The sequence below is a fragment of the Triturus cristatus genome, chromosome 11 (genome assembly GCF_964204655.1).
Source record: "Triturus cristatus chromosome 11, aTriCri1.1, whole genome shotgun sequence".
NCBI classification, from domain to species: Eukaryota; Metazoa; Chordata; class Amphibia; order Caudata; family Salamandridae; genus Triturus; species Triturus cristatus.
The window spans coordinates 396836356-397124713 of record NC_140594.1 but is presented as its reverse complement, the minus strand read 5'-3'; the positions used below and the strand labels follow the sequence as shown (position 1 = coordinate 397124713).

General features: G+C 44.7%; 1 protein-coding gene across 3 annotated transcripts; it reads right to left on the bottom strand.

Moving 5' to 3' along the window:
• Positions 1 to 87533: 87533 nt before the first annotated feature.
• LOC146784282 (uncharacterized) lies at positions 87534 to 245119 on the bottom strand. 3 transcript variants are annotated; one of them, XR_014970833.1, is made up of 5 exons: positions 245059 to 245119; positions 241355 to 241439; positions 224038 to 224205; positions 173492 to 173595; positions 87534 to 88995 (listed from the first exon to the last, which is right to left on the bottom strand). XR_014970833.1 is itself a non-coding variant. In XM_085635346.1 (5 exons), the coding sequence occupies exon 5, from the start codon at positions 150525 to 150527 to the stop codon at positions 149412 to 149414; it is 1116 nt and encodes a 371-aa protein (XP_085491472.1). In that variant the 5' UTR covers positions 150528 to 152095; positions 173492 to 173595; positions 224038 to 224205; positions 241355 to 241439; positions 245059 to 245119; the 3' UTR covers positions 148919 to 149411. The 3 variants fall into 3 exon arrangements, 1 of the variants encoding a protein (XP_085491472.1); XM_085635346.1 differs by lacking the exon at positions 87534 to 88995 and adding an exon at positions 148919 to 152095; XR_014970832.1 differs by lacking the exons at positions 87534 to 88995; positions 241355 to 241439 and adding an exon at positions 140273 to 141160.
• Positions 245120 to 288358: the final 43239 nt, after the last annotated feature.

Here is a 288358-nt window from a genome sequence, read left to right as displayed (position 1 = left end):
ACAAGCATTTGCAATGCACTAGGTCTCACATTTGTGAGATTTTGGCTATTTACATTGTAAATCACAATGCCTTTTATTTATGTGTTTAAAAAACCTGCAATAATAAAAGGCATTGTCATATACAATACCAATAGTTCAAAGTTACGAAAATGTGTGACCTATTGCATTACAAATGCTTGTTTAAAAAACTGCCGGTGCTCAGGACCGGTGAGAACCGGCCCACTTAAAGCCCTGTCCAATGGGAACAGTGAACTAGGAGATCAAATATCACTTAAAATAGCAGCACTATCTGAGCTAGACTTTTCCACATTGGGAAACTTTGAGATAACTGCCCAAAATGATTAACTCCCAGCAAACATAATTTCAGAACCAGAAGTATTTTTCAAGAAAGTGTCATTTTAGGGGTCATTTGAAGAGGCCGAAGGAGTTGCTCTCCGAGGTAGAGAGTGCCATAACTTGGGGGCATAGCCTCAGCGTGCCTGCCATGCAGGGAACATTTCTTGAGGCAGTGGATCAGAGGGAAACAACTTCCTTTGCATCTCATCATTTGGGAACCCCCGGAGACATTCAGTTTATAAGAGGTATTTAGGTGAAGTGCCTAAAAAAAAATGCATACGGTTGGGTCCAAACTGGGGTGGCATGGTGAGCAAAAAAACGATGAATTAAAAAACTAATTTGCATATTGTTGGGTCCAAACTTGGGTGGCATGGGGAGCAAAAAAATAATGGATTAAAAAAACTGAATTGCATATAGTTGGGTCCAAACTGGGGCGGCGAGGTGAGCAAAAAAGACGATGGATTAAACCCGGATCTCTGCCCGGGGGTGAATGTTTGATTTGTTCAGCATTCCATTCATCATCTGTTCTTTTTGCTTGTGTAATATAAGTCAGGCATGTCAATTTATAGCTGCTTAGCTACTCAACCGGACGCCACTTTACAGAAGTGAGGCCTGCTGTGTTGTGGTCGCATTTATAGGACAGTAGATTGGCCGTGCAGCAGCGTGCAGGGCTGCTGGCAGAGGGGCCGGGCTCTTTTGAGGTATTCCCCTGAGAGGGCCATGGCCCTAGTCTAACTGTGGCAGACCAAGTGATTGTTCTGCTGTGTTCAGGTCTTCAGCTTGAAGAAAGTGTTTGCAGTTTTAGAGGAATGCACATAGGAACTGTAAAGTGTTGCTGTCTAAAAAGTTATGCCTAAATGCCGATGTTTAGTAAGACATGGAGCATTGAGGCAGCTATGACTCTCTGGGAACTAGAAGGAAATCTCCCCGGGCTACCAGAGGGCACACTGGCCAACAAGTATGAAGATCTTTCAGAAACAAGCACACCCGTATTGATCAGCGGCTTGGACTTAGTACCCGTCATCAATCCTGGAAATGCTGCAGTCTCGGTCATCTTGTTTTCTTTAACATAGCGGCACAGCCCTTCACAAGGAGTCAAAGAGCGAGTGGCGTCACTTACGCTTGTCACAGGAGTTTGATGAGATTACACCACTGGGTGAGGCGCTGGAAAACCAGTGACGTTTAGACTGAATCCTCCAGGGGAAAATTAGCATAAGCCTGGTGCACCGAAGAAGGCATGTGTTAATAAGCGCTAACTTCTGAATCCGACACTCTTCTGGACCACGGACATGAACATGTACAGTGGCAACACTGACGCACTTCTACGGCTCTTCACACTTCCTGCAACGAAATAGGCAATGGCTTCATAGCGCTTCATGCCCACACGCCTGGAAGCTACGCGTTTTGTACACAATGAAAGCTGGCGTATGTGTTCTTAGCCCCAGTGCAAGAAAGTAAATGACCCCTCCCCTGCTCGCCACCCTAGAAGCTGTTTTAAGTAAAAAAAGCAGAAATATTATGGGTTCAGTCGGCCCGGTGCAACTGCACCTGCTGCACCAATAGAAGCCGCACCCCTGCATATGTTGCGTGGACACTATGACAGGGCATGGGACAGCGCGCGCATGGTGAAGTGTTATTATGTTCAAAGCATGGCCAAGTTCACGTCTTCAGTATGATCTCCAGTGCTGGGCCTGGGTGCGCGAGGCCTCAAAGGGAGAAATGTTTATTTTGCCAGTCCAATTCCGCGTGTATATGGCACACTGAAGGGGAGGTCGGGGAGGATGCGCACGGCAGAGCCCTCTGCTTTCTAAAGCAAACAAACCGCACGTGAATATTTGTTTTAACTGTAGAGTGTCTGAACTGTGCGCAAACATGAGAAGGGCTGAGCACATAGTGGGTTCCTGTAACTGCCCTTAAAGGCTGGTGCAATTGCTTAGGGTAAAACCATGTCACCCCTAAAGGCCTACACTGAACATATAACACCCCACACCCCTTTCACGTCCACTGAACACCAATACAATTCGCCCATCAGGGCAGACTGTCACCCAAAAACGGAAAACACAAGAAAAGCAAGCCTGGGCGGCCGTGTGCTTTCTACAGGATGCCCAATGTGTACAGATGCATTATGGAAGAATCCATACATTATGGAAATTAATAGGTATCCGTGGTTTCAAAATCTACCCTGGACAGCTACTGGCCTCTTTGGGAATGATAAGGGTGACGTGACCTTAACTTCTGCCCTCTGTTCAATGGTGGTGCAACAGCCCCTCTCCCCCCACACACCCCACCACCCCCACATCAAAAGGAGCAGGCGAGTCCTCGTGATAGTCTGCCACCGAAGGTTGAGGGGAATCCCCACTTCCGCATTAGAAACAAAGGGAATCAGACCTGGTGTGCTATTAAAACAAGCGCTCGCCAGGCAGCTGACGTAGACTTTTCTCTTTTTCTGCCATCCCACTTGGACGGGCTCGTCTGCTTTCCTTCTGAAGTAAAAGGTTTCTTATCTTTATGGGGCCAAACACATGGCCCCATAAAGATAAGAAACTCTTTACTTCAGAAGGAAAGCAGGTGAGCCCGTCCAAGTGGGATGGCAGAAAAAGCCAAAAGTAAACGTCACAACATGCTCTTTTCCAATGGCTGGCCATCGTTTAGCATAAACGGTGACGCCAGCCAATGGAAAAGAGGGGCGGGGCTTAAAGCCCCTTACCAAATCTCCTACAAAACGTTAAATCTCGCCAGCGAGACTGCGCATGTGCGCAGCCCATGCCAGCCGAGACCTAACGAGAGGAATCATGCTCTGGGATAGAGCCATGTCTTTATTCTTTTCCTGAACTGAAGTAGGTCTTCCAACTGTCTGATATCAGTTGGAAGTTTATTCCAGAGCCGCACTGATCAACTGTGATGTCAAAGATAATTCTCAACATAAAGCAATTACCAATTATTATTACTTTAGTTCAGTCGATGAAAAAAGTTACATTGAGTTAAAGAGGTTTTATTGAAATCTTTTTGTTATTCATTCATTTACTGAAGTATTATTCTCCAAAATTCATCAATAAAGGTCGACAATCAAGCAATCAATATTTAGTCAATGAATCACAAATAAGTATGAATATAGTAAAAATAGCAAGCGCGTTCCATTAAGAAAAGTCCCTATTCTAAGCTAATTCAAGATAAATGCGAGGATGGAAATCAAGGTGTTAGTACAGAAACCCATGAGGAGTTCTGATGAGAGATGTGAGCATAATTATAAAAATTTCTAGAAGAGTAAGCTGGAAAATATTCTCAGCTCGATTAATAATGACAGATCAGGAAATAAACTAAGACTTCTCATAAAGAGATGTCCAGAAAACTCAGTACAGAGTCTCCTCTTAGAGAGTCAGCAAAAGGAAACACATCTAATGAGTTCTGCAAAATGAAGTCGAGGAAGTCCCATGCCCTAAGCTAGGAACACACACTAATATAAACACACGTTTCTAAGTTGTAACATTAATCATCTTTCTTCTTCATCTTGACCAATAAGATTCACCACACTCCTGGGAACAGGGCTACTCCCCATCTTCTCACCAGAGTACAATCTTCATTCACCTATGTGTCCTTGACAGTTGCGGTTGCATCCTTTTTTGTTGGTAATATTGTCTTCTCATGAATCATCCTCCACGTCATCTATGTGTTTTGTGATGTGAACCTCACTATCAGTCGTCTAATACAACAAATGCCTATTAATTAACTAATAAACAGTAGCTTCTAAAAATGCCACGTCTGCAGCAAAGAAAAGAACAACAACTTGCATAATTTGTAAAAGTGAAAAACAAGCATTTCAGCATTAATGCGCTTTCACACTACAACATAGTGCACTCACTTATGTCAACTTAAAAATTAAATCCAGGCCTTATTACTAGGTTACAGGTCTATAGGTTATAAGTATGATTGCCAACTGCAATTTTTGCATTAAACATTTTCCATATTGATTCTGCACATTGTTTTATTCAATAAAACATTATGCAATTATTTTCATTCATGTTAGCAATACCACGGCCCTTGTCACCTTACAGATCTCGGCTCTCTTTGTCTTACCCATTGCCTGGTGTCTCCCTGTCGCTTCTGTAGATCTTCAGTCAAGCTCAGTGCTCCAGATCACCCCTTCATTGTCATTCAGTGTCATACACTGGCTGCCAACGCGCCATCTCCTCTCAGTCTGTTACTCCTTTGCACTGTTAAGTCTGTTACAGGTCTTGAAGTTCAGAAGGCACGTTTCCCTGCTGGGCCACAGTATCTTATTCAGAGAGCCACCACTAAGGGTGAAAGCAAGTCCCGCTTCTCCTCGTGTGTGTTCTTTGCTCACAGGCTCAAAGGGTCTGCTCATTAACTCTGAACTCCTCTTTTGTACTTATGCCCTCTTCTACTAAGGAGTAGAGGTTGGAAAAGAAACTCTAGGTACCACACTGGAGATGTGGTGAACTATGTGTTATGGCGCAGGACAATGGCAGGGCTCATGAGCAAGGCAGAGTCACACCTCCAACAGTGGATAGCTGAGCAGTAGTCTGATCAAATGGGCACTCCTGATATGTCCACACTTGTGATCGCAGACGTTACACATCAGTAGTTTATGACTTTCTAGCAGTGTTAATTTGTACCGGCGGTTTCCGGTGCTCAGCACTGGCACTAGTGACAGTTCACTGAATGGTGGCGCTTTCTTTTTAATTTCGAGATGAGCACCAGCACTGTGTTTATTAAGTCAATATATATTGAAAATGAATATTATCAACCTTTCGTGCCATGTTTATAGCTTAGTGTGGTCTGAAATTGTCTGAATTGTCACACCTGTATGAGTGTGATGGCTAGGTGTTATGTTGGTAGTGCCATTGGCAATGCTGGCAGGGTATGGGTGGTGAAGGCAGCAGTGGCCTTCCAAGAAGGGCCCTGGCACTTAATGTACTACAAATTAAGCCCTCCTTTCTAGCCTTGAATTTCTTCAATGTTTAAAATGTGTAGTGCGTGCCGTAAAGGAGTATCTTTGACCTTGACACTGTGAAGAACTATTCAAGCTATTTAGTTAGGTCTAAGGACTTGTCCCTCTGTGCACAGTTCCTCCGATGCAGGTTGTTGCGCATTTTATTAATCCGGAGTATTGAATGAAATTTAGTATATATACGAGGTGTACAAACAGCTTTGGTTAGTGTTTGTTTTTATTTGTCATTAATTGTGTTGGGGTGCACTTTAAAAACAAAGATGCATTTTCATGCAGCTTTCAATATTATGATTCTCTCAGTAATATGTCTGTTCGTAATCCATATTCAAAATACACCGATGAATTTCGAACCTAGATACGTCCTTAAGAGCAAAGGCTCATTTTTGCTCTGGTCTAGAGGCAGCTTTATTTATCTTGCCAGGTAATACAAAAAAAATAGAAATGAAAAATACTTGCATAGGTACATACACACATACATACATACACGGAAGAGCTTTGAGTCACCCTCTTCATTCGTCAGTCAGCTGCCATTCAAATTTTGCTTATACCCCACCAACGCCTACTGCATGGGGCAATGGGTCAGCCTACTTCATCTTCCTTATAACATGTAGATACCCGTCTACAACGAAATGCAATTCACTGCTGCAATGGTGGGCCATTACTTTAGCAATGCTTTTTTCATTCAGTTCTTTATTTTTATTTTTTTTTTTTAAATAATTTAGTAATCCATGTGTGTTTAAACTACATCTTCAGGTTACTGTAATGCAAAGCCAACAGTACATTTGTTTGCACCAATGTAAATAATTTTGCCTTGATGTGGAATAAAGCAGCCCACCAAAACAGCCAATCTGGAAGGGGGGGGGGGGCACATCGCCATGCATTCTGCAGCACACATAGAAAGAGGAAAAAGCCTCTAGTGATTGTTTTTGTGTAGGAAGGTTTCCCTTCCTGCACATAAATAATCATCCAGCAACACAGGCACCCTTGCACCATGGTGCTAAGGTGCCTGCGTTGGCGCACAGCAGCCCATTATGCAACAACGCAGGGGAAAAGGACAAGAATGCGCCATGTCTGATAGATATGGTGCATTCCTGCCCTTTTCTTTTGCCATATGGCAGCGCAGCAGGAAGGCCTGGGGCCGTTAATGTTTGCTCTCACTTGGCGGGAGCTTTAAAATTGCTCCTGACAAGTGAGAGCAAACACAGGTTTGGACAGAGACACCTCTATGTCCTTGTGTGAACACCTCAGAGCATAGCTGGAGTCGGCCCTGAGGGGTGGTGTTTCCAGTGCCATTGATTGCTCCGGGGGAGAGGCCTCCCTTTTATTTATAGAAATATGTAAAAAGCTCTATATATATATATGTATATATATATATATATATTTTTTTAATCATATTTTCAGTACAAAGTGTACAACTTTACACCCGCTGTTTCATCACATCCTACACATTACATATCCAACACATTTGTCATAGCACTATACCAACATTTGGTTTGTATATATGGTATAGTTACAGTTCAGGGCTGGTCCAGTAACTCCAGTGTGTCCCCTAGTGAATGAGCTATTAAGTATATCATAAACGGGGCCTATATATACTTCAGGTCTCGAAGCTACTGGTAATTCTTCTGCATACATATCTAACTGGTCCTTGCAATATGCCACATCCACTGGCCATTGATCGAATGTTGGTGCTAGTCTCCCTTCCCAATTTTGAGGTACTTTCCTCTTTGCTAGTAGCAGTGTTATCGTCGCCAATTTACGGCTCTAGGTTTGTAGATCTGTGATGAGACCTAATAGACAAATGTGTGTTTTGGGGGTGGGGGGGGGGGGGAGACAGTCTACTGGTTCCATTACCATGTCTGCTAATGCCTGGGTGACTTGTGTCCAAAAACGTTGCACCTTCTCACAACTCCGGGCCAGATGCATAAAATGGGCACTAGGCATGCCGCAGCGCACACAGCTAGTAGACACCCGCAGCCCATAATCATATAGCTGGCGTTGGGTGTAATATAGTTACTGTAAATATTTGAAATGTATGATTCATAGATTGCAATTAGCTGTTAATCAACCAGTGAGCACGCAACAGAATTTCCAATTTTTCAGTGAGAGCGGAGGGTCTAATACAGTATTCCATTTATCTATGTGTTTAACCTAGTTGGGAGGAGTCTCTTTTTGTGCAGTAGTGTACAGTCTAGTTATTAATCTTTTACGTGGACCGCTGGTCCGCATGGCCTGTAGTGGTCCCAGCGCAGGCGGTGCCTCTGAATGCTGCGGATGTAGCACTTTCAGTCCCTCATGGAGTCAGTGATAAGTGAATACTAGAAGGGGGGGCTATGGTGGGTTAGTAAAATAGTTTCCAGGGATATGAATTTACCCTCCGGGTAAATATCCCCCTCATTACCAATCCAGACTCCCCTAGACTATCCAGCACTCTAGATTCCTGGGTGACAGAAGAGTGGCCTGGCTGGGGCATATCTCGGTACCTTCCCCGCCAACGTCAGTTGTTGCCAGATTTCATGGTACTATTGATTGTATTAATTTCCAACCTAGTGTCCTCCTGCCGTGCACGTGGCAGAAGAGCCGTAAGTGGTATGGGATGTGCATCATCTGCTTCAATTGCTTAAATGTGGTAAAAATAGAGTGAGGAAGTATCAGTAGTGATTAAAGTGCGCCTGGGCGCATAAGTAATATAGGTACATGTCTGGGGCGCGAAATCCTCCCAGTGCATATGGTCTGGTGAGCGTCTCCCAGCTACATCAGGGCTGTTTGCCCACCCAATCGAGCGTGATCAAGTTGGGACGAAAAGTTTTGAAGAAGGCATTGGTTAGGATGATGGGTACATTGACAAACAAATAAAGGAAGCGAGGTAGCACGATCATTTTTATAATCGCCACTCTGTCGGCTAGTGACTGGGGCAATCTAATCCATCGCATCATCTGTTCCTCTAGTCTGGAGATTGCCTGACTATACTTTTTCCTAAGAGCAATCTCAGGATTTCCATGGATACATACCCCCAGGTACTTGAGTAGCTCTGTACTCCACTCAAGCGGGAAGTTTAGGGCATGTGGTACAGTGCTTGGTGTCAGGGGAAATATGGTTGATTTATCCCAGTCAATTCTGAGGCCAGAGTGTATGTCATACTTTATGTATTCGCATATCAGAGGGGCCAGCTGTGTGTTAGGGCTGAGGACGTATAGTACCATGTCGTCTGCATATAGTGTAATAGCGTGTGGGCATCTCTGAAACCCAGGCGCTGCTGCAGCATGTTTTGTCATATTCTACAGTCCAGTGCTTTCGCAAACAATAATGGCGATAAGGAGCAGCCTTGCCGCTTACCCGTACATATCCGCATCAGGGTTGATGTATTGTTATTAATGTGCACTCTAGCCACTGAGTCTGTTTAGAGCAAGTGTATCCACTGTGTGAACGCCCGGGGCATACCCATAAGGTGAAGCACAACAAGCATATAGTCCCATTGTATAGAATCAAAAGCTTTTGCTGCATCAAGCAGTACAGCCGCCGCTTCGAGAGAAGGGTCCAGTTGATGTAGAAATGCAAATAATGTCAGCAAATTATGTGAGGTGGACCGGCCAGGAACAAACCCCAACTGTCATGTAGTACAAGTTTGGGAAGAAGTGGTTGCAGTCTAATGGCTATGATTTTTGAAGTATTTTAGTATCTATATTCAGAAGCAATAAAATCCTGTATGAGTCACATTGTTCGGGGCTCTTGCCCGGCTTTTAGAGTGTAATTATAAGTGCTTTGTGCAAGGTCGGGTACAATTTTTGTTTCTCATAGGCCTCTGTACACATCGTGTGTAGATGCGGTGCCAGAAGGTTTGCATACTCTTTATAGAATTCACTGGGTATCCCATCACTATCCGATGCTTTCCCATTTGGAAATAAGATAGCAGCTTCCCGTACCTCCTCTAGGGTGATTGGTTGCACTAGGAATTCCCTCTGTCTCAGAGAGAGCAATGCTAGTGTCAGCTCAAGGATCAGAGTAATAATCCAGGAATTGAGTCAAAATATCCAGGGTGGTATAACACATTATCCCTTCTCATGTTTCCAACCCTACAAGGTATGTCTGTGTTCACTGTTCTTTTATATTAGTGGCTAGACTATGGCCTGGTCTCCCACCCTCACCACATGATCTCGCCACCCAACGCCTAGACGTATGCTTCACCTCTTGCACTGCCGTATCATTATATTCAGTGACGTGCTCCCTGATTTCTGCTAAAGTGATGGAATTTGGTTGTGCCTCGTATTGCCTTTCCAGGCTTTTCAGCCTATGTTCTATAGTTTGCATCCTGGTGAGGCTTAGAGGTGAGGGCTCTAAGCATTACTGCCTGTAACCCCACAGATATCCCCCTTATGGTGATTTTAAATGCTTCCTTTAGTGTGTCTGCTCCTTTCACGGAGCATGATTGTCAAGAAAATAATGAACAATGGCTTTGCGCACTCCCTCTCTAAAGATGGCGAATAGCAAGGGCCGATGTCTGTAGTCAACATTGAAACTGAGGCTGGCGGTGTGTGGGAACTGACATCTTTAATAACACAGGCAAATGATCCGACAGTGTCCTAGGTAAATGTAATACAGCCTCGACCCATGTGTTAACTTCGCTCAATACCTGCCAATAGTCCAGTCTGAACCATGTTTTGTGCACTGAGGAGATATGAGTACCTTCTCTAACATTCGGATGCTGCACTCTTCATACTTCTACAAGGTCATGCGCCTCCATTATATCCCAGATAATCCGGGCGGAGTCTTTTCCCTACCGGTCAGTCGAGGTGTTAAGATCCAGCTTAGGTTCTAGATATGTGTTGAGATCTCCGACCCAAATAAGTGTTGCCGGTTGCAAAGTGTATAAGCGGCTAACCAGTTAATGATAGAAGTCAGAGTCATCCACGTTCAGCCTGTACGTGTTAATAATAGGGACTGTCGTGCCACATAGGCTACCTTGTACTATTGTAAAGCGTCCTTTGTCATCTGAGACAGTGTGGGTGAGCGTAAATGGAAGCCCTTTCTTTATTAGTATGAGGACACCTCTAGAATATGATGAATGCGATGAGGCTGCTCTCACTGCAGCCCATCTAGATCCTATGTGTAGGTCATTGGCACGTGTGAGATGTGTTTCTTGCATTAAAATTAGGAGCACCTGATGTTGTTCCAGATAAGCAAGTACCTGTCGGATTTTTTGGGGTTATTTAACCCACTGACATTCCAAGTTAGTAACCTAGCCCAACCCTGTGTGTGAGTCATGTTGGTGAAATTTGGGCGTGCATCCTTTTATGTATTTGCAGTGCCTGGACACTGTGTGGTATAGGAGTGAACATTTTCATGATGTACTGAACAAAGGCATGCAACAGGAAGCACCCCCCCCTCCCTACCCACTTCAGCATCTCAATCATACCAAAGGCATACCTCATAAAAAACAACAACAGAAACAGAAAAGCTAAACATACATTACAATCTATCATGGTTAACTCAGTCATCCAAAAAGCATCAAGTGGGGTATTCCCTCGCAGAGGCAGCTAGAGGCCAGAAGTCCATCCTGTTGGACGGGGGTGGCCGGAGACAAGAATGTCACGTGTGGACCAATGAAAAAGTTCTAATGTGCAGCTGTGTAATAACCTCCAGTGCGGGCCATCTTGTCGCAGTGTACAACTGCTGAATCAGTCAACCAACTGGGCACAGCGTCTCAGCTCAAAGTGTGTATGGTACAAGAATTAGACCCATCACAATCAAGTCATCACTTCTCCATTGGTCAGGTATCCTATTTCACTCATTAAGTGGACAAACCTTCTATAGTGTCTATCTATGTGTGTATGAGGCACTGCTTATGGCTTACTTACAGTTCTCTGGAATGTCAGCCACACATTTCGCTCACCCTGGGCCGGGGACGGAGTGTGCAGCTGACTGGGCCGGGCCCACTGGATATTTTTAAGAAACTCCAAGGCAGTCCTCAGCGAAGGAAAGAACTTTTGTTTCCCATCATGTTTAATCTTGAGGCGGTCTGGATACAGAACCGCACACGGGAATATTGGCTGTCCGCAGTTTTTTCTTCACATGTATGAATTCTCTGCGGACTGCCTGGACTTCCATTGTGAAGTCAAGGAAGAAGACCATCTCATTTCCCTGATATTTTATTGTTTGTTTTTCTCGATACAGGCTGAGCAAAGTAACACGTTCCCATAAATTCAATAGCTTGGTGATGATGGGCCACGGTGAGGAGCCGGGCAGGGGCATGCCGCCAGTGATCTGTGTGCTGTCTCTACTATCAAGACTATGGACAACTGTTCTTTGCCAAAGATGTCTTTTAATATGGTTTCTATGAAGTCCTCAAGGCGTCCGGTGTTAGTAGACTCAGGGATTCATTATGCTGAGATTGTTGCGCCTCAAGCGTGCTTCCAGGTCTTCATTATTTTGCATGTATTATTTCTAGTACTTTCTCCATATTTAGGCATTTACTGACAGTGTAATGTGGTTCATCCTCCACAGATGATATACACTGTTCAGCTGCTGTTATGTGTGTGGCCTGTTTATCCAATTTTGCCGACATGTGGTCCAGCCGCAAGCTCAGTGTATCTATGGTCTGGAGGCTCTGCTGCATTGCTATCAATGTAGTTTCAAGGGGAAGCGTCTCCGGCGGGTGGGCCTCCTGCTCCGTGTCCGACTGTGTATGTTGGAGTCTGGAGATGCAACAAGACTCAAAAGTGAGGTGAGACTGTTGCTTGTCGGTTTGCCCCATTCTGCCAGATGATTATACTACTGTTCCTGGACTGGCGCAGAAAGGCAGGGGCAGCCCAGTGTCCAGACAACATTGTGTATGTGAGGTCTCAGCGGCTCAGTGCACAGCCCCAACTGCCAACCGGGTGCACCACCAGATGGGGACAACTTCCTCCAGCTCTGTCCCGGACCACCTCAGGCCAAGCGAGCATTCACCAGGGCTCCACGGTGCGAGGCTATGCATATATATTAGGGGTTGCAGTAGTTGCCTAGGTCAGGGCTCATAACTTCGTGCCATGACTGTATTTATTTCATCCCCCGCCCAGAGCTCTCCAGCGGTATGGCCATCTTGCCATGGGCTCTCTAGCACCCATATATATATATATATATATATATTTTTTTTTTTTACCAATCCTGGCAACAGCGAAAGACAGGCATCGACTCCGTGAGATGATGGCAAAGAGAATTTTAATCCAACAAAGACCTAGACGCGTTTTGACGGCGAACCACCTTGATCACTATATATACAAAGTACTCTTACCTGTGAATTATTTATTTAAACTTTGTTGTAAAGTCGCATGTGGTAATTAATGGCATATTCATGGTAAAGAAAGTGATGTAAAGTCTTTCGTTGTTAAGACACATTCGTTGTTCAGGTGCCGTTGCAAAGGAATGCTGTTTTTCCAGCATCATTGCTGTTTCCCACAATATACCATTACCTACATTACATATTTCTGTACTCCATAAGTAAATTATATTTTGTTATGTTCTCCAGTCAACACACGATTGACTCCTGGATGGGTTTTCCCACCCACCTTTTGTAAGGTGCAATAAAATTCAGCTGAGTGGTATTAAAGCTATTAAAAATGAATAAATACATACATAAATACAATCGTATTTATTGACATTGGTAATATATTTGCTTTCCTTTACCCCATCTCAAAACCCCAAAGGGTTTAAGGCTTTTTACTGCACAGGGAATGATCTGGCCCCTTGTGTGTCCAAAATGCCACAGCCATCTCCTACAACCAGGCAATAAGATGCAGGCTGAATAAACTGCTCCCTACACACTGGGATGTGCTAACCTGTAATCAGCTATCCAGTAAACTTGAATGCTCCTCCAGGGCTCCTCAGAGTACTGTTTGTACATGAAGAAGCTGTTCCAGAACAGGAGGGCTTTAGTCTTGACATTCAAAGACCATTCCAAGAGGGCTCTCTGTAGGTGTTGCATGGGAATTCCCTGAAAGGCCATCCAAGCTTTCCTCAGGGAAGACCAGAGTCCTAAACCCCTGAATAACCTAAGAAAGAATTCTCTTGGAAGGCTCTGTTTGATGTCTAGGCCAAAGTATCTGGAACATGGTTTCAGTCCCCGCACAGCTCCTCGCTAACATGGGGGCAACAGGGTCTCCCTACTATTTCCGACAGTGCGGCGGGAGTAGCCACGTCTCCATGCCAGACAATAAATTAATGTAGGTCCTTTCCTGCCCCCTCTCAGAAATACAATTTGGAGCAGTCCTCTCCTAATTTCTTACTTCAATAGATTAGAGCAGCGATTCTTAACCTAGGGTCCGTGGACCTGAAAAGTCCATGACACCTACTCAGGAGTTCCATGACTGTTTAGATAATTATTTTAGCAGGTTAATAAAGTATATACACATAAAAAAGCAACATAGAACATTTTAAAACGCTCTGTATATGTGAAAGAATTTGAAATTGGAGACTTGAAATGAAGTTGGTATCCTTATCTCGATTTGTGTAAAGGAGCGCTAATACAGCAAACTGAGGGGGAGATTTACAAAGATTTTGTGCCGCGTTTGCATCACAAAAGTGGCGTAAATCGGCGCAAAATCTTTTTTTCCCTATTTACTTGCCAGCGCTAAACTTGTTTAGCCCTTGAAATAACGTAAAAGTAATGCGTCATGGGAGCGTACCAAAGGTGGAGCATGGGCGTGCCCATGAAACCCTACCAAATTTCTCGCGCTAAATCCAATTTACTAAATAAAGTAGGTTGGGTTTACTGTGAGAAAACTGTGCCCTTTTCAAGCAGGCACAAGGAAGGAGAAATGCTTTCATTTCTCCTTTGTTTTCCGACTTCGCATGGATGCTGCACTGTGCAGCACGCATAAAAAATGGGGAAAACTTTGCATCATGTCTGGGCATTGTATTTTGTACAGGAAGGGTACCCTTCCTGTACAAAACCTATGCTAGTCTAATGCTCACACCCTGGCGCTGTGGCGCTAAGGTGTGTGCTTGGCGCTAAGGTGTGTGCTTGGCGCTAAGGTGTGTGCTTGGCGCACGGCAGCTGAAATCAGCACTCGCGCAAGCAGAAGGGGAGGAGAGAGCCATATCCCTGTAGATATGGCGCTGTCCTGCTCCCTCCCTATCACGCAACGCAGGGCAGCCTCGCGGGAGGCTGCGCTGCGTGAATTTTTTTTAAATCTCCCCCTGAATTTTGTATGGATGATTGATGGCCTCATTGAAGCACTGATAATATGCACCGCCAAAAATGGAGCATGCATTAGGAGCTAAAAGACCAGGTAATATGCTAGAGTCTAGCATATTGCTTCGTCTTTTAAAATAAAACTTCATTTCGAAGAGCTCCAAACTTCCTATTAAAATTGTTAATTTTGCATTTGTAGTTCTAAATTAAAATATTTAATAATTTGTCTATGTTTTTATGTAAACTTGTTTTCGCATTTGCTTTTTTCTTGTTTTGAGATTCAAACCATGTAGATGGCTTCGAGTAGTGTTTCGTGGGGGGGCCCTCAGAAGCCAAAAGGTTACGAAACTCTTGGTTAAGGTACTCCTCATCAGGGAAGTAGAAGTTCCCATCTCGCACGGTAGAGGCAGATGGAGCTATCCCCTCTGCCTCACCGTAAGAAGGCGGGTGTGAGGGTGGCTCCATTTTACATATGACAGTAAAGGGCAATTATCTCAAGTTATTATTGTTAGCAGGGGTGTTAATCCTGCTCCACCCGCCCCCACCCTCTCCAAACACCACCACCACTTCTGTAAACAATAAAGGAGGAGCTTCCACCCCTGACAAAAAAATGGGTCCACCTCTGACAAAAAAAGGGGTGTAAGGACCCCCCACCAACACCATCACCAACATTGACAGTATGGGTTCTGGCATCCCTTTTCTGCTCCTGAGATGACAAGATGGGCAAAGTGACAGACCCGCTCGAACTTTGGCAGTAGAGAAGAAAGCACCACACATTTCTGGCAGGGGGGGGGGGGGGGGTGCAGGTGTGCACTCCTTTGCCACTGACAGTGGAGGAGTGAGGAGGCGATATATGGAAATGGCGGACGTCAGGCGCGCGGGCCTCGTCGCGTGGCTCCAGGGTTGCAGTGCTCCGGCACTCTCTCTGATCCCCCTCATTGCCCCCGCGTGGCAGGCTAAGCGCTGGGAGATCCTCTAGGGGGAGAAATCACAGTCAACGCAAAAGAAAAGGGAAGGAAAAAAAATCTCTCTTAACCGACAACAACCTCCCCCCTCCAAAAAAGCCCCCCAACCTCCCTAGTATCCCAGAGGAGCCATCCAACAGGAGAGAAAATCTCATTTTCCTACAAATAGTTTGTCAGAAGCAGCAAGGCGAGCAATAAATCATATTGAGGGGAGAGGAGGAGAGACTGGAGAGGCAAGGAAGCAGAGAGAAAGAGAGAGAGAGAGAGAGAGAGAGACAGAAAGGGGGAGCCAGATGGAGGAGGGAGACGTGGGAGAAGGGAGTTAGTTGATAAGCGGAAACAGTGAGAACGAGAGAGAGGGGCTATTGGGAAAGGGTGTGAAACGAAATAGAGGAAGGGAGGTAAATTAGGATATATGGCGGGAGATTAAAATATAAAAAGAGATAGGGAAGTGAGAGCAGAAATGAATGAGGAGAGAGTGAGTAAAGTAACAGAGGAAAAGCGGGAAGGCAGACGGAAGAGGGAGATAGACGGTTTGATGAGAAGTAGGAAGAGGGAATGAAAAACATAGAGGAATTACAGAAACTGCGAAGAAAGGCCGCTAGAGAGGAAGGGTGCGCTGGTACATGTAGGAGGTGGACCGTGAGGACGCGGGAGTCACAAGAAAGGAAGAGGAGGATGGATATAAGAAAGACGGGAAGAAGATAATGTTGTTGGTAACGGGCTCTCGGGGGAGGTGGGGGGCTCACTGTGTAGGTACACTCCCTAGGGAGGAGGGGCTTTGTTAATAAAGACGTCTTCATTAGTGCTGATGCTCTGTTTGATGGAGACGCTAAATTGTAAATGGCTTAGCTGTAATCCATGAGGATAAATGCTCCGTTGGTGGGATGTGTCATAATAAGTGGAGGGACTCCCTTCATAGGAAAACAGTTCATAGCATGTATTTATTGATGTACACATTGCCTGCACAGCACGGACTCCACCCAAGCAGGTTTCAGAGCACTGTACAGTCAGAATTGTTTTAAATGCCAGAGAATAGAAGGCAGGGATGAGCGGCTAACCGGATATAGGGACCAGGGCCGTCTCAACAGCATTATAGGCCCCGGCAAAGCAGTGCACTGGGCCCTGCCTACACAACCACTCACAGGAATGAAAATATTTAACGGAAAATTAGGGTTAAATTCTGGTCTGCATGGGGATCCTATGCTCTTGGGTCCCCCAGGCAACTGCCCAGCGTGCCCATGCGATAAAGACGCCACTGGTAGGGGCAGATGTGCGAAACACGGTTAAGAACTTGCCAATGTGTTGAAGGTAGAGAACACCGTAGGTAGGTCCTGTCAGGGCCCCATCTTCCCTCGGACTGTAACTCTATCCTGGCTTCCACTCGGACCACACGCTACCCACCATTCTATTGCACCATTCACTCCCAGCATCCCAGACACCACTCAGGCATACAGGGAATGGGGACAGACAGGGTACTACAGACATCCTTGTGCCCCTGTTCGAAGCCATTGGCAAATCTCTGTTATGAAGAAGTGTTGGGTGTCTGAATTAAATGAATAGTTGAGTTGAACACAACACACTAAGAACATTAGACCCTCTTTTAGATAAGGGAGCAGTGGCGAAGCTTGGCCATGGCCCACCTGTGGTGGTCCCTGCGATTGCTGCCCATGGCAGCATGTAAGGGGGGGGGGGGGATTTGCTGGCGATTCCCGCACTGACTGCAGGTAAGAGGCGGGGGGGGGGGTTGCGAACAATTCCCTCTCCGGCCGCAGGTAAGAGCGAGGGGGTGCTGGCGATTCCCGCAACGGTTGCAGGTAGGAGGGTGGAGGCCGCCGCCCCCACCACTGAAAGGGAGGGACCATGTCATTGGCCAAAAATTAAAGTATGGTGTGTACACCCGCCACTTGATTCCTCCGCCTCATTACCAGTGCCCGGGATGTGCGGTGTTAGCTCCGCACCTCTGAAGTTAACAAATCTTAGCAGTTGGTGTGGAATTACAAGGCTTTTGAGGTGAACTCTTAAAATCGCTAGAGAAATGGGGAATTGCTGCGGAAATCTAAGAATCAAGGGTCGTTTTCATGGTAATTCCCCACTTCCCCAAATCTTTCACACAGATTTCAGCTGCTTCTAGCAGCCAAAATCTCTGGATAAAATACCACAAATCTGCAGTCTTTCAACAAATCTCATAATTTAGTATTCCAGTTATCGACCCCTTTAAATTAAAAGTGACTTTGTAATGAGGACCCTTAGAAATTGAGGGAATGGGGTTTTACCACCGGTGGAGCTGCCACCAACTCAACAATTGGGACAACCCTTGGGCAGTCGTAATGCTGGTGTGAATATCGTTTGACCTGCAATTCCTTTTTTTTTTTTTTTGAAAACCTTTATTGACAGTTCTATCAAGAACAAGTATGGGCCTACAACCCCCCGGGGCCGGCCGCTAAGCAATCAGAGCAAAAACAGGCAAGTGTAAACACAGGCAGCACTTCGGGGAGCAGAATCGTAATGCTACTACCATGAACAAAGTAGGTAGGGCACCAGGAGAAAAAGGTTTTCATTTTATAATGAAACAAGGCAGAAGGATCAGGTGCCAAACAATTTTCAAACAGCAATTACAGAGTAATAAACGTAAGCGATTTACAGCAATCCATTAGGTCAATGGCGCAAACACAAGAACATCAGGATGGAAAAAATATCATAAGCTGTTGCGCCTGCAGTCCTACGCCAGAACTCCCGGAGAGCGCCCCGGAAATTGCGGTACACACGGAGCGGCAACGAGTCATAGCAAAGGAGGTGTATCACGCTGATCCCAGAAAAGAAAAACAAAAAGAATCAGAGAAGAAAAAGGAGGCCATGGAAAAAGAGATAAAAGACTAAAGAATCCCCTCCCCCAACCCCCCACCCTGCACCTCTGCAGATGAGTACGGCCCCCCCCCCAGCAGTGTGCCTGTCGCCCTGGAACCAGACCCGAAATATAGGAGAATAGGGAAAAAGAAGTAGGAAAAGAACCCCACCAGACGGGGGGGGTAGAGAAAGTATTAATAAACTGGAGGAGGGCCTTCAAAACATACCCCCGGCTTCTCCCTCCCGCACGGTAAGTTTCCCCCAAAGTGAACAATAAACGGCACAAAATCTATCTTCTCAAAGAAAAATGGGGAGCATTATGCACCTATTATGCTGTTAGCTATGCCAGGAGAGCACGCAACCCCTGAGCCCGCCCGTCCACTAGATGACCACCCCTGAAGGATCAGCCTCATCCCTGACCACTCTTTGGGAGTCTGCCCATGCCTACCCCTCGACCCAGCACCATATCCGATGTTCCAAGGTAGAGGATTGTCCAAAAACGTCCGAGAAGCGACGCACACAGGTGGGGTGGAAGTCTCTGAGCATCAACACAGTCCGCAGCGTGGAGAAACAGGCTTCCCAGTGCTGCACAAGGATATGCACTGCACTCCAGGTCCAGGAAGGCAGAAGCAGCCAAAGCAGACAATAGTTGCTGGAGTTGTCTCTGGGTCGCAGGAGGGCACGTACGGGACGAGGCTACCACATCCCACTCAGGTCTAGTGCCTCCGGGGCAGATCAGGTCCTCAGCTGGACGAACACACTGTAGCATACTGGCCGGAGTGTCCAGCTGTGCACCAACCTCAGGGGTAGCCGCCAAAGTGTCCTCCTGTGCGCGGTGTGGGTAGTCCCTGTGTACGTGCGGACAGGCGGGCCGCCACTGCCCCAACGCCGACGCCACATTGTCGAGCTTACTCCCCAAGACCCCGACACCATGAATCAAGGAGGAGTGAAGAGCACCAAGGGCCTCGAGGAGGTCGCCGTACCCCAGCACAGCTCTCTGCGATCGCGCCGCCACACTCCCGAAAGTCGCACTCTCACAATCCCGCTGCGGCCCAGCGGACAGGATGGTAGGCTTCATTGCAACAAGATGGCCGCCAAGTATGCCCGACCCTCACCGGGGCCGGGACCCTGGGACAAGCGTCTCGATGTCCACGTCGCTGGTGACCGGGTTCCGGGGGCAGGCGAAAAGTTATCCGTTGCGTGGTCACGGGCAACAGTCGTCCCCACTACGGACCAGCTCCCGTAAAAATTCGGGGGCGGCCCGCAATGATCAGGGCAGGATACGGGCGGCGGCCGGGCAGCTCACCATCAAAGGCAGGGGCAGCCACCGGAGGGTCTGAGAATTGCACCCCCGGGCATGCACTCGGTCCGCTACGCATGACAGTAGAGACGACCACGACGAAATGTAGGCCGAGTTTGGCAACGCTCCGGTGGACCGACTCCACCCAGTCACAACAGGCCGCTGTTGTTGAACTGCCACCCGGCCACGGCGTCCACTCGAGGTCCCGTCTCCAGGGCCGCACAGGCCGCAAAGTTCAAATGCACATTTCTCCGGCGATACCGCAGCCAGAAACCTCGGAGTCACACAGTCGGGTGCCTCTCTCTTTCAGAAACACGACCGCGTAGCACAGGTTAAGGATCTCGTGCAGGATATCCGTGCGGGATGCGGAGGTTCACGGAGCCGGGAGTCTACGCTGCCGTCCCGGTCGCCATCTTGGCTCCTCCCAGTTGCAATTCCTTTTTTGACAACCATGCTTGTACTATATGTAGCAAAATTATATATTTTTATGTCACCAGCATAACGTAATAAAAAAATCATAAATAAATAAAATACATGTCTATACATTGTGAACAATTACATTTTCCTGATAACATGTACATCTGCCTAAAAGGAAGTGCATTATAGTGAAAGGCCTTTTGAATCTATTCTATATACAGTGGTTTTTAGGTCTGGCTTGACAGCGCAGTTGTCTGCAATATCGATTGGTACCAATTGTTTAAAATATACAAGGAGTGCTCCTAGGCTCTGCCTAAACGAATATTTCAGTACTTCTCTCTCACCTCGTGATATTGGCTGTTTGGTATCATTCCACCTCCTTTGGAGTGCTGCATTGCAAGCTTGGGTCGGGAGGCTATATTTAAACTCAAACAGGTGTGGCCCGTGCAGGTAAGAGAGGTGGGACGGGGGTGGAGTGGGGGGGGATTCGACAAACAACGATGAGGGAAACTTGCCTCCCCGCTCTTACCTGAATGGGCCGCGCCTGATCCCAAAGTACACCAAATGATAACAACAACATAATTTATCTTATGGATGTATTGTCTTCAATGCCTCTTCAGGGGTATGAAGCGTTATATAAATGCAATTTTGCATTTCAAAACTAATGTTTATTCTGTTTTCTCACTGCCACGGGTTTTTAAAATGTTTTAGTCAGTGTTTAAAATCAAAAACATTGGCTTTACCAAGATTTCTTTTCTTTACTTTCCTTTCTTTATTCTTTTTAGGTCTTGCCTCTTAGACAGCTTTTAGCTGTCTGTAGGTGAAAGCACATTGTGGGCCATACCAAAAACTTATAGTGGGCTTAGAGCTCACCCACTGTTTACCATAGATTGGCTTTACTGTCACTCACATTCCCTTACTCTTAATTCAATTACTTTCCTTTCCTGTCCTGTGTTTGTCCCTCCCCTGTAGTATAGCCTTTTTTCCTATTATTTTCATTGGCTGACTTATATGCTTCCACCGTTCACATTTAGGGAACTATGTGTTTCTTTTTTGTTAAGCACTCCATGAAAGTGCATGTTTGTTTGTACTTACTCTCTCTTGTATGCTGCTTATGCACCTCAAATACCTCCTCCATTGCTTTCCTTTTACTTTCTCCTCTGTTGCTCCCCTAAACCTGGTGGTCCTGGAAATGCAGTAATTTAGTTATTTATTTTTCAGCACGGGTCTGGCAAAAAATGAAGCTGAAAAGGAAGAACAAAAGTGGTATAAGGGGTCAGGGTAGAGGTAACCTGACCCCATGGCTGGAATATAGGGGTGTTTGTGTGACACTCTATGCATTCAAAATGTTGAAAAACTGTTTTTCCCCTCATGTGATATTCACAAATGCATCACGACGCTCAGCTCGGCCCCCCGTGTAACATTGCAACAAATTTGCGAATATCAACAAAAAAACATAAGACTCACTCATCGGCCCAATCATTATATAATCAGACACTCATGCCCTCACTCACAGACCCACTCAGACACTCACACCCACTCACAGACCCACTCAGACACTCATGCAAACTCTCACAGACCCATTTAGACACTCATGCATCCATTCACATACCCATTCAGAGACGTATGCAGTCACTCACACACTCACTCAGACACTCATGCACCTACTCTCACTCACACACTCACTCACAGACCCACTCAGACACTTGCACACCCACTCAGACACTCATGCACCCACTCATATATCCATTCAGACACTCACACACCCAATCAGAGACCCACTCACACACCCACTCACAGACCCACTTAGAGACTCATGCACCCACTTACAGACCCACTCAGAGACTCACACAGGTACTCACCAACCCATTCACAAGCCCACACAGGCACTCATATACCCACTGACAGACACACTCACACACAGACACACACACACACACTCACATACCTACTAAAACACTCACAGACCTATACAGCCACTCACACACCCAGGCACCATCCCATACAGCCACGCACTCACATACTCACAGACACATACACCTAGTCACACATCCACTCACAGACCTATACACCTAGTCACACACCCACTCACAGACCCACTCAGAGACTCAGGCACCCACTTACAGACCCACTCAGAGACTCACACAGGAGCTCACAGACCCATTCACAAACCCACACAGGCACTCATATACCCACTCACAGACACACTCACACACCCACCCACTCACATTCCTATTAAGACACTCACAGACCTATACAGCCACTCATGCACCCATTCACAGACCCACTCAGAGACTCATGCACCTACTCATATATCCATTCAGAGACACACACACCCACTCACACACCCACTCACAGACCCACTCAGACACTCACACGCCCACTCACATATCCATTCAGACTTACACACCCACTCACAGACTCCCTCAGAGACTCATGCACCCACTCACAGACCCACTCAGAGACTCACATACCCACTTCCATACCCACTCAGAGATTCACACAGGCACTCAAAGACCCACTCACAGACCCACACAGGTACTCACCATCCCATACAGCCACTCACACACATACTCACAGACCTATACAGCTAGTCACACATCCACTCACAGACTCATACAGCCATTCACACACCCACTCACAGACACATACAGCCACTCACACACCAACTCACTGATCTATACAGCTACTCACAGACTCACTGTCTAAGGTGACAGGTTACAGTTAGCAAGTAAAAAAAACATAGCCAAAGGTTACAGGGACATTATAGTTATGAAATAACATTACAAAAATCATATAAATTCACTGAAAAAAACAAAGGTTACAGGGACATTACATTTAGGAAATATTTTTTTTTTAAAATGTAGAAATTCACCGAAAAAAGCAAACGGTTACATGGACATTATAGTTAAGCAATCGAATTTAAAAAACATAGAAATTCACAGAAAAATCAAAGGTTATGGGGAAGTTATAGTTAGGCTCACATTTCACTTGTACAAAACCAGTGACATTCAGCAGTTATAGTTACCTGAGCTAACTATAACTTACACCCACGCAATGCACTGCTTATGACCTCACATATTACATCACTCATGACATGGTCAATGACATCACTGATGAAATCACGTATGACATCTCAAATGACATCAATGGTGACATCATGCAGTGATTCTGAGTGTTTTCCAAACATTTATGAGCGTTAAACATACATACTAAGGTGCTACGAAAGTTAAAATAGTATAGTTTGTGTACTACAAATGAGTGATATCATTTCTAATACATGTTATGTGAATAGTTGTGTGACTGTGGGCATCCATGTGTGGCTGTATAGGTGTGCGAGTGGGTGTGTGAGAGGCTTATAGATAAATTACTGGGTGTGCGAGTAGCTATACGGGTGAGTGAGTGGCTGTGTGAGTACCTGTATTAGGGAGTGAGTGGATGTATGAGTGGCTGTATCAGTCAGTGAGTGAGTGACTGTGTGATTGGCTGTATGGATGGGTGAGTGGATATGGGAGTGGCTGTATTGGTGACTAAGTGGCCGTGTGAGTGACTTTATGAATGAGTTGCTGTGTGTGTAAGTGGCTGTATGTATGGGTGACTGAGTGACTGAGTGGGTGTTTAGTTAACTGAGTGACTGAGTGGGTGTTTGTTTAACTGAGTGGATATGTGAATGGCTATATTGGTGACTAAGTGGTAGTGTGAGTGGCTGCATGAGTGAGTGGCTGTGTGTGTAAGTGGCTGCATGGGTGACTGAGTGAGTGTTTGAGTGGGTGTTTGGTTAACTGAGTGGGTATGTGAGCGGCTGTATTAGAGAGTGAGTGTCTGTGTGAGTGGCAATATAAGTAAGGGAGAAGATGTGTGAGTGCTTGTATAGGTGTTGAGTGGGTATATGAGTGGTTGTATGGATGAGAGAGTGGCTCTGTTGAAAGGCTGTGTGGGTGAGTGAGTGACTGAGTGACTGTGTGAGTGGCTGTATGGGTGAATAAGTGGGTGTGTGAGTAGATATATGGGTAAGTGAGTGGGTGTGTGAGTGGCTGCATGGATGAGTGAGTAGGTGTGTGAGCAGTTGTATGGGTGTGTGAGGAGATGTATGAGTGGTTGTGTGGGTATGTGAGTGGATGGGTGAGTGGTTCTGTGGATGATGTTATCAGTGATGTCATTTGAGATGTTATCAGTGTTAGCTCAAGTAACTATAACTGCTGAATTTCACTGGTTTTCTATGAGTGATATCTGAGCCTAACTATAATGTCTCTGTAACTTTTTTTTCCAGTGAATATACAAGGCTTTTGTAAATCTTCTTCCAAACTATAACATCCATGTAACATTTGTTTTTCAGTGAACGAATATATATATATATATATATATATATATATATATATATATATATATATATATATATATATATATATATATCTACTCACATCTACTCACACACCCATATATTCACCCATACAGCCACTCACACACACACACACACACATATATATGTATATATACCACCAAAAATCTCCTCCAAAAGAGCAGAACAGAGGACACAAACGGGGTTGAAATGGACGTTTATTCAGAAAACTGGACGGCATGACTGGTTTCGGCTGTGCGCCTTTTTCAAATGCCGCAGTTCAATGCTGAGTCACCTATTAGGTTTCTTAAGTAGGCTCCTCCCTGCCTTGTGGTGGAGGGCTCACCTGCACCACTGTAGTCTGCAGAACGTAACAGCAACCCAATGTCCGGACTGCATGCCCCACAATGCAGCTTGATGGTGAATACTGTGTAGCAGGAGGTAGAATCAGCACCATTACTGGCAAAAAACGTCCTTGGGTCCCCTACTTCCAGCCAGCCCAAACACCAAGAACCAAGGCTGGAGACGTAAGCACAATGCCAGCGACTCTCCAAGAAGTCTTGGACCGCAACACTGCAGTAGCGTCTCGCTTACCTGGAAAACGGGCGGCTGGTCGCAATCAACCGATCCCTCGGTAAGTAAAAGTTCCATTTGCCCATGTAATTGTGACCTCAAAACGGAAGGGTCCTCTGTAAAACACCATGAGCTGCATGCTGTGTATCTCCAAAAATCTCCTCCAAAAGAGCAGAACAGAGGACACAAATGGGGTTGAAATGGACGTTTATTCAGAAAACTGGACGGCATGACCAGTTTCGCCTGTGCGCCTTTTTCGAATGCCACAGTTCGATGCTGAGTCACCTGTTAGGTTTCTTAAGTAGGCTCCTCCCTGCCTTGTGGTGGAGGGCTCACCTGCGCCACGGTAGTCTGCAGAAGGTAATAGCAGCCCAATGTCCGGACTGCATGCCCCACAATGCAGCTTGATGGTGAATACCGTGTAGCAGGAGGTAGAATCAGCACAATTACCGGCAACAAACATCCTTGGGTCCCCTACTTCCAGCCATCCCAAACACCAAGAACCAAGGCTGGAGACGTAAGGACAATGCCAGCAACTCTTCAAAAAGTCTTGGACCGCAACACAGGAGCAGCGTCTCGGTTACCTGGAAAATGGGCGGCGGGTCGCAATCATCCGATCCCTCGGTAAGTAAAAGTTCCATTTGCCCATGTAATTGCGACCTCAAAATGGAAGGTTCCTCTGTAAAGCACCACGAGCTGCATGCTGTGTATCACCAAAAATCTCCTCCAAAAGAGCAGAACAGAGGACACAAACGGGGTTGAAATGGACGTTTATTAAGAAAACTGGATGGCATGACCGGTTTCGGCTGTGTGTCTTTTTCAAATGCCACAGTTCGATGCTGAGTCACCTGTTAGGTTTCTTAAGCAGGCTCCTCCCTGCCTTGTGGTGTAGGGCTCACCTGTGCCACAGTAGTCTGCAGAACGTAGCAGCAGCCCAATGTCCGGACTGCATGCCCCACAGTGCAGCTTGATGGTGAATACCGTGTAGCAGGAGGTAGAATCAGCACAATTACTGGCAACAAACATCCTTGGGTCCCCTACTTCCAGCAAACCCAAACACCAAGAACCAAAGCTGGAGACGTAAGGACAATGCCAGCGACTCTCCAAGAAGTCTTGGACCGCAACACTGCAGCAGCGTCTCGGTTACCTGGAAAACGGGTGGCGGGTCGCAATCATCCGATCCCTCGGTAAGTAAAAGTTCCATTTGCCCATGTAATTGCTACCTCAAAATGGAAGGGTCCTCTGTAAAGCACCACGAGCTGCATGCTGTGTATCACCAAAAATCTCCTCCAAAAGAGCAGAGCAGAGGACACAAATGGGGTTGAAAGGGACTTTTATTCAGAAAACTCGACGGCATGACCGGTTTCGGCTGTGCGCCTTTTTCAAATGCCACAGTTTGATGCTGAGTCACCTGTTAGGTTTCTTAAGTAGGCTCCTCCCTGCCTTGTGGTGGAGGGCTCACCTGCGCCACGGTAGTCTGCAGAACGTAACAGTAGCCCAGTGTCCGGACAGCATGCCCCACATTACAGCTTGATGGTGAATACCGTGTAGCAGGAGGTAGAATCAGCACAATTACTGGCAACAAACGTCCTTGGGTCACCTACTTCCAGCAAACCCAAACACCAAGAACCAAGGCTGGAGACGTAAGGACAATGCCAGCGTCTCTCCAAGAAGTCTTGGACCGCAACACTGCAGCAGCTTTTCAGTTACCTGGAAAACGGGCGGCGGGTCGCAATCAGCCGATCCCTTGGTAAGTAAAAGTTCAATTTGCCCATGTATATATATATATATGTGTGTATATATGTGTATGTGTGCGTATATAATATATATATTTTCAGTGAACGAATATATATCTATGTATGTGTGTGTATATTTAGTGTATATATAAATATATATGCCACCACAATTTGTTCCTCTTCCAGAAACCAGAGCACACAGTGGGGCTGCAGAAGTTCCTTTTTATTTTAAAAGGTGAATAATGCATTTCAGCGAGCGTGCCTTCATCAGATGCATGGCTTCCAGGTTTGTCTACACCGTTCTTTCTATTGTATGCTGCCTCTCTGTCATTGGAGGAAGCAACTAGCCAAGTTTTCACTGGAGAAAGATTTGTGGCCATTCACAAAGACTGCAACTCCCAGCATTCCTCAGGATTGTAGTGCTAAATCCTGAATTTACTCAATTCGATTTCTGATGAGCGTGGGCTGTTCCAATCAGTCCTTGTGGGTTAATATTAATTGTTTATGTCGGTTTTGCCTGGAAGTCAATTTATTTTAAAATATGTCGGGCTTCTTCCACCCCTTCGTCCAAGCAGATCACACCTGGAGGCGCAGCTTCAGTAACCCATGCCTCACCTTGAAGTCAAGGCCTGAATTACAGCAGGTTACCAATCCTCTCTGGCTTGCGGCAGTCCCGAGGTTTTGGATACCTCCAAACTCCATCTGTTCGCCATGGCCACTGATACCTCTGGACACTTTGAGGATGGGGCTCTGTGCTCTGTGCGCGCACTATATATAAAATCTACTCAAGCGGCAGAAAGAAGCAGTGCCTTCTGGTGTGTCATGTGTTGTCGTTCACGCTGATTTTACAGCTCTGCACAAGCTCCCAGTGCTTAAAATCAGTGCGAGCAGCGGGACGTGCCGAATTCTGCCCACTAGCGGAACCCTCTGGAATCTCGCGGGGTTTTTATGTAACTCCACTGAATTCCGAGGACTGAAATTACACGAGTTCTGCCCACCCCTAATATATATGTGCAACCTCAGTGTACCAAAATTGTCAAAAAGAGAACTCACTCGGGGCAAATGCTGTGTACCAAAATACCATTTAGAGTGTGCACGAACAAGACGCGTTTCAGCAATGACAGCCTTGATCACATTTAAAAAGTTTTTTTCATTCTTTGGACCTGCCAGTGCATTCCATCATCAGGCCTTTTGAGCTGATGAGTCAAAGTACTTGACCGTTTTCATAACTCTTGAAGGTGTGTTTCAATTTCTCAGTATGCTGTTTAATTTGGCCAGTATGGCTTAAGTGTTCCAACAATTGATGAAGGAGACTTTGGAGGGATCAGCAACAAACATAAAGCCTTACTTTCAACCTCTATTTCTTCTGTTTAGTGAAACATCTATACAATCTATGACTCATATCACTCTACGAATTTATATAATTATTCAATTTAATTTCATACAAAAACATCATGACAATGTATTAACATAAATTGGTTCTGAGATACACTGTACATTTTAATATTTAAATATAGTTAGTTGTTTTTTGAATATTCCGTTATTTCTTTATAAAAGTCAATTTACTCAAACGTCTATTATACCTTACCCTTACAGCAATGAACCCAAACAGGGGTGGTCAATGCACGTTTCGGTGGCCATTGTTCCTTTATAGCCACCTTCTTCAACACCAGCATATAATAAACTGCATAACTTCACTGTGGGGTTCAGGATTTGTATCATCGACAAGGATTAAAGACAAATAATCTGTTAGCCTAAACAATTTCTTTTAATCATAGATCGTTATAATAGTATATCTCACAAAATGTTCTTCATTTAATTTGCCAACTAAAAGCTTCAGAATGACACCCTATATTAATAAACTATTACCGCTCCACACTGTGCACATTAAGGAAACCATACCCAACATGCATATCTAAAGCACACCCTATAGACCATGTGTCACTGAGATAACATACCCTTCATACCAGTTTCAATGTTCCAGCAATTGATAAACAAGACTTTGGAGGGGGTTACCTAGGGCTGTGGATTTCCCAGACAATATTCCAGTTTTTGTGTCAAATCAGGAGTAACATAATACCAATCTTAAAGGAGTTTTACAGGCATTAGAACAGCATGGGTTGACTCTAAAGATTTCAGAGTGCAAATTCAACAGATAGAATGTTGACTATTGGTCACAGAATTGGAAGGAGTGGAATCAAATGAACAAAACTCGGGTAAAGTCCATAATAGAAGTACCAGTACCTAAATCTAAGAAACAATTGCTTCCTTTCCTTGGTCTCACAGAATTTTACGCTAAATTTGTGGACACGTATGTCACTAAGTTTGAGCCGCTAAGAATTGTTTTAAAGAGATATGCTACGTTTTAATGGGGAAAACAATATAAAGATTCATATGTATGCCTTTAGAAGGAGATTGTGAAGGTTACGTTTACAACCTTTAGTAACTGGGAAACAGTGTATAGTTAATGTGTATGATAGTGATTGTGATATGGGAGCTGTATTCATGCAGCAACGTGTGTAAGCAATGGGTGGTAGTGTATGCATCCAGAACTTTGAGAGGTTCGGAAAGTATTTATTGGGTCATCGAGAAAGAGATGCCTTCATGTGCTTGGGCACACAAACATTTCAGGATGTTTATCTGGGGGGAAATTTATTGTATGCACTGGCCACAAATTATGGATAAATATGTTGACCTTAGATGATGAGTATAGTGGAATATGAACCCGGTAGAGAAAAGGTTCATGCTGCTTGCATGTCTAGAATGCCTCTGGAGGGGAATGAAGTTTTGCAAGATGTTTTGCGTGGCTTAACCCTGCTTTGTAAATATGGTCTTCTTTGATGCAGTTTTCTGTAGCAAAGGGGCGTGCAACGGGTGTTGCTGTGGGCGTTCCCATGCAACACCAATTACTTTTTGACACTGCTTCAAATTTAAACAGATCTGTAAATCAGAGGCAGCCTCGTTTTTATTAGCTCCTTCTATGTGCGCTGCATTATGCAGCACACACAGAAAGTGCAAAACGCCAATGATGATTGTTTTTCTGCAGGAAGGCGTCACTTCTTACACAACAACAATCATCCCTGCAAAGCAGGCACCCTTGCGCCATGGTGCAAGAGTGCCTGTGCTGGTGCTAGATGGCTTTTTTTTGCGCCAGCTCATTGATGAGTACAGGAATGCGCAATTTTGTTGTAAATATGGTGCATTTCTGCACTTCAAAAATGACACAGCTTGGTGCAGAAAAATAGCTTGAAACACTGTGCTGCGCTATTTTCTTGTAAATAAACCCCCATGGGGCATATTTACAAGCCCCTATTGGCTTGCAGTGGCGATAGGGCCTTTGCCTTATTTACAAGGCAGCATTAGCCACTTAACGTAGTTTTAATATCGTTTTTACACAAAGTTTAACAAGCTACCTTGTTTCTCCGCACTTTGCACTTTCACTTGCTCTGCCGGTCCCTGGTCCGCCGCGGCACTTCCTGCCGTTTGAGTGGGGGGACGTGACTCCTCCCTCAGGCTCCCTCATTTCCAGATCGAGCTGGTACACACTACAAAAACGCCATGTGTGCACGAATGCGCCGAAGACGCGCCAAAGGCAAGCCTGTCTCCGCCGTCCGCTTCCGGACCGCAACCAGCGCCAGCCATGCTGCTTCTTTCACTAGCGATAAAAGCATTTCGTGGCCTCCAAACTCCCTCCTGGCTTTAAGGAGGAATCTATGCCATGCTGGCCATGATATTAATCTTGTGAGTGCTATACTCCCACACTACTAAAAAGGATGTAATTTTGTTTTCGGGGATTATGGAGGTGTTTCCCGGAAACAAGGGAGTGAGCTTCCCGGCCTCTGTGCAAAAGAAGTCATAAGACAGGATAAGAGCCTGTCTGATCAATTGCAGGTCACTGCCCAAACATGCAGACGATATCTGGCTATCACTGTCTAACAATGAATGGGATGTAATGTTCCTGACTGAAACATGGTTAAAGCAGGTATCCAGGCCTGCTTTGGCCATTCCCCTGGGTTTTATAATTTGCTGAGAAAACGGGAAAGGTGAGAAAAGAGGGGGTGGTGTAGCCATCATTGTGAGGGATTCTTGGGAGATCTCCACTATAGAGCTGCGAAACATAGGAATGATAGAAGGTCTGAATTTCTGTATAGAGACCGGAACCATGGCCTCCTTTGTGGGACTATTAATTTACCGACCACCAGATTGCCCTCTCAGTCCAATCCCAGATCTATTCAACTTCATTGCTCAGAAGTCATTGCAATAAGCCAATTATACGACCCTAGAAGATTTTAACCTACATATCAATGGTCCCGGCTGTATTCATGCTTCTCAGCTAACCAAGTCACTAAATGGAGCTACTCTCACTCAGCATGTAAAATCCCCTACTCACTATGCATGCCACATTTAGTGTTTTCGAACATTTCGTCCTTGGTAACCGAGACCCCGCAACAATTGGTCTGGACTGACCACTGCCTGGTCCTTTTCGAGTTCAGTATGGAAATATCACATCCAGGTGAAGAAATCTGTAATATGCCAAAAAGAAATTGGAAAAAGCTAACGTCAGAGTCCCTGAGTCTACTGCTGTTGGAGAGTCAACTACAATTTTAACTGATGACCCTAATGTAGACACGCCTGCATTAAACAGGTGGATCTCGGCCACCTTGCACAAAGTACCCCTGGCCAGATTAATTAGAATTTTGAGAAATTCCCCATCGGCCCCATGGTTCTCTGAGGACCTTATATGCCAAACTGGCATATAGGGAAGCTCTAAAAGAGCTCCACAAATTGACGAGGGTGGCAAGAGGGACTACTTTGTGAAGCGTATTATTAGCCCTGAGAACTAGAGCAAAGAAATCTTCAGGCTAGTCAGCTCCTTTACCAAGCCTGTGGCACTTGAGAGAAAGATACAACCACACCCTTCATTGTGTTCGAAGCTATCAGACTTCTTTGAGAATAAAATACAGAAGGTCTATGACACCTTCACGACAGAGATGGAAACAGCTAAACCGGGAGCCTTGGGAATCCGCAACATTGAGGACACTTTTTCAGAATTCCTTCCCGTCTCCCAGCAGGAATCCCTAGCGGAGATCCTGAAATGTAAATCAGGGTCTCCAGAGAATCCGTGCCCCTCCAAAACTGTGGACATTGGCTCACCTGATTAATCCCACCCTGAATAATATATGGAACACCTCACTTATGGACATCTTTCCTGATGCATGGGAGCATGCTATGCTATTGCCTCTTACGAACAAGCCTTATGTGGACCTGGGAGAGATCTACAACTACCGCCCGATCTCACTACTACCAGCACCGGTGAAGATGTTGGAAAAGATGGTTCAGCTCCAACTGGCCAACTTCATTGATGGGCACAACATTTTGCATGATACGCAGTCTGGTTTTCGGTCCAGTTTCAGTACAGAGAAGGCACTGTTTGAGGTGGCGGAGTCAGTAAGAATGACTGTGGACACGGGAGCCTAAGCGATGCTGGTGCTCTTTGACCTGTCCACGGCATTCGACACGGTGGATCACCAAATCTTATTAGACAGACTTAAATTGATTGGACTGGTGGGGGGAGGGGTGGCTCTCTCCTGGCTACAGTCCTATCTCAACGACCGCACGCAAAGGGTCACTCTTCAACCCTTTCAGTCGAAAGCTGAACCACTGTGGTGCAGGGTACCGCAGGGCTTGGCCTTGAGTTAGTTACTTTTTAATATATATCTGCCCCCCCTTTTTTCGCTTATTGCCAACTGGGAAGTAAAGGCAATATCATATGCGGATGACACCCAGTTGGTATTCTCCTTCAAGGATCACTTGGTGGACTCTTTCATTAGATCTAAGCGATGCCTGAAGAACCTCTCTGTTAGATGAATAATAACAAATTAAAGCTCAATGCTGAGAAGATAGAGGTCCTGTTCTTTGCCAAGGTATCTCCTCCGTTCGCCGGACTTTGGTGGCCAGCAGAAATGGGCCTGCCACCTAGCCCTGCAACTACGGCAAAAAATCTGGGAGTAAAATGGGAAACAGATCTTCCGTTTACAGCCCAAGTACCTCAAATAGCAGCCTCATGCTTTGGTAAGCTGAGAAGCTTGAGGAAATTTCTACATCTACTACCGGAGGACTGTTGTAGAATCATAGGGCCCAGACCCCCAGGGAACCCCGCTCCAACCAGTAGTGAACCCACAACCATTAATCAGTCAAAAGGTGTGGGTAAAAATGGCCATGTTTAATCAAACAAAACATTCATAAACATGACAAGCAAAACATTATTATCTTTCAAGATTACAAATTCACTTAATCACACTTTTAATATTTACAAGCGTTCAGAATTCATAATCCCTGCTTATGATACCTAAATCCTCCAGCACTAAGGGGCCTCCTGGCTCGCATCCCCTAAACTGAGAACCACGCAAGGCGCAACCCACCTGCGTCCTTGAGCGGTGAGCCCCCCAGCCCTCGGTCCTTGTCTGTCTTCTCCCAGGGGGCCCACCCCTCACCACCAGGCTGCCAAGGAGGCTTGTGTGACCTGTCGCCCTTGCCTCTCCAGCTGGTGTCCCCATTCTCCTTGCGGGGAGCTTACCGTCTCTCCCCTCAGTGCTGGCCTCGGGAGTATGCCAGCGGGCCTCCCGTTACCCTGAAAATCACTGTTCTGTGGCCTCTTTTCCGCAAAAGACCCTCCTTCCTAACCTATCTCCAAACCATATATCTTAGGGACGGGTGGGTGGGAGATCGCTACAGTCTTCCAGGAGGTCCAGGGCAGGAGCAGGAATGCAGGAACAGAGGAGGAGTGGAGGTGAGTACGGGGCCTAAATAGCCCCCACCCTGGCTCCACCTCCCCCCTGCATGTTGTCTGCGTTGGGCCCACGTCGTGGTGCCCCGGAAGTACTAACTCCGGCCATCAGCCAATTAGGCGGCTGGCCGGGCTAAGGGGGGGGTGTCGTGGGTACGGGGGGCCGGGTCCTAAGTGCGCACTCTCCAAGGGTCGCGCTTGGCATAGGGCCCAGACCCCCCAGGGAACCCCGCTCCAACCAGTAGTAAACCCACAACCATTAATCAGTTAAAAGGTGTGGGTAAAAATGGCCATGTTTAATCAAACAAAACATTCATAAACATGACAAGCAAAACATTATTATCTTTCAAGATTACAAATTCACTTAACCACACTTTTAATATTTACAAGCGTTCAGAATTCATAATCCCTGCTTATGATACCTAAATCCTCCAGCACTAAGGGCCCTCCTGGCTCGCATCCCCTAAATTGAGAACCACGCAAGGCGCAACCCACCTGCGTCGTTGAGCGGTGAGCCCCCCAGCCCTCGGTCCTTGTCCGTCTTTTCCCAGGGGGCCCACCCCTCACCACCAGGCTGCCAAGGAGGCTCGTGTGACCTGTCGCCCTTGCCTCTCCAGCTGGTGTCCCCATTCTCCTTGCGGAGAGCTTACCATCTCTCCCCTCCGTGCTGGCCTCGGGATTATGCCAGCGGGCCTCCCGTTACCCTGAAAATCACTGTTCTGTGTCCTCTTTTCCGCCACTAGGGTGACCAGGGCCCACAGGTCCTTCACCCTCCCCACCAAAAAACAGATTTTGCACGAACGTACAGATCCCTTTAATCCACATGTCTGTGCCAATGTCCAACAAGTGAACTCCATCTTGATGAAACATCAGGTCACCAGCGATTAATCTGTGGGGGATATGGCACAGGCGGCCCGGACCTGAGCACAGCTTGGCCAACTCCCCGTTAAGACGTCTCACTGATACGTTCAAGGCCTGGGATCTGACCCCCATTGCCCAAGTCCGGCGAGGGATCATGCAGTACCTTGCGATCCGGGCCCGAGGGAATGTTCTCCCAAGCCAGGCGAATTCGGTCAGTAATTCCTCCCTTACTGCCATGCGACCCAATTTCACCATGTTGTTTCCGCCCAAGTGCAGGATAATTAAATCCGGGGACGGATGTCCCTCGTGTTCCCGCGTCTCCTCAACCAGTTGCCACAACTGCCGGATCCGCAGACCGCCGGCGCATCGCCGTAGGCGCGACGTTCCTTTTAAACCCGGTGGTTTCGACACTCGCTTCTACCGTAGCCGAACTGTGGCGCGCCACACGAACGAGTGTCCCAACACCCAAATCACTTTTGAGGACATACTAATAGCAAGGGAGAAGAAATAGAAAATCAGTGTGGTCATATCCATAAATTGTTCATTGTCTCACATAGCGCTTAAAGCAGGATGATGACCAGCGCCCCACTTTTTGGACCGTCTCAGCCGGTAAACCGGTGCCTGCCGCCAGCGTTGCCGCTCCTATCCTAAATGAGTGTGACGAGTATCCTGTATGATCAAGACCCAGGCAGTCCAGGGCCCGTCGAAACACGGACCTGAACTGGTATTGTGATAGACAGTCGCCCTGATCATGTATGAACAGGGCCTGACCCCCCCCAAGTGGGACGTACTGCCAGATATGCCTCCATTCTGGCTACAGGGCAAACCTCATCCCCTGGTGCCGGAGACAAGTGAATTATGGACCCTTTCCCCAGTGGATCAGTCTTGGATTTCCTTAGTGCTACCTCCAAGCCCCTGGGCTCTATTTTCGTGTCCTGCCGCTGGAGACCCCCTGCGTGATCCCGTTTAGAGGCCCCTACCAATTCTCCCTGTCGGAATGCCCCATAAAAAGCTAAGGAGAAGGCTGCCCTGAATAGAGTACACTCATAATGGGAAACGCATACCGACTGTAGTACCCCTAAAATGTCCCTTAGCGTCTTTACCTCCAGTGGTCTTCTCTTGTCTTTTTTCACCCCCTCCAGCCTAGCCCAGCCTGACAGAGCCCTCCTCACCACAAAAGTTGCCCTGGGGTCCTGCTGACCTGCCAATTTTGCAAAGAAACTTATCGCAGTCACGTGCGCCCTGGCGTAAGATGCTGGTCTACCCTGCTCCTTCAATGCTACTAAATATTCGCAAAGCGCCTCTGTGGAAAAAAGGGGGGACCGGCTCGTAGGCCTAGCAAACATCCTGTATGCTTTGAACTGCTGCTGGTAAGTCCTTCTAGTGCGTTCACTCAACGATGTTCCCACCAGCCCTGCTAGTCCAGGACTCCAATCTTCCACAGAGATGTCGGGAACACCGTCATCTGCTCGTCTGCCTGAGGGTGGTACTTTCTGAACTCCTGCAACTTGGAGCGAGACAAAGAATCAGCAGCCTGATTTTTCACACCTGGGATATGAGCTGCCTTGAACAATAGATTAAGCTTTAAACAAGCCAAGACCAAATGTTTCAACAACCGCAAGACGTGCTTACAAGTAGCTCCTTGCCTATTGATAGCTTCCACCACAGCCATATTCTCCGACCAAAAGATTACTGTCTTGTTCTTAAAGAATGAGGCCCAGATTTCCACTGCCACTATGATCGGGAATAGTTCCTAGAAGGCTATGTTCCTAGTCAGGCCGCTCTCATGCCATGTGGCCCGCCAGTCGCCTCTACACCACTGGGGCCCCAATACTGCCCCAAAACCAATGCTACCTGCTGAATCAGTGAGCAAGCCCAAGTCTGAATTGGAAACCACTGGCTCAGGCCAGATTACCTTCCCATTGAAATCCCTCAAAAAACTACGCTAAACCCTTAGGTCTTCCCTCACGTCCGCCTGTAGCCGAACGTGGTGGTGTTTCTGAGTGAGTCCCGCCATCGCCCGGGCAATTGATCTCGAGAAAGGGTGCCCCATCGGGATGATCCTTAATGCGAAATTTAACTGGCCCACTAGTACCTGAAGCTGATGCAGCGTGACTTTGGGTCCTGCTAGGGCAGCATCTATTGCCTGTGAGAAGGCCTGTACTTTGTCTAGTGGCAACCTGCATTCTCCTGCTACTGTATCAATCTCAATGCCCAAGAAGGACATGTTGGTAGCTGGGCCCACCGTCTTACCGGAGGCCAGTGGCCCTCCTAGCTCTTCCAACATTGCCACCAGATTTCTTAATGCCTGCCCGCACCTCCCTGAAGCGGGAGGGCCCATGACCATAAAATCATCCAGGTAGTGCACTATATCGCTGTGCCCTGTTCTGAAGACAAACAACCACTGCAGCATAGTGCTGAACATCTCAAAATATTTGCATGACACTGTGTAACCCATTGGCAGGCACCTGTCATAGTAATACTGGAAATGCAGTTTGAAAACCAGGAGATGGTAATCGTCAGGGTGCACTGGCAAGAGCCGAAAGGCTGACTCAATATCGTTTTTTGCTAAGAAAGCATTTGGCCCTAAGTCACGCAGCCTCTGAAGAGCCGCATCAAAGGAAGAGTAGGTCACAGAGCACAGGGACGGGTCTATGGCGTCGTTCACTGATGCTCCCCTTGGCGCAGATAAGTTATGAATCATTCTGAAGTGGCCTGGCTCTTTTTTGGGCACCACACCCAGAGGTGAACACACAAATCCTGCCAATGGAGGGGTCCAGAACGGGCCAACCACCCGCCCCAGTGCCCTTTCTTTTTCCACCTTCAGTGACACTACTTCCTGATGCATGCGCGCTGACAACAAGTTCTTGCAATAGTCTACTGGGGGCACCCCATGCGCTGGGATGCAGAAGCCTGAAGAAAACCCATTGTATAATGTCCTGGCTGCTTTCCTGTCAGGGTACTGATTTAGCCAGAAAATCAGCTTCCCTAAATCTACCGGCGTAGATAATTTATTGTGTAGGTGGTGGCTTGGATTCCCTCCCTTTTTCTTTGGACTTTTTGAGGCACTTAAACTCAGGATGGGAGGGGTGGCCGCAGTAAGCACATGCGTGCTTGAACTTGCATGTCCCTGGAGCCCAAGTACATGTTTTACGATTAAAGGCCCAACATGTCCCTTTCTTTTCACCTGTGCCCCCTTGGGAAGTACGAAAGGGCTGCCTCATGGGAGTCTTATTGTTAACGCCCTCCAACCATACATTTACTTCTGTTTGATCCCAACCCATGTCAGGGTCCTCCACTTTGGCCCACCTAAAATCTCTATCATAATCCAACCAAGCTGCTCCCCCATACATAGCCTGTGCCTTTAAAATTTTGTTGGAATAACACATCAAGGGTATTGCTAATTCTGGCTTCTTCTCTAACATCACTATTGAAAAGACATTGAAACCAAACAACCAATTAGTGATTGATTCTTCCACCCTTGGTTTCCTCTCCCTGAAGGAACCTTCTTTCCGGTCCTTTTCCCTAGACTCCTCTTCTCTCCTCTTTGGCCTAATTAAGGAGAATATGTCCACAAATTTTCCCTTCCAGATCTTCTCTCTTGTGTCTAGCGCGACGTGCGCTGCTAGCCTACCCCGCTTTGACAACACAGACTCCTGACCACCAATTATTTTACAGTATTTTTCTATGTCTTTGCCTGAGCACTCCACTGCCTTACCTGAAGTGGACCCTGCTGTCACGGGTTGTGCGTGGGGGCCGCTTGACTCACTGCTTGCAGAGGTGTGTTCCCACCCTTTTCCTGTGCTTTGCCCAACAGGGCCACTTGTTTGCTCAATTCGCCAAGGACCCCGCCTGTCCCTGCCGGTGAAGTCCATGGAGCCAGTAATGCGCTACCAAGCGGGTTCCCCACTGCGGAAGCCCAAAGCTGCTCCAAAAGGGTTGCTACTGTAGCCAAAATACTAGCGGTGGCTGTCTGCCCCCCCTCCACAGCTGGGTTGGGAACCCCTTCTCCTGGTGCTCCCCCCTGTGGTATTGGTGCTACTACCGGTATTGGTGCTGCTACCAATATTGGTGCTACCACCGGTATTGGTGCCAGCACCGGTACTACTTCAGAGACTACGGGCATTGGAAGAATGGGTGCCGGCATCAAGGCCTTCAAAACCCCTCTAATTTCGGCCAATACAAGGCCTACGTCGTCCCCCCCCCTCCCCTGGTACCCCACCGACCGGGCATGGGGGTGCTCCGTGTGGAATCTGAGGTGCAGAATTGGGCCCAGGTACTGAGATTAAGATTGGCAAGGCACCGATAGGCACTGGCGCAGCAGGCGGAAGGGGCACAGGAAGCGCTGGTTCTGGTGCAGGAGGTATGGGAGGTGGCAGTACCAGCCGCCCCACAGGCATTGGGGTGATTGGTGCTGGTCCATCCAAATCCCTCCCCCTCCCCCTTTTCTTGTTTCCCCTGGGCTTTTTTACTAACGGGGGGAAAGCTGTTCCGCAATGCTCCTCACCGCTAGCACTAGGAGCGCGCCGAGCCGCTACCGGGGACCAGCAGAGAACACGGCTCACGGATTGAGGCCCCACCGGCCGCTTGCCGAGCCCCGAAAGCCTCACAGCGCTCCCCACCGCCCCAGACACCTCACCTGAGCAATCTGCGACGCCCGAGACGTTTCAAGTGCAGTAACACGACGCCAGCCGACCGACTCAACCCCACGAGGAAAAAACGCTGTGAACACCGACGCAGGATCCCAGCAGTCCGAACGCGGCAGTCAGATCAGATCACTACAGTCTTCCAGGAGGTCCAGGGCAGGAGCAGGAATGCAGGAACAGAGGAGGAGTGGAGGTGAGTATGGGGCCTAAATAGCCCCCACCCTGGCTCTACCTCCCCCCCTGTATGTTGTCTGCGTTGGGCCCACGTCGTGGTGCCCCGGAAGTACTACATCCGGCCAGCAGCCAATTAGGCGGCTGGCCGGGCTAAGGGGGGTGTGTCGCGGGTAAGGGGGGCCGGGTCCTAAGTGCGCACTCTCCAAGGGTCGCGCTTGGCATAGTCCATACCACAGTGAGATCTCGGCTGGATTATGCAAATTGCTTATACCTGGGACTACCCTCGTATGTGATTAGGAGATTGCAGATGGTACAAAATGCGGCTGTGAGATTAATTAGACGAGTACCGTATCGGCACCATATCTCTACGCATATAAGACAGCTCCATTGACGACCGGTAGCGAAAAGGATAGAATTCAAGGCCCTGACCATGGCCTTTCGGGCACTGTGAGGTAGTAGTCCTAGTTACCTTAAGCATAGGCTATGCCTCTATCAACAAAAATAAACATTGAGATCTAATTTTCTGCACATGCTCTACGAACCTCGAAATGCATAGTCACGCATTGGTGGCAGATCGTTCACGGTGGTGACGGCTAGATTGTGGAACTCCCTAACTGCCAACATGCACTTGATTCAATCTAAAATGGAGTTCAGAAAGACTTTGAAGTCTTGGTTATTTAGCCAAAGTTAGACTCCTGGAAACCCATCTCTCCTGCTTGCCCGCTATAGCGCTGGGACAGGTCTGTTTGAGGTACCTGTCGCGCTCTCTAAATGCAGATATTATTATTATTATTAACGCTGCCTTGCATAAAAGTGGAGGGCAATGGGTGTTGCAGTGGGCATTCCACTGCAACACCCATTGATTTTGACGCTGCAAGGGGGGCTCAAATAGGAGGCAACGCCAAAATTAAGACCAGGGAAAACCTGGTCTTAAATAGGCGAAACAAGGGGAAATGCTTTATTTCTCCTCGTTTTTGCTGTTTCCATGTGTGCCACTTTGTGCAGCACACATAGAAATAGTAAATTATACTTGATTGTTTATGTGCAGGAGGGTGACCCTTCCTGCACCTACACAATCAAAAAAATTAAGTTTGCAACTTCTCTGTGCGCTGCATTAAGCAGCACACATAAAAGTTACAAAACGGTATTTAAAGATTGTTTATGTGCAGGAAGGGAGACCTTCCTGCACATAAACAATCTTCCCCTCGATGCAGACACCCTTGCACTATAGTGGAAGGGTGCCTGTGTTGTTGCTTGGCTGCTACGTTTAGCGCCAGCAGGGGGGAAACACAGGGCTGCAGCATATTGTCGTAAATATGGTGCAGCCCTGTGATTCTGAAGTGGCGGAGTGCAACGTTAAGCCAGGAAGGCTAACGCCGCACTCCGTCACTTCGTTGTAAATATGCCCCTATGTGCCCTGGGACTCTTGCGGTTCTGGGCAGACTCAACAAGGAATTACGTAACTTGCTGAGAGGTGCTAAGGTGTGGTTATTAATGGTTATGACCTAATGAGAGTGCAGTGTGTGATTGTATGCTGAGGAATGAAGACGCACAATCCGGAACTCTGTGTGGCATATTCCTTTGCATGCTCCCGGGGCTGGGCAGGATGCTACAACGAGTGACAAGTAGGGAATTTGTGCCCCGTAGAAACAAGACTGCTCGATCTGAGAGTTTGCAATGCTACAGCAAACTGCTCTGGTGACCCACATGCACTCAAATCGATGAGAAGCTGTTGGAGTGTGAGGATTCAAAGCCCTGCACCAACCCATATACGGCCCACGAAGAACTTGAAGGCCCTATGGAGGAGTGTATTCAAAAAGCTGACCAGAAAACCCTTGGTAAGGCCAAAAGAAGACGTATTGTGCCACTTCATAATACAGCGCTATCGTCAATACAAACCGAAATGCTAGAGACAGTGATAACCAGGTATAAAAGTACCTTTAAAAAAGTACCTTACCAGCAAGAGGGAAGCTCCACATGACCTCGTATCGAGTGTGACGACCATACCCAGTTGAGCCACCGATGCATGAGCAGCGGCAAGTGGCATCCAGTGTACTGAAAGGCCTTCAGAATATTGACATGTTTTAAAGGGCTGCAGAACGGAGTGAAAAGTATGGTGCAGCTGCATTCCTAAAACCACCACTGCCATTCGACACAGCCAAGGAGCAGTATATTGGTGCCAGGTGAACTGCATGGATTGAGATATTCAATGATTTTGTAGACACACTGGAAGAAGCAGACAATGAGAAAATAATTAAGTAACTAAACAACCTTGTGTGTGATGGAGTTAAAGAAGTGATAAAGAAAATATCACAAGCTGATGCAGTATCAATCTGTCAAATCAAGGAAGCGTTTGAAGCCAAGTTTAATCTGATGCCGAATGTCAACTATGAAAGGTACATTTACAATCAAGCGAGACAGCAAGCTGGTGAAAGAATGGACACATTTTTTGAGAGACTTGATGTGCTTATCAAACAATGCAAGTTTAGTGAATTTAATGATGAAGAAGCCATACATCTCTGAGTCATTGCTGTCTTTCAGACACTTTTAGAAGACACATGTTGAGAGAGCCACTCAGCACAGAGAAAGTACTATTGGGGGCAAGAGCCAAGGAAAGAGCAGACCGACAAGCTGCTGATATGGAAGCTGGAATATCGAAACATGAATCAGCGTTGATTATGAAAAGCAAGCACAAGTACAAGGTAGATGCATGCATGTCAACGCCTCCAAAGAAGAAAAAGTTTTGTTTTCGATGTGGGGTTTCATTTCTCCTTGAAGGCAAATGTCCATGGATAGGGCAAACATTCAAAGGTTGGAGTAAAGAAAATCACTTCATAATGGCTTGCAAAGTGTAAGAAAAACTAACTATGTCAAGGTGAAAAGAGAAAATGCATTCCAGAAGCATTCTCACCACGCCCACAAAGCCAACAAGCACTGGCATAGCCAATAGGTCTCGCCTTTGGGACCTTATAAGTGTTTAGCCATGCAACAGTTGCATAACTAAACACTTATAAGGTCCCAAAAGCGAGACCTATTGGCTATGCCAAGCGGCCGTGTGGCCGCAAAAGTGAAAGTGATCGCGATAGCGATCAAACATCAAAGCGGCCGTGCGGCCGCTAAAGTGAAAGTAATTGCGGTAAAAGTGGCGCGCGCGCCCGCGCACATGCACTGTAGCTCTAGGCTGGCCTGGTAGCACTTTTTGGAGCCCTCTCAATAAGTCTCGCCAGACCAGCGCATGCGCTGGGTCAGGCGAGACCTAAAAAGCAACATCAAGTAGAAAGCAGACAAAGTCGATCGTCATCTAGTAGATCCTACAAAGGCTCTACAATGTCATTATCAAGCGCCAGTGAAAAAAATGGATGTGCAATGATAGCCTCGACCAAGGAATGACAGGCACATGTAGGTTTGGCTGCTTGCAAAGAAGAACAAAATACAAAGGCGAACCACCACACGAAACAACAGAATTAATTTGGACATTGCCCTAAGATTACGATAAAGGTCAATGGTTGCCCCACAACCTTTATCATAGACAGTGGTGCGTCGATTAACATCAGTGCAGTCGAAAAGTTCAACAGCCTATCTCCTGTGACATGTCTCGAACCGTCAAACAAGAAAGTATACACGTGGGATGCTTTTAAACCATTGCAGAGTCAAGGATCATTCATGGTGACAATGAAACACAAAACAGTATCAGTGCATGCGCCAAATCGCATTCTTCAAGAAGCCTCATCCAGTGCATGCCTACTCAGTTTTGCCACCACTTCTGACATGGAACTAATATCTCTCAGTTACAACCTCCACACTCAATATGAAGTTGTGAGTCAGTTTCTGTCGTTATTTCATGGCCTAGGCAGGCTCAAGACAATCAAAGTGCAACTTCACAACAATGAGGATGTTCACCTTGTTCAGCGGCACCACAGATTTGCTTTCCACTTTCAAGAAGCTGTTGAGAAAGAACTAGAAATGCTGTTGAAGCATGGCATCATTGAGTGCTCCAATGGTCCTACGCCATGGGTTTCACCCATAGTGGTGGTGCCAAAAAAGGACAGTAGAGATGCAATGCATATCTGTGTTGATATGCGCCAGGCCAACAAAACAATCGAGAGAGAAAGACATCCTGGTCCACACATAGCTGACATGATCATGCAACGGAATGGTGCCAAAGTCTTCTCCCGTCTTGACCTGAACAAGGGATCCCATCAACTAGAGTTAAAAGAGAAATGCAGGTACATCACCACTTTTTCAACTCATGTTGGTTTGTTCAGATAGAAAAGGTGGAGTTATGGAGTGTCGTCAGCTGCACAAATATTTCAAGATGCTATGCAGTGAATAATCCATCCTTTCACGTATGCATTTAATTACAATGATGACATACTGGTACTTGGGGCAACGAAAAAGGAGTATGACAAGGCTCACATGCAAGTGTAGGCAGTTACTTGCTGATGCCGGTCTCACTTTAAATGCAGCAAAGTGTGAGATTCACAAGAGCAAACTCAAATTATTTTGGAATAGATTCTCTGATGGGGAAATGACTCCTGATCCAGATAAAGTGCAAGCACTATCAGGTACCTGCCCCCCACAAGATATCACCATGCTGCGATTCTTCTTAGGCATGGCCAGTTACAGCACAAGGTACATTTGCGATTTTGCTACTGGGAGTGCTCCATTGAGAGACTTGACAAAACAAGATCTCACTTTCCAACGGTCTGCTGAATGTGATCAATGCTTCAAAAGAATAAAAATTGCAATTGAAAATGCAACAGAGCTAGCCTAATTTGACCCCAAATTACACACAGAGATCAAAGTCGATGCAAGCCCGGTGGGACTGGGGTCAATCCTTGCTCAACATAATGGTCACCGGAATGCTTAGAGACACATTGTGGCCTATGCGAGTCAAAGCCCATCTGTCACAGAACGTGCCTATTTTCAGCCAGAAAAGGAGATTCTGGCTGTAGTGTGGCAAACATTTTCATGTGTTTCTATATGGAAAGCGTATCACTATCATTACAGATCACTAAGTGCTGCTCAATACTTTTGGAAACCCGAAAGCCAAGATGCCCCCTCCCAATGAGAGATTGGATTTGCGACTGCAAGAGTATGACTATACAATTGCACACAAGCCGGGTAAAGATCAGAACCCTGCTCATTACTTTTCACAAGTACTGTTACAGCTGAGGAGTACATTAACTTCATTGAGAGGTCCCGCACACGAGCACCCTTGTCCACTGAACAGATCATTGTTGCTACTAATGCTGATTATAACATGCATATACTCAAATACATCCTTTCAGCTCAATCATGGAAGAAGCATGCTTGACCTTTTGCTGACAAAGTTGAATTTCAAAAACTCAAAAATGTACTGGATGAACTGTCCATTACCAAGGAAGGTGTGGTATTTAAAGGCTAATACATTGTCATACCTGAGAGCCTAAGACAGCAAGTCATTGAACTAGCCCATGAAGGACATCATGGCATTATAGCCACTAAAAGAGCCCTAAGAGAGAATGTGGCCTAACGGCTAGGGCAGTCGACCTTGGAGCTGGGGAACCGGGTTCGAGTCTAGGCAGGGACGCTCAACATTCTGTGATTCTGGGCAAATCACTTAATCTCCCTGTGCCTACCAAAAGTTAATGTGTCCATCTGTAACGTAACTGGTGCTCCTGTAAAGCACTCTGATACCTTCGGGTCCAGTTCACGTTCTATAAAACTCCACAAAAATAAAAAGAGAGCCGGAGTGTGGTTCCCGCACCTTGATAAGTGAGTGAAGAGGGAACTAAAAGAGTGTCATCTTTGCAACTGTCTGTCTCCCAAAGTTATGCCTCACCCTTTGACAATATCTGACCTTCCTGCACATGTGTGGGAAAGAATTGCAGTTGATTTCTTTGGACCTTTATTTATATAGAATATCAGTCAGCATTTGTGAAGAGCAGCACTGTCACCCCTAGGGGTATCTGGGTGCTGAGTTTGCCATGTATCCATTAAAAAGCCACGTCGTAAGTTTCTTTCTGAAGTCAGCCAGGGAGGGTGCTGTTCGGAGGTCGAGTGACAGGCCGTTCCAGGTCTTGGCAGCCATATAGGAGAAGGAGCGGCCCCACTCCAGCTGTGACAGATGCAGGTGTGTGTGCAAGGGTGAGTTATGAGGAGGGCAGGTGTATTGACGTTCCTTGGTCGGGTAGAGACATGCATGAGGATCTTGAACTGGCATCTCTTCTGGATGGAGAGCCAGTGGAGGTTTCTGAGGTGGGGTTGATGTTGTTTCTTTATTATTCTATCCTATTTCCCCATTCCCTTCATTGTGACACGGGCCGGCACAAATGCGATCCACATGATAGTGAGGAGTGTGGTAGGACAAGCATGAACATTGCTCCAGCTGAGTTCAGGATATCTCAGGTTAGTGCATCTGAGAGTTGGGTATCGGAGATGGTGAAGTGAATGATGGTGTGGTCGGTCCAGGTGAGTTCTGTGACATGGTTGAATTTGAGTCTGTCGCTAGAGATAAAAATGGCGTTGAGTGTGTCTCCCGCTTTGTGTGTGGGTTTGGTGACCAGTTGGGTGAGGCCAATATTGTTCAGTTCTCCAGTGGGGTGATGGAGTTGGCGTCGTCGGCGTGGAAATTGAGATCGCCGAGTAGGACCAGTGGTGGGAGCTAGGGGGAAGATGAGAATGGAGATGCGTCGCAGAAAGCTGGTCAGGATCCCAGGGGTCTGTAAGCGAGGGTGCCTCTTATTGTGGTTTCAGCGTTGGTCTCTAGTGGGAGGTTGTTTTGTAAATCGTGTAAGTTCACCATCATTTTTAACAAAAAGCTGTAATCATATATATTTGTGTGTATACTGTAGCTGCTCATAATTACAAGGAGCAAAAAAATATAGCACTATTCAATGCATTTGTGATAGGGACAACCATGGAATATCATCATTCAATCTATCGATAGCAGCCTATAATCTATATAGCCATCATTGTTCCCTCATTAGTAGGAAATTAGATTTGGCTGGCCATTAATTACAGTTGAGCAATCACCCTCCAACCTAGGTTGTCTTCTGAGTGTCCCTGCTGAGTAAAGGGGTTGGTCAGTTTTATAGTGAGACATTTACACCATATAATGCTATTGTGATCTGTGATCCTCATACGAATTTTCTCATTGTCGTGCCTATATAGCGTAACTGTAATGGACAAGTGATCATATAGATTACACCCTCACCATTGCAGTTGGATAAGCAGTTTCCATGGGGTTGTGGGGCCCAAATGAATTTTCAGTCCTAGGTTCAGGGAGGTTACACACTGCACATGAGCCACACTGGTCGTGTGGTATCCATCACCCTGGGTCAATGCCAGAGTAGTATTTGGGGTGTTTTTTAGAGCGAATATGCACAAAGGTGTCTTTCAAGTTCAGGCTGCATCTAAAAGCAGACAGAGGTTTAACCAAAGTTAAAGTGCCAGTGTTAAGTATGTGGCATTTTTTACAAATTCGTTTTTTAAAGCATTTTGAGTCAGATATTGTGCACAGCAGAGCTACAGAGGCCGGCGTGACAGATCATGTGATAAAAGAGAACCCAACTCTCATGTGTGCGAGAGGAGACACTGGTTGTGAATTCAATGCAAAGAACACGAGGGCCTCGGGGCAGGTCAGGTCTCCGAGTCCTGCAACGTCTGAGGACCGAGGTACACAATACCTCACAAACAGTAGAGCACAATGGACTTTCGTCTTGGCAGGACACCCTCTTGGCAAGACACTGGCTGAGGTGTGGCCAGTATAAATACATAATTCACTTTAGTGAATGCTGTAATTACTGCAGCCTCCACGCAGAGACGTTTGAAGGCACGGGCAGGGTGCACAATTGACCAGGGACCCGACTCCCAAGGAGTCCTCTGGGGAGTGAACATTATTGCCTTTGGGATCTCTGTCGGTTCTTTGTATTTCGCTATATAAACCTCTCTTCCTCTTCCTCATCCCAGTTTCATTTTAATAATTTTCGTATTCCTGGGCAAGACATATTGCAACTGTTTTCGTGTGACGCTATTTTTGGAAGTTTAATGTGTAGCTCAACATAGTTTGGCAACGCGGCATTGAATTAGTAAGAACTGTGCAATAAAATGTGTAGTTATTTCAGCGACCCCGAAATCCTTAAAATGGCACTGCCTCCGCGCTGCGCATATTTCCAGGGTCTATGGTGGGGATTCCCCATTTTGAAAGGGGGGGCGTGCACCTTGTTCCCTTGACCGCGGCAGGTTTATCATTTTGCTGCTCTTGGGGTTGTTTTGATGGTGTCTAGCTTGAAGATATCGGTAATTTCTGGCAATGTCAATTTTTTTTTAGATCTTGTGACCAGCCTAGTGATTAGTGGTCAATGTTATTTCTCCTAAAAAAAAACTCTGTATTTTTTAAGCATGGTTACCAACAGTGTACAATTGACCAGATGAAGTTCTTTTGAATTACTACAAAATTAGGGTAGATATGCTATGTTAGGACAATGCGAGTTTGTACAACATTAAACTCCCGCTGTGGCTTTTAAGTGTGACCCAAATAATCAGTATAAATCAAATGCTAGGTGATGCTTGGGGCACTGAAAAGTGACATGGAAGCGTGCATCTCACAGGGGAGATTACCCTTTACCTCACTCTCTACCAGCCCCATAGCCTGCACCCCGCAGCGCCTACCTAGACTTCAAAGCGCAGGAGACAAATGACTGGGAGGAGAAGACAAGGCGCCGGCCCCAGAGAGCAAACAAATGCCAGACAGGGAGGGGTGGGAGCGACAGGTTTATAGAAGAGGGGACGAGAGAGTGAGAGATGGCGAGGGAAGGGGCGAGACGGTAAGAGAGGGGAGGAGTGCTGGAGGTGATAGGAATGGGCCCCGTTGGGGAGAAGGTGACGGGAGCGTGTGGGGAGGGAGCAGTGCGGTAAATGTGAGGGACACTGAGAGAGTGTTGAGATCATAAAGGACGAGGGAGGAGGAGAGTCTAAACTGTGATGGACGGAGCGAGAGAGTTAAGGCAGGGAAGTGTGGGGGGGGGGGGGGTGCTCTTATCCAGGGACCAGGAAGAAGGCTGTGGGCTCTAAACAGCCTGGAAATGATCGTTTAACGTCCGGCCCCCAAACCCCACTCGAGGTGGGATGGTGAAGCAATCAGAAACGGGGTAGGTTCCTCACGTCCCTGGGCCCCGGTGCTACCGCTCTCGAGGCCCCACGGATAGCTACTACGGGTAGGCTGATCTGCTCAGTCTGGGAGGGAGAGGGGAGACGAGGAGTGTGTGAGACACGCATCAGAAGACGAGAGTGTAAGGGGGTGAGAATGAGAAGTGACAGTTTGAGGGGTAGGAGTGATTGGAGAATCTATGAGAGAAAGGGCGAGAGGGCTCAGTTTGAGTGTTTAGAAATGAAAAGTGGAAGAGTGAGGAATTTGGAGGGAGTTGTGCATGAGTGAGGGTGAGGAGGGAGCCATGATCGAATGGGAGCCTGGGGGGCAGCCGAGCACCGCGAGGTCTGCCGCCCGGGCAGGTTGGGAGGGGGGAGAGGGGGGCGTGGCCGAACGGCCATTTTGTAGTATTTTGGGCTACATTTGAGGGATAGCCCAAATGTAGCCCAAATCCAGGGACAGTAGCCCAAGGGGTATATAGGTAAAACGCGCGATATCCCAGCCACCATTTTAGACTTGGTGACCTGGTGGCTGGGTGCGCTAGTTTAAAAGTTTTTGGGCGGTTTGTGGTGTAGAGATAGAGTAAGTGTGGAAGTACCTGGAGTCATGTCGGTAGGGGACTTTCGTGTCTTGGAGGCGATTCGTTTGTTGAGCGAGGCGGGGAGAATGGACCTGCTGGTCCAAGACGCTAATTGGACGAGGCGCCCGGCGAGGCGCGCGTCCGCGGGGGTGGCGGCCGCCGTCGCGGCTTGTTCGCCACCCGGGAGTCCGTGGAGAGGAGCGGTGAGTGACCGAGGCGGCGCGGATGTCAGGAGCGCCGCCTCTGGGTCTGCGGGGGTAGCGGAGGGGGGCGCGAAGGGGCTGGAGGCGGGGAGGGGGCGGGGTCGAGCGGCGCGGCGGGGGAAGGCTCCGGACGCTTGTCAGGCAAGGCCCAGGTCGTACGCGGGCCGCTCCTCGAGCCGGGGAGCGGCCGTTGCTACGGTGACGGCGGGAGCGCGGGGATGCTCTGCGGAGGGCCGGGCAGGACAGAAGGGAGGCTCGCGGAGCGCGCGGGGGCGGGAAGAGAGATCCGACGTCGAGGAGGGGGAGGGGATTGGGGAAGGGCCCGGGGAGAGAGCACTGTTGGAGGGGATATCTGGGGCCGGCACAGCGCGGAGGCGCGCGGCCCCGTGGTTGCAGGCGACGGAGCGGGGGGGGGGCGGCGCGGGCCTGGATAGGGCAGGCTTTGATAGGCAGGCCAGTCAGAAGGTGGGGAGCCAGGTAAAGGAGGGGAGCGCGGCCTGTATTGGGGTGGCGTTCGCGTCAGGCCACGAGGGGGACGAGGTGGAGCCGGGGAGGGGCGGGGGGGGCGAAGCGAGGGCATGGGAAAGGAGAGCAGGGGCCAGGGGTTTGGCGGGGCGCGGTGACGACGGGTGGGGGCAGGCAGAGGGGGCCGTGGGGGGGAAACAGCAGGGGGTGCATCCCCAGTGTTATTCGAGTCGGAGGGCAGCGAAAGGGACTGGGGCGGCCTGGATATTTTTGAGTCATGGGCGGAGGGGTTGGGGGGGTGTCGGGGGCAGGGGGCGGGGGCCTGGGATCGGGGGAGACGGAAGGGAGGGGGGAGAGGCGTGTTGGGGGTGGCACGGACGGGGGGGACCGAGCGGACTAGGTGCAGGGTGGAGCAGGCAGGGGGAGTGGAGCGACGGGGACGACGGCGATGGGGAGGACGACGAAGTGGCGGACATGAGCGCGGTGGGTAAGGCATGGGTCGCGGAGGCGTCGGGGGCTGGCAAGCGGGGATGGGATGGCAGGAGGAAAGTAGGTAGGCCCAGCACACCAGACCATGCCTTTTCCTTGCAGGTAGCGGAGCGACAGCGGGATCAGCGCGGGGTACCGGACTTGGCAGGGCTGGGAGCGGCCTGGCGACGCCAAGGAGAAGGGAGGGTGGAGCCTCGGGCGGCGTGCCCAGTACCTGCGAGGGATCCCGACGCGGCTGGCACAAGTAGGCCCGAGACGGGCTCGCCAGCCCCAACACCCACGGGGTTACAGCGCCCCGGGGGGCAGAGACGGAGGAACACCGATAGGAATGTTGTTTGTTTTCCTAAGCAGCAGGTGGCATGTCCAGCGGGGAGCGCTGGGGGTGCAGGACAGGAGGAATTGGACTATGAGGAAGAGAGTATGGAGGAAGGAGAGTTGCGTGAGGTGGGGGACGGTAGGGACGGGGGGCCGAGTAATGTTGTGGCTAGTTTCTTACAGGTGTCACGACGCCAGGCCCAGCCCACGGGTCGGACATCGAGGTGGGAAAGCAGCTCGGCCCCCAGGACTGGACGTCGGGAGGAGCGACGGACGGAGACATTGGCGCCAGGTAATGCACATTTGCTCGGGCGGCCAAGGATGGTGTCGAGAGGTGTGGGGGGGGCGGGGGTGGAGCGGGGGTGGGGGAAAGATTGCGCAAAGGTACGTATGTGGTAGATGTGGCTGTGGGCACGGATGGCGTAGGACAGGGTGACAGCGGGCAGACTAAGAAGGAGGGGACAAGCGAGAAGGGGACAGGGGATGCAAAGGCAGAGGAGACAAAACTGGAGAGTAAGGAATTGAAGATAAAGCGGTTACCGTATATGGGAGTGACCAAGCCCTTGGGGGCGCACTTGATGTTGGCAACGAAGGAACGGATCTGGAAAGGGGAGTACGTGGAGATACTCAAACTCCTGCACAGAGAGGTCAGGGCAAAAAAGGGTTCTAAGGAAGAGGAATTTGAGCTCGCAAAAAGGCCTAAGGTGCCGCTGACAATAGAAAACTGGACAGCGGCTTTTCTGATATATGCCAGCGTGTATTGCGAGAAGTTTCCGGAGAGGTCAGTGGCCATGTTTAAATACATGGACGTCATTAGGAAGGCACAGATTACGGGGGGTGGATATGCCTGGGCTCAGTATGATGAGGAATTCCGGGCGCGCATGGCATGGGATGCGGAGGCAAAATGGGGAGAGTTGGATACGGATCTGTGGCAGCATACCATGGGCCTGGCTGGGTCGGGGAAGACTATATTTACGGCCAGCGGGCTGCCGCTTGTGTATCAGCCCTTTCGAGGGGGTCCCACCCGCGGGGGGGGTGGGGGGAGCCGGCAGAGGGACGACAGGAGACAAGGGGGCTTGCTGGGACTTTAACAAAGGCCTATGCACGAGAGAGTACTGTAAGTTTCGGCACGAATGCTCGGGCTGCGGCAAACGACATCCGCTGGTCAAGTGTTGGGGGACACCAGGTCCGGGACACAGCGGTCAGCAATGGCAGGCGGGAGCCCCTAAGGCTGGAGCCCAGCAGCAGTCGCAGCAGGGAGGGGGAGGGAGGGGGGCGAGGGGGTCTGGGGCCAAAGGCTCGTACTCCGGTTAGGTTAGAACAGTTGGTAGGGGCACTGGGGAGCTATCCGGACAGGGCGGCGGCGGAGAAGCTGAGATTGGGGTTTCAAGAGGGTTTCAGGCTGGGGTACGAAGGGCCAAGGGTCCGTAGATGGGCAGACAATTTGCGATCAGCAAGAGAGCATCCACAGGTGGTTCAGGCGAAACTAGATAAGGAGGTGCAGGAGGGCCGCATTGCGGGACCCTTTCGCGAGTGGCCTTTGCCCAATTTGATTGTGTCGCCCGTTGGCGTGGTACCTAAAAAGGAGAGGGGCCAGTTTCGCCTTATTCAGCATCTGTCATGGCCGGAAGGGGAGTCGGTCAATGACTTTATTGCGGACAGCGCGGCCACTGTGTCCTACTCATCTGTTGACGTGGCTATGGCACTGGTGGTGTCCGCGGGCGCAGCAGCACAGATGGCAAAGTGCGACATCAAATCAGCTTTCCGGTTGCTGCCAGTTCATCCAGATGACTGGGATCTGTTGGGCATACAATTCGGCGGTCACTGGTATGTGGACAAGGCATTGCCGATGGGCTGCTCCATGTCCTGCGCACTTTTTGAATGTTTCAGCACGTTCCTACAATGGTTGTTTATGGAACGAACGGGTCACCAAGGCGTGACACATTACTTGGATGACTTCTTTTTTGTCGGCACCTCAGACTCCGCGGACTGCCAGCAGGGTCTGGACAGATTCCATGAGATCATGGGGGACATGGGCGTGCCGCTGGCCCCGGAGAAAACGCAGGGCCCCAGTACGGCACTGGCTTTCCTCGGTATTGAATTGGATTCGGTCCAAATGGAGGCGCGCCTCCCGGACGACAAGAAGCGAAACATGTTGAGCTTGCTGACCAGTGTGTTAGCGCGACAGAAGGTGACGGTCAGGGACATACAGGTGTTGCTGGGACATCTCAATTTTGCTTGTAGGGTGGTCAGAGTAGGGCGGACTTTCTGCAGGCGACTGGGGCGCGCTTTGGAGGGGCAGAGGCCTCCACACCATCATGTGCGGCTGTCAGCAGCGGTGAGAGAGGACTTGCGAATGTGGCAGTTTTTCCTGCACCAGTTTAATGGGGTGCCTTTGATGAAGGAAGTGGACATGGTATGGGACGTACAGATTTTCTCGGACGCAGCGGGGAGCAAGGGATTTGGTCTGTATTGGCAGGGGAGATGGTGTGCGGAGCCCTGGCCCGAAGAATGGTTGGAGGGAGGCAGGAGCATTGCGTTTTTGGAATTCTTTCCCTTAGTGGTGGCAGTTACACTGTGGGGGGTTCTGTTGGCCCACAAAAAGGTCACGTTCAGGATCGACAACATGGCAGTGGTCCAGGTGGTGAACAGGCAGTCCGCACGGGATGCGCAGGTGCTTAAGCTGTTGCGGGTTTTTGTGCTGGGGTGCTTGAGGCATGATATTGCGTTTCGCGCGGTGCATGTGCCAGGAGTGGACAATGACATTGCGGATGCCTTGTCTCGTTCACAGTGGGGGAGATTCCGTGGGCTCGCCAAGGACGCGGACGTGAACCCGACCAGGATGCCGAACCAACTCTGGGAAGTAGGCAATACCGGATGCTACAATTGGTTCTAGGTTCATTAGCGCGGTCGACGAAACTGGCATACAGGGCGGCGTGGGAAGAGTTTGTCCGCTCAGGGGCGAGATGGCGGGCTTCCGAGGCGGAGAGGCGGGAGGATGTAGTGCAATTTATTCTGGATTTAGAGGAGAGAGGTTTGTCGAGGGTGACGATAGTGGGCAAGTTGGCGGGGGTTGCGTTCATCGGCAAACTGTTGTGGGGTTCTGCGCCATCCGCGGGGGAGCTGGGGGCACGGATTTTGGAGGGCTGGGCGCGGGAATGCGGAAGGGTGGCCAGGGTGAGGAGGCCACTGTCCTGGGAGCTGTTAGGTAGGGTGCTGGGGGTGTTGCCCGTGGTGTGTTGGGACGGTGGGGAGGCCTTGCTGTTCGCCACGCTTATGTCTTGGATGTTCTTTGGGGCGTTTCGGGTGTCGGAGCTGCTGGGGTCGAAAGGGGAACGGGGTTTGGCCTGGGATGAGGTATCCTTTGGGGAACAGGTAGTGAGCATTTGGCTGCGGAAGGCGAAGACTGACCAGAAGAGTCGGGGGAAGTGGGTTACGTTGAAGAAAGGGCGATCCCCGGGGGTGTGTCCGTTCCGCTGGGGTCGGCGGTGGAAGGCGTGCTCTGGGGGACTGGGGGGATTGGTTTTCTCCCATCAGCAGGGGCAAGGCGTTAAGGCTTCGCAATTGCTGGCAGTATTGAGGAAAGCACTTAGGCATCTGGGGGTCGAAGAAAAGGGTTTTGGCACGCACTCCTTTCGCATTGGGGCAGCGTCAGAGGCGCATGCGAGGGGTTGGGACAGGGAAGAAATCATGAGGTTGGGAAGGTGGTCTTCGAATTGCTACCAGCGTTATGTGCGCAGCGAGCCGGGGGGTGGGGTGACAAAATAAAAGAAAAAAAAAAAAAAAAAAAAGGCAGAAGGGGGAATTAGCAAGGGCAGTGGAGCGTTTCAAGGGGTGTGGCTAGGTTTTCATTCTTGTTTTTCTTTTCAGGTTCGGTCATGGGACCCCTGGCCCGAGAAATGTCTATATGGATTGTGGGGCACTCGTTCGTGAGGAGGGCCCAATTGCAGGCGCAGGAGAGCTATTTTGGGGAACAGTTGGGTTTCAATAAAGATGTGTTCTCTGTGGGGTGGAGGGGTAGGGGGGGGATGCGTTGGAAGGAATTGGTGCCGGTGTTGAACGGGATTTTACGGGCAGGTCGGTGCCCAGATGTATTGGTTCTCCATTTGGGGGAGAACGACATGGTGAAGGAGACAGGTTTGGCACTTATGCGGGCAATGAAGAAGGACCTGGCTTTGATTAAGGAGAGATGGGCGGGTTGTTCTATTGTGTGGACGGAGTTTGTCCCCCGGAGGAGTTGGAGGGGGGCGGTGAACCCAGGTGCGGTGGATAAGGCGCGGCGGAAACTTAATACGGAGATGGTGAGGTTTTGTCGGCATTTGGGGATTGGCCGAGTGGCACATGGGGATATTCGCTACGATGCACGGGAAATGTTCAGGGACGATGGGGTGCACCTGTCCAGGATGGGAATGGACCTGTACCTTTTGGAGTTGAGGGAGGTGTTGGCGCGTCTGCTGGGAGTTTACAGAGGTTAGGTCATGCGGGGTCGCGGCGCGTGAGGGGGGGGCAGAAAAAGGGGAGGAAGAGGCGCAGTCGCCGACACTTCCCCCCTTTTCCTGGGTGGCGGGGTGGTTGACAGTTGGCCGGGATTGGCTAGAGTTTGTTGTTAGAGTTTTGGTAATGTGGGTCCAGGGACAGGTAAAGGGTAGACAGGTTGGATAAGTTTAGATTAGAGGTTGGATAGTTACAGTTGCATTAAAGGCAGGTAGGGGTTACGGTCAGGGGAGTTTGGGAGTTGGGAAAGGCTACATGGTGTAGGATTGGGTTATATGTTGGTTAGGAATGTTATGTTGTATTTTTGGGGGATGGGGGAAATGATGGGGGGATCGTAGGGGTGGGGGGAAAACACAAGGGGTCAGGAGGTTATTGTATAGCGAGGCGTTAGTTTTGTAAGGCAGTGGCCAAGGAGTTAAAATTGTGATATGCACCTGTTTCAATAAAGCGGCCTTTTTCACACACAATAAAGTGTTTGGTGTCGGATTGCCCCCCTCTCCCCCCTTAATCTCCCAATGGGAGCCTGGGGGGCAGCCGAGCACCGCGAGGTCTGCCGCCCGGGCAGGTTGGGAGGGGGGAGAGGGGGGCGTGGCCGAACGGCCATTTTGTAGTATTTTGGGCTACATTTGAGGGATAGCCCAAATGTAGCCCAAATCCAGGGACAGTAGCCCAAGGGGTATATAGGTAAAACGCGCGATATCCCAGCCACCATTTTAGACTTGGTGACCTGGTGGCTGGGTGCGCTAGTTTAAAAGTTTTTCCCACCCTCCCTCCCTATGGTTTGGGGGGTTTAGGGGTCCTGGTACTGGGGGTGTTGGGGTTGCATTTTTGCGGGTTTGGGGCAGCATTTGTTGGAACAGGTACATAGGGGCGTTTGGATGTATTGTCGCTTGGAGCAGGTGCAAGCGGGGTGGTTGACAGTTGGCCGGGATTGGCTAGAGTTTGTTGTTAGAGTTTTGGTAATGTGGGTCCAGGGACAGGTAAAGGGTAGACAGGTTGGATAAGTTTAGATTAGAGGTTGGATAGTTACAGTTGCATTAAAGGCAGGTAGGGGTTACGGTCAGGGGAGTTTGAGAGTTGGGAAAGGCTACATGGGGTAGGATTGGGTTATATGTTGGTTAGGAATGTTATGTTGTATTTTTGGGGGATGGGGGAAATGATGGGGGGATCGTAGGGGTGGGGGGAAAACACAAGGGGTCAGGAGGTTATTGTATAGCGAGGCGTTAGTTTTGTAAGGCAGTGGCCAAGGAGTTAAAATTGTGATATGCACCTGTTTCAATAAAGCGGCCTTTTTCGCACACAATAAAGTGTTTGGTGTCGGATTGCCCCCCTCTCCCCCCTTAATCTCCCAATGAGGGATGGGAAGCAAGCGATGAGAGGGCGAGAATTAGGGAGAACGAAGTGACAAAGCCAGGAGTTTGGAGAGGGTGAGGGAAGACTGATGTAAAAGTGGTGGAAGCGAAGATATCAGATTAAAAGTGAGAGACACCGAGTGAAAGTGAGAGCTGAGTGAATGTGTGTGAAGGACGATCCTTCAGAATGAAGAGTGCGAGGAATGGTGAGAGAGAGGTGTCTGAGTATACAGAGAAGTGAGAGGTCAGATTGTAAAGGATGGGGAGAAACAAGTGCAATTGTGAGAGGTGGTGCAGAGGTGAGACTGGGCAGTAGAGAGAGCGGTGCAAATCCAAAGGATGGGGAGAAAGAACTGAAACTGTGAAGGATGGAAAGATATGTAGGGGAGGATAGGACCAAGAGGTGAGACTGCAAGAGGTGGGAGAGAGGAGTGAGTGTGATGATTAAGTAGTGAGAGTCTACGCATTTAAAGGCAAGAAGTGAGAGTATGGAATTCAGAGTGAGAGGGGAGAGTTTGAGGAAACAGGAAATAGGTCTATGAGTGAGTGAAATGTTGTGGGGTGAAACTGTTGGGGCAATGAGCATAATGTGGAGCGTGTGAGGGTTGAGGATACAGAGGTCTTGTTTTGAAGATGGTTTGCGACAGAATGAGAGGTGAGAATGTAAGGGATGGAGAGTTAGAGGTGGATGTGTGTGTTATGGGATCAGAGAGTGATGGAAATGAAAGTCAGGAGAGAGTATCACATGGGGAGCGAGGTACAGAGAAGAGATATCTGAAAATGTGAGGGCAGAAAGTGCTCAAAAGAATTTATACCGCAACTGAGCTGGTGGAATTCACATTTAGGAAGTAGATCACAAGGAAACAGTTTTACAGGTCATTTGACACCTACTGCCTCAATAGGGTGACACTCGACTTTCAGAAGGTTATTTACCCCGTCTGCGACATAGAGGATTCTAGGCCCATTCTATGCAAGGAACCCAACAAGTTCTATATAAAGCAGCAACAAATGAGCCCTCAGAGTCCAGGACCCACACATCTACAAGTCTTTGATCCAACTCCCACTGCTCAACAAGGACAACTTTGCTTCCTGGTTTGAACATTTTGACAATTCTATGTAGTTGCTTAAGATATGGATATGATAACCACAAAGTGACCCACAGAAAATTCTTAACTGAAGGTACAATATAACGTTGCAAATGTGGAGTTTAAATCTAAAGTTTCATACATCTGCCATTTTATAAAATGATATAGCTGCAACATCAGGACACAGTGTAATCAGTAGCAGGGGCACAGCTGTACTCAAACTTCGAGGAGGGCTAACACGTCAAAGATTGGGGGAGAGGGCCATGTTCAGAACCTGATTCAAAATGCCTTGTAGGGGTTCTCTTCACTGCTCAATAATATGGTGAGCGTTTCTCTGGACAATACACAGTCATTGGTGCATTTTGAAGCATACTTGGCCAATAACATTGGTCTCAATTTAATACCCTTTAGTGGGGTCTAAGGGTTCTTCATCAAGAAATTTAAGTAGAGCGAACGGTGAAAGCTACATTTAAATGCACACTTGGCCAGTAGTCCAAGTAGGATGTGCAAATTCAGGAACAATAAACGGCAAAGATGCAATCCAAGATGCGCTGGGCCAGTTGATTTGGTCTTAAACTATCAGGACTAATACAAGATCTTTAGGCATACTCCCACAAATAGATTTTGCAAAATTTGTCGCAAATGGTGCAGTTTAAACACATTTGGTTTGTCATTGTTCGGTTCATAGTGCATTTCTGAGCACATTCTAGGTTTATGTTGGAATGCAAGCCTATTAGAAGTAACAACTCTCTTGCTGTCACTTAGAAGGATGCCTCATGCCCAGGCACTGTAACTTGCAAAATAGTGAATCTATATTCAGTGGTAGTGCATGGTGATCTTGAGTTCCATCTCTCATCGAGTATTCATCGTTTTGATGCACTTGGCTAGTGCCAGTGCCTCAAATGTGTCTGTCATTTGGAAATAATTTGGTGTTAACAGCACATGGAGTGCAGAAACCGGCCATAAAGTGTGATTATCAATGGTGCCTCTAACCATACAAATTGGACTTAACTAGCATATTAACACGTAAACCCTTTTAGGCCATTTGCTAATGTGGCACTGTCTGCCAACTGCTGGATTTGAGGTGCATCAATAAGGTGGCAAGATCAGAACTTAGTTCAAATGTTCTTTGGTTCACACCCCTTTTCTTCCAGCTAGAGGAGTTAATGGTGTCTGGTGAGGAAGTTCCTGTGGGTGAAGGTGTCAGCAGTGAATTGCCATTTGTGGTGAACATGTTTGATGTCACTTCCACTTTGGTATGTTAGTCATTTGAAGTCCATAGCAGCACAGGCCCAATACCCAAGCATGTAACACATCCATGAATATTATTATCAGGAGAGGTTTGAATATTAATACTTTCTAGGAATATGCAGCAACAGTGCATGGAGAAAACAAGCTATGACATAAAATCTTACGCCTATGGAATTTAACTTAATGTTTTACACATAGCATGGAGTATATTTTTAATTGGAAATACTTCAGTGGGGCAAAAGGATCATGAAATATGACGTCTGGGGTAATGTTTAGTAGAAGCATAACATTGTATTTATAGAACAATGGTCGACTGGCTTCTAACAGCAGTGATGTGTGGAAATCTAGAACATTTGAGAAACAGTTATGGATAAACATGACTAATGTTCACTGCTACTCCACCTAACCAATTCCAATCGATCATACTCAAACAATTGTAAACAGACTTAATATCTAACCTTGATGCCCTCTTTGCCCTCCTAGGGTCTCAGATATTCCTCCAAAACGTACTCCATCTTTAGCAGTGGGCAGACAGTGAAATGTTACTGTTGGGAGGAGGCACTTGGGAGGTCAGCCTTTAGACATTAGGAAGCGATTGAGGTCTTTCCTGCCACAATGAGACACTTTCCAACATATCTTAGCATTACTAATATTTTACCATGATTCACAAAGCACTGGCACTATCTGATTCTTTTCACTGTCATCCCAAAAACCTACTTCCCTCCTGTCATCCCTCCTGCCACCCACTGCATCTCCTTTTCTGCACTCCCTAGCTGTTGTAAAATGTCTAAGGTTGGTTACCTATAAATCACAGTTGCCTATACAGTGAGATACCAATGTCTGGGACAATACCTGCTTCACCCACAAGTATCCTTTCTTATTTTCTCTGCCTTGCCAATGTTTTCTCTCTTCCACTTTGTGCTTTTAGATGGCCTTATCACAGCTTAAAAAGCTATACAAATAAGTAGTGTTACTTCTTAAGACCTAGACAACAACTGACTTCTCTTCATTCTAAAAGTATAAGTTAACAGTTTCTTTATTTGAACTACTAATATATTTCTCTCTCTTCTTGTTTGTGTCTCTCGGAGTATCTCTCTTATCAACTTAAAATTTCCCTTGGTCTTTGTCACTTTCTCTGGATCTCTACATTTAGGTTTCTTTCAGTCTCTCTCTTTCCCTCTCTTAATCTTTCTTTCAGTACCTCCTCCTCTAGATCTCTCATAAGTAACTCATGTTGGCATGTGCATAGCGACAGTGTAGAGAACAAGAGTGATTCAGAAGACTTTGAACATCAATATACGATCTCTGCTGTCATTCTCTCTATCATCCTCCACCAAACAGTCCCCAATTCTCTGCCACAATGCAACATCCTCTTATCCAGAGCAGCAATCCCTTCCGCATCCCCGCGTCCCTCCTCTGCTTCCCATCCTACAGCCACTTAGCACTTCTTCTCCCCTTATCCATCTCCCCTTAGAGATTGGCCTACTCATACTTCCTCCTTCAGATCTGCTACAGAGATTTTCCTCCTCCTTCTCTGCTTAGCCATGCTCATCCTTTCGCTATCCACATCCTTTAAACCGACACGCTTTCCATCTTCCACTACAGTCCCTTCTACTAGTCTCCCTTCTGAACTTCCTCCAGTCTTATTCTCCACTGGAATATATTTTTGCTCTCTTCATCAATCTCCCAGCTGCCTTCTCCCCAGTCCTCCACCACACTCCATTGCAAGGCCTGCTGCAAACAATCCTGGTCAAGGGGATCTGTTGGCCGTGGTACAAGTGGTATTTTCATCAAACGCAGATCGTACAAAGTCGGAAACCTAACCACCTAACTGGAGGGAATGCTTGCCGCTAGAAGGTCACCTTATTTCTGCCATCAGTCCTTTAGCAGCTGCATATCTTTTTGGCTTGTGGGACTCATGGGCCACAGAGTTTGTCAATGGCCTAGCTAGCTCTTTGGCAATGCTGTTTCAAAGGAATGAGACCTGGAATGTTTTTGAAGTAGCATGATGTAATCTGCTAAAATGTTTAACGATGAACACTGATTACTCACATGATTAGATATTTCGCATTAGAAATTTAGGGTACCTGTTTGGAATAAAATCAAAAATAAGAGAACAAACATTATATTCTCTGGTACCTTATCCTACTCCACCCTCCAAACATGCAAAAGGCTAGGATGTCACAGCATTTCCAAAAGTACCAGCCTGGCCAGGGTGCAAACTCCAGCGACATTCATGGAACCTTTTTTTAATTTGGCTAATTGTTAAGGAAGCTTGCTGCAGCAGATTTCGCAGGAAGCAAAACAGTGATGGGTAGAATCCTTGAATTATATCAGTCACTTGCAATTACGTGGGAACTGTAGGAAGCTGGGTTTCTGTTGCAGCAACCCCCGCACTTTTTGCCAGATTTCTGATACACATTGAGTTGATGTGCACTGGGTCCCTGCCAATCAGGTTCCCAGGGCCTGTGTACTTTCCCAAAAATTTACCTTTGTACCCCCAATTGGCACCTCTCTGGCCACATATCCATAGGTATCAAGGGCACTGTGACCAGGGAAGGCCTCCAAGGGCTGCAGCGCATATTGTGCCACGCTTAGAGGTCCTGTACCTTAACACAGGCTGCATGTTTTGGTGCACAGAAAAGTGAAGAGTCACCATGGCACACATTCCTGTGTGTCATACCTGCAACCCACTGCCCATGGTATACGTAAGACACCCCTCTAGCTGGGTGCACTACACCACTGGTGAGGGTACAGTTGCATAAGCGCTGTACCCCTACAGTGTACAAGTCCATTTTTAGACATTGTAAGTGCAGTAAAGCCATAAAGAATATATGGTCTAGGAGTTTGTCATTACAAACTCCACAGCACCATAATAGCTTTACTGAATTCTGGGAAGTTTGGTAGTAAACTTCTCAGCATAATAAACACACACTTATGTCAGTGTGGGATTTATTATACAATGCACTTAGAGAGCATTTTAGAGATGCCCCTTTAAAAACGACCGGCCTCTGGTGGGTTCCTTGACTGGTACACACCAGCCTGCCACCACAAGACATGTTTCTGGACACCTGGGCTAGGAGCCTTCCCATCCTGATCCCAGAAGCAAAGCCTTTCCTGGTCGGAGGTGGTCACACCTCCCCCAGGTCAGGAAGAGTCATCTGTGCAGGGGAGCTTCAAAGGCCTTGCCGCCTTTGTAACACGACCCCCAGCCTCTCCTGCTATCAGGAGCAGGCCCCTTCATGTCTCCCCTCCTTTTCGGCGGGAAGACAGGTGGGTAAAATTGGAGCAGCCCTGAAGGTGTGACCACCCCAGCCAACCCCACCCCTCAGGTGGGGGAGGGGAGGTGAAGCCCACTCTTCAGTGCCCGCCCAGTGGCGTAACGAAACTTGAGAGGCCCCCCTGCCAGGTATGTGGAGGGGCCCCCTCCGGCCTCAATAGGGAGCTCTCCGGGCCAGATTACTGTGCTGAGGGGGCTCCCCGGAGCTTGGGGGCCCCCTGCACCGCGGGGGCTGCGGGGGCCTGTGTTACACCCCTGTGTCCACCATCTTGCAGGTGGCAGGCACTCTCCAATCAGGATTAGGAATTGTGCCCACTACCTCACGTGGGGTGAGCACATCAAGGGTGTAGTCACCCGAAGGTCAGTAGCCCACTGGCTACTGACCTCAAGACCCCTAAAATGCCTCATAAATACCGTATTAAGGGGGCACCCCTGAACCTAGAAGGCAGATTCCCACAACCTACAAAGAAGGACAAAAGAAGATAGATGCCCAGCAGAGGAGACTGCTGAGAAGAACTGACTTGGCCCCGGCCCTACCGGCCTGTCTGTAGTTTCCAGAGATCCTGCGCCAATAGTCGCCTAGTCCTGCAGCCAGTGATGTCCAGAACCCTAGGAGGTCTGACTGCCTTCAAGAAAGACCGGATCTCCTGTGAACAGCAGCTCTGTTCAAAGGAAACTCCCAAGACAGACTCTGAGCCTGCTGAGGACAAAGAAACCTGATGCCTGGAACTACCACTGCACCCGACGCCTACGACCCGAATCTGGGTGGCCCACCAGTCCCAGTGAGGTCCCCCATCGCTCCAGAGTCCGAGTCCACAGAGGGTTGACCCCTCCAGGACTCCCTGCATACCCCCCCAACTGCGAGTGGCCCGGTAAGGTGAAATCCGACCTCAAAAGACACCCCTGTACCCCATGTCCCACGGCCTTGGGTGGTCCAACCGACGGTGTCCCAGCATCCCCAGGCACCCTAACTTATCTCTCCAACCGGTGGTCACCTCCAGAAGATCTTCATCCCCGAGCCTGCAGTGTTTCTTTCAACCAGAGAATCCCCATTGAAATCAACAGGGCACCCGACACCAAAACAGCACCCTGCACCCAGCCGCCCCAGTGCCGCTGCAGGTGCACTTTGGATGCTAACTCGGATCCCTCTTGGTCCTGAGCCTAACACCAGGAGCTTTACTCCCACAACCTTGTGGCCTGCTCATGAGCAGCCACCAACCTGAGGCCCCCCATCTCCTGCTGGATAACATTGGGCCTCAACACTGTGCACCCAGCCGCACTAGTGCCGCTGAGGATGTTCTGAGAGTGCATCCTCGACCCTGGGGGAACCCTGGTTCTAACCGCAGAATACCAACCCCCACAAATAGGTACTTACCTGCAAACCATTAAACTTCATTCCCTCCCATAGGATTGCATTGACTGCTTTTCCTTAAAAATTCTGGAGTTGGTTTGTATGAAACATTGAAAAACTGCGTAAGTGTAAAACACTGAATTACTTACCTGTTGTCTAGGAAATGTTTCAGTGTGACATCTAGGCATATCACACTGATTAGCAAAAGTAACTTAAAAAGTAATCCAAGTAGTAATGTGCATAGTAATCTGTAAAGTAGCTGAAAAGTAATTTCGAACTGTTGACTTACCTGTAAATAAACCAACTGCATTTGAACCTGCATTCAACTGTAATTCACTGCAGAAGAACTTGCAAAGTATTATTTCACTTACCTGCTCGAGGCCTGGCTTGGTTCTAGAAATAAAATAACTGAATAATATTTTTGATACAAAAAAAATTGGTCTGAGTTCAGTCTTTGAGTGTGTGACATCATTTCTTGCCTGAGTTTGTACAGTAAATGCTTAACACTACCCTCTGATAAAGCCTTACTGCTCGCCCACACTACCACAAATAGAGAGCAAGGTGCTATCTATTTTTACCTCTGCCTACCATTGGGGTTCCACTGGACTCTGTGCACACTATACCTCATTTTGGTATAGTATATACATAGCCAGCTTCCTACAGGAACCATGTTCCAGTCCATTGGTTTTGTTTTTTGCTCAGTATGTCAACTCAAAAATTAACAAGAAATATGCAAATCAGCTTTGGTCCTGCTGAAAAAGGAATAGCCTAGGCAAAAATACCAGGCCAGGAACCCTATGAATGGGAACATAAGTAACCATAAACCAGTTTTGACCCATTTGTTCCTCAGTAGTAGGGAACAGCTTGAGTGCGCTGGCACATGGAACATAAGACTCAGTTCTGGGCACATCCATTGCTATTTGAGTTTCACACTGAAGAAAGCAAAAATGTAAAGGATGGAATGTTTGAATGCATCTCAGCCACTGGTAATTACTTTGAGCCGCATTCTAGTCCATTGTTTTTTTCCCACCTTGTAATCTCAGACTGGAATCAGCGAAATGCAAATCAGCCTTGGACCTGTTCCAATTTTGCATCACTGCAAATGCTGTCTGTTGACCTTTGCTAAGTCATATTCATTTTATCAATCCCAGAAAGATGAAAGTTTGAAACACCAAAATTGGAATTTAATATTTATGCAGGTTGTGTGTAGATGTCTCCAGATGGCCCAATAATGGTACATATTACTACAACTAAACAGTTGCCTATAATGTGCATTAAACAGAAAATGACATTCTTTTCTTCTTGATGTCAGAAAGCAATATGTCCTTTGTGCACTTTATGTTTAATTAGTGTTGCCCAATATCGATATCTTCACAGCATCAAGAAAACATGAAACAAGGTGCTATTAAAATATATGCTATACTTTAATATACAAAGCTATCTTTTTAGACTTTTATAGAAGGCAAAATTCTTCTGCCATAAAATTGTCTATTTTTGACAGCCATTTTATGTATACTTATTCTAGCTCTTTGGTTAGCGTGAAGGTGTGTTGGTGAGTATCCTGGCTGTTATTTGATGGTGGGTGTGGGATGCGAAAATAGCGAGTTGCACCTCTTTATTACGGGAAGAAACAGTCATGTTAGATAATGATAACATGGATTTGTATTTCAATTGTCAAAGCAATAAACTCACAGACAGGACTTTCAGAGCTGCAACTGTCCTCGCAGGAATACCTTGTTGTTGTGGATGAAGGACAAGCCAGCAGCTCCAGTCCTGCCAGCCTAGTCCCAGGGAACCTGACGGGGGAGGGCTAAGGCCCTCTCAGCCCAACAGTAGTTGTGCACCTGATCAATAGTACCAATTATCTGGTTTAGCTGTGTTTGAGCTGCTCTGACAGATCACTGCTGCTAGATGTTTGAAAAAATAGAGATGGCACAGTGTGGCGGGGTGATAGGGACAGAGTCGACAACCAGGTTAGGGCGGTGTAAAGATGGCTTTATTGTAGACAAAGTTCTCATTTGGCGCAATGTCCTTCTGCTGGCTATAGACAACGGAGAGTCTGATGGTTTTCTCCCCGACGCCTCCAGGCTTCTGGTATGGGAACGCTTCTCCGCACTCCCTGGATGGATCCGGTGACCTCGCAGCAGTGATGTCGGCAACCGAAAACAAACAACAAGGAAAACCACGGATTAGGACAACGTCCTGCTCAGCTTGTATTAAGGGCCGGGAGTGAGGGACACCGAGTGCTCTAGTGCTCTTTTACCCGCCGGCAAGTGAAATGGACAGGGTGTCGAGTGAAGGGAGGGGGTTGTGACTGAATTATACGGGCACTTTAGAGTAACGGCGGCGGCTTCCGTCCCACCCAGCCCGCTACTTTCCCCCGTACCTGCTCAAGCCACGCTCCTCCCGTGGGAACGTGGCGGGCGACTCGAGGGGTCGGTGGCCTCCTGGCTTGCAGCGGTCTTCTCTGCTCGGCTCCGTGGTCCTGTCGTCACGTCCTTCGCTTCCTCGATCTCTCTCCTGTCTCCTCGTACTCCTTAGCTCGGTCTCTCCTTCTTCCTCCTGGGAAACGCCGTCCGTCGTCTTCCGGGTATCCGCAGCCTTTATCCGCCCCTCTACGATGACGTCCTCGGTGGGCGGGGTTTCGTCCAATTGGAAGGCCGCATTAAAGGAGCCCTGTCCCTGTTCCAGAGTCCAGTCCTGTGTGGGAAAGGAATACCACTCTGAAGCGCTGTGGTCCGCTGGTGGCTGTAGGGGAAGAGAAGGTGATGAGTCCCACGGGTACCCTACTGTTGGGGCGTAACTCTCTTCCCCGTCACACACCTCCCCCCCTGGATTCTCCCGTTCGGGGAGAGGAAAGACCCTGGACAGATAATCCGCATTCCCATTGTCCTTCCCCTTCCGGTGCATCACTGAAAAGGCATAAGGCTGGAGGGAGAGGAACCATCGGAGAATTCTAGGGTTCTGGCTCCGGTTCTGATACATCCATCTAAGAGGGGCGTGATCTGTGAAAAGAATGAACGGTTTGCCCTCCAGATAGTAATGCAATTTCTCGATGGCCCATTTTATGGCTAGGCATTCCCTCTCTATCGTGGGGTACTTGGATTCCCTAGGAAACAACTTACGACTTATGAACAACACCGGGTGTTCCAGCCCCCCCTGGTCGACTTGTGACAATACTGCCCCTATACCTATGTCTGAGGCATCTGTGGCCAGGACAAATGGTTTATTGAAATCTGGGGACACCAGTACCGGATGGGTGGTTATGACTGTTTTAAGGTCGTTGAATGCTCTCACTGCCTCCGGATTGGGTGTCTGTAACTCTCGGGGTCTGGACCCTTTTCGTAGAAGGTCAGTGAGGGGAGCCGCTAAATCGGCGAATCTGGGGATGAACCTGCGGTAGTACCCTATCAGTCCGAGAAACGCCCTTAAATCTCTTTTGGAAGTAGGAAAGGGGGTTCCCTCAATAGCCCTCACTTTGTTGATTTGTGGAGTGATGGTCCCGTCCCCCAATACAAAATCCAAGTAATTCACTCGGTGATATGCGGCTCGGGACTTCTTTGCGTTAATATGTAATCCTGCCCGTTGTAACGCTGAGAGGATGGTACGCAGATGAGTCAAGTGATCGGACCAATTTTTGCTATAGATGACTATGTCATCCAGGTAGGCTGAACTAAACTGTTGGTAGGGCTGTAGTATGGTGTTCATCAGGCGTTGAAACGTAGCTGGAGCCCCATGGAGTCCGAAAGGCAGCACAGTAAATTCGAACAGGCCTTCATCCGTTATGAAGGCCGTTTTCTTCCTGTCCTCCTCTCGGAGGGGTACCTGCCAGTACCCCTTTGTTAGGTCCAATGTGGTTATGTACACAGCTTCCCCCAGTTTCTCGATCAGCTCGTCCACCCTTGGAATAGGATAGGCGTCAAAAGATGAGATAGCGTTCAGGGCCCGAAAGTCCATACAGAACCGTCTTGACCCATCCGGTTTGGGGACCATTACAATGGGCGATGCCCAATCGCTTTTGGAAGGCCGGATGACTCCTAGCCGCAGCATGTCGTCTACTTCTTTTTTGATGGCTTCTCTACGGGCTGCTGGTATTCGGTAAGGTTTTTGTTTTACCCGTTTTCCTGGGTGGGTCTCGATGCTGTGTTCCACCAGCGTCGTTTTCCCGGGTAGATCCGAAAATATCTCATCGTAGGGTACCAGCGTTTTCTCTAGCTCCTCTTTTTGTTGTGGCGTGAGCTCTTCGTTGATAACCAACTTCTTCACTGTTGACGTTTCTGGGTTTGAGGTGGGAATGAGTAAGTTCACTCTCTTTGGTGGGGGCCCGATCCATTTTTTTAATAAGTTGATGTGGTACGACTGTACTTTGGTGGATGTTATCTTCAGGCGGTAAGTCGTGTCTCCTATGACATCCACCACCTCATACGGTCCCTTCCATTCAGATTTTCCTTTACAGGCAATGGGCGGGAGCAGTAGAAGAGCCCAGTCTCCTCTGTTCAATCTACGGAGTCTTGTCCCTCTATCGTAGTATTTCTTTTGCTTTTCTCTTGTTTGTTCCAGATTGGAACACGCCAGATTTTGCAGTTTTCCCAGTTTGGATCGGAGCTGCTGGGTGTAGTCTAGCATGGACAGCTGTTCTTGCTCTTCTTCTTTCTCCCACGCCTCTTTCGTGATTTCCAATAATGACCTTGGATGTCTCCCGTATAACAGCTCGAACGCCGAACATCCTAAACTGCTCTGTTTCTGGGACCGTAGGACGTAGAGAGCCAGGGGCAACAGCCGATCCCAATCACCTCCTTCAGTCGAGAGCATCTTTTTCAGAGTGGTTTTCAACGTCTGATTGTACCTCTCCACCAAACCATCGGTTTGGGGGTGGTACACTGATGTACGCAGGTGATGGATGTTCAGTGTTTTGCAGACCTCCCTCATCATTTTAGACGTGAAGGGTGTCCCCTGGTCGGTTAGAACCTCTTTTGGAAAACCAACTCTGGAACAGAGCTCGACAAATTTTTCTGCGATATGTGCCGTTGTCGGTGTTCTTAGTGGAAAAGCCTCAACAAACCGTGTTGCATAGTCCACGATGAAAAGAGCGTAGAGGTGGCCTCTCGATGACTTGGGTAATGGTCCGATCAGATCCATACCGACCCTCTCAAAAGGCCGTCCGATGGTTGGTAAAGGTTGCAGTGGCGCCGCAGGGGGCCGGTGTACGTTCTGTCTTTGACATATGTCACATTTTCTGCAGTACTCTTGAACGTCTCTGTAGATGCCTGGCCAGTAGAAATGCCGTAGAATACTATCGGTAGTTTTTTCCTTCCCACTATGTCCTGCTGTGAGGTGTGTGTGTGCAAAGAAGAGCACTTGCTCCCGGAATGAAACTGGCACTAACAACTGAGAGTCTCCTCCCTCCACTCCTTCCCTATATAGAAGTTTGTTGTAGATCCGAAACCTAGGGTATCTCTGGGTTTCCTGATCCTGGGTGACATGGGCACTTTCCCAAGCGTTACCCAGTGTAGGATCACTAGCCTGTGCAAAGCGGAAACTGCGGTCTAATACCCACGGTTCCGCAGAGGTGAGCGCTGCTACAGGCTCGGACTTGCATGAAGGGGGAAGGGACAACGACCGTTTAAACAGAGCTAGGAACTCTGGATTATCCACCCCTAGTATCACATCCTCTGGAAGGGAATCCACCACCCCCAGTCTTACGGTGCAGGGTTCTTTACCAAGGGGGGTCAGGGTCACTTGGGCGAGGGGGTAGGGCTTTATATCCCCGTGTACACATCTTATGTGGACCTTTGCCCCTACTACGTACTGTTTTGGCAGTACAAGTCTCCTACGTATCACTGATTGTCTGCACCCCGAATCTAATAGGGCCTGTACCGTCAAACCGTTCATCCTTAAACTCACATAGTAAGACGCTCCCATTTCTGCTGAGTAGAGTACAGTCCTGGGTAGATACCCGACCTCCATGGGCTCGTCTGCTGGTCTTTTCCGGGGACAGAGTCTTGCAATATGGCCCCATTCACCACAGTCGAAGCACTGGGGCCCACGTATTGGTGGTCCCTCCATCCTCGTAGGTCTAAGTCGGGTAGGTTCGGGAGTAGGCTTCCCTCTTCGTTCTGGTTTTACTGATGGTTGGCCCTTCGTGTTTTTCTCTGTGTCCCACCCTAGGGTTTTCGGTTGGGCTCGGGCATAATTGGCCGCCATTTCGATGGCTTGTTCTGGGGTAAGGCCGGGATGCTGTTTCAGCCATCGCTGGGTGGCATATGGTAGCGCTTCCATGAACTCTTCCAAATATATTCTGTTCATGACTTCCTCCTTTGTACTGGAGGCCGGTCGTAGCCATTTATCTGCTGCCATCTTCAAGCGAAAGAAGAGGGTCTTGGGGTTTTCTCCTGGTATGCCCCTTTCCCTCCTGAACCTTAGCCGATATGCCTCCCCATCTAGACCTAGGTGATCCAAAATGACTTCCTTGATCGCCGGGTACGGTGTGATTCCCATGGGGTTGGCCACTTGGTAGGCGAATTGCGCCTCGCCTGATAACAGTGGGGCCAGAAAGAAAGGCCATTTTTCCTCGGGCCAGCCCAAAGCCCTAGCAGCCCTCTCAAAGTTCATGAGGAAGACGTCCGGATCCTCCCCCGCTGCATATTTCTGCAAAGCGATCCCTGATGGGTTTTGAACGTTCAGTGGTCTGTTCTCCAAAGGAGTAGGGGTCACCGTGACGGTGCCGGATTTCTGCAGGCTCTCGATTTGTGCCGTAATGGTAGTTTGGAATTGTTCCCGATCTGCTTGGGCCGACGTCATCTGCCTCTGCACCGCCCATTCTAACTTCTCTTGTCCCTTGATGAGATGTTGAATAAGTGCGTCCATCTCGGTACTACAGACGGACTTTGTTGGAGATCCCACTTCTGACACCAGTTGTGGCGGGGTGATAGGGACAGAGTCGACAACCAGGTTAGGGCGGTGTAAAGATGGCTTTATTGTAGACAAAGTTCTCATTTGGCGCAATGTCCTTCTGCTGGCTATAGACAACGGAGAGTCTGATGGTTTTCTCCCCGACGCCTCCAGGCTTCTGGTATGGGAACGCTTCTCCGCACCCCCTGGATGGATCCGGTGACCTCGCAGCAGTGATGTCGGCAACCGAAAACAAACAACAAGGAAAACCACGGATTAGGACAACGTCCTGCTCAGCTTGTATTAAGGGCCGGGAGTGAGGGACACCGAGTGCTCTAGTGCTCTTTTACCCGCCGGCAAGTGAAATGGACAGGGTGTCGAGTGAAGGGAGGAGGTTGTGACTGAATTATACGGGCACTTTAGAGTAACGGCGGCGGCTTCCGTCCCACCCAGCCCGCTACTTTCCCCCGTACCTGCTCAAGCCACGCTCCTCCCGTGGGAACGTGGCGGGGCGACTCGAGGGGTCGGTGGCCTCCTGGCTTGCAGCGGTCTTCTCTGCTCGGCTCCGTGGTCCTGTCGTCACGTCCTTCGCTTCCTCGATCTCTCTCCTGTCTCCTCGTACTCCTTAGCTCGGTCTCTCCTTCTTCCTCCTGGGAAACGCCGTCCGTCGTCTTCCGGGTATCCGCAGCCTTTATCCGCCCCTCTACGATGACGTCCTCGGTGGGCGGGGTTTCGTCCAATTGGAAGGCCGCATTAAAGGAGCCCTGTCCCTGTTCCAGAGTCCAGTCCTGTGTGGGAAAGGAATATCACTCTGAAGCGCTGTGGTCCGCTGGTGGCTGTAGGGGAAGAGAAGGTGATGAGTCCCACGGGTACCCTACTGTTGGGGCGTAACTCTCTTCCCCGTCACACACAGCAAGCAAGCCAAAGTCAAAATTATGGAATGTACAGTTAACAGGATCTATCCCCCATAGCAAAATTTAAGGAGTCATTTGTAGCCAAGGTCATTGCAATTTAATCCTGTAAAACAGCATGGCAACACTATATTAACACATTTTTAAAATGGAAGATGTATTGCTCAGATCAAAGCTAACACATAAGTGAACAAAACGTCAGTGATGTAATTCGAAAATCTTAAGTAAATGTTTTGCCTTGAATTTGCACAAATGGTGAGAGTTTATTGGATGGCCATTTCAGCTAAAATTGTTAGTTGTGACCAACGAAATCTTCTCAGCATCAGTCAGTCCTCGATTTTCCCACTTGGGAAGTGTCAATGTTTTAACCTTTTAGTCTTACTCACAGGGTCATCATCAGGATAGGTGATGGATTAAAACGCATCAGAGAAGAATGCTACAAAAACGGAAGAAAATGTGTCAGTCGTGTCCTGCAGCATATAATCAAACCTAATCAAACTTAGGGGCCGATTACGATGGCAGAAGAACCGCCACCGCCAGCCATATGGTTGCGGTCCTTCTGCCATCGGACCGCGATTTTCCCCCTGCCACATTACAATGGTGGGGGGATCCAGACTGCGACCATGGCAGATGCAAAGACTGTCCGCCATGGAACCGCCACAGGCAATCGTTCTGATTGCCTGGCAGAGCGGTCTACTTCCATAAAATGGTGGCGGTGCCTAGCAGGCACTGTCCGCCAAATTAGGATGCTGTCTTCAGCCAGCCTTTCCGTGGCGGGTAAACCGCCATTGAACAGCTGGTGCAAATTTGGTTTTGGGGGCCTGTTGCGGTTCCCCCTGTGTTGGGGGGAGGTATGGGTGCACTGGGGGCACCCATGGTACCCCTCTATATTTCACTGCACCAAGTGGCAGTCACCGTGTGGTGCCTGTCATGTAGTGCAGTGAAATGCACAACATGCTCTTTTGACACCGCAGTGGGTGCTGCTGTCAGCAACACCCACCGCAATGTGAAAATGCATCATATTTGGTGTGCGGAACCACCGCATGTATTGCGGACGGTCCCTATCGCCACCATGATGGCGGACCTCGTAATAGGCCTCTTAGTTAAAAGTAATAAGAGTCTTGGTCCATGAGTTAAAAAAGTCCGGAAATGAATCAATAAATTATTTCAGCTTTGAAATAATGTAATTTGGTTTGGCTTTATGTTGAAAATCAGTGTGTAAATGCTCCAGATGTACAGCGTGACTCGATTAAACAATTGATGGGCAGACATTAGTCCCAGAGATGGTCATGTGTTATCCAAGTAACACACAAGCTTGTTTGCAAATGCAAACGATTGACACCAACATGTTTCTTATATCATATTATCAACGTTCTATTTACAACAGTGGGTTGTCCTCCTTTCTTTATAGCAAGCAAGGGTAGGGCATATTTATAGTTTTATGACTTAAAGTTAGAATCAATTAAAAAAAATTCTGTCATGAATTATTGGAATCAGTGCTGTCAATTTTGAGTGGTTTGTGCTGTGCCCATGAGACCATGGCCTCCTTGAATTAATACTAATTTGTAAAACATTATAACACATTTATTATAACTAAATAATGAAGTGCTGTATAGCAGTGTATTGATCTCCCGCTATGAAAACGTTTGAGGTAACCTGATAATTCTCAGAAAGGAAAATAATAAAATTTAATTGGATGATAACTCCATTACATCAAAATCTACTTTGTTGACATTCACTGAACATAAGTACAGAATCTTCCAAGTTCAGGGTGTCATCTTGCTAGGAATCAGTTCCCTACTTACTCATGGTAGAAGTACTGAAGTGAATATTGTCACGATCCCGCTTGAAAACGGAGGATCTCAGGATTTGCGCGTCGCCAGAGGGGTTCCACTCCTTGACATCCCCAACTCCTGCAATAATTGCACAGAGTTTTAGGGCGATCAAGTAAAGGAAAGGGAAGGGAAACAGCAGGGAGTAGAACCTGTAACACAAAACACAGAGCAATGGAGACAATACATATGCAATATTCTTCTACTCTCAATACATTCTCACTAGCCTACATCTATCTGGCCAAACCAACAACCACCGGCTGCTTCCTCCTATTGTTTATACACGTGTTATTTCCTCATACCCTAAACAACACTATTCTATAGGAAGCGACAGGCAGCGTGACCATGCAATAGTAGGGCCCCAGGGTTAATCTCCACCCTCGCCGGACTTGCTTAGATGCAGCGACTCCGTGGCTGTGAGAGTCTCGTAAATAAATCTCCAGGCAATGACAGTCTTATATCGAACTAAACATCAAAAACGCCCTACAACCGACTGCTTGTGGGAGCGAGCATGTTTCCTCTAATGTGTCCGTGAATCGGTAATCCTGTGACCCAAAGAAGTTCCAAGTCGACGTGGGACAATAGCAATTTGAGCCGCTCCTTTGGAAGGAGCTACCCTGTACGAAAATCGAGTTTCTTCGTTTCCTGACTTATTCGCAAACGTGCTTACCTTCAGCGCTTTGGGAGTGGGGTTATAACGCTTCTTCGGCTATGCGGTCCTTGCAGACCCGCATCGGGACGGGAGCGTGACGGGGAGGCCAAGGCGGGTACCTGAACTGAACTGCCTTCCACGGCTCCTCTTCTTCGAGCTCCGGTGTGTGCTTGTCGGCGCGGTCTTCTCAGTAGGCGCAGCAACGGCTGCCTGAAACCAGACTTCCCCCGGAGATGCCGCCAAGGCTGATGAAACACCAGACTTCCTCTGAAGCGGCGGGACTGGGCTAGACGGGACGCTACGAAGAGTAGCGCGTTCCAAGAAGTAACGGGTTCGCTGTTCATAAAATAACGCACGCCTCTCTGTTGCATGCCGTCCGAATTTATGGGCGTAGCTCCGCCTCTCTCCGCCGGACCGAGCTTTCTGGGATGTGTAGTCCCATGCAGGCGCCAGCTCGTTGGTTCCTGACAAATATGCCACCCTAGAACAGTAAACTGTATCAATATTACACATTGTTTAGTAACAGTACAAAAAACCATTGAAATTCACACAAATAAAGGTTAAACATAAGTTATAGTTAGGCATACTTTATTTATGTTTAGTATACAATTCCCCTCTTAAACTACACAAACATCAGCACTTGTACATCTATAGTTATATCTTAAATGTATCATTTAAGCACCACTTTCACACTAGTATAAGTCATACTTATAGCTCACATTTCAACTTATGCACCACTTATAACAAATCATATTACTCGTGCACCTCTGTGCACATTCTTCTTACTCCACTCACTACACTACATTAACTATAACTCGTCCCTTCTCCATCCACTACCTAAACCCTTATGTATTACAGAATTTAGAGCATGTGAAACCACTGCATTACTAACAACACTTATGAAGTAAAATTCATGATTTGCCTGAATACGTTATATGGTACAGAGGCGAGTTATATTTAATATAGTGTGGGAAGTGAAGTAAGAAGCCTGTGTACAGAGGTGCATGAGTTATGTGAATTTTAAGGTGGTGCCTAAGTATGTTTAACCTTTGTTTTTTTGTGTGCTTATAGATATAATTACACGTAGGTTCTGAATTATGTGACCGGTCACTCATATTGAGGGTCATATTTCTTTAGAGATGATTAGATCTGTTATGAGATCAGACATAATATAGCATCCATTGGTCCAATTTGCTACCAAAATGAAGATGGTGGGCGATATCTGACTATGCTCATTTGGCCAATTTGGCCATTTTCTAGAATCCTTAATAGTTTTTCTAGTAATTTAACATAATTCAGTACTCATTCTAGGCCAGTTATGGAGTTGTTTGTTATCTAGAGACATCCTCCAAGCTGTTGTTGGTGAAATAATTGAGCCTGTAAGGGGTCAGATTTTAATACAGTGGTCTTGTGTCTACAATTCAAGACTCTGATATTCTGATCATTTAGGGCGGTCCGATGAGTGATGATGCCACCAGTAAAAAATGATTTTGTAAGAGGCATGATGAATTTGGCCTTGCGGGATTCTGGAGACAAATTAGTCACCTCACAAGTGGTTATAATGAGGTGATGCGAGCTCATCTCTAGAGAGTATATACTGAGAGGAAGACAGTGACACAAAATAGTGGAGCTTACTTTTGGCAGGGTTAGAGCTCCCCCGCCTGCAAATGGAGGAGAGGACCGCACTTGATGCACACTTGATGAAAGAGGAGATACTGTATATCTGAAGCACCAGAAAACGGAAAAATCACAGGGGGGGATTCTACGAGAAGTATGCTGATCTGATGGTTGATAAACTGCTGTAGGTATACCGTGAGGCGTACCAACTCAGACTCTTCCCAGCACTATGCACGAGGCTCTCATAGTGTTAGTATTGAAATCAGGCAAGGAGGTGGATGAAGTAACATCTTACAGATCTCTTTCTATGTTAAATGTAGACACTAAGTTATTGAGCAGCCTGCTGGCCTCTCGGCTGCTCCCATACCTGCAAAACCTCGTGCACAAAGACCAGTGTGGGTTCATCCCCCAGAGAAGCACCATGTATAATCTACATAGACTGTTTCATGTCCTCCACACTCCTTATATATGGGAGGGCCCCTAAGCACTGGCGTTCCTTGACATCGAGCAGGCGTTTGATTAAGTCGCATGGGGATATATTTGCCAGGTCTTAGATAAAATAGGATTTGGGCCCAAGTACATTTAATGGCTTAAGTTATTGTATACTGCTCCAAGTGCTAGAGCAAGAACCAGCAGCTTCTTTTAAGCGGCCTTCTTATTACATCGTGGCACGAGACCGGGCTTCACTCTTTCGCCTCTGCTACTTGCACTGACGATGGAACCACTGGTGGTGCTGCTGCGGCTAAGACAGACACCCTGGGGGCTCTCGGTAGGGGATACTATACATACGATCTAACTATAGGCTGATGATGCCCTGGTGTATTTGAGGGACCCAGGCAGAGCAATACCAGTCATGTTGCTGGCATTGTCAGCGTTTGCAGGGGCGTCTGGACTCTCCGTTAATGGCCAGAAGTCACAGCTGTTGCCGCTTGGAGATCTGGCGGCAGTGGACCCTGTGTTGCTCCCGGAGCTTGCACTGCCATGGAGTCCAGAGGGTATATGTTACCTAGGGATCAGGATAGCCAATGAAAAACAACAATTCCTGAACATGAATATTGGTCCGGTTTTGGAGAGATCTCCCCCTTACACTGATGGGAAAAACGGCCCTAGTGAAAATGGTGATGCTGCCTCGCTGCCTTTACGCTTTACAGGGCGCACTTTAAGAGATCCCTCAATGACACTGTAGGGAACTAGATAGTATAATAATAGATCTATTATGGTCCACAAGACGGAAGAGAATAGGTCTACCCATGTTAGGGTGAACCTGGGACCGGGGGGACATTGAACTTCCTAATCTGAAGTTGTATTATATGGCAGCCCACCTCCAATATGCAGTCCTTTGGTTCAATGAGGAGGGCAAATGGGAGAAGTGGTTGTTGGATGACCCAAGCGGAAGCTATAATCTCTGGTGCTCCTCATGTGTGGGGCAAGAATCCCAAAGAAATATCCATTTCTGATTAGACAAGTAGTCCGATTCTAGGAACAGGTGCTTACAAAGATCCTGCATCTGGAACCCTTATGCACGAGACATGCCTATTTGGATACTAAAACCATTTGCAGACACAGTAAGAAATCATGTCGATATGGAAATGGAGAGAAGGGGGATGTGATGTTTTGGGTGATCTATACCTGGGGGGACAGTTTATTACATGAGATGACGTGATAGACCTGTTCGCACTCGGTAATGGACAATACCTACAGTACAGCAGGTTCGTTTACAGCACCCGAGATCTGGCCCGCTTCCCAACTGAGCCCATATCTTCACAAACACTGAACAGGCTACTAGATTTGGCCGGGGGACGAAGACTTATAGCACACCTCTATAGAGCGTTACGTGAAGATTCTCTGGTAATAACTCCGAGGGTATACAACCGGTGGGGGAAAGAGTTGGGAGATGAATTGACATCAGGTGATTGGTGCAAGATTCATGGAGAGATGCGCATGTGAGTTCAAGCACGTGCTTTTAACTCATAGAGTATAACTTTGTCCACCAGTTGTACCTCATCCCAAAGACCCTGCATGCTATCTACCCTTCACGATCGGACAGATGCCCACGATGTAGAGCATCCGAGACAGACTTTTTGCATATGTATGGCTCTGTACAGGTATAGCACATTTTTGGGGAGACGTGCTGCAGGATCTAGAAATGGCCCGAGATGAGAGATTGAATGCACCCCAGGCGAAGTATTATTGGGGCTCCTCCTTGCCCCTGCAAAAAAGAAACTTAGCCACAAATTCTTGACACTAGGGTTGGTGCTGGCCAGGAGGCAGATAACCATTAAATTGATGAACACCCAGCCATCCGAATATAAGGCATGGCTGCGAGATATGTCTGAATAGGCAGTAGCTGAAGAGGTCAGGATGAAACATGTAAGACAGGATGAACAGTTAGAGGATGCCCTGATAGCATGGAGACAGATGCTTACAGACCTGCATGGGGATGGGACTGTATCAGATGTTCGCAGTGGGGATGCAGGAAGAGAATTACATGTGTACGACATATATTGAGGCCATTGATTGCTAAGGGCTATTGCAACTCAAAATAAACCTTTAAGTGTTATGTGGAGAGGAATATGAAATGTAAAGCGAGACCCTGACAATGCCACATCTTTGTAATCATCTAATGCACGAATATTATTTATAACCTTACTTGAGCTGCACGGGGTGGGAAGAGTTGGGAACCTGTTTATAAGAACTATTAATGATTCACCTGAATCCTTCTTGTAAGATGTGATGTGATAATGATCCTTGATTATACTGAATAACCAATAAAAAATATTTGGGAAGAAAGAGACATGATGAATATGACCTGCTACTGTAAAGTCCAATGGGGTTTCAATTGCAAAAGGACTCAATATAAATGGCATAAAGGGAAGTTGTCAGAGAGCTTTCCTATTTGAAGTTACAATACACGTAAAATATTCACAAAATAAGATTAAAATACTTGCCTCTAAGTGCAATAATTAATTGAGAACAATTACAGACTATTTGTTTCAATCCTAGAAACCAGTTCAGGCTTTCCTCCTTCCAGTGTCGACAACTTGATTACAAATATGCTGGTTAATACCAACACCTGTCGATTACAGCACCTAGAAATGTATTGCAGAATAAAGAGCTAACATTTTGGAACCTTAAGTTCTAAATTCATGCCGACATTGATTCCTTCCAATTTCTGTACATAAATGATATGTGCAGAGAGATATATATGAAATGTAAAGTAGATAGATGTTTTTAATGGTAATCTACTTCATGAGAGATTATTGTTATGGATATGTCAGTGTATAGCTCAGAATAAAATTTAGAGAAACAGACTCCAGTATGCACATTATTGGCTCCATGTGGTCTTTACATTGTTATACCCTACTCTTACTATAATTATCTCTAGACGGAAGGTAAGAGATTCTCATATTTCATCAGTCACTGATTACTGTTGTTCACTTGGCATAACATAATATGCAGATTTTTAAAGTGTATGTTTACCCCTTGGGGCATCTTGATGTTGAACAACAGTTGTTCATTATTTCTCAGCTCCATGCTACTCAAAACTATAAAAAGTTGAGTGAACTGGCTAGAATTTGAACCTATGCCCATGAAATCAATGACAGATCCTGGGAGTTGGTGCATTAGCCTGGTGAGCCACAAGGCCGAGCACTTTGAAGTTTATAATGATGTTTACTACCCAAACGCAGCTGTATGAGTGTTTGTTGTTGGTGACATATTCTACCTTATTTGACCCTTTTGTAATTTCTGGTAACTCATTAATTTTAAATGCAGTAGACCCTGTAGAGAAATTGTATTTTTTTACGATTTTGCCTCCAATGTGTAGGTTTAAATACATCCTCTCTGAGGGCCTGATTCACAAAGATATTTATGTGTAGTAAAGCTTCGACTGCGGAGGCTTCGCACTCGGGCAGAATCTCTACAGCGCAGTTCACAGTGCAGAGATTCCGCACCAACTACGGAGACTCCACAGTCAGACCCTTGTGAATCAGGCCTAGTGTTGATGAACAAATCCATAAATAATCCATAAATGATTGTCGGGTACTCCTGAATGCACATTAAATATAGGTTGCACATTTTAGTTATCAAGTTGATGTCTTCGTAATGCGTTTTGCGTAGTCTTTCTCAAGGACATAATGTAAACAGAGATGTACACGATGAAGAGGCTGTCGTCTAAAAAGATGGTCTACAGTTTAGGAATATGTGTAATGTCATTTATGTGGGACCGGAATATGACTGATATGTCTGAGTATTTAAGCAAATGTGCAGCTTGAGGTTATAATACCACTGACCATATGTCAATGAGTTTAAAGTTCCACATAAGTGTCTGGATTATCACGCCTTCTACACTATTGGAAGTATTTTCAACAATATGTCCAGAATCCAAGAATACATTTAAATCTTTTCCTGTTGTATCTATATATGTTTTAAAGCATCATACTGATTCAAGCTAATTCACATCTTCACTGAGGCACCTTTTTCTAGTGACTATATATATGAAATGTGTGGTTCTTAATGGTGCGTTTATCCATTTAACCATTCTGGGTCTTACAGTAGTTGCCTCAACATTCTGTATGGCCAGTAGGGGGAGGTGGCAGCTTTGTGTGTCTCCTCACCAACTGTTGGAACTTTCTTGCTTTGAAATTCTGCCATGGTTAAAAGGTGTCAATCAAACTGCTGCTGTTGGCAGGTTGCCTGCAGTTTTAGAATGAGGATTATTCAGGAAACTCCCTACAAATGTTTAAAATCTGAGAATTGTCAGAATCCGAATTCTCATTTAATTTTCTTTTCCCAGACCAGCTCTATAAGAATTCTACAGAGCAGAATCTTCATTCAACAACAAAACAGTTTTAGTGATAAGAGGCTAATGGATTTAAAATATGTTTCTGAGAGTTTCACTCTTGTTCTTTGTCTATTCCAGTAATCACCATGAAAGTACAGATATCAGTCTTCTCCTCTGAAAGAAACTATCCTAAATGAATAAAGGTCTTCTATAAAGCTGTAAAGTTCAAAGTTGAGACAACTTTTATTGTCAAAACTACCAAACTGAAAGAGAATATTAGCATTTGTAATGGGAATCTCCTCAAATTAGCAATACAATGTCCCACAGTTAAGTAGGATAGAAAAAAACAGGAACTTCCCAAAGCTCCATATTTTTTTTTAAAACAAAACTTCCTTGGTTGCAAATATATGAGGACTGAGGAAGAATTATTCAGAATTTGCAGAGTAGCTAGGGCTCTTGAAAAAAGCATATGTGAAACAAATAACAATGGGAAGAAGTCTTACATCGTTGGCTGTATACCTGAAGCAGGTTAATCTGTAAATTTTCTGAAAAGAAAGTGATCAAACAAAAGTGTTACTTAATACTGCAGCTTCACTTAAAGTCTGTAAAATCCATGTTTCCTTCCTAAAATTCAATTATGAGCATTAGATGAAAGGTTGTCTCATCTCAATCCCCTAATCTACAGATTACCATAGGATGTGGTGTACCAGAGCCCTCGCACACCCTCTGTAGGATGGGAGGTGACTGTTTCTGGTTATGTGCTGTATTGCTTGAGTACATCAGTGCTGGCATATGCATGCATGGCAGTGGAATCAACAGGCAGTCCCATAATTAATACTGTCATTTATAATTAAGGCTCCCTGTTTTCCGATTTAGCTGATTTTCACAGATATATACGGACAGAAAACCATTTATTTTTCTGTCTGTATTTATTTTTAAATGTGGATAAAAACAGAAATTGTGTTGTTTTTTAGTGATTCTAAATGCTGTCAATTTGACTGCCAGGCCAATAGCTGTGCGGATTGACAGGCAAGGGGGTTAAAACAAATATAAGGATTTTTGTAAAGAGGCTTCGGCAGCAGTAGATTTGCACAACCTTGAAACTAAAATTTACATACTTTCTTACAAATGCATATTTTATCACCTGAGTGTGTATATATCATTGAAACCTGTCAGCCATTTAGGCCCGAGTGCTTTATTTTTTCACAAAACCCAAAATAAATATGGATAAATACAGGTAAAACTTGCAAAAAATAAACATGGATAAATACAGACAGAAATGACAAAAATATAAATACCATAAAACCGGGAGCCCTATCTATAATTAATAAGATCTGCATCAGGCATTTATGGAATGGTTAATATCTTATTGAAACTGGATATGTAGGTTATTGAAGACATTTGTATTTCACCCCTTTTGAAGAAACCTGTCAGGATCCACTAAAAGCAACGATTTATGTAACAATTTCTAATACTCCTCTGGTAGACAGGATTTTCCAGGATGGCTTGGTATATTGAATCCCTGCATTTGAAACTTGTGATGTTTTGCATGTCACAAGATCTAATCTAGCTAATGCCATCTCATCTTTCCACCCTTCAAAGCAGGCTAAATGGAATGCCAACGAATTTGGAAAATGCAATACCTATTAGTTGCACTGCTTTAAAGTGGCAACAAGGTCAGAATGAAGTGCTAAATAAAAACAACGACCCCGAAAAGTCGTAGCCTACAAACGAGGAGATTTCTTGAGAAAGAAAAAGTAGTAGAGGTTTTGAAAGCCCAATTCACAAAGCTTTTGCTGTTGTGTCTTACACATGCTTTAGGTGAGACTTACTCCTACATTTCCAGTGCTCATTTAACAAGCATTTTATGTGAGTACATGTGTCTTACTTCAGACTTAGGTGTGATTCCACAAACCAACAACCAATAGGGCCATAATCAAGGCTCTCAAAGAGATAACTGCAACTCAGCTTCAGTGCTGCCATGTGTATGCCCAGGCATCCTGTATCTTACAGATATAGAAGAGCTGGATTCCATCTCACAAAGATAATAAACACATCCAAAGCTCATATTATTGCAAAGAAATATAGATATCTGTTAGAACCCTGTGTGTTTTACATTTGCTGCATTGGGCTGCCTTCATTGAAAGGGTGGCAGACACCAACAAACCATAGCAAATGATGTAATTTAAAATATGTTGACTGCCTAATGTATTGATTAACACGAAGGAATATCATTAACAGCCTCAGCTCTGGCAGCAGACAAGCATTTTCCTTTCTTGAACCTTTAGTATCATGACTTTGTCCTAGTGACACAGTTGAACGAATGTATGATATTACAACAAAAACTATTACAACGCATACCTTTACAACGCGGTCAATACAATGCAGTTTCCATTACAACGCAAGCCAGTAAAATGCAAGCTATTACAACGCATATTCCTTTACAACGAAAATGACTATCCTAACACCCCCGGGTGCTTACCTCAGGGAAAGTGCTGGTCAGTGAGAGATGTGCATTGTAATGGCATATGTTGTAATGTCTGCATTGTAATGGATGTGTCCCCAGTTGACTGTATGACATTACAACAAAAATGATTACAACGCATACCTTTACAACATGGCCAATACAACGCAGCTTCCATTACAACTCATGCCATTACAACGCAAGCTATTACAATGAAAATTATCATTCTAATACCGCCGGGTGCTTACCTCAGGGAAGGTGCTGGTCAGTGAGGGATATGCGTTGTAATGGCATGCGTTGTAATGGATCCTGCATTGTATTGACCACATTGTAAAGGCATTGCGTTGTAATGCCTGCATTGTAATGGATGTTTCCCCATGGTAGAATCGGCTTACACCCAATTTGAACTTCTAGTATACTTGTAAGCCCCTAGGAAATGGCACTACATGTAACCAGGGCATGTAAGCTAAATGCCACTAGTGGGCCTGCATCTCTCTTTATGCCACTCACTAAAGTAACGTTTTAAAACATGTCTCAGGCCTGCCACTCCAGCCTGTAGTGCAGTTTGACACTGCCATTTCGACCTGGAAAAAGAAAACTTTTGCCAGGCCTAATCCTTCCATATTAATGCATATAAGTCACCCCCTAGGTAGGCCCTAAAGGCTCATAAGGCAGGGTACATTGTATTTAAAATGATGTTTGAGGAAAGTAACTTAGTAAAATAACACAGAAACCTAGATTTTAATAAGTAATTCTAGCTTAAAAGGTTATTTAATACGTATATCCAGATTCAGGGTGATGTTGCAGTACCGCCGCAATGTATCCATGAATCCCATGTGACAAAGCAACAAATACATTTGATTGGTTGGAACACGTGCTAACTTCTTTGGGTGTGTCTCCTTGGTCATTTCACCACTCCAGCACTGGTGGAACTCTTTCTTTTTTGGGGTGTTTTTTCTACACTACTTTGGAAAATTACATCAGGAGAAGTGAGAGAAGGAGCGAAAGCAGGAAAGAGAAGAAGAAGAAAAAAAGGAATCCAATGCTTGGAGTTTTTTCTCCATACCATCTGGAGAAAGAAAGTCAATGAAAATGTTGTGCAATGCAATCGTTGCAATAAACAACTGTCCAGCGGAATGTAGGAAGCTGGTTCTTTATATGATTTATCAAAATGAGATATATTGTGTAAAGAGTCCAGGGTTTCCCTTATGAGTGGACAGGGGGCTTGCTATGACAATCCCAAGGTGCTCTATTAGGGGTAGTGTGGTCAAGCAGCCATAGGTTTAACAGAGGGGAGTGCAAGACATTTGAAAATATACACAATGGTCAATAAATGATACACACGACTCAAGAAGGAGATCCACACCAATTAATAACAAGCATTTGCAATGCAATAGGTCTCGCATTACTGAAAGTTTGAGCTATTGGAGTTCCATTATTATTTGCAACACCAATACCTCAAACTTTCAGTAACGCGAGACCTATTGCATTGCAAATGTTTGTTGTACTTGTTTCAGTTTCACCATCATACTCATTAGCTTACAAATGTCAGCAAAAGTGCTGTTAGCTGAATGCCAGGACTGACACAGGGTGTTACACAAACCACAGGGCCACTTGTCAGCTATGTGCCAATACAAAAAAGTTTGCTCTCGCATGGATGACTTCGGTTTCCTGTGTTCACATTTCACAAGGACTACATTTTCTCCAAAACAAGGAAAACCCCGTCCCTTTTGTCTGTTAAATGGGTGGATTTGCACCATGCCCACGTGGGGACGAGCGGGCCTGGAGAATGCAGTGAGTTTTGCACTATGACGAAAGCTGCCCCCTTCACCCGATTCCGAAAATGCTCAGAAACCATGAGGATTTCAGCAAGGCATGTGTAGCATCTCCCAAGACATTATCAGAAACGTTTCTTGGTCCCGATTCTGCGTGCTTAAATATAAGATAATGTAAGGCAGCCCATGTATCTGTGGAAAAATTCGACACTCTAGATACCTGTTTAACAGCGATTCATTTCATCCGGAGTTATCTGGCTACAAGGAAGTGTTATGGGAGCGAAGTCGGTTTGAATCAGTTCTGCAGTTTTATGCGGGCATGTGCAGGTAGAAACAGGCCCACATTTGATTGTCGTCGAGTCTGCTCAGGTTGCCAACTTTGATTGCACGTCTAATTTTTGTTACACTTTTTGGGGAAAAATGTGCATAAGTAAACACTATCCACAACTTTAAAAAGTTGCACAGCCCCTTACTATATTTTGAAAATACATATGGGCCCCAGGTCAATCTGTAGCTCTGCCACTGTTCAAAATGTTGAGAAATGCCAGTGAAGAACAGGTATAGGGCAACAGGAGTAAAAGGTATGATTACCCACAATAAGTTTGAGCTTTAGCTACAGATACAAAATCATTACACCAAATGCATCAAAAGTGAAGGTGAAGCTCACAGAAGGGTGTAATGTGGAGAGAGTCAAGGGTGAGGTGGGGTGAGAGGAGGGTGAAGTGGAGAGAGGAGATGGTGAAGTAGAGAGAGTGGAGGGTGACCGGTAGGAGAGATAGGATGAAAGGGTGAGGTAGAAAATGGAAGAGAGTGGGAGGGCAGAGAGATAGGAGCTAGATATGGAGATAGGAGAGTGATGTGGCGAGGAAAAGATCAGGTGGAGACAGAAGGGTGATGTGGAGAGAGAGAAGCTGTACCAATGAATAACAAGACAAGCCCGGCGGAGCGTGGCGCGCGCACGCTTGGCGGGGGAGCGCATTCCAGGCGGGGGAACGGACCCTTTGAAGTGCGATGCCAAACAGATTGCATGGCGGCACGATGCGCGTGATTGAGCGCGTGCTCGCCATGCATTCCGCTTTTTGGAGCACTTTTGGGAGCCCCTTACAATAGTCTCGCTTTGCGATCGCTTACGCGATAGCAAGGCGAGACCTAAAAATAGCACATATCTTTATATATGTTTAGGCATAAGAAGAAAATCATTCAGGGTAAGTATGTTTTTAAATAGGAATATCTTTCAGTTCAGAAAGTTGACACAGTGCAATTTCCGAGTTCTGCAATGTTAACCTATGGGACCCTTCTCTAGGAGTTAAGGTGGGGGGTGGGCAAGGTGCAAGGCAGCACCAGCAGAACCTCGCCAGCGGTGCAAGGGTGGCCGGGTGCAGAGGTGCAAGGCAGTGTTGGGTACCCAATGTTATCCATTGGAGAACGGTTGCGGTACAAAGAGGCTGCAGGAGGTGACTGAGGGGCCAGTCCGGTGAAACTAACAAGTGGCTTTGGTTCTTGCGATGTTGTGGGACTTGAGAATACCTTTGGTCCTCTTTTCCTCAGGACAGGGCTTTTGGGTGCAGAGGATCTTTGAGGTGTTGGGTTTCTCCGTCCGCCAACACTTGCGATTGAGGGGCCTGCCAACAGAGGATGCAGGCGTTGTCAGGGAGTTCACAAGGAGTCATGCCACAGTGGACTTGGTACTTTGAGGGCTTGGGGCCCACACTGACACTATTGGTCCACTTCAACACAGGCTGGGGGCCTCGGGTGCAGTGGTGCTTGGCCACGGTGGGTTTTGGCGGGGCCAGAGTCCTCTCGGTCTTCCTTTTGCTGTCTGCAGGATGCAGGGGACAGTTCTGCTGTCCCTCGGCGAGGTCTTGGTTCCTGGGCGAAGGCTGGCAGGCCTACTGGCTTTGGGGACACATCAGCTGCAGGACAAGTTAACTTTTGGTGCAATAGGCAAAGTCAATAGGCATGCCAGCAGGGTTGGCGCCAAGTCAATTGCTGAGTCTTCTGTTCTTGCTGTGTGACGTGACTCTTCTTGTCTGTCTTCTTTCTTCAGGTCATCAGGATCTGCTCTTCTGGTGCCAGGTGCTCCCCTAAATACTGAATTTAGGGGTGTTAGGGGAGTGTAGGGTAGTAGCCAATTGGCTACTGACCCTTGGGGTCACTACGCCCCCTATCTGACCACTTCCTTTTGGAAGTAGGCATAACCCTGTCCCAGAATTCCTAAGTATGCCATAGCATAGATGGCGACTTGTGAAAAATTGGGTCCACCTCAGTTTAGCCCACCTAAGGGGTGGTACTAGCCGGGGGTGGCGCGCCTACCTGACTAGCTAATTTTCCACCTGTCCAGGTGCTAATGGGTCTCTGGACAAGGGGGTAAGTTTTCTCTCCTGTGAGGGGTAGCTAGATTTGCATTTCAAAGGTAGCAGCTCTTTGAAGCTTGCTGGACTAAGAAGGCTAATCAGCAGGTCATCCTGTGGGAGGGGGTGTTGCACCCTCTTCCCAGACAGGCTTTTGTTCTCACTCTCCTTAGAGCAAAAGCTCTCACCCTATGAGGTCAGTACAGTGACTCGGTTGGCAGGCTGGCAGAAACAAAACATCCATGTCTTCAGTCAAGATTCACGTAGCTGGTGAACTCGTTCTCACCAGTGTTCATCACATCCCTGGTCACTTGTACTGGCAGTAATAGGACTAACCAGCACAGAGGCATATCTGCTCATGCAGGTATACCCTAACATGTAATATTCCGCACCCCGCCTTAGGGCAGTCAGACCTGCTGTAGGGGTGACTTACAAATATTATATACAGTGTTAGGGGTCAGGGCACACAGGGATGTGTGACATGTCGTGTTTTCACTTTTGTGTGCACCAAGACATGCAGCCTGCAATGGCAGCCTTGAATGTCCTTGGTAAGGGGTCCCTTAGGGTGGCACAATTCGTGCTGATACCGTTAGAGACCCTAGGTACTAGGGGTACCAATTACTTGGGACTTGCAGAGGGTGCTAAAGGTTTTGCCAATTGGGGAAATAATTGTAAAATGTTAGGGAAAGAACACTGGAACTGGAAATTGGTTAGCAGCAATCCAGTACACTTCAGTCAAAGTTGCATCAAACACCAGGCAAAAAGATGGGGGGGTACTGCAACAAGAACTCAGCTCCCTACAAGGAAGAAATAAGATATATTAACATGGGACAAGGAGCATTCTTAAAGATCTGAGGACCATCCACACCCGTCAACTGGAGAGAGTGAAAATCCAGAGGGATGCAGCGGAGGCATCCACATCAAGTTCTGATGCACCTTTTGCACCTGAAGACCATGTTCCTGCTGCTGTCACTGCTCATATTCTGGTAGTTATCCCACAGATGTTGAAGATCACATCCTATTACACAGTGTGCAATAAAATAGTTTCCATTGGGGAACAGTCAATGCCAGCATTTGCGCAGGCTGTGTTGACTCACGAATGATAATGTATTTTTTGAAAAGACTGTTGCGCAAGTTCTGTGCATTTCTGGACAGTTTATTTAAAAAAATTTATCAACCCCCCCCCCCCAAGAAAAGCAGTTTGAAAAGTACAAAAAATGGTTCTTTTTAGAACCGTTTATTTTGGTTTAAAGAAAGAAAAACTATATGTTATATGTTTGTCAATGGCTGAATACCTGCTGCCATATCTGTAAATATACTTCCCTGTGGGTGGGTGTGTTAGTGTTTGTATGGGTGTGAGAGTGGTTGTGTGAGTGGCTCTGTGGGTTTGTTAGTGGCTGAAATAGTGGTTTTGCGGGTTTGTTAGTGGGTGTGTAAGTGTGTGAATGAAGAGGTGTGGTACTGGTTTTGTAGGTGTATGGGTGGATGTGTAAGTGTGTGAATGAGTGGGTTTGTGTGTGGATGGGAGTTTGAGTGGGTGTGTCAGTGTGTGAATAGGTGTGTTAGTGGGTGTGTCAAAGTGTGAATAGGTGTGTGAGTGTATAAATCAATGTGTGAGTGGTGGCCTGAGTGGCTGTGTAGGTATGTGGGTATGTGAGGAGTTGCAGTAGTAGTTTTCTGGGTGTGTGAGGGGATGTGAGAGTGTGTAAATGGGTGTATGAGTGGGTGTCTGAGTGTGTGAATGTGTGTGGGAGTAGGTGTGTTAGTGTCTGAATGGGTATGTGAGTAGTTGTCTGACTGTAAATGGGTGCATGTGTGGGTGTGTAAGTGGCTATGTTGATCTGTCAGTGGGTGTTGTAGTTGCAATGTGGATGTGTGAGTGGGTGTGTTTTAGTGAATGGGTGTGTGACTTGGTGTGCAAGTGGCTGTGTAGGTGTGTTGTGTGACTGGGTGTGTTAGTGGTTTTGTGGGTAAGTGAGTTCGTGAATGGGTGTTTCAGTGGGTGTCTGAGCTTGTCAGTGAGTGTGTGAGTGGCTGTGTGGGTCTATGTGGAGGTGTGGTAGTGATTTTATGGGTGTGTGAGTAGATGTGTAGGTATGTAAATGGGTGTGTGAGTGGCTGTGTGAGTCTGTGTGAAAGCTGCAGTTGTGGTTTTGTGGGTGTGTGATTGGGTGTGTGTGTGGCTGTGTGGGTGTGTCAGTAGTTGTTAGAGTGACTATGGCTGTATAAGTGGGGATGTAAATGTCTGTGTGGGTGTGTAAGTTGGTGTGTGAGTATGTGAGTCAGTATGTAAGTGGCTGTGTAGCTATATGAGTGGGAGTAAGAGTACCTGTGTGTAGTGTGGGTATGTGAGTACCTGTATGGGTGTGTTAGTGGGTATGTGAGTGAGTGTGTGGGTGTGTGACTAGCTGTGTGAGTGTATAGGTGCACAAGATGGTGTATGAGTGGCTATATGGGTCTGTAAGTGAGTGTCTGACTATGTAAGTGGATGTATTTTATTTTTAATTGTAGTCCAGAACACCCTCACATTGTAATCAAATACAACGAAACATTGAAGAACTAATTTGTAAACCATATTACTCCAATAGATGGTACCATCCATCTGTATAAAAAACAAAAAACACAAATATGAATTAGTATTTCAATGTATAAAACAAATTAAACTTAAATGTTTTACCAATGCATAACTTCAAAATAGCAATAAAACACTACACATGCTCCATGCTCTAATGTTATGTTATAACAAATATCAACATTCAATTTCCCTTTTTTACTGTTCTCAGACTTTATACTTATACAACATTAGTAATGTACTGTATAAAGAATCAACCTTGAACATTGGGGAAAAAACAATCACATAAACTGAATAGAGAAAACCCATACCTGCACAGTATGTCACAGCAAATAAGCAACACAACGCATTGCACATATTATAAATTATCATTTTATCTATACTTGCAGCATCACCTAGGTCATTGCATCGAGGTGACGTTTCAGCATGAGTGTGACCACAAGCGCCTCTCTCCACCGGAGGACCCATGATGCAAGAGTTTTGCAGTATTTGTTTCACCAAGCAGTACCACCAAGTAGGTGCCATTGTTTAATATTATTAGCATGCAGAGTGTGTGCAAATATTCAGCACTATAAAAGTAGCTGTATCAGGGAGTTAGATCCTTGGTCCTGAAGAAAAGCCATGGGGTTTGGTTGGCTTGAACCATGTAGACCATTAGACAGGCAGGTAGATTATCCCCTATACTGTCTGCCTTTTCCCCATTTTTTAATCATACCACCCAGAGGTCAGATTAAAATAGAAATTACCTATCAGGCAGGCATTTTTTACTTTTCACTTTTCATAATTTCGGATATATCTATTAGTGCTCCCACGTAATTTGTAGGTCATAGTATGCCCCGTTCCATAGCGGAACGGGAGGAACCCAATGGTGAAGCATGAAACCAAGGGGTAACTCTGGAGGGTGAGGGCTATAGAAGAAAACCAAGTGTTTCATCTATCGTATGGAGGGTTAGTTCATCTAACACATATGGGCTCTTTTGCTTTTGGTACATAAATCGTGATAATGCATCTACAATAACTAGATTATTCCACTTTAACAACTGTCATCCTGCTTAAAACTTTGGTTCCAGAAACAAAAGATAGGAATTTGGTAACTTCCAAGGCAATCTTTGCTTGAATGTAAGGTTACTATATCATTACATTCTGTCCATCCACTTCTACTTTTTTAGATAGACAGTGTAACAACCAGATCTAATAACAACACCTTCATGAAAATTATAGTGATCGTAGTGTATGTTTTAACAGACATAGATATTTGTCCTGCTTTAAAGTTAATAATCTCAGTATCTACTTTACTGCCATCTGCTCTGCATTGTTGTAGCATTAAACTGACATACTTGCCAGTTCTTGCTACAAGTAAAGTCAACAAAACATCTGTTCGACAATGTGGGCATACATTGTTTTGTGTAGCTTTTCTAACTAATCTCTCAAAAAGCACACTTTTGGAATCTGGTAACGTTAAATACATAAAATGCTTCAGTTCTATTTCTGTTGTTGATCTGTATGACCAATCTTCACATTCAATGTGCCACGAGTAACTAAGTGCAAATAACTATTTAACCGATATGTCCTCTTCTTTTGAAACAGCAAACATTACCTTTAAAGACTCCTGTGCATCCTCTTGAGTGTTTTGCATAAACTGTACAGCGCCTCTATATATATCTACAATGTCTTGAATGCCTGACGCACAATGTGTTTTAGTTCTGTCACTACGCAGACGCTGCAACAAAACACACAGTTCAGAACATATTACCTCCTATTGTTTCTCTTGAATTGCATCTACGACACGAGGTAATGCAAATAATAGGCTTAGCGCAACATTAGCATAGCGGTTGACACCAGAGGGGTTTGACAATTAGTAACCAACAATATTGCCTTTATTTTCAATCTTTGGTTTCTTAACAACATCCTTCTTCTCTTTTATTTCCTGCCTTCCAAAAGCATCACTACACTGCTTTGAAACGTTCTGCTTTGGACAGATGTAATGTTTCTCATAATCTGGATACTGACCTAAATGAGGAGCATATAGACTTCTTAATCGGTTGTATTCTTTAACACAACTTGAGTCTGCATTTACTCTGCTCTATTCAAATGCAACTAGATACAAACCAGACAATGTCCTAACTTGAGACAAAGCTGCATATGACATACCTTCCTTAAACACTGTAGTGCCAATATTAATAAATGCTGCATCTAAATTTAAACCTTGTGATTTATGAATAGTAGCAGCACATGCTAGACAAACTAGAAATTGTTTCCATAGAACATAAAAATCTTAAACATGCAAAAAACGTGCAGTACATTGTCCAGTTTGCTTGGCATTTTCAATCTGATCAAATTTAATCACAAGGTATTCCACCTCATTCCTGTTAGGAAAATTAACAAAATCAACAACTTTACCCATAGCACCATTAATCAAACCTTCTTCAACATTTAAATGTCAGTGAAAATCACCCTACAGTTTTTGCATAGACTTAAACATTTCTCCAATCCTGCAGTTCGTGAAACAGATGTCTCTAATAAATCCAGTTTCCCTGGCAACTTTATATTTAGAAATACAGTGACACCATGGTGTTCCATTTTATCTATTGCCTTCAGGTACAAAATGTCTTGTTTTCCCAATTCCAGCAATTCATTGTTGAAGATAGGCACACCTCCACTGTAGGCATTAGACATACAATATGTTTACCATCTTGTATAATACTAGACATTAGTTCTGCTGCTTTCTTTGTTGTTGGATAAAGTTTTTTAAAAAGACGACTTTGTAGAACACACCTTCCATCTTTGAAAAGAATACCTACTCTAGTACCTATCAGAATATTACCATATTCAATATCGATGCTTGTCGCATATTCTTGATGAATTCTTTGTATTCAAAATTTAACTATTCACATTTCCAATGCTTCCCAAAGAATTCCTAGTTTCATCATGCAGCAGTGTTTTGAACACAGGCTAACCCTTCACAGGAGTAAACTGCAGTAGATCTTCAAAAACAATCAAATGTTTTCCTCCATATAGGACATGATAATCTGTTCTCAAACTTTCTTACATTCTAAAATGTATGAAGGTAAGCATTAAATTTGAAACCATGGTGACCTCATCAACCATTAAGAGTTTCAACTTTGTTAACACTTTTGACAGTTCATGACAAGCTTCACAGGATAACGTTTGGAATTCCAGTTTGTTGTCATGTTCCACAGGCAGCATCAAAGATCAGTGTAATGTAATACCTTTGATATTGTGTGCAGCTAATCCAGTAGGTTCTGTAACCACACAGGATAAATTGCGCTCTGTTGTCTTTTGTAGAAAATCAGTATGAACTTGTATTAAGAACCTTTTACCAGTGCCAGTTTGACCACCGACATACGACAGTATAGGTTTAATTGTTGAGCATGTACACTTTCTCTTGTCATGAAGCAATTCATGCTCAACTGTAGCTTTCACCTCTGTATATATTTGCATTTGCTCGTCGTTTAGCTGTGCAACTAAATCTTCCAAATACATTGTTTCCTGTCTTGTTTGCTCCATTGAGGTATCTACCTCATTCATTGCAATAGCAGCCTCATTTTCAATTATTGGCTGTCCAAATCCGTCCCGACTTTGAGAAGCTGCATTGTGGCTACCTTGTGAACTGTCCTTTATCACCTCAGCAGCAATTGTATCGTCCTGCTGAATATCATCATTCAACATTTTCAAGTTGTTTGCTAATACTGAGCACTAAGTGCCATCCTTTGCAGCATTGAAACGTTTTCATAGCAGTCAAACTCTCCTAGTAATTCTGTTTGGCAATGCCAATGTTTATATAGCTGCAAAAGTGACAAATAGAAAGATTCTTTTTTCAGCAGTCTGGCAACTCAGTTTTCTATGATTAATTAGACTGCCTTTGGAATGTGGCACCAAAAACCCATTGCAACCATCTACTGCAAATTTACGTTCATCTATGTTTTCTGTCACATTATTTCTATATGTGTAGTACTGAAGTACTTCATGTAGACATACATTGTCAAGATGTACACTCCTTTTTGGATAGTAAGTATCCAACATGTTTGTTTTTACAATATCTGTACTATCTGGCTCAGATTCAGCAAGATATTGCATTTCTGGAAAAGACTTCAAAACTCTGTTTCGAGTTGATGCCAGGGCAAGACTCACCTAAATAATTCCTTTGGACTTAGAATATAAACTATCAGAACTCAAATGATAACAACATTCATAGGATCCAATATCCCTGCGTAAAAGCATCTTCAAAGTGAATCTGTGCAATTTCTTTGTTAGCGACTTTTCAACAGAGATCTCCTCCCACACATCTTTCATCTCTGTTTGCTCAGATATTGTTATGTATAAAGTAACATAACGAGCCACAGCTAAAGGGTTGTCTGCCACAAATTGAATATCCATATTGGAATGCCACATTTCCAAAATGACAGGGTTGTAGTCTTTGATATATTTTGAAGCCTCTGTTCTCCTGAGGTTGAAGGTGTTTTATGGTGATTTACGAGTAAGTGCATGTCTTACTGTAGACATAAAACTGCTCACTATTCCTTTTGAAATAACAGGTCTTAAAAATTACAAAATTACACTTGTGTAAAATTTTCCTTCTGCTCTATATTTCCACCGAAAGTACTTTCCACATCTATGTAATTGGAAACACGGGACTTGCTGCTTTAGGCCGATTACCTCAGTGTCTTTTAGAATGCAACATGTAATATACTGTTCTATGAAAGAAAGTACAGACTCATCTGTGTCTATTCCAAATGTAGACACATATTTTACCCACAATACCATATGAATATGAGGAGCACATCTTGCTTGCTACTCTTTTCACCAAAATAACTCAGTCATTTCTCTAAAAGGTGTAGCATTTGCAGGATTCAAAGAGCTAAGTTCCCCTGGTGTCTTCAGTTCGATACCTTTAATGTTAGAGTTTGCTTCTCTCAAAAACTCATGTAAATCATCCCATGCATACTCTGCACAACTCAGTGTTACAAATCAATTTGGTGCACCCAAATTTAGCAACATACACTTGAGCTCCCCATGACTACAATACCAGTATTCATTGGTCTCATGTTGGCATGGCATCAAATTTATCAAATTGTACTCAAGCTTCTCATCTATTCCATTATTTTTTTCAACAAAGTCTTTCACAGTATTGCAGGGAGTCTGCACATATACAGAACTATGCGCAGGATTAGGGTACCTCATACCACGGTGCATAGGGGCTGTGCCTTCCTACCAACTTAGTGCCCATGAGCCCAGGACCGACTAGCTATAGTGTCTCACTTGCTCTCCTACTCACAGACAGAGAAACAAACGATTAGACACCCCAGAACACAACACTCCCGGATCTCTCAGGAATCACGGTAACAAGACACACCTTTTCACTGACATTCTCGTACTTATCCACAATAAGATCTGACAGAGACACGAAGATAGTGCAGTATACGTGTACCAACTAGCAGAAAGATGCTTAATATCAATATCGTTAGCAATGCAGTAAGGCCATATATCATAAAGGGAGACATCATTATACAAGGACAATGGAGAAAGAACTACAGTGCCTATACTCCCTCCCCTTGGTCAGAAGAAATATTATTATATAATAGAAGATCTCTGGGCTTTGTCAGCAGACCCCATACCTCAGGCCATAGATCGTATTTCTAAATCACTGGTGTGTGTTGCTCTTCTCCCTGGAAAGGTCCCTCTCCAAGTGTGTGTGTTCTAAGTGTGCATCCCCATAATATCAAAGTACGAGTCTCCAGAAAACACTGCTGCATTGGTATGTTTTGTCTAGGTGCTAGGGCCTGACCAGAACAGAATAACAAGGGGCAGTGTTTATCGACCTTGCTCCCTATGTTCCGACTAAACTCCAGGAACAGGCAGAGGACGAGCACAGCAAAGAGTTCTCTTGTGAAAGGCATAAAGAGAGTCTTGCAAAAATAAAGTCATGTAGTAACGTGCGCAAAAGCCGCATCATGGCTACTGGGCTCATGCTAACTTAAAGATGTCTACAATGTCCCTAGCGACCACCTGACATCCTCCCCTTCTCCAGGTTGTAGTGCATAGACAAACAAGTGTCAAGTAAAAGCAGCGCCAAATTGTATTATTTTCCATCCAAAGAGAGTCAATCCCAAAGGACAAATTTAAAACTGTGACCAAAAATTATATATATATATATATATATATATAAATTCAAAAGAACAAAGGATTCTCCGCACTCCCGCACAGCCTTGTGGCGTACAGAGAAACACGAACCACACAAAATCTGGCACTGTTGTTTTATTCGGTCCTCAGATATATAGATATATATATATATGTGTTTGACAAATCCAAGAGATTATTTGCTCCATGGAATGCAAGTCATTCCTAAATGGCATCATTGTCATTATTAAAAAAGAGAGCTGCCATCCAATTCAACAGAACAAATGAACATTTGTGTTCCTCGTAATCCAGTGCATTCAACAGTAGAATAGGGCAACTTGCGTGATATTCGATGAAGCTCCCCTGCAAGAGGCGCTTGGCAGCCTCATAGGTATTCCAGCATGCCAATACTCCAAGTGCAGCCGCACGCATCATACGGACATTACCATATCAGTCCATGTCATGAGCCAACAAAGGACCCATCAACAGATCATAATCAGGGTCAGCGTTTGATGTGGTGGAGAGGCAGATATCCAAGGCTCAATAGAAAGGACACCTTCGGCAATGAAACACAGGTTGCACGCAAGTGAAATAGGTGAAAGTTAAGCCGATAGCTCACACAGCGTTGCCAGTGGCAGGCTTCCAAAAAGTTGTTGCATTCGCTCACGGTACAGACTCAATTGGCCTGGTCTGTGCAGGACTATAGGATGGGCTTCCATTGCGTAACAGGAGGAGGAGTACCAGCACGCCACATACCAGCAAGAGGATAAGTGGGAAGCCTCCGAAGGCGCTGGAAAAAATAGAATGGATAAAGGCCGGTATTACTCCAAATATCGTCTGAAAAGATGAGACAAGGCCTGAACCTACCAGTTTAAAAAAATGTGCAAGGCCTACCATACCAGATGTGTTATAGATTTGGTGAATCAGTTACCCAAAATGAAGTGGGGGATTCCTATTCAGCAGGGACTGAATCTCACTAGATGTTCTAGCCACCTGCAATTCGAAGGTCTCTTGAGCAGAAGTGAGAGCGACTTCTTGTTGAAACAATAGTGCTTTGAGTCTGCTTAGTTTATTGAAGTCTGTTTTCAAAGTGGGAATGGAAGGCCATAGAGAGCTATCTACAACCCCATGCGGGGCTGGAAAAAGAACATTGCTGCTACAATTAACTTGTTTGGAAACCGTAACTTTATACGGAATACCTGCTTGTAAGCCGTAGCAGTTGTGGTTTTTCAGGATAAGATAACTACCGTTAGAAAGCAATATGAGCATGGGAATTATTGAGGGAACTGGTGTGCCTTTTAGAAAACAGGCCAAATTTGGCGCTGACACGTTGCAAGCGCCGTGAAGCTGAACTTGTGTACAGATTAAAGCGTGTTCCACTGTAGACTCACAGCCCTCCCCTGTCAGGAAAACGTCTTTATCTTCACGTAGACAGTGAAAAGTAAACGGTAACGCCCACAATTTGTGGAAGAAAGTACTATCCAGAAGTTCAAATCTACCTATCAGATAATGCTTCATACATGCAGTAAATTGAAAGAGGGAAATGGGCAAAGAAATAACCGCGTGTATTACCCATACTGAGGAATCAGTCTCTGCTATTGCGAATGGTAGCTGCTCTAACTTTTCTATATGAAACAATGTGTATGTCGAATCTTTCATGGACATACGTTTTTGTTTATAGGTCAAATTAAATGGCAAAAACAGGACAGTTGTGTTTAAATAATCCCAAGGCACTTTTCCATTTTGCAATGTTTGCAACGTCCAATGCATTACAGAGCGCAATTGATTTTGACCATGATATAAAACAGAAAAGTCATTATGCACAATGTCAATGACGGATGAAACAATATTGTCCAAAGTATAAATACGAGTAGACAAAGTATTAATGCTGTTATCCACCACATCTAAAACTTTACGCAGGTTGTCTTAATCAAATTGTCGCAACCTGAAAGCTGCCTTTGCCTGGGACACTTTCCAGAATTCATTATAGGCAGCAGAAGGAAAACGTTTAGGAAGAGGGGACCTGGGACCCAAAAGGAAATCTGCCAGATCAATGTCTCCCGATAAACGTGAAAGCAGACAAAGCTGACAAAGATGATTGTCCCAACCATTGCTGATATAATTTACCCACAGAAGAGGATGTAACCAAATGTGAGTGTGAGAAACGAGGATCAGGTCTACTGAGAGTAACTCCTGCAGATAAATTTGAAAAACGCAGCTGGCAAGCATTAGTGCTGAAGGGCCATATCAACCAGGATAAGGGATTAATGTTGGACGAATTAAGGGTACCGTTATGGACCAATTCATGTAAGTCACCCAGAGGGTAATTTGTATACTGCTGCCAGTCACCTGAGCTAATTATAACTTGCACCTATGCAATGCACTGCTTATAACCTCACATATTACATTACTCATGACATGGTCAGTAACATCACTGATGACATCTCAAATGATATCACAGATGACATCATCCAGAGAACCTCTCACACACATACTCACACCCCTTACAACTTGTCATATACCCAATCACACACCCACACAACCAAACACATACCCATTCACACACCCACACAACCGCTCACACACCCACTTACAGACTCATACAGCCACTCACACATCCACTCACAGATCCATATAACCACTGACACACACGTGCACTCACCCATATATTCACTGACATACCCACTGAGTCACCCAAACAGTCAGAGACACTGCCACTCACTCACACATACAGCTACTAACACTGCCCCTCACATACCCATACAACCACTCACACACCCACTCATTTCTCCATACAGTCACTGTCACAGACACACACTCACACATAGAGCCACTCACACACTGGCTCACCCACCCTTGTAGGCACTCACACACCCATACAGCTACTCATACATCCACTTATTCGCCCATACAGTCACTGACTCAGATACTCACTTATGCATACAACCACTCATGCACTCACTCACACATACAGCGACTCATACATCCATTCACTTACCCATGCCGTCACTCACTGACCCACTCACTCAGCCATACAGTCACTGACATAGCCACTCACTCACACATAGAACTACTGACCCACTCACAGACCCATACAACCACTCAAACATCTACTCACAGATCCCTACAACCACTCACACACCCACTCACTCACCCATATAGTCCCTGATATACCCACTCAGTCACCCAAACAGTCAGAGACATACCCACTTACTCACACATACAGCTACTCACACTGCCACTCACACACCCATACAACCACTCACACACCCACACATTTCGCCATACAGTCACTGTCACAGACACACACCCACACATACAGCCACTCACACACCGGCTCATTCACCCATATAGGTACTCACACACCCATACAGCTACTCATAACATCCACTTATTCTCCCATACAGTCACTGACTCAGATACTCACTTATGCATACAACCACTCATACACTCACTCACTCAACTATATAGTTTCTGACTCACCCACTCATACAGTCATTAACACACCCAGTCACTCATCCATACAAGCACTCACTCACACACCCACTCACCCAAAGCAGCCACTCACACTCCCACTTACTCATCCATACAGCTACTTACACGTCCAGTTACTCTTCCATAAAGGTAGTGATTCAAAAGAAATATTTGCAATCGTTCAAAGCTTCCTGAATCCATGCGCTGAACAGATGGCTTCGCCCGTCTCTAATGACTGGTGGGAGCAGCTTTCGGGATTTTTTATTGCTAAAATTCAAGCCATACAGGATAGCTTCGGACTGCTATTCAACTGCAGGCGATCTAGTCGCATCAGACAGCCATAGACTCTGATCCAGTCCGTCCCTGCTTGACTGCATTTACTCCCATCCCGCTGTCAGATCTTCTGGCAATACAGATCTTCTGGCAATACTTAAATCAATTAAATCAGGCTCTCCTACGGATCCCTGCCGAGCAAGGTTATTGGCGGCAGTAGCAGAGGTAGTTGACCCGGAAGGCAACGAAATTGTCAATCTGTCCCTCAATGGCCTCCACGGTACCGCCTGAGTGGAAACTGGCAAAACTCCTCCCCCTTCTGAAAAAACCTTCATTAAATCCCGCTACTCCGGCTAGTTACCGCCCAATTTCACTCCTCCCGGCTGTGGCTAAGGTGTGTGAGAAGGCCGCTCACAAGCAGCTCTCTGAGTTTGTTGAGACTTCTGGCGCCCTCCACCCCGCCCAGTCAGGTTTCAGGGCCTCTCATAGCACCGAGACGGCCCTGGTTGAGGTGGCAGAGGCTATTAGAGTGTGCCTGGATGCCGGCGGCAGAGTGGCACTGGTGCTATTAGACCTCTCTGCCGCGTTTGACACCGTGCCACACCTCCAACTTTTGGCACGGTTGTCTCGCATCGGCATCTCTGGTCAGGTGTGCGAGGGGATTGAATCCTTTCTAGCCAATAGAACACAGCAAGTATGGCTGCCTCCTTTCTCCTCAACTCCGAGAAGTCTGACTACGGGGGTCCCTCAGGGCTCAACATTGAGCCCTCTTCTGTTTAATGTCTATATGACGCCCCTTATTTACCTGGCGGAGGAGCTGGGTGCTAAGATCATAGCTTATGCTGATGATACCCAGCTCCTCTTCACGTGGAAGAAAACTGATTTCTCTGAGACCATTGCCAAAAACTGTCTTGCTGAGGTTTTTAAATGGTTAACGCAGGCCCAACTGAAATGTAACGAAGAGAAATCGGAGGTGCTCCTCTATGGATCCTTCCCCCCGCATTTTAGAGATGACATCTGGCCGCCTTGCCTAACTCTATGGGGAGCCCGTTGAAAAATCTGGTGGTTTGGTTCAGCTGGTGTGTGCTTTGGCACACTGAAATGCTTAAAGAAGTTCCTGCCCCTCTTGCCCAAAGTGGCTAAAGAAATGGTGACCCGTGCTCTCATCCTTTCACGTCTGGACTATGCCAATGCTTTGTACATTGGTCTCCTGGCATATCAGCTAAAAAAGCTGCAGATTGTCTGGAACGCGACGGCGAGAGCTTTATTGGGTAATCCTGGCAGGTCTAGCGTAAGGCAGACTCTACGGGATCTGCACTGGCTCCCGTTTGACCAACGGATTTTGTTTAAGGCTCTTACACTGGCCCACGGTGCCCTCTACAAAGCAGGGCTTAAGTATCTTAGGAGACGCTTCACGTTCTATGTGCCACCCAGACATTTACGCTCTACAGGCCAATGCCTCGCTGTCGTACCTAGGTACCGCCTGGCTAGAATGGGCGGCAGCTCCCTCTCTTTTAGAGCGGCCATGGCTTAGAATGCCTGGCCCTATGAACTTCGAAACATCGGTGAGCTCAGGCTGATTAAAAAACATTTTAAAACTTTGTTATTCAAGTAATCCTCCAGCCGGGTCAGCTCCCTTCTGTCTCCACCATTTGGCTTCCGCGCCGGGACACTTACGAGTAGCCATGCGCGACATAAATGGAAGTTAACATAACATAACATAACACAACACCTCACTCACCCATACAGCCACTCACACACCCACTCACTCACCCATACAACCACTCACACACCCATGGAGCCACTCAGACTCAGACACCTACTTACACATGGATGTACACAGTCACACAGCCACTCACATATGTTACTAATAGTATCTCCCATTAGTAGTACATAAACTATACTCATTCAACTTTTGTAGTATCTTAGTATATATTTTTCACATTTCCATGGTTTATACATGTGAAATGTGAGTCTAACTATAATGTCCCTGTAAACATTGCTTTTGTCAGGGAAAATGTAGATCAATCAATCAAAGTCTCTTTATTCGATTAAAAGATTCATTAAAGCATTTCAAACAACTCTTTAAAAGACATTGCAATTAAATCCCATCAAGTGCGAGCATTAGGAGCAATTTTCACTAGGGACTAAGGTACAAAAAGTGTAAAAAGTTTAAGATTCCTATTTTGGAATGGTACTAAGGATCGTAATTCAGCTTAAAATATTATAAGTGTAAAATGCAGATACCTGCTCAGTTGGCCCATGGCAACACTAAAATTAATTAAAATTATGCTAAAATAATTAACCCTTCCCTAAATAACAATAACAGGCATTCATACTGTTTTTCCTTTATCCCGACATATGCTGGACCATTAATTAATGGTATATGTTAAAAAAACAATGAATGCAACAATATGTATAATATATTTACATTAAAATGTTTGCCCTTTCTATTTCCGTATGTAGCTGGCAGCCATTAAAAATCTATCAACGCCAAATAAAATAAGTTAAGAGCTATCTGATTTTAATATTCTCAGCATCTCTAAGTTGCTCCTGATATTCAACCTTTTACATAGTGGCTTAATCCATTTTCTTCTAGGAGTTACATATGCTGTGCAGAAAAATAAAACATATGCAATGTCTTTGTTTGCTCCTAATGGACATAAAGTACACTTAGGGTCCCTTGCCTTCATTTGAGACATCGCCCATTTATCTGTAAAGACATTTAACTGAAGTATCTCGTATCTAAATTTCAGATAGAGTGTCTTTGCTAGTTGTGGTTCAATTTCATCTAAAAATGGCACAAAGCTCGGGTTCATTTTGAAAGACATAAATTGTGTAGTAAGTCTCCCTGACTCGCAATTTAAAGTGACCTTGTGCAAGATAAAATTCCAATAGATGTGCTTGATCTCTCTCTTTGAATCTGGAGTCAGCAGGCTCGGATTTACCCAATACCTGCCCAGGCTTAAATCAAAGAGCCAATTTCGAATGTGGGCCAACCAAGGAAAAGTGACATGAACATCCAATTCCAATAGCTCTGCCTGTAGGTTTCTAATTCCACGGTAATCCAAATTCTGACCCAATGGGCCAATGATCTCCATATAGCTAAGTGTTCCAGCCTTTTTATCCCCATGTCGTATGTTAATGGGATCATTGGGGTATTTGGCAGGAGGCACGTAAACATTCTCAAGATTTTATTTTCCCCAACAATTAGAGACTGTAGATTTTCACCTCCCCATAACTCTGATCCGTAGAGGGTGGCGGCTTGGGCTCTGGATTTGTATACTTCCAGAGCGGGGGTAATGACCTTTGTCACAGTCAAGTATTGTTTCTTTACAATGGGGGTAAAAAAATGTATTACAATCGTTTTTGAATTGTTTATTTGTGGATTCCATGAAAGCTTTGGGTCTAGTGTAACGCCTATATACAAAGTTGAAAACACATTCCAAGGGCACCCCATTCAAAGCTATTCTATGTTTGAAGTTTTTATGTGTTTTAATAGCCATGTATTTGCTTTTGTTAGGGTTTATCTCGAGACCTTTTAATTTACAGTAATTATTAAGGCTATTGAGTAAGTTTTGTAACCCCCTTGGTGTTTGGGACAGTAAAATTGTATCATCCGCAAATGTTAAGGCACAGATATGAGTACCTCCGAGCTTAGGCGAATCATGAGAGGACAATTGCAGATGCTGGACCATATCATTCACATATAGTAAAAACAGAGTTGGCGCCAGGACACAACCCTGGCGCACGCCTCTCCTAATTGAAATCTCATCTGTAAGCTAAATTCCTGTACCCCAGCGTACCTTGGCGAAATTTCCCTCATGAAGTCTTATAATTTGATTTAAAATCTCCTTTGGCACTCCCTGTTGGTGTAGTTTTCCATAAGAGATCTCTTGGGATAGAATCAAATGCTGTTTTCAAATCAATGAAAGCAACATATAAATATCCATGTTTTAACTTTGTAGACTTCCAGGCTATGCTTAAGAGTCTAAAAATGGGATCAATTGTGCTTGTTCTTCATCTAAAGCCAGCCTGGCAAGGTGAGAGTATATCATTCTCCATCATCCAGTATATATATATATATATATATACATATATATATATATATATATATATATATATATATATATATATATATTACCTACTGGCGGTCGCCAGTAGGTAGTTATAGTTAGGACCCTGTTTCCATAGGAAAACCGCAACATTCTATTTTGAATAACTTTGGCGCCGGTCGACGAATCCTCGCCAAATTTTCAAAATAGGTGGGGCGCTGCACTCCGCTCCTACCCTGAAAGTCTCGGGGGGATTCGTCAAGCGGGGGCTGAGATAAAAGGGGGGTCCCAAAACGCGTTTTTCCCATGCATTTTTCCATAGGACCTTTAGACACAGCCACAGCCCGAACGGCTGAACAGAGTTCCTTGAAATTTGGCAGAGAGGTAGTCTACAGGTCAAGGAAGTGCCTTTTGTAGGTTTGGTGTAAATCTGTTCCGTAGATTCTGAGAAAATAGCCTTTAAATCAATATATATATCTGAGCCAGCTTACGGTGCGCTTACGGTGCGCTTACCGTACGCGTACGGTGACGTGCGCGAGCGCGATTCTGATTGGCTGTTCGATCTAAGTAAACATTCGAATCGGTTGAAACCAGGAAGCGGCGGCCGCCATTTTCTCTCTCGCACTCTGAGGGGGGCTGCAAAAACCAAGACAAAAAACATCTACAGGGGGAGTATATTCAGTTCTTAAACAACCAGCATCCATATATGTGTCCCCAAACAACCCCCAAGGCCAAATAAACAAATTAATTTTTTTTCGAAAAATCGCCGATTACGCTTACCGTACGCGTACGGTAAAAAATATATAAAAAAAAAAAATTATCCACACTTTCCCCACCCCGTGTGCAAATGGGCATATATGATTAAATGGAAAGTACAAATGAATAACGTTCACAACGAAGCGCATAATATGTCCCCCATGTGCGCACGGTGCGCGAAGCGCATCGTGCGTACATGGCCCATCCCGCGTAACGTGGGCACGCGGTGCGCGCAGCGCACCGCGTGACCACCGTGCGTGCACGGCACTAACTGCGTAAAGTGGGCGCGCGGTGTGCGAAGCGCACCGTGCGCGCACGGAACGAACTGCGTTAACTGGGCGCGCACGCCACGAATGGCGTAAAGTAACTTAGCATTTAAAAAACCGTACAAATTCACTGAAAAAACCATAGGTTTCACACACGTTATAGTTAGGAATTAGCATTTAAAAAACCTTGCAAATTCACTGAAAAAACCATAGGTTTCACACAAGTTATAGTTAGCTGTACATTTCACTCGTAAAAAACCAATGAAATTCCCCCGTTATAGTTAGTGCAGGCAACTATAACTCACGCGACCGCAATCCTCTGCTGATGACATATGTGTCTTTATGAAAAAAAAATATTTGTAATATATGTATAGCTAAAATTTAATGGAAGAAGACATGGGCAAATAAGTGTCTAAATACAGTATTAGCATCAGCAGAGGATTGCGGTCGCGTGAGTTATAGTTGCCTGCACTAACTATAACGGGGGAATTTCATTGGTTTTTTACGAGTGAAATGTACAGCTAACTATAACTTGTGTGAAACCTATGTTTTTTTCAGTGAATATATATATATATATATACATATATATATATCAAACACCAACTTTTGCTTTTACAAAAGAAATCCAGGACACGCAGGAGTCTTTGTTGAAAGGATTTAATGGGCGAGGTAGCGCCTCACCAACGCGTTTCGCTTAACAGCTTTTTCACGGTATGGCGGACATCTTACTTTCCCATATTTACATCATGCCTCAAACAACAACATTGAGGAAGGACTAAAAGGGTTCTATGTGTTCTCTCTTGCACACATAAGCGCCATTTTGACATGTTGTATTATGCTATACTTTACAATTGCAAATTAATGAGAGATCTTTCAACAAAAGGCACAAGTCGTAAATACTCATTGGTTATACTTCATCATTATAATACCATATCTCCAAATTATGCGTGGTGACATCAATACCTCCATAATTGTGTATGCAGTACCGTGAAAAAGCTGTTAAGCGAAACGCGTTGGTGAGGCGCTACCTCGCCCATTAAATCCTTTCAACAAAGACTCCTGCGTGTCCTGGATTTCTTTTGTAAAAGCAAAAGTTGGTGTTTGATATGGGGTTGACCGAGCCCATCCAGGACCGCCACGCTTGAAGCTCCGGACTTCCGTGATCGCGTGTTTGGATATATATATATATATATATATATACACACACACACATATTCATTGAAAAACAAAGTTTATATATATATATACACACACATACGTATATATGCATACATATATGTATATTTACATATATATATATATATATATATATATATATATATATATATATATATATATATATATATATATATATATTGTTAATTGTGATGGACATCAGTTCACTTTATACTAGTATTCATCACAGTGATGGCATAAATCCAATTCGTTATTATTTGGATAAAAGAAGCATACATGTGTACTAACATAACAAGATGCTGGTCAAGATGGTAGAGATTTGTCTAACCCACAAATACTTCTTATTTAATAAGGAAGTCTTTCAACAGTTACGCGGTGTGGCTATGGGGGCATGCTTCTCCCCTAGCTACGCGTGGTTACCCGTGGGCTTGTGGGAGGAGCATGTCCTGAGGGCCACTCATAAAGATATGTTTGACCAACATGTTCTCCACTGGTAGAGATTTATTGATGACGTTTTCCTGATTTGGAAAGGTTCCCCTGAGGCAACGATGAGTTTTGTAAATGATTTGAATGATAATGCTCTAAATTTAAAATTCACATCTGATATAAGTAAGGAAAAAGTTAAATTTTTGGATGTGGAAATATACATAAAAGAAAACAGAATTCATACCAGGTTGCATAGGAAACCAACGGCTGGAAACTCTGTACTACATACCAACAGTGCACACCCCCAACATCTTAAATGAAGTATTCCCTATGGTGAATTCTTAAGAATCAAACGTATATGCAGTCATGATGTGAATCTCAAAGAGTGCCAAAGTTAGGCTTTTAATAGATTTTTAAATAGAGGATATAAAACCATTGAGTTAACAAAAGCAAGAGATAAAGCCAATATTACTAGTGACAATAGCTGTGTACTTGAGGTATCTGAGATCCCAATAACATCAATGCAGATTGAAGATGATACTGATACAACTACTGTTGAATCAATTGACAACATAAGACTGATAACTAATTTTTGCAGACAGGAGAGACAGGTCCGCAAGATCCTTAATAAAAATTGTCCAATTATCCAGTCAGACATAACAATGTCACAAATCTTGCCAAACCTTCCTAGTCTAACATTTAGAAGGGCACCCTCTATGAGGGACGCACTAGTAAGAAATAACCCTGAAGCGACAGTCTCTAATACCTGGCTTTCAACAAGATCAGGATTCTTCAAATGTAGTTCCTGCCGTGCATGTAAATTTGGAAACAATACTTCAGAATATGTCACTGCCTTTAGCATGGAACCTGTCAAAATACAAGGACATTATACTTGCAGAACAGATTATGCTCTATACATTTTAGAATGCACTTGCCATCTATTGTATGTAGGTAGTACTAAACTGCAAGTTTTCAACAGGATATTACAACACCTTAGAGCGGTGGTTAATTCTGATCCTAACTATCCTGTGGCACGGCATCTCAAACTTGTACATAACAATAATCTTAATGATCTTAAATATTTTGTTATCAGCTCAGTGCCCAAGAACATCAGAGGGGGCAATAGAGAAAAGAGATTGAGACAAGTAGAATCTGAATTTATCATGCTACTTGATACTAAAATGCCAAATGGCCTCAATAACAGCGATGATTTGCACAATTTTCTTTAAGAACAGTTGGGTTCAACAGTATTTAATGATGGATCTCAGATTTGCTTTTGAATGGATTTTTATTCCTTTTTTATGGCCAAGTTTTAGTCTGGTTTTTCTAGATTTTAACTGGTTGTGACAGAGGATATTGTCGGTTTTGGAGCCCTGGGATTTTATCTTGATTTTATACTTTCATTGTTACTGCACTTTAAAATTGTTGGCCGCTATATTAATGATTTCTATGTTTTCTATTTATGGCCTATATTGGTATACCACGTGTTAAAGGGCTGGTTGGTGATTTTATTCGGTGGTATTTCCGTTTTTACTTGATTTTATCTGAGGTTCCCTCGATTTTATTGAGCTTTACGGGACTTTTGCCGGCTATTTATCATCAATGTACCAGATTAACATCAGGAAGTCAGGACATTTGCCCATATTTGGAGAATTTAAAATATATATATGGGACATTTATAGTGTCATTGCTGCTATATTTGTTGAGTATGGGTTGCCCTGTTTTTCAATTGTTTACTGGTATATATATAATTTTTTGCCATTAGATACATCTGGTTACAAAATCTGAAGATTGGGGCATGACAAAATACAACTGTGAAATTGACTAAGAAATCGAAATGAAGAGATAATTTAAGGGACATGTGTAATTAGGCTGCTATGTATATTTTTTATAATCATGCACTTTCACGATAGCACCTTATGCACATTTTGCACATAATGAATTACAATTCAGTGATTAATTAGACTTATTTTTTGAGTGCTAGCTTTAAAATATTATTAGGCCAGTTATTGATATCTGCAATATTTATATTTAATGGTTGACTCAAGCCATCAGAAATTAAATAATAGCACTAGGCTATTAGCATGTTATTTTTTTGTCTAAATTAGTAAATTGAAATTTATGAGCTGATCAGTCGTTACTGTAACACCAAGGAACTAGGAGCACTATGCTGTCATTTTTATGTTCCGTGTAATACAAACAAAAGTATACATGAGGTGTTTAATTATTAGATATTGTGGCTAAGTCGGTAGACCTTTGTTTATGCGCGCACTCTGTCTTTACATCAATTGGATAAAATGTATCATGGGCTTTTCTTGAATTTCACTATAAATGCGCACTGATAGGTCCAGCGCATCATGTGATCAAGACTACCATTGGGCAGTCGAAACGCGTCAGGCTGGGCACTTGCTTTCTCACTTTAAAAAAATCTGCAACAATAAAGAAGAACTTATCTCCATATTGCGGTCCGTACCTGTTTTTGTGATCGAGATTGGGATCATCTGCAGGATTGTGGTTAACGTATATATGTATATATATATATATATTACCTACTGGCGGTCGCCAGTAGGTAGTTATAGTTAGGACCACGTTTCCATAGGAAATCCGCAACATTCTATTTTGAATAACTTTGGCGCCGGTCGACGAATCCTCGCGAATTTTTCAAAATAGGTGGGGCGCTACGCTCCGCTCCTTCCCTGAAAGTCTCGGGGGGATTTGTCAAGCGGGGGCTGAGATAAAAGGGGGGTCCCAAAACGCGTTTTTCCCATGCATTTTTCCATAGGACCTTTAGACAGGGCTACAGCCCGAACGGCTGAACAGAATTACTAGAAATTTGGCAGAGAGGTAGTCCTCAGGTCAAGGAAGTGCCTTTTGTAGGTTTGGTGTAAATCTGTTCAGTAGATTCTGAGAAAATAGCCTTTAAATCAATATATATATCTGAGCCAGCTTACGGTGCGCTTACGGTACGCTTACCGTACGCGTACGGTGGCGTGCGCGAGCGCGATTCTGATTGGCTCTTAGATCTTAGTAAACATTCGAATCGGCCGAAACCAGGAAGCGGCGGCCGCCATTTTCTCTCTCGCACTGAGAGTGATGTTTAAAATATAAAGCACAAAAACATGTAAAGGGGCTGTTTAGACAGCTCCCACACACATAGCAATGTTGAGGGAGTCCCCCAAGATCCCCCAAGGCCAAAAACTGAATTTTTATTTTTTCGCTAATTTCGCTGATTACGCTTACCGTACGCGTACGGTAAAAAATTATAAAAAAAAAAAAATTATCCACACTCTCCCCACCCCGTGTGCAATTGGTGCCCGAAGGGCACCAATTGTGCATGGCTTAATAAAGATGAGTTAAACTAAAATATTTAAAAAAAAAATAATAAAAAAAAAAATTATCCACACTCTCTCCACCCCGTGTGCAAATGGTGCCCGAAGGGCACCATTTGTGCATGGCTTATAACATATACGAAAAATTAAAATATTACCTTTCAAAACGAAGTGCATCATATGTCCTCCATGTGCGCACGGTGCGCGAAGCGCATCGTGCGTACATGGCCCATCTAGCGTAACGTGGGCACGCGGTGCGCGTAGCGCACCGCGTGCCCACCGTGCGTGCACGGCACTAACTGCGTAAAGTGGGCGCGCGGTGCGCGAAGCGCACCGTGCGCGCACGGAACGAACTGCGTTAAGTGGGCATGCACGCCACGAATGGCGTAAAGTAACTTAGCATTTAAAAAACCGTACAAATTCACTGAAAAAACCATAGGTTTCACACACGTTATAGTTAGTAATTAGCATTTAAAAAACCTTGCAAATTCACTGAAAAAACCATAGGTTTCACACATGTTATAGTTAGCGGAAATTTTACTGATAAAAAACCAATGAAATTCCCCCGTTATAGTTAGTGCAGGCAACTATAACTCACGCGACCGCAATCTTCTGCTGATGACATATGTGTCTTTATGAAAAAAAAATATTTGTAATATATGTATAGCTAAAAATGTATGGAAGAAGACATGGGCAAATAAGTGTCTAAATACAGTATTAGCATCAGCAGAGGATTGCGGTCGCGTGAGTTATAGTTGCCTGCACTAACTATAACGGGGGAATTTCATTGGTTTTTTATCAGTAAAATTTCCGCTAACTATAACATGTGTGAAACCTATGGTTTTTTCAGTGAATATATATATACACACATATATCATACATATACAAAATGACAGTTGGCAAAACAGTATTCAGCCCCTCATAGGAGGATTGAAAAGGGATATCAAAGTGCAAATCTTCTACCTGCAGGGTTTGTCAGAGAAGGAAACCAGCTTGGGAAACCAACACTGAACCCTTGCCTAATACAGTGATCTGTAAGAATCCATGTAACATAGTACCTGTCTTCAGGCTTTAATACAGTGTAATAACACTACACTTAAAACCCTGTTGGCTTTAACATATTAATTTATCAATAAATAAATCACATTAGATATTATTTTAAATAAATAAGAGATTAGACCTATGGCCTCTGACATAACTTTTAATGAACCAATTAGGCCTGTAACTTTTAGCTGTAAAAACTTGGGGTGTGCAAAATCATAGTAGTTGGCTTTTGAGCAATAATCCAAATTTCAGTACATTTTTACCACAAATGGCACACAGTTTTGTGAACTGGCGTAATAGTGTAATTTGGGCAATTTTGAGCAACAAGCATAACATGAAATTCCTAAAATTATGCTGGCATAATTGAAATTTTGCCCAGGCCTACTTGTCACAATAACCAACTCAGGCCAAATGTATTCTGCATAAGTTTTTTCACAGTTCAACTATTGCTATACATTCATACAATTGTGAGTAAGTACAAAATTATAGATGGCAAAATAATGTGCATCTTTTCCTAAAACGTCATACAAGGATTCTCAAAGTGCAAATATTCAATCTGAGAAAATGTTTATAATGAAATTCCTGTCTACAAGCTTTAACACAGTGTGAAGACAATTAACACTTAAGGGTTATTTCCATATGAATATGTTTTTCACATCAAATAAGGCAGGTCCACTTTGAAGTACATTTTCATAATAAACATGTAGGAAAGTGAAGTATTATGTAGTGTGGTGGTTAGACCTCACCATGTAGTACTATCACAATACCCCAAAGATGGTCTTTGGACTCACTGTAATAAATCCTTTGCTCAGTCCGGCTAGCGTGCCAAATAGCAGTCAGGCTTTACTAGAGGAACATGTGTTACGCATTTCAGAGTCACAACATGGACGATAAGTAATTGACAGGACCTGAGTTATAAGATGTATCTTTATCTTAATTTAGACACCAAAACAAACAGAATAACTTACATATAACCGGAGTTATAGATTTTTGAAGCAATAGAAAATCACCAAAATATTACAGTGAAACTTCAACATTGCGGTCAATGAGAAAAACCACTGGTCACAATCGGTTGCGTTGTACCCTTCCAGGGTAAAGGTAATGCGGTCCCGGGACCAAGCCACAACAGTCAGGTCAATTTTACCTGATCTGTGGAGCCTGGGTGCAGAATTGTCCTAGCTGTCCTTGGTGCTGAACGGGAACAGCAGGAGAGCTAATTTTACCACTGAGACGGTGCTGCAGGGGAAAAACATGCAAAAAGACAACAATGTTGTGGTTGCTGACATCGATCAAAGGTCGGATGGAATTCCCTCTTTATGCAGCGTCGAGTAGAGGGGTTGGTTGCTGGACTGGCGACCATTAAGCCTTGCCAGTGATAAGCAGTGCAAAAAGTAACTACGATGTCCAGTGGCCCAGGGGAATGGAGTATCTGCCTGTAAAATTGTGGAAGGCAGGACTACAGTTCCCACAGTGCACTAAACCATCTGGTTTTGGGCGATCCCCCAGAGGGCTCATTGGCCAGTGATTCTTCGGATATGGAGCCTTGTTTTACCCGCAATTTGCAGGGGACTAGCGCCACTAGTCAAGGGAGTCTGAGGGTACTTCAGGCTTTCACAGGGTTCTGGGGGAACTGAGAAATAGCATAGGATGAGTCTCGATCAGGCAGTTCCCAGAGTGTTGCCACAGGTGCAGGATATCCCTCTTTTGCGTTTGCCAAGTGTTGTTGTCGCTGGTCTAGGTCTCGTCTTCTGTCCTCTTTGATGCAGATTTTTCACAAATGAGGTTCTTGTTAAACTCGGGCGGGTAACTATGCTCCGCCAGCAGGGTTTACGTAGTTTTGCCTACTCCGCGTTCCGTTGCGAACACGGAGTTCAGGCAAAACTACGACTCCGTGGTGGAGTGGAGTTAGCCAGCCCCTCCACCCTCCCAAAATAATTAAAAGTAATTAAAAGGCACTTACCTGCCCCGTGGCTACCTCCTCCTCGACATTGCCCCTCTCCTGCCTCCTTCTCGCCCTCCTGCTTCACTGATAACCCCTACGTTGTATGTCTTGGTAGGGGTTATTAGTGAAGAAGGACAGCAAGGAGGAGGCAGGAGAGCGGCGATGTCGAGGAGGAGGCAGCCACGGGGCAGGGAAGTGCCTTTTAATTACTTGTAATTATTGTGGGAGGGCGCGGAGCAGAGCGAAGTTCCACGGAGTTGCTTTCCAACTCCAGGCCTGCCAAGTATCACGCATCAGGCGTGAGTCTAACGCATTTCAGTGTGGTGTTACGCATCACCGCACTGAAATGCATTGTCACGCATTTTAATGCCACTGTACCAGCGCTGAAACTGGCAACACCAGGCTCCTAGCGCACGGGCGCTGGCGCCTGTGTCACCTGTGCACTGGCTCTGCTGCTCCCCGCAGACTTGCCAGCACTCAGGCTCGCTCAGTAAACAGTTAATGATCTTGCCTGCTGAGTGCTACAATGTTACAATCTGGCCCCTCCTCTGCCTGGCTGCAGTGCATCACTGACTAACTGCCCAATACCAAGACCGGGTGGGGCCTGCCCTCAGCAGTGGTTGTTGCGTACTGGCTGTGTGGCGCCGCGGCCAATGTAACAACCATTCTCTTCCCCCGCACAGTGGCAAGGGACATGGCTTCCTACTGCTGCCCAATGCAGTGTGACTCATGAGCGGGTGTTTGCAGTCCGTGAGAACGAAGTTGTGGGACGCTATGGTGGCAATGAGCTCCGCTCTCACCCCAGGAATTATTTTTAAAATTGTGTCCCTGCGACCGGACCCACCCGACCCAACCCCAAGGATCACAGCTGCCTCTGGAGCCCAAGGCACACTGTTGTGCAGCTTTGCTGCTGAACCTGAGTCATGCATAGGCGGCTTGGTTTACCCCTGGAGTCAGTGGGGCAACGAGGCGTTCGGGCCATACCGAATTGCCGTTCACTTCGAGTCAGGGCCTGGAGTGAGGTATGGTGTCTCTCACTCTGCTAGTGTTTAATAAAATGTAAAATGTGCCTTTAATTATACGCACTTTCTAGCGCGTGGGGGAGTCACTGAGCCACACTGTGACAACAAAGTTGTGGGAAGCTGCGGTGGTAATCAGTGCTGCTCGCACCACGGGAATTATTTAAACATGTGAGCTCTGCCACTGAACCCACCCGACTTCGCACCATGGACCGTGGCAGCCGTGAAACTCAGCCTAGAGCACTGTGTTGTGCAGTTTTGCTGCTTAACTATATGTGAATCATGCCCGGGTGCTTCTTGCCTCATGTCAGTGCATGAAGTGAGGTAATATCGCTCACTCTGCTAGTTTCTCAATAAAATTAAAGATGTGCTTTTAAACTGTAACAGTACTTTCTAGCGCCTAGCATGCAGTCGATCTTCAGCTGCCTGCTCTGTTACAAGATGTAGTTTTGCAGTCACTCACAACCTTTGTCTGCTGTGTCACTGTAGTTTTCACCGAGCACTCTACATACAGCCGCACTAAAATTGTATTGGGCCGGTTGGGGTCACTGAGCCACACTGTGTCACTTAAGTCAACAGAGTGTAGCTCTGACAGCCTGTGAGGGGTCATGGTGGGATTTGTGCCGTGGACACATAGGGGCGCGCCAACCGGGGCGGACCTCTCGGGGTTAATGATTTTTATTAGGGTTGAGTCAAGTTAGATTTTGAAAAAATACAGCTTTTTACTCGTTTATGTTGTCTTTTTTTATTCAGCCTTAGCATGTTTCCCTCATCTTCATTGCTTGATGTTGCTCTTGTGAACGTGTCAGTCATTGTCGTTGAAATGTCACTCATAATTTCACTGGAAATAATGAAATGTCACACATAGCAGTCTGAAACCGTGGCAGCTATGCAACTCCGTGCAACTTCTCATAGAGGCACTATGCCTGCTCTGCTGAGCGTTAGTTCTGGGGTCACGGGGGTCCCTTACATCCTACATTTAGTGGAGTTAGGAGTGTGGAAGCTAATAACTAATGGGCAGCTAGTCCGCCACTGAGATGACCACATACGAGCCTGTGGGTCACTTTTTATATTCAGAAGCCTCTATTCAGCCACTCCTAATGATGACAGACATTAAATTTTAGTGAGAAGTCCCACCCTGGAGGTTCCACCTCCTTGCATAACTAATTCCCAGCCTGCTCGGTGCACATGTGCATGCTGCAGGGGGAGGGATTTTCCTTCACTGGGAATCAGCCCTAATGCAAATCAGAGTTGGTGCAGCCTTTGAAGCTCAGCCTTGATGCAGCACTTCACTAGTCTGCTTGGGAGGAGGGAGGTATGACCTCCCCCTGCAAAAGCCTTTGTTCCTGACTCTTGGGAGTGCTCACACTGCCTGGCAGGAGGTCAGAATCCTATCTTGGTGGCAGAAACTGCAGGAAGTGTAATATGGCCAGCCAGAGCACAGAGAAGCTAGGCAACCAGGTAGGCAACCTCTAAGGTAACCACCTGGGTGCGGGAAACGGCCTGAACAATGCAGGTAGAGCCATGTGTACCATGCTTGCCTTAACCACACACAAGCCGTAACCAAGCATATGCGTGGTTACGGCAATGCGTGGTCAAGGTGCTGAGATGAGTGGGCCCAGGAACAGGAAGGATCTAGAGAGGACGCGGTGAGGTTAGGTGGGCTGGGGCTGGGTTTTGGATGAGTGGAGGGGTAGTTTTTAAGGGTTGGGGTCGTTTTTAGGTCTCAGGGTTAGGGCTTGGGGGACAGAGTTGTGTTTTGGCCTGGGGGTCGGGTTGCTTTTAGGGCTCATGGGGGGTTGGGGTAGTTTTTAGGGCTGGGGGGTTCAGGGTAGTTTTTAGGACTCGGGGGTTGGGGATGTTTTCGGGGCTTAAGGGTAGAGTGGTTTTTAGGGCTCAGGGTAGATTTTAGGGATCAGGGTTGGGTCAGGGTACTTTTTAGAGCACAGGGGGTCAGGTAATTGATAGGGCTTGGGGGGGTCAGGGTAGATTGTAGTGCTCAGAGCCGTTTTTAGGGCTCAGGGGGTCGACTTAGTTTTAAGGGCTCAGGGAGGTGTTGGGTTACTTTTTCGGGCTCAGGGGGGGTCAAGGTAATTGTTAGGGCTAAGCACAGGCCACACATCCCTATACCAGGCATGCCTTTACCACAAAATTGCGTAGTAAAGGCATGTGTGGTAGAGGAATGCATTGTTCAGATGCATTTGTGGTTTAGGCAGCATAATAGAGGCACATGTGGTTTAGCCAAGTGTGCCTCTGTCATACAACTCCTGGTTGCATGCCACATCACACAGGGCATGAGATTCATGTCACAGGTGGGAAGGCACGTGTTTTGATACCAAACATGACATATTTCGGCAGTACCATAAGAGAGCTGCCAACCTTGAGAATGCCTGGTGGCTGCTCATGTTATCCTATGGACCACTAACACTTATGGTAGTTTCCAATGGGGAATGCCACTATAGGGAGATATAGACTTGCACTTATATGTCCTCACCTTTACTATACCACGCTCTGCCTCCTGGGTTCAGGAGGCATTCCTTAGGGGTGCCTAACATATATTAAAAATAGTATGTTGACTGTGCCACACATGATGAGGGCACAGTCTAGTTCGAGTAGTTTGCACTGCAACTGCAATCTGCAATGGCAGGCCTGCTGTCAGTAGTTTACTTGGGTCACTTAGGGTGGCACAAAATCATGCTGCAGCCCTTGGGGCTTCTGTACCACCCATGCCCTGTGTACCCGTGGTACCATATACTACTTATAAGGGGGTAAAGTGTTTGCCAATTTGGGATTACCAAGTCAAACATAACAATGTTTGGAGAGAGCACAGGCACTGGGTTCTGGGCAGCAAACTCCAGTGCAACAGAGTCATAGCCATCAGAATTTGCAAAAGGTGAGGTGGCTGACCATACAAAAAGTACACTTTCCTACAGAACTCATCAGGCCTATGGCCTTGATCTATGGTTGGTCACCATAACCAACTCAGTCTTACTGTGTTGAAGATAAGGTTTCCCACAAGGTAAAAAGGGCAGTGGATGCACTCTTTTCCAGTGGAAGCAGACAGTTTCTGCCCAATCAAAATCAGGGCTAAGGGTAATTAAAAGTTTATCTGAGCCAAAGCCTTTCTTCTCAGTAGTAATTAAAATTACAAATATGAACATTTGGCAAACCCTTCCTAAAACAGCATAACAAGGACTCTCAAAGTAGAAATCGTCTGCCTCTACTGATTGTCACAGGGGGTAACTATCACCAAAACCCTTGTCAACTATAGTAATCTGCAAGATTTACTGTAACAAAATACCAGTCTACAAGCTTTAGCATAGTGTAATAACAATCCAGCCCTAAAGGTCTATTGGATTTTACACATGCTTTCTACAATAAATAGGTCAAGTCATCTGAATTATCATAACTTTTCATAACAATCAGACTGGCCTCTACCCTTGAATAATGACTTGTCACTATAACCAACTCAGTCCTACTGTGCTGAGGATAAGTGTTCCCACAAAGAAACAAAACTTCGGTACAATCAAAATCAGTACTCAGGACAACCAACAGTTGGGTGGAACTGCACTCTTTCTCTCTATAGTAGTCATTAACGTTCTTTGCTGTTGACCATATAAGATCTGTCAAGACTGATCTTTGCACCTTTTGTTCGCCAGTAGCACCCTGGCTTGAAATATACTTTCTCTAAAGACTTTTCTTCTTAGGATATTTATTTGATAATTTGATTTGTTTTCTCTCTAGTGCCCGATCTTAGATGTAGTGGCCCTACCTGAGCCTGATCAGGTCCTGGGGACCCCATCCCCATGGCTGCATGTTAGTATAATGCGGGATGGTATTCCCAGGGGCCCATGAAGACTTGAGGAGTGGGGCTGCATGTCCTCTCCCCTGTTTGATTGTATTTGCCTCCGGGGGATGAGTCCCGGGGGCCTTTTAAGGCTTACGGCAATGAGCCACGTGCCTCCTCCCCTTTTTATTGGAATTTGGCCCCGAGGATGGGTTCCCGAGGGTAAATGTAGGCTCAGGAGGGGGCTGCATGCCCCCCTCTCCTTGATATATATGTTTTGGCCCCCAGGGATAGAGTCCCCAGGGCCTGAATGCCAACTCTATGCCATGCACCCCAAAGACTGTGAGCGGTTAGTGTTGACTGCCTCCTGGTGGCTGCCTGTGCAGAGTTGGACACAGGGCCTGGCTGCAAGCCAGATCCTGCAGCCAACCCAAGCCTCACACGACGAATGGCCATGTGCAGCATTAGGTTGGCTTCCTGCAGGGGGAGAGGTTGCCTTCGAGTGGGTTGGCCATAGCGCAGTCCCTGATGCCAACCCCCTGCTGTGCTTGTCATAAGGCCCGCGCAGCTTGGTGTTGGCTGCCTGTGCCTTACCAATTCTCTGAAAAAAACAAAGGTTAAAGTGATGCTATATTTAGGTGAATATGTCAGTGACACCATTAACATGTTGAACTCAAAAAACCACAGAAATGTACATGTTATAGTTAGCAAAGCTAACTATAACTTGCTATCCCGCCATGCACTGCTTATGACCTCACATATTACATCACTCATGACATGTTCTATGATATCATTTATGACATCAGTGATGACATCTCAAATGACATAACTCATGACATCATCCAATTGGTGTGGATGTTTTATAGTATACATAGTGGTGGGTAACTACCATATTACTTCTCTACCTAATGTTGTACAGCCTGTGTCCAGCTAATGCGTGTGTTTATAAATGTGTGTAAAATGCATCGTAGGTGTGTAGAGGTATTGAACATGTTATAAATCTTTATATTGAAGAGTAACTCAGAGTGCAGATCACAGTTGAAAACGTGTGTCCAGTATGTTCCACAAACATTTTTTTGGTTATGCAGAAAAAGTTTACAACAGAGCAAATATTTATGTAGTAGATACTAAGTATTGTAAGCAGCCTAGACAGTGTGAGTGATGGGAACATATCTGCAGTGGCGGCTCCTCCTCTATGGCGGAGGAGCGTCACCCACTGCTTTCAACAGCATATGGGAAAGAAAATATAAAATGATAATAACTTTTAGTTATTATCATTTTATATTTCCATCCTTTTCGGGTGGGCGGGCAGGTGGGTGGTGCTGCTCTGTTCTGCTCTGCTCACGCAGAGCAGGGCAGGAGAGGAGTGGTTTGCAGACTCCTAAGTGCGCAATTACTGCTTGGTCGGCCCTCTCAGGCCGCCCACAACAGTCATGTGCACTTTCCCTGTTCTCCGTGCAGGCTGCATTGCAGCCTGCATGGAGAACAAGCCCAGGCTCCCATTCCCTGGTGGAGCGTCTCACCAGGACGCTCAAAACCAATCACAATGCTGCATTGCAGCATTGTGATTGGTCAGGGGAGCCTGGCTTCCTGTCCCCTGACGAGAGCAGGAGTAAGGAGCAGAGACGTGGCTGCAGGTCCGGCGGAAAGGTAAGTGTTGTAATTTTTTTTTTAAAATGTTTGCTTTTCATTAAGCTACCTCGCTCCCGCGGACATCTCCCTCCGCACCCGCCCCACCACCTGCAAGTCATGCAGGCCGCCACTGCATATCTGCAAATAAAGGAGTTGCTGTAATGCTCGAGGCTACTATGGAAAGGTGTGCTTTTTAGATGTTTTGCTTAATCAATGAAAAACACTTTTGAAAAAAAGCATTGGCAAAGTCACAAGGTTGGCAGCCAATTCAAGACCTATTGGTTTTGCCACAGCTTGTTTTTAAGGGGTTTAATACCCGTCAAAGCGGGCTGGTCATGTGTGCCCAAGAGCACACATGGGTGGCATACCCATGTGTGCTCTTGGGCACACACAAGCAACCATTTTTTCATGTTTTTGTAATAAAGATTTACAAAAACATTTAAAAGAACACACCTTGGCAAAGGCAATAGGCTGGCTGCCAACGCCACACCTATTTGCATTATCAGTTCTAGTTATTACATCAGCTGCTTTGTTACGAATATTTGTAGTAAGGATGTCTACCGGTTGTTTGGTCTCATGCTGATTTCTACACGCAAGATGTAAACCAGACAATAGAGATTGAAGATTTTTTGTAGAAAATAATGTTACGTTCCCTTTCAAAAGAAGCCTCGTGGGGGGCCCACACGTGTAATGTGATGGAGAAGCCAGAGAGAACACGTAAAGGGGAAAAGCAATTTATTCTGCGCCTAAAGCCTGGGGCCTTAAACACTTAACAAGGGACTGTGACGAGGGAAAGGCGAGAAAGGGAAGAAAAAGGGAGAGGGAGGGAAGAAAGGAGAGAGACAAAAAGAGACAGAGGGTTAGACATCAGGGGTAGGGAAGGGCTTGTTAGAAAGAGAGGAAACAGATGCAGACATTAAGAAAGAAGAGGCCAGCGTATGAAAGGAAGAGTGAGGTACAAATAGAGCATGAGTGAGTGGCGAACAAAAAAGCTAATGCTGGGTCTGATGGCTCCATGGACCAGTGCATGCCAGCTGGAATCTGTGTTTGAACCTGTATGCTCAGAGGTTTGCATCCCCGCAGGGACGTCAAGACATTTATCCTCCAGAGGTCGATCAAATAAGTAACACTGCAACGTGTTATTCAGCGCCGCCCAGGGGTGAATGTGCGCTTTCTAAGTCATGTTATCCAACAACGAGTGAGTTGGGAGAGAAAGTCACTAAATAAGCAGAGACAAATATAAGAGCCACTGACAAATATCTCAGCTTCATAAGTTAAAACAAGAGCTGGCTCTTCCCCACATAACAATACTCACACCACAAGAGTGTGCCTCAACAGTATACTCAGACAAGACAAACTATGCTTCTCACTGTATGGAGACGAGGTTGTTGTTAAACATTTGTCATTGTACATGGAACTATGCTTCCTGTTATAAGCAGATACACTTATATAAGGGAATATATATATATCACACCACAAGATACATGTTTATATCACTTCATTTCTCATTTGTTTTCTGCTGAATGAATATTCGAATTGCACCTCATCTGGAGTGGCATGTCATTCTCACTGGGATCAGTGAGAGTATTTTGTGCATAAATATCAACTTTCGTCTGCGCATTTTCACCGTGCCATCATATGTAAATCCAGACCCGGCAGGGCCGTTTCTAGGTGTTTTGCCGCCCTAGGCGAGAATTGAAAAATGCCGCCCCCTCATTGAGCTCTCATGTGACTCCGGCTGCCCTCTCTCTACCGGGATGTCATGTAACGGCCAGAGCTGCCGACTATGGAACTGGGGAAGCAGGTTTGAGTGTCGACATCGGCTCATCATCCTGTGATTCTGGCAAATCACTTAATCTCCCAAGCCTATAAACAATGCATGTGTTTGTGATATAATTGTGTAATGTAAGTGGTGCGCATGTAAAGCGCTTCAATATCTTTGGGTCAAGTTGGAGCTATATTTTAAAAACTACAGAAGAATGCACTAACAGGTTAAAACTAAAAACAAAGCCTTAACATAAGGAAAGACAAAAAGATACCCATTTACTGGATGATTTGTACAGAGCGAAACCAGAAAATCTGGATAAATCGTGGCTTCCATACTGAAATTGTGTGATCTTAGGCAAATATTTAATTTCACTAAAACTCTTTTTGCTTCACTATCGCATTATAAGCACTTTAGAATATTTGAGATTAGACTATTAGTTGTACACAACTATCTCTTTTAATAAGTACTTCTCAATGCAGTGCTGTAATGTGCCTAATTAATATCAAAGCTTCCACGTGTGAAAGGAAAGCACTTTTTTTGAACTTCGAAGAGACTTTATCATATTTTACGTGGTTTGTTGTATGATTTGCAAAACACATATTTTCAGGGCTTGGCTCGTGCATGGCCTCTAAGATCCGAACCAGACCCTTGGCCTGGCTCTCCCTGTTAATTTTGTTGGCTCGTCCACCTCTACTCCTAACTAATACATTATCTCGGTCACTCAACCTCTAATTCACGCGCTCACTGACTGGTAATCACAATCATTAATTTGTTCATTCTCTTAAAAACTCACTCATTCAGTCACTCGCCAACTGATGCATTCATTCATTCATGCAATCACGGAAGGGGACCAGGAATTTTGAATATGTTAACCCATAAATAGCTGTGGAGAGGGCCTCGTCACATCATTACTGGAAACCCGAGGCCCGCTCCGGCAGGCATACATGAAAAATATATGCCAGACAATGTTTAGGAATAAAGCAATAGGGCAGTACATGAGTAATATTGAACACTTGAGGTGTGTCGAAGAACCCAAACGTAAGGAGTTTATACTATATTTAAAGGAAAATCAGTAGGGCATGACAAAATCCAGAGTAAATATAGTTTATGTTGTCTGTACTACTATGAACTGGTTATATTAGATTGCGGCAATACCCTTTTTTTTGTCAGTGGGGTGAGCACATCTTCCTAGATAGTCAGCTCACAGATGGCCAGGGCTTACTCAGCCTTTCACCTATATGGCGCTAATAAAATGAGTAGAACAAGTTGACTCAATATGTTTCCTAATATACAAGTGCTTTGAGATAATTGTTGCAAAAGCTATACAAGCCATAATTGTCATCCAATCACACAGAACACTTGGCAGCCATTAATGGAAGGTAAGACTAGGTGTTGTTACAATTAAATATGATTTTGGGTGAGCAAGTTACGAAAGGAAGTGGGCTCACTGTGGGTGTGCCCTTGCAACCCCCATTAATGGGTTAAAAACAGAGTGAATGAGTTCTCGGAGAGAGACTGAATTAGTGGTGCTGCATTTTAACCAGCCATGTTGGTAGTGACCGCTGCCCCATATAGTGCTCTGGCAGCAGTAGTTGAATTCCGTAAAACTAATTTCCATTTCAGTTTGGAGCAACAATAGCTAATTTTCATATAAATCTATTCTTACCTGATATGATACCGACCACCAGGATAAATTCGAGGACTTGGCAATTAGATGTAACCTGAAAATGGTCATAATAACAGCATTTCATGGAGTGCTGAAATACCATACATTTTCGTTTCTAAACGGTATTCTTCTACTCAATGGATTAACCTTGGAAGGATGAAAGGCTGAGTAGGCCCTACCAAAGTTTACACCCGTAGTCCGCAGATGGTGCACTCACCCCAGCAGCAAACGTGTACTTGTCTGATCCTCTTGACAGCATCTGGCCATGAAACTATTCATTAAACTATGTAACCTCCAGGACTAAGCAGCAAAGAGAGTGGGCAATCACCAGAAGTGGTTGGTTACTGTGGGCCTTCAGGTGTTCTTACGGTTGCTGCTCGCAACCAGCTTTTCACCACTGTTATCGATCCTGTATAATAAAAAATAAAATCTATGACAACAAGCGGCGTGCCAGACGTCTGATCCCGCTTCACTATGTCCAGCTACACATCATCAGCAATGGCCCCAGGCCTCTCACTGACACTCTCAGCAGAGAGGCCAGGCATTTCATGGGGACGGGGAAAGAATGCACCTCTAAGTTGTCAGGCAATGGCTGGAATGTTGCTCAGGGGAGGATATGTAGACATATTGTGTGTGCTGTTGTTTTGAAATCAGAACAGTATTTAACTCAGACACGCATAAAAAAACACTCTCCCCCACAGCCACACTCTTCACAGAGTCAGTCAGGTGCAACATACCATTTCAAGGCAGCGCACAATGGAACAGACTAGACTTTACACTTAGATACAGATATATTCCAAGAAGATGTGTGTTTTCTTTTGGGACGTAGTACCTTGCCAAAGAAATGGGGGCGGAGGTGAGGGTTCGCCATTATACCTAATTGTGGAACCGTGGACAGATCTTTATCTCGCTCTGAAACAGTATCCATATTTTTACCCAAAATATGATAACTTTCAAAACTGGCAACCTCTAGTTAATTTTGAAAATGTACAAACCAAACACTTACACCTACGCAACTGTCTCAAAAATACTTAGCAATTAAAATCGACATTTACCCACCTATCTGCGGGCAGGCACCTTGGGAGTTGGGATCAGCACAGGGTGCGAGGTGAGCACGAGAACAGAGGTCCGACTCCAATCGGGTCGAGAGCGCATATTTAGCAGCGCCGGCGGCACGGCCCTGGGCTGTGGCGCCGAACGTGACGTCACGAAGGCGCGCTACCCAATGCGCTTTCGAGGTCAAAGGCTGTTTAAGGTGATTTGAATCGATTCCTAAACTCATGCTTTTTGCCGCCCTCCCCCTTTTGCCGCCCTAGGCGGCTGCCTAGTCTTGCCTAATGGTAGAAACGGCCCTGAGACCCGGCACTTTTAAAAGAATGGGCTGACTACACTTAAGAATCAGCGAAGGGGATGGTGCAAATACTCATAAAGTATGCCTGGAGCGATCGCGAGAAATACCTGGCAGAAATCCACAAGCTGGAAGACATGATTAATAAAGACAAAAACACCAAATCCAGTGAAGAATTGCGAAATGCAATGATGAAAAGATTGAAGGATTATGAAGCGGGAATAAGAAAGAGAAAACAAACTAAGTTTCAAAGAGACGAGCAAGACTATCGGACAGGACGAATTCTAACCTTCGCCCGAAAATTCGATGCTACTTGAAAGAGAATGGCGCAAGGCGCTTCAAACACCTTAAATAGAGATACTTCGGAATCAGAAGCCGAAATATCGAAGCGAGAACAAACGACAGGCACTGAAGAGGGAGAAAGAAATAATGAGTCCTATTACAAGTACTCAAATCAGGTAAGAGAACTTCAGGTTTTATTCAGATACACCACCATAGACAGTCAGCTTCACGGTCGAACCACACTGTGAGAACTCAGCCAGAAGGCAGCAGTAGAATGTTGGAACAACGCATGGAATGTTCCATGGTGGCAGGGAAAGGAGGGGGAAAAAAGAGGGAAGAAACCATTAGGTTACAACACACCTCCCTGGGCAGGAGGGAAAGGAAAGCAGGAAAAGGAAAAAAGGAAATGCATACGATGTACAGAAAGGGTATAGGTGCCATAAGGTAACCAGGCTATAAATACAAGAGAACGGAAACAAGGAAATTAACCAACTTTATAGTCTTTGTGCCATGAGGGGCAACTAGTGCTCCTTGATGATCTACGAGCAGGGTCAGGGCCAATAGGCGAGGCTTTAGCTACTCCTCCACCCATTTGAGGATGGTTGTATTTGACCACTCTGTCCATTCCCCATGTTTGTCCATTTTCCAAGTGAACTACGTTTCTTCCTACTCCCGTAATTTTGATGGGTTCGGAAAAACGGGAGTGGCTTTTCCTCCTAGCAACTGGCAAATATATGCGAACCCATTCTCCTGATTTGAATGTGAGTGTCTTGACATTTTTACTATAGTCATACCTCGTTTTGTATTTCTCTTGTTGCGTTTCAATATTCTTGGTAATGTCTGATCTGTCTACCTTGCAATCGTATACAGTTTGCAGCCATCCAGCTGTGAGGTTGGTTTTTGGTTTTCTTCCTTTTAGGGATATAAAGGGTGAAATGCGTGTGACAGTGTTCGGTGCTGTTCTGTAGGCCCATATCTTTTCTTGCAAGGCTTGTTTTGCAGATACATTAGAGGCTTCTGCTCTTTGTAGACATTCTTTGATGACCCTATTCATCCGTTCTACTAACCCGTTAGTTCTGGGACAGTACAACGCGGTCTTCAGATGGGTAATGCGTAGATCAGCAAGAAAGTTTTTCATTAAGTCTGAAGTAAATTGGACCCCATTGTCTGTGACAATAGTATCCGGTATACCTTCTTTGTAAAAAATGTCTTTCAAAAATTGGATAAGAGTTTTGGTGTCAATTAGGTTCACCCATTTAATCACCACCCATCTTGAGTGATAATCTATAAGAACTAGGATGAAACGTTCACTCGCTTGCCTGAGATTCAAAGGTCTGATAATGTCTAGTGCCAGTTTAGACCACGGACAGTTAGGGACTTGAACAGGCGACAAAGGAGGTTTTCTTACTGAAAGCGTTTTGTCACTTTTAGCACATTCCATACAATTCTTGACTACATTCTCTACCATGGTGTCCATTACAGGCCACCAGTATTCTTCACATACTTTGCTTTTAGTCAAACTTCGTCCTAAGTGTCCCATGTGTGCTAACTTGACAATTTTGTCTCTCAACCCTTCAAGGGGTACAATATTTTCTCCTTGATAAACTGGGTCATTGATTATGCTAAGCTTGAATCTTACCTCCCAAAACTTGCTAACAGGTTCAGGTAAAGTGTTTCTTTGGTCTGGCCACCCCTTTTTGATAAGTTCTTTTAGAGCAGCTGCCGTATTGTCAAGACTTTCATAGTTTTCCCATTCTTTTTTTTTCCAATACTGCTACTTCCAGGACTACTACATTGTTTTCCTCTTCTTTTGTGTTACAGTCAGTGTCAAGAGGAGCATGAGACAGAAAATCAGCTACTACGTTGTTCTTTCCAGGTACGTATTCAACTTTGAAATTGAATCCTTCCAGTCCTATCATCCATTTAGCTATTCTGGGTGTCATTCTGGTGGAACCTTTAGTTGTAAACGCATAAGTGAGAGGCTTGTGGTCAGTTTTAATAGTGAAGGGTATCCCCCACAGAAAAAAACTTGAATTGGTTAACTGCCCAGAAACAGGCTAGCGCCTCCTTTTCAATTACCGAGTAGTGTTGTTCGGCACCTTTTAATGATCTGGAGGCAAAAGCTACTACTTGCTCCGTGTTCCCCATCCTTTGCGTAAGACTGGCCCCCAACCCTTTATTTCTGCCATCGGTGGACAGATAGGTGGTTTTAGTGGGATCAAACCTACCTAAAAAATGTTTTTATCTCCAGAAATGCCGTTTGGCAATCAACATTCCATTCGAAAAATTGTTTGGCCTTGAGAAGGTTGCGTAACGGTTCCACCTTGCTTGCATAGTTCTGAATGAATTTTGAATAATATTCTGATAATCGCAAAAAGGATTTCAGTTCTTCTACATTGGTGGGAGCAGCTGCTTCAAGGATGGCTTCAACCAGATTCATTCTGGGTTTTATTCCCTCACTGGAAATAGTATGCCCTAGATATTCTACTGAGTTCACCCCTATTTGGCATTTCTCTTTTTTCAAGGTCAGACCTGCCTGGCTCAACTTGTGTAAAGCGTTTCTTAATCTGTCATTGTGTTCCTGGGTATCTTTACCAAATATTAGTATGTCATCCTGAAAACACAGAATTCCCGGAACATTCTTGAGCACATGCTGCATGATTCTTTGAAAAGCAGCCGCAGGTGAGGCTAAACCGAAAGGCATTCGGAGATACTGGAATGCTCCTAGAGGTGTGATAAATGAGGTAAGGTGTCGGCAATGAGGATGTAACTCCACCTGGTGATATGCCGACGATAAGTCGAGGACACTGAAATGGCTAGCATCTTTAATGAGAGTAAATACCTCATGTATTCTGGGTAGCGGGTGCCTATCTACCCAAATGCTTTTATTTAGGTCCCTGAGATCAATGCAAAGTCTGACCTTATTACTGGCAGCTTTGGACGTAATTACAATGGGGGCTAACCACTGGGAACTCTCTCTAGGTTCTATGACCCCCAATTATAGCAATTTGTTTATTTCTTTATGTAGGGGTTCTTGCATTAAATGTGGAATAGGCCTTGCCTTATGGGCAATAGCTTTGGCTTTGTCTTTAAGTTTTATGCAATGCTGGAAGTCTATGAGTAGACCTAATTTATTGGTAAAAACTTCTGGAAATTCCTCGCGGATTGCCTGACCACAAACTGACCGATCCACTAAGAGAACTTGATCATGACTATTGGGATCAAGTTTCATGCCTAGGTCTTTTTGGTGCTTCCACCCTAGTAGATTGGACCCTTTTTCAGTTACATAGATCTTGCCTACTGTGCTCCTACCCTTATATTCAGTCACCTTTTTTTTCAAGAGTACCAAGTGATAAAAGAAATGAGACAAAGAACGCTGCAAAGAACGCATCCCCCACGACAAGCCAAGGAGCAACAAAGAAGCGCAAGACAAGGAGGGGCAAAAGTGGAAGAAGCAGTAGCACCCTCGCCAAGAGTAACACGAAGCAAAGGCAGGAGAGGCAAATGGTAATAATCAACGATATTAACACAGTTATCAACCTCTCGGACAAAATCCTTAATCAAGAAGAATTGAATATTTTACAAAGGGTGTTTAACCTTCTGCCCAATGGCTGAATTTGACCTGATACAAACAAGGATAGACCTATTTAAATATACAAGGAAATTGAAACTTCAAAAGATCTTCCTGCTCCATCCTAGAAATGACAACATCTTGGGAGAACAGGCTGGTAGAGAAATAGATCCAGATGAATTGACTGGAAACGACCTTGGAACCTTATTGGCCCTACAGTCCTTGGAACAACCAGAAGAAATCAGGGACATATCTGCATGTTTGAAAATAGCAGGAGTGGCACAAAAAAAGAGAACCAAGTAATCTCAAACGGAAATCAAAAACACTTCCAAATACCTCATATGATGCCATAGATGTGTTCAACGAGGCTATAGTTATGGACTTACAGAATCTGACTAAACCTTCCGAAAAACATGAGAAAAAATATTCGAACATTACCAGAAAGGAATGGGAGGCCATAACATTGCTCAAGAATGATTCAAACATTGAAATAAAACCCTCTGATAAGGGAGGTAATGTTGTGGTGTTTAAGAGGGAACTTTATGAACAGGAGGCAATGAGACAACTTATGGATATAAGTTGTTATGAAGTAATAAAAAGATCTGAATATGTGAAATGCACAACGGAATACCAAACCCTCCTGGAAGGTTGAAGGAATGAAGGGATGCTAAACGAAGAGGAATTTCTATTCCTTCAATGTGAGACACTGATTCTGCCAACCTTCTATCATCGCACCAAAATCCATAAGGACTCAATAAATCCCCCAGGGAGACCAATCGTATCTTCAATTGGTAGCCTCCTGGAGAACACTTCTAGGTTTATTAATTCTTTCTTAGCACCATTAGTAAAAGATTTGGCATCCTATGTAAGAGACACACAGGACTTTTTGAGATTAATGGACAATATTGTTTGGGAACCTGAGATGCTTTTAATTACATTAGACGTTACAAATTTATATACATGCATACGTCATGAAGATGGCATATCAGCCATTAAATGGTTTCTCAACAAAAAACCTCTGAAATTCCATAAACATAATGAAATGTTGATATGTATGATAAGATTCTGTTTATATAACAATATCTTTCTCTTCTTAGGAAAACTATATAAACAAACACACGGACTGCCATGGGCACGTGCTTCACTTCCAGCTATGCAAACTTGTTCGTAGGCTGGTGGGAGAAGCACGTGGCCTGGGGCGAGACCCATGACTGCTGGATGGACAAGGTCATGTTATGGGCGAGATACATAGATGACCTCTTTGTTGTTTGGCGGGGTGACCGGTCCTCTGCTGAGGAGTACGTCGCCGTGCTGAACAACAATGAGTGGAATTTGAGGTTCACCAGTACCATCAGTAAGACTTCGGTCAATTATCTTGACTTGGAAGTCTTTGTGGTGGACAATACTATACAAACACGGCTATATAGAAAACCCACTGCGGGTAATGCCATGTTACACGCAGCGAGCCATCACCCAAAAGCCTTGTGCGGAATATTCCATTTGGAGAGCTCCTTCGTCTTAAACTAAATTGTTCAGACGAGAGAGACTACAAAATAGCAAAAAGTGAGGCAGAGTTGAGATTTAAAGACAGAGGTTATTCAAATACCATCTTAAGGGAAGCTGCAGAGAGAGTAGAAAAGGTAGACAGGAAAAATCTTCTGGTGGTTAAGACCAAAACCAAGAAAGATGAACCAGCCAGAATGATTACTGATTTTAACATTAAATCGGGAAAATTAGTGCACATTTTTAACAAAAACTGGCACATCTTAAAGACCGATAATGTTTTAAGAAAGCATCTTCCTGAACATCCTTCCATTACATACAGACGCTGTCAATCGCTCGGTGATCACCTTGTACATAGTCATTTTAATACCTCGCCCAAATCCCCCAATATGATGATAGTCAGGGGTGTCTATCCATGCCTTCGTTGTAAAGCTTGCAAGAATAGCAAAAAGACATTAACATACAGAGAAAGACCAGATGACTCAAGACCCACAAGACAGATTATGAAGTTTTTAAATTGTAACTCTGACTTTACGGTGTATTGCTTGGAGTGTCCATGTGCAAAGCGGTATATCGGAAGCACAATTCACACCACAAAAAAACATGTCCTTGAGCATATGCGCGCCATAGTAATTAAAGACAAAACTTACCCTGTTGCGTGACATTTCGAACAACATCATCAAAGTAACAGGGACCTCTTGACCTTTTATTGTCTAGATCAGGTGGACAGGAAAGAAAGGGGAGGAGACAGTGTGAAGACACTCAGGACACTAGAATCTAGAAATATCATTGATCTCCAGACGAAGGCCCCTGTAGGATTGAATAACGACGAAGAATTATGGGCACATCTGTAGTGGGGAGACGCTGCAGGACTAGAGCAAAAAAATGCACACTAGCAACCACCGTACAGCACAGAAATTAATATCTAATCAAAGTACTGTGCACGTTTTGTCCACTTAAAGAATAAAAAACACATAGGTAAAAATGTATAGAAAATTAATACACCGAATAACTCTCTGTGAGGTATTGATACACCAGCCCATCCAGGGCCAGATAGTAAAGTTGGGGGAAACAATATGGTGGGGGTCACCAAATATGAATGTATTAATACCAACTAGACTAAATGTACGCAACATATGCGCTATTTATACATAAAACATGTGGTTATAGATGGTGTACTTTACACCAAAGAAGTAACATAAACGTTGCCCCCAACACTGGTTTTTATCACACAAGCACAAGCACTTTATAAAGTTTTTTACCGACATTTCAATGATCTGTATTGTAATATAACATGTTTTAAGATGGCCGCGATAGTTATGGAATGAACTTTAGTCCATCATTACTGTTTACATTGATCCCGTGAGGCTTCACAGTATGAAATTGTCGTATTCTTTGCACAAAACCTAACATTGACAAAGCCGCAAGGCGAAACGCGTCTTTTAGGGGGTTGGGGGGTCTGCAATAAAGCACTTTGTACACGGATACCTTGTGTGCTTTCCTTATTCGACATTGCAGAAATATGCCGAAAGTTTCCTGAATATATATATATATATATATATATATATATATATATATTATCTACTGGCGGTCGCCAGTAGATAGTTATAGTTACAACCTAGTTTCCATAGGAAATCTCAAAATTCTATTTTGAATAACTTTGGCGGCGGTTGATGAATCCTCGCGAAATTTTCAAAACTAATGGGGCGCTCCGCTCAGCTCCTACCCTGAAAGTCTCGGGGTGATTCGTCAAGTGGGGGCCGAGAAAAAAGGGGGGTCCCAAAACGCGTTTTCCCCATGCATTTTTCCATAGGACCTTAAGACGCAGCTACAGCCCGAACGGCTGAACAGAATTACGTGGAATTTGGCAGAGAGGTAGCCATAAGATCAAGGAAGTGCCTTTTGCAGGTCTGGTGTAAATCTGTTTAGTATTTCCTGAGAAAATAGCATTTAAAAGCATATCAATATCTATACGCGTGCACGGTGCGCGCACGGTGTAAAACCTGAAAAAAAAAAATAACTTAGCATTTAAAAAACCGTACAAATTCACTGAAAAAACCATAGGTTTCACACACGTTATAGTTACGAATTAGCATTTAAAAAACCTTGCAAATTCACTTAAAAAACCATAGGTTTCACACATGTTATAGTTAGCTGGACATTTCACTCGTAAAAAACCAATGAAATTCCCCCGTTATAGTTACTGCAGGCAACTATAACTCACGCGACCGCAATCCTCTGCTGATGACGTCAGATATTACATCACTGATGACATATGTGTCTTTCTGAAAAATAAATATTTGTAATATATGTATAGCTAAAGATTAATGGAAGAAGACATGGGTAAATAAGTGTCTAAATACAGTGATGTAATATCTGACGTCATCAGCAGAGGATTGCGGTCGCGTGAGTTATAGTTGCCTGCAGTAACTATAACGGGGGAATTTCATTGGTTTTTTACGAGTGAAATGTCCAGCTAACTATAACATGTGTGAAACCTATGGTTTTTTAAGTGAATATATATATATATATATATATATATCCACTCTCCAGAATGCTCCTTCTGATAGCTCAGGACCCGAGGGAGTTGGCGCACATGCCGGCGGAGTACGCAGGAAATCAAGTATTCAGAAAATATCCATTAACGTGCGCTCTCAGTATCAAAGAATCCACAAGGCAATGCGGTAAAGGGATGTTTATTCACAACGCGTTTCAACTACAAGAGTCTTGATCACGTGAATGTGATCAAGACTCTTGTAGTTGAAACGCGTTGTGAATAAACACCCCTTTACCGCATTGCCTTGTGGATTCTTTGATACTGAGAGCGCACGTTAATGGATATTTTCTGAATATATATATATGTAACCAACTAACAGGCACACACGACCACTACTTACGAAAATAACATGCTACTTTCCCTTTTGGAATCCATTCCCATAATTCTACCCCTGCTCTAAACTATACTAAAAACGCAAGCAATCAAGTGCACAAACAGAACACAACTAATGCACAAGGAAAATGAACAACCCTTGGTACTAATTGACTATTAACTCAATCTTGAGTTTTGGACTGGCGGACTACTTGGTGCAAAGCGCTTTAATGCCTCATCAGGGGTAGTGAGTGCTATGTAAATATGGAGAATGCTTTCATGTATGCCTGCCAGCAATTCTCAGAAGGAATCCTGGCAGGCATAAATGGCTTTACAACTTGGATTTCTTCTCTAGGAATGCAGAGAAGCCTGCAGCAGTAAATACAAAATGAGGTGGGATGTGGGTAGAACAAGGCGTGGTTAGCGCTGTAAGCTTCGGAATGCCCATAAAGTTGTGTGTTTCTGGACATCCACAAACTGAAATTCAGCACTTTCCCACACGGGAAATGGTTGCAAATTTACTCCAGCCAAGGAGTGGAGTAAGTCCCAATCAAGATGGTAAGGAGAACAGACCACCCATCTCCACCACTCAATGTGATGTGAGGATTATGGGAAGAACTTTCTCCATCGGAAATATGTTTTCCTGTGAAGAACAAAAAAGAAAAAAAATGTGCTTCTGCACATCTGACTGCCCTTCCTGTGTGCTCAAGGTTCATGCCCACTTCCGCAAAGGAGGAATAGGCATATTTCAAAAAGCATTATAAGAGGTGCAATAGTATACCCAGAGCTGCCAAGTTTCCCAGGTCTATACATGATGTGTTGGGCCAGTGTAAAGTTTTCCTTTGAATTCTGGGACGTATAGTCCTGTTTTATAATGGAATAAACAAGATTAGAAGTCCAAGAATCTAAAGAAAAAACATGGGCTCGGGCAGCACATTGCGCATAGACCTAGGAAACTTGACAAAGCTGTATGCCTGGAATCTAGCGACTGATGCGGCTTTCCAGACTAAAGTTGCCAGACGACTCCGTATCACCAGGGACCTCAAGTTCCAGTTCTAGAGTTTCATTTTAGAAATCCCTGTTTCCAGCTGTGCTAATTCTATGGTTTCAGCTGAAATTAGCTAAAACTACAATTCCCAGAATGCACAGGCTTGCTAACAAAAAGCACAGGACTGGAAAATTACACTGACTGTATGCACAGCAAAAAAAAATTTAATGTGCATTCAGATGGAGTCCTAAAACACGGGCCATACTTTTATACTTTTGCTTGTGAATTGTCCCCAAAGTATGAAGAAACCTCAGAAAAGGAGGGGTGTTTGGAGCAAATGGTAAGGAGTCCCAGTTCAAGCTATTAACCTAGGTTATCGAGACTGCACAGTGTCGTAGGCGCTGTTTCATTTTAACAGAAGCTCAGCTGAGTTCCAAGCTGGGCTGAGTAGCGGGCTCCTGTGTGTAAAGTCTATGCAGGGAGTGATCCTGTGAGTAAAGTCTATGCAGGGTGTGAACCTGTGAGTAAGTCAAGGGCTTTAAGTAGGCTGGGTCTTGCCCGTGTTCAGCACCGCCAGTTCTAAAAAGCAGGTGACAAGACGGGTCTCTATCGGGCTCTCCAGTTTTGCCCTCACCCTAGGGGGAAAAAAAATCTCAGCTCAGCTGCAATACCACTGCACTTCAAAGAGACTTGTTTTATTTCTTTCACAGTCTCACCATTTCAGAACTGAAGCATTTTCAATGTGCTATACTCAGGCCTGGTTCTAGGAATTTTCATCAGAATGGGCCAAAGGTTCGCTCGGGTGGGCCAATGCAGGCCAACTTTTTGTCAATTCTGTAGGTAGCCTACAAACCCACGATTTTCATTACATCTTCTTCCAAACAGGCATACAGTGAGTCTACACAGTTATTTGCGAGTAAGAGCTGATGTCTATACTCAACAGCGCAACTCATAATTTCCAGCAGGCCAGGCTCTAGCACCAGCACCAGGATTACAAGCAGATTGTAAAAGTAGTTCAAGGTTGAGGAGGTCCCTGTTACCACACCTAAGCCTTGATTTTTTGCACTAGGAGGACTGCCCCTGAAAGTTTGATCTGGGCTTGAGCCTGCAGCCTGGCTCTGGCTCAGCTCGAGATCCTGTTGAAATTGCGAGTTCAAAATGAGCCGAGCTTTCATGTGGATTCTGCCTGCCACCCACAATCTACCCAGGATGTGGTGTTATGGCAAGAGCTTCCAACTTTGGAACTGAACAAGCTAGGCTCAAGTCTCGGCATTGGCTCACCATCCGGTGATTCTGGGCAAATCTCCAGAGCCGAAAAGATATTAATGTAACCTTGTGTATTGTAACTGGTGTTCATGTAAAGTGCTTTTAATATCTACAGGTCGAGTTCACACTATATAAAAATATCAGAAAACTGCACAAAGAGGTAAAAACAAAGCATGAACATAAAAAGGAGAGACAAATACATGGCCAATTAGTGGCTGATTTGCACAAAGTGAAAACATAAAATTTGGATGAAATGCAGCTACCCCACTTAAACTGTGTAAGCTTGGGCAAATATTGTATTTCCCCAAAACTCGTTTTTCTTCATATTTGCACATGAAAGCACGTTCTCATACATGAATCAGAAAAACAACTATACAAAAACGTATTGTGTTTTATTTAGTAGACTAATGCTGCTCTGTAATAATCTGGGCCACATGCAAGGCTCTTGGTTCACTAATGGCGCAGTCACCAGTGAGAGGACGGGGTAGGAATGGCTGTAAGCTCATGTTTAAAAACTGTCACTTTTAATATACTTCTCCATGCAGCCTGGATTGTAACATTAATGTCAAAGCTTCCATGTGTTAAAGATATTTAAAAAATAATAATTTTGGAGAGTCTGCATCATATTTTACATGACGTTTGTTGTATGTTTCACATAGCAAACATGTTCAGGGCTCAGCTCGTAAATGGGCTCCGAGGCCAAGCCAGAGCCTTGGCTCGGCTCTCCCTGTTAATTTGTTTTCTCGCCCGCCTTTACCCCCAAAACACACCACTCAATTTCAATTCTAAACACGGTGGGTAAAACATTTCGATGTTCCGACCTTGAAATTGAGGGAGCATTTAAGAGGTGCCTTCTCCATGGCCTCTCCTGTTGTGACTGGGTGGGCAAAAGATCATGATTGGGTGGGCCTGGCCCCCCCTCCCCCCCTGCTAGAACCAGCCCTGGTTGTTTCTTATTTATGTTACGCATCTAACAACCATTGACAAAGCCAATAGTACTGGTTTGTTGTAAGTGTAAAGTTACTTGTTGGATTATATATCTGGATGTAATTACAGAAGTAGCAAAATACCAGTCGGGCGGGACACTATGCTAAGAACAGATTTTCTGCGTAAGTGCTTTTATGCCTCGCCCATAATCAACTTGGCCACGCCCCTTTGAGAGACCCCCAGTTTTTTCATCTCACTTAAAGTCCTGAGTAAGTCTATGCAGAGAGTGAACCTGTGAGTAAGTCTATGCAGGGAGTGCACCCAGCCCAAGTCACTCAGTCAGCCCTGTCACTCCTATCACCTGGCCTCATGAGATAGACGTGCAGCTGAGAGATGGTGGGGGGGGGGGGGGGGGGGGTGTTTTACAAGAGGTGGGAATCAGTACACACACACTGTGTATAATGGAGACAGTTACCGCGCTTCTTTCATTAGCTTCTCCTCTTATCATTCAGGATCATTGGACATAAATACAGAGTGCACTGTGATGTACTTTATGCATCTTTCTGTTTAAAAAAAACAAATAGAAAATATTTTTACAGACGCTGACATATTTTAGTCTCTTCCTTCGCATTACAATCTGGGATTTTAAAAGCACAAACTACTATTAGAATAATAATCATTGAAAAATAACTATTGAAATGTGAGCTCCTACGGAGGCAGCTAAATTGCACCTCGTGGTTATGTCTTGTGTCAATCCAATGGGCCGCTTAGACTACAAATCCCAGAGCACGTTAAATTGCCAAATGGAACCCCTGGACTGGATACAAGAGGAACTGATGACACGTGACGTAAACCCGTGTGACAACCCGACCTGGGCGACGTGAGAACCTTTTTAAAGTGGAAAAAAGGCGATGGTGTGAAGACTACAATATACCATATTCATTGAGGCCAAAGCCTTGATAGTAAAAATGATATGATGTGAAGCGATGCAAGTCCCGCATTACACGGGGCCCTCACTTGAACTTTAACGCTGAAGCTGCCTTGGACAGCCACGGGCACGCCTTCTCTTCCACGTCTGCCCAAGAATTTGTAGCATTTTTGTCTATGTTGTGCAGTTTTTGTACAGCATTTTCTAATCGAACACTTGCCGTCTTGACTCATTGGTGCAGAGTTTACCTGAGGTTGGGGGGAGGGAGCTTTGGTCAGGAGGGGGACTGTGGACATTCCATAGCACTACGAGGAACTGTGCTGTAAATGTTTCTAGGGCTTTTTCTGCTGATGGGGCTCCTAGCTATTCTTGTCACCTGCACCACACCTGCTGCTGCATGTTGATGATATATGTTTGCAATAAACATGCCAAATGTTTGAGTCAAGTTTACAGTTGTTTTAGGGGTAGAGATGAACAAAGTGATTTTGGAAATTTTGGAAACTATTTTTGGGTATAAGAACATTTCTACCCTGCTTACAGCACTTTCTTCAAGTTTCTACCACAAGATTACTTGATTTTTCGACATAGCGTTACTATCATTAAGAAAAAGAGCTACGGAAACGGAGTGGTCTCATGTCATATACGACGCCTTCAGCCAGTCCTGGTTTTCATCCTACAGCTGCACTTCGTATCGTGGGGTTTTAAGACCATACCGGAGTAGGAGAATGGAAACGACGTGTCCCAGGATGCTGGGCGGTGGAAGCTAAATAGCCAGGATTGGATTGGCGAAGGTGCGACACGTGACTTGACAGCTAAGCTTTAAGTACTGTCGACCGAAACGTGTGGGGATTTGGATGTCAGTTGTTTGTAGGGACCTGGGAGAAACACATAGTGGTAGAGCCAGGAAAATATGGAGAGGTCTGTGGTGGAGAAAGAAACATACGGAAAGATGGAGGGAAAGAGATCCAGGCAGGAAAGGAAAAGAAGTAGTGGAGGTTAAACGGAGAAACTAACTTCGACACCACGTCAGGGGGTAGTAAGCCCTAAATAAATACAATTCCAACTCTCTCTGAATGGGGAAGGGATTCAGAGTGGTGCAAAAGGAGAGATGCCATCAGAAGGAAGATGGGGTCATGGGGAGGCGATAAAGTGAATATAAGGGGGGGGGGGGTGTAAGGACAAAGGAAGTGGAGGTGAAGGGTAGGAAGATGGGTAGAACGGAAAAGATGGGGAATAAGGAAGGGAGAGTGCGAATATGAGAAGAAGCAGAAACCTGGAGTATAGACCACGGAGGGATGAAGTAAGGACTGAGGCGCAGGGAGGGACAGACCGTGAAAATTAAAAGCGAGAAAGGCCGGAGAGAGGAGGGAAAGTAAGATGGCGAAAATATCTACGGGAAGTTAGCGGAGAATGACGTGTAGAAACAAACGGAAGGGATGGAAGCAGAGAAAGAGGGAGAAACCGGATGAGAGTGCGGAAGGGGAGAAAAACCGAAGGGAAAGAAAATGAGGATAATGGGGGTGGAAAGAGTGTAGACGAGAGTGGAAGTGGAAAGAACAAAACGCGATGGTGAAGTAGAAAGGCGAGGAGTAGGAATAGAGTGATTGAGGTAACTGTAATTGGTAAGGATACAGGAGAAAAAAATACATTCAGAGGCAGTAAGGACGGTGTAACGAAAGAGAAGTACATGAAGGAAGGAGATGAAGGAAAGGGGGCGGGGTGCCACATCATTTGGCACCCCCATGTTCTCTAGAACTACCCTCATATCCCAGTTCTTCCGCCTCCCCTTAACCCTCCTGCCTCCCTGGGCCATTATAAACAGCGTATGTAACCAGGGCTCCAGCTCCCCTGGCTCTTCTGGGCGCTTTAGCACCTCCCATTCAGCCCCCCACCCCCTCCCCCCGGACCTTCTCGTGTAGCCTTTATCCCAATACTTCAAGTCTTCCCAATATATCCGTGCCTCCCCCCCTCCCCCTTTTTACCATGCTCCCCCTAAACTCTCATGCCTTCCCGGGCCATCACGCAGCGCGTTTGGCTCGGACCCAGGGCCCCAGCCTCCTCCTCCAGCTCCCCGAGGCCCCCAGCCCGCCTGGCCCATGATGCACCGCGCCCGGGCAGCAGGAGGGGGCGCAGCTGAGGCGGGCGGCTTTAATTCTATGCATCATTAAGTCGTCCTCCCGGCGCAGTGTCCCCGATACATCATCCATGCTCGGTAAACAGGGGGGCTGACACTGCATTAGCGCCTGGAAATGAATTTTCTCTTTTATAGGGAAATTGAGAATCGGCCAAGAAGAAAGAGACGGGGAGGGAGGGGGAGGAAATCCTAAAAACCAATTATCTGAAGCATTTACGACCTAAACCCTCTCTCTCTCTCGCTCCCGCACTCGGATGCAAAGGAGCATTTAATATTTAATATATTAAATGGGGGGGACTTTGATAAATTAGCTGCGCTTTATTTTATTAATTCGCTCCTCGCCCCCCTACCCAGGCCCCCCAGACAGTCTCTCGCTCTGACATTAAAATTGATTAAGGTGGGGTTTTGAGGTTTTTTTCCGACGTAAATAGCGTTGACATTTAGGAAATATTTATTTCCGTTTCTTTTTGTGTAAGGTAGATCTGCGCCCCACCCCCTCCACTTGTCAATAACCCGCTCCGAGGGGGACAACTCCTTGTTGTGTTAGGAAAATTGACTCCTGTGGGGAGATCGTTAGGTCGGAATTAGTCCGACGTCTCAATTGGCCGTTCTAGTTTATGGTGATGCTCCGCGGCGCCAACGGCGGCGGGCAACCCCTGTGGTAATGCCAGGAATGCATCCTTGCAGGCCGGCGGGGCTGGGGTAAGGGCACATCAATGAAGGGATGAACAAAAAAGCGTAAATAATTCCCGGTATATCCCCTGACAATGAGGCCATCATGTAACTGATGATTTCAGGGACAATCTGGCTCCCTCTGCTGGTGAAGCTGTAGAGAATTGCCCACTGTTACCTTGCCGCAATGCCAGGCCCGGCAGGAGGTGGCAATAAAAAAAGTTTTGTCTTTTAAAAAACAAAAAAACATTCTCACCTCTACACACTCGACAGTCGTGTGTTCTCTGAGGGTTTCTTGTGAAATGGAATGAGGCGGGGCCCTGCATTATTATGGCACACTCTTCCACCAGCCCTCAGTGGTCAGCCGGGAAGACATTTGCGCTGTCAGGAAGAAACTCAAAGTTTAGCTCTTCCACGTGTGCTTCAACATCTAATGTGATTTATTTCCATTACTACTGAATGAATGATTAGATGCCACTTTCTTTTGCAATAACTTTGTTTTTCACAGTCGTTTCTCTCACTCCTATCTTCCCTCTCCTTAGGAATAGTTTTTTAAATGTTAATTTGTCTTCGCAATGTTAAGTTATGATGAGTACATGTTGGCTGGCCACAGTACATGTATTTCTGAGACCTCCTCTCTTGCTTAGGTGGTCTCTGTACACCGTCCATATTCTACCTACACCCGGGGGATAGGTTAGCGCTGTATAAATAAATAAAGGGGGGTGCCCTGATTGAACCATTATTGCAGTGGGCTTAAAAGAAATGAGGTTTACTGTGCTTGGTGTTGGGGACCTGGCAGCAAGCACACCAAACATTGGATGGGTTTAGTCGTTGTTGAAGCCGATTGAGAGAATTTGAATGGTGCTAAGGCCCCAGGGCTAGATGTAATGTGTTTCATAGTCCCCTCAAATGTTTCTTAATTGATACTTTCAACATGTCTTCTTATTACATTCCTCCAGCCCTCTCCTAAAATGGAGAGTGACGTGTGGGTTACTTCCTCGCCTCAGATCGTGCAGGCAGTGCCATTTTTGTAGTGGAACAGACAGACCTCAAAAAGACGCACAAGGAACCCTCCCAAGTCTATTGGAGAATCCAGTGGCCTTTCAGTGTCTATTGGTAGCTCCTGGGCTGTCCGTGTCTCTCAGCAGGGCTGGTGCACGTATTGAAGGCTCCCTAGTCAATGTGATATTTTGTTTTACCCTGTACTTTATGCCTAAATGGCCTTCCACCGTCCAAATACCTAGCTCTTTATTCATCAGCCTATGGACACCATTCCATGCTAACGCTTGGTCTAGCCGCACCTGCATCAGTCTCCAGGCTACTGCGGAATCCAGGCACCTTCTCAGGTCTGTAGGTGCCTCGAAAGATTGCTCCAAGGCTTTTGAATAGAGAGAACCGATGAAGCACCCAAGAACCTTCCTTGAACTCTTGGCTTCAGTGGTCAAATGAGCACCCCAAGGCCGCTGGAGACTTCAACATCTAGGACCGTCACCAGGGCTCTTAAATAATTGCTGAGGATCACTTTTGAGATCTATTGGTGGCTGTCGTTTCTCACCAGTGTACCTCCTGGGGTGTGCATTATCCTTTTTCGCAGTGAAATGACGACAAGGCACCATTTGCAGTAAGAGTAACCAAGGTCACAATACATTTACGGAACAAAACATGCAGCTATTCTAGCCGCTGTGCTCCATCTTGGTGTGTTTGTGGTGGCTGTCCTTTCTCAATGCTGGTGAGGACCACAGTCAGGTCTAAGTGCTCTAACTTGAACTCTTCCATGCACTTCATTGCAAATGGGCACTTACAGTTCAGTCTCCATTTGGGGTTGGCAGTGTTTATTGAGACCCTGCGTTACACTCCCTGGTAAGTCCAGGCTGTGAGTTCAGTGGTAAGAAATTGGAAAATCCTATAACAGTTTTCATATTTAGTTAACACAAGCATTATGAATTATGCAATGACCTCATTATTTTTCCAAGATTAAGAATTTCGAAAACATATGAACATACATTTTGTTAATTTATTTCTTATTGGTAAATTCTCAGGAGCCACTCAGGCCTATTCAGGGCAAATATTTTAAAAAAAGAAACACAAAAAGTAAGGAGCTTGATGGAACATTTTATACTCCAGGAAAAATACTGTGTTTTTCATTTATCTGAAACACAAGATTTTTGATTTTGCGCTAAGGAGGTCTTTTCAGCTTGTAAACCACTTTGGGTAAACTGTAAGGCATTCTACATCTGTTGAGTTTGTCACTGTTAATAGATATGAGAACAGGTTTTTCCAAGTTGTGTTACCTAGAGATTGCAAATTTTTCAATATAAGCCAAAAACAGATCCAGTGAGTGTCCATCACTAAACTATATTCTTTATGTTCCAGTAGTTTAACTAGCTGTCTGGAGCTCATGTAAATTATCAATTAATAATAACATATTTATCTCTGCCACTATTTTGATGATTTTTGCACTTTTGATAGGTCATTAATATCTCTCTGCTCTTGCCAGTCAATGACAACACTACTAGTATTATCAATAATAACGATAACATAGTCATTTTAATGTTAGTAATATTAAAAAAGACACCTCTACATTCTGCCTCCTCTTTTCTTTGGGGGAGAAGGTGTTTTGAACAACCCATGTTAAACTTTCTGGTAAATCTGTGCTGTGGTAAGAAATTAACAATTCCTATACCAGTTTCCTCATTCGATTATTAAATGAATTATCATAGATGGTAACATTTCATCAGCCTTTCAAGATTAGGAATCTTGAAAAATCATTTGGGTGTGAAGTTTAATGGGGCTCTGATTCTGCTGATTTTGCCGCTGTTCACATACATGAGGACAGGTTCTGCCAACCTTTGTAATGTGCAGGACACACATTTTCGGAACCTGCACAGGACACTTTCAGCGAGATTCCCTTCTGCAAATCATTTTTTGTTTGTTCCAATAGTTCAGCTGTCTCCGCCTAGAATTAGATTAAAAAATATGAAAGTGCCTTTTGTCCTTGATATTGTTTTGAGTTGATACATCTTCGCCTTTGTGAAAAAAGCAATATTAACAAGAACAATGAAAATAGTAATTGCAATGTGAGTAATCATAGAAATATTTGTAATGATGTTAATAACATTACAGAAATGAACAATGATGATTTTATAAGTAAGGATGGTGCAGCTATTTCCTTTAATAACAATAATAGCAGTATTAATCAAGATGATGATATAACATTGCTAACTGGAATAAGCAAAACATCACTGGGTACAGTAGGGGTTGAACTTTTCTCTTTTTTAAATAACATGTTAAAAAATATCCAACCTGGAAGTTCTTGTAGAACCAAAACTGTATCAGTTAAAAAAAATGATGTGTGACTCCTATTAATAGATTCTGTGAAACAATGTTTAGACTGTAGCAGTGTCAAACTGCAGTTCACCCAGTCAAAATTAACCCTTCTGACAGGTCAAAACCAGTGGCGGACAATAAATATTGATAGTGGAGGGGCGGGTGGAGGGAGTGGGGGGGGTTGCGGGATGGAGCGCTGATGGAGCAAAAAATTAAATAAAACTTACCTCATGCTACTTCTGCTGCCTCTCGCCTCGGAGCTCCTCTGCTTTCTGGTCCCAGCAGACACTGGGACAGCAGCAGACTACCCATCCAATCATTGCGCTGCTCTCATGCTGTATAAATGAGAGCAGCGCAGGCATTGGCCTGAGTGGGCTGCTTTGACACTCGCTCAGGAAGTCTGTGCTGTTTCTCCAACTTGACTGTAAATACAGCCACGTTGGAGGAACCTAACTGGGCATGTCTGTTTGGCCAACCTAAAATGACCAGCCAAACACATGCACAGTTAGTAGTGCACATCACTCCACCCTCTCCCATTGCCCCGCCCTGCCCATCCCCACACACGCTGACTGACAGTAGCAGAAAAATAAAACAATATTGTTTTATTTTTCGACTGCTGGCTGGGGCAGTGGGACGACACTTCTCTGCCATTGCGGAGGAGCTGCTCCTGGTCAAAGCCTCCCTTTTAAATATTAATAAGTCACCCCTATGTAGGCCTTGTACTCTACAAGGCAGGGTGCATGGTATTTAAAAGTAGGCCATGTAGAAATGTTAATGTTTGGATCTTAATATTATCCCTGAGGATGGTATCCTAAAGACTTCCACCCATATCAGGCCCATGGCTAGGAACTGTCTCCTCATGTTTGATAATTTTCATCCCAGACATCTGAAGAAAAATCTACCATTTGGGCAATTTCTAAATCTAAGGTGAAACTGCTCCAACTTGAAGGACTATAAACAATAAGCTGAAACCGTAGCTTCAAAAGTGGAAGAAAGAAGTTGTCCGAAGAGAATTATTTCCAAAGCAATGAAAAGGGCAAAGAACAATCAAAGAGAGGCCCCCCTTGAGTCTTTTCCACCAAAACAAAATTAAGTATGACCGATTTGCGTCACAACCTATAACGCAGCTTCTAACAAGAAAAGCAAAATCATCAACAAACATTGGCGCACCCAGAACAGTGGCACCCTCCAGTTTCCTAAACCTATGTTCTCCCACAAGAGAGAGTGCAGTTTCAAGGCTATCCTAGGTCACACTAGACCATAAAACACAAATACCCAAATATGCCTCTCTCCAGTCCAAGGACACCATCCATGTGGGAGTTGCAGTGTCTGCTCTGTCACAAAAACAACAAGAACCATTACTTTCGATGACAATACCACTTGGCATCTAAGACAATTTACCAACTGCAACACAAAGTGCTTGTATACATTATAACCTGACCATGTAATCTACATTACATAGGATGACTAGTAGAAAAGTGAAAGTAAGAATTTGCAAACATCGCAGTAAATTGAGATGCCGACGTACCACCACAAAAATGTCATTGTATTACATTGAACAGAATCACACCATTGAAAATAAACTCTGGGGTCACTTCGTTAAATAATTAGGCCCCTTCTAAGTTAGCCGGCTTCCTTATCTCCCCTTTTTCTAACCAGGTGCACTGCATGCCCTTCCTTCTAAATAATTATTTCAATTTTCAATTTTAATTTTTCAACCTCCAGTATTTCCAAAAATGTGGTGAATATAGTACCAGTTTATTCACCATCCATAATTAGGGCATTCATTTAACTTTTTATATGAAAGCATTGTTTCCCCCAAACTCAGAGTTCAGCTCCTAATTCGCTTTCATCTATTGAGCCATTATTGAGGTAACAAATAAGCCTGGGTGGAGTTCACGGGGTGCTGCTACGCAGAGCTCTGCGAAGTGCCCACACAACTCCACTGTGCTATGCGGAGTTCCATGTGTGGGCGGAGTCATGATGAACTGTTGTTTTACTCTTCTTCCTGGAGCGCTTCTCTATGCTGGGCTTTTTATTGGTGGTTGTTATTGGTCTAGGGTGTGCTCATGTTCAGCTAATGCCGCATCGGCAGACTGCTAGCTCCATCTGTGGTGTCCAAAATTTAAAAATGGCAACCCATACATTTGGGCACAGCAATCGGAACTGAACTGCATGTGTGAGGGCGGAGCCTGATGCCCGGTCATCGTGGGGTGGCTCTTGTGCCTTTCACAATATCGCCCCATGCTTTTAACATTTCATCCTGTCCCATCCCCAATCCCACGTCCCTCTGGTTGCTGGCAGCCCCGCTTCCCCCGCCTCTCCTCTAGTCCTGGCACTCTGTCTGAGGAGGACTCTAACCAGCTCGGAGTCTGCTCTCGTCTCGGCACTGTGGCTGTCTGTAGAGGCGGAGTTTTTTCTCTGGACGGGCTCCTCTTCGCAGGAAGGAATTCTGTTTCCTTCACTTCTGCCCACTCCTCTTTATCTACCCCCCACAACAAATGGTGTGTACAATTATGGCTGCTCCTGGTGGAAGGGCTAAGAAAGTGAGCATTTTCACTGATTAATTTTTGGTTTTGCTGGCTTTCTTAGAGTGCATATAATAAAATTTTGTGGGTGAACACGGCCGTGCTGGTAAACTCCGCTCAGCCGGCAGCTAGCGGATTTGTTTTGTCAAACTCCATGCTCCAAACTGAGCACAGAGTGGCAAAACTCGGCAAACCGAGTCCGCGGAGTGGAGTTTACCACCCACCATCAGTAATGAACCTCTTACAATATATTTTTTCTCACCAAAACCATCCGAATTTATTTTTAATGATCACACCTTTTTGGCCTAGCTGCATCAACCCCGCAGATTAAACCTTTCACTCGGGACTACCGGTACACCAGGAAGTAGTGCCATCATGGGCGGGCCTCTTAAAAGTCAGCGCACCAGTTGCGCATGACACGAGGATGCCATCTCACCACGAGCACATACTGAAAAGAGCTAGCAACCACAGGCTCTCCACACCATCGGAGACATAGGCGGGCACTCAACTTAAAGTAAGGGAGTAGCCTTTGAGGCAGTAAGTACGGCATAGCCGCTTCTGAACAAGAATGATATTTCATACAGCGTATTTCTAATTAAGGAATTTCTCTGACCTGATTTCTCTGATCTACTGTTCACATACAGAGTGTGACTATAGGCGTCCCTTCCCCCATATGGTCTCATGTTGTAATTGGAGACCACAATCATGTACGTGATTTTTCTCATTTTGATCTTGTCTGTTATGTGTCTGTATGTCTCTTGTGTGTGCCTCATTTGTTCTTTTTTAAAGCAAAACTTCGCTTATGGCAGCACTAGAAGTGTTCACATTTATTAAGGAAAATATTTCATGTTTCTACGAGCAGGTGGAGTGCTTTTAATATTGTAGCACTAAGTATAGTGCTCCTGCTGTGCTTATCATAACCATGCTTTTTTCTTTCCTTTGTAGTCCATATCTAACAAGATTCTGATACTAATGGGTGCTGTATGTGTGTATGTATATATATATATATATATTTGATTGTATTTACTAGAATTAGAGTGATATCAGGGAACTCTTGTATCTTTGGTCCTGAAGAATAGCCTTGGGGTAGGGCTAGAAACATGTCGACCAGTGTAACATAGGCACATTGTATACCTAAGGTTCCCAAACTTTTCCCCTTATTTTAACCACAACAGATAGAGGTAACAATAAAACACATTTTTACCTACTGTTCAGCTATTTTTAAATTCTTTTTTTTTCCTCTGCTCAGACCTCTACACTTCATCAACAGATAGTACCGACTTTAGGTGCTCCCACGTCTCTGTAGGTTGTATCATGCCCTGTTCCGCAGTGGGACAGGAAGATCCCAATGATGAAGCATGCCACCAAGGGGTAACCCTGGTGGGTGAGGGTTATTTAAGGAAAAAAACACCATTTTCCTTTATAAGAACTTACAATTGGAAATAAAAAGACCCTTCATGTCACAGAGGGGCTCTCTGATTATTACAAAATGTTAATGTGAACATGTCCTCACACTGATTAGCAACCAAAAGCAATTTTTAAATGTAGCAGGCCTGGCTGTCCTATGGTTGAAACCAGAGCACAGAATAAAAAACCTGCTACTCAGTCTGGGAAATTGGTCTAGTTAGAAATTAAGCAATCATTTTTATCAATTTTTAAAAATCCAATTCACTAGTGAAGTCAGATTTTTAATAAGTATCAAGGAAAAGTAATCTTTAGAAAGGTACCTTTTCCCTGACTAACATTTCTCAAAGCTTTTTCTCTCAAACTTCTCCCAGCCACTGATAAGCATTTGAGTAGATGGGAAATAGGCATGAAATGCCTCCCAGGAGCACACAATAGGCTGACATGTATGGGCAGAGATGACTCAGCTGAACCTCCCAGGCTGTGAGCACCCTTTTTTGTCATTGCAGCATCAAATCCTTCTTGAGTGTCAAAGCCTGCTTGACTGGTCTGCTGGGTTTGCGTATAGCACTTAGTGGCAGACTTGAAAGGCAGAGAACTGAATGCCAATATAATTTTAGTCTATCTGCTGTCTGGTTGCTTAAGAACCTGTGTTGTCCCACCAGGCTTCTTTCTTTGGGTTTTACCTCCAACATGGGGGTGCACTGGAAAGGACTGGAATAGGCTGCTAAAACACTTCTTGTGCATCCACTGTATAGTTACTGAAGAACTTTATTTTGTTCTATCGTGCACCTGTTTCTGGGTTTATTAGGTGTACAGTGTTTGCTTGAAACTGGATTTTGGTGTTAGTGTGGGAGGACATTGGGATTACCATAGTACACTCCCCACAGGACACACTAAGCCCTCAGAACCCAAGCTGAAGTCTTTCATCATCTTGAAAATGCCCATAGTGGGTTTGCCCCTGGAAGTCTTACCCCATTGGTTAGGGCTTAACCCTGGGTAGGGGTAGCTTACTACAAAAGAGCAGTCACGCTTAACTTGGAGGCAATGTGTAAAGTATTTATTCAGCATATACACAGTAATAAAGTGAAAACACAACACATGAAAAATCCCAAACCAATTTATAGAAATAGAGTACATGTTAATAAATTATTTGACACTAAAACAAAAAAATCCAATCAGTAGAGCTGAAGTTTTTAATTATAAAGGTTTGTACTAAAAACGAGTGCTTAAAAGATCAAAGTGTCAACCGTGGACATGTAGTTGCATGAGACTGAGTCGAATTCAAAATTTAAGGCTGGCCACGATGGAGCGTGGTTTGGATACAAGAAGTGGATTGGGTCCAGTCAGCGCTAACCTTCGGACTTGGAAGAATTCTTGAAGAAAAATGTCTGTAAAGGTCAAGTTCAGTGGGAAAAGGCTGCAGGAGGTGTCCGTGGAGGGAGGGTCATCGTTGGATGGCCGTGGGTCGAAGCCACAGTTCAGTTTCAACATTCAGACTTAGTCACCATGATGGAGGTCGAAAAACTCCAGCGAGACGAAGCATAGGGCTGTAGCTGCAACAGATTCACGAGGTCGGATACCTCTTTGGCAGAGGACCTCTTAAGCAGATTTGCTGCTGTGGAGAAGAACATAGCCGGGGAAGCCGCAAATTAAATCTGACTGGAGATGCACCTCTGGTGGCTCGGTGAGCAGATTAATCTCGGTCTCCTTTTTGTTCTCTGAGCGCTTTTGGCCAAATTTTGTCAAAGTCCTCAATTTTTGGAAATTGGGCATCTCAGGCTGGGTCCAGGTGCAGGCTTGGCTCAAGATGGTGGGAGCCTTTTATGTCCCTATGGCTATGACCAGGAAGACCGCAAACTAGCCCTTAGAATCACATCTGGCAATCCTGTGTGCATGTGAAGATGCAGGGCTAAACAGCAGGGCTGGCCCCTAAGGGTTCAAGGGAGGCACCAGGCAGCAAAGCAGTTCTTCCAGATACAGCAGCAGTCTGGCAGAGTGCACAACAGGTCACAGAAGCAGGCAGTCCTATGAGAGTCCTTCCATAGGTTAAGTAGTGAGTCTGAAGGTGCTAATTTTATACCCTGGTGCCCTTTTTCTGGAAGGTTGGAGAATCTTCTGAAGAGGTTCTTTGAAGTGCATGGAATTTCCTGACTCCCCTGCCCTTGCTCTAAGCTGGCTGCAGTGGCAATACAGGGTCGTTGGGCCCTTTGTGTGAATCTAGAGCTCAGGCTATTCAGGGTTAAGTAGGGCTGTGCTCAGCTCTGCCGCCCCTCCCTCCCAATCTTGCCAGCGGATGGCCCATTGAGGCACACCTAATCCCTCTGTTGTGTGACTGTCTGGGAAGAATTCACAAAGTCTGACAGCTACACCCAGTCATGTGACCCAAGACAGGCTGCAGGCACAAAGGGCAGGAAAATACCAACTTTCTAAAAGTAACATTTTAAAAATTGCAATAAATACTCTGCTTTACCAATAAAAGTGTTTAACATAACAATTCCATATGTATAACACATGCCATATCTACCTTCTCCAAATAGGAATCATAGCTTTTTAAATGTAATAAGGAATCCTCAATGTAATCCTGAGGGAGGGATAGGCCTCACAGTAGTGAAAAATGAATTTACAAGTTTTTCACTACCAGGACATGTAAAACTTAAAAATACATGTCCAACCATCTTAATTACACAGCTGTGGGCTACCTAGGGCCTACCTTAGGGGTTACTTATATGTGTAATAAAAAGTGAGTTGAAGGCTTGGCAAGGAGGTTTGAATGCTAAGTCAACATGGCAGTTTAACACTGCATTCAGGCTGCAATGGCATGGCCTGGGACATGTTTTATGGTGCTACTTAAGTGGGTGGCACAATACGTGCTGCAGGCCCACTGGTAGCATTTCATTTACAGGCCTTGGGTATATTGTATACCACTCCACAGGTGACTTATAAGTAAATTAAACATGTCAGTTAGGTATATGCCAATGAAACCATGTTTTAGGGGAGTAAACACATCTCTTTAGCACTGGTTAACAGTGGTAAAGTGCACAGAGTTCTATGGCCACCAAAAACTAATTTAAGCAAAAATTGGAGGCAAGTAGGCAAAATATTTAGGGGATAACCACCCAAAGACTTACAGGATATATATATATATATATATGTGTGTACAAACCCTTCAAAAGAAGAAGTCCAGGGTCGCACTCCGCAAAAGTTTGTAATGTAAATTATTTTATTTCATTTCTACGCCCATTTGTGATGATAGAAAATCCACAAAATCAACGCGTTTCGGTCTTGACCCAAGACCTTGATCACGATAATGTTCCCCCACCCGACTCTCAACATATAACGGCTCTTGCAGAACCAACGACACTTCCTGTCATGTGATAGGAGGAGCATTATGGGATTTGTAGTTCTCAAAATTCAAATAGATCACATTGTATCCAGTCATCGATAAATAATGAATACACAGTTTACACAAGTGCAAATACTACTTGAAAAAATACAAATCATCATTAAACTAATTATGTTAAATTTCAAACATTTCTTTGGTGCCTATCATAAATTTTCATAACCGTATTTCTCCTCCTATTCTATTTCCATTGTTACAAAATTAGTCCAGAAATCTAGTACATTTATCTGCATTTGTATGCCAAATCTTCACTGTTTTTTCTGCTAATTATTATATTTGTATTTTTTAAAAAGTTTCAATTTTGTGATTTCCGCACCTATTTCTTCTGTCCCCTCCAGTGGGGTGTCTTGGTCTTCCGTATAGATCTCTCCCATCTGCCACTAATGCATTTACAGATTGGCACCATTATAATAATACAGGAAAGACAAAAAAGAAATGAAAAAAATGTCAAAATATATATACATATATATATTGATGGTAATCAAGGAGTTGAAACGTAGCAGTCCAGTTACATTAAGTTTAAAAGGTCTTGAAAATAGTTCTCCTCAGAGGTGGCTATACAATTCCTCACTTTGATTAAGGCCATTAGGTGTCAATGTCCTGAGTTTGATGATATATCGAGATTCTTTTTGGCGCAAGATTTTTTCTCTGTTGCCGCCTCTAATGTTCAATGGAATTGTTTCAATGCCATAGAATTTCAAGAGCTTCCATTTATTCGTGTGGGCTTGTTCCATGTGTCTTGCCACAGCGTTTGTAGTGTCCTTATTTTTTGTAGCTCGTGTATGTTCTAAAATACGCTTTTTAAGTTCACAAGTAGTGCTGCCCACGTATTTTAATTTGCATGGGCATTCAATAACATAAATTGTGAATTGACTTTTGCATGAAATGAGTTGTCTAATTTGCCAGTTTTTTCCATTTGCTAAGGTAAACTCTTTTGTTGGTTTGGCAATTTCACACACCTTGCAGTTCTGGCATTTGATAAAGCCATTGGTTTTTAGCCATTGTGTGCTCTTTTTCCCTTTGTAATGACTGTTAACCAATCGGTCTTTCAAATTTCTGGCTCTACGATATGTTATCATAGGGTGATTACCAATGATTTTACTCACAGTTTCATCCATTTGCAGGATCTTCCAATTTTTTCTCAAAATCTTGCTTATTTTTTTGGCGTCATTCGAATAATCCATGATCATTCTTATAGGTTCAAATTCCAATTTAGTCTCTTGTTTGGGTTTCAGACATTCTTCTCTTGATCTGTCATCCGCTCGTTTCCAACATTTTTTGATCAGCGTTTTATTGTATTTTCTTGATTCGAATCTTTTTTCTGTTGATTGACTCTGATTCTTCCATTCATCCTGTTCTGTACAGATCCTACGGATTCTCAGAAATTCACCATAGGGTATACTAGTAATGAGTGAGGGTTGATGAAAACTAGTTGCTTCCAAAGTGGCGTTTGTGGCTGTGGTTTTCCGATGTAATGTAGTTTCAATCTGGCCATTTTTTATGTAAATTTCCGTGTCCAGAAATATCACCTTCTCATTGCTTATCTCATAGGTGAATTTGAGTTTTGCCATGCTGGCATTTAGAATCTGGAAGTATTCCCCAAATTCTGCTTTGGTGCCATCCCAAATTATGAGTAAATCATCTATGAAACAGTTCCACATGATTATTTTATTAACATGCTGATCATGTTGTGGGTGCCAGGCTACTCCTTTTTCCTACCAGCCGATCACTAGGCAAGCGTAGCTTGGGCTGAAGGAAAAACCCATAGCCGTACCCATGTTCTGGCGGTAGATTTCTTCCCCAAAGACAAAGATGTTTTGCGTAAGGCAAATAGATATCAGTTCCAACAGCATTTTGTTGTGGTCGCTGTAATGGATATTTCTTTCACTTAAAAATGATTCACAAGCCTTTATGCCCATTTCATTCTCAATGTTCGTATATAGGGCTATGACATCCATAGTGATGAGATGATAACTGTCTTGCCAGGGTGTGTCTTGTAGGTTTCTCAATAGATTTGTCGTATCCTTTATGTATGAGTTTAATCTACATACATATGGTGCTAGGAAAAAGTCAATGTAATTGGCTATGGGTTCTAATAAGGTGCCTTTGGTTGATAAAATAGGTCTCCCTGGTGGCCTTTTGGAATCTTTATGTAACTTGGGAAGGAAATAAATTGTCGCGATTATCGGAAATTGAACTGTAAGGTACTTCACTTCATCCTCATCTAACAAGTTGTTCCTGGCCCATGTCAATAATTTTTTATCCAAGTGTCTTTTTATATCCGCTGTTGGATTCAATTTCAATTTCTCATAGTATTTTGTATCCTTTAATTGTCGGTGTGCTTCTGTTGCATAGGCACTGCGATCCCAAATGACAATATTGCCTCCCTTGTCTGCAATTTTTATTTCAATTTGGTTGTCTTCTGTGAGGCATGTAAGCGCTTCCCTTTCTATTTTTGTCAGGTTGTCCACATATTTGGTTGTTCTAATTTTGTGTATATCCTGTACTACTGCTTCCTGAAAGATATCAACTTTGTTTCCAGGTGTCAATTGAGGGCAATATTTTGATTTCGTTTTTTTCTCGCTCAAACCTGCTCTCATCTGGGTGCAGGCTGCCTGTAATGAGATATTTTCATCTTCATTCTCTGCATTTAGATTTAGAAGGGTCACATAAATTTCCGAATCCGTTACCGTTAAGGTAGATACTGTTTTCAGCACGTTTTTTTCTTTTTTGTTCCACGTATTTTGATTTTCCTGAAAGATTTTTGCCAATTTGATTTTCCTGACATATTTGTAGAAATCAATTCTCAGTTGCGAAATATCAGTTTGTTGTGTGGGACAAAAGTTAATTCCCCGTTTTAGCAATGAGATTTCGGCATCCGTCATTTGTCTTTGTGATAAATGTATTACTTGTAATTCATCTGCAGGGTTTGTTGAATTTAATAGTTCTTCCTCTGTCGCATACTTCTCGTTTGGGCCCCTATTTTTTCTGTTGTTTCGTTTGCTTCTCTTGTTTCTTCTCTTTGATTTCTTGGCTTCCAAACTCGTCCTCTTCCCCTGCCCCTGTAACTTTGTTGACTTATCTGATTTTGCTCCCATTGCCTCTGTTGGAGAACGAGGCGCATATCCCCTAAAAAAGTCAATTTAGCGGGATCTATTGGTACTTCTGATTCTCCATCATTAGCCTCTGTTGATGTCAAGAAATAGGTGCAGAAATCACAAAATTGAAACTTTAAAAAAATACAAATATAATAATTAGCAGAACAAACAGTGAAGATTTGGCATACAAATGCAGATAAATGTATTAGATTTCTGGACTAATTTTGTAACAATGGAAATAGAATAGGATGAGAAATACGGTTATGAAAATTTGATAGGCACCAAAAAAATGTTTGAAATTTAACATAATTAGTTTAATGATGATTTGTATTTTTCAAGTAGTATTTGCACTTGTGTAAACTGTGTATTCATTATTTATCGGTGACTGGATACAATGTGATCTATTTGAATTTTGAGAACTACAAATCCCATAATGCTCCTCCTATCACATGACAGGAAGTGTCGTTGGTTCTGCAAGAGCCGTTATATGTTGAGAGTCGGGTGGGGGAACATTAACGTGATCAAGGTCTTGGGTCAAGACCGAAACGCGTTGATTTTGTGGATTTTCTATCATCAGAAATGGGCGAAGAAATGAAATAAAAAGAATTTACATTACAAACCTTTGCGGAGTGCGACCCTGGACTTCTTCTTTTGAAGGGTTTGTACACATATGGAAACGGTCTGGCTCAACCGTAAGGATACCGCACAGGTGTGCAGTGCCAAAAATTTCGACAAAGTTAACCAAATGCTGGGATATATATATATATATATATATTCACTGAAAAAACCATAGGTTTCACACATGTTATAGTTAGCGGAAGTTTTACTGATAAAAAACCAATGAAATTCCCCCGTTATAGTTACTGCAGGCAACTATAACTCACGCGACCGCAATCCTCTGCTGATGCTAATACTGTATTTAGACACTTATTTGCCCATGTCTTCTTCCATACATTTTTAGCTATACATATATTACAAATATTTTTTTTTCATAAAGACACATATGTCATCAGCAGAAGATTGCGGTCGCGTGAGTTATAGTTGCCTGCAGTAACTATAACGGGGGAATTTCATTGGTTTTTTATCAGTAAAATTTCCGCTAACTATAACATGTGTGAAACCTAAGGTTTTTTCAGTGAATTTGCAAGGTTTTTTAAATGCTAATTCCTAACTATAACGTGTGTGAAACCTATGGTTTTTTCAGTGAATTTGTACGGTTTTTTAAATGCTAAGTTACTTTACGCCATTCGTGGCGTGCGCGCCCACTTAATGCAGTTCGTTCTGTGCGCGCACGGTGGCTTTAAATTTTAAAAATCGCTCTCAGTGCGAGAGAGAAAATGGCGGCCGCAGCTTCCTGGTTTCGGCCGATTCGAATGTTTACTAAGATCTAAGAGCCAATCAGAATCGCGCTCGCGCACGCCACCGTACGCGTACGGTAAGCGTACGGTAAGCGTACCGTAAGCGCACCGTAAGCTGGCTCAGATATACATATTGATTTAAAGGCTATTTTCTCAGAATCTACTGAACAGATTTACACCAAACCTACAAAAGGCACTTCCTTCACCTGAGGACTACCTCTCTGCCAAATTTCTAGTAATTCTGTTCAGCCGTTCGGGCTGTAGCCCTGTCTAAAGGTCCTATGGAAAAATGCATGGGAAAAACGCGTTTTGGGACCCCCCTTTTATCTCAGCCCCCGCTTGACGAATCCCCCCGAGACCTTCAGGGTAGGAGCGGAGCGTAGCGCCCCACCTATTTTGAAAAATTTGCGAGGATTCGTCAACCGGCGCAAAAGTTATTCAAAATAGAATGTTGCGGATTTCCTATGGAAACGTGGTCCTAACTATAACTACCTACTGGCAACCGCCAGTAGGTAATATATATATATATATATATATATATATATATATATATATATATATATATATATATATATATATATATATATATATATATATATTGATTTTTTTAGGAGGGGAGCGCGTGTATTCCTCGTCCCAGAGCCTGTTGGGACCTGGAGACCCCATCCCCGGGGCCTTTTCTTTTAAAGAGGAAGGAGGCACATGGTCCCGCTGCCTAAGCCAATAGTGGCCCCAGGGTCCCCATCCCAAGGGGCTTCAGGTGGGTGCCCAGGTGCCCACTCGGACACCCACTCAATACTATGTTAAGGGCTAGTAGGGGAGCCCCAGGGTCCCTGTGGCCCTGCCGGCTCCTTTCATGCACCCATCATGGGTGCATCGATAGCTAGCATTACTCCCGCCCCGCAGTAGCAGGTGTTTTTCACTGCTCTGCCAAGTGGGTGCAATCTGAGTTTCCCCGGTCATATGAGCGCTGGCAGGGAAACCAATGTCTCCTTCCACCCGGCAGGAGCATTTTTAAAGCTCCCACTAGATAAAAGCAGACATGTTTTCCCTGCCTATGCTCTCATGGGCAGGGAAACTGCGTCCCTGGTGTAGGCTCCCTGGGACACAGTGAGTGATTTTTATTAATATTTTGTCACATACAAATGACATATAACATAAAACATAGCACACACATAAAACATTAAAACATGCACTTTGCATCGCTTGTTGAGAAAACAGGGCAGCCCACGTTGGCTATGTTAGTTATTTTACAATTTGTCTGTCTTAGCTGCCCCCACCCACTGTCCTCGTATGGGTCACAGAGAGGGATAGGGAAAAGGAACCAGAGCAGAGAGAGAGATGAGATATCTCATAAGGGGAGAGTCAGCCTGCTCGCTCTGTCCAATATGGGTTACTATCCGGGTCGTTATACTAGGCCTTTTCAGGGCGGGTTATAGGGGTCTAGGTACTTGTCCAGGGATGCCCACATTTTCCTGCCGGACTGTCTCCACGGTGAGTCACTGTATCCGCTCCTCTGAGGTACGTCACCCAGAGGAGCCATCCCTTGAACGTTGCCTTGGAGGTGTCTTTCCATTTATTGAGTACCCTTTCTACACCTGCTGTTAGTAGGAGATCGAGTAAGTCTCTGTCTTGTTGTGAGTCTGCATCTGTCCTAACAAAGGCAGTTACCAGGGTGGCAAACTCCGTTTTAAGAGTACAACCTAACATGTTGTTTTATAAAGGCGAAGATCTTCTCCCAGTATGATTTGACTTTGGGACAGTAATATCTGAGATGGGCCAGATCCCCCTTCCCTCGTTACAATTCCATCACTGGTCATTGGTGTTCAGTCCCAGGGTAGCCAGGCGCGCTGGGGTCCAATATATTTTGTGTAGTGTCCAGAATTTTGTCTGAGCTAGTACCGGGGAAATCTTACTTTGCGTTGGGGAGGACCATAGCATCTGGGTCTCGTTTTCGCTAAGTGTGTCTCCAAGCTGGGATTAACCAGTATTTGCGTGTCTTTTCATTAAGTTTCGATGAGCTGGGCCATAGGAGTCGATAGAGGTGTGATACCTGGTGGCCTATTTTATTGAGGTTGGTCATATATTGGATGATTGACGGCTTGGTATCGGAAAGACTCGCTTTGGTAAGTGCTGTTTTGATTTTTAGAAACTTATATAGTTCTATATCTGGTAAATTATGTTTGATTTTTAGCATATTGAAAGTGGTGGGTTTCCCTCCCTCTTTGAGTTGTATAGGGTGGGAAATCCCTGTTCTTCCCCACGAATCCATAGAGAGCGGTTTACCCCTGTATTTTATCCTAGTGCTTTCCCACAGAGATTCCCATCTCGAGTTTTTTATGCTGTGTTCCATCTTCTGGTCTACCTTCAGTAGGGCGTTTCTGGTATTTTTGAGTATTGAGTCTGCTACTAGCATGTGTTTATTGCCTGTTAGTAGGGCTAAGGGTTCAAGGTTGTTTAGTATGGCACTCTCTAGTCCAAGCCAAACTGGTGCGTACTCCTGGTCGGGCAGGATCCAATAACTCCCCTGTTTTGCCAAGAAGGCCGTTTGGAAGGCTTTAAAATCCGCCAGGTTTAACCCCCCCCCCCCCCCCCCCCCAGTTTTTTCCCCAATCTTAGTTTTTTAAGGCTTATCCTTGCTTTTTTGTCTCGCCAGATGAAGTTATTCAGCATTTATCTATTTTTCGATGGAAGTCGTCAGTGAGTATTAGAGGGAGCATATTTGCCAGGTAGTTGACCATTGGGGTGACCATCATCTTTATTGTCTCTATCCTCCCCCACCAAGTAATTAATTTAGGTGACCAGCCCTCCAACAGCATCTTTATCTTGTCCAGCACTAGTTTTCCGTTTTGTTCCAGTGTGTTTTTAAGGTCATTCCCAAAGTATATACCCAGGTATTTTACAAAACTAGTTTGCCAGACGAGGCCTGAGTCCCCCAGTATGCCTTTTGTGGTGTGTGTGTTGAGTGGTTTGCATTCTGACTTGTCTTTGAGTTTATAGCCGGAGAGGGACGAATACTTATCTATGGATTCCATGAGGGCTGTGGATTTAGGACTTTCTGTGACAACGAGAATGTCATCCGCGTATGCGGCTAGTTTGATTGTGACCTCATTGATGGTAACCCCTTTCATCTCTTTATTGGCCTTGATGTCCTTAATCAGAGGCTCTAGAGCTAGTAGGAACAGCAAGGGGGACAGGAGGCAACCTTGCCTTGTCCCTCGCTGCAGGGTGAAGGGCTCTGAGACAGCCCCATTGACTACTGTACAAGCCGTGAGCTTTTTGTATAGTGCCATTACTTTCCACGTGAAAGAGTTTCCCAGGTTGAAGGTCCGCATGCACTGTTCTAGGAAATGCCACGATACCCTTTCAAACGCCTTCTCCGCGTCTAGTGTGATGGTCACCGCTGGTTTGTCGGACTTGGCAGCTCTATCTAGAATATGGTATAGGAGTCTGGTGTTATCGTGTGACATGCGTGTCTTGAGGAAGCCAATTTGTGTGTTGCTTATAAGTTGTGGTAGTACCTTATTAAGCCTTGATGCCAGAATTTTTGCGTATAGCTTGCAATCAACGTTAATCAACGAGATAGGACTGTAATTTTGGGGCAACTGGTTTTTTTGCCTTCCTTGGGGATAACTATAATATTAGCTTCGGACATGGTGTGTGAGACCATCCCTGCCCCCTCGCAGTGGTTAAATACTTTTTTCATAGTGGGTTGTAAGTGAGCTAAGAAAGTCTTATAGAAGGTTGCTGTGTATCCATCTGGCCCGGGTGCCTTGTTAACTTTAAGGGACTTAACTGCCATCTCAATTTCAGCTGAGCATATCTCCTTTCCTAGGGTGTGAGCTTCTTCTGGTGTTATCCTTGGGAGGTTTAGTCTGTTTAGGTACTCGGTGCAGCCATTTTCGTCCAGTGTTTGGTCTTTTTTATAGAGTACTTGATAAAATTCACTAAATGTTCGTAGTATTTCTTTATGTCTTGTGTGTGTGATATTTTGTGAGTCCGTGATTGATGAGATGGTATGCTGTCTTTGTTTATGTTTTAGGTAAGAGGCCAGGAGCTTTCCCCGCTTTGTTAGCCTCGCATAGGTTTATTGCTTTAAATTTGTTTATCCACATACCCGCTCTTTCGCTCAGAATTCTGTTGAATTCGTATTTCTTCTTTGTGAGTTCTGTAAGTGCGCATGTGTTCTTTGAGTCTGAGATATGGGTTGCCTCTAATCTTTGGATATCTATCTCTAGTTGTCGCAACTGAGCCTTCGCATTCCTGTTCAACTTGGCTTTAATGTCCATAATTGTCCCCCTAATTGTGGCTTTTAATGCGTCCCACATGGTTTTAGGATCTGTGTCTGCAGAATCATTAAAATTAATGTATTCCTTAATGGCCTCCTCTATTTTGATTCCGTTGCTCTGGTCTGACAAGACATCACTGTTGAATCTCCAACTTCGTGGATGATCCTCATTGTGACGTCCGCACAACAGTAGGCGAATGCAGGAGTGGTCTGAGACAGTTCTCGTGGCTATATCTGTGTGTTCTATTAAGTGGGTGTGTGTACCTGTGATCAGTATGTAATCATTTCTGCCGTATGAATAGTGTGGGTTTGAATAAAAAGTGTAATCTCTTGTGTCCGTGTGTTGAAGCCACCATGTGTCTTTAAGGTTAAATCTGGTACATACATTTTTCAGTACGTTGTGTGCACCTGGGGGTAGTGAGTGGCACTGTGATTGTATGTCTATGGTGTAATCTAACGCCATATTGAAGTCACCTGCCATCACTGTTAGGTCATTTTGTGGGAGTGCCTCCAGCCTTTTAGAGATGCCGTCCCAGAAACAGGAATCGTCAGCGTTTGGCCCGTAGATGTTGAGTACATGGATGTATTCTTCCCCCCTTTTCAAATGCGTCAACAGTGCTCTCCCTTCCTCGTCGCTTTGCTGCTCTTCTATATTTATTTTGGAGTTCTTATTTATCAGAGTGATCACACCCCGTTTTTTTTCCTATGGCCGGAGAGCAGGCCACCTGTCCAACCCATCTCACCCTAATCCGTTGTGCATCTTCGAGGGATAGTCTGGTCTCCTGTAGGAGGAAGATATCTGCTTTAGTTTTAGCTAGGTAATCAAGTATTTTTTTTTCTTTTAACTGGGTGATTGAGACCTTTAACATTTAGGGAGACTATCTTTAAGTTGGACGTTAGTGTTTTCCAATTGTCTGTTGCCATTATGTTATGCTAGGTATTGGTTGTTTAACCAAAGTCATTTTTCCTTTCCGTTCAGTATTTCCCCTCTCTCCTTTGGAGCTTCGGGTGAGTACTACCTGTGCCACCCCCCCCCTTGGTCCCTCATCGCTGCTCCCTCCCAAGACCTGATGTTGTTCTCTCCCATGATTGCAAAAGTGTAGAAGAAAAGGTTTAAAAAGGATAGGATACAGTGGGTAGAGACAAAGCATGTGTGCCTGACACACATTACTAACATGACGCAAAAACACTAAACCCCCCCCCCCCCCCCAAGCCCCCACCCCCCCACTTCTTACACATAGAATTCTGGACGTGCGACAGCAAAGACCCAGCTTCGCTTTCCCCTGGGAGATTCTGGTTCTGTACGCCCGAGCATCTATATAGTTATTCTCCCCAGCCTAACTGCTTCTGCATGTCTTGTCTAGCATGCTATATTCCCCTATAGAACAATAAGGGTGTACACTCATGGTTAATACATTCACACTTATACATTCCTGTAAAAATGTTCTTAAAAAGGATATTAGTGATTATAGTATTCTCGTATATATCTTCTTTGTCTCATCAATTGTTTGTTTTGTTAGCGCGCTTTGTTAAAGTCGCAACCCCGAAGACTTCAAATCCTTCCGATGGGGCGGTTTTAAGGTCCAAGTTTCAGGTTCCTTTCTTGAGGTAGGTTCGGCTGTTTGGCCATTCGAGGTAGATACTGTGAGGATAGGGACCTGTCTGAGGTAGATCGTGTGTATTTAAAATAGCGGTGGAACCAGGCTTCAGAGACTGTCCGCATCCCCAGGTTTGAAATTTCGTACAGTCATTCATTCCACTCTTAGATCTGGTGAGGCTCTCCTCTTGCTCGTGCTTGCTTGAGAGAATTCCATCTCTTGCTGTGTGGGACCTTGTAGGTATCTTGTCAGTTCATTGGGGTCCACAAAAACGTGCGTTCTGCCTTTGTCGGGGATTCTGAACTTTGTAGGGCCTATGAATGAGAAGATTATGTTTTCCTTCCTTAAATTGTCTTGCTGTGCCAGAAAACCTTTCCTTAAGTCCACTGTGGGTTTGGAGTAGTCTTGAGTAAGGATTATTTTTTGGCCATTCCACTGTATATTCTGGTTTTTCCTGGCCACTGCGAAGATAGCTTCCGTGTGTTGTAAACGGAGAGGCTTGCATATAATGGGGCGTGGGATCGCCTTAATGGAGTTTTTGAAGGCTGGTACTCTGTAGGCCTTATCTAGCTCGAAAGGCTGGTCAAACTTAATGTTAGTAATTTTAGGGATCATGTCTTGTATAAAGGCGATGCACGACACGCTTTTCTCTTTCTCTCCTTTGGCGACCCCTAGTATTCTGATGTTCCCCCCCTCCTGTTGCGATCGTCTAGTTCTGCTGTTTGTCTTCGGAGTATTGCAGTGGTTTTGGATAGTTCTAACAGAGTCTTGTTTGCCTTTTGTTCGCCATCCTCTATATCGCTCACCCTCTGCTCTACTTCTGTTAGTCTGTTGTTCGCCGCATGGATGCCAGCTCTGACCGAGGCCAGTTCCAGCTGTATAGCATCAGTCGTTTGTTTAGTCGATTTTGCTAGGTTGTGGCATCCGCCATTTTTTTCAGGATCATGTCCAGCGTGGTGTTGATGTCTTTCTTTTGTTTGATAGGGGAGTCAAGAGGGTCGCTCTTGTTCTTTTTTGGCTGCTGTGTGAATCTCCCTTCGGTGCCAGCCATGCCTGATAACCCTCTTCTCTCCTGTTGTAGGCTGAGCCTTCCTCTCACTTTCCGTTCTATTGTTGCTATCTTGCGCCCACACCTTGACGAAAAATGTTGCATCTCTTGTTGATCTCCTCACTTAGTATAGGGTTATTGTGCTGTTGGCGTTGAGCTGTTGAGGAATCTGCCCTCGTAGCCTGTGATTGCCCTTTTAGACTCACGACCTCCTTTGTAACTGGAATAAAACCTCCTGAACAGTGTGTATTGGCCGTCTCTTGTTGTTCAGTTATCGGTAGCTGGTTATTAATCTACATTACTCTGTAGTGGGCAACAGTGGTGGCCGTGTCCGCTGCCAGCTTATATCTTATTCGGAAGGGCTGTATTGTTGTTCGTGGGGATGTTGTTGATTGATTTTACCACTTGTTTCCTTGTTAACCTTGCTAACCTTCGTCTAGCTTAATCGCTTGTGTACTCCCTCGTTATGCACCTCACTGAGTTATTGCATCCTATCATGTTGTGCTCACTCTTCTCCTTCTGTTTTCTCTCATTTGTTTGATATTTGAGACTACGTGAAATAGTCACCCCTGACTTGTTGGATCCACTACTGTCCGATTCTTTTGTTGTAGTTTGCACCTCTGTGTCATGTACAAGTGCCCGTGAGTGGGGGTTTGGAGTCTTTGTTCTCTCTGTATTCTGTGTGACAAAAACCGGTGTGTTTTCGCTTGCTGTAGTTCTATGGCAGGACCGGCTGTGTCAGGCACTTTTTTTTCTTTTCCTAAGACTCACCCTCTCTATCTCTGAAGAGAAGAAAAGTATTCGTATGGAGTTGCTTTTTTTTGTTTTTTTACGCAGTGTGGTGCTGGAGGTGTTTCCCTTTCGCTATAGTCGCTGGTTTGGATACCGCTGTGTTTCTTCCCTAGCTGTAAAGGCGGCTCACAATGAACGCTTACTTTTATTTTTGCTGTTGCGGCTGTTTACGGAGCTTTCCGTTGGCGATAGCCTACCGTAGTTCTTCCCCGCACTTATGAGAGAGTTCGTTTTCCAAGGCTGAAACAGCACCCCCCCCTCTGCTGCAATCTTCCTAGTTATTTCTTTTTACCCCCACCAGTTAGTTCTTTCCAGACCGAGTTGTTTATCAGTAGTCCGACCTAAGATGGAGGCCCCCTCCTGTGGTTTCAGTTTCGTTCTGCGAGTGAGCGACTGTCCTCCCCACCAGAGTCTGCTGCTATTGCTACCGATGCCAGGGTGTTCTCCACGAGAGGCCCCCAGCACTAACCTTGCGTAAGCTAGCTGCTGGTCCTCCGGTGTTTGTTTTGGGCATGATCAGCAACAGAACCGGCAGCGGAGGAGGGTCTTCCTTGCGGGCACCATCTTGGATTCTTTCTCTTCGCTCTGGGCGATCCTCTTCTTCGTATTTTTTCTCCCTTTGGCTGTTTGGGTTGGGATCGCATGTTCGGGCCACTTTCTTCCTTGTTATCTCGGACGACTTTCGGTGTGCCTCCTTCCTTCAATGATCGGCTCTAGCGTGTTGCTCGCTCCCAGGTTTGGCGGAGCGCTGGATTCAGGCGTCAAGTCCCATTGCCGTTCCAGCCACGCCCCTCCCTCATAACATTTTTTCTTTTACCTTTTTTTGAGGACTCGGGCTGAGTCCTAAGATAGTTACCACCACAACTTGTTGATGTGGTGGCAGCCAATCAGATCTTATCGTCAGATCTGTCAAGTCTGTGGATCCTCCACAGTGTGACATATACAAAGTTTTTAGAGTTTAAATACTCAAAAACTACTGAATGGATTTACACCAAATCGCAAAAAGTACACTTTTTGGTCAAAGATTTAATTATGTGCCACTTTTGGGCTGTAGTTGTATTTAAATTTCCTATGGAAAAATGAATGAGGAAAATGTGTTTTGAGAACACCCCTGTTTTCTTGCACCCACTTGATCGATCACCCCAAAACTTTCCAGAAAGTAGTGAAGATAGAAGAACATTTTGTTTTCAACGTTTAATGAACACGGCGCCAAATTTTATAAAAATACCAAAATATGTTTTTGGTATGGAAACGTGGTATTAACTGGAAATATCAATGCATACATATATATGTGTGTTTCCTTTATATGTTTATGTAGACATATATGCACACACAACGTCAGATATTAAATATTTTAAAGCAAACAATGCTACTTTGCAGTGAAAGGTATTTGCCCAAATTAATCTGTGTCCCAAGGTGCAGTGTCTGGTGTTTCACTGTCATATCCTCGCACCTTTAATAACTGTCATGGTGGGACCCAGAAGGGTGGTGGGGGAGGGGGTGCACAGAACAAATAGAGGCGGGCACAGGCCCCTTCTGCCCCCCCCTATGGAGAGGCCAATGGCTCGCTCGGGACGCCAACAGCATGGTGCACTGTGCAAACTTAGAAATGTGATGGGTACAATGTTTACTAGAATGGATGAATAAAGGTGAGAACAAAGTAGAATGATTAAAAAGGTAAACAAAAGCATGAAGCTTTTATAAGATGGCTGTGCACAAGGTAACACAATCCGGAGGGTCGTGTCTGTTTTCACACACATTTTGTCCAGTGATTTTGTTCCTGTAGCCAGGGCTTTAAGTGGGATGAAAAAACCGGGAGGTCTCTCCTAGGGGCGTGGCCGATGTAATTAAGGGCGTGGCTTAAAACGCTCAAGCTAAAAATCTGCACTTAGTACAGTATGCTGCCCAGAATGGTATTTTTCTGCTTCTGCCCATTCATCCAGGTATATAACACAACAAGTAACATTACACCTACAACAAGCCAGGACTATTGGCTTTGTCAATGGTTGTAAATTGCATAATATAAATAAGCAACAACTATGAATTTGTTGTAAATTGAATGGGTTCCCATTCAATTTAAAAATACACACGCATATAAAGAATTCCTCTCTACAGCACAAGAAGGTGTGTACACACAGAAGACACGACCATTATATAGCTTAGTGGCATTATAGTCAATAGGGCCATCGGATGCAGTGAGTGGGCCTCCACCCCGCTGAACTCTGGTACCACTACACCGGCTGCACTAATTAATGCTGCACCCCAGGCGCGTTGCAACCCTGCGGGACCTTGATTTCAATGGTTTAATCGCCCAAAACTCGGCTACAGAACTTTGTGGCCTGGTGCATACGTTTCTAAGGCGGGGACCTAACAACGAAACTGCCCTTTCCTGCTTTGACACCTAGTAGTGAGCCTGTCCCAGCCCTGGTGAACCGAAGCTGCATTTCAAAGCTCGGCTCTACATCCTCCCACCCCTGAAGAGCCGAGGTGACCCCGCAGGCTCGGGGCCCGAGGTATCGAATGCCCGAGAAGGTCCCAAAGAACTCAGAGAGCCCCTCGGGCCTCGTATTTCCACCCTGTGCTGTCGGGTTTAGTGCTGTCCCAGCGCCCTGGCAGGCCGGCCTGGAGGGGCGCTGTTTGTGCAGGTGCTGCCCGCCTGTAAATCCCCAGCCACCTCCAGGATACGGGCCTGCCAGCCCGTGGCGCGAGGCCCTGGCACCGTCATAGGTCTCCAGGACCCACGTCACCTCCCCTTCCGCTGCCACTCTTGGAAACCCGAGTTTAGGCCCAAGGTGCAGCGTCTGGGAGTAGGAGGAAGGGGCGGCATGATATGTTTCCCTCTAAGCACCCTTCAATTTTCCCCTGAGGTGACCTCCCACTTGACCTCTTGGCCCCGAGGCTGCACTCCTCTTGGCAGAGAGGAAATTGAGGATTCTTGTGGCTATTCTGCTGTCAAGGAGATCAGAGGAGAGGGGGCCTGGGAAGAGGAGGGAGGGAGGCTATTAACATACTTCTCAATTCTGTGCCCCATACATCAGTCCCCGTCCCCCTGGTTAATCAGCAGGTGAAGTTTCCATCCTGGAATGGCCGCTTACTGCTTTGGGAGGAACATAAAGACGGGGCCACTCACAGCCGTGCAATTCCTAACTCTGGGTGGGTAGAGCCCCATTAAAAGGATAGCAACACTGCTGAGCATTCCTGTCACCACTATCGAGAATACAGAAGTCCTGCCGAGAAGTGTTGATACTTTTTCGTTGAATGAATGTCAGCCCAGCTAAGAAGTGCTGGTACTGACCCATTAAAAGTGCATCAACTATGCTGACAAATGCTGGTACCCCCTCTAACCGAAGAGCCATCCTGCATAGGCGTACAGTACTGCCATATAAGGGTATACCAGCCCTAATGAGAAGACCTGACATTTCCCATTAAGAGTGTCAGCTTGACACAGAAATGCATACGTTGCTCCATTAAAGTGAATGCTCCCAATAAATGTAAATCAACCATATTTAAAGGGGTCTCCGTGAAATGATAGTATAACTGCCAAGAAGTGTTAGTAATTTACCATTGAATGTATGTCATCCCGGCTCAGAAGTGCTTGTACTGCCCATTAAAGTGCTGCGGCTCTGATGGCAAGTGCTGGTATTCCCCCTTTAACAGCAGAACCACCCTGCTCAGACGTGGCGCTGTACTGTGAGAGTATACCTGCCAGAACGATAAGGTCTGGTACTCTGATGTTACATTAAAGTCAATTTTGCTGAAAAGTGCATACTGTGCTCCATGACAGTTGCAGCTGCTCTGCCGAGAAGTCTAAAATATGCTCCCAGTAAATGTAGATCAACCATGGTGAAAGGTGTCTGATTGTGCCTCAGTGAAACTGCAGCAGACCTGCCGAGAAAAGCTAGTGCCCATTAAAATGATGGCATCAACATTGTAAAATGCTGCTATGTCCCTATCACGTGGGAATCAGCCCCAAAGAGGCATGCTGGTTCTGTCCCAGGAAGGGCATTCTAGCGCTACGTTGAAAGCATGGCAGCCCTGCAGAGTGGGGTTCATACTGCCCATTACAGGCCTGGCATCCATGTTGAGAAGTGCTCCTACCACCCTATTACAGGCAAACTAGCCACCCTGCTGAGAAGTGCTGGTACTGCCTATTAAAAAGTAAACTAACTCTGTTGGGCAGGGGCTACTCAATTAATTGAATTAAAATTATCCTGCTGGAATTTTGCTATTAGGAGTCTGTGTAGCAGCCTTGCTAAGAAATGCTGTACTGCCTTGTTGACAATGTGGTAGCCTCACCAAAAGGCGCTGGTCGTGCCCGCTTGAAAGTAAAGTAGCCCATCTGGGGTGTATGTTACGGGTCCATCACAATCACAGCTGCCCTACCCGGAAGTACTGTATTATCATATTGATCATATGACATTCATGATGGGAAGTGCCAGTGCTGACTTTACAGTATGGCAGCTCTTCTGAAAAGTTATTGTCCTGACTAATGAAAAGTATGGCATCTCTCCAGAGAAGTGCTTGTACTGGCCGATTAAGAGTGTGGCTGCCCTCCAGAGAAGGGCTTGTATTGACCCACTGAAAGTGTGGCAGTCCTCCAGAAAAGTGCTTGCATTGACCCACGCTAAGTGTGGCAACCCCATACCAACTAAAAATGTGGTAGCCCTCCAGAGAAGGGCTTTCACTGGCCAACTTAAGATGTGGCAACCCTCCAGTAATGTGTTTGCACTAACCCATTAAAGTTGTGACAAACCTCCAGAGATGTGTTTTCACTGACCAACTACAAGTGTGGCAGCCCTCAAGAGAAATGCTTGCACGACCCATTAAAAGTGTGACAGACCTCCAGAGAAGTGCTTTCACTGACCAACTAAAAGTGTGGCAGCCCTCAAGAGAAATGCTTGCACGACCCATTAAAAGTGCACTGACCAACTAAAAGTGTGGCAGCCCTCAAGATAAATGCTTGCACGACCCATTAAAAGTGTGATAGACCTCCAGAGAAGTGCTTTCACTAACCAACTAAAAGTGCAGCAGCCCTCAAGAGAAATGCTTGCACGACCCATTAAAAGTGTGACAGACCTCCAGAGAAGTGCTTTCACTGACCAACTAAAAGTGTGGCAGCCCTCAAGAGAAATGCTTGCACGACCCATTAAAAGTGCACTGACCAACTAAAAGTGTGGCAGCCCTCAAGATAAATGCTTGCACGACCCATTAAAAGTGTGATAGACCTCCAGAAAAGTGCTTTCACTAACCAACTAAAAGTGCAGCAGCCCTCAAGAGAAATGCTTGCACGACCCATTAAAAGTGTGACAGACCTCCAGAGAAGTGCTTTCACTGACCAACTAAAAGTGTAGCAGCCCTCAAGAGAAATGCTTGCACGACCCATTAAAAGTGTGATAGACCTCCAGAGAAGTGCTTTCACTAACCAACTAAAAGTGCAGTAGCCCTCAAGAGAAATGCTTGCACTAACCCATTAAAAGTATAGTGTTCTTCCAGAGAAATGCTTGCACTGGCCTTTAAAAACGAGTGCTATAACTGACCCACTATAAATATATCTGCCCTCTTCAGCAGTGCTTGTACAAACTATGAAAAGCTTAGCAGGTCTCCCCGAGAAGTTCTTGAACAGACCCTTTGAGAGCAGGGTAGATCTGAGAAGAACTGAACACATTGATGGCATTGCAGCCGCCTCAGAAAAGACCCTCCTGACATGCTAACAGTATAGCAGCCCTCCTGAGAAGTGCTTGGACTCACCCATTCGTCCTATTAAAAGTGTAGTGGCCTTCCTGAGAAGTTCTTGCACTGGACCGAAAGCATTCATATTTTAACTGACCCTCTCATAATTTATACTCCACACCCCCGCACCCCTCAAAGAAGTGTTTGTACATACCTAATAAAAGTATAGCAGCGCCCCACCTCCCTTCGGAAGTTTTTGTAATATGCATAAACCCACCCCTGAAACGCTTGTAACTTTCGATTCTAGTGCAGCAGCCCACTGCGTAAGAGCACGCGCTGTCAGTGTCCCAATAACGCTGCATTTTACATCCTGCAATATTGTCTGTATGGAGAAATAATGTGAATTTGCTCAGAATGATGTGGCGTCTTTTGTAACTGTAAGCGGAGCTGTTTAAAAAACAGGAAGAGACCTACAGAAAAATCATCATAGCTGAAAAGATGAAAATGTATTTCAAAAGTCGGCAGTTATTTTTAAAAAAAACGATGCCGTATTGTTTAACATGCGCGTGGGATAGATTAAAAGGCTAAGGGATTGTGAACGTCGCCAGAAATGCTGCGATTAAATGCGCCTCTTTTTAAAAAGTATCTAGAATTCCAGGATTATTTACAAATTTCGTCGAGGCGCTTCCCTTCGCTCTTGCCATTTGAGCAGTTGCAGCCTCGGTGCAAACAGCTCAGCCGGTTAGAGAGGTCGGCGGGTTAATGCACCTGTTGTAGAGATCTATGTGTAATCTGCAGGTCACAGGTTCTAATCCCAATAAAATAGGTCATGTGTTAAAGCCACACCTGTAGAGCTCCGAGTACAACAATGCGGGCCACATGTTCTTACTACTGTTAGAGAGCGTAGCAAATGAATGCACCTTCTATCGAGACAGATTACCCAACAGGCCACGCGTTCTAATCACGGTCAAATAGCTCAGTTGGTATATGCATTTCCTGCACATGGAGGTTGCATGGCTGTGGGCTCGAGTTTGGCCCTCAGGTTTCAGTCGCAGTAAGATATCACAGCAGCTCAATGCACTTTCTCAAAATAGGGCGTGTGTGACCCTGCGAGTGACTGGATCCAATGCTAGTAGGAAAGCTCAGTGGGTTAAAGCTCACGTTGTGGAGATCTTTGTGTTATTATCGGGTTGCCTAAAAGCCTGGAACAATTGACCTCTCGAGATTCGTGCCGTACCCAATCTTTTAAGATTCCGAGAGTTTTTAAAAATTCTTTTATTTAAACAATCTCCTAAAATCGCCACGGTTCTTACTGGGTATAGTAATAATGATTTGACCCTCCGAGAGAGTTCAAATCAATATCAAATTAATAATGAGTCGCTTATGTCAAGCAGCAGCTATGCAGCTCCATAAAGCTTTTCATGGAAAATGGAGCTATATGTGTCAGGGGCAACTCAGCATGTTGCACTTTCACGACCGAGAAAATGAGCACAATTGTGCACTTTGAGAATAATTTGAGTTCGTAATGCACAAGAAACAACCTTAAGCCCGACAGTAATAGGGTCTTCTGAATAAGGGCTGCTGAAGTCTGCCGCCATACATACCTAGTGATATTGATGCTTATATAACGGTATGTGCACAGAATATTACCCAGTGTACCAAGCACTTACCTGCCGGGCTCTCCCTCGAGTGCACAGGACTGGAAGTGTGTTTTTCAGTACTGGAGTGTAAACATGAGCTTTTTGCCGAATAGAGAGGGGTCTACTTCCTTCTTCAACCGGAAACCCATATTAGAATAGCCTGGTAATCTATTTCTAAATGTGCAAAAATGGTAATTATGCGGCCCAGTAAGGTTCGCACTGTAAATCAACGAATACATGTACATTTAATTATAAAAAAATTAATGACCACTAGCAGGCCATTTTAGTATAGAGAGAGCCAAACCAATTTATTAGTGGCACCTTCGTATGGGAACAGTGCCTCTGTCTACGTCTTTGAACAAAAACGTCAACATTCGACAGATTATATTAAAATTATCAAAGGCAGCGCAGCATAGTGACCCTCTATGACTGTACCTTCTGCCCCACCCCCTACACCTGTGTCCCTGGGGCCTGCCAGGCTCCAACAACGCTCTTTTTGTCGGGTTGTTTGTGGTGTGAATTGACACCCAATTTCCTCCCCACAGCCTACTCCTCTTATCTACGTAATTAGACTCAGCCTTTCATCTGCCTAATGACACGCTAGGACCAATGATGTGAACTGTGCTATAAGATACCCATCTCCCGGGTAACAGAGTTCCTCCCCACAAACACACCCCTTTCAGACTCGGTGAAAGCTCACATTGGACGCCCCCGCCCCCCTCCCACACACACACACACACACATCACCCTGCTCACAATAAGTTATAGGTCCAGGGAATGTTTGATGTGTGAGGCTGGGAGCTCCGTTGACCCCACTTGGGACTTTTAAAGCTAGAAAAATACATTTAGTCAAACATTGCCGCGTCCCTGCTCCAGCCCCGGCCCTCAGCGGAACGCTTCAGCGGTTTCCTCGTTTTCTTTCTCCTTAATTAAAAGGATAACGCCTCACTCCCCAGGAATTAATGGCCGCCACAGGAGACTTGTGGGAGCGTGGGCTGAGGGCAGGGGCTCTGGAATACCTTCGCGTCTGGGTAAAGCTCGCCGCTTTCTTCTCATGAAAACCAAGTAACAGGCCCCACCCATAATTTTATCTGAAACTGCTGCCTTAAGTGACAGTGTGGCCTTTGCTGCACACTTTTTTTAAAGAGTGCGTTGCAGAAATGCTAAGCAAGGTGCAGCATAGCAGGTACCTGACCAAAGTGCCTTTCTTGAAAGGCCAGCAAGCTGTGAATCATCATAGACTAGGGCCTCAATTTAAAAATAAAACAAGCATTGGCAAAGCCAATAAGTCTCACTTATGCAAGTAGGGTGACCAACTGGCATGGGTGCAAATTCAGGACAGTGAGTGTAAAAATTCAGGACAAAGGGTCAAAATTCAGGACAGGAGGTCAAAATTCAGGACCCAAGGTAAGTTTTACAGACACATCAGAGGAGGTCGCGCAATAGTACATAAGTAAGTAAATAGACAACCACTTAAGTACAAGGGAAAATAAGTTTATATTAGGTTGAGACAATTGTGCACTTCATGGTTTTTCAGTATGTGCGCAGCTTTAAGCAAATGTGCAGGAGTTTTTGTGATATCAAAACCGCCCCCACCCCACCTTTCCAGCCTCCCAGAGAAAACGCCTGATGCCCGGTCTGGCCAGTCTGGCCTTGGTGCCATCCTCCAATGGTGCCCTTCATCTTCACATAGACTCTCTCTCACGTGTATTTAATTTCTTTTATAGTGCTACTCATCCCAAGTATGTAGGGCAGAGTGTCGGAGTGTGTTACAACACACACATATTTTATAGAGACAATGACTCATATAAATGTGAAAGTCAATGTATAGGAAATGTTGCTTAACATAATGGGGCTTACAGTGTGTAATCATACTTTCATCCATCATTCAGTCTTTCACCATTCATTCTGTCCTTCTATCTGTATGCCCATGCATGTCCATATTCAACCATTTACAAACCTATCCATCACGTATCCTTCCATCCATCATTTCACTCATCCATCCCTCCATCCACCCTTTTACTCATTCATCCATTATCCATCCATCTATCCACCCTTTCACCCTATTCATCCGTACACTCATCCATCCATCCATTCACTCATCCATCCAGCCATTTACCTATCCAGCCATCCTTGCACTTACTCATTCATACACCCAGTCACTCATCCTTCCACCCATTCACCCAGTCAATCATCCTTCCACCCGTTCACCCGTTCAGTCATCAATTCACCCATCCTCCATTTTTCTCTCCATCCCCTTTCACGTGGCCATCCATCTTTCCATCCATCCATCCACCTATCCATCTACTCATCCGCTTATGAATCCATCCATTGAACCTATCACTCATCCATCCTTTCACTCATCCATCCATCCTTTCTCATTTATCCGTCCACCCTTTCACTCCTTCACTCATCTATCCATCCTTTTGTCCATCTACCCGCCCTTTCACTCACTCATCCAGCCTTACATCCACCCTTTCATTCATCCGTCAATCCATTCACCCTTTCACTTATCAATTCATCAATCCATCCATCATTTCACTCATCCATCCACCCATTCACTCACCCATCTTCCACCCTTTCACTCATCCATGCATTCATCATTTCACTCATCCATCTAGCCATCCATCCAGCCATCCCTTCACTTACTTACTCACTCACTCACCTTTTCACATTAATTATGAGCTGAGCCTTTGTCTGCAGAGTTGCAGACAGAAGAGACCCATCAAGAACTTCACCCTCGCTGTAGTTCCTAAAGCAAGGGGTGGGGGTTCACTATGCCCCTGCACATAGGCTATCAAAAAAGTGGAAGGCATGAGTCATGCATGATGCGTAGTGCCTGGACGTGAGGCAACTGTGACATGGTGTTGTTTCCAGAGCTTTAAGTGGGATGAAAAAACTAGGCGGGTCTCTCCAAAGGGGTGCTCGATGCGATTAGGGGCATGGCTTAAAACACCTAAGCTAAAAATCTGTGCTCAGTATAATGTGCCGCCCAATTGGTATTTTTGTTGCTTCTGTCATTGCATACAGCTATATAATACAACAAGTAACGTTACACCTACAATAAGCCAGAACTATTGGCTTTGTCAATGGTTGTTAGTTGCATAAAATAAAAAAGCAGCAACTATGGCTTCCTTGAGTATAATATTGAAAATGTGTCAGTTCGAAAATGATGAGACTGAGAGAACTATAATTCTTTACTGTGAACTTCTTTTACCGCCTTCCTTTGATTAGCTGTATTTTCACTTAGCAGCAGCATGGGCGTTTTTGCACTTCCATGTGACAGCATGCCCTGCCCTAGACCAAGGCTGAAGGAGGCCACCAGATGCTGTACCAGCCCAGACTGACCCATTATCATTCTGTATGTAGCAATCAGCCGGCATACAGAATGACAATGGGCGGGTGGGCTGCTCCTGTGCTCAGAGGAGTGCGCCCCATGAGGGAGCAGAGGCCTCTAGCAGGGAATAGCTCTGCTCCCTGAAAGGTTCAAAATTACAGGCAAAAGGCGTCTGTAAAAGGGATCTTCATGGACAATGGACGTGTGGTCCAATTTACGGACGGTTCGTGAAATTTACGGACGGTTGGTCACCCTATATGCAAGAGATATTGGCTTGTGACATATGTGAGAGTGGCAAGGAGTAGCGTGGAGTAGCATGGAGTGGCATAAGGTGGCATAGAGTGTCAGACAGTGGAGTGTCGCAGCTTTGTAGAATGCACTGACGCATATTAGAGTGGTGCAAAAAAGACTAGGGTTGACCTGGAGTGCAAGCGGTGTAGAGTTGAGAGCAGTGGTGTAGAGTTCAGTGCAGTGGTATAAAGTTGCGCAGAGTGCAGTGATGTAGAGTGCAGAGGTGTATAGTGCAGTGGACTAGAGTGCTGCAGAGCAGAGTGGCATAGAGAGCTGCAGAGTAGAATGCAGTGACATAGAGTGCTGTAGCATAGAGTGCAGAGAGTGAAGTGTTGCAGAGTAGAGTGGCATAGAGTACAGTGGTGCGGCGCAGAATAGAGTGGCATACAGTGCACTGACGTAGAGTGTAATGTTGTAGAGTGGCTTAAAGTGCAGTGGCTAGAGTAGAGTGTTGTAGAGTATAGTGCAGTGGTTTAGAGTAGAGTTGCATAGAAGGCAGTGCTATGGAGTAGAGTGGCACAGAGTTGAGTGGCGTAGAGTGCAGTAGCGTAGAGTGGATTCTTTCAGGCTACAGTGAAGTGGTGTGAAGTGGGGCAGGGTAGAGTGCAGTGGGTACAGTAGAGTGACATAGATGACAATGGTGCATAGTAGAGTGGACTGGCGTAGAGTGTATTGGCGTAGACTGAATTGGCATAGAGTGCAGTATTGCAGAGTAGTGATGTGTGGAGTGCCATAGAGTGCTGTAGAGTGGAGTGCTGTAGAGTGGAGTGCCATAGAGTGGTGCATAGTGTTGTATAGTGCATTGGCATAAAGTAGAGTGGTGCACAGTAGAGTAGGGAGACTTAGAGTGCAGTAGCGTAGAGTGAAGTGATTCACAGTGGATTGGAGTGGCGTAGAGTGGAGTGGCACAGAGTAGAGTACAATGGCATGGAATGGTGCAGAATGGAGTAGGATAAAGTGGAGTATGCATGGTATGGTGTTGCACAGCCATTACAGATGACACATTTTCAATTGAAATTGCCATTACATTTGCACAGACATACAGTTTTACTGATAAAAGTATACACCGCAAAAACGATAATTTGTGGAAATGTCAGCACCTAGTGTATTGATTTGTTTTGGTCGTATTAAAACATTTGTTTCCACCACACTTTAGAATTACAAACATTTGCTTTATGTGTGCTTTCCTAATTCTGATGTATTCTAAAATGTCTGCACAGTTCATTACAGAGTTAAACTTTGTGTGCTAGAAAAAATCCTTTCATAGCAAGATTGTCACATAAATCTTCTCACTTTGACTGAGTCTGACATTTTGACCTCTGTCTTCGAATGCACCCAAATGTGATAAGATAAGAACAAAATTTCAAAGTCCTTTTTATACAGAAAGGGAGCAGTTGGGAGGACACAGTAAATAAGGAATGCTTCTCGGGAGGGATGAACTCAAGCTAGACACCTAAAACAAATATAGCCAGCAAATAGGAAGCATGCATTTGTGAGTTACAAACCTAATGGTAAACAGAGGGCGGAATGCATTCCCAAAGAAGCTTTCTGAATATCCCCAAGACGTCTTTAGGAAATCATACAGCTGCGAAATCTGTCAGGCTTCGACCTAAAAAAAAAACACGCTGGAGTAAAACATAATACACCAGGTGGAGTAACAGTAGAGCACATTCTAAAGTGGCAAGCAATCAGTACTGAGACTGACACGGTGACCTAAGATAAACTTCTACAATGGTGAGCAGGTGATACTTAGGGACTGTGATCTAAAAGTACATTCCATAATGTCAAGCAAACTGTGAAATTAAAGACAGACAGTGACATTTCTCAACTATTTTTGTAGCCGTTTACAGTGTTTACAATTTTATAAAGCGCTGCATGTCCCCTTATGATTACTTCAGGGCTCTATTGTGGTAGAATTCTTATCAACCAATGATGAGGAATCCCAAAAGAAGTTTGGAAGTGGACATTCCCAGCTGCGTCACACCTTGCCTCATGTGTGTCACCGCTCCTTCTTTTTCTAACCGCTTCGCTGCAGCCGGAATTCCCCAGCGGTGCTGAGGAATACCACGCGTGCGCGGTTCGGACGGCCCTCGGCCTTCCTCCGCACACGCCTACCGTGACGTCAGACGGCCGGGGGCGGTCCGACGCACGAAAGAGGTTAAGGTGGTTTTCCTTTTAGCCAGTGATAGGGTTACTTCAGCTTCTCTTTTTTGGCCCCTGCTTCTTGGCGCTGTCATCCTAAAATATTCAGTTTTCATGCAGCTGTTCATGCATATGATACTATTACTTCCAGGTAGACCTGCAGCCAGAAGTATTTTTTCTTAAGGGGCCTATGATTAAACATTAAAGCCGTGCACTATGGGTGCCATCTTTCCCAAATTCTTGTAGAGAAAAAGGGAGAGTTCGCTAGGTTTTAAAGCACACAATGCTTTTTGGTATTTTTATTGAACTATTGGTGGGATAAGTTGTACTACTAAATATCGACCCTCAGAATATCATGGTATAGGAATATCAAGTACAGCATATTGAAAGATAAGTGCATTTAGAGAAGTGCCGATTTTCTATTCCAAATTAAACATCTAAGTACCTAAAAGATATTTACATATTGCATAATTACATATATGTGAAGTAAGATATATTGTAAATCTTTAATTACTTACCTGCCCCAGAGAATCCTGTCAGGCACACACAATCTGAAAACAAGTCTGTGTGGTGTGGCTTGTGTTGATCCCAATATCTTTTCCTTCCCAGAATGCCCTGCAAACACCAAACTTTGGCTACATCACAGATTTACCTAATAGTTCTCTGAAGGAAAATTCTGCAATCTGTGAGGATCCATACAAATTCATACCATCGACAGTTCATACAAATAAAATGTTACCCCACATGTTCACCAAGTATTATGAATTTAGTATATTCATTATTTGCTATGACCATAAATTAGATAAACATAAAGCAGAATTTCAACGGGTTAATACATTTCAAAAAGCAGATTTGTGCTACATATATCTGAAATTCTAATATATAAAAATCAGAAAATGTTAATTGATGTTGTGCTGAAAAGTCTAGAGAGGTCAAATATAATACAAATGCTTTCAGCCTCAGATGCTCTGATTATGGTGTCCACAAAATTTGGTTCAACGTGATGAATCCTCAATGTATTCACCATGGCAGAGTCATCTAGATATTAAACCATTTTTGAAAGATAGCTGGTGCGTTATAGCAGCCCTTTGTGACATGGCAGGCTATAGTGGGTCATTCCAGATTCACACTACTGCTAGTTAGGATATTTGCAGCTCTTAGCACTAGGGATGTTAACCTAGCAAACTGTTTGGCTCCTACAAACAAACTAAAGATCTGTAGTACAGGTGCATTATCTCACCAGGCTATGTTTCACTAGAGGCCAGTGCCCCTAGAAAAGCTGTAGGTTGGAACAATGTCAGTCAAATGTAAACCATACCTGGCTTGTGATTACTCTGTCCCAGCCCAATAGGTTAATCAAAGCACTATGCCATATTGGAATCTGAAGATTCCCTAATTGGACATTGCTTCTGAATGGCTGGTAGGTTTAGGTAGTGACAACTACGAATGTATCAGGAATAGGAAAGGTTATGAAAGGTGTTGACTTCAGGACAACATGTCTCATTATCCTGGAGAGTTGTGCAATCTTTTTACAGAGCAAAGTCATGTTTGATATGCCATATGTGAAAGGTGAGAAGAGAGTTCAGCTAATGGCCATTGAACTTGTGGCCTCTCAGCTGTGACTGCGAACTAGGGTTTCTAGCATCTCTCTCATCATCTGTTCACACACAGCACTGTGGAATCTCTCAGGGGTCCATCGAATCCCCTCTAATATTCAACCTAACCCATTTACCAAAAGTGATTAAATCATAAAATTCACTTTTTACAACTATGCCCATGACAACCAAATCATTTTTAAAATGAATGGCCTGGAAGAGCGCTACAATTTAATGATTCATAAACCTATGGATGATGAATAACCATCTAAAGCTAAATACTGCTAAGACAGAGCTCATCGTGAGGTGTGGATAATGACAAAAAATACCAGCCTACCGCCATATGGCCTAAAGAACATCAGCCCCACCAACAATGTCAAGAGAAGTCAGAAACCTTGGGGTAACCATGGATTCAGACCTATGCTTGATACCACGTGTTAACAACATAAAACAGAGTGCCTTCTGCACAATGAAACACTATGTCGCATCTTCCCATGCCTTGGATACCAACAAAAGCACAAGCTGCCTCAGACTTGTAATTTCAAGCCTGATTATGGCAACAGCCTATCCCGTGGTGCACCCATATTCATTATGCACAAAATACAACTCATTCACAATGCTGCCCCAAGACGTCTTCTCTGCTTTCTCCCAAGACAACACATGACTCCTTTCCTGCAATGACTCTGCTGGCCAGCGCTGCTGTGCAACATTTTTAAAAAACATGAACAAAGCCAAATAGTCCTGCGAGAACAATTTTGCTTTGTCAATGTTTTTTTCTTTTTTGTGGTGTACTGGAGGGCCAGAGGGGGCATTAAAAACAGACAGTAGATAAACAAGCCACATGAGGGAGTTGCGGGGGACAAGGAGGGAGCAGAAAAATGGACATCAGGAATGGGGTGAGAAACTATCACAATGGAGGTGTGGTGAGCAACAACGGACAGTGGGAGGGACACCAAAAATGGTAGGTGGGTGGAGAAAACAACACAAGGGAGTAGGAGAAGGGCAGGACATGGACTGCAGAGACACCCATCTTCAAGAGTGCATTCCCAAAAGTAAAAAAAAAAAAGAAGTATCTGTAAGAGACAGGAACCATTTAAGAGTGCTGGCCATAGCCGGGAAGCTGTACTAAATCCATGCTCCACGGCAGATACGACACTGATGCCCTGGGAGGAAGCAGGAAGCAGGAAGGAACAGGAGGTGCTGACCAATCAGAAGCAAGGAAACTAAAGTGACTTGGAAGCCAATCAATGTTAAGTAATGGGCGGGATCTAACTAACTTTTAAGGTTTTTTTTTCTCTTTTTTACAAGATATTTCGTAAGCACAGTGCAAGCGCTGTGCAGTTGAACCTTAAAAATGGGACAGGCCAGAGATGTAGAAATAGGACTACAAAATGCCACTTAGCATGTATGCAAAATGAACTAACAGAACTGTCCATCCAACATAGGACCAGGAGAGCTAGCTCCATTCTGCATTTTCAGGACATCCACTGGCCAAGTGAATAAGTTACATTATACTGATAGTGCGCAAAACAAATTATATTGCTACCCTGACAATCTGGCATGGCTCGAGCTCTTCTGGAGAAATGGTGGACACTGAGAGCACTCAAGATGTGTCAAAAACACTGCACTGGCACAGGTCTATAAGACAGACTGGACATATGTTAAAATCATAGTGTTTCAGAAGGTCTGTGCTTCAACCAGGGCCACCGAAATTATCTGATTCTGCAGCCACAGCATTATGCTACATAATCCATCATCTGCTGCATAATTTGCAGATTTTACCAGAAAAAAAGATTTTAGCTCAAACAAATCAGAAATGACTAAAAATGCCATGACCTGTTGCTGCACAGAGAAAGGCCCTTCACAAAATTCGCATGTGTACCTTTCAGCTGTCCATCGCTGTATTTGAGTGTTGACCTGTAACTAATGCGGTGAAACATGTGCCCAGACAGTGATAATATGTGTAAAGAAGACAAAATAATGCAATAATACTATCACAAAATGTGCCTCATTCCCAAACATTGCTATCACCCTTACTAAGAAATGTGCGACAAAACACTTCATAACAATGCATTATTAAATAACCCCTCCTCCATGCCTAATGGTGGGAAAGCCAACAAATTAACAGGGAGATCAGAACTGGCCATGGGTCACCTCTGGATTTAAGAGCCCGTTTATGAGCCGAGCCCTGAACAGAGTTGCCATGCAAATCGTGCAACAAAAATCATCTAAAAATATGTAAAGTCTCTTCAAAACTCAAAGTATATTTCTTCAAAATGCAGAAGGAAGTGTTGGACCTTATGAAAGCAGATTATTATTAATAGAGAGAGTTTTTAATGACAATGTCATTAGTGAATTAAGAGCAAGTCAAATGTCATCTGCACACTATATGCGAGATATATATTTTTTTTATAGATGGAGCAACATATAGTCCATCAAATCAAATACAAGAGATTTTTGTGCATCGCAAAGCATGAACGCAGGTATTTGAAGGTGCTGTCATACGAGTTAATGAAGAAAAAGATAGGCTCGGTAAAATAATATATTTCCCTAGGATTACGCAGTTTCATCAAGGGGGAAGCCAGGATTAATCCTATTTTTTCTGGTTTCACGTATAGGTTGGCAACCTAACAAATTAACAGGAAGAATCGAGTCAAAGGTGAGCCAAGGGTCTGGCTTTGCTTTCAGTGCCAGTGCATGAGCCGAGCCCTGAAAATGGTTGCTATGTAAATCATGCAACAAGCCATGCATAATATGACAGTCTCACCAAAATTCAGACAAGTGTATTTCTTTAACTTGTGGAAGCTTTGACCATAATAAGTCACATTACATCACTGCTCTGAGATGTACTGATTAAAAATGGCAGCTTTCAAACATGAACTTGGAACTATTCCAGACCCTGCCTCCGTACTGGCGACAATGCCATTAGTGACCTAAAAAGCAAGTCAATGTTGGGCGCACCCTGGATATGGCCATGATTCTTATAGTCGGAGCAACATTACAGTCTAATAATTCAAGCACAATATGGGGCATATTACCAAGCACGGCGTTAATTATCGCTGCTTTAGCGGCAGAAAACTGCCGCTAAAGCGGTGATAATGGGCTTGATAATATGCCGCAGAGAATTCTAATAGAAGCCCATGTTGACACCAGAACATGGGCTTCTATTGGAATTCTCAAGGGCAGATTATCAAGCCCATTATCGCCGCTTTAGCGGCAGTTTTCTGCCGCTAAAGCGGCGTTAATTTTAACGCCTTTTCTTGATAATATGCCCCTATGTTTTTTGTACATCTCGTATTTGGAACTCACATATTTGAAGATGCTTTTTTTGTGATAATGAAGTAAAAGGAGGAAATAAAATATTCACCTAAGATCATACAATATGGTTAATTGGGAAGCTGGGATTAGTCCCAGACTTTCTGTTTAATTTTATGCAAATCAACCCCTAATTAAGTGTCTATTTATCTCTAATTTTTTTTACCTCAAATGTTCATGCTTTGATTTTAACTCTTTGCAGGTAGAAGCCACATGAAAGCTCAGCTCATTTTGGGCTCGTTCCAAGAGAACCTCGAGCTGAGCCCAGCTCGAGCTTTCAGCGCCTTACCCCACACTAGTTTCATGGAGGGCTTTAAGTGGGCCGGGTCTCACCGGGTCTGAGCACCGGCAGTTTTTTTAAGGGGGCCTCGAAACGGGTCTCTATCGGGCTCTATTTTGTGCCCTGGCACAGGCAGTCCGTTTTTTTTCCCGGACTGCAGTAACAGCAGGCACATCGATGTGCGCTTGGTGAGCGTTGTAGAGAAAGGGAAATCTTTTACAGAGAGTCATTTTCTCTCTGGATTTCCCTTCTCTTTTTGAAACTTAACATTGTTGTGGTGTCACCAGGGCTTTAAGTGGAAGTTTTTTCAATATTATATGCAAGCCATAGTTGCTACTTATTTATCTTATGCAACTAGCAACCTTTGACAAAGCCAATAGTCCTGACTTGTAGGTATGATGTGACTTATTGTATCATATATCTGGATGCATTGACAGGAACAGGAAAATACAAGTCGGTGGCACACTGTGCTAAACACAGATTTTTAGCTTACGTGTTTTTAAGCCACACCCTTAATTGCATTGATCAGCCCCCAGTTTTTTCATCCCACTTAAAGCCCTGGTTTCACATTATGCAATTCAGCCACTAGAGGGGATTTATTTTTCTCCTCTTTAACATCGAGCATGGTTGGCAGGATGAAGTCGCATGAAATCTTGGTTCATTTTGGGCTTGAGTGGGCAAGAGAACCTCAAGCTGGTCAGAGCAGGCATCTGGCTTGAAGCTTGGTCGACCTTTCAGTGGCTCGCCCAACCCTATCCATGCTGTGATGAGGTCCACAGGTAAGCCTGGACACTGGCTAATATGCCTCCAGAGGCGCCAGTTCACCTCTTGTGCTGAAGAAGTGAAAGAAGGCAACGCAGCAAGTGGTTCTCATAAGCAAGCTACTCTTTTTTCCACAGTTTAATGGAGATTCGAGCAGGCAAGTGGAAATGTGAACATGCAAGCTCACCGTAACTCTCTCAAAAAACAAGATAAGTATTTAACCAGTGGTGGCTGGCACAGATCGGGGGTGGTGAGGTGGGGGAATGTAAAAAAATACAAAATAAAAACTTGCCTTATCGCCGCGTCTCTCCTCCGCATCGGATTCGAGCCAGAACAGGAAGAACCCAGGAAGCAGCCAGGCTCCCCTGACTAATCACAACACTGCAATGCAGCGTTGTGATTGGTCTGAGCGCCGTGGTTCGGTGCTGAGTTTGGGACAGGGGGCCTTGGCATGCTCTCCACCCAGGCTGTATTGCAGCCTGCCTGGAGAATATGCAAAGTGCGCATGACTGTTTGGCCAGACCAAGACGGCCGGCAAAAGCGTCATGCGCACTTGGAGTGGGCAAACCACTCCTCACCTGTCCTGCTGTGAGAGCAGAGCAGTCCCGCCCGCCCCAGCCGCAAAGCAGCAGGAACAAATAAATGATAATAACAATGAGGTATTATCATTTTATTTTTCCTTTAGTTACACTGCTTAAAAGCAGTGGGGCAACGCTCCTCTGCCTTAGAGAAGGAGCCGCTACTGCAGTTAACACAGTGAGAAGTGTCAGGATGCTGAGCCTGATCTAGAAAAACTGGGACGTCTGGTCATAAGAGATAGTTAATAATTATGCCTAATTGCACCTGTATACACATCAAAGCCAATTTGTCTGGCTTGTATTTTAAGGTCTACCTAAAACATTTCATAGTTCATTTGCAGAATAAGCAAAAATAGTTTACTTTCTGTACACAATGCAACTATGAGATAAAGATTTAATGTTTAATGATTCAGTGTACCTTGAGCTGTACACTAAACCCTCAAGCAATAGAAGCACTGCATAAGAGAGAGAAAGCAAACCAATAGCCAATACTATCAGGTGAGATGGAGATGCTCCGGTAGGCCGAGCCAAAAGCCACTCTGTGTGTAATTTAAACCATTGATAGCAATAGGTCCCCAACATCCGTGTCATGAAGCCAGACCTAAACATTTGTTTGTGTTTAAAGAGATTCTTCAACAGGCGCACTCAGGTTTCTGGCTACTTCGTTTTTGGAAACACGCGAGGCTGGCTGCTTTTCACGATATGCTTGTACTGCCATCTGGCGCATAAATGGTAGAACGTCAAAATTAGATAAAGCATGTCTTTTTGTACTGTAAAGCTGCGGTGGGCAATTGATAACATTACTGGTAAAAGCCAAACGTTTCTTGATTGGAAACATACGGTTTGTACGGTTCTACCTGTGTGCAAAAGTGTAAAAGCCCAAGTAGTCACGTCTTGAATCATGTGGATGAACTAAAGGGCAGTAGGAACTGGAAACGACTCCAATTCAAGGTTGGACCGGGAAAAAAAGGCTCGGGCAGCAACATAAAAGTGGTCACTTTACGCAAAGCAGAGAGCCTAAAAAGTGTTATCAGGGAAATCAACTGCAAAAACTGGGACACCTGGACATAAAACCGTCCCACAACTGCTAAAAACCGTCCACAGACCAGCTCATTTGCACTAGGGGTGGGCGGAATTTGCGAAATTAACATTCGCAAATTATTGCGAAAATGTTTAAAATTATCGCAAACAAGCGGAAATATCGCGAAGATGCGGAAGTTTTTTTCCGGCATGTTCGCGAGATTTTCTGCATGGTTGCGGGTCGCCAACTTACCCATGTGGTTGCTTGCGGGCGCGGCCATCTTGTTTTGAGCTGTCTCGCGGTGCATGATCGCGAGAAGAAAGACGTGATCGCGCGATGCATGACGTCACTGCGGGCGCGAACTGTCGCGAGACAGCGCAAATGGCTAAAAACAATACAACATCTCATGGAGAACGCGACCGGATCAAGAAAACTTGTCGGAGAACGCAGGGATTCAGGTAAGGCGATCGCGCGCGAGAATGTATTATTTTACAGCGCGAGCAAGAAACAAATTATCGCCAAGCTGCGGAAACCGGAATTTTTGACATTTTCGCGCTCTCCGCGGAACGCGAAAATGTCAAATTATCGCAATTTCCGCGAACGGAACGAAATTTTCGCCCAGGCCTAATTTGCACTGCCTTATTGCCCTATAGGCTGGTCCGACCTTGCTCCCAGTCCAGCACAACAAGACTTAGTTTGAGAGCGGTTGAATAGCCCACAATATTTACATCTGTGTTGGCTATCAGATTATAATTGTCAAGCAATAACGACTGCCAACCCTCAATCGTGAGCATGGTTCACCAGGCAAACACCATATCATGTTTATCAGGGCCAATTGCTTAGTTTGTTGACAAATGAATATAAATACAAAATAAGTGCAGGGTCCTAAAGTATTTCTTAGCAGTTCGCTGAATGTCTGGGTTGCCAACACAAAAGCAGTCTATTTTTCGTTTTACCCGATGTCTCGTTCTTCCACTACCCTGTACTTCATTTCTCTGTATTTCATTTTGTAGGTTCTTTTTCATCACTGCTCCACCCTTCGACTGGTTTCCTATCTTTGTGTTCCTTATCATTTGCTGCCTTTCTTTCTCTAGTTTAAAGTCTGATGATCAAAAATAAGCCCCTCTCCCCAAAAAGGAGTGCTGCGCCCATCACCAGTGGCAGGAATAAAGCCCAGCTAGGGCCTTTTTCCTTCCACTGGCAGATTACTGCAGCTGAATGTCCACAGCATTACAGAAGAAGGACCTTTAGAAGGTCCAGACTTTACAGATGTAGCAGGTGAGTTTTCTCTAAATTAAAGAAATTGGATCACGTAATTGTTAGGTTCTCTTGAAAGATATCACACAGCCAAACAGCAGCGGTTGAAGGTAAGTTTAAAGAAAAGCACATAAATAACAGTCCTTCTCCATGAAGCCTGGGCCAACCATCCTGTGTGGAACCCGGTCACACACCGTGTTCCAGATTCCACCGAAGGCCGACCGGATGCCACACATCCCCTTCCATTAACAAAGCAAGATTTTATAATGCATAACAGAATGTTAAGTAAACAATATTTAACTATTTACATATTCACACACTACCAAATGTAATACTCCCAAGTCCTTTGAAAAACAGAATTAGTATTCCATATGATAATCTTTACACCACACCGGTTTCTCTCTTAATCTCACATCTCTCTGCCCTACATCATCCCTGGACTGACAATTTATTTCCTTACACTATTTTGTATTTTTCGTCATGAAACTTGAACCAATATCTTCATTACCCAGACATACCCACTGTGGAATCCTCGCAATTTTACTCATGTTCCACACATTGCCATCAGACACTTCTACAAGCTGTTTACCAACCCTGACTATTTTCATGAGTTCCGAATACCTTGACTCACCAGATTTCACTAATCTCCCTTTTTTCACTCAAACCCAATCACTCACCTTCAAAGGTTGCAACTGTCCATTATCATGTAAAACACTTGTGTCAGATTTGTCAAATACTGTTTTTCCATTTACTCTTCCAAGTAACTCCATCATCCATGTCTGATTCAGATTGCACGCACTTTTCCTGCCTCTCATTTTTTCAAATGAAGAAATATTCCCATCACACCTAGGGGTGTTTCTGTAGCTCCATAGTACCTCCTTTATGGCTTGTTGGCAATTTTTCCCATTAATGATGGCCAGTTGTAAACCTTCCTTTAACACTCTAATCCACCTCTCCACAATCCCATTGCTCTGTGCATGATAAACTGAGGGACGCCTATGTACAATTTCATGCCCCTCTAAGAATATTTTCATTTCATTAGATGTCAGTTGCACACCATCATCCATAAGCAACGGTTCTGGGAAACCTTCCCTCTCAAAAATGTTGTTCAAAAATTGGATCACTATTCTTGAAGTAACTTGAGGCACAAACTTAACCTCGGGCCATTGGGATAACTGATCAATTAAAACTAGGGCATTCATGGGATTACCACTCATACACATGGGTCCTGCAATATCCAATGATACTCTCTCCCAAACCCGAGATGGTCTTGACACTGTTGATGGTCCTAGTACCATCATCTTCTGAGATTTTTCACTGATGCAACATTCAGCACAACATCTGACCGTCCTTTCAATTCATCTATCTACAGCAGGCCACCAAAATTCACACCCGATTCTTCTCAACAAACTACACATGCCTGGGTGTCCTTCATGAGCCATGTCTAAAACCGTTTGCCTAAGACTGTCTGGCACAACCAATTGCTGATCTCTCATCAATAATGTCATCTTATATGGACAATTCATGTGCCACATGAAAGAAAGGTAAAAGACCTTCAGTCAACTCATATTTCCTTGGCCAAGACGACTTAACATATCTCAACACTTCTTTCAGAGTTGCATCATTATCACATGCCATCCTCCATTGATCCTCTTTAATGCATCCTTTAGACACTTCACAAACAGATACCACTCTCTCTAAGTAATTGTCTTCAATTTCAAGACTGTCATCATTTACAGGTAATCTCGACAAACAATCTGCTAAGATATTTTTAACACCTGGAATATACTCAACTTTGAAGTGAAAATCTTGTAATTTATATTGCCACCTGGCAATCCTAGGTGATGCTTTGCCACAGCTTTTTGTTGTGAATAAATCCCTTAGTGGACGATGATCTGCTCTGACTTTAAAAACTGTACCATACACATACTTCTGAAAATATTCAATACCCCACCAGCACGCAAAGGTTTCATTTTCTAGGGTAGAGTATTTATCTTCGACACCTCTAAATGGTCTAGATGCAAAAGCAATGGTAACTAACCGTCCATTTTGCTTTTGGCTTAAAACTGCCCAATACCAACATTAATGGCATCCGACACAATAACAGAATCACACGTTGTGTCAAATGTCGCCAATGCCGGAGGCGAACCGATGCCCATTTTCAAATACTTAAATTCACTAGCACAATTTTCCTCCTATACAAATGTTTGATGTTTGTTCATTACATTTCTCATATGGACAGTTTTGTCTGATAACAGTGGTATACATTTGGCATAATATTCTGCAAACCCCAAAAAATATCTTAAATGGTCCTTTTTTTGCAATTCAGGAGCTCCTTCTATTGCTTTAACTAAGTTGAGTTTAGGAGTCATGCCAATCTTATTGATACAGTGCCCTAACCAATCTATTGATTCCACTCCAAATTTACATTTTTCTTTAGTAAGAGTCAAACTATTGTGTTGTAATATACTTAAAACTTTGTTTAGAGTTTCAGCATGTACTTGTGCATTTTTTTCCAAAGAACAAAATATCATCTTTAAAATACAAGACATTGTTGAAATCTTTAAATAGCTTGTGCGTGATTCTCTGGAAAACAGATGATGCAGAGATTAGGCCAAATGGCATCCTTTTATACCTGAAGGAACCCTCTGATGTACTAAATGAAGTATATTGCTTACTATCTTCACGCAATGCTATTTGGTGGTATGCATTTGACAAATCTAGCGTTGAAAATACTGTATCCCCCTTCAACTTGGCAAACATATCACCAATATTGGTTAGAGGGTGACGATCTACCCACACGCTGTCGTATAGATCTCTTAAATTGACACATAGCCTGACCTTACCATTAGGCTTGTGCACTATGACTACTGGTGACAACCATTCAGAAGATTCAATTTCTTCTATCACATCTTGTCCGCACAACCTCTCTAACTTTTTCTTCACCGCATCCCTTAAAGCTTACGGAATGTTTCTAATGTTGTGTACTTTAGGAATTACATTATTTTTTACAATAATCTTATGCTCAACATTTTTAAGTAATCCCAATCATGAGGAAAAAACTTTGGGAAATACTTTTTCCCATTCAGTCACTATATTGTCACCCACTTGTAGAATCAAATCAGAATAACCTAGTACCTGATCTGGATGATTGGGATCAAGGGTTATTATTAGATCTCTTTGTTGAGGCCACCCCAAAAGACAGGATCCTTTTTTGGCTACATATACCTTTGCTCCAATAGTTTTGCCTTTAAAACTCAACTTGGATGTAAAATATCCTAACACCTCAATGACTTTTTCCCCATAACCCATTAGCTTGATGTCTGGAGGTAGCAACTTCACACCAGGAAACTCTTTTAACCATTCATCACCAATCAAAGTATGTCTTGCACTTGAGTCTGCCATTACCTGTATCTCTTTCTCATCAATCTTGATCATACAGAATAGGGCATCCTTAACTTCCCCAATGATTTCATACACACTATGTACAAATTCTGCTTCTGCAGAATTCTGCTTCATTGTGTCACTTCCAATTTCCTTTATGTAATTTGTTCTTTGACTTTTTACATCTATGGCATTGTCTCTAAATCTGTTCCTATTCTTGCACATGATTGCGTAATGACCTTTAATGTTACAATATCTACATACTTGTCCAATGGCTGGACATTTTTTGTCATTGGCGAAATGTCTAGGTATATCACATTTAAAGCACACATACTCTTTTTTTCCACATTTTGATATGAAGATATTTTGCCTTTAGGTTTACTACCTACATTTTCATTATTACTGACTTTTTTTAACCAATTGAATTTCCGCCACATGTTTTTGAGATAACTCTTTCATATCTAACTTCATTTCCTCAAATCTGTGTGCAATATCAATAGCTTTAGTTAAGGTCAACTCATCAGCAGATAATAATTTTTCTTGCAACTTGGCATCCGCCACCTTATGCACCGTTTGATCAAAAATCATTTGGTCATGAAAAGTAGTATAGTTACATTTGGCAGCTAAAATTCTTAAATCATTTACAAACACATCTATTGACTCATTAGTTAGTTGCCCTCTGCTTGAAAAGCAATACAATACAATCGTTTTTATTATTATCAGGTGCATGAATCACCGAATAGCGATATGTAATTCACCATATTCTTACACACGTGTGTTATTATGCTGACTGGATGACACTAAATGGCAAATATCAATGTGGCGTGCGGATCACCGAAATGCCGCAAATTGCAGTATTTAAACCAATAAGCTTGACTGTGGTGTGTGGCTCACTGAGCTACAGATGACAGCAACCATAAAAACAAAGAGCACAATGCACACAGTATATACTGGCTCACATTGAATGGCTGTGCGGATCACCAAGATGTCGATGGCCGCAACGCCTAGAACAAAGAGCTGTGTGCATAGACATCTATGCCGGCAATGTTCTAGTCTTTGTTGTCGGCCAATGATGTGCGCATGCATGATAGCTCCGATCTCGAGCCTCAGCCTCACGCACAGATTGTATAGCGGCTCGTGCAGTTGCCCCGTATCATGTACGATAAATCAAGAAAGCGTCTAAATTATACAATACTTCACTGGAAACACTGCCAGGGCTGGGGTTACCACCTCCAGAAACAGTTCTGGGCACATTTCAACACCGATGTCCAGATTTGAGCTGGATGGCACAATTTGAAGAATTCGTTATCTGCTCATCGCAGGGCTCGAGGCTTCCTTCGTCTGTACTCTGCTCGTCGCCAGTGTTAGGTTCTCTTGAAAGATATTACACAGCAAAGTTTATTGAACAGCACATAAATAACAGTCCTTCTCCATGAAGCCTGGGCCAACCGTCCTGTGTGGAATCCGGTCACACACCGTGTTCCAGATTCTACACAAGGCCAGCCAGATGCCACAGAAATCCCAACTCTGAAAGAGCGACCCTGGATCACAGAGGAGAAAAGGGTGAAATTCAACAGTCTGCATCCAGCTTATAAAGCCTTTGGGGCAAAGGCCTACGGTGAACACGCAAACTAATGCTACAGTATCACCAGGGCCGGGCTTTGGAATGGGCGAGGCGGGCCCAAGCCCTGGGCACAGGAGCAGGCTGCAGCAGTCTCCCTCCAACCTCCTCTAAAGAAAAGTGTAGCAAACACTGTTCTGGAGTCTGTTTTTTTTCCTTCCTCTTTGCCCCTAACATTTTCCATAACGTTCCCATTTTCCCAACAGACTGACAATTAAAGATAAGAGGTGGAGTGGGGATTGGAGGGGTTGTTTTGGCCAGGGCGCTATCTGAGCAAAGGCCAGCTCTGAGTACATTTACCTCTACCTCTTGATCCAGACAGGAAAAGTTACCCATCAAATTCAGTGGATGGAACCATTGGGTGCTGGGGCCCTAACTCCAGAAAACTGAGAGTCCATTCATAAATTTCCACCTGTAGTTTTACATCCTCAAATAGATTCAGGTTTATGAATAGTAGGAATTCTCAAAGGTTCCCAGGAATACTCCTGAAACGCTTCTAACACCCTGTGCCTGTTACTACAGCCGCTGGCCCTGACACTGCGTAACACGGTAAGTGTGCCAGATAGCCCTGGCATGAATGCCGGGAAGCTGACACAGTGCCGTAAGGCATTGGAAGTAGGGGTGCGGGGCATGGTGCAGCTCCCCAAAATGATCATGCTGGTTTTCAGAAAGTGAATGAGCAGTAAAGGTGGTTTTAAGTTGTATCGCGTCACAGAGGTCAAATGTCAGGCTCTGTTTTCTGAAATATTCCTGGTTATTCTTTTAACACGGAGAATGGTATTTACTTTTTTTTTCTCTGTAGGCAAATTGAGAAAATTGTTTAATGTGAACTATGTAACAATCTTGTTGAGAGAGAAAGGGATGGCTGTCACATGTTAATATTCTTCTAGCATCAAAACCTGAACTGTACAAATATTTCAAATATATCAGCAGTTAGGAAAGCACAAAAGAAATATTTTCCTTTGTAATTCTGAAGTGTGATGAAAACAAATGTTTTAATAGGATCAAAAATCAAAACAAATCAAGAAACTTTAATTGGAGTTGCGCAAATGATAAATTTTTACTAAAATCCAATTTCCACACATTATCATTTGTAAGCTGAATAATGTTATTATTGAAACTTCATGTCTGCACATATTTCGGCGCCATTTTCATCGAAAATATTTAAATGACAGTTTACTAAAGCATGGTGCAGTAGTCCACGATTTGGCATTAGTAATTTATTTGCAGCAGTAAGTTCCAGGACGCACCCATGCCACTCTTCTGCTGAATGGGCATGGCTCACTTGGCACACTTGTTCTTGATGTGATGTATGTTTTTTTCACAACCCATATGGCTTCAATGATGGGACACTGATGGCAGCACCCCCCCACTCTGAAAAGTGTTGCAGTACCGCATCAGGTTGATTTGTAGAGTGTGGACGGGGATCACCCGGACACCTTAAGTAGGTTGAGCAGTCTACACAAGCCTTTGTGCTGGGGTAGAGGGAAGGCAGCTCTATGTAATTGTAATTGGATTTTTATAGCGCTTACTACCCCTGACGAGGTGTCAAATCGCTTTACGGCAAGTAGCACGCTACTCTGGAAATCAAGGTTAATGGTTAGTTATGTTATGTTAAAAGCACTTCTAAAGCGCACGTACACCAAATTGTTTCATGGCGCTGAGGGGCGGAGAGGGGATAGCAGGAAACTAAGGTTAATCGCCGTACGCTCGAGCAAACAGCAGAGTCTTAAGCAGTTTTCTAAATAGTGCATAGGACATCACCGACCTCATCTTCACGGGGAGAGAAATCCAAAATTGTGGGGCCAAGAAAGTGAATCTTGAGCTTCAATGCTTCTTACGTTTGTAAGAGGGGCTTACTAACAGATCCAAGTGAGAAGAACGCAGGTCTCGAGTAACCCTGGGCGTAATGGGCGTAATGGGGCTACGCGGAGCATCACGGAGTGGGGGCAAATCGACGCACACCCGCACACTCCGCGTAGCCCCACTAGGCGCCACCCGCCTCCCTCCCACCCGCTTTTAAAATACATTAAGAATGATCCTAATCTTTAAAAAAACAAGGTTTAAGTAATTTAAATAACTTACCTGAGCTGCGGCGTCCCGGGGCTCCCTCTTCCTTCTCTTGCCGACGACTTCCTCACAAATGCGCATGCGCGGCCGCCCGTGCATGCGCACTTGTCGTGACAAATGCGCATGCGTGGGCGGCCGCGCACGCACTTTTCACCCAGTGCCTGAGGAAACATAGGCATGGGATGAGGAGGTGGATAGAAAAGGGCGCAAATAAAAGATGGCTGGGGAGACTCAAATTTCAAGACTAGGCTATCAACTGAGGGAATGCCAGAGACCCCTAAAGAGGTAAACTGGTGGTCCTGACGGATAATGGCTGCAACCCCCCGCCAGCTTTTCTTGGGGAGCGATTGGCCTGTAGGATGTAATAATTATCCGGGACTGCTGCTAATATATCAGGAGCAGATTCCTCAGTAAGCCACATTTCTGTGAGAAGGAGAATGTCTGGATTTTCAGTATCTAACAGCTGAAAGATTTCTAGCTGGTGTCTCACCATGGAGCGGGTGTTCAGATAGTAGACTATTAGTCCCTTTGACTCCTGAGTTTTAGAGATCTCAGAGTCAAGAGAGGTCGTGATATGAGTAGGAGAGGCTTTATCATCATTTTCAAGTTCAGGGAAGGTAAGTCAGTGAGCTAAAATACCCGCTTTCTCTAGATTAAGTCGGGTAATTTCCTCAATTCGAGGGTTCACCTGATACCTTTTCAGCTCCCTGGCCTAGTATCGGAGAAATGGGCATTATGTATGGCCCCTGGCCCCATTCGGGCGCAGACAGGCTTGCATTTGGCGCTCCCGCTGCACGCGTCCAGGGGGGGCATCTTGTTTAAATCCTTTCTCAGCTCCCGCCACCAGCCCGACAGCCAGCCGGAAGTGGGGGTGGTCTAAGTGTGTGGAAGGTATGGCCTAGAGCGTTTCTCCGTACAAGCAGCACAGAAAAGCCATGACGGAACGGAAGCGCTTAGGTTCAAATTTAAACTGAGAGCTGAAAGTAGTGCAAATACGCAAGTAAGAAGTTGAGAGTTAAAACAATAACATCCAGTCACAAATTTAAAAACAAATACTTTCCCAGAGGTTCCCCTGCCCAATGAAGCAGACCTCAATCCGCCATGAGTCTGGAAAGGCTTCCCGTTTAAATCCTTTCTCAGCTCCCGCCACCAGCCCGACAGCCAGCCGGAAGTGGGGGTGGTCTACGTGTGTGGGAGGTATGGCCTAGAGCGTTTCTCCGTACAAGCGGCATAGAAAAGCCGTGACGGAACGGAAGTGCTTACGTTGAAAATTAAACTGAGAGCTGAAAGTAGTGGTGCAAATATGCAAGTAAGAAGTTGAGAGTTAAAACAATAACATCCAATCACAAATTTAAAAACAAATGCTTTCACAGAGGTTCCCCAGCCCAATGAAGCAGACCTCAATCCATTAGTGCAGTGGTTACTGTGATTAGTAACGTGGTCTCAAGAAAAACTGCATCCATTTACTCCAGTTACTTTGTTATACATTGATACCAGGTAGGAGTGATCATTAGCGGGTGCTCTGTGGTTTCAGGTGAATGGTTGATGAGGTAGATAAGCTGGTGAAGAATAATTAATGTTAGATTACAGGTATAGCAATTGAAAGAGGAGAGATCGTGGTCTATGAAATGAGGTATCAGCCAATTGCAGAATTACAGTAAGAAGAATTGAGGCAGATAGACATGAGGCTGATAGAAGGCCATACTGAGAAACAGAAAGCACGAGGAGGAAGGAAGGTAGGAAGAGGGCTAATCTGAAGATAGAACGAAGAGGAATCAAGTGATAGTAAATCAATGTCATTTTTTCATGCAGTGTTTAGAAGAATAGTAGAAGAAGGTTTTTTGAATTACCAAGTAGTCGGAGAATGTAAGCTGCAGAGAGTAACATATTACATAGTTTCCATATCAGCTTAAACATGTGATTCCAAGCATATTCATTATTTAAACATTAAGAGCCCTGGATATTGCAAAAATGTGTGATGTTCATTTAAAACGCTCCAGTGCCCCTGAACTAATTTGCCTTATATAGAACTGTAAAAATAAAATATGTATGTGAACAGGGGGTCCGGCATAGTGGTTGATTCGAGCAATGGTGGCTGTCTAGGAGTCTCATCTAGCACTATTATAATGCAATCTGAGGACATATAGTGATATACAGGAGCCCCTGGAGTTTACTTAATTTAATTAAGTCACTAAAGACAACATATTACCTACGCTTACTCCATCTAGCTACTTCTTTTTGTGACTGTCATGTTGCTTTTATTTAAATTGCAATGTGTCAAGGTTTTATTTTTGTCACTATATTTTCAACGTCTTGTCAGTAAGATTGGGCGTCATAAGGCAAGGACCATAAAAACCACATCTCATAAAACTAACCTTGATTTGTAATTAATGAATATAATTGCAAGTACCGGGGGAATGGAAGAAGTTAACAATATCCCTCAACCATCATGTTACCATGCTCAAACAATAAATTATCTCAGTTTGTGGGATTTGGGGGGCGTGGATTCGGGAGTCAAGATGGCGGTCTCACTCTAAGAGTGCTCCAGACCCCCTTCCGTCATCTGCCGCAGAAACCTCTTCCCTCTAGAACTTCATTGGCAGTCCACAGGGCCTAGTGAACTGCAGGGTGTTGGTGGACCCTGACGGGAGAAGCCTCGAGACACCGTCCACCGGTGTGCAGCTGTGGCCTTGTCTCCAGTGCAGCATCCGGCTTCACCCAAGATGGCAGCTTGCCTGGGGCCTGGTCTGCACTGAGGCGCTCCCACCTGTGACCCTCCCTCCTGCTTCTGCTCCACGGCCTGCCTTGCCCCCTCAGGGCCCATCAGACACTCATCCCGGCCAACTGCAGAGGCCTGCATTTTGTGGGCCCATCAGAGAGATGCTAGCTGGCGGCAGCTGGGGGCACTGCTGGCAAGGATCGGCCACTCTACAACAGGCGCAGACCTGAGATACTGGTTCCTGCTGCACGGCTCTAGGCTCTCCTGCCACACAGGCCTGCCAGACCAGTGAGCTGCATTTCCCAAACTCCAGGATTATGGTCTTTCCCAACTACACCAGAGCGGTCCAAACCCAGCCAAGGTCATATTTGGAAGTTAAGTAGAAACTGAAAACCATGAACTTGACCTACATGTTCCTGTTTCCTAGCACATCTAAAGGTAATCTTCGACGGAAAAGCCATTTTCTGTGATTCACCAGAGGCTGCATGGGAATGGCTAACCCAGCAGTGGCACACTTGACCACCTGCCCCCTCCACTGGAGCCTCCTGGCTGTCTGCCTCCAGACGTGGCACATCATATGGTCCCCCAAAGTAACAGATATGAACTTGCTTCTCAGGGGCTGCAGATGAGACCCACTCACCTTCATCAGGATCGGACACTTCCACTCTACAGTCGCAGGCCCTATTCCAGGTGTCACAGACCACACTGACACCGTCCGAGTCTGGCCTGCACTAGGCAGTCTCCGGGGACTTGCCCCATCTGCAACCTGATAACGCCCTGGTTGACGGCCGTTGATGCAGTGCAGTCCTGCTGTGAGCTACCTGGCAGTTTGCACTGAGGGGAAGATAAGTCTGGATGACACTGTATTTAAACTTCTATCGTATCCATGCTACTCAAAGATCCTTTCAGGAGGGGGCCTACCACTCCACGCTCTACTTGGGTAACGTTTGTGGGTTATGTTTGGATTATTTGGGTGACAGATGCTTCAAAGGAGGAAGTATGGGGTGGGGGTTTTGTTTTTAGTAATTGTTTTGCACATACCAATAAGCCACACCACTAATTGCCCTGAGCAGACACTAAATTTTACATAAAATTAAATATAGACCACAATGGGTTACTATACACATCCGATGTCCAGCCGGACAGGGGATTTTTATTTTTCAGATACTAAAGGATATGGTCAAGGATATTACATTTATCGTGGGGCACAATCCTGCACCCTACAGCATGGGGAACGTGCGGGGGGAAAAAAGGAATAACAATGCAGACAGTTTAGGACAAACAACAGTTACAGGCAAAGACTGAGAGCCGTTGCAACTTGCAGGCATAAATGAAGTTGTAGCAAGTTTGACAAAATAGAGACCACAATGAGTAAGCACAATGGATATTTGTGGCACTATTTTTAAAGAGTCGACGTTTCGATCCCAAGCTCATTGATTAACGGGATCATCTTCAGGACTAAATTTATAACATTTGCCTGGTTTTTAACGCCTGTCAGAGTAAAGAAAACAAAGAAAATAGCTTGTGTGAACAAGGGAAACCTTAGAACATATTAAGATTACTCGAAAGTTATAGCATGTCAGAAGGTCAAGGTTATCAATTGTGCACATGGAGTTGTGGTTAAAACGATCGTGCTCGGGCCTATTCCGGTCAAGTGAGTGGGGATTTGTTTGTGAGTGTGCTATGGCAAGCAGGATTTAATAAGTGACATTCAATGGGGGAATGATGAATGACTGGAGGTGTTTGGAAGTTTAAGGCATCGGCGGGCTACCTAGTTTCTACGTAAAAATGGTTTAAAAACTAGAACCACGTGAGTTATTAAAGGTGTGTGAATGTGCATTCCGATCGTGAGCGGCATGGGGGACAGTCGTATTTATTAAAAAATAAGAACCGGTATTGGGAGGACGTGAAGTTATGAGAAACACGTAACCGGGGGTGTTAACCATTACGGAATGGCGCGTGACTCAGTGAGAAAAGTAAGTGTAACATGTATGCTTACCCCAATTGAGGACATAGGGGTATCACATATGGCAGTTCAGAGTGGAAACTGACAATGAAGAACAGCGTTGTTGCTTTTGGTTTGGTCGCTGTGAAAAAAGTTACATTGCGGTTGGATTTGGTGTGTCATAATCGATGTGGGGTTGGGATGTAAATGAGTCTAGGGCACATACCTTGCAGTTAAGGTTTCTATAAAACTTAGGGGGCGCTGGAGCGTGCTGGTCCTTGCCTGGATCGGCTGTTGGGTAGTTAGACTGTGGTGCAGATGGGCCACATTTCAATGCGCCAAGGTATTGCTTCAATATACTAATATGTTACAGTCCAAGCTTGAGGGAATTGAAAATAAGGGGAGGTTTTACTCAAAGGCTGCCTAAGTGAGGAAAAATCCTTAAAACAGTCAATTACATCGGGGTGAGGGGTTGTCTTACCTGTGGAGAGATACAGCAATGGAGATCTCTGTCCTCAGCACCAATGTGCTGTGTAGTAACCGGCTCAATGGCAGGCACTGGGCGCTGGTGCTTAGTGCTCTCATTTAAATAGAGCGGGAAACCACTGAAGGACCTCAGAGGGGTGCCAAAAGGGAGGAAGGACTATGGATGGGTGATAGCTGTGTGTAACAGCGGTGGCCATCTTGGGTGAGTGAAAAACCAAGTGCGGTTAGTGTGAAGTGCAATGCAAGGGCGTGCGTAAGTGTCAATGTGTGACAAAAAAGGAGTAATTTACGCATTAACTTATTACAGTTATTTACAGAACATGCTTGGGATAATGGCCTGCACAATTGGAAGTAAAATTTGAACATGTACTGACGAATGTGGTATATACAGTTGAAAGTCACATTTTGTGGCATATACAGGTACAAGTCAAGGTTAAGAATTTTCTCGAGATCAACCAGAACAACCAATTAAAATCCAAGGTGTTGCAGTATGGTATTAGTCAATTCATAAGAGGGTAGTCCAGTCCTCATTCCTATTCAGGCCATTTTTGATTGTATCAAAAAGGATTATTGCTTTTAGTTCTTCACGGTTTAACAAATGGGTCATGTTGCCTCCTCTCTGTGGCAATTTGAGTACCTTCAGAATCGTCCAGCGGATGTCATCTTCGTTGTGTTTGGCATCCGTGAAATGTTCCACCAGTGGTGCGTTGGGTGTGTTACACCTGATACGACTTCTGTGCTGTCCAATTCTTGTCTTTACTTTTTGTGTAGTCTGGCCAATGTACAGTTTCATGCAAGGACAATGTATTAAATAGATAACATTGCAGGTATTGCAATTAGAGAAGGCATTCGAATTAACTGTAATGTTATTGGCAGTGAAACTTTTGCCTTCAATCGTAAAATCACAAACATTACAACCACCACATTTGAGGTTATCAAAAGTGAAAACATTTCTTCTCAAACAGATTTCTAACAGTTGTAAGATGAATAGTGTTGGAACAGTATGGGGGCGAACTGTTAGAAATGTGTTTGACAAGAAATTTTTCACTTTTGATAACCTGTATTACCAACAAATCAGAGGGACTTCTATGGGCGCAATTTTTGCCCCCAACTTAGCGATTCTGTTCATGGACCAATTGGAGATAAGTTCCATTCTCACTGACACAAATCCATTCCTCCCAGGCATTTGCCTATGGCGAAGATATATTGACAACATTTTTATCATTTGGAGACATGATATCAGTGCACTACAACAATTCCTTCATTGGTTAAATAACAACTGCTCAGGCCTATCGTTTACGATCTCCACTGATAAATCTGCCATTGCCTTTCTTGACCTGACAATCTTCCACTCTGAAGGCGAATTGCTCACACGCCTGTACAGAAAACCCACTGAGCGGAACACGCTGCTCAGTTATGGAAGTAACCACCCCAGGGCCCTGAGGGATTCACTTCCATATTCTCAATTACTGAGAATCAGGCGCAACTGCTCTTCCAAAGCAGACTACTTCAGAGAGGCAGCCACTCTCTCATCTAAACTGAAAGATCGTGGTTACCCCAAGAGGATAGTAAAAAATGCATCCAAAAGGGCATGGTACTGCCCTCGTGATGTACTTCTGACTCCCAAACCCAAACGTGAACTGGAAAGAATAGCCTGCGTCACTACCTTTTCACCAGTATCCAACCAAATAAGAAAGTCTATAATTCAGCACTGGCCAGTCATTAATGCAGGTAGTCTTAGCATTGAAAGACCGCTATTCGCTTTCCGTAAAAGCAGAAATTTGAAAGATCACTTGGTAAGAGCAGCTCTTCCCACCACTGTCCCCCATGTAACACTTGATTCTTTTTGGGGTCTTTCTCCTATCCTAGGACATTTCAAATGTGGTGGTTGTAATGTTTGTGATTTTACGATTGAAGGCAAAAGTTTCACTGCCAATAACATTACAGTTAATTCGAATGCCTTCTCTAATTGTAATACCTGCAATGTTATCTATTTAATACATTGTCCTTGCATGAAACTGTACATTGGCCAGACTACACAAAAAGTAAAGACAAGAATTGGACAGCACAGAAGTCGTATCAGGTGTAACACACCCAACGCACCACTGGTGGAACATTTCACGGATGCCAAACACAACGAAGATGACATCCGCTGGACGATTCTGAAGGTACTCAAATTGCCACAGAGAGGAGGCAACATGACCCATTTGTTAAACCGTGAAGAACTAAAAGCAATAATCCTTTTTGATACAATCAAAAATGGCCTGAATAGGAATGAGGACTGGACTACCCTCTTATGAATTGACTAATACCATACTGCAACACCTTGGATTTTAATTGGTTGTTCTGGTTGATCTCTTGAGAAAATTCTTAACCTTGACTTGTACCTGTATATGCCACAAAATGTGACTTTCAACTGTATATACCACATTCGTCAGTACATGTTCAAATTTTACTTCCAATTGTGCAGGCCATTATCCCAAGCATGTTCTGTAAATAACTGTAATAAGTTAATGCGTAAATTACTCCTTTTTTGTCACACATTGACACTTACGCATGCCCTTGCATTGCACTTCACACTAACCGCACTTGGTTTTTCACTCACCCAAGATGGCCACCGCTGTTACACACAGCTATCACCCATCCATAGTCCTTCCTCCCTTTTGGCACCCCTCTGAGGTCCTTCAGTGGTTTCCCGCTCTATTTAAATGAGAGCACTAAGCACCAGCGCCCAGTGCCTGCCATTGAGCCGGTTACTACACAGCACATTGTTGCTGAGGACAGAGATCTCCATTGCTGTATCTCTCCACAGGTAATTCAACCCCTCACCCGATGTAATTGACTGTTTTAAGGATTTTTCCTCACTTAGGCAGCCTTTGAGTAAAACCTCCCCTTATTTTCAATTCCCTCAAGCTTGGACTGTAACATATTAGTATATTGAAGCAATACCTTGGCGCATTGAAATGTGGCCCATCTGCACCACAGTCTAACTACCCAACAGCCGATCCAGGCAAGGAGCAGCACGCTCCAGCGCCCACTAAGTTTTATAGAAACCTTAACTGCAAGGTATGTGCCCTAGACTCATTTACATCCCAATCCCACATCGATTATGACACACCAAATCCAACCGCAATGCAACTTTTTTCACAGCGACCAAACCAAAAGCAACAACGCTGTTCTTCATTGTCAGTTTCCACTCTGACCTGCCATATGTGATACCCCTATGTCCTCAATTGGGGTAAGCATACATGTTACACTTACTTTTCTCACTGAGTCACGCGCCATTCCGTAATGGTTAACACCCCCGGTTACGTGTTTCTCATAACTTCACGTCCTCCCAATACCGGTTCTTATTTTTTAATAAATACGACTGTCCCCCATGCCGCTCACGATCGGAATGCACATTCACACACCTTTAAAAACTCACGTGGTTCTAGTTTTTAAACCATTTTTACGTAGAAACTAGGTAGCCCGCCGATGCCTTAAACTTCCAAACACCTCCAGTCATTCATCATTCCCCCATTGAATGTCACCTATTAAATCCTGCTTGCCATAGCACACTCACAAACAAATCCCCACTCACTTGACCGGAATAGGCCCGAGCACGATCGTTTTAACCACAACTCCATGTGCACAATTGATAACCTTGACCTTCTGACATGCTATAACTTTCGAGTAATCTTAATATGTTCTAAGGTTTCCCTTGTTCACACAAGCTATTTTCTTTGTTTTCTTTACTCTGACAGGCGTTAAAAACCAGGCAAATGTTATAAATTTAGTCCTGAAGATGATCCCGTTAATCAATGAGCTTGGGATCGAAACGTCGACTCTTTAAAAATAGTGCCACAAATATCCATTGTGCTTACTCGTTGTGGTCTCTATTTTGTCAAACTTGCTACAACTTCATTTATGCCTGCAAGTTGCAACGGCTCTCAGTCTTTGCCTGTAACTGTTGTTTGTCCTAAACTGTCTGCATTGTTATTCCTTTTTTCCCCCCGCACGTTCCCCATGCTGTAGGGTGCAGGATTGTGCCCCACGATAAATGTAGTGTTTTCATTATCCTTGACCATATCCTTTAGTATCTGAAAAATAAAAATCCCCTGTCCGGCTGGACATCGGATGTGTATAGTAACCCATTGTGGTCTATATTTAATTTTATGTAAAATTTAGTGTCTGCTCAGGACCATTGTTTTCTACATATATAATTGATACCCGTGGTCCTTAGCCATTTTTCGGGTTCCCTTGTTTGTATAAAATACACCACTAATTGCAGCAAATTGTCCATAGCCTACATGCATAAGGGCGGCTGGCCTGGGCCTGTTGCCTCCAGCGACTATCTAGCATCCTTCTTTCTGGCCTGTTTGATCCCCTGTGTCCACTCTAATGGAGTTCCAGTTCATGACCTGGAATGTTAATGGGATGTTAGACCGTATCAAACGATCCATGCTCACCACTTCCTTCCCGTAGTCCCGATGCTTCAGGAAATGTATTTATTGTCCCTTTCTGCTCTGGCTATAACAGGGTTTTCCACTCCGGCTTCACGCATTGCTCCTTAGGGGTGGCTATTCTCCGACACCACTCCTTCCCTATCATGATTACCCGAGTCACCCCCGCTACCCATGGCAGGTATATTGCACTGGAGGGAATAGTAAAGGGACAAGGCCTCAACCTGCTGTGTATGCCCTTGTAATTGGCTTCTAACATTAAACCATGGTGGTGGGCGTGGACTTCAATGCTGTGCTGAACCTCCACACCGACTACACAGGAGTTTCCTCAGGTGTGATGGCACCTGGTGGCTCTCCACTTGGGTGGACGTGCTTGGCCTGTGGGATACATGGAGACTATGACACCCTCAGCGATGACAATACACACGCACACCACCATTGCTTATCACACCCACATGCGTATCGACCTCATATTTATGCCAGCCACTGACTGCCTGCAGGTCTCCAAGATCCAGATCCTCAATAGAGGAATATACAGACACTCTCCCAGGTTGTTCCGCCTTGGCTCAAGGGCCCCCATTATTGCCCAACCAATGCATGGTACTTCAAAGATGAAAACTGATCTCGTGCAACTTATGATGATCTGCAGACATACTTCCAATCCAATCAAGGCACTTTATGGGCGACATGCAAAGCCACCATTCGAGGACATGCCAAAGGTTTTATACTTCATAAGGAAAGAAAGAGACTGTAGCGTATCACCCTGCTGGAAGCCCGGACGTTTAGATGCACCGCTACTACATGATCCCCAAGGCGAGGCATCTTGCCAACTCGTAGTGGCTCATGCTGGGGTATGACAGTGTTAGAAGAGGCATGCCAAGTCTCTCACGCCTCAATGACAACGGTGTATTAGCACCAGGAGAAGAGTGGCAAGCTCTTATATTGGCTTGCCACTAAGCCTCTGGCATCCCACATGATCCCTGAGATCTTGGATGCAGAAGGCGCCCCACTATGCACTATCCCAGCCATAGTATGGACCTTCGCTGACTATTAGCCGCAGCTATACGGACCGTCCAGAGACTGGAGATTGAGAGAACCTCCCTGCTCCTGTACGACATCCCCCTCCCTGTGGTGTCCCAGAGCCTTTGGGGTGAACTAAACTAACCGATCATGTTGGCTGAGATGGGGGCAGTCATCTCCAATCTATCCACTGGGAAAACACCTGGCCCTTTTGGAAACCCTACAGAGGTTTATGGTGCATACAGGGATATACTCTCCCCGCATCTACCCACACTGTACAATGAAGCAGCTGCACTGGGCCACTTCACCCCAGAACTGGACATGACCACCAGTGAAGTCCTCCCTAAATCAGGTCAAGCACCCAACACCTGCACTTCATATCAATTGATTTCTTTGATCAACGGGGATATGAAACTATTTGGTAAATTTTGGCTCACCGGGCTAAGGGCCATCCTGAATACTCTTATCCACCCAGACCAATGTGGCTTTATGCTGGTGAGGGGCACGAGCCATTGGCTCAGAATGCTACTTGTCACTCTGGCACGCCAGCACTTAACTGACGTCTCCCACTGCGCTGTTTCTCGTCAACTTTGAAAAAGCCTTTCACACAATGGATTGGTCTTTCCTCTCGCAGGTCCTCCATAGAGTGGGAATGGGCCCTTGCTTCTGTGCGTATGTCAAATTATTGTACTTTGAGCCCTCCTCATGGATCCAAATCAACTGCATGGTCTCCAAACCATTTCCCATCCGTAGAGGAACACAAGGTTGTCACCTTTCCCCCCTTCACTTTGCCCTTATAATTGAGCCCCTGGCAAGACTCATCCGCTGCAAGGCACAGGTTCACGGCTGGAGACAGGTTACGAAGACCATATTGCCATTGTACGCTGATGACATGTTGCTATACTTTTCCAATCCATCTGTTATAAGCTCCTGCTGTCTTCACATCCATTGGCTCCACCTTTTTCGGGAATGTATTGACTGTTGTCATGCACCTGTCCCCTCCCTCCTGCTAGGGCAGCACCTGAGTTGTCGCTACCTGGGAATCCCCATTACCCTTCTTCCAGACTTGGAATGGATGCTCAACTTCACACCATTGATCCAGATGTTTAAAAAGTATTTGAAAAGGTGGGGGACCCTCCCGCTTAATGTACTGGGGAGGGTCGCACTGCATAAAATGATGATTTTACCATGTTTTTTTACCAATTTTAGAATGTGAGCCTCATCAGTGGTTCAACGAGATGGATTCCTTTGTAAACAATGTCCTCTGGCATACCTCCAGACTGCATATTGCCCTTGCCAAATGCCAACAAGCTACATTCAATGGAGACCTAGGAGAGTCCAGCGTCTACTTATATTACCTAGTGACCAAGATCCTGGGCATTAATGACTGGATTACTGCAGGCTGGTTGAACCCGGCATATGCGTTCAAATTGGGTACGATGGGCTTAGACGCCGTGCTTGGGATGCTCTATGGTGCCTCAATTACACAGCCACTCCTGGAGGTAACCAGGGTAGTCCTTGGCTGTCGCATGGCCCTTAGACATACGGGTTGGGACTCCAAACTCATCTTGTAGACCCCCTTGTGGAGAGGAACCTGGCTACTCAAAACAGCTGATCTAAAGGGCTTTCCTCATTGGGACCTGTTGGGGGTTTCACTTCTAGAGCCGCAATCGAACTATGCTTTCTCATCCACAGTTTCACAAATACCTTCACCTGCATCATGCACTGAGAGTGCATATATCCCCGGAGATGGAGCTTCCGAGCACAGTCCTTTAGAAGCTAGGCTCCTGATGGCTTTGTTCAATAAAGGAAGGATCTCCCAAATCTATTGTTCTCTAATCATTAACACACCTGACACATTTGCACCACTTCAAACCCAATGGGAGGGATGGATCGGACCCCCGGAAGAAGAGGACTGGTGTGAGGCTAGGATCACCCTTCTCACTATAACTATTTCATTCAAGTTGAGATTAGAGCAAGCATATTACCTTCTCTGTGCCTACCTTACCCACATCATGCACACCTGCTCTCGACACCCTCCTATTGTTGGTGTCCCTACTCACCTAAAGACTTTTATCATATGGTGTGACCAGCCCCCACATCACCAGCTTCTGGGATGCAGTGGCCCCGGCACTCTTAGACGTACTGACGTGGGAGGTGGAATTATCCCCTAAACTAGCTTTAAGGGGGGGCACAAGATCTGAACAAGTGCTGATTGGGGTGGCCACCATGGTCACAAAAGAAACATTTCCCAGTGCTGCAATTCTCCCACACCGCCTTCATTGAGTGGTGCTGGGGTGTGGACTGGTGTGCACAGCAGGAGACACCAGTACGCGAAGCCTGAGGCTTTCCTAAGAAACACACCAAGATCTGGAGTCAGTGGTGAGACCACTTTGAACTGGGGGTCCTGCAGTAACAATATTCACACTTCCCTGGGGGAAGGCTCTGTCATAGTAATGTATTGGTGCACAGATTGGGTTGTAACTGGAACTGTATTCTAGTTAGGGTGGTTCAATGTTGCACCTTGTTTTTCTTGTAAAAACCTAATCAATTTGGTCATAAAATAAAAAAAAATCCTCTCAACTTGCTTTGCTAGTCGATACTATGCTAAAAGCCACTGTAGGTACTAATGATAACTCAAAGACTAGTAACGAAATTCCATAATTGCTCTAATAAATCATGCATCATGACAACAAATAATAATCAATCATGATTCTGACTGAATCTGCTTATGGCAGTGTCTAAGCAGCAGCAATATCAGTGATCCTACTATATGTATGGACAATGCCCTAGATGATATAAGCCTAAATATTGAACTGGATAAAACTCCACAAAACCATGAAATGTCTGTACCTCAGTCTAACACCACATCAGCTGAAGCAATTTGAAAGGAAGCTGGTACAGCCCTTGATGTTGCTGATGTTCCTCCATTATACCAAGTTTTAACAGCGACGGGTGCAATTAGCAGCACTAACAAAGATATCAAACATGTTAATTGACCAATCACACTTACTGACAAAAGAAAATATTGAAGAATATTTCTTCAAATGCCAAAGACATCAGGGAATCTTATAAGCAATCAATTGAATTTGGTGAATTCCCTGAAATCTTACCTCCAATGTTCAACAACCCTTAAGACAATGACTTTATTGATTTATTATAACTTTTAACTCCCAAACTATTGCCATTGGTTAGTGATTCGAATAGATCACCACACTCTAAACCTAAAACATGATAATTGTTGAAAACTGGGTTACTGATTGAGGGAGGTGAAACCCTATTCAAGTAGCAACAACAATCTGTCAGGTTGAAAAACAAAACAACCCAAATTAACCTGTTCTTAAACCTCTGGTAGCTTGGTATAAAAGCAGTCAGGCTTATCTTTAGTAGCAATGTGTAAAGTATTTATGCAGCACTCAAACAGTAAAAAGTGAAAACACAACATAAGAAAACTCCCACACCAATTTAGACAAAGTAAAATGTAATACATTATTTGACACTAAAACTACAAAAATCCAATCAGTAGAACCGGAAATATGTAATTTTAAAGATTTCAGGTAAGTAAAGCACCTAAAAGCAAAAAGCACCACCCGCAGTTATCTCATCGTGTGAGATCGGGTGAAAGTCACAAGTTCAGGTTGCTCATGATAAAGCGTGAGCCCGATAAGGGGACCAGGCTAGTCTAGCTGAAAAAGTTCCAAGTCCAGCCCAAGGAGTTCCGTTTGCGGTGGTAGAGACTGCGAGGAGGAGCGAGAGAGAAGCAGATGTTCGCCGATGTATCGGAAAGAGTAGATCGACCGGCGCGGACGGTCATCACTATAGCCTAAACAATCTTGCCCCGCCATTCCAACGAGATCTGGACGTCAATAGTTTCGGACGGCTGGGATATCCTGTTCCTTACTGAGTCCTGGCTTAGAGATACCTCTACCCCTGATATCCATCTAGCTACCCCACCGGGCTATCTCTTAAAGGGCATCAATCATGAAGGGGGCAAATAAGGAGGTGGCCTTGCCATTATCCTAAAATCCCACCTCAATCTGTCTATCACCAAATTGACGAATATCGGGATGATTGAAGCTATGTACTTCACTATCTCGGATACCGCGGCAGTAGTATTGGCGGGTACTCTAGTCTATAACCCCCCTACTGCCTCGTCTCTTTCTCTAACGGCATTCACCCACCTGATGGCTGATCTCTCCCTTAAGCACCAACATTTTCTGGTGCTTGGAGACTTCAACCTCCATGTGGACAACCCTCTCTGCTCGAAAGCTAACAACTTGCTAGAATCGATGCAGAGCCTGAACTTGCTTCAGTTAGTCAAGGGCCCCACACACACAGCTGGGCATACTCTTGATCTTATCTTTGCTAATTTCTCGAACATCGCAGTTTTTCCCCCCCTCCCTCTCACTTGGTCTGACCACCATCTTGTCCCTTTCGACCTAGAGCTTAGCTCGAGACCCACCCCTACTGTCCTTAGGAAAGAGCTGGGAAGAAAGTGGCATAAAGTTACCTGTGCAACCTTTGACCCCTTATTCAACTATCAGCCGGACCCTCTGTCTAGTGACATTGATATTAATGTGTTCAGACTAAACTCCGCACTGCTCCTTGCCATCGATTCTATTGCCCCTCTCAAACCCATCACCTCTGCTAGAACACGCCCCTCTGCCCCTTGGTTCTCTCCAACCCTCCGTGAGGAAAAAAGCCGCTGCAAACTACTCGAACGCAAGTGGCGGCAGAACTATGACCCTGAATCCAAAGCAATTTACAAAACCACTCTAAAAAAATTTCTCAAACTAAAAAAAGCCACCATGAGAGACTACTTCTCACTACAAATCTCCAACGCTAAGAACTCTTCTAAAACCCTTTTTAATATTGTCAAAGAATTTGTAAATCCCCCGCCCAGGGCCATGCAGAACCCCTCTAGCCAGGCTCTATGTGATGGACTGTCTGACTATTTCCTTGAAAAAATTGATAAAATTAGTACTTCGTTTCCTACTGAGGAATCTTCCCTGGTCCTCCCTGTGATGGCCCCGGAATCTGCCTCCTTACAGTCTTATAACGAGCTGACTTTTGAGACTGCTCTCAGGTTACTCACCCAGTGCAGATCTGGCTCTCCTTCCGATTCTATTCCTGCTAAGACCATGGGTGACCTGGCCCCCTTACTGGCTATCCCTTTTCTCTCTATCTGAAATGCTTCCCTCCATCATGGCATCTTTCCAACTACGTGGAAGGAAGCTTTGCTGGTCCCCATTCTGAAAAAGCCTGATGCCGATCCTACAAAATTTTCCAACTATCGCCCCATTTCCCTCCTCCCCAAACCCGCAAAAATTTTGGAAAAGGCTGTGCAGCTGCAACTAACAGAATATCTAGAAAATAACTCTTTATTACATGACTCCCAATCCGGCTTCAGAGCAGGTTTCAGCACTGAGACTGCCCTCTTGGAAGTGTCTGAGACTATCCGTGAGTGTGTGGATAGGGGCGAGGAGGCCATGTTGGTCCTCCTCGACCTATCCGCCGCTTTTGATACGGTTTCACATAAAATCCTATTAAACCGTCTAAAGCAGGTCGGAATCGGTGGCTCCGCCTTTGCCTGGATTGAGTCCTTCCTTACTGGCAGAACTCAGAAGGTGGTGCTCAAGCCTTTCAAATCAGAGGGTAAACCCCTGTTGTGTGGTGTCCCGCAGGGCTCTGCCCTGAGCCCTCTGTTTTTTAACGTTTATCTCGCACCCTTGGCCGCAGTTGTGGAGTCTTGTGGAGTCAGAGTGGTCTCTTACGCTGATGATACTCAGCTGATATTCTCTTTTAGAGACCACTCGGACTCCACCTTTGCCAACTTCCGCCAAAGCCTGGACAACATCTGTGCCTGGATGACCATCAACCACCTTAGACTTAATGCTGACAAGACAGAAGTCCTGTTCTTTAACCAGAAAACTCCAATTTCCCCCAGCCTGTGGTGGCCTATAGTACTTAACCCTGCGCCCACCCCTGTCCAATCAGCACGTAACCTAGGCTTTCAATTTGATGACTCACTCTCTTGCAAAGCGCAAATTAACAAGGTCACCTCTGCCTGCTTCGCAAAGCTTCGCATGATCAAAAAGATCTTTCCCTACCTTCCCTTAGACGCCCGCAGAACGATCACTCAGGCCCTTATCACATCTCATCTAGACTACGCCAACAGCCTATACGCCGGTGCCCCTCAATATCTGATCGTTCATCTTCAGATTGTGCAGAATGCGGCGGCCAGACTGATCGGAAATATCCCCTACCGTCAGTCGGTTGCCTCCTACTGCAAAGAGCTCCACTGGCTCCCCATTGCAAGCCGCATTCAATTTAAGATCCTCACCCTCGCCTTTCGTGCTATCAACGGCATTGGGCCTGGTTACCTCAAAAGGCGAGTGGCAATATCTCAATCTGTCAGATCACTGAGATCTAACAACTTACGCCTCTTGACTGCACCTCGCTTTCGACGCTCCAGAATGGGCGGCAGAGGGTTCAGCGTAATCACTGCTAAACTATGGAACTGTCTCCCACTCGACCTCAGGTTCTGCCCGTCTGAATCTATCTTCCGTAGTAAATTAAAAACATGGCTGTTCTCCTGATCATGATTCCTGTCTTGCTGTCGGCTTGACTCTCCTCTTCTGTTCTGAGTTTCTGTTTTAGCGCCGGGACACCCCTTCGGGGGTAGCTGCGCGCTGTATAAGCTACTTAAATAAATAAATAAATAAATCTGTCAGGCGTTTGGGATGGTCGTTGCTGGAGCTTTGCATTGGCAATTACCGCGAGCTGTATATGGTGTAGAGCAAAGTGCAGATCTCGCACTGCCAGGCATTGTTGGCTGTCGCGGTAGCGGAAAGAGTCTGGTTTGCTGCCAACATCTCGGCACAAATGGGCTAGTTTGCATTCAGGTAGAGTCCAAAACTTTGGGACTTCTTTTCTTTGGCGAGAAGATCAACTGACTCCACGCCAATGGTCCAGGACCTGAGGGACATCTCTTGGGGGTCAGGAACCCACTCCAGCAGAGGCCAGTAGGGCTCAAGCAGGTCCAGGCAGCAGGTCAGCAGGTCAGCAGGACAGTTGCATGGAGCCTATGGAGCTTATTATTATTATTATTAAGGGAATTTTGTAAAGCGCATGGTTACGCTCGGAAGTGTGTCCCCGCGCTGAACTGAAAGAACTCAGAAGCAGAAGTAAGGAGTGGGCCCGGTTATCTAGAGAATAGATGTGTTTTTAGTTTCTTCCGAAAACTAAATTCAGATGGATCCATGCGAAGGTTAAGAGGTAGAGTGTTCCAGCTCTTCGCCACCAAATAGCGAAAGGATCTTCCTCCCATGCGGGCCCTTCTCACCCTAGGGACCTTTAATAGGCCTCCATGTGAGGAGCGCAAAGCGCGTGATGGTACATGCCTGGTGACTAGGTTCTGGAGTGGTGCAGGCGCCTTCCCAGTGAGGATGCGATAACAAGTACAGAGGGCTTTAAATTCAACTCTGCTCCTTACTGGCAGCCAATGGAGGGTCTGAAGGGCAGCTTTGGAGGCCGATTTTTGGGGAATTATAAAATGAGGCAGGCTGCCGCATTCTGTAACACCTGAAGGCGATTTATTGCCTTACAGGTTGCTCCCAAGTACACTAGGTTGCAGTAGTCTAGACGCGATGTGACGAGGGCGTGCACCAGCGTTCTACGGGCGGGTGTAGGGAGGAGAACTAGGACCTTCCGTAGGCATTTTAAAACGCTAAAACAGACACCCGCCACCCGATCTATCTGGGGTCCAAATGACAGGTCAGCATCAAGCCAGACCCCAAGGTTTCTGACTTCCTGACGAGGTGTTGGGACCTCACCTAAGCATGGGGGCCACCACGCCGACGACCAAACAGATGGGTTCCTCCCCACCACGAGCACCTCGGTCTTGTTGCCATTTAATTTAAGGCAATTAGTGGTCATCCAGGTTGCGAAATCTTGCATGCAAGCCCTGAAACTGTCCATGGCAAGGCCGGGCGCGTGTGAAAGGGAGATAACCAGCTGCGTGTCATCCGCGTAGGACACAATTTGCAGCCCATGGCCCACAGCAATCGGAGCCACTGGGGAAACATAAAGATTAAAAAGGGTGGGGCTCAGAGACGATCCCTGGGGAACGCCCTGGCACAATCCTATGTTCCTGGAGTAGTAATCACCCTGGCGGACCTGGAAGCTTCTCCCAGTCAGGAACGAATGGATCCATTGGAGTGCAGCTCCAGATATTCCGCCACTGTTCAGACACTGTAGCAAGGTGGTATGAGCTACAGTGTCGAATGCTGCACTCAGATCCAATTGGATGAGGGCCATAGTATGACCCTCATCCACCCCCTGACGTAGGGTCTCCACAGCCATCAGGAGCGCAGATTCCGTTGAATGGCGGGGACGGAAGCCAAATTGGGTATCGTGTAATAAGGCAGCCTTTTCCACGAAATCCATCAATTGCAGATTGACCGTTTTTTCAGCCACTTTGGCCAGGTAGGGTAGAAGGGAAATTGGCCGGAGGTTCTCTAGTTTATCAAAACTGATATTGGGTTTCTTCCTAAGGGGTAGAACCACCGCCTTTTTCCAGTCTTTGGGCACGGTCTTAGTGCTGAAGGACACGTCTAATAGATGTCTAATGTAAGGTTCCAATACCACTAGGCTATCCGCTAGACGTTTAGGTGTAGTAGGGTCCCGCGGAGATCCCGACTTCACAGATCTGCAGATTTTTAAGAGATCTTCTGGAGGTGGGGTGACAAAGTTGGTCAATCTATGTCTATCCCCCCATTCCCTAGGGCTTTCCACAAATTCTGTCCCATTAATGGGTTGAATCGGAAATGCCGAATACATTTTAGATATTTTTTCAGCAAAGAAATCTGCGATCCTATCGCAGGATTCAGGCGAGCAATCATCTGGGGCAGTAGCTGGTTTTCCACTCGAGAGAGTTTTATAGAGTGAAAAAACCTCCTTTATCGAGTTACCAGCTTCGCTAATTCTAGTCGTGTAATATGCTGTTTTAGACTTCCTAATTAGCCCATGGTAAAGTTGCCTCTCAATCAAGTAGGTATCTCTAGTTTCCTTGGAAAGAGCCCCACGCCATTGTCTTTCGACTCTCTTCAGTGCGGCTTTCATGACTCGTAGTTCATCGTTGAACCATGGGGCAGTTTTTTTAACCCGGCCACCTGATTTGGCTTTTGAGAGAGGAGCTATACAATCTAGCGCCTCGTTGATGCGCTTACAAAGATTAGTGTTGGCCGTGTCTACATCATCCCCCCCAGGGCTCCCCCCTTTAGTCAACGCCTCGCAAAATTTAGACTGAGAGAAGGTGGCCCATCTCCGCCTGAGGTGGTACAATGCCGTTGGCTGCGGAGATCTTCCTCCAAGAATTCGTATAGAGAAAGGTACTATGAGATGATCCGACCAGGGGATAGGGATAGGGGTCATGGCTTCTACTTCCCCCCCAATTAACAAATATAGGATCGAGCAAGTGTCCTAACTGATGAGTGGGACCATTTACAATTTGATTTAATAGGAGGGCTCCTAATGCCTGACAAAAATTCTTGCTGACATTGTCTGAGGGGTTGTTACGGTGTAAATTAAGATCTCCAAGCACCAGAAATTTGTCTTTACATAGCGCAGTCTCCATGATGCCCTCAACCAGACTCTCCTCAAACCTGGCTATAGGGCCTGGGGGTCTATAGATTAACATACCCTTCAGCGTGCAGCCGTTATTCACTTTGATAGTGAAACTTCCTGCCTCGCTGTCCAGGATGGGGAAATAGTCTAGTTGGCATCGTAGACTTTCCTGGACTACAATTGCAATACCCCTTCCTCTACCTGTGGGTCTATCCAGTCTATGTATTATATATCCCTCTGGGAGCGCCTCCAGGGCGTCAGGTGTAGATCCTTCATCTAGCCATGTCTCAGTTAGAAACACAAGATCCCACTGTTTCTCAGTGAGTAGATCATGTAAGTCCAACTTGTGTTTCCGTAGCGAGCGTACATTGAGCAGTCCACAATGCATGATGTAGTCCGTAGTGGCCGTATTCCTACCAGGATCATAGGAGAAGTGACAATATTCGCAGCCCATGTTATCCTCCACTCTCAAGTTATGCTTACAAGACTCAGCAAAGTTGCGGCGGAAGATTAGTAGTTCCTGCTTGCTCCATCGTATGGGGTCCTCCCCAGGGGCATAGGGTATGGCCCTGGACCGCGTACGATCGCGGATGGGCGCAGACGGGCTTGCCTTAGGCGTGCCTTCGGCACACTGACAGCGCGCCCGCTGCGCTCATCCGCTGCGCTTACGTGAAAAGCACATTTGTAGGTGGTATTGAATGGGCGTGGCCTCGAGTGGGCGTGTCCCAGCGTTCGAGCCGCGATGGCGGCAGTGGAATCCTTCCCTGTAACAGCGCTCAAATCCGCTGAAGCAGGGTTAATAACTGGCGTTTTTTCAGGGAAAGCGCTCAGGGTAAGTGGACAAAAAGATTTAAAAACACAGAAATACACTTCAATTTTTTAAAATTTCGAGCAGTCTCTCCCGGCTTCCGCCTCAGGAGTCGATCAGTATGTGTTTGGCACGCTAGCAGATCAGCACTTTTGAAGGGAGTTGAGGAGAGTGGGCGTGGCCTCAAAAGTGGGCGTGTCCCAGCGTTCGAGCCGCGATGGCGGCAGTAGAATCCTTCCCTGTAACAGCGCTCAAATCCGCTGTAGCAGGGTTAATAACTGGCGTTTCTTCAGGGAAAGCGCTCAGGGTAAGTGGACAAAAAGATTTAAAAACACAGAAATACACTTCAATTTTTAAAAATTTCGAGCAGTCTCTCCCGGCTTCCGCCTCTGGAGTCGATCAGTACGAGTCGATCATGCATTTAGTGTGGCTGTCAATATTCCCGGTTTAAACAGGCAACTACTATAAAGCTAGGGAAAATAAAATCATATGAAGAGGACCACACAATATGGAAAGAAATCTAAATAAGTTATCCACTGAATGCGGTTGTTTTATATAGAGACGTTGGTCACTTACGTTCAAGACTGAAGAAATGAGGCAAACTATATTTGTTAAAAATAAAAACTGAAATGGCGAAACCATGTAAAGTCATTAAAGAAATTCTAAATAGGTTCTATTATGTTCCTGCAGCTGAAAAGAGGAGGTCAATCAGCTGACCCATGAAGTACCTTCAGCCTGGGATGAAAGGTGCAGGTCCAGTCTTCCTTCTCAGTAAGCAGGGCAGCAAGCAACAGAGCTGCAGAGTAGCCGGGCAGCAGAATGACTTTCTTTCTGGCAGCATAGCAGCACAGCAGTCCACCTTCTGTAGCATCCACAGGTCCAGGCGTGTATTCAAGAGTTTGCTTGAGGGTCCTATTTTTATACTTGGTGTTTTATTTGAAGTAGGAGAAGTTTCTTGAGAATTCCCTTTGAAGCCCTTAAAGTTTCCTGACTCCCCTGCCCTGGCTCCGTGCTGGCTGCATTAACAATGCAGTGATGACAAGTCCTTTCTGTGAAGAAAGGGCACAGCCTATTCAGTTGCAAGTAGGACTGTGCCCAGGTTCGCCCCCAACCCTATCCTGCCAGTTGATGGCCCATCCAGGCACCCCTGATCCCACTATAGGTGGCTGTCTGGGAGGAATTAACAAAGTCCAACTGTCAACTACATCCAGTGTGACCCAGGAACAAGCTACAGGCACCAAATGGTTAGAATAAGAAACTGTAACCTTTCTAAAAAGTGGCATTTTCAGAATTGTGACTGGAAATCCAACTTTACTAGTAAAGAGGGTTTTAAATTGCAATTCTGTAGCTGCTAAACGTGACCTTCCCACCTGCTCTTAATTGAAAGTTATCACTTACTAAAAGTAATAAGTTAACCCACTGCTATCCTTTTGGAGAGACAGGCTCTGCAGTAGAGAAGAATGAATTTAAGGGTTTTCACTACCAGGACACATAAAAGTTCTTATTGTACATGGTTTTATGAAACTTACGCATTAATAATTGTGCTAACTTAATTACTCCTGAAAAACCTTTGTAATTTCTGAATGGTGACATTTCTTTACATGCACAGCTGTATATAGAGTAAAACAACAAATGCAAAAGGATCTGCACATTTGTGCAATTTCAGTGTTATATTTTTGAATTTTATTCCTACACAGAAAAAAAATGGCAGTGCCATTTCCTCACCAGAAAGGAATTTACTTATTCCATGACTAAAAATACATTTCATACCATTTCCAGTTTGGGCTTGGCTGGGAAAAAATAATTGTGAATGTCGACAAACCACTTGGCTAGGTAAAGTGAAACATTTACAAGCATAAATTAATTTGAGAATCTGCCTCTTGTGTTAACATATGAGGAACCAACTCAGCTTGTCATATTTGAAGTGAGCCTTTTTTTAAAACAGTTTTTATAGCATAGTCCAGCGGCACCAAGGCGCTTTACAGCAGAACTGAACTACATTACACATTATTTTAGGCATAACGAGGTTACGTGATTTTACTAGAATTGGAGAACATTACGCTGAAGCCCAGATATGAGACTAGGTTACATCTCCTCCTAGTCTTGTTACCTTACTTAGAAAAAAAATACTGGCCAATTGTTTACGTTTTGCTTTTCTAGAACAGCCATGTACTGGTAGGTGAAAAAGAATGAATGTGAAATTGTCAGGATTCATTTGTAACATGGCAATCAGCACTTAGTTTGCTCTAGTAACCATTCTTAAACGAATCACACAGCTATGAAATTCTTTGAACTGACTTCTTTATGTATCTGTTAGTGTAGGCTTATGTTTCAAAACAGAAACATATATCGGATAGTACTGCTTTTTCCAATATTGTTACCTGCCTGGACTTAAAAATGCGAGCCAGTCTGGTCACAAAAACTGCCATGTGGCAACCCTATCTCCTCTCCTTAAGACAAACAACTTCACCTAGGCTTTCTTCGCACCAGACCAGTGCTTTAAATGGGCAGGTACTCACCAGTACCGAGTACCCGCATTTTTTCATTTTCTCCTCTTCAGTACTGGAACGTCTCCTTGGACAAGGACAGTACGGGGACTCATAGGCTCAGTGGTGCCAGTTTTGGAAATGCTTGTGCTGAGCTGGTTGTCTGGCGTCGTCAGTGGCTCTGTGGGGCCTATTAGCCCTCTCTTGAAGCCTGCAGCAGGGACAGATGGAATCTTGGAACTTCCCCACCTCCTAGCGGGGGGGGGGGGGGGGGGGGGGGTCTGGCAGCATCCTTATCAGTCCCCTGCTGGGCCGACCCATTAGTGTATGCGGCTGACTTGGGCCAGCTACATGCACACATAATATGTGCAGATTGGGCTAGGGGAGGGGAGTGAGAAGGATCGTCAGACCCCAGCTGTGAAGAGACATTTCACCCCCTCTCCTCACTGTATGAGGGCAGTGCGTCCTTAATCTGATCCCTCCCCTGCCCAACTGGCACATGAGAGGAAGGGGCGGGAGCCTTCCTAGAGACCAGGTTCAGTGGGACCATTTCACACATTCACCTTCTTGTAGGAGACGTCTGTGTACTGCACAGTCCCTGTCCCGTCAGGTTCTCTGCGCATGCACAAACCATGCTGTGCTCTTTCGGCTTAGCCGATGGACCATGGTACTACCTGAAGAGGAGGAAGGGAGGGAGAACAAGAAAAGACAATTTAACGAGGGCAAAAAAAAGGGGAGAAACAACCAATACAACGCAGTCATTACAACACACTACCTTTAGAATGCGGTCATTACAACGCATTTACATCGCATGCCATTACAATGCAGGCATTACAACGCATGTCACTACAACGCATGCCATTACAACGCATACCATTACAACGCATGACATTACAATACATTATAAGGTAAGTAATGGAGTTTTTCTTTTTAGTTTTTTTTAGTTTTTGGGTATGGGTTTGGGGGTACATGGGAATAGTAATTTTTACCCCTACACTATCCAACACTTACCCTACCGTTGCACTCACTGGAGTGGGAATAGTAATTTTTACCCCTACACTATCCAACACTTACCCTACTGTTGCACTCCCTGGAGTGGGAATAGTAATTTTACCCCTACACTATCCAAAACTTACCCCACTGTTACCATAAAAGTTTGATGCATTGTAATGACATACGTTGTAATGGAATGCGTTGTGAAGGTAGTTTCTAGAAATGCGTTATAATGGCATGTGTTGTAAAATCATGCGTTGTAAAGTTAGCTGTGATGTAAAAACCGCATTGTAAAGGCATGTGTTGTAATTGTTTGCGTTGTAACGTCATATATTCAAAAAAGGGTAGAGGAGTGGCTGAAGGAGAAGAGATAGAACGAGGGGGGAGCTGCGGGATAGATGGGATAGGAGGGTTGGAAAGACAGAGACTGGGCTATAGAAACAGTAAGACGCACAAAAAGACATGAATAGCAAAGATTAGAAAGAGAAAGTGCTGGATGGAGAAACAGTACAATTATGGTAATGAAAGGACCAAGAGAAACTTACAGCTAGAGAACCAGAAGTGAATGAAAGTGTGCTCGAGAGATTAGAGATAACGAAAAGGGGAACATGAAGGATGAGAAGTAGTGAGATAACGGTTGTGTGAGAAGGTGAGAAGTAGAGAATTCTGTGTGTGCACATGCATAAAAGAGGGCGCGTGAGAGATAAGGGAAAGGGGCCAGGTGCCTCACTGGCGGCGCTTCCGAGGGATATGCTAGCGGTGTGCTTTAATTTTCTGTGATGCAAACTATGTGTGTATTTATAGAGGATGGCTGAGTGCATTCTCATAGAGCTTCACTTTCAATTTTTCCAAGTACTCTCTATAAAAGTGTCTCTTTTAGCAAGTTTACAAGTACTCAATAGTCCTTGCTCAGAAGTATAATTTAGTTTTACTTTTATTGGAACACTTCACCAGCAGGTCATAGAGGATGTCAGCAGCAGTCACAGCTCATCAAGCCCTCTTGCTGAAGTATATTACTATAAGAACCTTGGCTCCTTCGTGCCTTAGACCCCAGCATTGAACCAAGCTAAACATACTCTTCGCCAGCCTTTGGAGCACACTAGGGTATCTATAATATGTTCAAGGAGTGCTCTCAGCTCTAAGCTGTGTTACTGGCTGCTACTTCAAACAGGCTTTTAATAGGACATCAGCGACATTTCTAAACACATTGGTAATACTTTAATGGGACAATGCTTGAATTTCTAGTAAGGTTCTTAATAATGTTGGGTGAGGTTTGTGGTTCTCATCCCATCCCCAGCAGTAAGGGACATTCAAGCTTCCCCCCGACTCTCCCAATGGCTCGGCCACCGTCTCCACTCTCCAGCCTGCCAGGACAGGAAAACAGCTAGAGATGTTTTCAGGAATGGGCATTTTAGGCAATTACAAATGCCCCCAACCTTCAAGGTCCTGCCTGATAAAGTTATCCCTTGCGTTCTTTTTTCTCTATAACAACCTCTCTCTGTCTGTCTACCTTGCTGTTCCTATCCATGTCTCACAACTTTCTGCCTTTCCGTTTACCTATCTTTCTCTACTCACCCATCACTTGCTCTAGCATCCCTCACTATCTGCCATCACCCTTCTTTACCGCTCACTCTACTTTTTTGTTTCTCTCTCCCCCTAACTTACTCTTCACCTTACTTCCTTCTCTTTACCTTGCCTCTCTCTATACTTCTGTATCTGTATTTCACTTTTTGATACCTCCTCTCTTTTCGAAAATAATCCTGGGCAAGTTGAAGGAATGGGTGGAGCAGCGGTCAATAGTTCCAATTGAGCAGGGTGGCTTTAAGGAGGGGCACTCAACTGTTGATCACTGCTTTGCACTGTGGGCGGTGGCGAGGAAGTCCATGGAGCAGCAGGGCAAATTGTTTTGCTGCTTCGTGGACTTTCGCGCAGCCTTTGACTTGGTGGACAGGGATTGTCTGTGGGAAGCATTGAGGACGTATGAGATGCCTGCTGATCTCCTATTGGTAATTCAAGAATTGCATAGCCATAACTGGGCACGTGTAATTAAAGATACTTCTGGCGGGCTTACAAAGGAAATTCCTATAAACAATGGGTTGAGGCAGGGCTGTGTATTGGCCCCGTTACTCTTTGCCAAATTTTTAGCAGACTTGCCCCTTCTCCTGGGTACAGCCAGAGGTGCAAGCCCGAAAATAAATGGTAAGCATCTGCCCTGCCTGCTGTATGCCGATGACCTTGTAATAATGGACCTAACAGAGGTAGGGTTGCAGAGAAATTTGAATGTATTTAACGAATACATCACTGCAAAGCGTCTTACAGTAAATATGGAGAAAACAAAAATCTTGTGTTTTGGGAAGAAGAGTACGAAGTTTAGCTGGTACTTGGGCCAAACCAAGCTAGATACTGTAAAGGAATATAAATACCTCGGTATATGGTTCACAAGGTCTTTGAAGTGGGATACCCATCTGGAAGCACAGAAACTAAAAGCGCATCTAGCGGTATGTGGGTTGAAAAGATTTGACTATAGCTATGGCGATATGTCACATAAACCTCTATTGACCGCCTTTAAGGCTATGGTTCCGCCACAATTCCAATATGGGGCAGAGGTTTTATGCATTGATGGGAAAAGCTCATGGGACAAAGAGGAGGGTAAATGTCTAAAATCCCTGCTGTCCCTTTCAGGGTCGGCGATGATTCAGGCAATTAGATTGGAATTGGACCTACCTTCATGGAATGTCCAGGTCCAGTCAAGCTTGCTTAGATTCTGGAACCGCCTGGGTATGGGGGAAGTCACCAAGGTATCACAATGGTGTATGAAGGAAATTCAATCCAGAGAGTTAAAGTGGGCAAAGGCAACAAGAAGGAAACTCCTGACCATTTGTGATTACCTGATGGTGGACACTGACCCTATGACACTTCAAATTAATGTGATAAAGAATGAGCTTAAAGTGCAGGGTAAGGTATGCTCGAGGGCAATAGATTTAAAGTATCTGAGAGAAAAAGATTCTGTAAAGTTTATGAGCGCTGGATGGGAGAAAGACTCCATCTTTCCATATATGGATTTGCTACCTAACCGTTGGTTAAGGAAAGAAGTCTTTAAGTTAAGAATAGGAACCAATCCGCTATTTATAAATAGCGGAATAAAAGTTGCCCTTGCACATCCGGATGGTAAACGTGTGTGTAAAATAGGAATGAAGTGTGATATTTTGCACCTTTTATTGGATTGCTATCTGTTTTTAAATCTACGTAAAGTGTTTCTTCGCCCGATATTTTTAAAATATGATGTCAATGAGCGCTCGCAAGCACGTGATCTCTTAGTGGAAATGGAAAATCTTGACATTGCGATAGCCATTGGGAAATTTATGCAGGGGGTTTATACATTTCTAAACTGAGTAGAGACCCATGAAAAGGCCAAAGTTTTTTAACTCTTATGAATTTTGGTTTTAATTGTGTAAATGCAGTTTTATGATAGTAGAGTTTTTATAGTAAATGGAATGAATTTGTGTTATGACGATTTTAGATGATAAAATATGTATTGTGGTTTATAGATCAACTGGTCTAAATAAACTTTATTTTTTGATTTGACTTGAAACCTCCTCTCTTTCTAACTATCTTTTTGTGCCTCATTTCGCTCTCCCTCACCAGTCATTAAACCCCTGCCTATATCTATCTACCCCTCTTTCTGACTACCTTTCTGTCACCTCTTTTATTACTCTCTACCTCTCTTTTTCTGCATTATTTTTCTTTGTCTCACATCCCTAACCTTGCCTGACCTTAGCTTTTCTACCTTTCCCTTGCTCACCACTGATCTCTGTACCTCCACATACTTACCCCATAATTTCTATTTCGACCCTTTCAAACACATCACTGTCTCTCCTTATCTGTATCTCTGTTCTGGCATACCTATGTGTTCACAATGGGACACATTTCAAAATATCATCTGGTACAGAAATCTTTGTGTACCTAGCATGTTCATCGCTATAATATCACTTTAATTAATAATTAGATCTTTGTGCTTTCTAGTCAAAGGTTCGATTCACCATAAAATTGCATAGAGGGTATATGTGCCACTGTGAAGCACAGCACGCAACATACAGATTGCAGATTTATTTTTTATGTAGCTAGCTCAGTTGATTACTGATTTTTATGGAGAGATCCTTGCTACAAGTTAAAATCCTTGCCATACAGCTTAATGAGTTATGGCCCGCATCAAGCAGCTGCACACAAACTACAAGGCGTAAGTTTAGAACCTTACATTTTTTCCCTCAATCTTTTGTTATTCTAAGGTTGTTAAAAAGAGTTACTTTGGGTTGTAATAAACATATATTAGTAAGTGCTATATAAATGGATATTAGTGTAATAACTCATGGACGGATACATCTGACATTCTTACAATCATGCAGATTTCTTGTAATCAAAGCATGGAAAAGTCAAAAACCTTGCCCCTCCCTTGTACCACCCTTATACCCATTCCATGTCCCACCCTTATCCCCACCCCTTGTCCCACCCTTCTCCCTACCCCAAACTCCACCCCCAGTCCACCGCTCATTTTGGTGAGTACTTGCACTTATTTTTCCCATTTAAAGCACTGACCAAGACCAGAGATGGCAAGTAGCCCATGTCAAGTGCAACACCTTGAGCCACTACGGGCAATTTATGTTAAAAGTGTGTATTCAGAAATCCACAAATGTTCAGTGCTTGCTGAAGGGGTCACATATTCATGAATCACTTGGCGGTTATCAAGATTTCACTGGGAAATTGCTGACCCAGGCTGCTTAAAAGGAACTGGCCAGTGCTTAATTTGTAAAAAAATAATTGTGCCGGGGCTCTCGTAATAAGGCCACTGCAGCTTGCACCACACATTGCCCCTGCCGTGCTGCCAATGATGGCGGTAATACAAATGCTAACCATCCAACCCACTCCTACAACTGTGTAGCAGGCGGGTTTAAGTGTTTTATTTATTATTCTTTCCGAGCATAGACACCTGCTTCAATGCGCTGGCAGCTCAGAATTATGTGCTGTTCACCATACATAGTTCCTGAAAGCTGTACAACGTCCTAACCGTGAATCATCATGGTTATGTGAGCAGCAACGCAAGACTAATCCGAACGCGTTCTGGAAGGCTCTTTTGTCGAGAAACTATGAGGCAGTCAAGAAGTAATTATTACTAAATGTATTCGACCTTTAGTCCCCGGTGCCAATTTGTTTCACAAATGTTGTTCTCTCCGACTCAAAAGTAACCTACAATTTTTTAGGCACCTTTTGAAGATGAGTTGCATCTTATGTATAAGTGTAAGTGTAGACCGGGTCCTGATAATTAAGTGCCAGTGTTAAGCACCGGAAAGCACCGGCACAAATCAACCACTGGAACTGGCCCATCTAACAAAAACATGCAGGATCAAATGTAACCATCACCTAAAGATCTAGTATAGCAAACCTCCCAACTCATTTTTACAGCACACCAGTGGCGCCCAAGGTGAGGCCAACTGGAAATTGTGGCCAGCTGCGTTCCAGCTACACCCCATTGTGTTCTATAACAAAGGCTGTTTAAAACGTCTTGGTAGAGCAGTGCATCTCATTTGCTTTCATCTGTTTTTTCACATTGTTTGACATGGCAAGAATTAGATAAAATATATTTACTTCCAAAATGTGTCCCATTTATTTTTCACTTGTTTTTTTAAAGTTTTGCTATGAATGCTGCATTCATCATGTGAATAAATGGTATCATCACTTCATGTGTACTTCCTTACGTCACGTCTCCTTTGTTATGACCTCTCTCACACACACCCACTCACTTCTCACCTTTAAACACAAGGATTCATTTCCTTTGTTGCGGTCAATATTCCAACAGCTGTGTAGACCTGCTTTACACACTTTCACATAAAATGGTAATGATTATTGGCACATATGTGACCCTCACCCTCTGTCGTCTGTAGAGGGGTCAGAGGATTGGGTCAGCATGTAGTTTGAACACCTTTATGACCCACTGACAGGGACTGTGAGAAACTAGTTCTGCCTCCAGCCTCAGCTCCAGAGCTCTCTATCGCTCACACACTGACAACTGAAACTCACCCAGACACATAGAGGCGTCTCAGTTTTCAATGTCCTCTATAAATGAGGTCTGTGTTGCATAGTAAAACCTCCAGAAACAAAACAACCAGAAAAAATAAATAACCTTGGCAACGTAAGATGAAGTAAAACATGAAGTATTTTGATGACATGGATGATCCTAATGGCTTTTACAGTCATGTAGAGGAATCTATTACTGTTTTTGCCTGTAAAGTTAAGGACATAAGTATAGGGCCAAGCAAGTAGGGACTGGCTTTCAAGTCTGCTTTCAATTACTTCAATGTAAAAGACCTGGCAAAACCTGCCCTTTTCAGAGCCCTTAATAGATTTGCCCTCACTGGAACAGGAAATAGACATGCACAGCGTGTGGGTCTGAGGGCCTAGTTTGGAGTTTGTGGACACGTTACCCCATCACAACATGACGGATATCCTGCTCGCCTTATTATAAATTATTTAGGATATAAAGCACTTTTAGTAAGCTGGACAGAGTATCCATCACACAGTGACAGGTACCCCATCTGCCAAACTCTAATTCAGGCCATTACTGTCTTTTGAATTACTACACTTTGGATTGAAGAACACAGGATTGGATGTTGCACTGCCGTGCCCTTCTCATGATTCACTGACCTCATTGACTTGATGGATATATTTGATTTGTCCCATCCTCTGCACTGTAGCCCTGACCAGTTGCGTGCACCACTGGCCTCCAGTGGCGGCTGGTGTGAAGGGGCGTAGGGGCGTTGCCTCACCTATCAGCATCGTAGAAAACTAATGGGAGAGAATGAACACCAGTGGAGCAGTTTAAAGAAGTGCTCACTGCTTGGTGCTCCCCCGTGAAACTTGAAAGTTAAACTATGTAAAATAAATATATATATATTTTTACTTACTTATACTTTGTCCCGGAGTCTTCCTGCTCAATGTGTGCATGTGAAAAAGCTGGGCGAGAACTATTCCTCGTCCTCGAGGCACAAGCGAGGAGCGAGGAGGCGGGTGACATCAGCCTTGTTGGAGTGGCTGAAAAAAGCGGCAGTAAATGGGTTTCAAATGGGGCGATAATGAATTGGCCCAGGGCGCGGTCAGTGGAGCGCCATTCAGAGTAATGGGAAGGGACAGGGCTGGCTCACAGTGCACTGAGTGCAGGGGGTGGTAACAATTACAGCACTCCTTTCGCCTCCGTAAATTAGGCTTTCTCATTGGGTAAGGCCGAGGCGACCGGGAGTGGCTATCCATTTAGTTTCAGTTTGGCAGGCAGCTCCTATTTCCGGGAGGGGTGTGTTTGTTGCTGGAAAAAGGCGCCTGCAGCCGTGGTTTCAAACGAGACGACACATGTGCAGGTAAGACCTGGACTTGGAATGATTTCTTCATGGCGCCAAGCCTACCCATGACGTCAGTCACATCTTGTTAGCCTCGCCGCCTGGCCGCCTATCCGCCTGACCTGCTTGGCTTCATCCTGCATGTTCCCCTGCCTGCTCTCCTCATTCACCGTTATGTAACTTACCAGCAATTTGTTCACATTTTAGGTTTCTGAAAAATCGTCTATTTTCATTTTTACCATTGCCTTTCTATCTGTATCTGCTTTAATTATCAGTCCTTGGTCATTAAGACTCATTCAGAACACATTTAAAGGGCTTTCCTCAAATAATTACTGTAATTTTTGATTGCCATTTAACCTTTCTGACTCTATTCCTTAGCTCATGCAGTTGAATTTAGATGATGACATTACTTAAAATCCTGTACTACTAATGTCTTGTATTGCTATATGCAAAGCTATCACTGTATAGAGGCATGCTGTCATCTCTTTAGTTTTTTTTTTTTTTTTTACAGAGTTTTATATAGCGCAAACTTGACCTGAATCAGGTATCAGAGCGCTTTACATAGCACCAGTTGCATTACATGAGGACACATTAATTTGTGTTAGGCACAGGGAGATTAAGTGATTTGCCCAGAGTCGCAGGGTCATTGCCGAGACTTGAACCCAGTTCCCCAGATTCGATTTCGACCGCCGTAGGAGTTAGCAAACTCCTCTCCCCAATACTTTGCTTTGACCAGAAACTGACATGTAGAATTGTAATAAAGACACTTTATCTCTTTAGCGCCTCACCTCTTTTTTATCCTCCCCTCTAATAAATAGAAGTTTTGCCTAAGCAGTGTAATCCCAAAATTGGGAGTGAACCTGCCATTATTGATTAGCTGAAACCAGCCCTGCGGAACACAAGGCTCATGCTTGTCATCCGTAAGGGTGTAGTATGTTACTGGTGGTCGTGCCGTTTGGAGCACACTGTCGCAAATATATTACTAAAGGATAGTGTAGTAGCGCACTGTCATTCATAAATAGCACATTTCCACTGATATAGGCATTACATTTTCTCAATCATGCAATTCTATGGATTGTGCAATGATAAACCAATAATTTCCCCACTCTTTTTTAAAATTTATTTTATAACAAACTCTCCCGTATGATAGTCGGGCTCGCTCACTTCATGACGTAACACTCATCCCTGACTTTTACGCCCTACCACTTTCAAATTTCACCAGCCGCCACTGCTGGCCTCACATCTCCTATGCTTAATTGGCCTATTGCATGCCAGTGCTAGGCCCCCTCATGTCTCAGGAGACAGAAAGTTGCCAGCTCTCCTGAGCCTTGAGGAGGCACAATAATGCATGGCTTAGGGTCTTTGCACGCTGCTGCCTGCTTTGGGCAGCAGCGGCTCCTCCACTATGGCGGAGGAGCATCGCCCCCCCCCCAAAAACGGCAGGAAAGGAAAAATAAAAAGATATTAAACATTCGTTTCATTTATCCTTTTTCCTGCCAGGTCTTGGGGCAGGGCCTGGGAGTGACAGGCATTGATGGGAGTGGTATGTGCACTCCCTTCACTACGCAAGACGGTTTGGCCCACTGTCTGAGGCCTGCCAAACCATCATGCACAGTGAAAACTCTCCCCAATCCAGCAACACAGCTGGGTTGGAGAGAGCAGGCACAGACTTACAGTCTATCCTGGAGCGCAAATCGAGGGTGTTCAGGCCAATCCTGAAGCTGCTCTCATGCGTAGAAACAGCTTCAGGATTGGCCACAGGACATTCTGGGAGCCTGTGCCACCTGGAGAAGAGAGAGGTGCAGAGGAGCATGTCGCGGCCAGCTGCAGGTATGTTTTTTAAAATTATCTTTATTTTTGATTTTACTTCTCTCCCTCTGCCCCACGACCCCTATACCCACTCTCTTCCCCTCCCCGCCTGCCCCGCCACTCGTCCCCAACACTGGCCACTACTGTGATGGAAAGTTGGGAGGGAACCATTGGTAAGCTGGGAGCCAGGGTGACTACAGCTTTCTGAGAGAGAGAAAAAGGGCCAGAAGCTCAAAGATACATTGTTGTTTTGTGTGTGTGCGCTTGTGTCTATATATAGGTGTGAAGGGGTGGCTGGCAGCTTACTAGTGACCGAGGCATGTCATGGTCGTAGCATATCCTGTTTCTTTGGCTTTTTCGTGCACAGCAATAGACTTTTCTTGATATAGCGGGGTTTTCCTGGCTGCATTCTGGTATCCTTCCATAATAATTGTCCAAGCTTCCATCTTGTAGCTAGTCTTGACACAACTCTTTCTATAAAAAAAACAAAAGTAATTAGGGAAATACATTAATTCATTAACACCACCTGTAATCTGGGCCACATTGCAATATATTTTTTTGTTTTTTTGTTACTGTACCCATACAGTTACCAGTACACCACACTACACTCCAGTCAAGGGTCAACCAAACGCAAATCAGCCTCGCTCTACCACACTACACTCCAGTCAAGGGTCAACCAAACGCAAATCAGCCTCGCTCTTCCTCCAATAGGAACAGTCCAGTCACAACTTCTAGGCCTTATCTCACCTGGGATTATAAATTACCCAGAACAGTTCCATCTTTGTCGAGTTCATAAATGAGGTGCAGCCTGAGCCCTGATATATATTTAGTCATATCCATTGTATTTGTTTAATTACACAGAAAAGAACATACAGTGATTGGTTTTAATGTTTGTGCTTGAATTAATTTCTAGCCACTGATATTTACTCTGACCCACATTCCAGTCCATCATAGTTTGGCTCATTCTGCCACTAATGCCATGGGCCAACTATGCACAAATCACCAATGGCCCTGCTTCAATTGGAACCAATATTAATTTGTCTTTGTTTGCCACTGTATGTAGTGGTGCAGATGACATATAATTAATGGAAGGTAATGTCACCCAAAGTTCTTACTAGTGGCACAGATTCCTCAAGCATTTCACTCATCACCTTTTGTGTGACTTTTTTTTTATTTCTGGAATACTAGTGGCCCGCCCGTGACATATTGTTTTGGGTATCCCTGGCATTATAGTAACAAATCCTTGACTTACTTGGCAACATTCTGGCTACCACTTGTATATTAAAGGCACATCCAAAGCAGGCAGTTGGCATTCTTGGGGACATCCTATTGTGACAGTGACAAAAACCTTGGAATATTGTGGGTATTCCTGCTGACATTCTAGCTCCCCCTGCCATGGCATTGATGGTCTGGGTATCCTTTACACAGTAGTGGACTTTCCCAGTGCTTTAAATGGAAAAAAATAAGTGCAGGTACTCACCAAAAAGAGCGGTGGACTAGAGGGTGGAGTGTGGGGCGGGACTAGGGGCGGAGCCAGGGGCGGGGCTGGGTTTTCAACCTTTCCAAGCTTCATATGCAAGAAATCCAAGTGCAAAGTTAAAAAATCTGAAGTATCTGTCCTATGCTTATGGCCCTAATAATAATAAGAGTACAATAGGAAATGTTCCCAGTAGACACTATTTAACATATAATTACTTCAAAGAAAACTAACAACACATAAACGAAAATTTAAGCTGAGAAGTGTTATTTAATCACACCCTCATTTGCAACAAATGTCTTCGAAAAACACATCAATAATTATTAGCGATGTGCCCAGAAGGGGAGAAGCAAAGGAAAAGGGAATACAAGTGAATTGTGTGGGAATAAAGTGTTAATGGGGGACAAAAGGGTTGGTGCAATCCAAAGATTTATATACAGTATACACAATGGGCTATTCATTAAGCCACTCTAACATGAAGAATGTACATAGTTAACACATAGCCATGCTATTTGCTAAAACACAGTACAGGAATATCCGTTGTTTGAGGCTGGCGTAAGGTAAAGTGTCGACGTTTCGACCCCAAGAGTATGTAGGTAAGTGTCCACCTTACAGGGGGGTCTTCCTCAGGACTGTGTGGGGGGGATAAGGGCACCCTAGGAGGCCGAATCACCACGAAACTAAGCACAGTGGCTCATTGGAAGGAGAGCATGATATCTTCATCACATTTGAAATCAATCATAAGTATCTCAATAAACCAATCCCTCCGAGAAACTCGTGTCACACGAGGGCGCTGAATCGCTCCTCGGTGGTCAAAAGTGAACCAGGAAATGAATTGCTTTAGTTAGAACTGACGGTCCGGTTCTAACTAAAGCAATACATTTCCATTCAATACATGCTTAATGTAAATTGCTGATGAACTAGCATTTTCAGTCATTTAAAACAATGGTATGCTAAAAAGCTGTACTGCCCTGACGTATGCGCCCCACGCCCTCTCCATTAGTTTTAGGATGGACTCTCAACTCCTACCGTGCAGGATCAAAGGGTAAACAAACACCCATCAGCCACCCCACGATGCTGAAAGAGTTCCAGAGAAGCACAACAAGATTGCTGTGTCAAGGTGAGAAGAGATGCTGTTCTGGCGCTCCTGTGCAACTCAGCTCAGGATTGCAGAAGCAGCGCGGGTCCTGTGAAAAGTGCTGCCGAGGCACGAGAAAATGAAGCGCACCACCTGTGTCAAGGTCCCCCCATGAGTACCGGTACTCTCCTTGTCCTAGGAGAAGTTCCGGTACTCAAGAGGCGAAAATTAAAAAGTGCCGGTACTCCGTACCGGTGAGTGCCGGCCCATTTAAAGCACTGGACTTTCCTTAATATTGTGTGAGCATTTTTGAAAACATCCCAGCTGTCCTTGTCTTTATAGTAGCCATTCCTTGATATGTTTTGAGCATCTTTGACATCATTATGGCTACACATTGTGTAACGCTACCACTCAACCAATGGTCATCATCTTTAACATATTGTGCTAATCCTGGTTTAAGTTTATCTATCATGTCACAATGCAGATGAAATCCCCTGCTAGGTGATGGACATCTCTGAAATTTGAGGAAAAAAAGGTGTAAAGGTCAGGTTATTTCTATTTGTGGCAGTTGAATATTGGGGATCTTTGTGAAAATGACTAGTTGGTATTTGGTGATCAAGCCAGCTATTTTCATCAAAATAAAAGTTTTATGACAACAATATTTTTTCATGAAATCTTTGAAATGTTGTTTGAGGGGATTGAACGTATTTATTAAAAAATAAACGAAATCATTTAATGGTGAAAATTTGTAATTTCAGAAACTAGACAGCTGTTGATTCAGACACAATTATAGTGTTTTAGAGATAATTAAAGGTGATATTTGAAGGATAATTTATGGTGAGTTTGGGAGGCTTATACAGATTTTGTTTTCTTGGTGTCAGTGGGTACTCATTTCTGCGGCTGTTATTTCATGACCTGTGTGGAAGCACTTATTGGTCCATACTGATTATGTTTCCTATGATATTATCACTATTGGTCCTTGGGGTCTGAGCATGTAAGAATGGTGCAGCCTGTCTATTTTCTGATCGTGCACACTTGGTGTACTTGAGCAGTAGCACTGATATATAAGCCTGCAGGATGTGTCTGGATGTGCCTCCTATATATCCACTGATTGTGAGATTTATATAACTTTTGATTCTTCATCCTTCCCTTTCCAAATAGATTCTCAGTCATAACATATGACTAGGATTCTACTCGAAAAGGTGAAGAAAGACTTTAACGTCCTGCAATACATATAGTACTTTGCCCAGTTTTTAGTGAAATTGTGCTGACAAATTCACTGTTCTGCCCCCATTTCTACAATATTTTCTTTGGGAAAGGTGGGGGTAAGAGGTGCCTGTACACCACAAAGTTATTGAAATATTCAGTACAATGACTTTAGGACCTCAGGATTGTTAGCTAATTAAAGTGAAAATTGTGCGGTAAAATGCCTCATTGGTGGAATAATTTATAATTTATTTATTTATTTACGTGAGGAGTTTTATATAGCATGAACATGATGCATTAGGGTATCAGAGCACTGTACATAAAGCAGACAAGTCATATATAAAAGGGGAAAATACAAGAAGGAATACGTAAGCAGCAATACAGAAGACAATATAACAATCAATACAGAAAACAATATAAGAATCAGCATGGCAAAATCAAGATCAATAGTCAAGCTGAGTGACCTCAAGGCTACTATTGGAGGAGTCTATTCAACAGAAGCAGGTTTACTTCTTTTTTGAAGGAGGTAGAGGAGGGGTTGGATCTGGTTTCAGTGTGTTCCATATTCTTGGGGCTGGTCCATTGAAGCAGCAATTGTAAGTTTTCTTCTTTTTGACCTTCTGTGGTTTCAACAGTAGGGAGTTCGCGCTTTTTAAGGAATGAATCCCACCAGACCGTTTGAGTTTTTGGGTCAGGTAGATGGGAGAGTTATGGTGAAGAGCCTTTTGTGTCATGAAGGCTTTCTTCAACTGGATCCTTGCTTCAAACAGGAGCCATTTTAGATGTTTTAGGTCTGGTGTAATGTGATTGAATGTTCTGGATCCCGTGATGAGTCTAGCTGTTGAGTTCAGTGTGGCCCTTAGTGGTTCCAGCCTTGCTTTGGGTAAACCTGCAAAAGTAGCACTCCCACAATCTAATCTGGAGATGACTAGGATTGCTAACTGAAAGTCATCAGGGGAAAAAAGGGTCTGATTTTCCTTAGTGTGTTAAGTTGGTAATTAGCTCCCCTGGTAGTGGCAGTGATAAGATCTTGTGAATTCAGGTATTTGTCCAATGTTATACCTAGTGCTCTAACAGAGTCAATAACGTGGAGCTCAATTGAGAGTTGTAAGTTGTAATGCCTCTTGTACCCTTTGAACCATGGATGTCGCGCCTCCAAGGCTTCCCACTGTGTGACCTTTGAGGTCCTATCTAGAGGAGGGTGACCAGATTTTGAGAAGCAAAAACTAGGACAGGGCACACATAGAAATAGGACTAAAGGCTGACAATGATCAAGGTATAAATGTGGCCTGTCCCGGTTTTGTCGTAGCTTTGTAAAAATTTTTTTTATAAATAACTATATATATGTATATATATATATATATATATATTACCTACTGGTGGTTGCCAGTTGGTAGTTATTGTTAGGACCTAGGGGCATATGTATCAAACCCTTGTCCCGTTCGCAAATGGGCCGATTCTCAGAATCGGCCCGTTTGCGAACGGGAAAAGGCCTTTTGGGATGTATCATCCCAAAAGGGCATCGCAAATTAGAGAATCGCAAAATTTGTGATTCTCTATTTTGCGATTGCATTTAAGGAATCGCAAATTGCGATTCCTTAAATGCAATGTATGAAGCCTAGAAAAATTGCAATTTGGCCGTAAGAAATCGCAAATTACCACCAACTTCAAGTTAGTGTTAATTTGTGATTTCATTGAAAAATGCACTTTTTGGCATTTTTCAAAGTGCCATGTGACGCACAGACATGCCCTTAGGGCATGTATGTGCACCACATGTGCATACATACATATTTCAGGGGTGCAACAGGGTGTCCTTTTGACACCCTAGCACCCTTGGAATTGCATTCTCATTTTGCGATTCTCAAATTGCGAATTGCAAAATGAGAATGTCTTCCCATTCATTCCTAATGGCCTCCTAGCCCATAGGAATGAATGGGAAGGTTTTCTTTAATTGCGATTAGCAATTTGCTAATCGCAATTAAGGAATGCCAAGGAATCGCAATGCTCCTTCCGGAGCGTACGCCGCGCTCTATAAATACTCCTCCAAATATCCAAAAATTTGCAAATTTTTTATTACATCTCGTTTTGCAATTCTCAAATAGCGATTCCCTAAAAATCGCTATTTGAGAATTGCAAAAACGGAACTTGATACATATGCCCCTAAGTTTCCATAGGAAATGTGTTTTTTGTTTTGCTAATATCTTTGGCATTTGGCCCAGTTTTGCAAAATGAAGAAAGATGGGGCAATACTCACTTGTTTGCGAAAACAAGTTTGTGCAGGTATGTATGCCCTGTCACTTTAAAAGTTCAGCTGTCAGCAGTCTATGCTTATTACAGTAAAGTGCTGAAAGGTGTCTTCTATCCTCTTTTGCAGGATTGTTATTGCTCATTTTCTGAGACACAATGATTGCTGGCGCAGAAAGAAGCCTAGCAATCTACCTCTGTGTTGAAGCAGTTGACCTCGTTGCATACGTACAGGCAGAGCTCAGGTATTAGCAGCCACACCATCAGTCTTGCATCCTTCTACAAACTTAGGGCCTGATGTATATATTGGTGGTATGGATACTCTGCCACGACGGAGTATCCATACCGCCAAGACTGTGGCCTGCCTGCCCAATTTAAATGCAGGCTCACCCTTGGTTAAATCATGGCACAGACTACTCCATCTCTGCCGTGATTAAACCCCTCCGAAAGTCCGATGGAGTAAGGGCTGTCGAAGGTATGACCTTTAATCCCACGGTCCTAATTTAGATGGGCTGAATTAGAGGTCCGATTTCACTGCCCGTCACCGCCTGGAAAGCCCTTATGATAAGGAGCAGTGAAAACTACAACATTTTCCCCTTGCCATGGGAGAGGACTCCCATGGAGAGGGGTGCATTGACTTTTTTAATTTCAAAAAGAAAATCCTGCTTCTGGATTTTCTTTTTGGCAATAAAAAAGAAAACAGTTTGCCGTATGGCTCCATCATACATGACGGAACCATGGTCAAACTGCAAAAGAAATATGACAGGAACTCCCTTGATAGCATTTCCTGGCAATGCTTTAAGAAATAACCACCGGCTTAGCGGCCATTTGATAATTTGGTAGATGGAGGTGCAGTCAAGGTAACAGAGTAAATTATTGCCCTGCCTGCCAAACCTCTGTCCACCAAATTATAAATCAACCCCTTAGTCCTTAGTGTTGGATTACATTTCTGGTGTCAGTGCTTATGCCAGTAAGAGGGGAGGACTGAGGCTCTCCTGCAATGTGGAGAATACCCGGGGTCCCTGGGTTCAGCTAATTGGGAAATATTTCAATGACTGAGATGGAGAGCAGGCTGGAGGAACAATGGTGTGATCAGGCTGCCACCCCTCAAACCACCTCTGACCTGGGTAGGGAAGTTTGCAAAAATGTATATGTGCATGCCCAAGACATGTAATACATATTTGTATTCTATCCCATTGCAATGTTGCATAATCTGTCTGAAAGTGGTACCGAATGTTATTGGTGTATTGGTACTCCCCTGGAGACCAGAGCACGTCAAGTAGGTTGTGGGAAGATATGTGACATATCAGAATGACCTATAGGTTGACTAGCTACTCACACCGCATGTGGAATGTGAGAGGTATGGGATTCTCTAGCAAAAAATAAGATATTTTCATATCTGAAGCAGAGGGGTGTAGATGTGACATTCGTAAAGACAATGCATCTGGCTGAAGGAGAGGTCCCCAAATTGAAAAGGAGATTAAAAGAGCAACTATATGCCATGGGTTACTCTTCCTTTTCTGTGGTTGATTTTGATAAAACCATGGGTGTCCTTCAAAGCTACTATTGTCTTAGTCAACAAGGATGGGCGCTATGTTATGGTATCGGTAAAACTTACCTGAATACAAGTGTCATAGGAGTGCATCTATGTTCGGAATGTGGGCCAGTCCCAGTCCTTGATTCCTTCACATCTGTACTCTCTGTAGATACACAATCACCGATGGATTTGGGAGGTGACTTCAGTTGTGTGGTGGATCTCATGCTGGACATGTTCACCCCCACCCCTCTGCTAGTGGTTTCCTCATGCATGCAACTGGCACAGGTCATTCAAGCCTGGCTGAGGAAATGGAGTATTGGTGATGTTTGGAGACAGAGAAATAATATGCAAAGAATATATTATTTTTATTCCCCAGTCCACAATATGCATGTGAGGTTAGATAAACTAGTGTGTTCCCCTACGTTTGGCACTCATGTTTCGCCCATAGAGTACCTTGGACAAACTTTGACGGATCAGAACCCATTGTTAATGAGTGTTGTGTGGGGTAGAACTTAAGGCCGTCTCCTATTCCTACATGGAAACTCCTTACACCTTACCTGTATGAAACAACAATTGGAGATCCCCTAGCTGAATTTATACAAGAATACTTACACATCAGTTACAACACTATGGCACACACAAAAATAGAGTGGGATGCTTTAAAAGTTGTGGTTCGGGGGTTCTGCCTTAGTTAGGTTGCGGTGTTTGAAAGTCACCAGAGGGAGAGCACACTCCACTAGAAACTAAAATCAGAGTATTGGAAAATAGACTGCCAGATGCACTCCTGATTAAGCCAACATTACTGTAGACGAGGGAGATACATGCAGCTAAGATGGAGACTCTTCAGTCCAGTTTTAGGTGAGAATATTTGAGTTTCAATCAGGCAGGGGGAAAACTCCTGTGTGGTCGATCCGACCAGAGGATAGGAGTAGCCCATCACCCAAATTAGAGATCAGCAGAGTGTTGTTAGGTACACCCACCAAGATACAGATCAGGTGCTCCCTACACATTGAGAATTATAAGGCAAACAAACCCCAGCACCAGAAGATTTTGTGGAGACTTTTCTAGACAGAGCAACACTTGCTCAGTTATCTGATGAAGACACAGATGCCTTAGGCAGTCCAATAACTAAACCTGAAATTAGAGGAGTTATTACAGAGCTGGGGGATGGTAAGTCACATGGGTCAGACTGGCTACCCACTGAATTTTATGACATATGGGTCCCTCCTAGCACCGCAGCCAGATGAAATGTATGCCCATGTCTTAGAGAGTGGCTCCTTTCCAGCCTCCACAAGGAATGGCCTCATATTGTCTATACTAAAACCACATGGGGACGCACATAAACGTGACCTCCTACAGGCCACTGTTGATGCTAAACCTAGATTATAAAATGCTCCATAAAGTATTGGTGGCCAATTTACAGCCCGACCTAACCCATTTGATACATGTAGAACATAATGGCTTCATCCCCAACCAGAATACATCTTGTAATATCCCGAGATTATACTGGGTGATGGCTAAAACCCCACAATTGGAGTTCCCGGAGGTGACTGTATTGTTCATTGACATCCTCAAAGCGTTTTATACGGTGCACCGGGAGAACTTTAAGGCAGTCATGAGACAAATTAATCTGCAAAAGGATGGGATGTATGTGTAGCTTTAATATTTACTAATGCTCAGGTAAGAGTTTGAACAGGTCATTGCATCTCGGCAGCACAGACCGTATATCAGGGGTCTAGACAGATATGCCCTGTTTCGCCAGTGCTCTTTGTTGTGGCAGTGTGAGAGGGAAGGGCGGAACACAAAACAAGGAGGTCTTATGTGAGACTGTATGGTGGCGTTGTTTATTTGGGAATCACAAAAAAATAAAAAAAAATAAAGTCCAATAATAATCCGGGCCTCTCGGGATATGGGTATCTTCCTGGTCAGGTGTCACTGGTGGGTCTTCTCTTCCTCGTGGGGCGATGGTGTGGCTCTTTCCCCGGAGTAGGAGGAACTCAAAAGAAAGGAGAGAGAGATCGGTCAATCATACATGTCCTGGAAGTAACCGATAACGTGAGATATCTCACGCCCTACTGCCGTAGCCGGAAGGTGCTCGGAAAGGGGAGTGCAAGACGTTGAAGGACGGGAGAAGGAAACGTAAATAAGAAGGCTAGGGGTAACAGTGGCCTTTCCTTCAGGCCGTTTTGTTGGCTCTTGATTCAGATTGTTGCCTAGGGGGGTCGCCTCTCGTGGCTACACAGACCTACGGGCGCGTAATACTCAAAGAAAAAGACGTGGGGGTCAGTGAGGGGATGTGATATATGTGCCCGTTTTTACTCTAGGTGACAGTCGTGCAGTCCGGTGAACCCGCCACCCTCCTCCCTCCTCTGCGCTGCCCCCTGTTCCGTTTTACGTACTGCAATGGCCGCAACTCTCCGGAGCTGCGGCGGCTTACACGTGTCTTCCGGGGGTGTCCACCACTCTTCGGACCACTCCTCCCGTTCCACGTTGCTTCTTTCCTCGTCGGGCTGGATTCCTTCGTCTGCTTCTCTTCCGGGGTCCCGGCGTCCTCCGGTCGTCGTCGTGGTCTCCTCCTCTTCCTCTATTGGGATTCTCCTCACCGCCCTCTCCTCGTTTGCATCATCCGGGTTTTCTATGGGAGTCCCCGCCTCCTGAGTCCACGCGGTGCTCCGGGATTGGAGGGCGTCGAGGAGGTGGCGTTCCCGATCCTGTAGGTGAAAATGACTGGACAGTTTTAACCCCTTCCTGGCTCTGTCCCGGTCGGTGTCAGTAATCGTCGCTAGGGTATGAGATGTAACGGGGGCCAGTGGTGGGGTTAGAGCCTCCTCTATCTCACATCCAGGTGAACCCTTCGCCAGTGAGGTCCAAGCATACGGAGCATAGTATCTCACTTTACGATGATGATATGCTCATGTTTACTAAGGATGAGACCAGTCGGATTTTCTAGTGTATGAAGATACTGCATGTTTTTGGGGTGGTGTGAGGACTACGCATGAACTGGGTGAAGACTTGCGCCTTTCCTATTCCCCCCCCCCCCGACTTGTGGAGGTTCCCAGATATAGTAGAGCAGATGACCATTAAATGGGAGGCCCAGGTATTTAGATATCTAGAAGTTAAAACGTATCACTAAAATGCTGATTCAAGGGAGGGAAATCTGGGGATATATTGTAAGCACCGGTGCTGCCTCTAATTCAGCTACCCACATGGCATGGAGGGTTCTTCACTGCACGGTGCTTTCCTCAGTGGACGGGGGTAGGCATCGACACGGTTGGGGACCAAAACACCAAGGAGCAACTCAGGAGCCTGACTGATCTGGACGAATGTGAATTACCAGGTATTCCGTTCATGGAATACGGGCGCGTGGATGAGTGTTGCAGCAACTTTCTGGGGATCCCAACCAGGAAACGCGTACACATGAGTTGCTATAGATTGTGCTTACTTTTGTCAAAGGACCAAACTGATCTCATGGTTTTATAAAAACTCATTTCTGTGAGAACTGGAGACTTACTAACGCTATGAAATAGGTGGGAGGGATTATTAAGGAGTCAGCTTAGTGTTAAGGAGTGGGGCAAGACCGTGTTCCAGATACACACCATCTCTAGAAATACCCCTTTTCGATACACACAGCTGAACTAAGTCAATCAGAAATACCCAGCACCACACTGATTGAACATCATGATACAGACTGATAATCTGAAATGCCCAGGTGCAACTTTGTGGGTGCAGATTTCGTTCACCTGGTTTGGTGTTGCCCCGTAATACCCAACATCCGGGCGGGGTTTACACAAGACCTAGAAAGAACACTAAGGAGAGGTTTGAATAATGTGGAGATACGCGGCTAGGTTTGTACACCAGAAGATAATTTAAAAAAAAGTGAATAAAACATCTAGGATTGGCTTTGGGCATAGCCCGACAAGACATTGCGACAAGGCATTGGCGACCCCCAGAAAACCCACCGACCGCAGGTGGAAAAGGGAGGTGGCAAAATGAGAGGCAGTGAAGCAGCTGCTTTGAAAGTAGAAGAGTGTAGAGGTCTGTGACAGAAGTCCATAGACAACGCATGGGCAGAAATACGTACAGCATTCATAACCCCGACCGATACTTCCACTGTTAGTTCAAGGGAGAGGTTGACTCTACACCACTGTCAGTTTATGAAATGAAAAATCATTTTGCAGAGATAGGATTGCACCTAATCACATTTAAAGTATATATTGAAAAAATACTCTAACTTTTCTACATGGGCAAATAGCATGAGACAATTGTTTAAGTTGTTATTGTTATAAGTTGGAATGTATATTTAAAGATCTTGATTGTGTATAATTCAATGAAGAAAAGCCTTACCAGAAACAGATGTAATATGTAACGATATACCTGTCATTTGCAAGAATATTGGAAAAAGACTCGAAATATGAGAGGAAAAATGTTACAATTAATATATATATATATATATATATGTTATATATATATGTTTATACAACCTCCTCCCCTGTTTGAAGAGCACTCTCTAGAACAGGTTCGTGAAGGCAAACAGCATTCTTTATTCAAATGATTTTGCAAAGCCTTACGCGTTTCAGAGATGAATCTCCTTGTTCACAGGCATTTCAGCGAGTTGTGCAGATTTAAAGAGGCATTGTCCCAGCATGCTCTTTTCACAGGTGAGTATGCGTACTGCCTGCTGGGATGTGTAGTACCTTCAATTTTATGAATGCCCCTTCGAAAAATACTTTTTCCTTTAGTAGGTTCTGTGCCTCCTCACATTATTAATGACATTGTTCTTACCCTCCAGTGGGTTTTTTGAAAGACGGAATGCTGGAAATTGTGCCGACGCTGTTCACACCAAGGCAGACTTGGAATAGTTCTGAGTCCGATATACCTGTCATTTGCAATATATATATATATAAACACAAAGAGTTGCCCCACTGAAGCAGTCACACACGAGGGGGTATAACCATACTGCTGCCCCAGGCGGTTGCAACACAGCGCTCCTGCCATGCTTCTTCATTTGGAGCCAAACGCGTTTCGAGTTAAACAAACCCTTGCTCACTGGCAGGCAATTCATTCCAATAGTGCGCGGACTAAGCAGATCGTTTTCAGGACGTCATTTATTGTAAATACAAGCCCCGCCCATATGGGCGTTCACAGTTTGCATGGCTTGCTGGTTATGGTAGTCCCTCAATGTTAAGCCAGGCTTGCGTCCCATTAGAAAAACCCCAGTGGGTCACTGCAGTGTCCGTAATGTCCCAACCACCATTGATGCAATGTTAAAACTAAAGTAGTTCAAAAGCGATAGATAGGTTTGCTGCAGTGCCGCCAATATCTACCTGTGGCTCCGGTCCCCCTCGTTTCATGACAAGTTCACAAGTGCAGGACTTGAGAATCCGCCATCCATGGCGGCGGGACTGCTTCGCGGCTGGACAGGCCGTTTTACATAAACACAAAGAGTTGCCCCACTGAAGCAGTCACACATGAGGGGGTATAACCATACTGCTGCCCCAGGCGGTTGCAACACAGCGCTCCTGCCATGCTTCTTCATTTGGAGCCAAACGTGTTTCGAGTTAAACAAACCCTTGATCACTGGCAGGCAATTCATAGTGCGCGGACTAAGCAGATCGTTTTCAGGACATCTGCAAACAGTCAGCATTCGAGTACAGGTTTCACAAATGTTTCTTTATGCCAGACGCGTTTCAGGATTCCCTAAGATCCCTTCCTCAGTGGCGTTGTTTGAAGATAGTCCGAGCACTCTAAGCGCACAATTTATATTCCAAATGCCGTCCCCCAGTGGGCGTGGCCATTCACATGGTTTTCTGTGCATTGTAGTGCGCTGTAATCTGCTGGATATATATATATATATATATATATATATATATATATCCAGCAGATTACAGCGCACTACAATGCACAGAAAACCATGTGAATGGCCATATATATATATATCCAGCAGAACTCTCCACATTTGTTAGGAGCCACTGTCCCGGCAGGGCAGCTTTGTTTTAGACAGGCATGGAGCCTCCTGCCTTTCAAATCACCAACAGAGAAAATTGTCGAAACCCAGATCTCTGAAACACGAACTTTATTGAAATTCAAAGTGGCAGCATTTCCTTCTCTCTTTCCCTGACATGTTTCGGCTGCCTTCAGCCTTGTTCACAGGTGAGCCAAATAATAGTGCATAATTTTGAAGGCCTTTTATCCAATTACCCACTTGACTTTTGTGGTAACAGCATACATAGTCCATAATGCACTTGTGGTGTAAATAGCTTGTACGCACTGGCAATGTAAATACTTGTCAAGCTTAATAGCGTAAACAGTCATTGCAATGCAGTTAAATATTGTCCAAATGCACTCGTTTTCATTTTCATGGACAGTCACGTAATGTACTGGAGGCATCTTGTCATAATTGCAGTCTTGCTCAGTCGGCTGCCAACAACTATATTTAAAAGCTCAGGTTTCACAGAAATGACACGAGGAGAAGCTTCCCCTCCTGTCGCCCTTTCTCACCTTCATGCTGTTTATTCCAGGAAAATTCCGATTTGTTGCATCAAAGGTAAGCGGAACATGCCCCCCAAATTTGAATCCAGCAAAACTCTCCACATTTGTTAGGAGCCACCGTCCCTGCAGGGCAGCTTCGTTTTAGACAGGCATGGAGCCTCCTGCCTTTCAAATCACCAACAGAGAAAATTGTCGAAGCCCAGATCTCTGGAACACAAACTTTATTGAAATTCAAAGTGGCAGCATTTCCTTCTCTCTTTCCCGGACATGTTTCGGCTGCCTTCAGCCTTGTTCACAGGTGAGCCAAATAATAGTGCATAATTTGGAAGGGCTTTTATCGTATACCACGAATTGAGTGGTCCAAGTGATTCTTTGTTGAATTCTGATGGTTCGTCCTTCTGGATCTCTTATTTCATTTTTGTTGATTCCAATTTTGCAGGCTTTACAGCTTTGGTATTTTATATATATACTTTCAAAACGGCCCACTTTTCGGCTCCTGGGCGCTGCGTCAGAGGTACGGCAGAGCCAAGCCGTTTAACTATTCATACTTTTTTCCAAAATTTTATGCGGTGGAAGCAGTGGGAACACACCCAAGAGGGGGTGACGGAGAAAAAATTCTAAGGCAGAAGGAATCGCGACACATTCTGAACTTTCGAACATTGATGCCTGATGGTTTGAACCAGGATGAGGAACTTCATTATCACTTATGAACTGTCTGTGATAATGCTACATTATCAATAAAGATCAATCATGTGAACTATATTAGAGCTAAAACTATAATCAGTCTCCTGTGTATATATATACATATACTTTAAAAAAAAAAAATTGTAGATGTCCCCATTCACATTATCTGAGTAGGACAGGGCAGTTAAGACAAAAATGAAAGGACATAAGATATATGAGAAAAAAAGTCGAATAAATTTTGGTTAAAAATCACGCCGGTAAGACCATAATAATTGTACATTAGCAAATAGAGATCACGCTACAGCAGTGTATCAAGATATGATGATGGCATCACATCCCAGCTTGAATTAAGGCCCACTAGAGGGCGATATTAAAGTAAATTCATAATAATTGACAGATGGATTGAGTTAACACAATCGCCCACTGGAGGGCCTTGTTTGCTTTTATAAAATCTAAAATTCTTTATATTAATGAATAAAACTTTAGCGGATGAGAGTGCGATCACTGCTTACATAAGCGTAGTATATAGATCAACATTAGACATAATCAAAGACATGTCGAATATTTTGAAATGTACAATTTAAAGTGGTATGTTAGAATTCACATATACCTTTCTTTATAATGTGTTAATAAGTTTGTTTTATTGTTTTGATAAATTATTAAAAAAAACACAAAAACCAGAATGCTTAGCTGCCTGCAACAGGAAATGACGTAATTACTGACATGTGTGGCTTATATTTTGAAAAAAAAGGTGGTTCCTGTTGTCAGTCTCGTGAACAAGGTCTCCCTAGAGACCGAAACGCGTAGAGTTGCATAACTGGCATGCTGAAATGAAATAAAAATTGAATTGCATTGATCGCTGTATAACCGTCTCCTAATTCGTGAGTGCGCGAGGAAGCCCTGTGGGAAAAAGTATGTATATATATATATATATGTATTGAGGAAGGCGTGCTGCCGAAACGCGTCTGTCCGTGTTCGTGTGTGTGATTAAAAACTTTTGAAACATTAGTGCCAGAGTGCGCCTCGATTTGTGACCGAAGTCGGAGGAAAGGGTCACCCTGCTGGATATATATATGTATATATATATATATATATATATATATATATATATATATATGCACAGAAACCTCCAGCGAAGCAGAAGGAAGGGGCCACATGGGGTTTTCACAGAAAGAAGCCTTTAATTGGAAAAGCGGATTTGGGCATAATGCATTTCGACAAACGTCTTCCTCAGATGCCGCCGCCACACTGAAAACAGCCCCACGCCTCAGTTTTGAATCAATCTGCAGTCCTCTTAATTGGAAGGCCACACCTCCCCTGTCATGTGCTCGTTCACCTGCTGCATAACGGTAAGTCCTACAGCTCCCAGCATGCATCTCCTCTGGGCCGATGATACGAGGGGAAACTTCATGAATAGAATCCATGTGGAAATAGTGTGCTGCAGAACAGGGCGCGCTGTCTCTTGTGTAAATAATTTCCTCCGGCTTCCTCGAGTCCCCACAAACGTTCCAACCTCCGTGGCACAGCTCAGTCGGGTGATGGGCTGACTTTAATAATCCCAGCCACTTTGTGAAATCACAATCTGTCGGGTGACAGTGTCCCTTGCTTTGCCGGTGCTTAAGGAGGTGTGCTGGAAAATCCGATACCTCGGCAAAAAACCATACTGCTCACGCAGACACCAGTGAAGCCTCCAGCCAACTTTGCAGAACGGTGCCCCTTAACGCGTCTCTGGTTGACGCGAAAATATGCACAGAAACCTCCAGCGAAGCAGAAGGAAGGGGCCACATGGGGTTTTCACAGAAAGAAGCCTGTAATTGGAAAAGCGGATTTGGGCATAATGCATTTCGACAAACGTCTTCCTCAGATGCCGCCGCCACACTGAAAACAGCCCCACGCCTCAGTTTTGAATCAATCTGCAGTCCTCTTAATTGGAAGGCCACACCTCCCCTGTCATGTGCTCGTTCACCTGCTGCATAACGGTAAGTCCTACAGCTCCCAGCATGCATCTCCTCTGGGCCGATGATACGAGGGGAAACTTCATGAATAGAATCCATGTGGAAATAGGGTGCTGCAGAACAGGGCGCGCTGTCTCTTGTGTAAATAATTTCCTCCGGCTTCCTCGAGTCCCCACAAACGTTCCAACCTCCGTGGCACAGCTCAGTCGGGTGATGGGCTGACTTTAATAACCCCAGCCACTTTGTGAAATCACAATCTGTCGGGTGACAGTATCCCTTGCTTTGCCGGTGCTTAAGGAGGTGTGCTGGAGAAATCCGATACCTCGGCAAAAAACCATACTGCTCACGCAGACACCAGTGAAGCCTCCAGCCAACTTTGCAGAACGGTGCCCCTTAACGCGTCTCTGGTTGACGCGAAAATATGCACAGAAACCTCCAGCGAAGCAGAAGGAAGGGGCCACATGGGGTTTTCACAGAAAGAAGCCTTTAATTGGAAAAGCGGATTTGGGCATAATGCATTTCGACAAACGTCTTCCTCAGATGCCGCCGCCACACTGAAAACAGCCCCACGCCTCAGTTTTGAATCAATCTGCAGTCCTCTTAATTGGAAGGCCACACCTCCCCTGTCATGTGCTCGTTCACCTGCTGTATATATATATATATATATATATATCAATTGTTTGTTTCCAGTTATGTGGAGCAGGAGAGCGCGGTGTTTTTCTGAGCTGTTTCCAAGTATATCGAGTGTGGAAGAGAGGAATAATTATTCATCTCCTTCCTGTATTACTAAAAGATAATTCAATCATAATCTTTATTTACTTACTTATTAGCTACAATTGTATAGCACAAACCAAGCAACACAGAGCACTTTGCACGAAACAGGAAATATTCCTAATAACAACCTATAGCTATACAGTCAAAGTCACAAGGTGGAGGTCGGTAAAGGTACTTACTTGCAGGTAGGATCGGGTTTTCCGGAAGCAGAACAGGTTGGGATTGAGCCTAAAACCTCAGGAAGGGGGTTCCAGAGTCTTGGTCCTTGAGATGAGAAGGCCTGAATTAATATTTTTCACTTTTTATTCTGGATTTCTTACAGTAAAAACGTAGTTTGCTGTGAAATTACATCTCTTTCCTATCTTCCTCTTGTAGCATTTCCACTTTCCTCTTATATAATTTCCTTCTTCCTTTTATGTCATTTCCCTCCTTCATTTTTGCCTCGACTTCCTGAATAGACCGGCCCAATTCACAAAACCGTTTGAGCCTCAAATGTCAGGTGTCCACAAAAGGCAGCCTGGGCGGTCTATATAGGCTTTTATACTGCTTTTGTGATACATTCTTGATAGGTAGATAACCTTAGCCGCCACAAGGTGTCGCCATACAACCAGAGAAGGACCCGCCATCATGTTGCATGCTTAAGCCCTGCAAAAGATGATGGCAATTGTGATCAAGGCCTGGTTTACCCTGAGAGTTTGTGAACGCCCCAGACTCAGGCGCGCAACACCCATTGGACTGAAAGGGCTTCAACCCCCCCCCCCCCCCCCCTCGTGTGTGGCAGCCCGGGATGAGACAGCTTCCAGGGCACACACACAGCCCCACCCGAGCACTTCACAGGCCTTTAAAAGACCATTTACTTGTTAATGAGGCCTCGCTGTTGTTTCACCCTTCTAAGAGCCCCTGCAGCTCCACTCTGCCTATTGCTTGAAGATTCAGCCCCCTTCCCCCCGAAATTTGGCTGTAGTTGCGCCTCTGCACGGACTCATACATGAACTCCCGTCCCACCCGTTCTCCTCAAACAAAAGGTTGGAGATACGCTCCGGCAAACGACTGAAGTGAATCCCCTTCCAGAGTGGGGAGGGGAATGGAAGATCTACAAACTTTGTCGGGGGGAGGAGAGGCTGTGAGGGTGCTGTTTCTCAAAGTGGAAAAAGTCATCTCCAAGGGTGAAAAAAAATAAGCAGTTGCACTTCCAGGCTGCTTTTTCCCAGTGAAGAATTGTAATGTGAGCACAATTATACATTTGGAAACAGCAATGCGGAAACACCCCCATAGTATGTATGGGTGGCACTGTGACACAGTTTTAAGGCCATATGACCTGAGACGTCTGTGAATTGCAAACAATTCTACTCTCAGTGGATATTCACGTGCTTTTGGGGAATCGGCTCTCTGTCCTTCATTGACAGGGATCAGCCCCAGCTAAAGCTGAGCTCGACCTCCCACGGACCAGTCAAATCCAGCAATGGTTTTAGCATAAGCACAATGGACATGCTGTGGTAAAATGTACATATAATGGAACCTCAGTGGAGAGTTGCGTTTTTCAGAACTCTGATAACTTGACTGGATTTTACCATTCGAAGTTTTGACGTGCCCGGGGGTGGATGGCGCGCAAAATGCAGAACCCAATGATCTATTCCCACCGGATGCCGTTGGCGTTCCACCCCCAATTGTCCCTCCTGCGGGAGGGCATCTTCCACAAATTCCAGCGCCGGCGGGGAATCAGTACGTGGGGAGATATCTATCCCAATGGGACATTTGCTACCCTCCAGCAGCTATGCCCGGAGCCCCCCCTATGCTATGGAAACATTTCTGTATGCACGCCTGCGAGAGGGGATGCATGCCTGCACCCCGGACTACCCTCGAGAACCGCCGGTGCTTCCCCAGATGCATATACTGATGGGAGCGCTGACTGCGTCCCACTTGGTCTCCACCCTCTAGAGATCACTATATGCTGAATTAGGTACATCGCAGAGCGCTGCGCGTGCTCGATGGTCTCAGGAATTGGGACAAGAAATCTCAGACCGGGAGTGGCTCTATTGTTGTACGCAGATAGAGAAGGTGTCTGCTAGCAGCCGACTGCGCATTACGCACTTTAAATATGTGCAGAGATACTACTATACGCCCGCCCGTTTGAGGCGGTTTGGGCTGCGGGCGGATGCCAGGTGCACATTACCAATAAGGATATTTCTGCTGTTCCTCAATACATGAAAAAAGAGGAAGAAGAGTCAAGGGGAAGGCTGGAACCAACTACATCCAATGTGTGTTTAGAGTTGGTAATCCATTTGTTGGATAATAATGCCCTCACACACCCTTTCAGGTGTTATGCTTCATCATATGGGCTGCTCCTCGTCGGGCCGGCGGTGCAATGCCTAACAGGCTCCCTTTATAACAGGCACTTTGTCGGAGATCTTCAATCCAACTGCCGTATGGTGAAGTGCGGGTGTGGGGGCCTAAGTGATGTAGATGTGACTAAGTGATATAAAACAGGGCTGAGAGTGCCAGCTAGGAATTAATTTTATTCTGGGGGCCTCCTTCCCTGATTAAAAACGTGAAGGTGTAGCACTCATCAGAGTATAATGTCTCATGCGTGAGTGGCCTATGTTAAAATGGTCAACATGTTTCTCGCATGGAGTAAATACACTCGCGATTCTTCAGGACCTAACAAGTAACTATCTACAAATGGAGAGAGTGTTATGATATTAATACTCTCAAATGAAATGGTATAAAGTTAGTCAGTGTCTCTGAGTTAAAATACCTGTTAATGTCTGGTACTACCTGTAAAAGGAAAGGTAGGTGATACCGGTTAAAAAGGTACATGGTAGACACGACAATTCAGAAATAGCCATAAAAGTGACTCTTCAATCGTTCATTAAAATAAATGGTGGTGGTTACTGATGCGTGGGAACGCATCAGGACATATCTATTAGTGGTGAATCCCCACAGTGAACTAAAGTGTCTATTCACCTGTGTGGAATTCCATGAACAGCAGCAGGAAATAAACAAGGACGACTCACCCTATTTAGTATAGGTCCAGACCACAACAGTGCTCGGTGGGTGTAACATGAGCAATCATTTCTCAAAAAGTAGAACTGTATAAGGGACCAAGTCATGGGGTGGGTAAAACAAGGAGGAGAAATCATTGTAATGACAGAAAACGTCAAAAATAGGTTAACATACAAGGACTGAAGGTCCATGACTGTAGAAACAAGTCTCATGTATGAATGCGATATTGAGCTCATAAATATACCCAAAGTTAATCAAAAGTGGTTGAAAAAACGGAACATCTGTATATCAAAGAACACAGCCAAACAGTACACAAACATTCCCAAAACAGTAAGCAACGAACAGTTGATTGATGCTAAAGTAGCGTCGTGGATGGTCTAGTAGGTGTTGAAGTTTAAGTGACTGTAAATAAGGGGAGGGTGATAGTGATAACCTCTCGTGGTCCCAGTGAATAACCTAGTGGCATAGAAGACGAGTGGGTCTTAACGTGTCAATGTCCCGAAATACGGAGGCATAAGAGAGGACTATAGACCTCAGTAACAATGCAGCCAAGCACTGGTGAACCACCGTTCGGTACATGGAGTCTATTGTGTTGGTGGGGCAGGGCAACAAGGTAAAGAAAGCTTGCGCTCTGGCAAATTAAGTTTCACTATGTGGAAAGCATGTAGCCTTAGTAGCAGGGAACTGAGGAGAAATCCACGGTGGCTTAAACCTGAAGTCGAAAAACCAGCTGGTGTATACAAGGATATCTCAGCGGTTTGTAGCGGAAGCTAGTAGTTATGTCTCTAAGTATACAACTTGCAAGGTATAGAGATTGAATTTGAAAAATTAGACAACCGCTCTTCAAAGCGCGCTCCGGCAAGCGCGCTGTTTTACTCACGTTTTGCGATGCTCATGTCGTGCACAGTGACCTACCCTTACCACCGAGCCCGGAAGGTGACGTGCACAACAGCGAGGGAGGACTTATGCTGAACGGATCGTCATGTGACCCAGGGTGGGGTCAATATATCAACCTGTAAACATCGTTGCTATGGCTGGCAGACATTTTGGATTGGGATGTAAAGTGAGCCACTAAAAAAGTGGTGTCTGCTTGTGTGGCGGCCATGTTGGAACGGGACAGATGCAAGACACATAGGGTGTATGCAACTATTCAGGACCAGTGGGGTTGGCTGGTCCCATATAAAATCACTCATTATTATAGTAGTTATAATGGTGATTGTAAGCATCACAGTGGGGGCAAAGTAATTCAGGGAATAAAAGGTGATAAAGCAAGAGTGTGGGACAACCCTGAATAATATGCTGGTCCCTAGGTAGTATGGTAGTAGGACTACTACGATTGTGTGACATTTAGGACAAGAAGTGAAACATGAGCTGGTTCAAGTTTATATTGAGCCCCATGGGATATCATCGTTCAGACCATCAATGTTGGAGGACAAACGGTGTATCCATCTCTGTTCTCTTGCGAAAAGACTCTGTTTGGTGAGATGGGGGTTTGCTTCTAAAATCAACCATTTGACTGAGTCTGGTGAATGTCTCTTCTCGAGAAAGTGTGTACATATTTTAGTATTGTCCTTATGGTAGCGGAAACTACTGCGGTGTTCAGAAATACGCAATTTGATAGGGCGAGTTGTCCTCCCCACGTAGTAGAGATCACAGGGACATGTCAAAAGATAGATACAATTGGCTGTATTACAGTTTGTGTGGGATCTCAATTCCCAAATGAAGGTCGTGTTTAGTGTCACAGTCTTGTGTATCGAAGTGAAAGTGCATGCACTGCACATGCCGCATGGATAATGTCCCTTCACCGTAGGTAACTGCCAAAGCGTGTTCTGTGCGGACAGGTGCGACAGGTGTCGGGCAGACAACGCAGACTTGTTACACTTGGCCTGGAGTTGCCCGGCCCTTCAGGAATATTGGGAGCAAGTGTTTGTTGCAGTTGGGGAAATGTTGGGTGGCCCGCTGCCGCCGTCTCCACTGATGGGTGTCCTGGGTTATACCGAGAAGCTCCCTGTAGCGCACAGGAGGTTTGCCTCTATCTGTTTCCTCCTTGCCAAGTGGGGGGTGGCCTGCAGGCGGGGCAGGGGGAGGGCACCGAAATTCAAGGACTGGATGAAGACAATGATTCTTTGGCAAGATCAGCTTGCTCTGTACTCTGACCTTCTGCCGCAGGCTTCCCGGCCCCGGGATATATGGGGGCCCTTGAAGACTTACCTACTGCTGCACCCACAGCTGCCGGGCGAAGCCGCCCCCCCCTCCCCATCCATATAAGTTTGGGCTTTAGCATTCTCGATGCTCTTTGTATTGGCGCGTAGTGTTAACCTTCTTGATCACTCTCATCATGAGGCTAGTGAGGCGGGGTTTATTCACGCTGTTCTGTAAGGTTGTTTGAGTTGTTGATCCATTGTGCTATCTAACTGCATATTTGCATGTACCGGGACGCGGCCGGCCCTTGCTGGGTTGTAGGCTAATCGCTGTGTACACCACCTCCCTTCACTTCTTGTAGCACGCTGCCGGCCACTTGTGGTTGTAGGCATTACCCTGTGTATTGATGTTATATGCTGAATAAAGGTTTTGGAAACAAAACAAAAAAACAAACAAAAAAAAAGAGGTTTTGACGTGCCCAGAGTCCAGCGATAGTTGTAGCTGACGCACATCTCAGGCAATGCCCTTCAGCCTTGTCCCCATAGCCTCTTCTCTTCCAGTGCAGTGACCTGCACTCTCTGCGGCCAGTGCACCCCGCTCCTGAACTGCATTACCGGCTGTTACCGTAGAACTGAGCTCCTTCAATACAGCACAGTCCCGAGCACCCCATACAATTCCAGTACAGGTATCCCCACACTTGCACTGCACACTAACCCCGTACTGGAGCTCATCCCCAGCTCTGCTGATGCATCTCAGTCCCGATGTGCAGCCGCCCCGCTGTTCATGTGACAGGGCTCGGCCAGTGCACGTGCTACTGAACTACAACACCACGTACTATTCCAGTACTGAAATCTACACATAGCTCTGCCAATGCAGCTCAGTCTTAGCTCCCTCCTCTTTCCGTACCGTGACCCGGACCTGCTCTGTTAATCTATCTATCTGCAGTGCTCGGTTTGTGAAACAAATGTGCCAGGGCTCTCATCGGGAGCCCGCTGCAGCTTGTACCACACATTGCCCCTGCCATGCTGCCAATGACAGCACCAACGCAACTACTAACCATCGCACTCCTACAAGTGTGGCAATTCGGACTAGTCCAGGCCCCTAAAGTTATAAGAATGGCTTGGGCGAAGGTAATAGTCAATTTTTATGTATATTAAATTAATAATTAACACTTATTGTTCTCATCTCTAAACTAGTCAGAAAGTGCCACCTTGTGGCAGACTGTCACAAGCACTGGTGTTGACATTTAAGTGCTGGTGCCGAGCACCGAAAACCACAGGCTGAAATTAAGCACTGTCTATCTGGTGCCAGCAGCACACATTAGTGTTCCAATACTGGGAAGAAAGCGCAGCTCCGCCATTGTACGTCTGTCCCGAGTTGCAGTACAGCTGTTATTCCAATGCAGTGACCCGCATACAGCTCTATCAGAGTACCTACACCGTGCCCTTCATCACTCACGGTTTCAGGTAAGGGACCAAGAGGGGTGTCCCACACTGCTCCGCCAAATAACTTCACCCTTGACGCGAAGCACCACCTGCTTTTACAGCGTTAGCCGTCTTAAAAGCACTGTTGTTTCCCCGAACTATAAAATGCAAAGAGAGCCTTTTTTTAAGCCGCTTGACTGGCCACTTTCAGTGGTGCAAGCGAGCCAGGGGTCCCAATGGAACTATGGAAATAACCCCCGTTGCTTGGATTGTGTAGTGATGGAGTGTAGTGGGCCCTTGAGGGCCCTGGTTTCCAATGCCACTGCACCCGCTGCACCATTCACAGCTCTGCCCTGGACACTTCCTGAGTGTCTGACCCCAGCCAGCGTGTGAAAACCTTGCTGCCACTTTTAGCTTCTGTGAAACTGCTCTTGTCACAGGAAGTTCACAGCTTCACCGCATAAGGGTGACTTATCAAGTGTTTCTATCGGTCCAACTTTGTACTCACTGAATTTGTTTTTCCTTCAGGTTTATTTTTACCTTCAGTGGGTTTGACGTCTTCGAGTGTGTTGTAGTGCTTCACAATGTTTATGGCTGCCCCCTGCACAGCAAAGTGCCCTCCTAGGTTGGGGGTGCACGGAAAGTGTACCGGCCCCATCCGCAAATGTAACCTGCACCCCTCTAACAGACTGGAAGACCCTGATGGTTAGCGGCAAGTGATCGACAGGAACCCCCTGGCCTTCTGTTTATATAGTTATTTGTTAGTCCATACACTTGTTTATTTTTGCGTTTATATAGTGCTCACGCATTGTACAGCGACCTTTTCAAAGCACTATGGACTTCATTAAGGGTCAGGCTGTAAATTCAGATCCCTGGAAAGTAGGGGGATCGCACAGAATCCTTGCTTTGGCAGCTATTTCTTGTTGGATCTGCGATCGGCCCTACCCAGGGAAAAATTCAGAATGTGTCCAGGGCTCATTTTCCCCACACCATGACACATTCTGCTGTGGCAGCAAGGTGAAGCCAACAGGAAGCTTTCTGATTTGAGATTTCAGCTGTGCCCAAAACAAAGGCCTGATTTGAAGGGCTATCAGCCCTCTTTTTGTTCCCATATCATCCTGACTGGAACCAACATGGAGTCCTAACACCTAGATGCCAATGTAATTGAAGGAAATAAAGATGCACAGCTTGTTTCCACTTGACAAGTACTGAGGAGAAACTATTGAAGGCAAATGTTTAACTTTCTTCAACTCCCCAGGTGAGAGATGTGCTTCCACTGTAAGAAAGAAGGATTTATCGGTCTGTTTGAGTAACTACACAAATATTGGATGACTTTCATTCTATTTAATTATTTTATAGCGCTACTTATAGCATTGTAGGGTGTTAGAGCGCTTAACATCGCACACTAAACCATACAAGTGTGTAAATAAATGTACAGGACATTTTTACATATGATATTGAGGATAATAAGGTGTAGAAATCCCATATCATTCATGCTTGTAGATATATGTTAAAATGGTGAGGGGAAACACAAAATCCGAATATAAAACGTAACAAAATGATTGTGGTTGTTTGTACTAACAAGACTTTATTACTTCCCAAAGGAACCTTTCTTTGCAATCTTAGAATAACAACAGATTGAAAAAAAAACAACAAGGATCTAAACTCCTGATTTAGTTTGGATGCAGCTCCTTGATGCCGATAAGTAGATCACTGTGCTATATTAGAAGGCTTGCAATTTATGAACTGGAAGCAAAAAAATGATCTCAGCGTCAAAAGCAGTTGCCCACTTACCTCTCTAAATAAAATACCAGTCTGTGATCTTGTTACACGATGTGCAGGTACATTACCCATCTATGCTAACTAGCACAGAACTCTCCCAGGATATCCTCTAGAGTTGTCTCACTGCTATTATAATCTCTTCAAACTTGCTGGGAATACAATGATCACTGCAGCATGTGTTTTAACCCTCTGAGATATTTTAAAATGCAGCCTCTGTGTGACCAGTTAAGCAATCTAGAACAAATTAACTGCCATATATATCCTTGTTGCCAATTTCTTTGCAGCAGATTAAAAAAATATATAATATATGTCGATTGTCAGACAGTTATTCAAGCTCCGCCCTTTGTGACTCCGCCCCCTTTCTCCTGACATACCTCGACCCCTAATTTATCGGTTTACGTAGGAAACTTTTTCCAATTCCAGCACTGCCCTGAACAAAAGATTTAGGATTTGAACTGGGGCATAATATATGGAAAGAAATGCATGAAAAAGAGGCAAAACATAAAAGATTTTGGTGCAGTAATAAATATAACAGCCACATGTTATGCCTCATTCCCTCAGCGGAAACTCGTAATAGTAAGGAATTACTGCACTCTTTCAATGCCTTATCCAGGATACTATTACTTACTGGGTGTGGTAAACGCTCATTTAATTTGGGGCCTATTTCGTATTCAATCCCTTAATACTAGAGGACAGGCAAAGATTAAAGGGTGTTATGGTGGGAGCATCAAAACCTCAAATATATAATATTTTGTCGACACAACATTTCTTAAGGGAGCTGTGAATTTAGATTTTTTTCTCACAATTTTAAATAGGAGGAATTTGGACCATGGGTATAAGAACATTTTACATGAGCACCAGGTCAGATTCATATGTTGTGTTTTTGAGGCACATGGACATTAACTGATTTTGCAGGAGTCAAAGAATGCCAAGCCTACGCCACTCTCGAACCTGGTTCCCCAGCTCCTAAAACGACAACTCTGGCTGGTTGGTCACGTATCCTATGGCCTGTTGGATGCATCAAATGGTTCTGAAGCACTTTTGTGAAATCTCAGTAAATCTGCTTTTAGGTGACCATGTGGACGGACTAAGCCACAGAGCAGGAAGTTTGGTACAGAGAATGATCTGCACTCTTAAATGTTGCATCTTGCTAAGTGATCAAAGATGCTGTTTTGGGTCACCGACCTTAGGAGTCTGGTCGACCATAATTTGGAGGAATGAGAGGGGGCAAGACCACATGAGATGTTCTACCATATTATCAAAACTTTTAAAGACTTTGAAAAATATTGAATATTGAAAAATATTGAATCCAGAATATTGACTACCACCAATTCATCAATATAAGTATATGTTGCTGTCCATCTCTGATGTTGAGGGACTCTGTTTCCTTTGTTGAGGTGTGAAGATTATAAGTAGTTAGTTTCCTCATATGTAAACTATTTATATCTTTGTTGCTATTGACGGCCACCCTCTGGTTCTCATGAGCTCAGCTAAGGCACAGCTCAGATTCTTGATGAAAAGGTAATTAATACTAGAACGCGTATATTTTAGTATAGATTTGGGTCTCATCTTCCTTTGGAGAGCCTCTCTCCGAAGCAAGTTGTGGCAGATCCTCGTGTTGGATCACTTGCACCTGATAAAGTCTGACAATGCTGTGCTTGGAATTTGTCTGGTGTGATAATTATCACATATTCTGAGTTATGTACTCAAAAAGGGCCATCGTTTTTGGATTACCGCACCAATAACTGCGTGTCTTGTTTCAGTTTCAGACAGACTTCTTAAAATTCTGGAATACCCCTTCCGGTTCAGAGATACTGTTTAAGGTGAGTGAAATGTGTGTAGGTTTCAAGAGAGGCATTCAGGTTACAGAAACTTCAAGTTCAGAGAGACCAACTGAGAGTCATAGAACCTCCTTAATAATCAATGAGATTCCTTTAATTTATTGGAAACGACCCCAAGTTCAGGGAGACTCCCTCAGGTTAATGAAGAACTCCACAGTTTAAGGCAGACACTTGTAGAGACGTTCAGACTCTTTCAGATTAAGGAAGAACCCTATAGATTAACAGAAAACATCTAGAGGCATATGAGTGACCCTGTGGGCTCAGGGAAACTATTTCTGGTTCCAAAGTGTTGTGTAGGTTTAGGGAGACTCTTGTGTAGAAAGGGTCTCCTGCAGGTGCATGCTGACTAATGATGATTCAAGGAGATTTCCTTGGACCAGGGGAACTGTAGATTTAATGGAGACTCTTGAAAATCCCAGAAGACTCTTGTGTGCTCACAGCAGCTTGCAATAGCGCGGCCCACCTAATCCAGATACATCATCGCAAGGTTCAAAAAACTATCAGCTAGGGTTACTCTCTAAATGAGGGGGCGGACCGCGGGCTTGGCTGACAGGGTGCTCCATCACATTTGTGACTGTGTGCTCTGTCCACAAAACTCTAACTCAGGCCCTACATTATATAATGTTGAGCTACTTTGCTAAAACCGTAATTTGTAGTTCTGTTATAAGAATTAAGCATTAAAGTTTACATAAATTAACTATATCAGATGGTAATTTACTTAATTGCTTTTGACTCCTTTCTTACACAGGGGGTGTAGAAGAGTCTCCCGTCAAGAGTCAGGGATTAAGTTCAACTGACTAGAATTCCTGAAGATGGGGCAGAGTTGATTAGTCCAAAACGTTGCGCACCCTTAAACTCAGTGGAGTGCAAACCATTTTGGGACACGATTGATCCTGCTTGCCTTGAGTATACCCACTACTTGCTGTAAGTAGTATCCAGGGAACAAACTTTGCTCTTCACGGAGTTCTTCGCACCTGTCGTCGTCTCACTTTGATGTAGCTGGCTGATGTAATTAACTCATGCGTGTATTCCAAAAACTGTTTGGCTTCATGCTTGATGCATATTGCGCGAATGGCTGCTAAGGACTTCGCTTAAATGAATACGTTTAGCATTCCAAATTCCCTTTTTTCTAAGGTTTCCACCAATTCTGACCTTTTCCACTTGCTCTAAGTTTATCAGTATCATGTTTAAAATTCGCATTTCTTTATTTAAATGTATCTTTTCATTCTTGAGAGAAGCAGTTAAAATGTATTGGCTATTTTACATGCTGCCGCTTCCCTATTGTTTATCACTGTTTGAATAATGATTAAAAAGAGAAGCTGTCTTTTTATCCTAAGCAGTTACAGCCTTGTCAGGCACAAAATCAGACATCTTTGGGCTATGACTTCCACAGTGTCAACTTGGCCCCACTCTTGCCTCATTTAATCAATTGAATATCACCCTCAAGCCAGTCCTTTTGGTGAAATACAAAAAGGACATTGCCTCATTCCAACAATCAATCAGGGTCTTTTAAAGTGTGCTACTCACCCGTGAGGGTCTGAAGGCGCTGGGGGTTGGAGTGCAGCTTCGGGTCAGCGGAAAAGCCTGGTCTTGAGGCTCTTCCTGAAGGTGTGCAGGGTAGGGGAGCGTCTGATGTTGATTGGGAGCTCGTTCCAGGCCTTGGCTGCAACATAGGAGAAGGCTCTTCCACCTGCTCTGGTTCTGAGGATGCGCAGGGTCTCTGCTAGGGCGAGGTTGGTGGAGCGGAGTTTTCTTTTGGGTACGTGGAAAGAGATTCTTTCATTGAGGTATTTGGGTCCGATTTTGTGGAGGGATTTGTAGGCTTGGATGAGTAGCTTGAAGGTTACTCTCTTCTCGACGGTGAGCCAGGGGAGGTCTCGCAGGTGTTGCGTCATATGCTCTTGTCGTGGGGTGCCGAGGACAAGTCTGGCTGCGGTGTCCTGGATGGTCTGGAGTGTGTGTAACAGGGATTTGTTGATTCCAGCATAGAGTGCGTTTCCGTAGTCCAGTCTGCTAGTTATGAGTGTGTGGGTGACGGTAATTCTGGCTTCAGGGGGGATCCACTCGGAGGTCTTGCAGAGGATGCAGAGGGAGTTGAAACAGGTGGAGGCGACGGCGTTGATCTGGCGAGTCATGGTGAGGGAGGAGTCTAGAATGATGCAGAGGCTCCAGGCGTGGTCCATCGGGGTGGGTGGGTTTCCGAGAGTGGAGGGCTACCAGGTGTTGTCCCAAGTGGAGAGGGAGGGTCCAAGGACGAGGACCTCGGTCTTCTCCGAGTTGAACTTTAGGCAGCTGTTGCTCATCCAGGCTGCGACGTCTTTCATTCCTTCCTGGAAGCTGTGTCTGGTGTCATTGGGGTTCTTCATGAGGGAGAGGATGAACTGGGTGTCATCGGTGTAGGATATTATGCTGAGTCCATGCTGTCTGATGATGGTGGCGAGGGGGGCCATGTAGATGTTGAAGAGCATGGGGCTGAGCGATGATCCTTGGGGTACTCCGCAGTTGATCTCTGTGGGTTCGGAGAGGAAGGGTGGGAGTCTGATCCTTTTGGTTCTGCCTGCAAGAAAGTAGCAGATCTAGTCGAGGGCGGTTCCCCGTATGCCGGCGACGTGGAGTCTGGCTGCAAGAGTGCAGTGGGAGACAGTGTTGAAGGCTGCGGAGACGTCTAGCAGGATGAGGGCCGCGGTGTGGCCCTGGTCGGGTAGCCTGCGGATGTCATCGGTGGCGGTGAGGAGGGCAGTCTCGGTACTGTGGTTGCTGCGGAATCTGGACTGGTAGGAGTCAAGGATGGCGTTCTCTTTGATGAAGGTGGTCAGCAGGGCGTTGATGAATTTCTCGGTGACTTTGGCTGCGAAGGGAAGGAGAGAGATGGGCCGGTAGTATTTCAGGTCCGTCGGGTCCGCCGAAAATGAAAATAAAAGGAAATGCCAGCATTTGTAAAGCACACAGCTACCTCTGGAGAGGTGTCCTCTCAGGAAGATTAAGCGAGCTTTGCCCAAAGTCACAAGGTGCTGGGATAACCTGCCTCCGGCACCGAGGATCGAACCGTGAGACAGCCACCCTGGCCGCTGCACAACACTTCTGCAGAGGGTTTCTTGAGGAGGGGCTTGACCTCTGCACGCTTCCAGTTATCGGGGAAGATGCCGGATTCGAAGTTGTCGTTGATGGTATGCCGTGGTTCAGGTGCAATAGTGGCTGCGGCTCTGTGGAAGATGTAAAGTGGGCAGGGGTCCATGGGGGCTCCTGAGTTGGTGCTCTTCGTGGTCGTGATGGTGTCTTCGGTGGTGACCGCTGTCCAGGTGGTGATGGTGGGCTGGCTGTTGTTGCTGGAGGGGAGGGTGGTTTCTGGAGTCTGTAAGCTGAAGTTGTCGTAGAGGGCCTTGATTTTCAGGTGGAAGTCGGAGCCGAGCTTGTTGCAGAGTTCCTGGGATGCTGTGATGTCCTTGGCTTCGCTCGGGGATTTATTGAACTGCTGGATTATGTTGAAGAGTTTCTTTGAGTTGCTGGCCTTGGTGAGGATTTTGTTCCGGATGAAGGTCCTCTTGGTGGCTCTTATGAGTTGGTGGTATTCTGTCATGGCGTGCTTGTAGATGGCCTGGTCTTCAGTGGTTTTGCTGTTTCTCCATAGTTTCCCGAGACGTCTGCAGGAGCGTCTGACTTCTTGGAGGTTGGTGGTGAACCAGGCGGCCTTCAGGGGGCATTGTCTGTCAGGGTGGCGAAGGGGTGCCAGTTTGTCTGTGCAGCTGGTGATCCAACGGTGTAGTTCCATGGCTACAAAGTTGGTGTTGGTCCTGGTAGAAGGGGGTTCGAGGATGAGGGTGGAGTTGAGGTGCTCCTCTGTGACTTTGCTCCAGTTCCTTTGTGGCGGGCGCGGGACGGGCTTGTGTGCGATGGTGGTGCTGAAAGAGGAGTGTGCGCAGTGGTGGTCAACCCAGAGAGGCTGCGAGGTGTGGCTGAAGTGGAAGTTGGTCCTTCCTGCGAAGATGGGGTCGAGGATGTGTTCGGTCTTGTGGGTGGGGAGGTGATGAGCTGCTTCAGTCCGAGGTTGACGAAGTTGTCCAGGAGGGCAGTGGAGTCTGGGTCGCTGCGGTTGTGGAGGTGGAAGTCCCAGATCTCCAAAGAGTATGTAGTCCGTGGAGGCAATGGCGTGGGGTGCGATGGCGGTGGTGAAAGGAGCGCGAGACCAAGGGGTCTGTAAGCCAGGGTGCCGCAAAGGGTGGTTTTGGTCAGGATCTGGAAATGGAGTTGTTCGGTGTTGGAGAGGGAGTCGCTCGTGCTGGAGGTGAAGAGTCGGAGGGATCTCTTGTGTGCAATGGCGAGTCCTCCTCCTGGGCTGTGGGGCGGTCCTTCCTCTGGATCTTGTAGGCATCAGGAATGGCGGTGGCGGTGGCGATGTCAGGGGCAGAGGCGGCGTTTGTCCAGGTTTTTGTGAAGAAGGCAACGTCTGGCGAGAGGGTGTCGAGGAGGTCCCAGATCTCTACGGTGTGGCTGTGCAGGGAGCGCATGTTGAGGAGGATGCACTTCAGGGCTTCAGTGGTGTGGGTGTCCGGCGTGCATGCGGAGGCCGTGGGGGTGCTGTGGATGGTGAAGAAATGTCGGCTGTGTCGGCAGGAGAACTGACCATAGGTGGTGTTCGGTGTCGACAGCTGGCAGCTGTTGTTCCTTTCGAGATTGAGTGCGAGGAGGGAGGCCGGGTCGTAGCGGTGGAAGGTCGGAGATCCAGGGTACCTGGCACTGGTTGCGGTCGGGTCATGGACAGGTGCAGACGGGCTTGCCTTTGGCGGCCGCCATTAAATAGGGGAAAAGGGGAGGGAAGTGCAGCTGGGAGTGGGAAACTGGCTGAGGGGAGGGGCCGCGGTGGCAGAAAAGGCTATAAGAAAAGAAATAAAGAGATAGAAATAAAGTAATATATGAAATAAGGCACAGTAAAGAAGTAGAGAAATAAGGCAAAATAAAAGAGGAAGAAGAAAGAAACATGGCGAAGCTGCAAGTCACAGGGACACAATATCACCCAACACAGTAGCCTCAAACCTCTGCCAGGCGCAGAGATAGAAGGGGCAGCAGCGGGGAGGCTCAGTTAGGAGAGCTGCACGGGCGGAGAGCTGGGCCTTTGACCAGAGTATATCTGCTGGTAATGTCTGCGTTCTAATGTCTTTTAAAAATGAAAGTCAGAATGTAAAAAACATTTCTAAGGAGGCAAATGTGTAAACTAACACTCTGACCAGGAGGTATCCTGTGGAAGAGCCATATCACAATTCACTGAGCTAAAGTCAAACCACTTACTAACATGTTATGTTGTGACATATGTGGGGTCCTTCGGATCTCAAACTAGGTTAATTTGTGGTTTTACGGATGCATTTAGAATCATTCTTTGCGGCTTGGAGGCAGCTTGTATCTGCACTGACTGGGTTCCCGCTTCTTTCAGGTGTTTGGTCTCGCTCAAAGTTGTCACAGACATCTGAAAAAGGTCTTGGCGTAGGGCATCTCATGAATGAAAAGTCAAATAATTGTCTCAGTAGGTTCCCTTCTGCGTCAAAATTGGGGGGAAAGTCCCTTACCAGACATAATTGTATGATGCTCCAGTGATGGAGAAGAGTTGGTGGCCGGGTTTTCCCATTCCGAGAAGTTGTACAGTCGAGAGGTGGCAAGACCAGTGAGAGGCTGAACCACTAATAATATAGTTGAGGAGTCAATTAGGTCCCAGCTTGCCTCACAGGTGCAACCATGAGGACATCTTCATGCGCTTCCTAAACAGATCCCCAACAAGGAGGGATAGGGTCCTCTGATGAAATATTGTCCATTGCACAGAGAAGATACCAACTTTTCCCAAAGCCTCTACCACATACACCATCACATACAGTCCTCAAATTCCCAAAGCCACGAACACATAGAGGCTGTGATATTTACATATATGGCTTGTTTGTGGAACTAGCAAGGAGTGCCCATCCCTGGAGGTGGTTCTGGTCTGAGTTTGTTGCTTTTGTACACTGTGGCTGCCATTGTAGTCAGAGACAGTTATTCAACCTCATCCCAGTTTCCTAGTCCCACCACCAAAGCGGGTGGGATAGTTTTCTAAGATTTCTTTTACTGTTTCTGTTGTACATTGCATCTTAAGGTGTGACATGAACTGGCCTGTTTGTAAGACCACCAGAAGGCAAAGATCAAGGTTGCTTCCTCTTGGTTGGGTGCCAGCTGGTATCCTCACTGCACCTTCCTCTGCATGAAGACTGGCACTTCAGATACAGATTTTGAGCACTTACAGCACACCCACCAATGTTCGGCAAGGGCGTCAGTGGCACCAGCATTAAGGGTACTTTTCCAGAGTACATTTTGGAAGATAGGAGTTTAGGGCAATAGACAGGAACTGTGTTTTATTTCTACCAGATTACACCCACAGTTATCCAAGAATGTGTGTAAGTGCAACCTGTACATATTTAATCTATGGTATTGTGTACACTACACCTTATAGATACATATATCCACTATGCTTTTTGTCTCTGTACATAGGGTAATAAGGGATTGTTGTTGTTTACATACTTCCGGGAGTGATGCTTCTTGCAGGTTTTTGGTGTTGATCTAAATTACTGCACTGCACAATATTTATGGCCAGGTGCATTTATTCATTGTAAACAACAATTTTCCAGACTGCTGTTCTCTTGCCTAGTTCTTTCGCCCACTGGCGTAGCATTTTCTACCCTAGGGTGGCGGTCACTCGCCACTGAAACTCCTGGAGACACCTGGCTATCCATTATATATTACCCACAATGTATGTGAGCACGTCTAGCTATGGTTGGCCAGTTGCTGTAGGCTCCTATTACCCATCAGCATAATTCGTCTGCACGTTATGCAAAATTCCACATCTCGTGTGGCACTAAGGAATGTTATGGGATGAATTATTGGAGATATTCCAATTGTGTTGATTGCTCCCTGGTCGAGTGTGCTGGAGTTGCTTAGCTGTCGGATAATTAAAAGAAATAAAGGAATACCTTGAAGCATTCTCATCTCTGCTTCCTGCCTCTATTTAAACAGGAATAGACTTCAAACATACCCGCTTCCTGTTCTCCGAACATTTTTAGGTCTTGACTACCAGACAGAACAAGGTCTTGACTTCCAGCTAGAACAAGTTCTGAAACTCCATTTGTGAACTTACAATGGGCGTACATTGGCTGCCATTGGTTACCTTTGTTGTCACTCTCATTTGTTGGTTCTTTTTCGATGGCTTGCCTTCCTCTTTTTGAGTTTGTCCCTCTCCTGGAGCATAGCCTCTTTATGATCCATTAGATTGACTGACTTTTGTTCTTTCACTGCTCACATTTAGGGAATTCCTTTTTTTCCCTTTTCATTCAGTATTCCATGGGAGTGCATGTGCTTTCTAGCTCTCACATTCATGTGCATCTTTTCCCCTCAAATACTGGCTCCCCGCACTGTGGTTTCACCACCCTTCTCAGCTTGTCTTACAAGCACTGCAACAGGGATATTGTTGTTGAAATATCACAGAAGCACATTTATTAAGGGTTGCATTTGCTTTGTCTCCTGCATTCCACATATTACACGAAACACGGGTTTTGGCAAACAAAGTTTTTTGTGTTGCTGGGGGTAGGGCCTTCTGCTATACTTACTCAGTTGGCGTCTAAGGCAGAAGGTGTACTGACTATGACACTTCTCATAATTGCTTGAAAGAGGTTATCTCAAGATCCTGGTCAAACGCTCCATGAAACGGGCATGTTATTCCCTTAGAGAATTTTTCCTAATTAAAGTTACAAAGGGCTATCTGCTGAACTCACTCAGTTGTCTTCTGCGGAACAAACGTTTTCTTACCATGATACTGCTTCTGGAGGCCCATACATCTGTTCCCTAGGCTAATACCAAACCAAACTACTGAATCCTGTGAAAAGTAAATAGGCTTTCAGAAGCAATTTTCTTTACATGCTGTTAAATACTTTTTACTAGGCGTGGGCGGAGTTCGCGGAGTTCCACTATGCGGAACTCCGCGAAGTGACCAAAAACTCCTCCATGCTATGTGGAATTCCACAAGTATCAGAGTGTGTTAGGTTGTGCCGTTCCCGCTGATTTTTAGCGCCAGGTGTTTGCCCCGCGCTGGAAAATCAGTGCAAATGGCACCAGGCGCAGCGCAAGATGGCGCTGCTTCTTTCGGCTGCTCAAATAGATTTTCTACTCGAGCGGCAGCTTTCTCGACGCCAATGGATGGTTTCTCAACGGAAGTGATCGCAACCATCCGCGACTGCCGGCATTGAGAAATCTTGCTGGGAGGAGGTCTAGCCTAGGATTGTCCTTGCTCATGTTCGCCAACTTAATGTTAATGTTTTCAGAACTCCGCGTGCTCCATGGAGTGTGGAAAACTCCACGAACAGAGCGGTGTTCCCCACGCAGACCTACCTTTTACTCAGGAAACACTAAAAAGAAATTTAAAAAAAGACATGCCATTCATAAAGATTGAAAACATTGAATTCCATGTACAATTTGTAGAATCCATAAAATACGTATTTGCTTTCTCTCCAGTGTTTTGAAATGTCTTTTCTTTTACTATTTTTAAACTATTCTTCAGAGACAAACATTAGCAAAGACAACAGCTCTGCACACTTATTAGAAAGGCAACACCTATTGGCTTTGCAAATTCCTGTTTCTGATTTTCTCTATCGAAATCACAGTCTGCATGTGATGAGATCATTTTATCATGGTACCTGCTGGGTGGTGGACAGCTGGTTGCAAGTATCTCTGCAACACCAGCTATGGGCTTTACATGTTTAGAGGAAGTAACACACCCTTTTGCCAAAGTGGTTTTTTTTGCAATGAGGGTATGTCCTGTATTTTGGATTTTTTGGACCTTCTTGAGAAAAGTTTTGAGCTTCCGGGTAGCCTGTTGCTGTGTTTGGGAGGGAACCTAGGGGTGTGTCACAGATCTGGATTTAATCCATCTTTCTTTTGCTCACCATGCCACTCCAGTTTGGACCCAACCATATGCAAATCAGCCTTGACCCTGCTCCCCATGGGAACAGTCCAGCCTGAACTGCCAGGCCAGGTCCTCCGTGAACCAGAACCAAGCGTCCTGGGATTGGATTCACTACTATTATTATTATTGTTTTAATTAAAAATTGGTATAATTTTATTTTTCAACATTGTGGGGGGTATATTTTAAGAATATGTAAATATCATGACATTTCATTTTGTTTTATTTAAATGTTATTTAATCAAATACATAATTGTGTACTTTTTATTGGGGTAACTATTTTCTTGAATTAACTGAACAAATGTTAAAAATATTTTAAAACACTATGGGGCATATGTATGAAACTCCCGTTTTGCGAATCCCAATTTGCGATATTTAGCGATTAGCAAATTGAGATTCGCAAAGCGGGATGTAAAAAATAAATCGCAAATGTTTTGCGATTTCTTAAAAATCGCAAAATATTCTCAGAAACCTCATTTGCGATTTCTTAATTGCGAAATTCGCAAATTAAGAAATCGCAAAAACGGGAATCTGCAATCCAGGTGCAGCCTGATGACATCACAAACAGGAAACTGGAGTGATTTCCTGCACCTGCTCACCTGAGCCACACCTAGAGGCTGCTTGGAGAGTGTGAGGAGGCATCCCAGGAGAGAGCAAACAGCAATGGAGGCCAACAAACAACAGGAGGGCAAGGATGCAGAGAAGAGGAAGAGAAAACACAAGTTTGCAGAAAAGGAGCAGGAGGTCCTCATTGAGGAGATGGTGTGCAGCCATGAGCTCCTTTTTGGCAAGAAGGCACTGCGTGTCCCAGAGGCAAGGAAGCGCAAAATTTGGCTGGATATCAAAAATAAGGTCAATGCAGTGGGAGTCACCAATCGCACCATCGAAGAATTGCGCAAGCGATGGTATGACATGCGCCAGAGGTCGAAGGAGAGGGTGGCAGCCAGACTGAAGGACGCAAACCAGACTGGGGGAGGACCATCCACAGCAGCACAGCCAACACCCCACGAGGAGCTTGTGGAGTCCACTCTCCTGCCTGAGAGCGTTGGTGGTGTGGCTGACATAGACAGCTCCGACCCTGCATCCAGCAGCCAAGGTAAGATGCATGCAAAATCAATCTGCACTGATCCCCATCCCATGCACACTTCCCCAAATGCGCTTAATAACCTCACAAAATGTCATTCCAGTCCAAGTCTTACAGCACACCAAGCAATGCATCATGGGACGTGTAGTACTATGTCTGACAGTGTGTCCATGAGACAAAGGAAATCTAATGCAACATGTTGGTTGGGGATAAGTGAATGATACAGTGTCAGAGGTTAGCCGATACAAAATGTATGAACTTTATTGATTGCTAATTGCAGACAAAGACAAAAACTCATGTAGTCCCCTTTACATCCACAGCACAATCCAGGGCACGTGAGGACAGCGCAGAGGGAGAGGAGCCTGCATATCCTGGGGACTCCAGTGACGAGACAGAGCTGATACCAATCCAGTGCAGGAAGCGCACACATGTGCCCCCACTGCCTCCATTTGAGGATGAAATACCGGCCACAGGGGAGGACAGTGACAGGAGAGAGGGGAGTCAGGGTGTGTCACACATGCCCATTCAGGACACACCAAGGCCAAGGATTCGACCACAGCACATACGCAGGTCAAGGCCCAGGAGCAGCACTGCCACTGAAGCCGAAGAAACTGTTTTTTCTGGCCTGGAACACAGCATGCTGCAGGAACAGCGCCTGCAAAGTAAAGCACTCAGGTCAATAAATAGGCAGCTATGCCGTATCCACCAGGATCAGACAAACATGGGGGAGGGCATCATGGCCATGGCAGGTGCCATCCGTGACCTATGTGACACTTTGAGGCACAACCAAGCCGCCAGTGAGAGGGCTGGCCGACGTGCCAATCCACGCCTTCACAACTACACCAAGGCCGTGAACCGCCTCTGCACCACCACCAGCACTCTCACACGCAGAAGCGTCACGATGCAGGTTGAAATGGCGCACTGCTGCCAGGACATAGCCAGAGGACTTGCACAGGTCACCAGTGCTGTGGAGCAGCTGCAGACGGCCAATGCAGGTGGCAGTGCTCTCCGGGCCTCTGGCGAGAGTGAAGACACCTCCAGTAAGAGCAGCATCACTCCAACATTGCCAGGAGAAAGACGGCGCAGTGCCAGACAGGGTGCAGGACAAGGGAACACCATGGGGGGCACTCAGCCTGGACGCCAAACACCACCAATGCCTCACCGAAGGAGGTGAACTGTGCGGTGACACTTAATGCAAACAGGGTGAAGTAACCCTACTATGCTGTGTGCACAGTTACTTGTGCCTTACCTGCACTGTGTGCATAACATGTGCTGGGGACAGCTACAATTTTCATAATTGTGAAGTGTGAATAAACACTGCACACATTATCAAGGTTTTTCGCATGTCATCATTGCTCACCTAGAAGTAGTTTTGTGTGATCTCAGTCCGTCTCTGGCATCCAGCAGCTGCCCCGACTCCTGATGCAGGTCTGGCAGAGGGAGCAGGGCGCTCGTCATCCGATGTGTCTGTATCGGTCACATCAATTGTGGTGCCTTTCCTCATTGCCATGTTATGTAGCATTGCACAGCTTGCCACGATTTTACAGCAGGTCTCAGGGCTGTATTGCAGTGCGCCTCCACTTTTATGCAGGCACCGGAAGCGGCTCTTCAGGATTCCAAAGGTACGCTCAATGACGCTGCGTGTAGATCTGTGTGCCCTGTTGTAGCTCCTCTCACTTGCATTTGCAGGATCCAGATATGGGGTCAGGATGAAGTCCCGCACTGCATAGGCACTGTCACCTGCAGGGATAGACACAATAGGTAAGTCAATGTCCCCCCCCTCAAGTGATGTAGTGGATGTATTGATGTGTGCCTTGTATTTACCTAGCAGGTATCCCTCCCCAAACTCTCCAGCACTCAGACGTCTGTGTATTCCACTGTGTCTAAAGATGAAAGAGTCATGTGTACTGCCGGGGTATTTGGGGACAATGTCAGTGATGATATACTTTGCGTTGCACACCATCTGTATATTGAGGGAATGGTAGCATTTCCGGTTTCTGTAGACATATTAAGTTGCTGATGGGGTTGTGATGGCCACATGGGTCCCATCGATGCAGCCAATGACGTGGGGGAAACGTGCAATCTGGTAGAAGTCCTGTTTTGTTTGCTGTAATGCCTGTTGGGTGGTGGGGAAGTATATGTGATGTGAGAGCCTCTGTAGCATTGCATCTAGAAAGGCATGTAAGAAGCGTGAAAGTGCACTCTGTGACCCCCACCAACCTCCGCTATTACCCGTTGAAAACTCCCTGACTCCAGGAGGTGCAGGGAGCACAGGACCTGCACATGTGTGGGAATTGTTTGTGTCCTGCGTGTAGGGTGTTCCAAGTAGGGTTTCAGCTCCTCAATCAGGTCCATTATGGTCTGTGGGTGCAGTCTGTACTTGTCATAGATGTCCTCTTCAGTGTGCTGGAACAGACTGATGCGCAGCCTGAATATACGTTCCTGTCTCATTCTCCTCTGTGCAAGAGCCCGAATACGCAGCCTCCTGGCTATCACGAACATTGCTGCCATTGTGGTTGGGTATGTTGCATTGTGGGGTGGTTTATGTACCTTGCACCAGTTTACCACCTGCATGCAATTGGTCTTAATTGCGATTTCTTAATTTGCGAATTTCGTGAAATCGCAATTAGCGACTTTTTCATACATTTGTTAGCGAATTCTTATATTGCGATATCCTTATTGCGAATTTCGCAAAGTCAAAAAAATCGCTATTTAAGAAATCGCAAAAATATACGCAATTTTTAAGTTTCGCAGCCTAAGAAATCGCTATTTTAGCGATTTCTAAATTGTTACTAGGAATGTGTGTCATACATATGAAATAGCGAAAATGTAGTCGCAAACGCTGTTTTTTGCGATTTGCAGCGTTTGCGACTAAATTTTGGTTTCATACATATGCCCCCCAATGATTTCTGATATGATATTGAGGTACATGTATATAATATATGCTTCATTTCACAAAATGGTCTTTTTATAAAGTAGTGTTGAAACAATTTTTGGAATCAATCCGTAAATCTACCACCATTTCCAGTTATCAATCTAACCATTTGGAAGTTAAATTCACACCATATTCTGGTGACATTTTACTATATATTTCTAACCCCCACACCTCTATTCCCATTTCTCTTGATCTTCTTTCCTCCTACTCTTCAATATCTGGATACAAATTAAATATTGATAAGTCAGATATATTACCCCTTAATACATTTTGCCTCCAACAAATGTTAAAAAAAATCTCCTTCCCCTATGAATGCCCCCATTCGGTGCAATCTTGTACTCTCACTAACCTCACCTTTTTCCTTTATGGAGTATTTTCTAATTACCCAGAAACCAACATCTTTTTCCTCTCCATTACTAAACTTCTCTGGTACTCTGGCACATTCTTTCCTATGTCGCACCCACTCACCCCAACACTTGTTGGAAAGAACTCTGTAAGGCCGCTGGAGGCAGTAAACTTGCCTACGCTCTGTCGTCTTGGCCGGCTGGGGTGGGACTCAGTCCCCCAGCAATTGCTACGGTGAGGACGGTGGGGCCAGCCCTCCCTTTGCCTTAAAGGCCTTTGCTGTGCTCCCGCAGCACAGGAAAGAGCTCTGCAAGGCCGCTGGAGGCTGTAAACTTGCCTGCGAGCTGTCATTTTGACCGGCTGGGGTGGGACAAGGTCACCCAGCAATCATTACAGCGCGGAACGTGGGGCCAGCCCTCCCGATGCCTTAAAGGCATTTTAAGGGATTGACTGCACCCACCTGTTGGATTTCTGGGGGAGGGATCCATGAGACCCGATGTGTCTCCTCCGGAGGTCTGCCCTAACTAACAATGTGGCACCATTTTTATAGCGCACTGTTAGTGTGCCTCCAATTGCCCTGTTTGTCTCTGCACTCCCCTCCTTAGTAGGGCACAGGTGCAGAGGCAAATTGATTCCTCATTTGCATGGGGCTATGCACCCATGCAAAGGAGGGAACGCTCTCTGAAGACAGTGCTGGTGCTACATGTGTCACAGCACTATCAGTATTACAGAAGGAGCCACACACAAACATCTGCAGCCCTATTGTAAAACTATTGTGCCCTGGTAGTGTATAAAGCAAGGACATACACCTATCGTGCCCACTGGGCATAATGTATAATATGGTCACTGGAGTTAGAATACTAAGGGCATAATTACAAGTTTGGTGGTCCATCAGACCGCCAAACCCTTGGTGGAGGTGAAGTGGCAGTCGGCGACCTCCGCGCCAGTGGTCCGACTGCTGTATTACGAGTACGGCGGCCAGACCGCATTAGGACCGCCACAGCCGCCGGGGATCTGTAATCCCTTGTCAGTGATGCAGTGGTCTAGGGTAGCAATATGTTCGCGGTGCCGCTATGGCACTGCCAAGCATGTTAGGGGTTTCCAGATCGCCACACTTTTTATGGTGGTGTGGCTGCCATGAAAAGTGTGGCGGTCCTAAAACTAAGGGGGCCCTACAGGGCCCCCTGTTGCCCCCAGGCATGGGGGTGCATGCAGGACAGCACATGTTGTGCCTCCCTGCCTTTATGCACCCTCTGTTCCAGCACGGCATTTATAGTCCATGCCGTGCTGGAATGCCCTGCGGCGGTCCTAAGTGTGCTGGCTTTCTAAGGCTCTCCTATGAGCCTTTGGATTACAACTTGCAATCTGGTGGTGGAGTTTGGTGGTGTGGGAGCTGGCGGTGGCATGCCGCCCTGTTCCCACACTTCCAAACTCATAATCTGGCCCCCTTTAATTTATGTACATTACCCAATTCTTTACAATTGTAGTTGGACTAGTAAATCTGCCCCCAGGACATCCATTTTTCTTAATCGAAATACATTTAGAATAGTAAAACGTTCACCCCATCAATTTACGCACTTTCCCCAGTGTCTGTTGGCCTGGTGTTAAATAAAAATGAAGCCGACCTTCTTCCACTATATGCACTTTAGAATATTAAGGGCCTGATTTAGATCTTGGCGGGCTTGTTACTCTGTCACAATGGTGACGGATATTCCATCCACACAAATATAAATCCCATAGGAAATAATGGAAGTTATATTTCGGCGAATTAGATATCTGTCCGCAATGATCTAAATCAGGCCCTAAATCCATCTTCCCCAATGTAAGTAGAATTGGAGCTAGCATAGTAAATTTGACCCCTGTTAATTTATGTACCCTCGGCTATTTATTTAGGACTGAAGTTAGAATACTAAATCTTACCCCACCAAAAAAAAATGTTTGCGAATTTTAAGTATGAATGAGCATTCAATATTCTACTTAACTTTGGTTGATTTTTCTGTTCCACTGTCAAGTGTTTTTTTATATATATATATATATATATATATATATATATATATATATATATATATATATGTATATATATATATATGTATATATATATAAGACAAAGTCCTGAACTCCCCAATGAAACAAAGGGAGCTGAAGGCAGGTAAGGACCTCTCCACCATGCACAATGCTGACGTCCAAAAAGTAAAGACAGCAAACGATTCCAAGATTTCAATTCTGACGTTTAATTCATTTGTCAGACAAGTGTCCGCCTCAGACGCGTTTCGATCGCCTCCGCGATCTTGAACACTTGACGCGCTGGTGCCGGACCATCCAATTTAAAATCAGATTCACCCAATCCTGATGCTCAGTATTAATAGACATAACTGAAATACTACAACTTAGAGTGTGTTTTCTTAAAGGAGTGCCGAAAATCAATCAGAAACATAAGTAACCGGGTTAATGAATCAAATTGATACATAAAATGCAACAAAGCAGTTCATAGCAAATAGAATACAGGGCAAGTGCCCCTAAGTGCTGAAATGCTGATTTACAAATCATAACCACGGCTTGCATGTTTCAGAAAGAAACAACAACTATAATTCATCTCTAGAATCTAAGCATAACACACTCTTAAGGTTAAAAAGCATGAATGGGGATGAAAAAAATAATAAATACAAAAAGGGAAGTGAAAAAAAGAGACTAGAGCAAGAAGCATTGGAGTGAATACTCAAACTGTAAGGAACTGCCAGTAACAAAAAAATCGCTAGTTTAAAGTTGTAAGTGCTGTTAGAATAACTGCATTCAGAGTAAAGGATAAAGACCACAATGAAACATATTTTTACAGAAAGTTATGCAAATCCTCACTCGTGTTCATCCCATTTGGCATCTTGGTATCCAATAATAGGATGAAGGAGGATTCTAACTGGCGTAGTTGTTTTTCTCTGTTACCCCCCCGAATTGAAGGTGGTACCGCCCCAATCACATAATATGTTAAGTCACTGACCTTGTTGGCATGAATAGCTTTAAAATGACGGGCAACGGGATATGTGGGGTCCGAGTTGACAATCGCACGAAGATGTTGTAAGATGCAGTTGAAAACCGGTAGTTTAGTGCTCCCCACATATCTCAAATGACAGGTACACTCTAACACGTAAACCGCAAAGTCAGTGCGGCACGTGAAATGTTGTTTAATTTGTACTGGAACATTGCTGAATGCAGTGCAATATTCGGAAACATTAATTCCGAATTTGCACGCACGGCATGAGGCACATTTGAAAAAGCCAAAACGTGTTAGCCACGTGATCTTTTCCGTGACTTCAGGATTAGATTTGACCAACGCATCCCTCATTGAGGGTGCTCTCCTGAAAGTGATGTTGGGTAGATTGGGCAGTAAAAACTTCAGAGTCATATCGGTTAAAACAATAGGCCAGTGTTTGTAAATGATATGTCGCAGACTTTTGTGTTGTTTACAAAACGTGGTAATAAGTCTGATAGGTTGAATGACCTCTGTGTCCACCTCCAAACTAAGATTCATGGTTTGAGGCTGTCTGGTAGATAGGCAGATTTCCCGAGAACAAAGATTAGCTTTGTCAAGGGCTTTTTTAAGATTGTACGGTTTGTACCCACGGGCAAGGAACCGATTGGTGGCCTCCTGATGGCATTGTTCTAAGTCACATTGACGGCTACATATGCGACGTAGACGGAGATATTCCCCGTAGGGTATGCTACGTATGAGGTGTGGTGGGTGTGCACTGCTGGCATGTAAGATAGAATTGCCAGCAGTGGCTTTCCTATGAAGTTTAGTTTCTATGTGTTGGTCCATAATGAACACTTCCACATCAAGGAACTCCACCCTCTCAGTGCTGATAGTAGCCGTAAATTGTAAATTCATTGTGTTGTTATTGATAGATGTCACAAATGAGGAGGCCTCCTCTGTGGAACCTTCCCAGACGATAAAAATATCGTCTATATATCTGCCATAATACCGGATGTGTGCATCCCATATGTCTTTGTGGTCGGCCCTGAGGACATGTTCCTCCCACCAACCAACCAAAAGGCAGGCATAGGTTGGAGAAAAACATGCCCCCATAGCCACACCCCTCAATTGTTTGTATAGTACTTTATTGAACAAAAATAGATTGTTATTGAGACAAAGTTCAATCATTTGAAGGAGCATGGTGTTATGGTCCTTGAAATTAATGGAACGGGAATCTAAAAAATGTTTGACAGCATTTAACCCTTGAGAATATAAAATACTGGTGTAAAGGGAAGCTATGTCAAGTGTGATTAGGACAAAAGTGGGTTGCCAACCAATTGCCTTGATTTTGGTTAAAAAATCCCCAGTATCCTTGATGAAGGACGGCAAAGCGGTCATATGAGGTTGGAGAAAGTAATCCACATATTTTGACATAGCTTCCAAAAGGTTATTCCGAGCAGAGATGATAGGTCTGCCTGGTACCGGGTGAATACCCTTGTGGACCTTGGGGATGAAATAAAGGGTAGCTGTAGTTGGAAAATCATTTTTAAGGAACAGATATTCATTTTTTGACAGGAGTCCCATTCTTTTCCATTGTGCTAATAGGGAGGACACAGATTTCTTAATTTCACCCAAATGATCTCGACCTACTTTGCTGTAACAATTAGTGTCGGACAGATGGCGTTGTGCCTCTTGTAAGTAATCATTTTTGGGCCAAAGAACTATGTTACCGCCCTTATCAGCACCCATCACCACAATTTGACCATTCCCATGAATTTTCTTGATCAGCGCCCAATAATTTCTCAATTTTGCATTTATTTGTCTACATTTGGAATAAGTGGACAGATTAAGACTTTTGAGGTCACTGATTACCATGTCACTGAACACATCAACAGAGTCCTTGGGCATAATCGGATAAAAACTCGAAGGAGGACGAAATGGACTGGCAGCCGCCAATCCTGTGTTGATTCCTTCCAGTTGTTCAGGTACAGTACCAGATATAGTAAAGTCCGAACTTTCCTTAGCCAAGGATTGCATAATTTGAAGTGTATCAGAGTCCCGAACTTGTAGTGAATCCAACAACAAGTCAGATGAGGTGGCCGTATTCATAGATTTGTTCAATTGGAAGAATTTTTTGAGTTTAATTTTTCGAATGAACTTATAGATATCTATGCGAGACTGTTTGTATGAGAAGTTGGACTCCGGACAGAATGATAGACCCAATTTTAACAGTTGTTGCTCAGCATTTGATAACACAATGTCCGTCAAATTGATAATTGTGTTATCCTGTGGGTCTAGCGTTTCCATCTCCGTCCTCCTCTGCCCCTGTTTGATGGTTTTGAGGCGGCGTTGGCGCCTCTCTCTCCGCCGTTTACTGCAATTGTAAATTGTATATATAAAAGCAAAAAACAAAGCTGCACTCTTCCTGGATATGATCGTAGTAAATAGAGGAGACAGAGTTAACGGACATACAAGTATTACAGGAGATGGGAATATCAACGGACACCCACCCACGTACCAACTTTAAAAATAAATCAAAATTTTATCCATCATTACATCCAGGTAATCAAATAGATATGTTCCAGGACCTAGTTGTGGCAGAACTGGAAACCCTGGAAAACACAATATCAAATAAGAAAGAAAATCTATCCGTACAAGAACGTCAAGCATTACAAGCCCAAAAAAACAATAACAAAATCGAAATTAAACCAGCCGACAAGGGTGGCAACATTGTCATCTTAGACAAACAAGCGTATATTGAAGAAGCACTTCGTCAGTTAAATGAAACAACAAACTACACTCTGCTAAAATCTAACCCCTTCCCAGATATGATCAGAGATATACATAATCGTATATATAATTGGTACGAACAAGGACTGCTTAGCCAGGATGAAAAAAACTTTCTGACAGTAACCAATCCTGTAACGCCTACAATATACTTTCTGCCGAAAGTCCATAAAACCCTACAGAAACCACCCGGTCGACCCATCATTTCCAGCTGTGGGTCCCTTTATGAAAACATAGCTGACTATGTGTATTATTTTTTAGCTCCCATTGTTCCAACCTTAAGTTCGTTCATTAAAGATACAGGCGATTTTTTGAGAATTTTGATGGAAACCCAATGGCAACAAGACTATCTTTTAGCAACAATCGATGTTGTCTCGTTATATACATCGATAGACCATAATATTGGACTGAGAGCCATTGAATACTTCCTCAAACAGAGACCAATCGGAGAACTGAGACATACCAACATGCTCATGGAAATGATTGAACTATGCCTAACTAACAACGTCTTCTTATTCAATAAACAACTGTATTCTCAAAATCGTGGTACAGCTATGGGAGTTTCCTTCTCTCCAAGCTATGCGAATCTCACTATGGGGTGGTGGATTGGAGAGAGGAAAATGATCCATACACCACAGACGTTGTACTATTGCTCCGGTTCATTGACGACCTCTTCCTTTTGTGGAGGGGGTCGAAAGAGAAACTAGTGGATTATATAGAAGTCCTTAACTCAAATGACATAGGTTTAAAATTTACCTATAACATACAATCAAAAGAAATTGAATTTCTGGACACAAAAGTGTACATAAAATCGAACAAAATACACACAACAGTCTTTCGCAATAAAACAGCAACTAACAGTATTCTTCATGGATCGAGCTTTCATCCATGCTCGTTAAAACAAAGCATTCCGTATGGAGAATTTATACGCATGAAGAGAAATTGTTCTGAACCTGAGGAAATGGAAAGTAAATTCTTGGACACTAAAATACATTTAATAGCACGTGGCTATAAATATGGTGATATCTTGCGGGGAGAAACAAAAGCAAGATTAAAGACAAGAGCCCAAACACTAACGGCCAAAAACAAAAGGAAAGAACAAAAGAGTATGGAGGAATCGAAAAAAGATGATGCACCGCGTCTGATTTTGACGTATTCAAAAGAAAGCTTCCAAATTCGAAAAATCCTAATGAAATTTTGGAATGTGATAAAAAAAGACCCTGATATCGGTCCCACAATGGGAAACTATCCATTGATTACCTATAGAAAAGCACCATCATTATGTGACACATTGGTCAACAGCCACTTCCAAAATGTAACACAGCAATCATGGCTGGAAAAAAGACAACAGGGGTTCACAAAGTGTACATCCTGTAAAGCGTGCAAAATAGGTAAAAACTTGAAAATACTCAAGGATCCCAAAGATCGAACCTTCAAAATTCAAAATCCAATTACTTGTGAATCACAATTTGTGGTATATTTGATCGAATGCTCCTGCAGAAAACGCTATATTGGTTCAACTATCTGTACACTCAAGAAGCGCATATTAGAGCACATACGTGCAATTCAGAACAAAGATATGTCCTTTGCTCTAACAAAACATCTGCAGAATCATATTGGACAAACCTGGAAAAATATCAGCTATTCAGGTATAGCCTCTATTACTGAACATGAAAGAGGAGGCAACAGAACAGAAAGACTAAGACGTTTGGAATCCAAACTAATAATTCGCTTCAAGACCCGAATCCCTCACAGGCTGAATGGAGACGAGGAACTTTATGTACATTTATGAAAACTGCTATGCATATCTGTGTAGTTTCGCAACAAATAATATAATCTTTCTTTTCTCTTTAGGAAAACCTTTTCCTTAGGAAACTTACTTGTGTAGGTTGAGCTGCCTGTAGATGTATTTCAAACCATTTTTATTCGTTGCTTGCGCTGCTCCCTATAATGTCTTTTTGTATTAATATTTGGGGCACTCAGCCCTAATCTCCAACAATGCGGCTTTTGCACTCACTCGAGTACACGCATGCGCACAGACAAGTCCAGCATTGTTGAGTAACTGGTATCCTCACCATGCATGGAAAAATCTGTTGGATAAAGTTGTAACAAAACTTTATCAAAGTTGGGCACTCAGCCTAAAGTTATCTTTGTTGACATTCTCGACTCCATTTCAAGTAAACGCATGCTTATGGACATACCTAGCATTGTTGAGTAAAATATGCATAATTATTTTGCATGGACTAACCAAATGAACTATGTGTTTTAAAAAATCATATCACGAATTAACAAGGTGATTATTGAGCAGTTACAGCGTGATTTGATAATGACGTTTTCAAATTTTGAAATGTAAAACTACCACTCCCATAATGCCTCATTGTTGGCAGGCCGGAATAGTTGGTATAAATATGTGAAACAAATGATGGACTTGTGTAAATACCGTGATCAGGAACTGTTGTAGTTCGAAACGCGTTGGTGGAGAGGAGGTCATTAAAATTACTACGATCATATCCAGGAAGAGTGCGGCTTTGTTATTTGCTTTTCTAAATGCTTGTGTGGTTTGTCCCTACCTCACGGCTGGAACCAGCTTTTGAGTGCTCCCCCCGCAAGGGCGCTTTGTATATTTCATATATATATATATATATATATATATATGGAGGTCTGTCAAGCCCTAAGCAATGTAATATGGGGATTTACCCCTTTTTCTGTCTGAAGCTACCAAACTGTTTGTGTGGAGTTGGTGCCATTTTGACTAGTAGTGAGATTGTCCAATATCGCCACAGTACACATGATTAAACCTCTATGTTTGATGCCCGTATCTATATGTCAACTGCTATATATTGAGTATCTATAATTCACAAATACTGTTCCCAGCTGCACCACCCAAAGTAAATTTAAAAAAAATAATCAACCTTGATTTATCCTTTCAAAAACATTTCTCATTTATGGAGATTGATACAATCTGGCATATGAACATGCTTTGAGAAATACATAGCAAATAATAGCGGGTGCCAATTTAAGGTAATAGTCTCACATAAGAAATAGATGGATTAGCTCATTGATGCATTTTTTCTAATTTCAAGTAATTAAGGATAATATTGGGCATATGCCTTTATGATAGAATGCGAACTCAGTCACGTTATAATTGAAGTGATGTTTCACTAGGCACTTGCCTTAGTTATAATACAATCCATGTCCTGGGGTCCTTTGTAGGGCTGTACATACGAAATTGTTCGTTTGAGATATCCATTTGTATTTGAATTCATTTGGGGGACAGTGTTCACATGTTCACTTTGCGAAAATTATCAGTCACTGCTTATATCAATATTTAGACGTGAGTTCTTTGCTAACAATTATTTGTTTACACTATGCATTTTAGTTCTATGATACTTACTTTCATATGTGTGGCACCAGACTTTGCTACACTTCGCATGTTACTTTGTAATTATTTTGAATTCGAAGTGATCTGTTAAAATCTTTGTGTCACTTTAAATGCTGGTATTGCTTTAAATCTCCATGGGGGCTGAATTGTTGAGAGGTTTTCATTGGTTGTAAGTAATTTAAATAAGGTAACCCGTCACAGGCGCGTCAGGTGATCAAGATCGCTTTGTCGATCGAAACGCGTCCAGGGCGGACACTTGTCTGTTTTATTACAATGGCTGAATAAATCAAACTAAGAAGCTACCCCGGTTGTTTGAAGCGGCTTTCTTTCAACATTCTTGAAGAATTTAAGAGGTTCGTACCTGTGTGTTGGGACAGTACAGCAACTCAGGCATCAAAACTATATATATATATACATATATATATATATATATATATATATATATATATATATATATATATATATATATATATATATATATATATATATATATATATATTCCATACACAATGCGGGTCCTTCTGGGATCAGTCCCGTCGCCAGGTGGAGCGTCCTCCGGTAGTAACCCAAGCCGGTATCAAATTGTACAAAAGTTTCAAATAATGACGCTCACTCGGGAGTCCATTGCAACCATAGAGGTTTAATAAAGTGAACCGCTACGCGTTTCGACACTGAAAGTGTCTTGATCACACGATTTTCACAGTGCTACGTGACGTGTATAAGTAAACAGTAAACATAAACAAGGCACTACATTGGGAGCAAACCCTTTCTGCTCCGTTTTTTGGCATCCATCTTGGAACAGTACCCACAGTCAGTATATAGTATTACACACAATGTAGGATCCTGAACAAAAATGCAAAAATCAATACATAAATATATTGTATATGCTATTGTTCTTAGTTTCAATGAGGTGTAAGTACCCGTGAGACATCTCTTATTCAAAATGATGTTCAACCATGATTGCACATACTTGTGTGTCGATCGCTTGAGACTAAATAAAGTTCAAACATAATTGATTGTTTAACAGGCAAGTGCCTTTACAACAATGCTATTGATTATATACTAGTGGTGGAATTCTTTTGCAAGCGCTCTAGTGGCTTTGAGCAGATACCTTTCATGAATCCTGTAAATACTTCCCCAGGCAGCTTTGCAAAATCAAAAGGCCCCAAACCGTGAAAAACAAGAAAAAAGTGGATAAATATAAGTATCTAAGAAGGTAAAGATTAAACAAAAGTTTTGTCACTTTACTTGTTGGAGAGTGCTTGGATGATTCTTGATGAAGAAAAGGGTAGGGTGCCCGTGAAATCTATGCCCACCAGTGCCATTGAAGGGTCCCTTCCTTTCTGGCTGAAGATACCAGTGTCATTATTAGACCATCTGACAAGGGAGGTAACATTGTACTCTGGGGAAGACAACTATACATTGAAGAAGCATATAAACAACTCAGTGATAGAAATTTCTATGTTTCCAGTAACTTCACAGAGTATAATTTGAGCATAACCAACACATGGGAAAAGCTGTCTCTTTGGCAAGAAACCGGGTTACTCACATGGCCAGAGTTTTGCTTTCTTAAAAAGGATTACCCAAAACTCCCCATAATATACTTATTGCCCAAAATCCACAAAAATGCAACAAGACCACCAGGGAGACCTATCGTTTCATCAATAGGTAGTGTCAACGAGAATATCTCCAAATACATAGATCACTTCTTGAGGGAGTATGTCACATGCCTCCCCTCATATACGAGAGACACAAAAGACTTCCTCAATAAAATTGAAGAGGTCAATTGGGTCAATGGGTATCTCCTCATTACGATGGACGTAAGTTCACTTTATACGATCATTAATCATGATCAGGGTATAGAGGCTTGTCTACATTTCTTGAAGAAACGTGACATAGGATATCTTGAACATACACATATGATCATCGATATGCTGAAAATTTGTCTAAGTAATAACATCTTTATGTTTGATGGTAATCTTTTTAAGCAAGTACGCGGGACCGCGATGGGTTCGTGCTTTGCGCCAAGCTTTGCCAATTTGTTCTTAGGAAAATGGGAGGAGGAGATTCTCAGGGATGAGAATTTACAGTCTGGTTTCAATTCAGTTGTAACTTGGATAAGGTACATCGATGATTTGTTTGTTATCTGGAGGGGCACAGAACCTGAGGCACAGGCCTTCATTAACAAACTCAATATGAATCCATATAACATAACACTCACTGCAAACATCAACAGAGAAAAATTGGAATTCCTTGACACAATGGTTATGGTAGAACAGGACAAACTAGTCACCAGTTTGCACAGGAAGGAAACAGCTGGAAACAGCCTCCTCCATGCTCACAGTGCTCATCCGGAAGCTCTCAAGTGGAGTATCCCATTTGGAGAGCTATTGAGAGCAAGGAGGAACTGTAGCACTGATGCCATGTACGAATGTGAACAAGCAAAGATGTTGAGTAGGTTCAGAGAACGAGGGTATCCAGAATGGACTCTGAAAAGAGCAGTAAACAAAATAAAAGAGACAACTAGATCAAGCACCCTAGAAACTAAACAACCCACATCCAGCGAAGAAACAGTGACTAGAGTAATTACCACCTTCAACCAGGGATCTGAAAAAATCAAGAAAATACTGGTAGACAATTGGAAAATTTTAAAAACTGACAATGTAATTGGTTCCAGTATAGGAGATAGACCCCTCATCACTTATCGGAAAGGGAAGAGTCTCAAAGATATGCTGATCAAAGGCGATATCTCTGAAATCCCCAATAGAAACAATTACAACCTCAAAGGTTTCTATCCCTGTGGTCACTGTAGGGCCTGTAAATCTAGCCACATGGTACAAGATTTCGAGATTCCAGGTAGGAATCAAAACAAAAAGATTGAACAATTCTTAACGTGCAGTACCAACTTTGTGATATACATTTTAGTATGCCCGTGCCAACTGAGGTATGTTGGCAGTACGACGTGCATGGTTAAGAAAAGAGTTCAGGAGCACCTACGGGCCATTACCAACAAAGATTTACATTACCCGATTGCCCGTCACTTCCAGGAGAAACACCAATCGAACAATTCTTTGTTGAGATTTTTTGCCATTGAACAAATTAACACACCCAAAAGGGGTGGAAATAGAGAGCTAGCTCTTAGGAAAAAAGAATCAAAATGGATTATAGAACTGGAAACTAGATTTCCAGGAGGGCATAATCTTGATGAAGAACTGGCAAGCCATTTGCAGGATGATTAGTTCTTGTATATACTGTATGCTGTGACTGTATCTTAAAACTGTATTGTAAATATTGTGTTTTTAATTGTGTGCTCTGTTTTCTATTGTTGTTTTAGGAGGAAAGGAAGGGACCCTTCAATGGCACTGGTGGGCATAGATTTCACGGGCACCCTACCCTTTTCTTCATCAAGAATCATCCAAGCACTCTCCAACGAGTAAAGTGACAAAACTTTTGTTTAATCTTTACCTTCTTAGATACTTATATTTATCCACTTTTTTCTTGTTTTTCACGGTTTGGGGCCTTTTGATTTTGCAAAGCTGCCTGGGGAAGTATTTACAGGATTCATGAAAGGTATCTGCTCAAAGCCACTAGAGCGCTTGCAAAAGAATTCCACCACTAGTATATAATCAATAGCATTGTTGTAAAGGCACTTGCCTGTTAAACAATCAATTATGTTTGAACTTTATTTAGGCTCAAGCGATCGACACACAAGTATGTGCAATCATGGTTGAACATCATTTTGAATAAGAGATGTCTCACGGGTACTTACACCTCATTGAAACTAAGAACAATAGCATATACAATATATTTATGTATTGATTTTTGCATTTTTGTTCAGGATCCTACATTGTGTGTAATACTATATACTGACTGTGGGTACTGTTCCAAGATGGATGCCAAAAAACGGAGCAGAAAGGGTTTGCTCCCAATGTAGTGCCTTGTTTATGTTTACTGTTTACTTATACACGTCACGTAGCACTGTGAAAATCGTGTGATCAAGACACTTTCAGTGTCGAAACGCGTAGCGGTTCACTTTATTAAACCTCTATGGTTGCAATGGACTCCCGAGTGAGCGTCATTATTTGAAACTTTTGTACAATATATATATATATATATATATATATATATATATATATATATATATATATATATATATATATATATATATATATATATATATATACTTGTTATATATACTTGTTTTATTTACAAAAAAATTAGAAAATATGTTTAATTACTGTTAAACTTTTTCTAATGCTTAGAATATGTGCTATAATTTCAATAATGTAGTGTTTGTTAACAATTACAATTGTTTATATTGTGGGTGATTTCATTTAAACTAAATTAATGACGTTAAATGTAGATGGGATTGGAGGGATGGTTTGTGCATTACGTTTGTACGTTTGAAATTGGGACTAAGGCAGAGATCTTTAAATGTGTTTGTGCTGAGCCCTCCCCAACCCTAATTTAAATGTTTTCAAGTCATGCCCCCTTTAGAACTCTAGCATCAAGACTAACGGAAAGGGAGAGGTGGGATAAGCTGGAACCTATTTAATAATTTCAGAGGGTGCCATCTATTTAGCTCATAACAAGATGTGGAGGTTACAACAGCTCAGATGCATCAAGGGAAGAAAATATTAAACAAAAATATTCATTGATGTTTAATTTTATATAAAGATAAAATATAAAAATAGGATAATGTGTAACAGTGCATGCCTTAAAATTGATATTCATAAAGTTGAATATTTTAACTTTTGCATTACTTTTTTGTTTCCCACAATAGCAATGAGGAAACCCCTGATCAAGAAACCCATTAAAATGCACAAGAGACAACAAACAAACTCTGCCTACTCTGGCAGAGAGGAGGGAGAGGGGGGGGAGTTATAAGAGATTTCTGTGAGAGGCGTGGCCAAACGCCAATGGAGTAAGGCAGGGAATCCATTGATCCTAACGGGCCGACCCCATCTAGCATCAACCTGTCTTGATCCTGGACACAGGGAGTCCCTAGGTTGCACGAGTGCACTCCACTTGTTCTCAAGCTTACAGTGGTGGTGTCTTGGCAATACCTTGGTTGACATTGACTAGATTGAGAATGGAGCCTGAAGCAATGCAGCCATGCTGGCAAAATGGCGGCCGTGGGACAGTACGGCACTCCGAAGGAAAGATCGGGCGGACAGTTTCCTCTGCAGTACTGAGGCCTTGTCGCCGGGGGACGACAGTGATGGCATGAGCTATCCCCTAGTGGCAGTGGACACACTGGAGGCTGTCCAGCCATGGTCCTGTGGAGTGACGGAGCTGCAGAGTCGGGGCCTGGTGGATAGTGCAGTAGCCAGAAGTAGGGGTAGCCCAGCCCCTACTGCGTAGGAGAGCTGGAGAGACCCTAAACACAAGCAGGGCCCACCCCTGCAGTCTATGGTGAGCAAAGCAGTGAGGAGCACACAAGTTTAGAGTTCCAACACTGTGAAGTGGATTTCCCATATGCAGAGGGCCTGAAAGTCACCAGTGGCAGCCTCAGTACCCTCCTCATGCAGAAGACCCCTACCTGAGCCTAACGGGCTGGCGTTGGAGCAGCCAGGCCTTTGGGGGATCTGCGAGGTACGAGATCCAGTGGCGAGACACAATTTGGAGTAGAGCTGGTGTGACTATTAATAAGTGGAGGGGCCCAGCTTTGAATCTGTTGTTGGGGCCCCTAGCGCAGCAACTCAATTGTGTACCATCGCTGATTGGCGGAACTTGTACTGTAACAGCCGTTGAGTGTCAACATTGGGACTGGAAGGCTCCCCCCACCCGGGTCAGTTCCCCAGATGCAAGCAGTGAGGAGTTTGAGGCGGGGGCCCACACTGTGCGCCCTGGGGCTCGGCCGCAGTGTATGTGCAGTGGACTGTCACTGGGCCCATGACAGACCATGTGAAGATTTTGCAGTACCTGTGGATGGGTGGCTGCCAGTGGTGAAGGTGAGCGCTGCGGCTCGTCAGCAAGTAAGTGACCCAGGGCAAGGCTTCCCTCAGCCACGGAGAGTGAGAACACCCAGTCCTTCCCATCAGGCAGGACTAGCGGAGAGAAGAGGAAAGAAGGACACGGATTACTGCAGTAGAACGTGCTCTACAGGAGATACCCCCAAGGTAGATACCCTGAAGGAATTGCTCACAGCCATGGAGAGTCAATGCTATAGCAGCCACCACTGCGAGACACACCAGTTCCATGTGCACCTTGATGCCTTCCTGTGCTCTATTGAGATCCATGGGATGGTACAGGATTTTGACTACTTAACAAGAGCACTATTGAATAATAATCCGGTGGTGCTGTACCAGAACTGGGAGATGGCACACCCCAATATTCCCACTTGGCAATTGAAGGGTGAGGCGCAAGAGGATCTGGTCTTTCAGCATTCAGTCTGTGGTTACTGAGCTCAAAAGGATGCAGGGGTAAGATAGGCATGCCGGAATTCAAACTCACGACATGCATATCCCAGCAGACGTAAGTGATGAATGTTAACTCACCAGAACTACCTGGAAAACTGCAACGGGAGCCTATTCCAGAGGTTCAAGAAAAGGGATCAATGGAATGGCATGGAAAAAGAATCTTAGGCACTACACAAGGACATAGTACCAAAAGAAAACTGGTAATGTGTGGAAATGCCAACCAATATGTCTGGTGAGGTGTAGCGAGGACTCTTTTTATAATAATGTTCTATATAGAGCTACATACAGCCTTCCATCTCTAAGCACTGTAGATAACAGATGGGGTGGCATGAAAAGACTGCCCCTGGCCCTAACACAAGCAAGGAAAATGGGTCCTCCATCCCCATGTTCAGACACAAAAAAAGCCACAATGGAAGTGCAGCACATCCTTTGCACTCTTGGTGCCACCGCACAATCTGCATTATTTATAGCAATTCCCCTGCACAAAAATTAAAAATAGTGTGTCTGTGCCATTTTACTCTCCTCTGTGCCAGCGCGCCAAGGTCCCAAGTAGGTTGTCCTTCTGCTCCTTTATAATCATGTTCCATTCAGCGCTACATCCTGTCTACCATTTTTAAGCACTGTAAATAACTTTAAAAAAATGCTTTCTTTTTTGGCCTCCGCTCTCTCCGGTATGCCATTACTTCAGGGTTTTCTATAAGCTGTTCTCAGCTCCTTTGTAATTCTGTTCTACATAGCTCTACACACTGCCAATCATTTCTATATAATGTAAAGAAAAGAGGTTAAATAATTCCTACATTTTGCTCTCTACCCTGGCCCATTGTTCAGAGGCCTCAAGGAGTCCAGACACTAAGCCATTTTGCTCGCCCATGTTGCAGCTAGGGGTGGTACCTGGTCAGTATTTTACAGGCAGTGCAGATATGTCTATTCATGTCAAACAATGTTAAAAAACTACCAAGTGAAAAGCTCTTTTTAAAAAAGTTTTTGACTCAAACTTTAAAAACAGCCCACAAAAATAATGTTTTTCTCTGTGAAGGTTGCCACCCAGGCTGCAACCCATCATCCCAACAGTCTCTTCCCCTTGTGCTCCCACTACTCTTGAACAGCTGGGAAACAGCCTTTAGACCGAGGTATTTACCATGTTATGCTTTACCACGCATTTTTAGCACGCATGTTTTTACCGCATGTGTATTTTTACAATGCATGCCCTTTCCACACATTTGAGGTAAGGTGGAGGGTGTGGGGGGTCTCTCACCACAAATACATTGTTTTTATATATAGAAACAATGCGCGTTAATGGCATACGTTGTAAAAGCATAAAAGTTGCAAAGAAATGCAGGATAGGAAACGTATAGTTTAGGCATGCAATGTATTTCCCTATGTTGTTCCGGCGTATAACTGAACAGCTCCCTGTGTGAACAAAGGAAGCCTGGAAACCCCTAAGCAAGGACACGCTTCCAGCCTATTCTCATTGGCAGGCTTCGGTACACTAAACCTCCTCCTGTCCCTCCCCTGACCTTATGGCCCAACACTGCTGCCGAACCTTGCGCCAGCCCCAAGGAGATGACGCCATGAGTGATCTCCACTTTGAAGATCTCAGGACTAAGTGTACAGTTGGGATTTAAGAGTGGAGGGGGGTCTGCAATAAGGGGCTGCGGTTTGGCTAGCAGAATAGCAAATGTGCCATGGGCCATGATGCAAGCAAGGAAACTACCCCATCCCTGGTTTGGTCGTAAAAACAGCCACCTGACACAGTGGGGAATACAGGTATAGTTTCGGAGAAGATCCAGAGAGTCCTCCTCTTTTTACAGACTAAGAGCTCCAATTGGAGAAAATTTGTACTGCATTGACGACATGGTCTGCCTGAGATGACAAGATTCATTGAGAGACCATTTGGAGTTTTGGAATAGAGCGATTTTTGAATAATGCAAGCACTTTTTATGGAGGGAATTGGCTAGCTTATCCGAGAGAACCACTAGGTCGATGTTTTTGTAGACTCTGATCCATTGTATGGGCTTTCTGCCTTGTCTTTTGATCATAGTTCTTGTTGGTGTGAGGACAATTGGGACAAGGAATTGGTCAGAGTAGTCTACCGGGATTGGGTAAATCATTTTGATTAAACCACATTTTGCAATCACCAGGTCCAGGATCAATCCCTTTCTGTGGTTCGGAGCAAGGAGTGCTTGCTGCACAAGATCACTGCTTAGCAGGAAGATAGGCCAATGGGCAAGTTACAGGTCTTATTTTTGCTCCCCATTGCAGGTTGAAATCGCCCAAGAACACGTTTGTAGGGGAAGAGAGTGTGTTCAGTCGTTTGCTCCACACAGGTTTATCCCCGTCACGTGCTGCTATGAATTTTACACATTGCTTCAGTGACATCTAGCAGACGTAGGGAAATATAGCTTGAAGCGAGAAGTTTCAGACAGCAATGTTGCTGCTGAATTTTGAAGGGTTTGAGGAAAGTAGTTTGAGATTGACGTCATTGGCTAAATTGTGGCATAGGATTCATTGCCTAAAATTTGGCAATATGAACTTGGTAATGCTGTAGGTGTCTGCTTGTGATTTGCGATGCTCTCAGGTGTAAATTTAACATACATACTCAATTTACGAAGCTTCAAAAAGACAAAACCCATATTTTAAACACACGAAATTCCTTCGATTTTACTCAAATTCTTTTTCTCAGTTAAACACTTTTACCTCTGAAGAAGAAAATTGCCTGTCCTCAAAATGTAATGTGCTTCTCCAAGTTGCTACCAGTTTAATCAATCAAAAGAAAACGTCACTGCATTGCACTCAGATGATTAGAGGTCATAGGTTCTATTTCAGGATAAGTAGTTTAATTTAAAAAAGTTCAACAACATGTGAAACAATCTTGTATACTTTTTATGAAGATGATCCACAAAGTTCAGGAACTCATTACTTTCTATATATTTCAAGGATAGATGAAATGATTCATGTGCATTTCAGGGAAATATCAGATTTTCCACAGTATGGCAGGAGAGATTTGTTTATACCTTTCAACAAGAGTAGTTTATTTCTATAACCTGCAAGGACGAATTCAGTAATTGCTACAAGTTTAGGGGTGATAAAAGGTTATATAGATCAGGGAACTAGACTGTCATTTGATGCTCCTCTCAGACACATGAAGACATTTATAGACCATATGGGGCCATTTTTATAGATTTCAGAAAATTGATGGCCATCTCCAAACATTTTAGGAAGGCAGTGGGCACCTTCAATATGTTTCATGTAGTTACTGGACATTTCTAAGTATATATTTACTATCTATGGAGCATATACTTCCTACCTATTGCAAGGACACCACAGTGAAGTTTTAGTACATGTTTTGGAATTTGCTAATTTCTTTAAATAGCAGAAAAAATGTGCCGATTTGCAACACTGAAAAAGAGTGTATGCACTGGCTTTAAATATGCAACCTTTCCATCTTCGAACACCACTTCAGCACTATGTCTCTCCTCCTTGACCACTCGGTGCCTAACACTCCCCCTCCCCAAACGAATAGCTCCCCTCAAACCTCTTCCTCCCCTCTCCCCCCACTCTACCTCCACTCTCAAGCAACCAGCTAACACCATCCTCCAACAATGGACTTCACCATCTCCCTCCTTGGACCTCTCTACTGCCAATGACATCCCCTATCCCCAATTACCTACTTCCCATCCCCTCTAATCTCCCCCTCTCCCCCTAACCTCCTGAACTCCCACTCCTCGGACCCCTCCTTGAATCACGGTAGCCCCCAATCCCGGTCACCCACTGATCATTCCCCTCCCACTGACCCCCCAACCTCCCTCCCCCCAACCCAACCACTCACGTACTCCACCGTCCTTTCCCTTCAATCACCTAACACAACTCCCCACCCCTCTACTTCTACCCATCCCGTACACCCTCTTCTCCCAGCCATCCCTTCTATTCTCCCCCATCAGGCCCTACCTACTCCACCTCCCAACCCCTCACCCCAACACCCAATAAACACGCATCCCCCGTACACCAATATATCCGTTGCTCACTCGCTTTATGCCCTTTTATCCTATCTGGCCACATCACCTGAAAGTCTGTGCCCCCTGGATAACCTAACCCCACCACTCACACTTAACAGCTCCGTCACCCCTCACTCCACACCAACCACCCTATCTCCCCCCTCACACAGCAGGCCACCATCCGCAACTAATCAAGACCACTCCCTATCCCCAGATCATATTCCTCCCTTCCCCTACACCCCTTCAATCCCTTCCTGTACCCGATGGCCCCGAGCCTACACAACATCAAAGTCAATCTATCTAATTTGACTACCGAACCCCTCACTCCTCCCAGCCCTGTCACCCCTCACCCCACACCATCTACCCCATCTCCCCCTCACACACTAGTCCACCCTCCGCAAATAACTCAGACCGCGCCCTCTCGGTACCTCCCCTCACCTTAATTGCCCAGATCCTACACAACATTGAACGTGACCTTTCTAATTTAACTACTGAATTTGCCCAACTCAGGAAAGATTTTTTCTTCCTCAGCTCCAGAACCCACCCTCACCATAAAATCCCCACCCACCCTCCCTCAAAAATCCTTAACACCAAACGCTCCCTCTCCGCTGCTGTACTCATAGACCTCTCCGCACCTCTAACCATCTCTCCCCGTCCGACCTCACCGACCTCTGCAACTCCTACCTTCCTAATGTACCAACCACCAACCCTCCATTCCCCTATGCCCCCATCCCTGTTATCATAGGGACAAATAGAACCCACTCCACCGCCCCAACTCACATCGATCCACTCTTGCCCACCCTCCATATACATTCCCACACCACTGAAGTGCATGCTCGTCAACTGTCGCTCCGCTGTCCTACATGCCACGGAAATTTCGGAAACAATCCTGAGTGAATCCATTGATATTGCATTCCTCACAGAAACCTGGCTAAATGACCACTCAACGAGCATACTTGACCTACTCTCCCCTCTAGGATACTCTATTCTTAGAAAAGATAGACCTGACAGAGTTGGAGGTGGGCTAGCCATTATCTTTAAAAATGAACTTCAGATATCCCTTGTCACTAACCCAGGCTACTCCGCCTGCGAATACCTAGAAGCTGAACTGTCAACTCAAAACGCCCTCCTAATTCGCCTACACAACATCTATCGCCCTCCGGGACCACCACAGCCCTTCATTGAGGACTCATCTGAGCTCCTGACGCAATCTGCATTATCCAACTCAAAAAATCTCTTTCTTGGGGATCTTAACCTCCATTGGAATGATACCAATGACTCCACTATCTCCCTCCTTACTACTCTTCTTGAGATCAGTGAACTCAAACAACTTTGCCTATCCCCAACACACACTAAAGGAACCATACTTGACGTCATTCTGTCCAACGAAGATCTGACCTCCGTGACCAATATCACCCCCATTGACTGGTCTGACCGTCACCTTATACTGTTCACCATTGCTACCTCAGCAAGCCTCCCCGCCTCTAAAATTAACAGATCTAAGAAATTGACCAGAAACCTAAAATGTATCCCCCCAGATGTTCTCCAATATAAACTCCAAGCTCAACTTCTTCTCATTCCCCCCTCACAAAATGCGAATGAGCTCACTGAACTCTTTAATAATACTGTCACTGGTATTCTTGACCAACTGGCCTAAACTCAAAAACCAAAGAAACACCCCCTCAAACTCTTGGTTTAATACCGAGATAAATAATGAAAGACGGGCACTCAGACTGTCGGGAAGAACCTGGAGACACCATCCCTCACCCATCCATCTTGCACTTCCCAGACGTGCTAGATCCACATACAAAAAACATATCCTCAAGGAAAAGGCATCCATCGTCCGCACTCAACTTGATCGTGCCAAAAACAGACCCAGGGAACTCTTCAAAATCATTCGAAACCAAACTTCCCCCGCACCTCCAAATATAACAGCCTCCTCAGAAATTGCCCACTTCTTCTCGGAAAAAAATGCCAAAATTGAGCAATCCTTCCTTCCCACACAACTACGCTCCAACTCGCTCCCTTAGCAACCCTTCTTACCTACCCATTTCCCTACCCCCAACCCCCCCACTGGCCTCTCACCTACCACATCACTGGAAACTAACTCCCCTAACTCACAACTAAAGAACAATGCCTCCTTGCTCAACTTCCCCCCGTCACTGAGCTAGAAGTCCTTAAATAATTGGCAATCTTAAACCGTCCTCCCACACAAAAGACCCCGTACCCTCTAACCTTGTCTCTACCCTTAAGCACATCATCGCCCCATTCTGGACCACAATCATCAACACCTCTCTCTCCACGGACTGTGTCCCCACATCCCTTCAACTTGGACAAATCTCGCCCATAATCAAAAACACCAATGCTGACCCCAATGATCTAAATATTCTCCGCCCCATCACTAACCTCCCCCCTCTCTCAAAGGTCCTTGAAAGATGTGTCCTACTACAACTAGACAAACACATCGAAAACTTCAACCTACTCGACCCCCTTCAATCTGGCTTCAGGAAAGTCTGCAGCACCGAAACGGCAATGCTCAATGTCATAGATGACATCCATCAATCACTTGATAATGGCGAGACCTGCCTTCTTATCCATCTTGATCTCTCCGCAGCGTTCAATACAGTCAACCATTCAGCCCTACTTAATGTACTTAGGACCCGTTTCGGCCTTAATGATACCGCCTACAAATGGTTCATCTCTTACCTACAACACCGAACTCAGCAAATCAAAATTGTCTCTCTAACTCCACTCCCGTCTCCTGTGGAGTCCCCCAAGGATCTATTCTCTCTCCCTCCCTCTTTAACCTCTTTATGGAACCTCTCACCCTCATTTTTAAACAAGCAGGCATCAATTACCACCTCTACGCCGATGACACCCAAATCTATTACAAGATTAAAACTCATGCTGACATCTTACACCTGAACAACACCCTTACCAAGATCCAAACCTGGTTCCATTCAAATCATCTCAAACTTAATCCTAATAAGACCAAAATCATTCTCTTCTCCCCTAAAAATAATCCTCTCCCCGTTCAATCATGGATTTCTGACCTTAATGCACTCAACTGCTCATTCACCCTGTCCAACTCCGTCAAATCTCTTGACATTTCTATCAACAACACCCTAACCCTTAACGTTCACATCAAAAACTCTGCCAAAGGAGCCCTCTTCACTCTCCGTCACCTCAAGAAAATCAAACCATTCATACCCACCGATGATTGTAAACTTGTAGTTCAGTCACTTGTTATTTCACGTATTGATTATGGTAACGCCATTCTCAACGGAATCCCCAAGGTCCACCTTGCTCCAATCAAAGCTGTGCTCACCCTTGCAGCCAGGCTCATCACAGACTGCAAACGCTTTGCTCATATCTCCCCAGCTCTCAAATCTCTTAAATGGCTCCCTATCGAAGGCACATCTGCTTACAAAACTGCCTGCATTACTCATAAAGCCCTCCACCAAAACACTCCGCAGTACCTCTCCAAGAAACTCCTCATTGCTGGCACCACTCGACCTTTGAGAAGCACCAACAGCCTCCTCCTAATCCCACCTCTGAATAAAAAGAAAGCCACACAATCTCGCTCCTACTCTGGCAATGCCCCTACTATCTGGAATGCCCTCCCCAAAAACCTGAGCTGTAATCCCTCCTATTCCAGTTTCAAAAAAGACCTCAAAACCCACCTCCTCAATTACTATTGGGGATCCTAACCTGTGCCCTACTCCTGATCTCTTATCACTATACTATATTTGTTCAGTAATATATGTCCTTCTTCCTGTACTCCATTCTACCCAATTACTTGAAATGTATAGCTCCAGCTCCTGTTCATCTATCTTGATTTGTATAATGCTCATGTTGTTTTTACTGTGTATATTTCACATTGTTGTTTCATTACCTTTTATATGCTTTTATACCATGTTTGCCTTATACTATCCTAATCATGTAAAGCTCTCTGATACCTCTGGGTCTAGCCAGCGCTATATAAAAAGTTTAAAATAAAAAATAAAAAATAACCCATCAAGTGACATAATTTGTATGTTAACGTATTTGTATTGTTACAAAATAGTGATTATTTTTACGAGTAACTTTGATTTTTATCATATATTAT

Coding starts and splice junctions, on each gene's coding strand:
- LOC146784282 (XM_085635346.1), bottom strand. CDS start 150,527: ATGTGGAACTGTTTCATAGATGATTTACTCATAATTTGGGATGGCACC.